At 46.4% G+C, this 283,343-nt stretch overlaps 9 protein-coding genes and 1 pseudogene across 30 annotated transcripts; 3 read left to right on the top strand and 7 right to left on the bottom strand.

Moving 5' to 3' along the window:
• Positions 1-19,542: 19,542 nt before the first annotated feature.
• Positions 19,543-30,345, bottom strand: BOLA3 (bolA family member 3). Of its 3 annotated transcripts, XM_059405813.1 has the most exons (4): positions 30,237-30,345; positions 27,838-27,958; positions 25,563-25,651; positions 19,543-20,548 (listed from the first exon to the last, which is right to left on the bottom strand). In XM_059405813.1, exons 1-4 carry the CDS (start codon positions 30,288-30,290, stop codon positions 20,483-20,485), a joined length of 330 nt encoding a protein of 109 aa, XP_059261796.1. In that variant the 5' UTR covers positions 30,291-30,345; the 3' UTR covers positions 19,543-20,482. The 3 variants fall into 3 exon arrangements, with proteins under 3 accessions (XP_059261796.1, XP_059261797.1, XP_059261795.1); XM_059405814.1 differs by lacking the exon at positions 25,563-25,651; XM_059405812.1 differs by lacking the exons at positions 19,543-20,548; positions 25,563-25,651 and adding an exon at positions 27,150-27,499.
• Positions 30,346-36,242: 5,897 nt separating this feature from the next.
• On the bottom strand, positions 36,243-53,808 carry MOB1A (MOB kinase activator 1A). 2 transcript variants are annotated; one of them, XM_059405810.1, is made up of 6 exons: positions 53,562-53,808; positions 49,302-49,465; positions 44,948-45,041; positions 43,739-43,872; positions 39,862-40,025; positions 36,243-38,406 (listed from the first exon to the last, which is right to left on the bottom strand). In XM_059405810.1, the coding sequence occupies exons 1-6, from the start codon at positions 53,573-53,575 to the stop codon at positions 38,329-38,331; spliced, it is 648 nt and encodes a 215-aa protein (XP_059261793.1). In that variant the 5' UTR covers positions 53,576-53,808; the 3' UTR covers positions 36,243-38,328. The 2 variants fall into 2 exon arrangements, with proteins under 2 accessions (XP_059261793.1, XP_059261792.1); XM_059405809.1 differs by having other exon boundaries at positions 49,302-49,468; positions 53,562-53,807.
• Positions 53,809-68,184: 14,376 nt separating this feature from the next.
• MTHFD2 (methylenetetrahydrofolate dehydrogenase (NADP+ dependent) 2, methenyltetrahydrofolate cyclohydrolase) lies at positions 68,185-81,096 on the top strand. The gene is made up of 8 exons (XM_059405808.1): positions 68,185-68,330; positions 73,367-73,551; positions 75,304-75,426; positions 75,839-75,991; positions 76,453-76,560; positions 77,964-78,056; positions 78,404-78,529; positions 79,903-81,096. The coding sequence occupies exons 1-8, from the start codon at positions 68,230-68,232 to the stop codon at positions 80,064-80,066; spliced, it is 1,053 nt and encodes a 350-aa protein (XP_059261791.1). The 5' UTR covers positions 68,185-68,229; the 3' UTR covers positions 80,067-81,096.
• Positions 81,097-81,807: 711 nt separating this feature from the next.
• On the bottom strand, positions 81,808-190,102 carry SLC4A5 (solute carrier family 4 member 5). Of its 7 annotated transcripts, none has more exons than XM_059405803.1 (27): positions 189,631-189,689; positions 183,801-183,868; positions 165,637-165,717; positions 159,034-159,225; positions 147,085-147,214; positions 125,802-125,962; positions 124,901-125,056; positions 123,519-123,614; positions 120,964-121,019; positions 118,886-119,043; positions 118,365-118,452; positions 117,276-117,430; positions 116,728-116,916; positions 114,876-115,050; positions 114,241-114,374; positions 113,295-113,566; positions 109,373-109,431; positions 106,692-106,892; positions 102,178-102,291; positions 100,792-100,953; positions 99,809-99,987; positions 98,512-98,584; positions 92,081-92,149; positions 91,283-91,456; positions 88,888-89,040; positions 85,902-85,969; positions 81,808-83,986 (listed from the first exon to the last, which is right to left on the bottom strand). In XM_059405803.1, the coding sequence occupies exons 3-27, from the start codon at positions 165,713-165,715 to the stop codon at positions 83,821-83,823; spliced, it is 3,459 nt and encodes a 1,152-aa protein (XP_059261786.1). In that variant the 5' UTR covers positions 165,716-165,717; positions 183,801-183,868; positions 189,631-189,689; the 3' UTR covers positions 81,808-83,820. The 7 variants fall into 7 exon arrangements, with proteins under 7 accessions (XP_059261786.1, XP_059261787.1, XP_059261783.1 ...); XM_059405804.1 differs by lacking the exon at positions 183,801-183,868 and adding an exon at positions 171,632-171,696 and having other exon boundaries at positions 189,631-189,657; XM_059405801.1 differs by lacking the exon at positions 183,801-183,868 and adding an exon at positions 87,029-87,113 and having other exon boundaries at positions 83,897-83,986; positions 189,631-190,102.
• Positions 190,103-196,182: 6,080 nt separating this feature from the next.
• Positions 196,183-197,293, top strand: LOC132022343 (adaptin ear-binding coat-associated protein 1-like; annotated as a pseudogene).
• Positions 197,294-205,549: 8,256 nt separating this feature from the next.
• On the bottom strand, positions 205,550-234,863 carry DCTN1 (dynactin subunit 1). Of its 7 annotated transcripts, none has more exons than XM_059405785.1 (32): positions 234,766-234,863; positions 222,035-222,280; positions 221,691-221,769; positions 221,456-221,490; positions 220,735-220,755; positions 218,333-218,350; positions 216,940-216,960; positions 215,501-215,692; positions 214,963-215,160; positions 214,612-214,816; positions 214,457-214,535; positions 214,174-214,333; positions 213,957-214,061; positions 213,589-213,780; positions 213,385-213,501; positions 212,985-213,137; positions 212,224-212,384; positions 211,950-212,118; positions 211,618-211,686; positions 211,324-211,386; positions 211,066-211,215; positions 210,742-210,903; positions 210,528-210,659; positions 210,173-210,298; positions 209,783-209,925; positions 209,337-209,503; positions 207,954-207,968; positions 207,629-207,762; positions 207,322-207,514; positions 207,020-207,099; positions 206,426-206,515; positions 205,550-206,027 (listed from the first exon to the last, which is right to left on the bottom strand). In XM_059405785.1, the coding sequence occupies exons 2-32, from the start codon at positions 222,260-222,262 to the stop codon at positions 205,890-205,892; spliced, it is 3,795 nt and encodes a 1,264-aa protein (XP_059261768.1). In that variant the 5' UTR covers positions 222,263-222,280; positions 234,766-234,863; the 3' UTR covers positions 205,550-205,889. The 7 variants fall into 7 exon arrangements, with proteins under 7 accessions (XP_059261768.1, XP_059261765.1, XP_059261766.1 ...); XM_059405782.1 differs by lacking the exon at positions 234,766-234,863 and adding an exon at positions 223,974-224,276; XM_059405783.1 differs by lacking the exons at positions 207,954-207,968; positions 234,766-234,863 and adding an exon at positions 223,974-224,276.
• Positions 234,864-245,343: 10,480 nt separating this feature from the next.
• Positions 245,344-250,632, bottom strand: LOC132022506 (retinol dehydrogenase 12-like). The gene is made up of 6 exons (XM_059407761.1): positions 250,345-250,632; positions 249,972-250,211; positions 249,653-249,742; positions 246,829-247,017; positions 246,229-246,335; positions 245,344-246,114 (listed from the first exon to the last, which is right to left on the bottom strand). Exons 1-6 carry the CDS (start codon positions 250,520-250,522, stop codon positions 245,926-245,928), a joined length of 993 nt encoding a protein of 330 aa, XP_059263744.1. The 5' UTR covers positions 250,523-250,632; the 3' UTR covers positions 245,344-245,925.
• Positions 250,633-251,155: 523 nt separating this feature from the next.
• C7H2orf81 (chromosome 7 C2orf81 homolog) lies at positions 251,156-257,139 on the bottom strand. Its single transcript, XM_059405789.1, has 4 exons — positions 257,021-257,139; positions 253,075-253,305; positions 252,764-252,985; positions 251,156-252,612 (listed from the first exon to the last, which is right to left on the bottom strand). The coding sequence occupies exons 1-4, from the start codon at positions 257,036-257,038 to the stop codon at positions 251,215-251,217; spliced, it is 1,869 nt and encodes a 622-aa protein (XP_059261772.1). The 5' UTR covers positions 257,039-257,139; the 3' UTR covers positions 251,156-251,214.
• A 62-nt stretch (positions 257,140-257,201) lies between these two features.
• On the top strand, positions 257,202-260,971 carry WDR54 (WD repeat domain 54). Of its 2 annotated transcripts, none has more exons than XM_059405798.1 (10): positions 257,202-257,302; positions 257,628-257,905; positions 258,074-258,136; positions 258,559-258,625; positions 258,718-258,771; positions 259,101-259,228; positions 260,109-260,209; positions 260,284-260,446; positions 260,633-260,707; positions 260,785-260,971. In XM_059405798.1, the coding sequence occupies exons 2-10, from the start codon at positions 257,684-257,686 to the stop codon at positions 260,914-260,916; spliced, it is 1,005 nt and encodes a 334-aa protein (XP_059261781.1). In that variant the 5' UTR covers positions 257,202-257,302; positions 257,628-257,683; the 3' UTR covers positions 260,917-260,971. The 2 variants fall into 2 exon arrangements, with proteins under 2 accessions (XP_059261781.1, XP_059261782.1); XM_059405799.1 differs by having other exon boundaries at positions 257,225-257,302; positions 257,683-257,905.
• Positions 260,972-261,087: 116 nt separating this feature from the next.
• RTKN (rhotekin) lies at positions 261,088-276,734 on the bottom strand. 6 transcript variants are annotated; one of them, XM_059405794.1, is made up of 13 exons: positions 276,071-276,161; positions 273,935-274,351; positions 267,398-267,597; positions 265,632-265,693; positions 265,448-265,501; positions 265,233-265,350; positions 264,819-265,028; positions 264,006-264,100; positions 263,797-263,903; positions 263,432-263,560; positions 262,633-262,801; positions 262,368-262,472; positions 261,356-261,782 (listed from the first exon to the last, which is right to left on the bottom strand). In XM_059405794.1, exons 2-13 carry the CDS (start codon positions 274,004-274,006, stop codon positions 261,448-261,450), a joined length of 1,656 nt encoding a protein of 551 aa, XP_059261777.1. In that variant the 5' UTR covers positions 274,007-274,351; positions 276,071-276,161; the 3' UTR covers positions 261,356-261,447. The 6 variants fall into 6 exon arrangements, with proteins under 6 accessions (XP_059261778.1, XP_059261779.1, XP_059261777.1 ...); XM_059405793.1 differs by lacking the exon at positions 276,071-276,161 and adding an exon at positions 274,710-274,931; XM_059405795.1 differs by lacking the exon at positions 273,935-274,351 and having other exon boundaries at positions 261,088-261,519; positions 276,071-276,734.
• Positions 276,735-283,343: the final 6,609 nt, after the last annotated feature.

Raw genomic sequence — 283,343 nt, 5'->3', positions numbered from 1 at the left:
AAAGATATTTCATGCTCATGGACTGGGAGAATATTGTTAAAATGTCTATACTATCCAGAGCAATTTTCAGATTTAATGCATTCCTTATCAAAATACCAACAGCATTTTTAACAGATCTAGAACAAATGATCCTAAAATTCATATGGAACCATAATAGACTCTGAATAACCAAAGCGATCTTGAAAAAGAAAAACAAAATGAGAGTAATCGCAATCCCAGATTTCAAGTTATATTACAAAGTGGCAGTAATCAAAACAGTATGGTACTAGCATAAAAAGAGAAACATAAATCAATGAAACAGAAAAGAAAACCTAGAAATAAACTCATGGTTATATGGTCAATTAACCGTTGATAAAGGAGAGATGAATATGTAATGGGAAAAAGTCTCCAACAAATGGTTGTGAAAACTGGACAGCTACATGCAAAAGAATGAAACTGGACCACTTTCTTACACCATATTCAAAAATAAACTGGATTAAGGACCTAAATGCAAGACCTGAAACAAACAAAAATTTCCTAGAGGAGAACACAGGTGGTAATTTCTCTGACATTGGCCATAGCAACATTTTTCTAGATAGGTTTCCTGAGACAAGGAAAATAAAGCAAAAACAGGCTATCGGAACTACTTCAAAATAAAGAGCTTCTGGGCAACAAAAGAAAAGGTCGACAAAATAAAAAGACAAACTACTGAATAGGAGAATGTATTTGCAAACAACATATCCCATGAGGGGTTAGTATTCAAAATATATAAAGAACTGACACAACTCAAAACTAAGAAAACAAATACTCCAATTAAGAATGGGCAGAAGAGGGGCGCCTGGGTGGCTCAGTGGGTTAAAGCCTCTGCCTTCGGCTCAGGCCATGATCCCAGGGTCCTGGGATCGAGCCCAGCATCGGGCTCTCTGCTCAGCAGGGAGCCTGCCTCCTCCTCTCTCTGTGCCTGCCTCTCTGTCTACTTGTGATCTCTGTCACATAAATAAATAAAATCTTTAAAAAAAAAATGGGCAGAAGACATGAACAGACATTTCTCCAAAGAAGACGTGCAGATGGCCAACAGACACATGAAAGGATGCTCAACATCACTCAGCATCAGGGAAATGCAAATCAAAACCACAGTGAGCTATCACCTCACACCTGTCAGAATGGATAAAATAAAAAACATAAGAAACAACAAGTGTTAACAAAAATGTGGAGAAAAAGGAACCCTTGTGCAACGCTGTTGGTGGGGATGCAAACAGGTACAGCCACTGTAGAAAACAGTACAGAGGTTCCTCAAAAACTTAAAAATAGAATTACCTTATAATCCAGTAATCATATGACTGGGTATTTACCCAAAGAAGAGAACACTAATCTGAAAGGATTCATGCACGCCAACGTTGATTGAAGCATTTTTTACAATAGCCACATTACAGAAGTAGATTAAGTGTCTATCAGTATAAGAATGGATAAAGAAGACGTGAGCTTTATATCTGATATACAATATATCTGATGTAGATCTCAGATCTTTACACACACACACACACACACACAGAATATTATTCAGCCATAAAAAAGAATGAAAGTCAGAAAAAGACAGATATAATTTATAATTTCATTCATATGTGGAATTTAAGAAACAAACAAAGGAATAAAAAAGAGACACCCCTCCCAAAAAAAGACTCTTAACCACAGAGAACAAAGAGATGTTTACAGGGGGCAGGGGGGGAGCAGGATGGGGAGGAATGGCTAAAAATAGGTGAAGGGGATTAAGAGTACACTTATCTTGATGAGCCCTGAGTGATGCATAAAATTGCTGCATCACTACACTGTACACTTGAAACTCATTTAACACTGTATGTTCATTGGAATTTAAAAAGCCAGGGCATCTCGATGGCTCAGTTGGTTGCATGTCCTACTCTTGGTTTTGGCTCAGTGTATGATCTCAGAGTCATGAGATTGAGCCCTGCCTTGGGATCTGTGTGCAGGGGGATGCCTGCCTGAGATTCTCTTCCTCTGCCCTTTCCCCCTACTAATGTGCTCTAAAAATAAACCCAGCCACCCTGGGTGGCTCTGTCGGTTAAGCATCTGCCTTTGGCTCAGGTCATGATCTCTGGGTCCTGGGATCAAGCCTCGCATGGAGCTCCCTGCTCAGCGAGGGGTCCGCTTGTCCCTCTGCCTCTCCCTCACCTCGTGATCTCACACATTCTCTCTCCCTCTCAAATAAATAATATCTTTTTAAAAAAATAAAAATAAATAAATCCTTAAAAAATTAAATAAAGCAAAATAAACTAAAAATGAGATAAATACAGATGTTCCCAAGAGGGGCAGTCTTAGTCTTCCCTATGGCTTATAGGCTTTCCTTACAAGGCCTCATATAGCCTCCTGGCCTCAGCTATTACCCCAATATGATGATTTCCAAAATCATGTCTAGGTCTGACCTCCCTCATGAGTTCAGGCTGCTGAATAGCTGTTTTGCAGGGCTAAAGCCTTAACACACCAAAAACTGACCTCTCAACTCCCTGCCATATTTTTCTTTGGCTGTTGGTGGCCCCATTGTTCTGCTGGTCATATCCTGACCCTTACCAAGTCTGGATTTTACCCCTTCAGTATCCTCAATCCTGCTCCTCCTTGCCAATATTATTAGGAGCTCACACCTTGCAGTTGCACAGGGTGTGTACTGCACAAGTCTGGGCAGGGTGGGGAACAGGCACCCTTCATATGGACTGCCATGTGGGTCTTGATCATTGGCATAGAGTCCTCTCACCATGGGCAGGGGGCTGCTGGAAGAGGACCACAGCAGGCACTTCTAAAGCTGGTGGCCCACAGCAGCGGCCTCTCTTATAACTTGGTCTAAAACTGAGAACTTTCAGATGATTGACTCATGTAAGACCATCCATCTAGGAACCCAGATTCAAACCCAGGTGTGTCTGACACAAAAGCCTGTGCCCGTCCAACTATATACCCCCTGCTTCTTCTGCACCTTAGGAGTTGTGTACTTAAAGGATACCCATTGCTCTCACTGGCAGGAACCTACTCCTAAGCAGAGCTTAAGGCATGGTGGGCAGCCCAGGGGTCTGGGAACACAAGAGGCACAGGCTGCAACAAGGGGGTTCTGCAGGAAGACATGCTCTGGCACTTTTTCAACAAGTGTCAGTAGTTGAAAGCCTGCTGTCCAGCCTCTATTTGATCTCTCTGCCCATCCCACCAAAATCAATCTTCCGCAGATAATCCTCATGAAAAGCAAATCTGATGACATGATTTCCCTGTAACATCTTCACTGCTCCCCATTTGGTATAGCTCTTCAGCATGAGGTGCACCCTGTTCCTGGCTTTGTCATGGAGCCCTGTGGGACCCCTGCCGAGCTTGCTCCTGCAGTACCACCGCCCACCAGGCGGGGTCTTCTTGTCATCGGATTATCGCCTCGGAGCCTCCCCTTCCGGGTGACTTCTCAAATACCAAGGGGCTTTCAGGTTAATGGCACTGCAAGTAATACCACCCAGAATTCATTCCCTAATTTAGAATCTATTTAAAATATTTACAAACTGAGGGTTTTGGAGGGGAGGGGAGTGAGGGGTTGGGTGAGCTTGGTGGTGGGTATTAAGGAGGGCATGTATTGCATGGAGCACTGGGTGTGTTACATAAACAACATATTGTGGAATGCTGAAAAGAAATAAAATAAAATGAAAAATAAATTTAAAAATAAAATATCAGAGCGCCTGGGTGGCTCAGTGGGTTGAGCCTCTGCCTTCTGCTCAGGTCATGATCCCAGGGTCCTGGGATCGAGCCCCACATCAGGCTCTCTGCTCTGGAGGGAGCTTGCTTCCCCCCCGCCTCTGCCTCCCTCTCTGCCTACTTTTGATCTCTGTCAAATAAATAAATAAATAAATAAATAAATAAATAAATCTTTTTAAAAAATAAAAAATAACATATTTACATCAACTATAAAACTACTCCAAATAATTTGTCAATACGAAAAGATCAACAAGATTTTACTCAGAGAAGTCTGAATCAATAGGAAGACAAGTTATGTGAAACCAAAAAAACAAAAAAACCTTTTTCTGCACAAAGAACAAACATTAGGAATTCAATGACAACACGGAGTCGCTTGCAAGCAAGACACAAGGTTAGACAGTGACTGTAATCGATTTTCAAAAAGATTAAAAGGAATGTCTTACCTACTCAACAAAATTAACATTACTAGAGAACTAGAGTGTCTGAGCTGAAAGCATAACTGAGGCTCAGAGAACAGAATAAGCAAAGCAGACGAGCAAACAGCTACTGAATGAGAAGGAATATACAGGACGAGTCCCGAGGCCATAAGAGACCACGAGAACAGGGGTGCCTGGGTGGCGCAGTGGGTTAAAGCCTCTGCCTTCGGCTCATATCATGATCTCAGGGTCCTCCATCTCATGATGGAGCCCCGCATCAGGCTCTCTGCTTGGCGGGGAGCCTGCTTCCCACCCCCCCCCACTGCCTGCCTCTCTGCCTACTTGTGATCTCTGTCAAATAAATAAATAAACTCTTAAAAAAAAAAAGTCTCAATTAAAAAAAAAAAAGACCACGAGAACAGAGTTGCTGAAGGGCTTCCTGAGAATACAGAGAGTCCCCACAAAGGACGCAGGATAAATGGTCTGAATTAGTAATCCAAGGTCAGTGGGAACAGCAATACTCTGAGTGAGGTCAGATGGGAATGGGCACCACCAAGGCCCCACAGGCTGCGGCTCATGTCACGGACAGGTGAGAGTCCTGGAAATTAGCTTCCTCCTGATCACCTGATGATGCATTTCTGCAAAGACGTTTTGACTCTTTAGCATGTTCGCATTGGGAACCCGGGGCAAAACTGCTGCCCCACGTGCCAGACCCCCTCACTCCATAGCTGGCATGGAGCCCCTTGCCCTTAGCAGCTGCTGAGCTGGGTGCTCGGCACATGGGGCCAGGCCCACACAACCATGCAGTTACATATGTATTTTAATATCAATGTGTACTGCATTTTTAACATCTAGTTACCACTAGTTGACAGCTAATGTACCCTCGCTGCTCTTCTGTTTCAGGAGTTTCCCAGCTGTCCTTCCATGTTTATCTTTCTGTCTGAACTTTGGAATGAACCTGCCTACTGTCAGGAAAAAAAAAACTTTTTGACATATACACACACACACACACATATACACACACATATATAATAATACTATTATTATAAATATATTATTTGACTCACATTAAATTTGTAAGTTACTTAGAACTGACTTTTTATGTGGTTGGGTCCTTCTATATAAGAACAAGGTTGGGGTGCCTGGGTGCTCAGTGGGTTAAAGCCTCTGCCTTCGGCTCAGGTCACGGTCCCAGGGTCCTGGGATCAAGCCTCACATTGGGCTCTCTGTTCTGCGGGGAGCCTGCTTCCCTCTCTCTGTCTGCCTCTCTGCCTACTTGTAATCTCTCTCTCTGTGTGTGTCAAATAAATAAATAAAATCTTTAAAAAAAAAAAAGAACAAGGTTGCATTTTCCACTTGTCCAAGTCCACTTCCTGGTTACTTACAAAAGAACGTACACAGAGTGCAGGGCAGGTGTGTAGGTGAAGAGGGATGGGGGCTTGGAGGTTGGAGGAGACCCAGGAGGCAGTGGCTGCATGACATGTGACAAGGGGATGGGATGGTGGGTGGCCAGGGAGGGACCCTTAAAGGAACTATGCCCCCCGGGAAGCACCCCTTTGCATCCCTGCACCTGGCCTGGGGCACGGAGGGACCAGTTTGACTCAGAAAACCACACACAGTGGGGAATTTCTATTCTTGAGAAATACATGGACTCAGTTACGCAGAGCCATTTGGGACCTTTTGAAGAAATACCAACCTAAACAGAAGTCGAAGGAGGAAGAGTACAGACACACATCCTGGAAAGCTTTTCCTTCCAACCTGTGAGCTGAAGCAGCCTGCATTGACCCACGAGTACTTGACGTCACAGTGACTGTAGAGCACACGGGCTATGGCCTCCTCCTGCGCAGGAGTGGAAATCACACTTTCATGACGCACAGACGACAGATGCTTACCGGAAGCAACTTAAATCAAGTCAAAGATGATTTGGGCAAGATTGCAAAAAGACTGGCAGAGCTCAGCAGTGTTTTGAGAAAATGATGCTGACAGGAATGTTTTAAAAAGTGGATGGTGAAAAGGCGCACCACCAAGCTCGAAAGCATTGCCAGGGACAGAGGACAGCAAACAGAATCAATTCCCCCAAGAAATGCTACCATGAGCTGCGCGAATATTATCCTCATTGTTCCAATATCTTGCAGAAAATACAAAGGGTGGAGGCCAGGAGGAGAGTGAGAACAAGAGAGTCAATGAAGATGTGCAGACATTAATCACCAGGAGATAGCAATCAATGAGAAGTTCTCGGAGAGAACAGGAAAGGCAGCTGGATCGGTGATGGGGAAAATGCCACAGCTGGTCACAAAGCGTCAGGTCAGAGTTGGAGCCTCGAAGAGATGTCCAAGGAGGACACTCAGCCAAAGAGGTGTATTGGGTCTGAGAACAGTCTTCCTAATTCCGGAGAAGGCAAACCAGAGGTCAAACCCATGAGCAAACCCAGAAAACAGTTATGGCTTTTCATAAGAATAAGTCTCCCGAACAGAAAAAGGAACTCACTGCTCTAGTGAATTCACGATCTTCAAACCCCAAATTCCCTGCTTCAGAAGCCTAAAGTGCAAGGGCTACGATGTTAGAGGATTTTAGTAATCTTCCACCTCAACAAAGAAGGAAGAAACCATAAAAGATAGTCAATGAATCAAATAAGGAAATCCAGATGGAGAGGATCAAAGAGACGACATCACAAAGATGAAGGAGCGTTCTCCAAAGAATTCTCAAATAGGAGACCCAGCCAGTTTGGGTCCCAGGATAATATGTTACCCCAAAATATAGAAAAACAGTGACAAAGTCTGGCTGGCTGAGGTGGAAAGCAGGCTCCCAGCATCAAGCATGTGGACCTAACAACAGAGGAAAATGTACAAAACCCCCAAGGCCCAAATAATGGTGCTCAAGCTGCAGGTGGGGAGGAGGGAGGACACAGAGGAGCCTAGCTGGGAGAGTGAGGTGCGGGCTCTGGGTAGAGATTTTAACAGTGAGTCTGATGACCAGGAACCCCTTCCCACCATAGGAACAGGTAAAGCTCTGTGCATCTGTGAAGGGCAGAAGGAAGGAGGCATCGTGGCCGCTGGAACAGAACCACCAATGGCACAGAGAAAATGGGAGGGGAGTCCGCCTGGGAGAAATGAAGTGAGCAGGGTTGCTAGGGTCCTGCTTTCTTTGTCAGAGTCTGTTTGGACAAAAAGGCCAAAGGTGCCCAGATGTGGATTTCATCTCTCTTTTAAAACTTAAGAAAAAAAAAAAAAAGAAAAAAAAAGGACTGGGAATGTTTCTCCCCACCCCTGTGATTGTCATAGGCAGTTCTCCAAAACACAGGATGGATGGACGGATAGCCCAACAGTGTATGTTTTCACAGACTCCCACGTAGGCTTTTAGGCATCATACCCCTGAGTTTACCTCAGGCACTTTTTTCACCAAGCTAGACAATGATTTTATTGCTCGAATACATAGACACATTGATGCCACCTGGGCAGAGGCTGCGGATGACTTGAATTTGGGGGGAGCTGGGGCAGGGAGTAGGAGGGGGAACTTGTTCCGTCTCAATATTGGGTCATCCAGTGATGATGGCTCTTGATCAGAGTACAGTCCGAATTCAGCATCCTTATCCTTTCTGTTCCTCTCAACATGCTTGCAAAGAGCAACAGCTTTCTTAGTCACATGGTAAGAGATCCTTAGGGGCACCAGGAGCAAGTCCTTTGGCCTTAAGAATTCCCAGGGATCATACTGCCTGTCACAAAAGGAACTTGTGCAGCACCGTGGGAACGCGCGAGCCCTGACAGCAGCGCTCACCCAGCGGGAAAGAGCCCAGCTACTCTGGACTCTAATCCAGTCTCTCCTGCTAAGAGGAAGCTTTACACTGAAAGCTGCCATTGGTGCTATCCAAAATCTGATAAATCCTTTTTTCTTTCGCCAGCATCCATATACAACAAAAAAGTTGGATTCTACCTTCTAACCATCATTTTGTAACCACAAAGAAGAGCATCATGGGGGAGCAGAAGACTTCAGCTCTCTTATTTATATACAGTGCCTACCGTAAATTAGACGACATGAGAATGTTACATTTTGTAACTCAATAAATTGACCTAAGCTAGTGTGTTAAATTTCCCCATCATTTACTTAGGGGAAGTCATGAACAAAATAAATTCTCTCCCCTTTAGAGTCAAGAAGTAAATGTGAAAATAGTTACACTGGTAATAAACCTTTGTATTTTTCCTTGGCTCATCGTGACTATGCTAGCATGTCTCTATGCTAATACACAACCAGTTGAAGTCCAGAAAAATTTGGACAGCTAACCTGTTGATTTTTATACATGACATCAGTTGACCTCTCTCCACAGAACACAATAGATCAGATGTTCTCATGCCCTATAGACATGTTTATATGTCAACAGTGCTTATCCCCTCGGTTCTGTTTCAGCAAGTTTTGTGGCAAGAGGAACTATATCTGGCTCATGATTCCCTAGACTGACCTAAAACTAGAATACGGTGTGGCAGTCACTATTGTCACACAGGGACACTCAGCTTAGTGTTTCTCAAAGGGCAGATTTTAAAAATCATTGGTATCCTTAAAACTTCATTTTCAAATTGATTGGGAATTTTCTTTTTTTAGATTTTATTTATTTATTTGACAGAGATCACAAGTAAGCAGAGAGGCAGGCAGAGAGAGTGAGAGGGAATTAGGCTCCCTGCTGAGCAGAAAGCCTGATATGGGGCTTAATCCTAGGACCCTGAGATCATGACCTGAGCCGAAAGCAGAGGCTTTAACCCACTGAGCCACCCAGGTGCCCCTGGGATTTTTTTTTTTTTAAATATTTATTTATTTATTTGCCACACAGAGAGAGATTGCACTAGTGAGGGGAGTGGCAGGCAGAAGGAGAAGGAGATGCAGACTTCCCACTGAGCAGGGAGCCCAATGTAGGACTTGATCCCAGGACCCCGGGATCATGACCTGAGCTGAAGGCAGATGCTTAACTGACTGAGCCACCCAGGTGCCCCTTGACCGGGATTTTTAAAAAGCAATAAATGTAAAGGCTCACTTTAGAAAATAATATGATTACTTTTAGCCAGAATAAAATAAAAATATCTCATGAACTTTAAAAACCTGCCCACGTAGGATTTGCATTCTTAAATTGGCACTGAAGCGGGAGGATGGAGAGTGAAACGAGTCACATGCAGAGACAGCTACTAAGCCCAGGGTTTCATCATGCTCAGTAATGAGATCTACCCAGAGATCACAGAGAACCAGCTATTAAGTTAAATGGGTCAGAAGAAAGGTGTCAGGTTGAGATGTTCTTTTTATTTCTTTGAGAAATATTTATTCATGTCCTTCCTCCTTTTACACAGGAAAACTAGCTTTTTGTTTCTATATGATGGGCTCATTTCATAAGCTCAAATCAGAGGATCAGAAAGTGGCAGGAAGGGAGCTATGCTTGCTGCTCTGACTGGCTCCTGTTTCAAGGTCCCAGCAGTGAGTTAGCTTACATTTTATAAGGGCCACCAAAGTGAAATGTTGTGGCCTTAACTTAATGGCAGCCTGACTTACAACTATACGATTTTCTAAATTTTGTAATTAACAGCTCTGTTGCATTATGCCTTTACTGACATGATATTGGTTAACACCGCTCATCTTGACCCAGACCTCCTCAGGGGGAGCCAGGTCCCTTTTCAGGCATTGTAGCAAGAAAAATCAGCTGATCTTCAAACCATGAGGATTTGGTTTAATGAGCTGGAAATGCTTCTCACTGCAGCACGAGTAGATTCCTAGCTTCAGACATTTAGCCAAACAAAGGGGAGAATGAAGATGTAAAAAATCGGACCTACCCATACCAGATGAACTCATTTCCAAACTGTGAGCTACCAGAGAAGGCAAAATAAACACTGAAAAAGCCTAAAACAGGGCAAGTCAACACGAGCCTCTAAAAAGCCTGCCTTTTTGAAAAACATCCTGTTCTTTGAACTTTTTTTTTCTTTAAAATTGTGCAAATTTGATTCAGAAAATAGCTCCTTTGGTTTAAACAGGGCGGGGCAGGTGGCTGTGTGCATAAATGTGTGAGTGTTAGTTTACACTGCAAGCCTCAGCTCCCAGGACAGAGGAAGATGTGGGGCAGGGCTGGAGCAGTTTAAGGTCTTTTGTATTTTCAGTTCCGCTAGTTGATGCCTGAGGTATTAGAAAAAGTACAATTTCCAAGGCATCAGAACTTTCTACGTCTACACAAAGTGTTCTTTTTCTTCCAACAGTTCTCTGTTAAATAAAAGAAGGACAATCTCAGCTTGTTTAGAAAGTTTTCTTCCTTTGTCTCACACGTTACTAATTACATGCTTACAGGTTAATGTGTGTGGAGAAGCCTGTCCTACATAACCTTGTTTACAAATCCAGCAAAACTCACCCAAGACAATGTCCCCCTTTAAACCCATCCTGCCTGGGTGAAGCTGCTACTTTCAGATGCCTCTAACTCAGGGCACTCATTTTATTTTTAATAATGCCAGTGCACTTTTTTTTGGTGTGGTGTCTAAGATGTGACTATTTTGTGTTCGCTGAAATGTCTAGGATAGAGTAACTTTCAATTGGCCAACTGGATGGTGACTTCTTTTGTAGTTTTGTCTTTGTTATAAACAGTGCTTTCTGTAGCAAAAACTGGTAATAGATACGCAAACAATTAAGAGAAAGGAATCCAAGTATCACTAAAGAAAGCCAGCAAGTGGTAAGAGAGCAAGAGAAGAAAGGAACAGAGAAGAATTACCAAAACAACCATAAAGCAAGCAACAAAATGGCAATACATCCCTATCAATAATTACTCTGAATGTAAATGGAATAAACACTCCAATCAAAAGACCAAAAGTGACAGAATGGATAAAAAAGCAAGACCCAACTGTAGGCTGCCTACCAGAGACTCATTTCAGACCTGAAGACAACTGTAAACTCAAAGTGAAGTGATGGAAAAGCATTTATCATGGAAATGGAAATGAAAAGAAAACCTGGATAGAAATACTTATTTGGACAAAACAGACTGTACAACAAAGACTGTAACAAGGAACAATGAAGGACATTATATAATCCTAACCCAACAAGAAGATATAGCAATCATAAATATTTATGTACCCAACATGGGATCACTCAATACACAAAGCAGTTAAAAACAAATATAAAGGAAGTATTGATATTGATATTAATACTTTAATAGTAGGGTATTTAAACACCCCACTACATCAATGGACAGATTTGTCCAAACAGAAAACCAACAAGGAAATATTTTCTTTGAATGACACACTGGACAAGATGGCTCTAATAGATATTCAAAATATTCTATCCTAAAACAGTGGATTACACATTCTTTTCAAGTGCACATAGAACATTCTCCAGAACAGATTACATGTTAGGACACAAAACAAATCTCAACAAATTCAAGAAGACTGAAGCTATACTATCTTTTCTGACTACAATGCTATGAAACTAGAAGTCAACCACAAGAAAAAATATGTAAAGAGCACAAATACACAAAGGTTAAATAACGTACCACTAAATAATGAATGGGTTAACCAAGAGATCAAAGATGAAATTAAAAGAATACATGGAGGGGCGCCTGGGTGGCTCAGTGGGTTAAGCTTCTGCCTTTGGCTCAGTTCGTGATCTCAGGGTTCTGGGATCGAGTCCCACATTGGGCTTTCTGCTCAGCAAGGAGCCTGCTTCCCCGCCCCCCACCTGCCTCTCTGCCTACTTGGGATGTCTCTCTGTATCAAATAAATAAATAAAATCTTTAAAAAATAAAAAATAAATTAAAAATTTTTAAAAAGAATACATGGAGGTGAAGATAAAAACACAATGGTCCAAAACCTTTGGAATGCAGCAAAAGCTGTTCTAAGAGGAAAATTAATAGCAATACATGCCTACCTCAAGAAGCAAGTAAAAGCTCAAATAAACAACCTAAACTTATATCTACAGGAGCTAGAAAAAGAAGGATAAACAAAACCCAAAACCAGTAGAAGGAAGGAAATAATAAAGATTGGGACAGAAATAAACAAAATAGAAACTAAAAAACAATAGAACAGATAAATAAAACCAGGAACTGGTTCTTTGAAAAGATCAACAAAATTGATAAACCTTTAACCAGTCTTGTTAAGGGAGAGAGAGAACTCAAACAAAATCAGAAGGAAAGAGGAGAAATAACAATCAACACAATAGAAATACAAAGAATTATAAAGAATATCATGAAAAATTATATGACAACAAACTGGAGAATCTAAAAGAAATGGATAAATTCCTAGAAACATAAATCTTCCAAAACTGAACCAGGTAGAAATAGAAAAACTTAACAGATCAATTACTCATACAAAATTGGATTGGTAATCAAAGAACCACCAAAAAATAAAAGTCAAGGACCAGATGGTTTGGCCATCTGGTAAATTCTACCAAACATTTTTAAAAAACTTTTATTTTTTTAAGTAATCTCTACACCCAATGTAGGGCTCAAACTTAAACCTAGGAGATCAAGAGTTGCACTCTACCAACTGAGTCAGCCAGGCACCTCCTCTACTGAACATTTAAAGAAGAGTTAATACCTATACTTCTTAAACTATTTTAAAAAAAAAAAAAAACATAAAGGGAAAGAAAGCTTCCAGATTCATACTCTGAGGCCAGCATTACCTTGATACCAAAACCAGAGAAGACACTACAAAAGAAAGACTAACAGGCCAATATCTCTGGTGAATAGACACACAAAAAAACCTTGACAAAATATTAGCAAACTGAATCTAACAATACATTTTTTAAAAAATCATTTACCACAATCAATGGGATTTACTCTTGGGATGCCAAGGTGGATCAATATATACAAATCAATCAACATGAGGGGCGCCTGGGTGGCTCAGTGGGTTAAGTATCTGCCTTTGGCTCAGGTCATGGTCTCAGGCTCCTGGGATCAAGGCCGGCATCGGACTGTCTGCTCAGCAGGTAACCTGCTTCCCCCTCTCTGTCTGCCTCTTTGCCTACTTGTGATCTCTCTCTGTCAGAAAAATAAAGTCTTTTTTAAAAAAATCAACATGATACATCACATCAACAAGAGAAAGGATAAAAGCCATATGGTCATTTCAGTTGATACAGAAAAAGCATTTGACAGTGAAAACACCCATTCATGATAAAAGGAAAACAAAAACCAAAAACCAAAAACCTCTATGGGGCACCTGGGTGGCTCAGTCATTTAAGTGTCTGCCTTCAGCTCGGGTCATGATCCCAGGATCCTGGTATAGAGTTCCATGTTGAGCATGCCTGCTTCTCCCTCTCCCTCTGCCACTCCCCCTGCTTGTGCTATTTCTTGATCTGGTGCTCTCTCGCTTGCTCTCTCTCAAATAAATAAAATATAAAAAAAAAACCCACCCTCTGCAGAATAGGTTTAGAGGGAACATACTTCAACATAATAAAAGCCATATATGAAAACTCACAGCTAATATCATACTCAATGGTGAAAAACTGAGAGCTTTTCTCCTAAGACCAGGAATAAGACAAGGATGTCCCCTCCCACCACTTTCATTCAACATAGTACTGGAAGTCCTAGCCACAGCAATCAGACAAGAAAAAGGAATAAAAGCACCCAGTTTGGCAAGGAAGAAGTCAAACTTTCACTATTTGTAGATGCCATGATTCCAAATACAGATAACCTGAAAGACTTCACCAAAAAACCACTAGAACTGAAAAATGAATTCAGTAAGGTTGCAGGATACAAAATAAATTTGTAGAAATCTGATGCATCTCCAAACAGTACAATGAAGTAGGAGAAAGAGAATTTTTTTAAAAAAATCCCATTTACAAATGAAATATAGTAAAATACCTAGGAATAAACTCAACCAAAGAGGAAAAAGACCTATACTTTGAAAACTGTAAAACATTAATGAAGGAAATTGAAGAAGATGCAAAGAAATGGAAAGACATTCCATGTTCATCAATTGGGAGAATAAATATTGTTAAAATGAAAATACTAGCCAAAGCAATCTATAGATTTAATGCAATCCCTATCAAAATACCAACAGCATCTTCCACAGAACTAGAATTTGTATGGAAGCACAAAAGACCCCAAGTAGCCAAAGCAATTCTGAAAAAAAGCACAACTGGAGGACTCGCAATCCAGATTTTAAAATATACTACAAAGGTATAAAGATCAAAACAATACGGTACTGGCACAAAAACAAGACACATTAAATTAAAAAACAAGAATTACCATATGATGCAATAATTCCACTTACTGGGTATTGACCCAAAGAAAAGGTAAATACTAATTTGAAAAGATATAAGCACCCCTATGTTTATTGCAACATTATTTATGGTAGCCATCCAGGTGTTCACGGATAGATGAATGGCTAAAGAAGGTGTGTATACATGCACACGTGCATACACACACACACACACACACAGAGGAATATTACTCAACCATGAAAAAGAATGAAATCTTGCCATTTGCAACAATGTTGCTGACTCCAGGGAATATATTCCTAAGTGAAATAAGTTAGAGAAAGACAAATACTATATTATTTCATTCCTATGTGAAATTTAAGAAATAAGACTCATGAACAGAGCGAGAAAAAGACAAATCAAAAAACAGACCCTTAACTATAGAGAACTAATGGTTACAAGGGGTGGGATGGGGAGGGAGGATCACAAAATGGGTGACAGGTATTAAAGAGTACACTTATGATGAGCACTGAGTAATGTAGAGAATTACTGAATCACTACATTATACACCTGAACCAATATTTATTATAAATTATCTATATTGGATTTTTTTTAAACGATCAAATGAAATCAGGGATGTGAGAATATTATGCAAAAAGTGCTTTAAGCTTAAAAAACTAAGCAATTATTTAGGCTCAACTCCAAACATTTTCCCTAGAAGAGGAAACACACTGCAAATCTGAAATCCCTAAACACCCAGGTGTTTACTAATATGGCTGTAGTTCCAGGGTGCCCTCAGAGAAAATGTTTCCTGGGACCATATGTTGAGGTTGAGGAATATGTTGTTGGCATCTAAGGCACAGTTCTTTTTTTTTTTTTTTTAAGATTTTATTTATTTATTTGACAGAGAGAGAGAGAGAGATCACAAGCAGGCAGAGAGGCAGGCAGAGAGAAAGGGGATGCAGGCCCCCTGCTGAGCAGAGAGCCCAATGGAGGGCTCTATCCCAGGACCCCAAGATCATGACCTGAGCCGAAGGCAGAAGCTTAACGCACTGAGCCACCCAAGCGCCCCTAAGGCACAGTTCTTGAATATAAAATAAGCTCAGACTTTTTAAAATTTTATTTTATTCAAGTAACTCTACACCCAACATGGGGCTTGAACTCACCACCCAGGGATCAAGAGTCCTATGTTCCTCCAACTGAACCAGCCAGGTTCCCCAAGCAGGAGCTTGTCTTTAATGACTAAATAAATAAATAAATAAATTGCTTCCTGTTCAAACACACCCATTGTTTCCCCCACAGAATATATTGGTATGCACTCCTATTTAAAAACGTAAAGGCTGGGCGCCCAGCTAGCTCAGTCGGTAGAGCATGAGACTCTTAAAAACGTAAAGGTTGTTGAATGCGAGGAAATTCTGAGAAACTGTGGGAGCCAAGAAGAGACAAAGGCGACGCGACAACGACATGTAATGTGGAGTTGCGGAGGGGACACCGGGTCCAAGATATTAAGGAAAAGCTACGGAAATCCGAATAAACTATGGGCTTTAATTTGGAATACTGTATCAGTATCAGTTCATTAATGGCAACGAATGTGCCACACTAATCTGGGCTGTGAAGAGGAGAAAAACGCTACGGGATGCACAGGCTCTCTGTACTGTCTTCCCCATTTTTCTGTAAATCTAAAATAGTTCTAAACGCGGTTATGTAACTGTCCTAAAAGCCGTTTACTTAAAAAAAAAAAAAAAAGCTAACATTATTACTTGAACTTGAGTTGTTCTCACTTTTTATTCTTTCATCCAATTGTTCAGCCGGCTGTTCTGCTCTCTGAGGACCTCTGTGTTTCCACGACCGCCGGGGAGGCGGCTGCTGGCCGCGGCCGCAGGCCGGCACCGACCCGACGCCCGGGCTCTGAACCAGCGTGTTTGAATGAAGGTCAACGTGACGGAAGGAACCGGCATCTTTTATCTGCCTCCTTAATCAGCATTGTCTTTTTCTCAAACAAAACAAAATTCAAGTGTTCTTTGACATCCACGACCTAAGCGAGGAGCAGTTTCCGGAGAGGCGGCGTCTAAGGTCGGCCTCCCCCGTCCCGGGCGCTGGCGCAGCAAACGCGAGGAGAGAGGTCAGGAGTCGGGCTCGCTCGCCAAGGGGAGAACTGTAAGACGCCGAGGGCGCGACCCAAGGCTCTCTAGGTGGCAAGTAAGAAACAACTCTGCGGACTCAAGCCTAGGGTTTCTGACACGCACGGGGGCGCATGTGGGGACGTCCTACCTTGTGGCCTGGAGGGAGCGCAGGGTAGCGACGCCCGCGCGCGGGGCTGCTCCGGGAAACTCAGGAAATTCCCAGCGGGCAGCCGCGCCTTTTAACTCCACCGGCCGGAATCCGCCCGGGGCAGGTGGGGGCCCAGGGCTCGACCCCAGCTCAGGTGGTATAGGGGCTCTCCCACTGTTAACCCCGTGGAGTTAGGGGGTGGGGGCCTTCCCCCCGCCCCCGCCAGGTGAGTAGGGGTGGAGGGGAGCTGGCGAACTGACGCAGGCGCAGCAGCTTCCTGGGAGCAAAGCGGGGGCAGAGGTAAGGGTCCGTCCTGACTTGGCGTGCGGGGCGCTTCGCGTCTGCCTTTTTACTGCCTGGTCTCTGCCTCCTGGACCTCGGAACGCCCCAGGTGTATTTTCAGACACCCCAGGTGGTTCTCATTTGCGGCAGGATTGAGAATCACTGCCTTTATTCCCCAGAGTGGGCTTCCGCTTAGCTCAGATTTGCCAGTGCCCCGCCTGGCCTCTCCCAGGCCATCTTTCTAACTTCGATTTCTCCTGGATGGATTCCCTCCGTGTTTCCCGATTTGAGTGTCTTTGTTTGTCTCCAACTTTCCACCAGCCATGCGCTGTCCTTGGTCCTTGGGTCATTCACTCTTTACAGTTTGAATTCCCAAGAAAGAGAATTTTTTTCGCTCTTTGCCACTGCCAGGATATGCATGGGGCTTCGTGGCCATGGGGTTTTGTGGCCACAGGTCCCCTTGCAGGCTGGCTCCCTGGCTGCTGGTTGGGTGGCCTACTCAGGGGAGAGATGGTCACTACATGAACCCCTGGGACCAAACGGTCCTGGGGGTGGGGGATGCACAGGCCAGTGTCCCTTAGATTGATTTCTCTAGGCAGTAAGCACTTACCTCAAGGTGCTTTGGATTTTCCACTGGAAAACTGTTTTCAAAAAGACACTTGACTCAGAAGTTGCACCATCTCCACTCCGCAATTTTCACAAGTAGCACTTAATCAGAATGCTAAGAGTTGGCTGTGTCAGATGCAGTGTTATACTCTGGCCACACAGATTAAACAATTTCTTCTTATTTAATCAACTAAAAAGAAACTTGGATTCCTCCAACTTTCCTTTTAATCTTGGAGGGAGATCAGCTGCAGAGGGGGAAGGGGAGTCCCTTGAAAAAGTTCTTGTTGCCAGATTTGGGAACAGACATGTGGCCGTGGTAGGGCTGACACACATTTTTCTGGGCCTGAAGAGTTGCCTGGGGTGGGGAGTTGGGGTCAAGCCAAGGAGGAGTCAGAGTGTCCCTGGTGTCCCTGGACCCCTAGCAGGCCTGCAAGGCCTCATCACCTTTCCCTCCGGTCAAGAATACCTGTTGTTTGTCCCCAGCCTCTTTGTGGAACAGAACCCCCCACTTTTTGAGGCAGTTGCTCTTCCCTCCTCTCTGACACAGAGTCGGGAGAGAGGCTACTGGGTCACGTGGCTCCTGATTCCAGGTGGGCGCGTCGGAGGCCTTCCCTGGCATTCTTTGGACTGAAACTTGGAAGGAAAGTCTGCCCTTCTCGTGGCTTGGACATTAAGTATAAAAATAAAGAGCTCTGGGCAGGACAGTGAGTCCTACCCTGGGAGTAGATGGTGAAGGCAAATCCACGACAAATAGATCTATAATAAAGCTGATCTGCAGAGGGAAGCAGACAGGAGCTGCAGAAACCCAGGGGTGTCGTGGGCTCCTGACGGTTAGCCGTCCCCCATCTTTTCTGCAGTTTGGCCCTTCCACCTCCCCTTCAGTATGTGAGATGCCCCAGTGTCCTGCCCTTACTACACATGTGGACCAGTGTACACAGCTATCTACTTCTCTGGAACATACCCTGAAACCCAGTGACTTCAAACAACAAATATTTCTTTCCTCCCCGTCTCTGTTGGGCAAGAATTAGAGGAGTAGCTTAGCAGACTGGTTCTGGCAAGCTGCAGTCAAGATGTCAGCTGGGGCGACAGTTGTCTGAAGGCTTCACAGTGACTGTGACTTGGGAGGACCCACTTCCAAGATGGCGTACCCAAATTGCTCTTGTTTGGGCAGGTTTGGTTCCCTGCTGGCTATTGGCAGGACCGTGCTGTTGGCTGTTGGTACGAGGCCTCGGTTCCCCACATGGACCTCTCCACAGGCTGCTTGAGTGCCCTCACAACATGGCAGCTACCGTCCCCCAAGAGTGAGCAACCCGAGACAGAGCAAGGAAGAGGCCTCAGGGCCTTTTATGACGTGGTCTCTGAAGCAGCCCTTTGTCCTTTCTACTGGATTCGGTTCTTTAGAAGCAGATGACTATGTCCAGCCCACTCTCGGGACAAGTAGGCTCTACAAGAATAACCAACATGTGTCTAATTCTGTGATCTCTCTGTCCTTGCTGACTGCTACCTTCTTCTGGCCCCTGGGACTCCATTCTTCAGTGTTTCCTCACTACACCACCTAAAAGCTGTCCTCTGGGGCGCTCTCTCGGTGGTGTCTCTGATCCTCTGTTCTGTTTTATCCTGGCTTCTCTGCTCTTACACAACTCGGTGAATCTGTTCCATGTGAAAGGCAGCTCCGCCTTGGCAGGCCACCAATCCCACCCCCATGCTATGGAGATGGAGAGTATTTTTAAACCCCAAAATGGGGGCATGGTGTATGAACAGCACATTTAAAATTTGTGCTGCTCTGAAACTCAGGCCCAAGGTTCTTTTAACCACATACTTTCATGACTTAGGGAGGTACTAGGGATCTCCAGAAATGATGGTGACCACTGGTTTCCCTGGAGAGCAGCTCCACGAAAGACAAAGGAGACATCTGAGGAAGGAGCAGATGGTCAACCTGTCATCACCACGGTGACTGGGGTACTGAGGACTGAGAGTGGCTGTGGACACGGCCTCAGAAAGCAGTCCAGGAGGGAAGTAGATGTTGGGGGGTAAGAGCCCCACTGTGAGGGGCAGGTGAACGAACCCCTCAGGGCTCCTCGGTTGCAAGCAACAGACACTGACCAGACTGACATGAACAATAAAGAATTTAGTGGAAGCACATGGAACAATCACAAAATTTCTGGGAAGGTTGGTGAACCAGCTTCTGAAATTGGGCAGGAACAGAGCCCCCAGATCATGCCGCAGACCCAAACACCGCGACCACCACCACGGAGTGCAAAGACAGCAGCCTGTGACACTGACTCCGTCATTGTCAGTAGCCAGAACGCTGGACCTGCAAGCCATGGAGGTTCCCTTGTGGCTCGCTTGATCCACATTCAAAGTCCAGATCCATCTGACGGGTGAGTCTAAACCACTGACTTGCGCCCATAGGCAAGGGAGCTGGGAAACCAGACCTTTCTTGCTTCTGCTGTGGGAGATAGGCTGCACCTCCCTCCGAGATGCGGAGGGTAGGGGATCTTCAAACAGGAGAAAGACCTTGATCCTTACATCCCAGACTCCTCAGGGTCCACTTCAGGGAGTGGAAACTGAAGGTCTAAGAGCATTCTTGTAAGAAGTTTGGAGGGGGAGGAAAAGATAGGCATTCAACCAAGGGAACAGCCAAACCCAAGGATATTTTTTTTTCTCTTCTTTTGGGCAAGATTAAGGGGCCTTAATAGCAGTTTCCTAGAGGAGAAGAACCAAGAAAATTCCTTGACATGACAAAAGGAGCTAGCACTCCTGTCCACAGGTACGGCAGCAGGACACGACTCTCCAAGGACGAGAGACCTTGGGACAAAGGACAATGCCTCTGAAACAGACAAGCAAGATGCATCACCAATGACTCTTCAAAGGTTTCGGTTGTCTGTTGCCTTTAATTAAACTCTAAATAGAGAACATATTCTTCTATGATTATAAAACAGAAATGTCTATGAACAAAATAGATAACTTTTTGGCAAATGCCTAGGAAAGGATGGTGTCAGCCAAGTTCATCCAAGGCATTGAGCAGCAGCATCTACGCGGCCCGGGCATGGTCAGTGTTTGGGGATGGAGGTAAATATCCGCAATCCGTGCATCCCTTTGATCTCTTCTTTCAGCGCCTAAGCAAGGAGGAGAGCATCACTGTTTTGCACTTGACACTGAGCAGTTTCTATGAGTATCTGTATACAACTGTCTCCATGAGAGGCCCTGCCTGTGCTTTGTCTAGGCAGTTTTGCCTTTTTTTTTTTTTAAGAAAATAGTTTTTTTAAGTTAATGTCTAAGGAGGCTCAAAAATCTAAAGTTATAGAAAGGCATGCAGTGAGGTTTCCCCCGACACCTGCCCTCCACCACCCTCCATTCCCACCTCTGTCCCCAAATGAAAGAAGTGGTGTCAGTTTCTTGTGTGTCTTTGCAATGATTACAAAATGCATGTTTAAGCTAATATGAATACATATCCACCCTGCTACCTTTTAATAACACACATGGCAGCATGTCAGACACTTTGGTCTACACTTCCCCTTCTCCACTAGCCACCGGAGATCTTAACTGTGTACTGCTGGTGGGCCTGTCAATTTGCCAGGGATATGGGTAGCCATGTGCCTCTGGCCCAACCTGATTGGTCCAGGGGTGACACATGACCCAAACTGGGCCAATCAGAACCTCTGCTGGGATTTTTCCGTGTGGAGCCTTGTCTGTTGGGTCACTACCCTTGAACAATGCTGGGGGCCATGTTCTCCAGCAAACAGAGAAAGCCCATCTCCAGTAGGAGAAAATGAGGCCAACACTCAGAAGCCAAAAGCTCAGAGAGGGGGAGAGAGAGAACATGAAAAAGAATAAGCAAAAGAACTTAAGACCCTGAATCTAGATATGCCACAAAACTAGGTAATTTAATTACATGGGCCAGCTAATTCCCTTTGTTTGCTTTTGCTACCTTACAACAACAACAAAAATTCCTAACACATGTAGATAGGTTTATAGGGCGAAGGATCCTTAGAGACAGACACTCCAGTCCTATCCATTTCTTTGATAAAAAAAAAAAAAGAAACAGAATCTACCCCCTCATTTACACTCAGCAAGAGAGGAACAGAATTAGGATGAGAAGCTGATGTTCTGGCCACTCTTCATTCCCCTGGGGCTCCTGTCCAGCCCTGATGCCAGGAGCTGCCGTGTGCTGGGCACCAGAGAACTGCCGGACCCTCTCCCTATTCACCTGCAACCCCCTCAACTCTGCAGACAACAGAAATGCCCTGGGAAAGAAGCCTCATGTCATGGTGGGGGGGCGCGGGGAACGGGGCGGGTAAAGGAACACAGCTCTCCCGGCCACAAGCTCTCTGATTTCTGCAGGCACAGAATGTCCCCTAAAGGCTGTACCCATGCCTGTGTTTGGGCTGTCGCCGGCCACAATCCTTAAAGCCTCCTTGGCTAGGTGTGGGCCCAGCCACCCTTTACTAGGAAGGCCTTGATCCCCTCATGCCCTGTGTACTTAGCCCTCCCAGTGCCTTCTTCTAGCTCTCATGCAGGCTTCCAAGGTCACCCAGGTCACAGTATCTCCCATCTACAGAGGGCCTTAAAGGTCATGTGGGTCACTTCACAGTTGAGGTCCTGGTAGGGAAGTGACTTAGCCACAGGCCCACAATTTATAAGATGCCGTTTGGGTAAACATTTCTCAGCGCCTGCTATTGTGCTGGGGTCACAGGTGCAAAAGGCATGGGGAAAGGATGAAAAAGATAAAGGGAAATAATACAAGGGCACAGAAAATGGACATGGTGGACAGTGACAGGTGCTGCTGGACCCTGAGGCCACGAGCGCTGCTGTGGGTGTTCATGGGAGGGGGTCAGCCTGCCTTGGCTATTCGTGGAGCGGGGCAGCTGGGAGTGGGACGGGCAGAGAGGCCAAGCACCAAGCCCGGGAGGGAAGGCTGGGAACCTGTCACAATTCATGGGGAGGAGGTCTGGCTGTGAGTCAGGAGCAGGCAGCGAGAGACGGAGGCAGGCCACAGAGAGGAGAGTGGGTCTGGACTCCCTGGGCCATCAGGGCACCACTGCAGGGCACTGGGGTGGGCGGGAGGCACCGGCGGAGGCACCCTCCAGGTGCCTCCAGGTGAAGAGGCAACAGACAGCAAAGAGGCCAGAGCAGGGAAGAGGACTGGTACTGCCTGAATGCCTTCCATATACATCACGAGGCTGGGCACGTGTGGCCAACACATCCTGCGATCTCTGCACACTGAGGCTTCAGTCCTGCTGTGAAGAAGACAGCCAAGAAGGAGCCAGCTTCCTCCAACACAAAAGGGAACTCAGTGCTCACTTCCCTCCCTGTGGCTGTTCCCCAGCATGGGAATAGGATGGATGGCAACCCTGGGGCCTGGCCCAAAGTCAAAACCAGTGACTATTCCCAAAGAGAAGGCTGATGAACCCCGGGAGCTGAAAGAGGCCAGGCTACGCATCCGCAGGGTCCCCGAGGAGAGGCACGTTCCTGCTGAGGGTGGAGCAGGTGTGAGTCGTGACAGCGGGGATGCCCTGTCCCTGGGGAATCAGGCAGCGACTGTCTGACAGTAGTGGATTCCAGTAACAGATGGACCAGGTGGCCTTTTCAGGACCTTTGGGGCCTGAAAGTCTCGTTCTATTAGGGTGACTAAGCAAGATCAATGAGGAAAGCTTCACCCCAGCCCAGGGCCACCAGGACCCCGCCCAACAGCCTGGGCATCCAGAGTGACCAACCATCATCCTCCCAAAGCTGCTGACTCGGCACCCACGGAGCAGAAGCCGGGCTGTGGAGTCTGCTCCTCTCTCCTTCACTCCATTGCTAGGCCAGCCTCCTCCTCCATGACAGCCCCTGGGAACCGTGATTCCCACTACCGCAAACAGGTGGGCAGCAAACTCCGGGTCCAGCTCAGCCCCGCTGCAGGCCAAATGACTTGCTCTTAAAGATTTTGCCTTCTGTTGTTCCCCATGGACTCCCCCATGGCCAACACCTGCAAATGCAACCCTTGGAAAAGGCCCAGGAGTGCACAAATCCCTTGAGGCATATGTACCGGAGCCCTAGCAGCTTGCTGTGGCTAATGAGGGCCCCCGCCCAGGGTCAGGCTCCGGCTCAGCAGGCACCTGGCTGTGGATCCACATGGCCTGCCTGTGGGGCTCGCAATGGTGGCCGGCAGCACTTGGGGGTGCCAAGTGTGGCTGCTGGGGTGCCGCGGGTGACAAGAGCACTAGGGCTAGCAGGGGCCTTCTCTGAAACGGGAGCGCGTGCAGCCACCAAACATTTCTGTTTAACCAAACATTTCTGTGTAACCACACCAGGCCAACTCTCCTTACTGTCTGCAAATGCTCCACAAAGACCGGTTGAGCTCCTTTAGGGGCCAGCGGCCAGGTGTGGGGACACAGAGTGGACAGAACAGACCTAGGGCTGGCCCATGTGAGCTCGGCTTCCTAGGGCCCTGCCAGTCAGCACGCAGGGCTCTTCCGCTCCGAGGGTGCGGGGGGAAGTCCAAGTGCTGCAGGGGTCCAGAGGAGCCCTGAGCCCACAATGATGAGGGGACATTGCCCCCAACCCAGAGAATGGCTGCATCCCCCTGACATGGCGCAGACTCCGCGCAATGCTATGGACAAGGATGACAATGGTGATGGCCGCTGACGTTTACGAAGGGCTACGAGCTGTCAGTGTTTGCAGTGACACACGTGTGCTCTACCACTAATCTGCAAAACAGCCTTTTGAGGCAAGTACTATTTCTCTCCCTGGTGACAGATTAGGAAATGGAACAAGGGTGGTTTAGTAAGCTCAAGGTCACAAAGCTAAAAAGTAGCACAGCCCACATGTGTAGTGCAGGCAGACAGACTCCAGAACCTACATCTGCAACCTCCTGCAAGGGCAGCCCCAGCCCAGGGGATGGGCTCAAATTCACAGCGCCCCTAGCGGCCCAGGCACACCAGGCAGCCAGGGGAGTTCTGAGGACAAAACCCAAAGTCCTACTGGTTGGGGATGATTTGGGCCCGTCAGGGCCTCTCTGTGTTGCCTGCGCTCCCACCCCTGAGATCAAACGGGACTAGAAGCACTTGGGGGGAGCAGAGTAGCCCTCCTACCCCAGACGCCCCAGCTGGTCCACAGCACACCATATGGCCGTAGGTGCCCACATGCACGTGAAAGACTGGGCTCCGTGAGGAAGTCAAAGATGGATCCAAAAGGGAACAGCCCACAGAGGGATGATGGAGCCAAGGGACAGTTAGCAGGGACATAAGTATCTAGGATGAGAGGCAGAGAATGCTGGAGGAGGGCGGGGACATCCATTCCCTGCCAGGCAGGTGGCGGGGGCAGCATTTTGAGCTGGATGCCAGAGAGGAAGGGCACCCAGGCAGGAGGGCTGATCTGGGCAAAGGTCCAGAGCCACAGACAGAACAACGGGCAGGGGCCAAGGGAGGCTTCGTTCGGAGAAGGGTGGGGAAAGGCCTGGAACAGCAGTCTGGGACATCTGAACTAGAGACACAAGGGGCCACGGAGGGAGTCTCATGACCAGAGCTGTGCTGGACAAAAATGAAACTAGCTAGCTCCCAATGTGCAAGACAGAATAATGTCAGACACACCTGCGGTGGGGGGTGACTTTGCAGATACAGGCCAGGGGCCCAGCCTGGTATAAATTCCAAGTAAAATAAGCACAGATCATTGAATAAACTGGACCTTAGTCTGGTTAAATCTGATGATCCAGACCCCCAATATCCTGTCCCTGGGTCTGGGGCAGGTAGAGCAATTCTCAATCATGCTGTGCCTCAATTTACACATCTGTAAAGGAGTCCAAAGGGACGCTAACAAAAAAAAAATCTTCAAATCTACAAAAACATCTGTTTTTTAGTACCTGTATGTTTACAAATATATACAGTAGACATTGGTAGCATTATACAAAGAAATAAAGAAGGAAATGCAAAATAACTATTGGGTGGCTTGTTTTCAATTCTGAATAAAATTCCTATTTGCCCACAGTCTGATTCCAGGTAAGTTCCACATTGTATTTTTCTCAGGTCTTGAATGCTGCCTGCATGAGCCTTATTCTTTCCTCTGGCTGACAGTTAAATATCATCCCCGCTCGTCAGGCTCTTTCAGGACACAGGGTACCAATGGCAACAGAGCCGTGTTGCTTCTACTGACCTGATTTACCATCTGGTGCTGCTGGACAATTCTCTTCTCCTTAAATTCTTCTGACTCGATCCGGATTTCATACATCGCCCCACAGCCTCCTGAAATAAACATGACTCAAAGTGTTTCAATTATTAGCTTACGGCAGCCACCGTCCCATATGTCCTCAAAGTACGGTATGATCCAAAGAAGGTCTAAATATTCTTATTCAGCACAAAGTTGCTAACATGGTGAGAAAAACCTCACGGCTGACGACTGGACCACATGCTCCCCGCAGGGCCGCCTTGGTCCAAAATGTGCTCTTCCTTTTGCAAGCCAGATGCACTCACCCAGGATTATGCCTGCGGGGCACGGAAGAGACAGCACAGAGCATGGAAGGCCTAGGAAATGTCAGTTTGCCTTGTGTTTTTGTTGACAGGCCAAGAAACCCCATGGAAGAGGGATGGGAGAGGCCGAATTTCCTTGTTCAGCCTTCCAAAGGAGTGGCAATCAGTCTTTTTTTTTTTAACGATTTTTAAGTTTATTTATTTGACAGAGATCACAAGTAGGCAGAGAGAGGCAGGCAGAGAGGAGGAGGAAGCAGGCTCCCTGCTGAGCAGAGAGCCCGATTCGGAGCTCGATCCCAGGACCCCCGGGATCATGACCCAAGCTGAAGGCAGAGGCTATAACCCACTGAGTGACCTAGGCGCCCCGGCAATCAGTCTTTTTAAAAATGCAAAAACACACTAAAGTTTGTTTTGAAAAAAACCTGTATAATACTAATGCAAAGAAAAGACAGGAATGGAAGCAGGAGAAAGGGACACAGCAGGACAGTGGAGGTCACAGACATGGTGACCATGGAGCTGCATAGGTCTCTCTCTCTTTTTAAAGATTTACTTATTTGACAGAAAGAGAGAGAGAGCACAAGCAGGGGGAGCAGCACTGGGAGAGGAAGAAGCAGGCTCCCTGCTAAGCTGGGAGCCGGACATGGGGCTCGATCCCAGGATCCTAAGGTCAGGACCTGAGCCAAAGGCAGATGCTTCACCAACTGCACCACCCAGGCGCCCCTGCACGGGCTCTCTTTAGGCCCTCCTGGTCTGTGAGCAGCCTCAAGGGTCTCATCCTGGGCTTCCATGGGGCGGGAATAGATTTCTGGTAGAGCTGTCAAGGCAGACCCTGTGGTGGACACATCCACCTGCACCCACATGGCTGGGAAGCTCATGCCGATGACCGATGAAGTATGCTGTTCTAGCATGAACCAATGTGGGCAAGAGACCACATGTCCCCTGTGCTCGGAGCACCCAGCCAGTTTGTGAGAAGTGCAAGTTACTCATCAGGCTTTATGCATACCAGGAATACGAGCTTTGCTTAACCAAGCTTCCTGGCCTTGATTCCCTTTCCACACTCCATCCAGGGTGAGGCAGACCCAGACCAAAGGTCAAGTTCCAGCTCTGCGTGACCCAGGCCTGGGGCAGGTGTAGGACTAGGAAGGTCAAGACCTCAGAGCTGGGACATCACAGAGGGGGCTCTCCTGACCTCCCATAACAACGGGTCTTTGGATTGATGAATTTGTCTGTAGTTTCCCATAAAAACTACTTTCTAAACTTTCTCCCAGTGCTTGCAGAGGTTAGGTTCTCAGAGAAGCAGTGAGCCCTCATGGCAATGCAGGATGTCAAAGATATATGTGAACGCCCACCTAACTGTCCCTGCTGAGCTGTTCCACACGTGTGACTGGACAAAGGTCCTGTCCTCCTGGCCTGTGGGTGCAGAACTCACCTCCCCAGCACAGGGACTGAGGACAGAGTCTGCCTGTGTCCCCCTGTGTCCTGGTGCTGGTTCCAGTTCTGCCACCTCCTCCCTGGGAGGGCCTGGGCAGGTTCTCTGGCCTTTCTGGGCTCGGCTCCTCGTGAGGAAATTAAGGAAGTTATTTTCAAAAGGATAAAATCCTTCTGAGGTCTGCTCCAGCTCACCTTCCAGAAAAATGTGGAGAAAGTAAAGTAATGTTCATCTTCAAATCAAATTAAAGACTGTGGACCTGAGCCCTAGGGTGACTGAGAGGGACCTCATCCGACCCAGGTGAGGCTAACAGCCACAACAAGTCCTCCCAGCCGGGCCTTATCCCCACACACAGTTTCCCTCTGACGCTTTCATGTCCCCACCTCCACGCCATCAGCTGGGAGAGGCTGAATTCCATCCGTCCAAAAGTCTCACATATTGAGAAGCTGCTGATGGTGAGTGTGCTCTGCCCAGCCCCCTGCCCCTTGCCAAGGGCAAAATCCCTGTGGAAAAGAGGACAGAAAAACCTTACCTGAAATGTCAGTGACTTTGATAGCTGTAGCTCCAGGAAACTTTTCTTTGAGTATTTGGGTCACTTTGAGCTCCCCCTCAGTTTGCGAGGCAAACATCCGCCGGGCACAGTGAAGAGGAAGCTGCGAGAGAACAGAGAAGAATCATCGCTCAGCAAGATGATGGCACCCCCCAGGCCAGGCCAGGCCAGGCCAAAGGTGCAGGCCTACCCGCCACTGCCCTGCCAGCCAGGGCCCAGGCCCCCCAGCAGCTTGGCCATGGGCTCCATCCCAGGCACTGTGTGGCATCGCATGCCCACTGACGCTCCCTAAGACCCAGAATAAGCTTTTTGGGGAGTTAGTGGAGGTAGAGAGTGGAACTGTAAGTTACACTTTGACTCCAGACACAAGGCAACTCAACAGATCTTTGAATCCCTCATGATAACACTGTCAGAGAGACACCATCATGATGTCAGTTTTGGAGGTGAAGACACGGGGGGGACTAAAGCAAGGGCTAAGGTTAGGTTCACTGGTGAGATGGGGAGCCAGAGCCTGGGCAACCCGCCTCAGAAGACATGCCTCCCAGGCCAGCGTGCCACCGACTACACACTGCTGAAACCAGACGCCACCTGTGCTTTAGGCCTGATTCACATTCCACACCCTCCAGCAGGATGTGGCCTTGTGACCTACTGCTCAGTAAGCCAGCTACACTCTGTGACATGTACCAATTCTTACTGGAGAGAAGTAGCAGAATTCTACTAAATTACCTGAAGGAGAAATATTTTTATTTACCATTGGTAACAAGACTCCCTCTGCCCCCAGTGGGGACCATAGGGAGCCAGTGCTTCTGAGGGGGACGTCTCCAACCTTATGGGATGAGGAACAAAAAACCAGATCTGCAGCCCTTTGACTGGGCTAAGCACATGCTGAAAGGGAGACTGACAAGAGAGCTTGGCAGGCCTTGAATGTCCAGCTGAAGATTTTGGAGTTTATTAGGCCTCTTGGTGCCAAAGTCACCTGCACAAAACAGTGCCTTTTGAAGTTAGCCCAGATGAGAGGTGTTATTACAAACAGAGTACACAGGGACTGGAGGGGGATGGCAGGTGGGATGCAGGAGTGCTGTTCATCTGTGCTGGTGCTGAACGTACCACCCCTTCAGCCTTTAGTCCCACTTGTCCTCAGGCCGTTCCTGAAGGCCTAGAGCAGGGTCCTGTGGTAGAAACTGTCAAAGCACCTTCTTCTTTTTTAAGTAGGCTCCACACCCAGTGTGGAGCCCAACGCAGGGCTTGAACTCACCACCCTGAGTTCAAGAAACGAGCTGAAACCAAGAGTTGGACACCTGACCAAGCCACCTGTGCCCCCTGAAGCACCTTCTTTAAAATGATATGTGCACTGGCTCTTTCACCAGCTGGTTTCAAAGGCCAAGACTGACTCTACCCTGTTACTGCAGCCTTCCAAAGCTGGGCCGGGACAGGCCCTCCGGGAGACTTGGGTGATGGATGGCTGAACGAATGAACAAATGAACAAGCAGAACGAGCACAGCACGCAGGGCATGACTGCTCGCACCTGCAAAGAAGTCGCCGTTCCAGCAGGCAGCTGAAAGGCAGGTCAGAAAAATGGTCTGGAGTGAGACGGAGGGACAGAAACTTGATGTTGTGGGCCTAAGACTGGGCTGGAGGAGGGGGAAAGATGGAGCCTCTTCTGAGGACAGAGCCTTGGAGGGGCAAGGGCAGAGGGTAACCAGGTGGCAGGCAGAAGCAGTAATCGCTAAGGGCTGAGGGGACTTGACATTACTGATTCCTTGGGAGGTCTTTCCTCCGTTTAGCTGATCTGCAGGCAGCGGCCTTTACACGAGCAATGTACTGACAAAATCCCCAGAGCCCCGACTGTCCGCGCGGAGAGTCACCCCCTCTTCATACTTCGCGGAGGCAGGGAGGAGAGAAAGTTCGAAGAGCGCGTGGCGAGTGCCCTCTGCTGGGCTTTTAGTCAGGGCGTGTGGGGCTTGGAGAGGGTTAAGGTCCCAGAGGCTGGGAGGACTTGCCCAAAGCCCAGACCCTCGCACTCTCCGGCAGGCACGCCAGGACTGCGAGCTGGGGCTGCCGGGTCTCCGGCTCGGTGCGTCCACATCGCTCTCTCCGCGCCCGCCGGATCCCAACGGTTTCCGTGTCTGTTCCCCTCGCCCCCCACCTCCACCGGCTCAGGCAGCTCCGCCAGCGCGCGCCAGAGCCTGACACTCCTCGGAGCCCCGCCGCCCGGGCCCACGGAAGGACCCAACCCACGAGGAATGAATGAGAGACGGGAAGGGGAGGGCGCCAGGCCCGGCGCCGCGCTCTCCGCGAGCCCGTCCTCCAGCCTCGACCGGCCCCGCGGCCCCTCCGCAGCTCCCGCCCGGGAACCACAGCCCGGCCCCGCCCGCGCTCACCCCGCGTATCCCGCGGAGCAGCGGCGCCACCACGGCCGGGCTCCACGCCGCCATGCCCGGCCGACGCGGCCCGGCGCCCGAGGTCGCCGCGTCCCGTGAGAGGCGCGGAGCCGGGGACCGGAAGCCGTCGTCGCCGCGGGCGAGGCCGCCCCCTGCCGCCCGGAGGTCGCGAGCTGCCCGGCTGCAGCTCCCGGCTGGTCCTCGCCCCGGGGGGCGCCTCCTCGGAACTTGCTGCTCCGCCAGCTCGCGCGTCTGCCCCGCCGGGTCCGCACCGAGCTCCGCCAGCCTCCAGGGGTCGTTCCACCGGGGGGCTCTTCTTGCCCAGCCGGGGGACGCCCGGGGTTCTCGGCCCTCCGATCCGAGTTGCCCACAGGCCAATGCCCCTCTCGCCCTAGGAAGGCCATCTCCCTTCCCATCCCCACCGCCGGCAACCTGGCTTCCAAACTGGGGAGTGTGGGTTTCTCCCTCCAGAACAGGGGGGCCGTGGAGGGACTTAAAGCAGGGGAGTCGTTTTCAGATTTGCGTTTTAGAAAGATCGTGCGAAGAGGAGGGACTGTAGGGGGCCTGACACTGGAGATGAGGACAGAAGTTCTGGCGCTGCCGCGATGGTCCGGGTGAGGTGTGAGGTCTCAGCGACAGCTGGAACAGCAGGGATGGAGGAGTGGCTCTGGATACTTGGGAGGGGAAGGGAACAGAGTGACTGGACTGGGCGGCGAGGCTGAGGTAGGTGTCTGGTGTGGACAGTGCGATGGGTGGAGGAGGGCGAGGTTTGTCGTGAAAGGGGCCAACAAACTCGGTTTGGGTTTTGCCCGAGTTTAAGGTGCCTGCAGGGAAGCAGAGCCGCAGACCATAGAGTCCTGAGAACGTAGTGGAAGCTGCCGGCTCGAGGACAGGTACGATTATCCAGTAAGCCTGCCCCACCTCTGGACTGATTCACACACACCTCAAGGCCTCATGCCCTTTCTCTCTCAGGCTGTATATTTTGGCAGTCTGGTAAGCCCTGCAGACTTCCCCAGTTCTCACTATTGCATTCCGGCCTGTGCCATCACCATGTTCAGTATGTTCGTCCACACGTGGGACAGGCCTACAGTTGCCCTTATAGTGATCACCTAGATATATGCTTATTCATTCCAGTACTGAGTGACTTCTGTTTTGGGTCTCATAATTTCTCCTTTGGATTACACTAGTAACCTCTCTCATATTTTTTTGCTTCGTTCCTTAAAACATCATGGCCGGTGGGATTAGGGATAATTTGCTAACTTTTCATTTTTCTTCTCAGGAGTAATTAAAACTACCAAAAATATTTTACCCATTGTGTAGTAGTGAACCACCTTTGGCTCCTCATACCACCAAGGTTCAGAGGAGGTCGACCTCTCCTCCCCTGAGAGTGGTCACATGACCCAGGTCATGGCCCAGCAGGCACCGATTGGTTTGGGTTGGTCAATGATCTGAGCCGGCCCAGTGAGAATTGCTCTAGAGACTCCTCTGGCACTCCGGAAGAGAAATGGTCCTTTGCCACCAGCTGCCATCTTTGTAATCATGTGCGTAGCACCCGTTTAGAAATGAAGTAGATCCAGAAGTTGTTGGGAGACAGATGCTGAACACTGTAGGGTGCCAGAAATAAGCACTGAAGTCATTTTAGTTGGTTAGTGGGTTTGTTACTTGTAAGACACCCACGTTAAACTCACTGATTTGTATTGGACGAATTCCTCTTTTGGTGAAAATAGATAGTTTTTCTTATCTTCAACCTTTCTCTTCTTCCTAATTTCATGATGGTTTACATTATTATTGTTATTTTGGACAGTCTGCCCGAGTATCCTCCCCTTCCCATCTCCACATTGCTGTCAGAGCTATCTGAAGTGAAAACCTGTCCATTATTTGCTTATCGAAAATCCTTCTAACCCTTCATCACCTACTGGCAAAAACCCAAGTTCTTTCATATGATTTAACCCCTACGTACCTGTCCAGCTGACATCCATCCTTCAGTAATATTGGACGGCTGGTGCCTCCTTGTGCCATCTATGTTACAAGCTTGCTTATGTGGTTATCCAACTTCTAAGCCAACTCAAGCCTTGTCTTCTTCAGGCAGCCACCTCTGATTGCCCCACAATAAACTTAGGGGCCCACAACTTGTGCAGAACTTTGATTGCACATATGGCAATCGGAGAACTCTACCAATTTATGTGGGTGTGTTTTTCCCAGAGATCCCTGACCTCCATCCCAGGGTCTAGATTTAGTTGTCAGCTGCCCAGCCTGGAATAGAACAAAAAGTGCACACACTAGGATTACTGCACAGAGCTGAAAAGTGGTTTAGCCATTCTAGTTCCAGAGTGTGAATTTGAACCTTTTTAGGAAAGGATTTACAGAACAATCTCAGCAATTCTGGGCTTCCAAATTAGCTTCAACTTAACATTTCAAGTGTAGCTTTTTATGATAGAAGCAAATAAAAGGCCAGTTTTGTTATGATTGAAAAGTATAATAGCTTTAGTCCCAGGAAATGGGTCTATCCCTTCTGCATTTTACCTTTTTTTGCTCTGAAATTGAGATTCTCTTATCTTCGCTTATATTGGTCCATGGTCACTCATTTACATCTGAGCTAATTGCAAAAAAACTCCTTCAGGATGATCTCTTTGGATACATTTTTTTTTACCCCATAGGTATAAATTGTAGTCATTTTGTTTTATAGAGCCTCCTGGCACTCGTCAGCACACAGAATTTTCCAGATGCATCCCAGAGGAAAACACTGGTCTATGAACTAGCTATCTGAAGTCAGAGCATCTGTGCCACCTTCTGAGAAACATTGGAAAATTCTTAACATACCTCTATTACTGCCCCCTTCACAGGTGGCTGCAAGGATTAAATAAGACAACCCGCTGAAGGACTCCCCTGAACAGGCAGGTCCCCTAAAGAAATGGTATTCAAAGCACACATCAAAGAACCTGTGTATTCAAAGAACCTGGCCAGAATCTGAATCAATAACTGACTTCCTTCACTTAGCAAATACACTACAAAAAAATGTCAGTTGAACAGTGTGCCCAGAAACTTACATTCTAGTGCCAACTCCCTTATCTTTTCGCAGAGCGAGAACAAAAAGTTCAGGGAAGGAGCCAGTCCAAGTTTTTTGAATATCCAGCATGAATTTTGCTGTGAATCCTAAACCTCCATGTAAAATCCAGCAAGTTGCCCACTCTGTAGCAGCCAGGACAGGGGTATGTGACCTAAGATCTACCAAATCTGAAGTGCCCATGTTTTTATTTTTATTTTTGTCAACCATGTACTTTTTTTTTTTTTTTTTTTTTAAGGAAGACACAGGAAAGGAAGAGTTTTAGGGAAAATTCTTTATTCTGGTCAGGGCTGATGCAGCTGGCTTTTGGGAGGTGCTGACCCAGAAACTGACATCTAGTGGCCAACAATAATGGTGCAGGCCATAGTGTCCATTCCAAGCCCTTCAGCAATGAGTTATTGGCTAGAGGGCCAGAGACAGGGTTCAGACTGTTCTGGCTGTGTAGATTTGAAACCTGACTCTGGCCCTCCCGAAGATTATTTGGGTTATTCTACTACTCATTTACAAAGTTTAAAAGAGCTTTCAAACTTAGACATTAGACATCGTTACATTTTTGTGAGCGATTTTAATCCTATTATTGAAACGTAACAAAAAGAAATCCAAAACTGAGTAAGAGTGTATTTATATCTTATACAAAATAGGAGTATTAACTCATATTATTTAGCTATATTAACTTCTAGGGGCGCCTTGGTGGCTCAGTCGTTAAGCGTCTGCCTTCAGCTCAGGTCATGATCCTGGGGTCCTGGGATAGAGCCCCACATCGGGCCCCCTGCTCAGTGGGGGGGCCTGCTTCTCCCTCCCCCTTTCCCCCTCCCTATGTTCCCTCTCTTGCTGTGTCTCTCTCTGTCAAATAAATAAAATCTTTAAAAAAAAAAAAAAGCTCAAAACAATTCTATCATTGTTATTTTGCATTAAAATAAGGTACCTATAATTCAGACCTCCAAAAATAACTTTCTCCTACAGGAACAAAAACTGGCCATTTGGGGTGGGCGGTGTTTTATAGAAATGATGAGCACTCAGTTCAAGGTCAGAAAATCAGGAGTCCATTCTCTCCTCTTCCCTTTTCTCAGTCCACAACCAGGAATATGCAGAAAGAGATCAGGTTGGTTAATGTAGAGACTACTGATTTTTTTGTCTGGTGTGGGTTTTAGCCACTATAATCATAGGCCTAGTTTCTTTCTTGGGGGTGGGGCCCTAGAATATTTATTTCAGGACTTCCCTTTCCTCTAAAAGTTAAGGAAACATTTTAGCTACTAAATGGTGACCAAAGACAACCTTCTATAGAAGCAAAAACTTTAAGTTTCACATTTAAATAGAAGTAAGTGTGAGGGGCGCCTGGGTGGCTCAGCCGGTTTTGTGTGTGATTTGATTTGGGCTCAGGGTCATGAGATCCAGCCAGTGTGGAGTCCACTTGCCTCTCTCCCGCCCCCCCCATCCGTCCCCCCTTGCTCAGGGGAATATGCATGTACACTCTCCCTCTCTCTCAAATAAATAAAATCTTTAAAAGAAAGTGTTGAGGCACATACTTTAACCAGTCATTTCTTTTAATATATTTTATTCTGATGAAGTTACAAAAGTAGATACAAAATACTTTCTTTAAAAGTACAATTAACTGACTTAGAAAAATAGATAAAGCCCCTAAAGGTTTAAAAATACAACATAAATTTTCATGTAAAGAACATTTAAAAATATTTTAGATGGTAACCAAGACTAACTTATGCAAACTACTGTTGATGTAGATCAAACATAGAATCTTCTATTTAAAAACCTATAGCACACTGGTAATCCATTTGGATTTACAGAATACTTGTCTGGAACAGAATTTGAGAATGAGAGAAACCCAAGTGAATTTCAACGCAGTTGCTTCAGTAAAGTCACCGCTATCACATGCAGTGTCATCCCCCCGAGCCTTGTATAGTCGGAAATATCAAAATCTAATGCGGAACACACAGGAAGACTGAGGGACCACTACTTTCCCTCTTTGCCAGAATTCTATAATAGTAAAAATCAAATCCACTTACTGAACTGACCTCAGGAAGAAGTCCGTCCCTGTCGAAGGGGCTGTGTCTGAGGTCTCGGCCAGCATCTGTCAGGCCGGAGTTCTCAGACAGGAAGCAGCCTCCCGTACCAGGCGGGCACCACCAGCACCGGAACTGCTGCTGCTCAGAAACACATTTCTAAGAGTGGGACCCTCTAGGGCTGATCTGTTTATTGCTGGTGAGGTAATGATGTTATGTCTAGAAGCTCCACTTCCAGTATAACCTTACTTCTCCGAGAGAATCAGTATCATCAGAAAACTTCAAAAATGTTTGGAGAAGTTAAAATCACCAGTGGTTGGCTCCTCTTGGCTCTGTGCTACTAGGGAAGCCTGCCTTTTGTTATCAAAGTCACGATGACTGCAGGTTTGCATTTCGCAAGCTGGCAGAAGCTTACAGAAGCCAGGGCTCTACAAGTCCAAGACAAGAGGAAACTGGCTAGCGGGTAGCCCTCGACAAATCGCTTTATTCACAGTCTGGAGAATAATGGAGACATCTGGCTATCACAACAAAAAACCCGCACATCATTGTCTAAAAGTATTTTTTAAAGGCCTGGAAATTAAGCACCATAGGACTACCTACATAATTTAGCAAGCACTCTCTACCCCATGACTGTACTCAGGGTGAGGAGCAGCAATCGGACCCTGGGCCCAGGAAGGTAATTCACAAGGGAGAAGAGTCCAAGACAGACTGATTTGTTCTGACTTTCCTCAAAGGCTGGCCCTCTAGCCCAGTCAGGAGGGCCTCACCCTCCCTGCTTCCTCCAGTTCTCCTGCTCTCTACCCCCTGGCTTTAGATGTGAACAAGTAGTGGTAACTTAATGGGTAGGTTGCACTATTGGTAAAGCCCGGTTAACCTGGGAACCTGGTAATATGTTTATTATTTAAAAAAAGGACATTCTGAGTCTCCAATTACCAACAAATTTTTTATTTATGTCTAGCATGTGACCATCTTTGGTTTATTTTGGGATGGAGTCATGAAGAGAGAGAGGATTTCTATCACTGAAAATAAATGGAGAAAAGTGAGAACTGCTTTAGGAATCATGTGAAATATGAGAAATGATGGAAACTACAATCCTAGTTGAGAAACAGAATTTCATTCCATGAAAATGTAATTAAAGCCAAAGTCGAGAGGCAATTAACATTCTGGGTGGCATCTAGAAACCTGCTTTCTTGTTTATAAATGATCAACACAAACACACAGAACTCCACACAGGGACCTTTGGATAAGCTTAAAACATGGATTGTGGAATGTTTCAGAGGGCTTCTCTCTCTCTCTTTTTTTTAAAATAAGGGATTATCCCACTTTTTAATTCCTGAAGCGATAAATGGTTTCAGCCTAAATAAAATAGGTGAAAGGTTTTGTTTCCTTTAAAATTCTGTATATCTGGATATGAAATTCAGTTATGATAAAAACGGAGTTCCTAAGCTATTTTTTTCCTTATACTTCAGTGGAATAATAAAAATAAATAACAAAAAAAACCCTAACCAAACTAACCTTTTATCAAAGCCATCAAGGGAGTTAGTGAGCACTCTGCAAAAATCCCAGCTCTGAACTCACACCGAATGCTGACCAACTTCAAGCAATGCCAGGTGGGCAAGTCCGCAATAGACTTGTGCCCAGTACATTCTTGACAGGTGGATGGAGTTTACTAAATCCTAGAAACCTAATGAAAATTAGACCTTTATTTCACTAAAAGGGAAGATTTTTTTCATCCCAATAGAAATAGACAAATTTCAAGTTTTGATTCAAAAACAATTAAAACAGGATTAAACCCCTATTAGGGCTCAAGCCATCCTTTGACTACTAACAGAATGAAGTAAAGATCTTTTACTTATTCCTCCCATTTTGTTTACACACACACACATACACACACACACACCAGGTAGCACACCAAACTTTAAACTGTGTTATAAAATGTGTAGGTTTTTTATTATGGGCTTCCTTAAGTCTTATCCTTGTTGGGAGAAAGGCTGAACATTTCTACACTACTCTTAACGAAGTCTCAAGTCACAATAAAAACACATAGCAGTAATTCTTGTTTTTGTTTTAAAGGACACTCAAAAGAAAATAACCAAGTACTCTGAGTACTTCCATTCTCCTCTCCAGGATCTCAGGGGCTCTGAAAAAAACAACATGAATGAAAATAGTGGTTCTGAGACCTGAATTGGTCATAATTTTTTGGAGTTTTCTTTCTTAGCCAAAAGCTACCTATTAAAATTAACCTGAATGAAGCATTTCAAAATAAAAATGTACAAAACTATCCTTTCATGCCTTAAGAAAATTATTTCTGATATACAAACTCCTAAAACTTTAGATAGGTTTATGTGAATAAAATCCCAAATAAAGATTAAAAAATAACATCATTTTAGAAATAACTCTTGTTACTCCCATACTACATAAGTCATATGAGGATTTAAACTGCAATCATGGATTCTGAAAAAATAAACATATAATATATAGTCTTACCTATAAAAACACCAGCATACTGACTTCAAACTAAAAGGTTACCCAAAGTAACACACAAATGTTCTAAATCTTAAAGAAACTTAAAAATACCTCTTCTATTTGTAAATAAAAACAGGATAAAATGGATCTGATTGCGTTATTAGGTAATTTGTTCTGGAAACTTGTTAATAAAGTACTGGTGGAAATTCCCAATCGCTATTATGCTATAACCTGAAGCACTCATTTTCTTCAGTAAAAGAAAAGAAAATGAACAGACTACATGTTATCATCACATATTACAAGCAAGTCCAACTCTGACAGTAACAGGAGTGGTCAAACAGTGCCTCAGAGTCGGCTGCCTCTTGAATTTCTCACTGAAGGACTGGGCCAATCTACCTGTGGGACAATTTTGTCAGTAGACACGAACACAGGTGTCTTTTTATCCTGTTTTCTTAAAAGTCTGTATCACTAGTCTATAACAGATAGCAATGAGATAGCTCTAGCAAATGAAGCAAGAAGGTAACTGTGTTCTAGAAGAAACATTTTATCTGTCTTTCGATCCAAGCTTCTCAATTAATTCCTGAAGAGGTGCCAACTCACGCCTATCAATCAGATTAAACTCCTAAAAAGAGAAGAAAAGTAAAATTTAAAAAAAATAAGCCTAAAATTAAAACTCCATAAATGTCATTCCCACGCCTGGTTTTCTGAAATACAAAAAAATGATGAAATGTTCTCTGTGAACATTTTAAAATGGGATTATTTTACTCATTTTTTTAAAATATAAGGGACTTACCAAAGAAGCAACTGTAGGTATTAGCATGATCCTCACTGTGTAAAACATTAAAATCAAAACTGTCTATGTTTGCCTTTCCGTGTAAATGATCTTAAAGCTATACAATGATCATGGCCACCTACTGGGCAGTGGCCCTTTGTCTTTCATAGATCTATACTAACCCTCCATCTACATATGTCTGTGTCTGTACTATAGCTACACTACCTCTCTACACTGTATCTGTATATACCTCGTATCTGTATCTATACACCTGTTTCAGAACCTACACTCTATCGAGATCCATGCCACGCAACAATCTCAGAAAGAAAACAGAGAAGCACAGTACATTCTCCTTTGTGCAGCACATACAAATGAAATACATAATATATACTGTAAGACTGCTGGCTTTTCTACCAAAAAACAGTTATCTAGACAGACCTATGTACATTTTGCATAGAGAATTATCTATCTCTAAAGTTGCCAAAAGAGTCCCAATTCTTTAATATCTTTTTCAAGCAATGTGAATTATTCTGATTTTTAAAAAGTTCCAGTTCCGGGGTGCCTGGGTGGCTCAGTGGGTTAAGCCTCTGCCTTTGGCTCGAGTCATGGTCTCAGGGTCCTGGGATTGAGCCCTGCATCGGGTTCTTTGCTCAGCGAAGCCTGCTTCCCCCTCCCCCTCTGCCTGCCTCTCTGCCTACTTGTGATCGTTCGCGCGTGTACTGTTAAATAAATATATAAATAAATAAAATCTTAAAAAAAAAAAAAAAGAAAAAAGTTCCAGTTCCAAGTTAGGGCCCATTAGATAATAGGCTACATCTTTGAAGGGGGCGGTCCTTTTTGAAGTTTCTAGCTGTTGTCTTCATAAGATTTGGCCTGAAATGGGACTTCTGGGAGCTTAAACCAAGAGAACAACTAATAAGTTTTTCTCCAAGTTTCTCTCCTAGGCACAGACATCTCATAAAATAATCCAACTGCAGACGTTTTTCCAGAGCATCCCTTCTACTCAGCAGTGGTGATGAAACAGGAGGGTGTGGACAAGCTGTCTTGGAGTTTCAGTGCTCCCTGTCCTATCCTAACCAGAGACCCAGCTGCGGCAGCCAAAGGCAGAAGGCCCAAAACAGGGATGATGCTTTCTATATTGCCACTATGCTAACCAACGAAATAAACAGCATGGAAAAGAGAAAAGAGAGGAATCGGCTTATACTTCACTCTCCATCTGTAAAATAGCTCTATCAATTACTCTTTATTAAAATTAACAAACGAGTCCAAGTCAAAGGACAAAGAAGTCAACATGATTCAACTTACCTGAACAAAGAAGATAAAGTGCTTAAAGGAGGTGTTGAGGTGGGCCTCTTCCTGCAACTGCATCACAGAGTCAAAGTGCTGGTGATAAATGTGGGCATAAACCCGGAACAGACGCTTCAGAATGGTCTTTGCCACAGACATAAAGTTTTTGGGAAATGGGACACCTGTAATCAAATACACATATATATCAATTGTCTTTTATCCAACTGAACAGCGGAAAGTTTAGAAGCTGCCATAAGCAACTCCAACACACAAACACACACATTCACAAATATAAGCCTGTTTTCCACATATATACTTTTAAAAAAAAAGACAAAGAAAAAAAAACCCCAAACATAAATATACGGGGTATCCTCACACAGCACTTTTTCTGACTGCCTTAGAAGAAAAGGCACAGGCACCAAGTTTATAAGGAGCTAACATGAATATAATTTCAGCTGTTTAATACTAGAGAGTTTCTTCCTAAGATTAAATGCAACAAGTATTTTGATATAAATAAAACAATTTCTATTTCTGTAATTCTAACTCTAAAAAATTTTTTTAAAAACATGCACTCAACCACGAATGACAACTAAGCAAGACAAAAAGGCATTATAATCTACTGTCTATAAATAAAAAGTATTTTATCTGCATTACTCTGAAAAAACAGTTTTCTGGTTTTAGGAGTCCCCAACTTTTTATTTTTCTCTAAAGTGCTATTTTCATTTTCCTGTAATACAAGATAGGGACAAACTTCCTGGAAAAGGGAGGCAGAGCACCTATTTTGCAAAGAAAATAAACACTTCCTTAAAAAAGAATGGGGAGAGGGTTTGGTAACCTCTGGTCACGTTCCTGAGAATTCCAGTTGACAAGATCAAAGTCTTAGGAAATAGAGACAGGAGCAAGACAATATAAGTGGCACTGAGTACAGTATATAAACACATTAAGAAGGCATCAGCTTCCAAAATAACCTAGATTAGACAGCCTTAAAGGCTATTCCACAACACTACTCAAGAAACATTTCCTTTTCTTCAATCTTTCAGAAAAAAGAAAAATGGTTAAAACACTTTCTCCTTGCCTGAATTTTAATTTATTTCTTAACCAGCCCTTAAAAGCCTAAAATTTAGTCTATTTTGCTCTTGCAAGCAAATTTTTTCTGATCCCCCCCCATCCCATCTTGGCTAACAACTGGCATGTGTTTTTTTTAAAACTTTATTTAAGTTAAATTCTATACCCAACGTGCGGCTTGAACGCAAGACAGAGATCAAGAGTTGCATGCCCTACTGAATGAGTCAGCCAGGTGTCCCTAACAACCTGCATTTTCTAACTTTATCCTGGAGCTTGTGGGCATGTTTTTCTGGACTGGTGTCTTGTACTCATATACTGAAAAGCTGGATTTTTAAGTCAAACTCCTTCTCTTAGAATTTATAAATATATGCCTCCAGCTAATAAAAGTGAGTTAACAATTCTATCTAGTAAGGATAAATAACTGGCAGAAGTAAGATGTAAATAATAGCCTAATTGAGGGGGAAAAGGCTTCTGAAACATTAGAATGGATTACTAATGAATGAAAAGCTGAGAAAAGGGAACAAAGTTTTAAGTATTCTTTATTTTCCATAATTGGAAGACTTTAATCATTAAAGAAATAGAAGTAATTTGTCTTAAACCAAGCACTTTCCAAGCTGAGCTGAACAGAAACATCCAAGCACAGTCAATACACAATAAAGAATCTGTGAGAAAGGAAACGGTTTAATAATAAAAAACCTGACCAATAGCAAACAGACAGGGTGTTAGCATGATACAAGCTTTTCTCCCAAAACAGCCACTGATTAGACCACAAAAAGGAACCTGCTATGGTCTGAATTATTTGTTACCCCTCAAAATTCCTATATTGAAATCCTAACGTGAGGACGTGGGGCTCTGGGAGGTGATTCGGTCACAAGGGCAGAGCCCTCCTGCATGGGATCAATGCCCTTAAAAGAAAGGCCCCAGAGAACTTCTGTGGGCTCCTTCCACCATGTGAAGACTGAGAAGTCAGAAGTCTGCAACCCAAAAGTGGGCTCTTACAGAGACCCAACTACACTGGCCCCTTGATCTTGGACTTCCAGTCCTAAAAGCTGAGAAATAAATTTCTGTTGTCATAAACCATCCAATCTCTGGTAGTTTTGTAATTAGCAGCCCGAACAGATAAGACAGAATCCAAGAATCCAAGAATCCATGATGTTCCTAAGACACTCTGAAACTGAAAATGAAAAGATTGATCTCATCTCATCCATAAATACCGATGCCAAAATCTTGATCAAAATATTAGCAAATAAAAAATACTCTTCCAGGAAAACACTAAATAAGAAAGATACTGGAGAAAACCTTGTGGTAACCAACAACAGACATTGGGAAAATATCGTAAAACTCAACAATTATATCTGATTTTTAAAAATTTACACACTTCCCAAAAGCAAGATTCCTGCTTAATGCTGAGGTACTAGAAGCACTTGCATAAAAGTAAGGCAACAAGAAAAGAGGTCTGCCACATCATCACCATTGCTCAGCACTACTCTGGGGCAATGAGATAAGAGTTACACAAGAAGCATCTGTATCAGAAAGGAAGAGGAAAAATTAATATTATCTGAATATTATGTGATTCTGTACCTGAAAAACTCAAGGAAACCAATCCAGAACAGCTGAAACAATCAGAATCTGACGGTCAACTTATACAAAATTTTATATAAAAATCAACAGCTTTCCTATGTATTAAACAATAACCATTTGTAAGCCAGACATCAATTTAAAAACACCATAAAATGTCTAGGAATAAACTTATACTTGAAGGATTAACATAAAGTACACTACAGAATTTTACAAGAGGAAATAAGAAAGAAAAGATGAAGAAATGAAAAAATGTACCTAATTCTTGGGCAGACCCAGTATTGTCAAGAGAACGAGACTGTCTATGTTAATCTACAACTTGAATGAAATAATCTCAAAATCTCACAAATACTTTTATTTTACCTTGCCAAAATGATTCTAAGTTCTTTGGAAGAATAAATATCCCAGAAGAGCTATGAAAATTCTGAAAAAGAAGAGCAAAAAAGAGAGACTAGCCCTACAAGATGCTCAAAGATATATGGCCATGGTAATTAAAACAGTGTGGAATTCCTACAGGAACAGATAAAGAGACTGAAAGACTCCAAATTACATGGCAATCTGGTGTACACATACAATAACCCAGGGAGAAGAGACATGTGCATTCAATAAATGGTACTGTACAAAACTGATTCACATTTATAACTAGAAAAAAAATTAAGGGAGCCTTAAGAAAACAATTTCCGGCAAGAACAAAGATTTAAATGTAAAAACAAAACCCACAAAAATACTAAATGAAAACAAGGGCAAATATTTCTATTATCTTAAAGTAGGGAAAACCTTTCTAATCATTATATTAAAATCCACACAACAAAGGAAAAAATTAATAGAAAGTTACATATGGCAAGAATACCTCATGAACAAAATAAGACAAGAGGCAAGCTAGGGAAAGATACATATGACATATATGTCAAAGAGCTAGTATCCTTACCAAAGAAATAGACAAAGGACAGGAATAGAAAACACACGATGATCAATAAACCAAAAAAATCTCAATGCCATCAGCATTTTTGTAATGTACATTCAAACAAACTTATTTACCAAAATTGAAAAGATTAAAAAATAAGTAGCCCCAACCAGTATTATCAGTGAAGAAATACAGACAGACACAAACTTGGCTGGAGTAGGTATGCATTTACAATCTTTTTAGAGAGGAATTTGTCAGCCATCATTACTTTTTTTTTAAGTAACAAAGTATTAAAAATAATACAACATATTTATCAGTTAAAAAGGAAAATATTCAACATTAACTCACCAATCTTAGAAGGAAAAAGAGTTTCATCATCAAGCTGATCCTGAACCCAAGTCATCAAATAGTCAATGTATTTTGGTGCAGAACATTTGATGGGCTTTTTAATATTAGTGCCATCTGCCCAGTGATATTCGTATCTGGAGAGAAAAAGGTTTTACTGATAGTTTTCAAAAGCAGTAACAAATGTACAATTCGTAATCAAAGTAGGTCTACATTTTATCAGTAGAGTTAAATATAATTTAATAAATGACTTCAAGTTCTACTGGAGGTTACTCAGAGTTCCCTATAGCATTATCCTGAAATAGGATAGTTATAATTGGAAGAGAAAAGGAGGATAACGCGGCAGCTGACAGTGCCAGAATGGATGTTTAAAGATAAGGGAACTGTATCTTCATGGTAGAGGGAGCTAAGGACTGGGTCAGAGACAAATGGATCCCCCACATCCTGCAACAGCTGACCATCAAGGTACCAACAACAGAGTCTACATAATAAGACTCTTTCCTGGGCGCACCGGGTTGGCTCAGTTGGTTAAGCATCTGTCTTCGGCTCAGGTCATGATCCCAGGGTCCAGGATCCAGCCCTGCACTGGGCTCTGTACCTCAGGCTCCCTGCTCAGTGGGGTGCCTGCTTTTCCCTCTCCCTCTGCCCCTCCACCTCCTTCTGCTTGTGTGCTCACAATTTCTTAAAATTTTTTATACTCAAAATTTCTTCTTATTAATTTGAGTGAAAGAGAGGGCAAACGTGCAGTGCAAGCAGGGGGATGGATAGAGGGAGAGAGAACCTCAGGCAGACTCCCTGCCGACTGCAGCGCCTGATGTGGGGCTCAATCCCATGACACCTGAGTTCAAGACCTGAGCAGAAATCAAGAGTCGGCCAAACCAGCTGAGCCACCCAAATTTTAGTCAAATTTTTTTAGTGTAACATCTTTAAGCCAGAAAATTCAAGCGGCACAATTTGGACATAACACTAAGCACAAGAAAAAATAACTGAACATTCATTATTCAGTATAATATAATTAAATACTAACTACCACAGGCCAAAGTATTTAATAATAACTAAAAGCTTATTAAGGACACATTCAAGAACTCGTAAGATTGAACTGCTCTTATGTAAATAGATAAAAACAAAAAGGCCTTATTGTTTCATTTCTATCAATGAGTGATCAGCTTTCTTTAGTACTTCGAATACCTATCTAATAGTCAGTATAGGTACCTGGGGCCTGCAGACATGACTGGACAGCTTGCTTCAGTGCAGAATTCTGTAATAGTTCCATACAGCATGTTGATCTGGTTGAAGAAATCCACAGCTGGAAACATAATAGCAGAATTATGTTAAAATGTTTGTGCAAATACAATAAAATGTAGACCTCTCAGCTGAAGGAAAAATGGACAATGCCTTCAAGTTCTTGAATAAATCTGTAAGAGATTCAATGATCCAGGGATACTGCAAATTCCCTTCTCTTATTAAGCTGCCACACCTAAATTAACTTTTAATCTATATTCGCTTTAATATAGTAAGTTTTTAGCCAGCACAGAACAGCAAGAAAATAAAATCTTAGCAATACTTCTAACTTAATGATGATTATTATATCAGTAGAATATATAATTTGATTATATCCAAGGGAATAAAAAAATCCATTGCTTCCTATCAATCTGGAACAGACAATACCATCTGGGTTGGGAAAAAGCAAAATGCATAGGAGAACATCCTGTAAGGGGCAAGGTCTATCAGCTGTATCAACAGGCATTTAAAACATCTTATCATAAAAATCATAAAAAACCTGAGGCCTAATGCAAACTGAGGACACAGAAAGGACATGGTGGGATAATGTCCCTTGTCCTGGAGACTCCAGCTATCCAAAGGGAAAAAATTGAGAGGAATATAAGAGTTAAGAGAAAAGGCAGCGTCTCCAGGGGCTGAGCTAGTCAGTGAGCACTTCCAAGAGGAGCTTCTGCTAAATATGGAAGAAATGGAAGAGGAAGGGAGTAAGTAGTGAATCTATCAGAGTCAAATGTTCCTCTGCACAGACATCCACATAAGCTTTGGAAAGTTTTAAAAACTGTTTTAGTTCCCTGTCTAAAGGAGTCCCTAAAAACCACCTGGGGCTTTTCCGCATTTCTTAAAAAACAAATAGATTTTAAAAAAGCTCCGTCTCGTCAAAAGGAATTTTACATAAAACTCCCTCACTTATAAACCTCCTTCTTAGTGAGTCACGTTGGAGAACAGCCTATCTAAAGCAAAAAGTCTCCAAGAAAAATTGAAGGCTGAAGAAGGCCAACAGATGCCTTCGGAATAACAGATGACAGACATATTGGTAATTGTGCTATAAGATAAAGTAATCATTAGGTCCTTATATAAATATTTAAAAGTATTTAAAATTTCTCAGTTTTAATTTCTAACACAGTATCACTAGATAAAACCTACATAATTGACAGCTCTTTGTGTTTCTTGATAATTTTTTAGAGAATACAGGGATCCTGAGGCTAAAATGTTGGAGAACAGTCTAAGACAGAAGGTCTCAAAGGAAAACTGATGGCTCAGGAAGGCCAACAGATGCTTTCAGAATAACAGATGATAATTTGAGTTAAGGTTAAAAAAAAAAAAAAACAGGGGAAGGTCTTTTCTGAAAATATAATGCTTCACATGGTTCACAAAGATCTATAAAAACATACAGTGATAACTCTTAATCCCAACCACCCCAGCTTCCCCCTATGGATAAGGACTACATTATTTTTTTTGGTCTCCTGCCCCCAAGCACCTGTATCCTGTCTTGCACAAAAGATTTTAACATATCCCGTAGTTATGCACCTTGTTTCTCTTAGTAATGCAAATAATGGCTTTTTAACATGCTGAAAAAAAAACCCAAAATTTTTCTTATTATGGCTACAAGAAATTTTTAAATAACATTTGTAGCTGTGTCACATTATATTTCTATCGGACAGTGCTGATCAAAGAAATGATTATCAACAACTGAATAATACCACATAAAAAGACAGCTGGATAGTATGGAGGACATTCTGGACACTTTTGGAAGTATATGTCACCACATATAAAGCAGCCTTCCAAACAAACAAAATTAAACCCGAATTTGAGCAAAGTTCCAAATCTGTGCTAACGTGGGAACCACTAGCCACAAATGGCTACTTAGTTAAAAATAAATTTAAAATTCAGTTCCAGCCACACAAGCCACATTTCAAAAGCTAAATGGCCACAGTACAGATTCAGAACATTTGCACCATGGCAGGAAGTTCTACTGGACAGTGCTGCTCTAGATCTAACATTCACAGGAAGTAAAAGAAAGAACAGAATGTGGTAATGCAAGCTTTGGGGATACAATCAACACGATTCACACAGTGGGAAATAAATGGTTTCTTCAACAACAAAAATAGCAAGGAACAAAGACTGCAACAAGGGGGAGCCTGCGCATTAAGAGATTCAAGAAACATTACACAGAAGCCTTATTAATCTGATTTAAACCAAATATAATTTTTTTAAAAAAAGAAACAATTAGGGGCGCCTGGGTGGCTCAGTTGCTAAGCATCTGCCTTCGGCTTGGGTCATGATCCCAAGGTCCTGGGATCGAGCCCCCCATTGGGCTCCCTGCTCTGTGGGAAGCCTGCTTCTCCCGCTCACTCCCCCTGCTTGTGTTCCCTCTCTGTGTCTCTATCAAATAAATAAATAAATAAAATCAGTAACAATCAGGGATATTGCTAACATAAAGTAATGGAAGTATTGTCATTACCTTTAAAAGGGGGAGTGCCAGTGCCAGAGCTCAGTGGGTTAAGGCCTCTGCCTTTGGCTCCCGTCATGATCCCAGCATCCTGGGATTGAGCCCCACATCAGGCTCTCTGCTCAGCTGAGAGCCTGCTTCCCTTCCTCTCTCTCTGCCTGCCTCTCTGCCTACTTGTGATCTCTGTCAAATAAATAAAATCTTTAAAAAAAAGGGGGGGGGGGAGTGCCTGTCTTTTAGAGACATGGAATATTTATAGATGAAATAATATGTTTGGGGCACCTGGGTGGCTCAGTCGTTTTGAGCATCTGCCTTCAGCTCAGATGGTGGTCTTGGGGTCCCAGGATTGAGTCCCACATCGGGATCCCTGCTCAGTGGGGAGTCTGCTGCTCCCCCTCCCTCTGTCCACCCTGCTTGTGCCCTCTCTCTCTCAAATAAATAAAATCTTAAAAAAAAAAAAAAAAGAAAAGAAAGAAAGAAAGAATGTATTTGGGATTCACCTCAAAACAATCAAGGTGAGGTGGGCTGGCCGTGTCTCACTGCCAGCATGGAAGAAACTAGGGGAGAGATAGGAAGAGTGGGGAAGAGGTGGAGAGGGGAGGGAGGAATCAAAACACGAAAAGAAAAAAAATTAATCAGAGCGAGATATAGAAGCATGAACTGGCCATGACCGTTAAAACTGGACAATGGATGCCTGGGAATTCACTGTATTAGTTTCTCTATTTTTCTATGTTTGAAAATTTTCATTAAGAAGTTTAAAAATTCCTCGGGCGCCTGGGTGGCTCAGTTTGTTAGGCAACTGCTTTCGGCTCAGGTCACGGTCCCAGAGTCCCAGGATCGAGTCCCGCATCAGGCTCCCAGCTCCATGGGGAGTCTGCTTCTCCCTCTGACCTTCTCGCCTCTCATGCTCTCTCTCACTGTCTCTCTCTCAAATAAATAAAAAAAATCTTAAAAACAAAACAAGAAGTTTAAAAATTCCTAGAACATCTGAAGTCCCTAACAGATTTAAATCGTCACCTGGTACTGATCTCACCTCAGAGATGACAGGCTCAAGTATTCAAATCTCTAGCCTCAGTATATATCTTTCCACGTCATGCCCTCATTTTCTTGAACTCGAGCGGCTTTCAGCTCAAGGGTCCCTCCCATTTTCTCCCAATCTCTCTATTTCCTCCGATTACTCCAAAGTCATAACAATCACGTGACTGCCCATATGAACTGCAACTGATGTCTGTGTATACGCAGGCAGGTGAGAGCTGCTGGGAATTGGGGGTGCGACTGGGGAGGCAGGCTCCCTACAAAGTCATGGTCCATGACCGGTAGAATTTTGTATTCCAAGGTTTCATCTGACCTTACCCAATAATTCATACCATTCTATTCTCAGAAATCACCCCAAAGCACTCAACATTTCCCCTCACGTGTCTCTACCCAGCCACATAAGCTACATAACCAAGTACTCTGAAGAGAACAAAACAGTTCCGGATATATTTGTACCTGTAAGTTTGCTTGTTTGTTTCTTTCTTTCTTTCAAGATTTTATTTATTTGTCAGAAAGAGAGAGAGAGTACAGGCAGGCAGAATGGCAGGTAGAGGCAGAGGGAGAAGCAGCCTCCCTGTGGAGCAAGGAGCCCGATGTGGGACTTGATGCAGGATGCTGGGATCATGACCTGAGCCAAAGGTAGCCCGCTTAAGGGACTAAGCCACCCAGGCATCCCTATGAGTTTCTTTATAGGTAACTCATACTACAATGGTTATACCTGAAAAAGAAATTTGATTAACAAAAAGATTTTAGCAAAACGTTCCTATAAATCAACAAAGCTGAATGTTCTTAAAAACTTACTGTTGACAGCAATCCATTCATTGAGGTCTTCTCCCTCTGGCAACATAACAGCTTGTCTCAGATTCCCGCTTCCTAGAGTTGCTTCTGCATGTTTTAAGAGTTCATACTGATGAGAGCCCTCGGGAATATTCTTCTTTGGTTTGAATGTTTTAGAAGAGCGGCTGCTGCTGTTAGGTTGAAAGTAAAAGTATATCAATCTTTATTTTAGGAATGAAAGCAGAATGGCATAATTTTAGGCATACAAACTGTTCTGAAAATTAAAAAATACTCCCTGAAAAGTGCCAGGACAGGGAGAGGGTGACAATCACAAATAAAGAATGCTTTAAATGTTTTTCCTCACAAAGATTCAGGATTAGCAACACAATTTCATACAGAACGCAATTTTACTATGCCTCATGAAGTAGTATGGTGCACCAGGATTCTAGTCCTTGATCTGCCACTAATTCTGTGACTTCCTTTTGGCTTCAATTTCTACCTACAGACAGTGGTGGGGAAGAGAGACAGTCCTAAGTTTTGAAGAGCTAAAAAAAAAAATCCATTTTTTTAATCAAAAGATTTGTGATGCCATCAAAGCAAACCACAGTAGAAGTGACATTAACATTCTGAAGTTATTAGCAGGAAAAATAAATGAGACAACCGGTTACTGAGAAAAATGATTTTTCTCTAAGGAAGCTAACAGGATATGAAACCTAGAAAAAAATGGAGGGATTTCTAACCACAAAAATTAAATTTCCAAAAAGAACAAAGAGGAACCTGGAAACAATCCCAAAACTTATTAGAAGAAGAATAAATAAATTTGATATATCCATAACGTGGAATAGTACATAGTTAAGAAGAACAAGTTAGAGCTACATGTATTCACGTGCCAAGATATCAAGTCATAAACATAATGAAGAACCGAATGTCCAGCAGAAGCCCATCTTCTAAATGCAGAAAAAGTTTCAGAAAGGGGGCACCTGGCTGGCTCAGTCAGTAGAACATGCAACTCTTCATCTAGGGGTTGAGTTCAAGCCCCACACTGGGTGTACAAATTACTTAAAAATAAAACCTTAAAAGAAAGAAAAAGAAACTAACATGAAATAAATAATGTCTCAAGAGTCAATATGATCTTCATCTACAATAATACTTCCAGGGTGCCTGGGTGGCTCAGTTGGTGAAGCATCTGCCTTAGGCTCAGTCAGGATCTCAAGATCCTGGGATCAAGTCTGGCTCCAGGCTCAGCGGGAGTTTCTCCCAAACAAGCTTGTTTCTCCCTTTTCCTCTCTCCCCAACATGTGCTTTCTCTCTCATTCTCTCTCTTTCTCTCAGATAAATAAAATCTTTAAAAATATATATATTTTTGGGGCGCCTGGGTGGCTCAGTGGGTTAAGCCGCTGCCTTCGGCTCAGGTCATGATCTCAGGGTCCTGGGATCGAGTACCGCATCGGGCTCTCTGCTCAGCAGGGAGCCTGCTTCCCTCTCTCTCTCTCTCTCTGCCTGCCTCTCCATCTACTTGTGATTTCTCTCTGTCAAATAAATAAATAAAATCTTTAAAATATATATATGTATATATATTTTTTTGAATTCTTACAACTAAAAAAAAAAAAACAAAACAAAAAAAACAACTACCCAATTTAAAGATGATTACAGGATCTGAACAGGCATTACTCCAGAGAAGATATACAAATGGCCAACAGCATACAAAAAGATGCTGACCATTGTTAGTCATTAGGAAAATGCTAAGTAAAATCACAATAACACTTCATATCCATTCAGGATATCTATAATCAAAAAGACAATTAACAAGTGCTACCTATGGTGTGGGTAGATTGAAACTCTCAAAGAGTGCTGGTGGGAATGCAAAATGCTGTCATACTTTGAAAAAGTTTGGCAGTTCCTCAAAAGATTAAACATAGTTAGCATATAACTCAGCAATTCCACTTCTTGGTATTTACCCAAAAGAAATGAACCTATGCATCCAATACAAAAATCTGAACACAAAAGTTCACAGCCGCATCATTCGTAACAGCCAAGAAGTGAAAACGCAAATGCCTGTCAACTAGAAAAAAAAAACAGCCTCACATTTCGATCCAAAAAGTAACTAAGCAACTGGGCATCCACAAACAAACCACTAACTAAACATTAACTCATAGGAAAAAGACTTGGGGAGTGGAGGGAAAGATTGCTCCAGTAATACAGAGATTTACAATTACAATCTAAATCAGAAAAACTTTCAGACATGGTAATCATTCTGTGTAGCCCATACTTCTAAAAAACAACTGAAAGGCGGGAAAAAACGACTTGAACAAGGATATTCTCAGTAGTGCTAAAACAGCAAAATACTACATAGAATCCAAATTTCTCTGCTGTGTATGAGTCTGGTAAGATTTCAAATCCACTTGTTTAAGACAAGTGAAATTTGTTTTAACCCATTTGTTTATAACCAAGACAAAAAGAAAAGTTGTTTTCATATAAGAATGAAGAAAATTGTGTCAGGATGTCATCATCTCATCTGTTCGCACCCGTAAGAACTCAGTAGTTCAGCTGCTGAGGGGCCCCCTGGGGCTTATCAGTGAAAACTTATGAAGCAACTACAGCAAGGAGACATTTTTGACTATAAATACCAAGAATTTGTGCGGAATACTTTAGAGTGTTCGATCTGGGCAAGATGACACTGCTATCTAAACAGCTCTCTGTAGGAGCGCCTGGGTGGCTCAGTGGGTTAAAGCCTCTGCCTTCAGCTCAGGTCATGATCTCGGGGTCCTGGGATCGAGTCCTGCATTGGGCTCTCTGCTCAGCGGGGATCCTGCTTCCCTCTCCCTCCCCCTCTCTGCCTACTTGTGATCTCTGTCTGTCAAATAAATAACTAAAAATCATAAAAAAAAATAATAAACAGCTCTCTGAAAACCTTGGGGCAAATGGCCCTTCCAGTCAAATGCCCAGCCCAGAAGGGAAATTCACTTGCAGGTCAACACCAGCACCATCGCTCCCTGGCAACAAGGACCTTCACTTGCTGGACCTCAGCTCTGGCTTGGCTAAGCTCAACACCTCTCCTCAGCACCAAGACCTATAAAGGTACATCTCAACTAAATCTGGGCCTTCTTTCTTTCATCTCTCCTTGTCTGGAACAATAGTGTATTTAATCCATCACTGGCTTGAAGTATTTTATTAGTTTAATAAGAAACACTAGCTGCTACGCTACTGGCCTATGAAATTCCCACAGCAAACCTGTGTTAAATACATTGCCAGCAAAGACAAACCCAGTCTCTGAGCATCATGTGCCTCCCAAAGCAAAACATTCTCACAATAAGGAAACGGATAAATTCTGGTTAAGGAACACTACGAACTTGAATAAAATTTAATGAAAATGTCAAATATGTGGGTGATGTCCTCAATCACACAACATAAAAATTTAAGTGATGTGCCAGGTAGAGAGAGCCACCTGAAAATAATAAGGTGCTGGAGCAACGCTTCCCAAACCTTAACGCGCTTCAGAATCATCAGAGAATTTACAAAAGTTTCCACTTAAGCCTCATTTGGGCCCCAGGCCTTATCTCTAAAACAGGATTCTACCCAGGAAAAGTTAATTACACAAAGTCACAGTGGTGCCCGGCTAGGCTCAGTCAGTACAGTCCTGACGGGTTGTAAGTTTGAGCCCCATGATGGGTGTAGAGGGTACAAAGTAACTAAAATCTACACAAAGTCACAAAGCGGGCTGAATCCGAACAGGAGATAAGTCTGCATTACTGTAAGGCCGCAGCTTAACTTCAAGCTTCTCAAACCACGTCTTCCTGGGGTAGCCTTTTTCCTCGGGGGTAGTTTTAATACAGAAGATAATAAAACTTGGCATACGATGGAGTAAAAAGCGAAGTCAGCACGGATCGGTACTAGAAGGCTCCAGACTTGAGAGGACTCGGGAGCCCCAGCGGCCGGGCTCGGGGCTCCGCCCCCGGGTCGTCCCTCCACCCTCAGGGGCGCTGAGGCGGAAAAGTTTGCAGGCACTGCCGGCTTCGGGGCCTCTTTACTCCGCAACCCTCTCTCTCTCTCTCTCTCTCTCTCTCTGCTTCCTTTGCCTCGACTTTCATCTCCGTCTGCCCGGGCCCACCTCCGGGCCTCTCCCATGGCCCTCGGGGGAAGGGGGCGGGAGGCGAGCAAAGCAAACGTCGGCCATTCCGACCCCGACCCCGGGGCCCCGTTCTGGCCTCGGACGCCTGCTCGCCCCCTTCCCCGCCCTCGCCCTCGGCCTTCAGCCCTCCGGGCCCTCCGCCCCGCCACACTCACAAGAGGAAGCTCATCTTCTGTCCTCGGAGGGGAGGGGCCACTGGCCCCCGCCGCGCCCTGGATTCGGAGCCCGCGCGGGAACCACGAGCAAGCGGACAATCCTCAGCTCGCGGCCAGCGAAAGCACCCGGCGCCGCTGCTTTGAACCGAGGACCGAGCCGGTGCCAGTCGCTGCGCTCGCCTCCCCCACCGTGCCGACCCGAAATGCGGAACCACCAAAATCTCGCGAGCGAAGGCTTCGGCCCTCCCCGCTCCTGCGAGAGAGACCAGACGCACCCCTCTTAGCCCCTCCCCCTCCTAAAGCTCAGCCAGTCAGCGGCCTCTAAGCCGGGACTTCCTCCTCCTGGAGGCGTGGTTAGTTCATGGTCCCTGGCCTGGGGGAGTGGCTCACCTTGTGCTTGGTCTGGGGTGTTGCAGGGTTTGCCGGCATCCTCCTTATAAGGCAAGGGGCTTCCAAGAGCGCTGCAATTTTGAAGAATTTATTTTGATTTTTAAGTTGAGATATAATTCACATAGCATGAAATTTACCCTTTAAAAATTTGCACTCCAGTGGTATTTTTCCTTTATTCAGAGTTATGCAACCATCACCTCTAATTCTAGAACATTTTCATCACCCGGAAAAGAAACCCCTTAGCAGTCATTCCCCTTCCTCCCTCCTGGCGACCCCTGGCAACAACTAGTCTACCTTTTTTATATGCACTTGCCTCATCTGGACATTTCACATAAATGGGATTACACAATATATGGTCTTTTGACTGGCTTCTTTCACTTAGTATATAATGTTTTCAAGTTTCAACAACATTGTAGCATTTAACAGTACTTCCTTCTTTTTTATGGCTGAAGAATATTCCATTGTATTAGTATACTTATTTTGTCTGCCCATTCATCAGGTTGATGGGCATGGAGTTGTGTCTACTTTTTGGCTATTATAATTAGTGCTGCTACAAACGTTCCTGTAGTAGTTTTTCTATGGACAAATGTGTTCATTTCTTTCAGGTATTATACCTAGGACTGTCTGGGTCATGTGGTAACTATACATTCAACTTTTCGAGGAACTCCCAAACTGTTTTCTGAATTGGCAGCACCACTTTACATTCACACTGGCACATGTCTGGAGGTTCTAATATTTCCATATTCTTGATGACATTTTCTATCGTCTTTTTTTTTTTTTAAGTGTTTTCAGGTGCATTTACCTTTTTTTTTTTTTTTTTTAAGATTCACTTATTTATTTTACACACAGAGAGAGTGAGTATGCAAGCAGTTGGAGGGGGAGACAGAGAAAAATCTCAAGCAGACTCCCCATGGAGGATGGAGCCCAATGAGGGGCTCTAGATGGGGCTTGGTGTGGGGTTTGATCCCTGACCCCAAAATCATGACCTGAGCTGAAATCAAGAGTCCTCACTCAACTGACTGAGCCACCCAGCTGCCTGACTGTTGTCTTTTTTTTATTGTTGCTATCTTAGTGGATGTGAAGTGATAATCTCATTGTGACTTTGATTTGAATGTCCCTGTTGGCAGCTGTTGAGAATCTTTTCATCTGCTTATTGACCATGTGAAAGGAATTTATTTTTATCTTCCTTTAAAGTTATCTTAAACCCTCAAAGGATGATACAACAACCTAAAAGGTGTTCCAGTTCAATAACATAGTTCACTGTCTCCATGACATCACCATCTCTTTGTTCCTCAACCCTCATCAGTCCAGAGTCTGCACTCCACTTGACCTCCTGAAAAAATTTGTCTCATCAAACTCTCCAGTGTCTTAGCTTCTAAATTCCATGGGTATTTTTCAGTCCTTATCTTACTTGCCACTTGGTTCTATCTGACCCATCCTACCAGACTTCTCATTTGATCACAGTGATTTCATTTTTCAAAAACCTCTTTCTTAAAAAACAAAAAACCTCTTTCTTATTCCCTGTGATCTGGTTTCTATAAGGCAAGAGTGGGGGCACAGAAAGGTGAAGACCATGGCCAGAATGTTGTAACAGTTTATTTTAGTCACACTTGTTTGGTAGCAAGTGACAGAAATCCACACTGTTTGTGCTTCCATCTGAGCTGTCTTATATTTGCTTTCCCACTAGACTGTGAGATTGTTTAAAAAGAAAATCTTTTTAAAAATAAAAAAGTAAAGCAAAATAGAAAAGAGTGACTATGACTATTTGTGTTTGAAACGTGCCAGTGCTGCTTAATAATATAACATTTTAAGTATTTTATAACCCTTTGCCTCGGTTTTTTCATCTGTAAAATCGGGAACAACCTTATAGGGTTGTGTTCAGCTATATGAGTTCAGGTACAGAACTCATTTTAGACTATTCTTGGAACATATACTGGATTAACTTTTGCTATTTAAAACAGAAGAAATTTTGACACGTCTTATTGAGACAGAGAAACTGAAGGGACCCTGTGGGGGGAAAAAAGCTGGTTTTGGGTTTTTTTTTCCCCCTCTTTGCTTCTCTTCTGGCTTCTGCCTTGCTAGGACCTGCACCCCTACCTCAGTCTATATACACCTTGTAATGCGATAGCATATGTCCTCCTTGTAAGGGACAAAAAGATAATGATGTCTCTGGAGTCTTCCAGTACCATAGATAACATCTAAGGAGTAACTGTATGAGGTCATTATAAAGGTTCTCTAACACCACTGACTCCAAATACCTTGATGCCTACACCTGGCTTCAGGGAATGAGGGACTTATGGACACCTGGATCCTGTCCTTGTTCTGATCAGTTCCTGGATGCCTGAGAGGTCTATACCAGACCACAGTCGCTAATAAAACCCCAGGACCCAAGTAAAGATAAGACTTATACTCCTCTCCCTTCCAAATCTCTTGGATGCTCTGCCTATATCTCTCACACTCTCTCTGCATATATATCTTCAATAAACTCTGCTCTCACCTACTGCTGGCTCAGGTTTGATTTCCGTCCTGTATGAAGCCCAGGACCCTCTTCGCTAGTCCTGCAGGAACCCCTCTGGGTCCTTGGACCAGGCCTACCCACGTCATTATCCCCTCTATTGGATCGCCAGCTTCCTGACAGCAAATCCCTGATTTATTTACCTTTGTGTTTTACCCATGTCTACTGTGGGGACTTGTGTCAGTGTAGATACTCAGAAAATACATGCTACGTGAGTGCAATTGGATAGCTGGCTATATATTATCTTTATTTATTATTTTTAAAAGATTAATCTATTTATTTTAGAGAGTTGAGGCAGGGAGGAAGGGCAGAGGAAGAGGGAAAGAGACTCTCAAGCAGATTCCGTGCTAAGCACAGAACTGGACTTGGAGCCCAGTCCCACGACCCGGAGACCATGACCTGAACCAATATCGAGCCAGATACCCAACCAATTGAGCCACCAAGGCACCACTATATATAACTTTAGACTAGTTCCTTAACTGATGTGGCTCCTGAATTTCAGCAGTTTTGTGTAGCTTGGGAAATGGTTATATCTGTTTGCCCAGAATGTACATGCTCACCTTTTTTTGTTTGTTTTGTTTTGTCTTTTATCTACCATGGGTTTCCCTAGTGGGGAACAATTTTTGATCAAATGGCTGTAAAATGACCATATATGGCAGTACATATGTTCTGGGAGGGATGGAAGTGCCTTCCCCAGACACTTTTACAAGGAAGTCATGTGGGGAAACCACAGAACTATATCACTAGGATACTGGAGGGAAAGTCAAGGGAAGTCCTAGGCTGGTTCTGTACCCTTGGCTTCTGAGAAAGAACACAGCCAGTAAATGCTAGAGCAGTGGTAAACTGGAAACTAGCTCTATGTGTTTTGGATACCCACGTGTTTTCCATGAGAATTTTTTGTATTTTCGGCTTGTTGTACACATGTTCTCTCTCTCACACACACAATTATTCTAGACCATGTAGTCTCATAGAATTACAATGTGAGCCACATGTATAATTTGAAAACTTCTAGGAATATATATAATTTTTTTAAGGCTTTATTTATTTGAGAGAGAGAGAAAGAGCATGAGCTGGGGCCATGGACAAAGGGAGAGGGAGAAGCATACTCCCCAGTGCCCCTGTGATGCTGGGGCTCGATGATCCCATGACCCTGGGATCATGACCTGAGCCGAAGGCAGACGCTTAACACTGAGCTACCCAGGTGCTCCTCTAGGATATATATATTTTAAAAAGCAAAAATAAACACAAGCCAAAACCCAGGTGGAATTAATTTTATTTAACCCAATATACTCCAAATAATGTGATTTTAACATGAAATTGATTTTTAAAATATTGAATGAGCCACACTGCTTTTATTCATTCTAAGTCATCAAAATATGATATGAGTGTGTTTTACATACACGCAACTTAATTCAGACTATCCATATTTCAAGGGCTCCGTAGCCACATATGGCTAGCGGCTGCCATACGGGACAGTGTAGTTCTAGACCAACTGTATGACCCTCCGATGACACAACTTCAGTACCGTGGGTCCATTTGTGCTTGCTCTATTCAGCACCAAAGTGCCAAGTTGTCATGATCGAATGAAACATTAACAGAAGCAAATGATACGAAAACAATGCATTAGCCCGAAGTGACAGCTACATGATGCCATGTCGGGATGAAGAAACCAAGGAAAAGGAAAATGATGGGAGAACAGAGTCATGGCTTAGTAGATGGTGGTGCAGAATGCTCGGCGCAGAAGAACTTGCCCCATACCTGTCACTACTGTATTCATGTCGCATGACTTCATTTCACCTAAGTATAACCCGTCACATTAAGTGATGCTGGTAATTTGATTTTATTAACTTCAGTAGTTTTGTTGGTGTTTAATTTCTAACATTGTTTTCTGATAGCTGTAAAAAGCTATAAACACAAAAACACATATGGATTTATAGTTTTATAATAACTTATATTATTTAAACAATGTAATTACCATGAAAATGTTTCCCAACAGCATGGGGAGAAAGGAATGCATGAAAATTCTTCCCTCTTTTAATAGGATTGTTCAAGTTGGGCATCTCCCCCGAGGGTATGAAAGGCCACTCAGTTATCTAAAAAAAACCTTTCAGGATAGCTAGATTGGGGGTGGGGGAAGTGAGGAATCACAGGGATTTGGGGAAAAACCTAGGTCAATATTTGATCAGGATATCAACATATTTCACTTAGGAATCAAAGATTAGATTTCTGAGTTGGGAGAGGGAGATCTCGAGCTAATTGCCAATTGCTGCAGGGCAATCTCTCCCTTCCTGGGCCAGCACACAGCCTATAGTTTACAAAGACTGGGGAGGTGTACTCGCTCCTTGGCTCAGTTGCCTAAAGAGATCATTACCCACCATCTGTTCACAGCAGATGCTGAAAGCAGAAGCTAAGCGGTAAATTATAAAGTAGCCAGTACTGCCTTTTCTGAACTTCTCCCAGCCCCCCAACCGCCACCCCCAGTCATCACGCAGTTCCCCTTTCCAGCTCTCTTGGACAGAATTTGCAACCTTGCATTTTCATTCTGTGTCAGAGTCCTAGACAGGACACTGACATCATTCACCGAACTCCCGCTTTGCCACACCAACCTCACCCACAGGCAGGGCCTCTTTCCACGTGGCTCACGGCAAGATGCTGCCTCACCCGGGCTAGCAAGGTCTCTCAGCAGCAGCTTCTGTTTCAGCTCCTGCCACAAGTGAGTGAAAAAAGACCAGCAGTAAAGTTGCTAAGCTGTCCTTGCCCATTCTCGCAGGGCTCAGGTGTTAGATTGTGAAAGAGAAATCCCAATGTATCAGACACCAAAAAAAGAAAGCCAAGAAGCCCAATGAAAGTTTCCGCTCTGAACATATCTGAAGTCTGGGGTGCCAGGGTGGCTCAATCGGTTAAGCGTCTGCCTTCGGCTCAGGTCATAATCCCCAGGATCCTGGGATCCAGCCCCACATGTGTCTCCTTACTGGGCAAGGAGTCTGCTTCTCCCTCTCTGCCTGCCGCTCACCCTGCTTGCGCCCCCCCCCCCCCAATAAATAAATAAAATTTTGAAAAAGGAAATATCTTTTAAGGTCAGCCCTCTGCCAGTCACCTGGACAACACATAGTCCTTGCCCTCCTGGAGCTTCTTCAGTTGGAGAAGCTAGATATTAATCAAATAATCACACAGCTTCTCTTAGGAGGAAAAGCACAGAATGCGTGAAGAGCATTCCAAGAGCATCATGAGAGACATAAGAGAGAGCAGGGAATCTTAGGAGAGGCCACTGAAGCCGAGGCCCCGGAAGATGAGTGAGCCAAGTAAAAAGAGAGGGGAGAGGGTCCGCTCAGAGTCAATAGCATTCATAGGGGCTTGGAAGCAGGTAAGTGATGCCCTGATCCAGGCACCAAAAGAAGTCATCGAATGTGGCAGGCAAGGGGAAAAGTGAAGAGAGCTGAAGGCAGTCAGTAAGAATCTTGGATCTGATGTGAGGCAAGGCGGCCAGTCAGCGAGGGGTTTCTGGAGAAGAACGATGCCAGCTATACTGTAAAGCACCGAGACAGTTAAGGCGCTATTGCCGTTGTCCTGGCGAGAGGTGGAGTTGACCTGGACTGGAGCAGTGGAGATGGGTAGATGGAGCTGAAAGCTATTCTGGAGAAAGAATACGCCTGTCTCAGTGCAGAGCAGGATGGGGTCAAGGCTGGGCCCGTGTTTCTGGCACAAACAACTAACTGGTAGCTGGTTTGTCCCAGTTACTAAGATAGAAAAGACTGGACGAGGCATGTGGGTGGCTCAGTTGGTAAAGCGTCTGCCTTCCGCTCAGCTCATGATCTCCCCACATTGGGCTTCTTGCTCAGCAGGGAGCCTGCTTCTTCCTCTCCGTCTGCCTGCTACTCTCCCTACTTATGCTCGTGCACTCTCTCTCTCTCAAAGAAATAAAATCTTTTTAAAAATGCAAGGAAAAGCAGCTTTGGGCATAGATCAGGAGTTCTGTTCTGAATGAACTAACTCTGAAATGTCGACAACACAGATACACTCAGAGGTGGAGCTCGGGAAAGAGACCAGGTTAGAGCTGAACTGGGGAGTTAGCAGCCACACCTGGCTGGCTCAGTGGGTTAAGCCAGCCTTGGCTCAGGTCATGATCTCAGGGTCCTGGGATTGAGCCCCACGTCCAGCTCCCTGCTCATCGGGGAGCCTGCTTCTCCCTCTCTCTCTCTTCCCCTTCCCCTGCTGGTGCCCTCAATTGCTTGCTCTTTCTCTCTCTCTTTCTCTCAAATACATAAAACCTTCCAAAACAAAACAAAAAAACTTGGGAGTTAGCAGCACATAGATATTTACAGCGATGGCGGGCTAAAATAGCCAAGCGGAGGGCAGAGAGCGCCAGGATAGAAGCTGGTATTTAAAGGTCACATAGAGGGGCGCCTGGGTGGCTTAGTGGGTTAAAGCCTCTGCCTTTGGCTCAGGTCATGATCCCAGGGTCCTGGGATCGAGCCCCACATCGGGCTCTCTGCTCAGCAGGGAGCCTGCTTCCTCCTCTCCCCCTGCCTGCCTCTCTGCCTACTTGTGATCTCTGTCTGTCAAATAAATAAATAAAATCTTTAAAAAAAAAAATAAAGGCCACATAGAGGAGAACTTTGAGAGAAGCAGCCAGAGAAGTAGAAAAGAAAGTAGGAGGGAATCTTAATGAAAGCAAGAGAAGAGTCTTGAAGGATAAGAGAGAGCGTCAATCCTGCTGAATGATCTCGAAGTTTCGGTAAGATGAGGACTAAAGGAAAGTCTGTGAAAGCAGTGACCGCAGAAATCTGACAGCTTTCTCATCTGCAGGCTCCACCTCAGTGATTCAGGACAGAAGCCTTGTAACCGCCATCCCTGTGGGGGAGGGACCTGGGCAGGAACCAGATGTACTGATGAAAACCTCTGTCACCCAGGCATGGCTGCTCTACTCACTCAAGAGTAGCTTTCTCTGAGAGCTGCTCTTTCTTGAGTGAGAAATGGTGAAGAAAATTCGGGTCAAGTTGCCTTCTGCCATGGACACCCTATTGACCCCAAAGTTGCAAATGCCTCTTCTCTCATATTTTTCCACCATTTTACTTTGCTCTATTAACTCTGCCGCTTACCAGCTGGGCACCGTGGGCAAGTTATTTCACCTCTTTGTGTCTTCCTTTCCCCATCGGTAAAATAAGGATAATACTACAACAGGCATGAAGATTAGATAATACATGGAAAACACTTAAAACTCTGCCTCCTATATGTTGGCCATTATTAGTCTCAAAAACAGAGTTTGGGGTGATGACTTCTTTTCTTTTCTCTTAATGTTCAAAAGCAAATTTTCTTGTGTCTTGAAAAAGGAAAGTGTGGGTGTGCCTGGGTGACTCAGTTGGTTGAGCAGCCTACTCTTGGTTTAGGCCCAGGTCATCATCTCAGGGTCCTGAGATCAAGCCCCCCACAGTGTGCTCTCTGCTCAGTGGGAGGTCTGCTTGTGGATTCTCTCTCTCCTTCTGGCCCAGCTCTCTCTAATAATTAAATAAATAAATCTTTAAAAAAAAGAAAGGAAATGAATTTGAAAATTAGATCTGCTATTTATTAACCATGTGATTTTGGGGGAAGTTACTAACCTCTCTGTGCCTTGGTTTCTTGATCTATAAACTAGGAATATTGTAGTATACTACTTTATAGGGTTATTGTGAAGACAAAACAAGTTACTAAGCATAAAGCATTTAGAACATAAAGCCTGGCACATAGTAAGTGCTACTTGTTACTTATGTTGTTCTCTGCAGCAAATCATTCCCCTCAATATTACTACCACCTTTAATCTTCTTTTTTTTTTAAAGATTTTATTTATTTATCAGAGAGAGAGAGGGATTGAGCGAGCACAGGCAGACAGAATGGCAGGCAGAGGCAGAGGGAGAAGCAGGCTCCCTGCTGAGCAAGGAGCCCGATGTGGGACTCGACCCCAGGACGCTGGGATCATGACCTGAGCCGAAGGCAGCTGCTTAACCAACTGAGCCACCCAGGCGTCCCGGTACCACCTTTAATCTTAAATGGAATAAAGTCAGGACAAATAGAAAGTGTGTAGGATTATTTTCATGATCAAACACATGTTGTGGGTGCCTGGGTGGCTCAATGGGTTGAGCTGCTGCCTTCGGCTCAGGTCATGATCTCAGGGTCCTGGGATAGAGTCCCGCATCGGGCTTTCTACTCAGCAGGGAGCCTGCTTCCTCCTCTCTCTCTTTCTGCCTGCCTCTCTGCCTACTTGTGATCTCTCTCTGTCAAATAAAAAAAAAAAAAACACATGTTGTAATTGATTTATAATTAATTATAAGGAAATAATAAGCAAGAACATCCCAGGTTGGCATCCAAGTACTGAAGTATGGGGGACAAGCAGTATTTTCCATAACAATTCCTGGTGCTGCTCTCAGAACTATGTATTTTTTTTTTTTAAGATTTTATTTATTTGTCAGAGAGAAAGAGAGCGAGCACAGGCAGACAGAATGGCAGGCCGAGGCAGAGGGAGAAGCAGGCTCCCTGCCGAGCAAGGAGCCCAACATGGGACTCAATCCCAGGACGCCGGGATCATGACCTGAGCCGAAGGCAGCTGCCTAACCAACTGAGCCACTCAGGTGTCCCTCAGAACTATGTATTTTTAACCACTCCGATAGAGCATCATTTCTCTCTCTCTATTTTTTTAAAAAAAGATTTGATTTGACAGAGAGATGCAGAAAGAACACAAGGAGACAAAGCAGCAAGCAGAGGGAGAGGGAGAAGCAGGCTCTCTGCTGAGCTGGGAGCCCGATGTGGGACTCAATCCCAGGACCCTGGGATCATGACCTGAACTGAAGACAGCTACTTAACTGACTGAGCCGCCAAGGTGCCCCATATCTCTATTTTTAAAAAAATTTTTTACTTATTTATTTGGGAGAGAGAGAGCAAGTGCACAAGCAGGCAGGGGGCAGAGGGAGAAACATATTCATTGCTGAGCAGGGACCCTGAAGTGAGGCTCAATCATGACCTGAGCCAAAGGCAGACAGACGCTCAACCCACTGTTACCCAGGAGATCCTATCATTTCTATTTAAAAAAAAAAAATCATACAACATTTTTGCAAATGGTAAAAGTTTAATCAGTTCTTTTTAAATGGCCAAACCAAAAAAAAAAAAAAAAAAAAAAAAAGAAGAAGAAGAAGAAGAAGAAGAAAGGAAGAAAAGAAAAGAAGAAGACAAAGAAGAAAGGGAAACAAACGAAGGATTGTTAGAGTATAAGCTTCTGGGAGAATCATGTCCTTAAATGTTCTGTTGCCTTGTCAGGATTCCTTGTTGTACATTCCGGCCACTACATTCTGCCAGATGCCCTGTCTTCCGTCTGACTTAACACAACAACGATAGACATTGGAAGAGCATTGGTCCTAGATGAAGATATACCTATGTTTAATCCTGGCATTGCCATTACAAGCTGGTGATCCTGGGCAAATTACTTCAAATTTGTGAATTTGTCTCTTCCGTAAGAGAATAACAGAATGATGTCACAGGAATGATTTATGTGAGCATATGTAGGGGAAGGATCTAGCACAGTTACTGGCATGTGGCTAATAGTCTACGAACATAGTACCCTTCTTCCCCAACCTCTCACTTCCTGTCCCCTTTCCATTCCTGCCAAATTTGTCAGGTTTACTTACTTCTTAAAATTCTAGGGGTATCTACGTGACTCAGATGGTTAAACATCTGCCTTTGGCTCAGGTCACCCATGGTCTCTGGTTCCTGGGCTTGGAGCCCTCTCCTTCTGCCTCTCCCCTCAGCTCATCATGCTCTCTCTCAAATGAATAAATAAAATCTTTGAAAAAATAAGGAAATTAGAATAAAACTGAATTGCATCACTTCTGGGTACCACACTGACTCCCCCAGATACAGAGGAACCCCTTACACTGAAGGACCCTCAGTTCAAAAGAAAAGAAAGAACCTTGGAAATTCTGGAAAATCTTGGAAATTCTGAGGCTAGTATTCTCCAAACACAAGATTCTTTTTTAAAAATTTTTATTTATTTATTAATTATTTTAAAAAAGATTTTGTTTATTTATTTGACAGACAGAGATCACAAGTAGGCAGAGGCAGGAAGAGAGAGAGGGAGAAGCAGGCTCCCCACCAAGGAGTGTGCCCGATGTGTGGCTCAATCCCAGGACCCTGGGACCATGACCCAAGCCGAAGGCAGAGAGGCCCAACCCACTGAGCCACCCAGGCGCCCTTTTTAAAAATTTTTTATTTATTTATTTTTGAGAAAGAGAGAGAGAGCAAGACTCCCTGCTGAGTGTCAAGCCCCACTCTGGGTTTGATCCCACTACTCCTGAGATCACGACCTGAGCTGAAACCGAGTCAGATGCTTAACCGACTGAACCACCCAGGTGCCCCCCTCCCAGCTTAAATGTACTGCCCGTGAACCTCCAGGGCTCCTTTTCCCTGTCGAAGGCCCTGCCAGGAAGGCTGGACATATTCCTCGGCTTCTTTCTCCCCACCCACACTTTCACTGCAGCCATAGAGGCAATTCTGGTAGGAATTTGCCATGAGTTAGGGCCCTCCGCTAAGCTCCAGGGGCCCTCTCAGCATACCTCTATCACTTATCCATTCAACTAACAAGATTTGTCTTCCATCCCACTGAGCTAGAAATCCTGTCAGTTGAAGTTTGCATTTTACTTGATGTTTTTATATCCTTCCACGATACCATTTATTCCCATCTGATATCTTGAAGGTTCTCAGTACCACATTTTTTTTTTCTTACTTTCTTGTTCACCATATGCTGCCTAATCCCCAAGCACCATGAGGGTAGAACTCTTATTGGTTTTTTTCTTTTTTCACTTGTTCTTTTTTTTTTTTTTTTTTTTTAAGATTTATTTATTTATTGGGAGGGGAGGAGTGTGAGCAAGTGGGAGGAGGGGCAGAGGGAGAATCCTGAAGCCGACTCCCCACTGAGCACAGAGTCAGACCCTGAGATCATGACCTGAGCCAAAACTGAGTCGGCTGCTTCACTGACTAAGCCACCCAGGTGCCTCACTGGTCTTTTTCTTTTTTAATTTTGAAATAATTTCAGACCCATAGGAAGGCTACAGGATAAATTCACAGAAAGCTGGAATGATCTTCACCCAGTTCCTAGTTGTTGATATGTTACATTTGCATATGGTCTATCAGCTTCTCTTTATGTAAATCCATTGTTATGGACTGCATTGTGCCTTTCCCCAAATTAATTTGTTGAATCCCAATACCTTAGAATGTGACTGTATTTGGAAATAGAGCCTTTAAAAACATAACGAAGTTAAAATGAGGTGGTTAGGGCAGCTCCATATCCAGTCTGACTGGGGTCCTCATAACAAGAGGCAATTAAATTATTCAGAGAGAGACAACAGAGGTGTACTGCCATAGCGAAAAGGCCATGTGAGGCCAGTGAGAAGGCAGGCAAGGCAAGGCAAGGCAAGGAGAGAGGCCTCAAAAGAGGAAAAGCCCTGACAACACTTTGATCATGGACTTACCGCTTCTAGAACTGGGACAAAATAAGTTTCTGTTATTTAAGCTACCCCGGCTGTGATATTCTGTTATGATACCCTTAACAAACTGATATTTATACAGGTTACCCTTGATCCACATGGATTTGAATTGCTTGGGTATACCATGTAGAATTTTTTCAATAAAAATACAGTACAGTACTAGAAATGTATTTTTCTCTTCCTTGATTTTCTTGATAACATTTTCTTTTCTCAAGCTTACCTTTTTTTTTTTTTTAAGGTTTTATTCATTTATTTGTCAGAGAGAGAGAGAGAAAGAGCACAAGCAGGCAGAGTGGCAGGCAGAGGCAGAGGGAGAAGCAGGCTCCCCATGAGCAAGGAGCCTGATGTGGGGCTCAATCCCAGGACCCGGGAAACATGACCTGAGCCAAAGGCAGATGCTAACCAACTGAGTCACCCAGGTGTCCCTTACTTTTTTTTTTCTTTTTTTCTTTCTTTCTTTCTCTTTTTCTTTCTCCTCCTCCTCCTTTTTCTTTTTAAAGATTTTATCCACTTATTTGAGAGAGAGCACATGAGTGGGGTGAGGAGCAGAGGGAGGAGCAGACTTTCTGCTGAGCAGGGAGCCCAGTTTAGGCTCCATCCCAGGACCCTGGGATCCTGACCTGAGCCGAAGTCAGATGCTTACCTGACTGAGCCACCCAGGCATCCCTCTGTAGCTTACTTTATTGTAAAAAAACTATATGGATATAATATACATACAGCATAAAATACATGCTAATTGAGTGTTTATATTATCAGTAAGGCTTTTGGTCAACAGTAGGGTATTATAAGTGAAGTTTCTGGGGAGTCAAAAGCGATATGAGGATTTTTTACTATGTGGAGGTGTGCACTCCTAACCCCCCTGTTATTCAAAGGTCAACTGTATTATATTATGCTATGTTTTAATATATATAGATTTCTTTTCTGAACCATTTGAAGACATGATGTCTCTTTATTTCTAAAGGCAAGTACATTCTTTTATGTAACCACAATATGGCTAGGTAAAGCAAGAAATTAACACTGATACCATGCTATTAGCTGATCTAAAGACTTTACTAATATTTTGCCAATTGCCCCGTAATATCCTTTACAGCAAAGAGAAAGGAAAAAGAAAAATGAAATAAAGAGAAAGAAAGATAAATTTTTTTGGTTCCAAATCACACATTACATTTGTCATGTTGAGACTTCTCTAAATCTAGAACAGTTCCTCATGCTTTGTTTTTCATGGCTTTGACATTTTTCAAAGATTACAGGCTGCTTGTCTTGTAAAATAATTCTGTTTGGGCTTGTCTGATATTTCCTTGTGATTAGATTAAGATCCACTAGTATCTTCCAAAAAATTTCAGGACTATGGTTTTTTCCTAGGCCGTTTTAATATTCCAGGTCTGTGTTCTCTCTTCTCAGTGTGTAAGTGAAAAATTTTTAATAGTTTTTAGGGAACTTAATGGTTTAGGAAAAATTTTTTTTCAATTTTCAGACTTGTGAAGAGTTATGAAGTGATGTGTCCTCTTCATGATAATGCGCGTTTTTTCCATTACTGGTGGTGTTAACTTTGATCACTCATTTAAGGTCATGACTTTCAGGCTTCCCTATTGTAAATTTACAATTTCTCTCCCTTTACTATTAATAAGTATTTTGTGGGAGAGATACTTTGACACTAGGCAAAAAGAGTAGCCAGATAAAATACAGTTTAATTTTAATCGCAGATGACCATCGAATACTACCCTAATACAAGTATGACGCCTCCTCCTAAATTATTTCTCTAAAATTCAAATTTAATTGAGTGTCTTGTATTTTTACTTGCAAGATCTGGCAGCCCGGTAAGAACATACCCTGTTCCTCATCCAGTTGTTTTGACATCCACGGTGATCCGTTTTTCCTATGATTTTGCCAAATGGTTTCTCTCTAACTCCATCATTCTTCTATCTGCTTGTCTTTTTATCCACTTTTTACGCTGCCTGGCACACAGTAGGCGCGTTCAAGCAATGAATGAACCAACTCTCACTCGGGCCCGCCAGGCTTCCGTGACAGCCGCGGCGTCCCGCAGGGGCTTGCCTTCTTCCGCCAATCTCTACAGGCTACGGCGGCTTTCGAGCCTTCCGGGGCCTGCCGCTGGCTCTTCTTGCTCCAATCACAAGCAGGGCTTTCCTAGGAAGGGGCCAATGGGTGCGGGCGGGAGGCGGGGCCTGCCACGCGGCCGCAGTATAACTGCGCGACCCGCGCGCGCGCTTCTCTCCTGGCGCGGGACTCGGGGCGGGTCATGGCTGCTGTTTCCGTCGTGTCCACGTTGGCCATCCGGCTGCTCCGGCCCGCGCAGAGCTGCCGTCTCCGTCATCGCCCCTTCCACCTCTCGGTAGTTCGGTAAGGGGGTCCGGGAGCTGGGTCAGCGCTGAAAGCCGAGGGGAAGAGAGGGTGGGGTGCCGCCCGGGCTCCGGAGGGGCGCCGAGGGACGTTCTGCTGAGCATCTCTGTCCCGGGCGGTGACGGGGCGACGTGGCAGCCAAGCGCGGCCGCAGTCTGCGACCTGAGCGCTCGCTCCATGGAGTGGGCTGATGCCCGGAGCCCGCCTTTCGGAGGGAACCGGTCTCCGCAGCCCCGGGGCGTCGCCCTCTCTCGGGGCCAGTCCGTGGGCGGGACGGGGCCCACAGTGCGGAGCAAAGGCGCAGGCGGGCTCTGGCGCTCCCGGATTTACTACGTGGGACAGTGCGGAGGTTACCGGCCAGAACCCGCGGGCCGCCCTTGGCGGTGTTGCCGAGCCGCTTGGCCAAGCTGAGGATACGCTTTGGGGCGCGTGGTGAAGGGCTCTGAATGAGTAGCGTTCCGTGCGCGTCGGGATCCTAGCGGCGGACCCGGTTGGTGCAGTCTGATGAAATCCCAGAGCCGGCTTGCTCGCCGGGTACCCGCTCTTCCCTCCTCCTTCGGGAGGTGGATGTGGCTCCTGCAGTTCTTCAAGCTGCCCCTTACCCTCCCAGGATAATAAATGTGCTGCGGTCACCAGGGCTTTGATGCGGTCCACCCGGAACTACTCATTGCCAGGCTGAGTAAGGGACAATTCCGGAGAGGAGGAGAGAAAGAGCTCTCTGCTTGCATTTTCTTAGAGAGGTGATAGGTTTTTCTTGATCTTTTTAGACCTCAAACTTCGATTCTTAAACCTAGGTTGAAGAGTCTTCTGGGGGCCCGTGATTTGTCTCCCTAAATCTGCGCGCGCTCTCGCCCATCTTTAGAGTTTTTGCATTGCCAGCGAGCTAAGCCTTGTAACAGCAGCCCCTTCTTTCATCCAGGCACTGCCCTAGGCTGTGTGAATTCAGAAATGATCTTAAGTCTTCTTTCCTAGTGGAACTCACCTGTCAAGGGGCAGAACCCGTGTGTACTTTCTACTCAGTGTAAAAAAAAAAAAAAAATGTTGGAAACATTGCCAAGGTGCTGTCGTAGCACAGAATGCGGATTAATGCGGGACCTTCTGGGCTTTCCTTGTTCTGACCCTGACCTGCCTTTACAGCCCCATCCCTCATTACTGCTGTCTGTTCTCGCCCTTGCTCCCTTCCTGAGTTCTGGCCTTGTGTGCCTGTGGCTTTCATGATTGAAGACATTTGTAAAGATCTTCTAACTCATCATCTAGAAAACTGGACCAGTTCGTTCACTCTCCAGTAACAGATGCCCTCCTTTCACTAACGTTTCTGAATGAACGAGTAGGCTGCCACATCTCTGAAGGCAATACTGTAGTATTTATGGTTCCCTTTTATTGCTTTGATCACTGCTGCCTAGTAATTGTAAAACAGTAGTATCTTTTATGAGTATGCATGTATTCCTTTTGAGGGAGGAGGGTTTCAGGAACATAAACTCATGGTTGGAGAGAGTACTATAGTAGGCTAGGGTATAGGGAAAAATGGACTTTGGAGGCTGGAGGCAGAGGTTGGTGTTTGAATCTTGTTTCTACTGTCCTTTCTCCTCTGTATATGAATTATTATAATAATCCCAAGGTTAATGAGAGTAATGCATGTAAAACTCTTAGCAAAATACCTAATGTTTAATAGATGTTAGTTCCATCCTTCTTTGTGTGTAATTAATTAGTAGATAACCAAACTCTTTTCCAGTATAACTTGACCATGAATTGTAAAATGGACCTGATCATTGTTTTTATGGAAAATTACAGTGCTCTGGGCGCCTGGGTGGCTCAGTGGGTTAAGCCGCTGCCTTCGGCTCAGGTCATGATCTCAGGGTCCTGGGATCGAGTCCCGCATCGGGCTCTCTGCTCAGCAGGAGCCTGCTTCCTCCTCTCTCTCTCTCTGCCTGCCTCTCTGCCTACTTGTGATCTCTCTCTGTAAAAAAAAAAAAAAAAATCTTAAAAAAAAAAAAAAAAAAAAAAAAGAAAATTACAGTGCTCTAAGCTATTGAATTAGGAAGGCAAAAATGCTACTGAGTTGGATTTTAATTCTGATTTTTACTTGAACAGTCCTTGTGACTTTTTTCTAGTTTGTTCACTCATTTTATTCTCATTTGTCATCTTAATGAATTATTAAACACATCTGTGAAAAGCATCTAATTCCTACATAAGTGTAAGCTAATATAGTTAATACATTTTGGATTCCCTGTGGGACTGAGCTGAGCTTCTGTTTCTTTTGGAGTAGCAGTTACTTTATCTGCCCTTTGGCAGAAGAGATGATGGGAAATTAGGTAATGACTCTCTGGCAGGACTGTGTTTCAGATTTTGCAGAGTTGTATGTGCAGAGGAGGGCTAAAACAGCTGATATTACAGAAGATACTCATTGTGTTGTTGCTTTATTTTTGGTTCTTGTTGCTCTTTGACTTTTTTTTTTAAACCTAATTGGCATAACATCCAGAACCTGCCTTTGGGACTTGGAACACTGGGTTCTTCCAGAGCCCTGTGTTCTTAACTGTAGTAGATCATTCTTAACCCAAATGTGCTTCTACCATTTTGTCTAAGTTCATTGCTTTCAGTTTTTTTTTTTTTTTTTTAATTTATTTATTTGAGAGAGGGAGGGAGAGGTGGGGGAGGAGCAGAGGAAGAGAGACAAGGGTGGAGCCTGACAGGGCCCTAGCACACAATCCTGAGATCAAGACCTGAGCTGAAGGCTGATGCTTAACTGACTGAGGCACCCAGGTGCTCCCTCGAAAGGAACTTTTTAAGGAAATGCAATTTAAGACTTTATTGAATATTTATATATGTGTATATGTTTACACACATATCTTTATGAGTAAGTAAATATATATTAAAATATATATATTAAGAATATGTGTTGTGTGTTTAAATCTAACCAAAGGAAGAGAGTAAGAAATTAATTTTTATTGAATATATATGCCTTGCACTTTATATATGTTATTTTATTGAATATAAATCACTGTCGTAAGCTCTTTTAAAGTAATCTTTCATTTGGCAGCGTTCCAGGTTGGGAATATGTTTCTGGACTGGGACTATTCCCCAGGAGTGTTCCAGAGGTGTGTGTGTCCAAAGCCCTTTGAATGAAGTCTTCAACTCTAGTTCTAAAATAGATTTGCGAATGTTAACATGTTTTCAGTTCCTTAATATACCATGGGTATATGTGAAATGCTAGTATATATTTTATGCTCTGCTGCTTTCATTACACAAAATTTGGGTAAATGTACTGTTTGCTATAAAATTTTATCTTTTTAATATCCCCAAGAAACAAATACAAATTAATATAAAGTTTAGGTATAAAATTACTGCTTTATATCCAAGACATTTCAATCTGGTTCAAAGTAGGTATTTACTCTTAATGGAGAGGAAGCATGGAAGGTTTAAATGCTGTTGAAGCTTTAAAATTCCATTTTAATTAACAGTGGTCTTAAGAATGAATCATACCTGGGGCACCTGGCCGGCTCAGTAGGAGGAGCATCCAGCTGCTGATCACAGGGTTGTAAGTTCAAGCCCCATGTTGAGCGTAGCGATTACTTGAAAATAAAATCTTAAAAAAAAATGAAAAGAATGAATCATATCTGACCATACAAGATAACCAGTATCTTGGTGTTATCCCTAAGAATTAAATATGTTCTATAAGGGGAAATTTTTTCAATATTTCATATAATTGTGTGTCTCCTTGGTCTTGAGGTTGAAGCATTCTTCAACCTCAAGAAAGGGGGACAGAAAGAAAACGAAAGGGAAAGACATTTCCGCTGAGACTTTTATGCTTAAGGAGCAGATGCTCATCCTACATTAAGTACTGGGAACTTTATTATAAGGACATATATGGAAATAAGAAAACCAGGAATGTTCTACATTAGAACCCAGGAAGAGCTGCATAAACAATCCTTATGGGGAAGAAGTGGTCTTTCAGAGATCAGAACATGGTTTTGGGAACTGAAGGTTCTTCTAGACCCTGAGTTTTCTCGTTGCCTCATCAGTAGCAGTTTCCTTATCTCTTGCTCTGTCCTACTTTGGGTGTCACTGCTCTGTCTCTACTTTTTTCTGAGAAAGACTCTTATCTGAGTCTGTCTCCCGCTCCTCCCACCAGCAGGTCCTCTATGGTTCTAGTGTGTGAATATGTTTCAGGGAGAAGCTCTTCCCAGTCTGGTTAACTACCACTGCCCCTTTGGCACTGAACTTATACATCAGCTGGACCTCTGGCCAGCCTAGAAATTGTCCTAGTGGCAGATACTCACTCCTGGTCTGTCAGATGTGGGCGGGTCACTGGGGTCCTGGGGTAGAGCACACTGCCACCCATGGAATGGAACCTCCTTCTTCTTACTGGGAATGTCTTCTCCAGGAGGGCTATGGGGAGCAATGGTAATTTTGAGGTCTGACCTTCCAGAACATAGTCTGTTGGTTTTAATTGCATAACATAATTTATATATTTAGAAGCATCATAGAAATTAAAAGCCAATTGATATAACTGGGAAATGGTTCGAAATATATGGCTGGATGCTAATAACACAGGCAAAACACAAACTACAAAATTGTATATAAGCACATAGGAAACACCAACCTCATAGTGGTGACAAGTCAAATAAAACAATGCAAATTAAAACAATGGAAAACCTTTTTTGGGGGGGTCCTATCAATGTGTCAGTGATCAGGGGGCAGGATGGTATAGCGGTGAGAGCCTGGATTCTGGAGTCAGATGGCTGGATGGGAGAGCCCGCTTTGCCAAGTACTAGCTGGCATTCACCTTCTCCACGCTTCAGGGTAATGATAGTAACTGTTTTAGTCAACTTTATCTTCTTAAACCTGCAGCTGGACACAGATTAACCACTTTGAAACTGCCCTTCAGATTTCCGTTGACAGTCAGTTTAGGCACCATGCATTTTAATCTACTCTTTAAGTTTGGGGTATTTAATAACTTTTTTTTTTTGGTAGTCCAATCTTTACTTTTCACAAAAATGTAAGCTTTTTGGTGGTGTGACTGTGGTTGCCTTTTGCAGAAATGAAGCTGTCGTCATCTCTGGAAGGAAACTTGCCCAGCAGATCAAGCAGGAAGTGCGGCAGGAGGTGGAAGAATGGGTGGCGTCGGGCAACAAGCGGCCACACCTGAGCGTGGTGCTGGTGGGCGAGAATCCTGCAAGTCATTCCTACGTCCTCAACAAGACCCGGGCAGCTGCAGAAGTGGGTATGTGTCACTCGCAGACCTGACTGCTGTCAGATTGCAGCTTATCTGAGACAAACTCCATTGGCAGTTGTGATTCTTTTCTTCTAATTAGAAGGCTCAAGCACAGGAGGCTAATGGCATTGAACTGTATGCAGAATGTGGTCATAAAGAAATCAGGCCTGGGGCACCTGGGTGGCTCAGTGGGTTAGGTATCTATCTGCCTTTGGCTCAGGTCATGATCTTGGGGTCCTGGGATTGAGCCCCATATTGGGTTCTCTGCTCAGTGGGGAGCCTGCTTTCCTCCTCTTTCTCTGCCTGCCTCTCTGCCTACTTGTGATCTTTGTCTGCCAAATAAATAAATAAAATCTTAAAAAAAAAAAAAAGAAATCAGGCCTATCGCCTGGGGAGGCTTATAGACTAGAATGGGAGTGGTTGGTACACGTGGTGTCTTCTGGAATATAAGCTAAATTCTGTCTTTAGTCTTAATATTGGATAAGTGACCTTGAACATGGTTTACATTTGCTTTCCTTGAGTAGTAATGAGAGTCTGGCTGAGGTGTTTGAGATTTGGTGAAGAGGTCTCAGTGATATGGCCTAGAACACCTAGGTTTGAAGGAAATGACTCTGACTTCTAGGAAATAGCTTTCGGCTTCTTTACCAACGGGGTCCAAAGCCAATTAAATCGTGCAGAGGTGGGCAACTAAGTGGCTCAGTTGGTTAAGCAGCTGACTCTTGATTTCAGCTCAGGGCATGGTCTTAGGGTCCTGGGATTGAGCCCCACATCAGGCTCTACACTCAGCAGGGAGTTGACTTGAGGATTTTCTCTCTCTCCCCCTCTGCCCCTCCCCCTGCTTGTATGCTCTGTCTTTAAAATAAATAAAAATACATCTTTAAAAAAATCATGCAGTGGTTAGAGTTTGGAATGCAGAAACTGAGGTTCTAGGTGATGGGAGGTTCGTGTTTGAGGTCTTGCTATACCATAGACTATATGATGGTAGACCTGGGGTAGGTGGGCTTGGCTCTGCCTTTTCCTGCTCCTCTGTGGGTTGGTGGTATGAGTCCTAGATGCCCTTCCCTTCAGAAAGGCTGTGAAACCACTGGGGTGACTACGCCATTGACCAGACCATGAGTCCTTGGTATCACTGAGGATTGAGGCCTCCTGCCCTTTGAAAAAGCTTTAGAACCTTTGAAAATGGCAAGCTGTGGCTTTTTAAGGCACTGGGAGGAAGCACAGTGCAGTGGAAAGAACATGGACTCCAGAACTGGAAGGACCGCCTTCATCACTATGTGGCTTGTGTTTCAATTTTGCTGAGCCTCAGTCTCCTTGTCTAAATTGAGGTTCATGAGGACAGTGTAGAAAAATGTAGCTAATTGTCAAGCCAACGTTCTCTATTGTGTATATTTGTGAAGTTACTTTTCTAGGTGCTTTGAGAACTGATCCAGGCTCTTTAGCTACCAGCGTTGGGTGTGATAACCTCTGTGTTACAGTACCATGGCAGGCAGCATAGCATTGCTCATTAAATGCTCAGATTTCTTTTTTCTTTTCTTTTCTTTTTAGATTTTTATTATTTATTTATTTGACAGACAGAGATCACAAGTAGGCAGAGAGAGCTGGGGGGGGGGGATAAGCAGGCTCCCTGCTGAGCAGAGAACCCGATGCGGGGCTCGATCCCAAGATCCTGGGATCATGACCTGAGCCGAAGGCAGAGGCTTAACCCACTTAGCCACCCAGGCGCCCCGAGATTTCTTTTTTAACCTTGGAATTTTATCATAGGAATCAACAGTGAGACAATTGTGAAACCAGCTTCAGTTTCAGAGGAAGAACTGTTGAATTTAATCAATAAACTAAATAACGATGATGATGTAGATGGTCTCCTTGTTCAGCTGCCTCTTCCAGGTGAGTTTTGGACTCTATCACTTAGAATGATTTCTGAGGAGTAGAGGATACTTAGCTACTTTATATACCTGGCCTCTTATGGGTTTGTCTTAAAGGGGAGGTAAACTCAGGAGAGTGAATATTATTAGGTATGCACAGACCTACACAGAATACCAATTCTTTCTTGACTCGGGGTTGAGATCTTGATACAAAATGGCAGCAGAGGGAAGCAGCTGTAGAAGGGGATCCTGCCTTTGATATTGGCATTTGGCTTTGCTGGGTATGTATTCCTTCTGTGCAGATGAAGAAGTCAATCACGGAGGCAAGTCATGGAATAGGAACAGGTTTGCGTGATAAACCAGCTAAGCTAACCAGCAGGCGGTGCAAACTATGTGACAGTGACTTCAGGCTGCTGCTCTGCTCTCTGTTTCAGAGCACATCGACGAGCGGAAAATCTGCAACGCTGTTTCCCCAGACAAGGATGTGGATGGCTTTCACGTAATTAACGTAGGGCGAATGTGTCTGGACCAGTACTCCATGTTACCGGCTACACCATGGGGTGTCTGGGAAATAATTAAGCGAACTGGTAGGTATATCCCATAGTTGTATGTCTGTGTTAGTATCATGAAACCAGTACTCGCCACTGGTAGCAGTGCCTACAGTCGCAGAGTGGATACTTGGGCCACACGTCCTCCAGTCCTGCCCCTGAAGCCCGCCTCTCCCTGCAGTTGCCTGTTTTGACTGTTTGCCTGTGTTGACTTTGTTGCTATTTAATCCAGAAGCCTCTGTAAAGGAAACATAAGGTTTCTTTGCGTTGATAATGCACACTCATGTAATATTTTGTAGCTTCCAGGGTCCTTTTCCTCATGTTCTTTTAGCCTTTAGGATGTGTAGCAAGTGATGGGACCTCCTTGACTGATGAAGCTTAGTAACTCCCTTGCTTATCATGGTCAGATTCATGTCCTAGGCCCTCTGTCTGCCTTCTTTGGTGCTCCTTCTAACATAGTCTAGCACTCTTTTCATGTAAATATATATATTTCTTCATAGGCATTCCAACCCTAGGGAAGAATGTGGTTGTGGCTGGGAGGTCAAAAAATGTTGGAATGCCCATTGCAATGCTGCTGCACACAGATGGGGCACACGAACGCCCTGGAGGTAAGGAAATGGCCTTCAGAAGAGTGTTCCCTGCTCGTTTATATGGGAACCTTCAGAAGGTGCCCTGTGTTTGTTAAACTTTGTATTTGCTGTAATTTTGTTAGCAGATATTTGGGGAGTAATCTTTGTAGGAGAAGCTGAACTCCTGTCACCTGAAACTTTATTTATATTCATTTATTAGGAACTAGTACGGAAATGGACATGCCTCGAATATATTTGAGTTTTGAGTGTAAGCATGGTTGTAGGCAATTAGATATTTTCAGTTGTGGCTTTGATAGTTGGAACTAAGAAACAGTTCATAGTAGCCCATCCTGTATCATTTGATAGAAAAATATCTTAGACCATTACAAAGGATTGACTTGATAAGACTATAAAATGTTATTATCTCAGGTTCTGATGATTTGTCTGAGAAAAAAGCTCAGAAATCAGTTATCACATGTGATTATCATGACCTTACATGATTATTTCAGAAATAATGGCAAAACTAGGTATTTTTAGATACCTTTCAGTACACTTATTTTTTTAAACCTTGAATAATTCTAGTGCTATTTTGCTTAGGAAAGGTAAAATTCATGTAAGACTATTGAATAGGATAAGGAATAGATAAATTTAATTTTAAATGATTCCGAAGGGTAGAGTTAGGATGAGGGGATAAAGTTATAAGAAACTGGGTATTTACCCAAAGGTTACAAACATAGTGATCTGAAGGGGCACTTGCACCCCAATGTCCACAATAGCCAAACTATGGAAAGAGCCCAAATGTCCATTGACAGATGAATGGGTAAAGAAGAGGTGACATATATATAATGAACTATTATTCAGCCATCAAAAAAAAAAAAAAAAAGATCTTACTGTTTGCAATCATGTGGATGGAACTAGAAGGTATTATGCTAAGTGAAATAAGTCAGAGAAAGACATTTATCATAAGATTTTAGTCATGTGGAATTTAAGAGACAAAACAGGATCCTAGGGGACGGGAGGGAAAAATAAAATAAGATGAAATCAGAGAGGCACACAAACCATGAAAGACTTCTTGACTATAGAGAACAAACGGAAGGTTGTTGGAAAGGAGGTGGGGGGGGCAGGGGGATGGGGGGTGTAATTGGATGATGGCCACTTGTAATGAGCACTGGGTGTTATATGTATGTGATAAATCACTGAACTCTACTTCTGAAACTAATAATACACTCTATGTTAATTGATTGAACTTAAATTAAAAAAAAAAAAAAAGAAATGGTATTAATTGCTGAAAAGTAACTGGTACTTAGCTGTCCAGAATATATGGTACATGAATTAAGTCAGTTACTTTTTCAGGGATGGTGAATTTCTAAAATGGGTTGCCTGGTTCTAATCCAGTTTCAGTTTTGATTCAGAAATCAAGACATGTATTTTTTAATCCCTAGGTGATGCCACTGTTACAATATCTCATCGACACACTCCCAAAGAGCAACTGAAGAAACATACAGTTCTTGCCGACATCGTGGTTTCCGCTGCAGGTAAGAGCCCCAGGGAGGCGGGGGAGGCCTCACCTCAGACGGGTGAAGAGCGACTGCTTGGAATTTGCCTGCCTTCCTGCCACCCTATTCGCCATTCTCCTAGCCGTGGTACTGTATGCGGCCCATAAAGATGGGGCGAGAACCGTGTGTGCGGTGTCGGTTTCTGGCTTTCCAGTCTTGACCTGATGGGTGAATGTTACTTCAAAACCTCTGAATATGTCTGTTTACTGTATGAAGTTTCAATGGTTCCTTGGCTAATGGTTTTTACAGGTTTTCATCAAACAAGCTAATTAGTAAGCCTCTGATAAGTAGAATCTTCCTAGTGATCATTCCTCTCTGGTTTGCAGGCATTCCAAATCTGATCACAGCAGATATGATCAAGGAGGGAGCTGCAGTCATCGATGTGGGAATAAATAGAGTTCAAGATCCCATCACTGCTAAACCCAAGTTAGTTGGAGATGTGGATTTTGAAGGTAAATGATATAATTTTCTTAAAATATAAAATCAGTAAATAGTACCTTTAATGGACATTTAGGACAGATCATTTACTTTTAACTTACGTTACTCTTGGAGCACCTGGGTGGCTCAGTTGGTGGAGCATGTGTCTCTTGATCTCAGGGTTGTGAGTTTGAGCCCCATATTGGGGGTAGAAATTACTTAAAAGAAAAAAAAAACAATTACTGTGGTAATTCAAAATGTAATCCACGTGAATTAAGAGAAACTTAATTTACAATCATTCTAGGACCACTTTAGTTGTTTATATCATAAAATTATGGGGACCAGGTATAAACTTTTCAGGGAGGTGTTTACTCTTTTCTTAAGGTTACTTCATAATTCAAGTGACTTCATCACTTTCAACAAGTCTGAAAATTTAATGAATTGACTTTCTGAAACCACTGAGTCTCCTAGAAGGTGTTACAGATTTATCGTTTTCACATTGAGGGGAGAGATCACAGACCTGGCATGTTAAAAATGATCCAGGAAAGAGCCACATTCCTGGATTTTGAAATATACTAGTAGGTTTCTCCTTTCAGTTCTTAAGCTATCATGTTTACCTCAATTTTAGGTGGGTTAACCTATTTCTAGTTTTCTATTTCTAATAAAGCAACCAGACGCAAGCCTAAGTATCTAAGTATTTTTCCTTTAAGATTAGGTTAGAAAAAATCTTACTTCTCACTTTCCAGAAAATTACTTTGCTTTGGTGCTTGGGCAAACAGTATAGTTAAATAAATATAGTCAAATAATAGCAAATAAGAGAGTAAAAGTAAGAAAATGATGTAGGTAGGTATTAATTGGTAATGTGTTAATATTAATAATATAATAATTATAGTTATATCTCACATATAGTTAACTCCTTGAGGTTTTTCTTTCTAAACTGATTTAATTTATTTGACAGAGATCACAAGTAGGCAGAGAGGCAGACAGAGAGAGTGAGAGGGAAGCAGGCTCCTGCTGAGCAGAGAGCCTAATGCGGGGCTCCATCCCAGGACCCTGAGATCATGACCTGAGCCGAAGGCAGAGGCTTTAACCCACTGAGCCACCCAGGCGCCCCCTAAACTGATTTAATATGAAGGAAAAGTTTGGATGGTAAATTATAGGTCATTTAGATGTATAAATATTCATTGAACAACTCTTATTACATGAATGTTCTTTTTTTTAGTATATTCGAAAGCCTTTTCTCCTAAGTGATATAGATATGACTTATTTTTTAATGAGTTTGAGGCTTACGAAGGTGCTTATGTATATTCTTGGTTTTTCTTTGGATGCTTCTTCCATGGTACGTTAAGATGCATACATTTCCTTTGCCAAAATTAAGGCAGAGCATATCCGTCTTGTTTCTATGTAGGAGTCAGAAAGAAAGCTGGTTACATCACTCCAGTCCCAGGGGGTGTTGGTCCCATGACTGTGGCAATGCTGATGAAGAATACCATTATTGCTGCAAAGAAGGTGCTGAGGCTTGAAGATCAGGAAGTATTGAAGCCCAAGGAGCGTGGAGTAGCAACTAGTTAACTGTTGCATCTTCTGTCACAAACATCACTCCAAGCCAGTCCAAGAGGCAAAACAGGCCAATAGAAATGCAATATTTTTTATTTATTTTACTGAAATGGTTTAAAATGATGCTTTGTATTTATTGAAAGCTGAACTGGGTGGGCGTCTGTGTGTGTGTGGCTCTGCCGTACCTCACCACGGAGCAAGCCGGCCTCCGGCTAGGTCGTCTGAGCCGGCCAAGAGAAGCACTTCACCTGGTGACAAACGGGGAGGACATCGCCCCAGTAAGATCGGGTGCTTAATTTGTCAGGCCACTTCAGTTAAAATTTGCCTTTTCTAGGATTGCATTTCCCAAGTGCTATTCCAATAAGAGTTGATACTCACTTTAGGTTCTAAACCTTTTGAGTTCAACTAGTCAAACCAAAGGAAAAATGTTGCTAGAGAAAATTAGGGAAAAAGTCAAAAGGAAGAAATGATAATTGAGTAGAAAAAACATTACTGTAATTTACATACCTATAGTATGTAAAACTACATGTGAATGGTGTCCTGAGTTGTCATTCCGTGGCTTAGTCATTGGGAAAATATTTAGGGTAGTTCCACGTGCTGTCAGTCCTCGTCCTATGTGTGTTTATTCATGAGGCTTTCCCATGTTCCTCTAAGGTTTAAAGACTTATTTTATAGATTATTTGTGTGTTGTCGTATTTGGCTTTTCCTCTATCCTTAAAATTCACTGTTACATCTTTGTACTCTTGGGGGTGTCTGTACTGGTTTCCTCGGGATATCTTGAAACCTATTTTTGAAAAACAAAACTTGGGCTTGATAATCATTAGGATTAGGGCAGCCTGTTTAAGTATGCAACTTACTTTTCCACCAAAGACTTGTTAGCAGCTGCCTGCTTTTTCTCTGATGTACCTGTTGGCTTTCCCCAATGGGTTTTTGAGAACTTGAGTTCATATTGAATTTAATCAGACTTTCTGATTAAAAGGGGTTTTTGTTTGTTTTGCCTTTTTTTTTTTTTTTTTTTTTTTAAATAAAACACTTCTGACTGGTGTGGAATGAGTTCTGCAAAATACTGTATCTTCCCGCCTCTGTTCTAGTTTTGACCTAATCATAGTTAATCTTTCTGGTTGGATATAACAGATGTCAGTATTCCTATATTTGGTAGCCCCTAATCCTATGCCTTAAACAAAATGTTGTGGAGAAACCAGTCTAGTCCTTTCAGTCTGATGTCCCACCAGGTTGTGCCAAGCTGGGAGCTTAATCTGCAAGATTCATTTAAGTGGTTAGGCTTATTCCGGGTGTTTTCTAAACCATGAAGTTGAATTTACACACTGTTGGATTTACAGAGGACTTCTTGACGTGCCTGCTCCCTGCTTTCTATACAATTATTTTTTCTTTTTCAATGTGTGTGTTTGATTTGACAGATTGGAAGGTATTTGCTGGGCACAGTTTGAGGCTGGGATAGGTCCCTGTGTATTCTCTCTTCTCTACCACAGTTGAGTATTTTGGGGAGGTGGGATGAGAAGGCAGGCAGGGATGTAATTTGGGTAGACAGGTCCTCCTACTCCAGGCAGCTTGAGGTGGAAAGAAAAGAACAACGGGGAGCTGACTTCTTCCTTGCTCTTCTGCCAGCTGACTTTACTCTTTTGATAGTTTCCCGGGTATGAAAGAGGATAGTTTGCTGGAGATGTTTTTGTGAGCGAGATTCAGCTCATGTCCATATCCCATGTTTGCTGACTAAATTATTAAACATGGAGCAAGATGAGCAGACAAGATTAAGTTTTATTGAATTATAATTACAAGTGGAAAGAACTTCTGACCTACCACATGGAGAAGTAACAATATGTCAACCTGTTAAGAGCCGTCAAAATTAAAATGTTCATGTATATACAAAATATAAATGACCTATAAGGTGAAAATTACAGTGATCAATTTACAACAACAACAAAATTAACATTGTAGTTTCCAACTTGTTTGATTAATCAAGCACATTTATTCTTAATCCATAACATTTCTACAGTTCAGTTTGGACAAAGTACTATTGGAAATCTACCATCTTTTAAAACTGAAATGTTAAGGGTCAATTGTTAGATCTTCCAGGATTGGTGCAGCTGAAGATAGAGAATTTATCCTTAAATTCAAGTGATGGTTCTGGGTTAGAGAGCAGCTAAGTCATTTTGCTGCGATCAGTACAAGCAGGAGAGGTATAGGGCTTTCTCTCTTGACAGTATCCCTTAGAAGGGAGCTCTGAGATTTAACTTAACGCAGTTTTCTAGGGACCAGGCACTGTATGAAGCTCTGAGGATTGCAGGCGCAATTGGCTGTCCTCATACCCAAAGTGTTAATCATCTAGTATCGTTTGTCTTTAAAAAACAGAAAAGAGTGAAGAAGAAAAGCACCTGCTTTGGTCACCGTGAGTAAATGTAGTAACTAACCAAAGTGATTTCCTCAAGATTGAAATCCGCAGTAGTTTTAGAGAAAGTAAATGTCAGCTGCACTGTGGCTGTCAGGCACATAGTGGGTGTTAAATAAACAAGGTTGGTGTTAAGTGGGGATTAAAGATAGACTGATAAGTTTTGTGAGGACAAGGTTTGCTTCCTTATTAATGACTTAATCTATCCAACTTCCAATCATTCCTTTAAAGTACTAATCTTTTTTTTTTTTTTAAGATTTTATTTATTTATTTGACAAACAGATTACAAGTAGGCAGAGAGGCAGGCAAAGAGAGAGGAGGAAGCAGTGGGGCTCGATCCCAGGATGCTGGGATCATGACCTGAGCCGAAGGCAGAGGCTTTAACCCACTGAGCCACCCAGGCGCCCTTAAAGTACTAATCTAATACTGCAAAGTTATAATCTAATATTTTACATTAGCACTGCCTAACATGCAGGGGTCCAGTGGATGGGAGTTTGACTTTGGGAGCAAGGTCATTGGAAACTTGGAGGAAGGACCAAGCCGAGAGTAGAAAGAAGTCTTATTCTGGTTGTGAAAAACCAGTGATACTTTAAAGGATAAAACCAGTGATAATTTAAAGGATCATTTTGTGGACATAATGTGGTTGGGAGTTTCATTTTAACAAAAACAATTTTATTTTGAAAACATTTGCCTGCTCTCATGCATTGGTTTTCCATTAGTAGACTTTGGGCACTGGCTTTTCAGTCTGGGGAAGCTCCAGTCACACTTCTGTCCTGGCCCTGGGCCTAGAGCCCATGCAGGTGGCGCAGATTTGCTGTAGGAGCTTTAAAAAGCTGCATGAGATGGGAAGATGAGATAGGGCATTTTATGTATTTCTTAGTATGTCAAGTTGCAGAACAAATTTTCCAACTTTGGTCTTTTGAAGTATGAGCATTTTAATGGTTTTTTTTCAAGACCTTCTAGATATTTTAAAAATCTAAGCTTAAAAAAAAAAATCGAACTGGTATTTGTTTCAATAAAAATTTACTATTGCTCCCTTTATCTTAGCTATATTTTGGGAGGCAAGAATCGTTTTCATTTCAAGAAATGTTATAATTTCTATCCTGGACTGCATTTTAAAATAAGGTATTATGTTTATATTGGTTGTTTTTTTATAACTACAGAAAGAAGGAGACAGCTTTGCACGTAAGTAGTAGTTTTCACCCATATATCAGTTTCCTAGCAAGTGGAATGACTCCGTCTGCTCAGCAAATAGGGAAACCGGCTCAGAGAAGTTCAAGGGCCTGACCCAGGCCTCACAGGGAAGATGCAACCGTGTCCTCCCACAGTGAAGATGAAGCCCTGTCCAGGGGCAGCTGCATCCTAGAGGGTGGTCTCGCCGTCAGTCTCTCTTCCATATTTGTCCACGTCTGTGAGGTCACAGTCGGACTCCATCTCTATCTTCACCTGTGGCACCATGAACACGGGGCTCTGTGAATAGTTGAAAGCAGGCGAAGCTGGACAGGAAATTCTGAAGTGCAACGTGATACTGAATGAGAAAAAGAGGGAAGGGAGAGTGATTGATCCAGCACTCAGTGTTTTCCATGCTGTCCTCCAGAGCCAGGCTCTAAAGCAAGTCGTTTTGTCCTTGCTGATGAACTCTTAATGTCATGGCAAGGAGCCTCAGCCTCTGCTTGGCCTTCACTGTGCTTTGCTGAGGTAGTCTCGCCAGGAGTCTCTGCCCGGTCTTCACATGACCACCAAGGTGAACTTTTGGGATCAACCGTGTAAGGGATAGAATTCAAGCTCCTTAGTTTGGCCAGTCGGGGCCTTTTATGTTTGCCCTCCTGGTTACTTCTAGTCTGACCGCCCGTCCAGCCCAGCAGTCCTCGCCATGTGTCTATTTTCAAATGGTATTTCAGGCATGTGCCCACTGCCTGAAATGCCCTTCTTTTGTCACTTTTCTTCTTTATTCTGTGTACCTGGCAGTCTCCTAGTTATCATTCTTGGTCTTTCCAGATAAGGCAGATCCCTCCCTTAGACGCTGCTTTCTCTTACGTGTACTCCCTTGTTCTCAGCACATGGAGCTGTATGTCTTTGTTCGTAGGCCTGTCTCTAGGCTCCCAGGGATTAAGCATCATGCCTGGTAGACCTCAGATGCTTAATCTTCGTTCAAACTAGATCATGTTGCTGAGCCTTTTCCTTCCTGAAATGGAATCCTGTTCAGTGCTCTCTGGTCCCCCCTACTTACAGAGCTGGTAAAACACCAGTGTAGCTGTACCAAGTTTGTATTGGAGATGCCCCACCCTGGTCCATGTTTTCTCTCCATGGACTGAAATTGGAGCAGTTAGAGGTTCAATTTGGTGTAGGCTACTTAAAACTAAGAAGTTGGGATAGACTGCTTTTCTCCCAACACCTTTATATCTAAAACTCGGTGGCATTCATGTGATGGTGTAGGGACCCTGACCGGGGAGATGGGATGAGAAGGCAGGCAGGGATGTAACTTAGCCCTGTGACACTCCTGGGCTAGAGTGGCCTTGGGTTCACTACTTAGTGGGGTTCGTTTCGGGGTTTCTCTTCTCATCTTGGCAATGTGGTAACAGCTTTGACTTCTAACTCAGATGATCTCATGCATGTTTTCTAAAATCTCTTGGATGAGTGCATCTAAATCTGGAGGTTTATCTCCCTATAGGCTTGGGATAGACTATGCCTTGCTCATGTGTGATGTAGTACAGTTCTGCCCATCCAGGTTAGGGCACCATGTAGGAGCACCCTACTGTCTTCCCCAGTAACAGCTGAGGCTGACTTTCTTGCCCCTGGATTTCTCTTCCGTTTTTGAGCCCTCCTTGTTTTCAGTCATCAAGTTGTTCACTCTTTTCCTGACTTCTCATTAAGAACACTAAGGTATCACATTTGGCACAGGGAGCCCTGGAAACGGCCGGGATTTTTTTTTTTTTTTTTAAAGGAAGCTCTATACCCAACCTGGGGGTTGAACTCACAGCTCTGAGATCAGGAATCGCACACTCCACTTAATCTTTGATATTTAATTAGGCTTCTGACCTTTGCTAATTAACCATGCTGTTACTTTATTCCACATAGTCCTGGAGAACGTGGTGGTGTGATCTTCGGGCTCATTTATCCTGGCATTCAGTAATACATGCTTAAGTCATGTGTAGTTTTTCTCTGTTGTTTTTTTCCCCAGTGTTTTTAATTGTACATAGTATTCTGTGATTCCTTTTCTAAAGTAGAACACCTTTGTGTACTGTAATCATGTTATGTCAGTAAGAGGACAGATTTGTTACTTGGTGCCAATAATCAGGTCCAACCCCCTCTGTCTCCCAAGATGGACAAGCAAAGGCCTTTTCCGGAGACACTGGCTAACCTGGAAAATTAGCCCCTCCGCCTTCCTGGCCACTGCTTAGTCTCTTCTCTAATACCCAAGGAGTCTACTTCATGGCCATTACCTTCGGTCGAGTTCTGAGTCACTGAAGGACGAATCAGAATGAGTAACTCCAACTGGAAGATCTTTTTCCTGGCAGGAAAATTAAAACATCAGTTGTGGAGCCGGTGTGAAGATGATACTGGAGAAGACCTTTCTCCAGTGCTTCCCTCTTGTCTTCCTCTTCTCCAATCCCCACAGCCAACACTACGCAGGAGGAAATCAGGGGCCTCATGGGTGGCTTCTGGCTCAGTTACTCCTTTCCCAGAGGGCTCTCAGCCAAGATAGGTGGGTGTGGGGCAGGGCCAGGGCAGAGTGAGAAAGGGTGATGAAAGTATACAAATGGGAAGGAGAGTTAGCAATTAAAAAAGAAGAGGTACCAATGATGGAGAGAGTGATGGGAAGCCCCTCAAGGAATCCCCTGGTAGAATCTTAATTTGGGCCTTTTAGGAAAGTGGCAAGCCCTATGCTAGGAACACCAAGGTTGGGACTCAAGTGGGAACTTCCTGATTACTCCAGGGATAGGCTATGGTCTTGATAACAGGACTGTCCTCTGGTAGGGAACCAAAGCTGTGAGGGCGTAAAGGCAGCTACAGAACCCCACAGGATCTTTGTAAGCAATGCTTTCAGGCAGCCTCCCTTTCAGCAGGAGGAAGGTGCTCGTTGTTCATACTGAATCACAGCCCAACCACTACGATCTTCCCTGCTAATTTATGATCCAGATGCGATGCTACCTGTTTCTCTAAAGGGAACAACTCAGCTTGGATTTGAACCCTCAATCATTTTCAACAACCACTGGAAAACATGGGAGGCTCAATGGGTCATGTGGATTGATGTGGTCTGAAACAATTCAAGGGAGGGCCTGGTGGCACCACAGGCCTCTGGAGGCACCAGGGGAAAGGAAGGAATGAGGGGCTTTGCCTAAATGGACGTGAAGCTTGATCTCAGGCACCTGCAGGGTTTGACTTGGGGATTCCATTGGTTGAAGTCCGAATCCTTGGGGCCCAGTTCTCACTGAACTCTGCCTACCACAGGAGTCCCCTAGCATCTAAGACCATTAGGTCCCCCTAAGTGAAAGATGGAAATTCCTTGGAGGAAGAGGTGGAGAATTAGTAGTAAGTAGGAAGGGAGAGACACCATGTGTTTACTTACTGGCAATGCAGTGGATACCATTTTGGGGATCTGATTGGACACTTTCCATGGGAATCTTTATAACTGAGGGAGAAGGGAACTGGGGCTGGAGAGAAATAGTGGGAAAAGCTGATAAACACCACTAATAAACAGCTTTCACTTTCTTGCCAAGATGGAAAATACACACATCCACAATGTGCCAACCACCATCCTCTCTACGTCCAGTCTAAATGGGGTGCTGCAAACACTCTGGGGTTCACTGAGGGGGTGATCTTAGCCTTTTGTCCTAAACAGGACAGAACTGTTCCAGGAACATTGATCAGAAGAGTGTCAACTATCGTAGTAAGCGGTCTCTCAGAAGTGCATCTCACACAATAGCTGGTGTTGCTGTAAAGACGTGTAAAATGAATTTGTGCAAATTGAGTCCCATTTTTTCATTGAATGTATCATGCTTTTCCCCAACCCTGGAATAGTTCCTGGCACGTGGTAGCCACTCAAATATTTATTGAATGAATCAATGAAAGAGTAAGTACTTGTCTTTAAAAGGCACTTAGACTCTGTTTCTTTGTTCTCAATGCCTGTCCTTGAAAACCATCTAAATCATCAATGAAAAACATGAATGAATGATGGGCCTCTTCCTACCTGGAAGAGGAAAGCAGTTAAGGACCAGGGGAGTTTGGGTCTATCACTACCATCAGAAGATGGTCTGACTGCCACCAGTCAGCAAGGATTTGCCTATGAACTTGGATCTACAAAAAGCAAAAATCACTAGAAGAGTTGCAGGTGGATGCAGGAATGTGGGTTCCGGTCAGATCCAGAAGAATGGGAGCCAGGTGTGTTGCTAGATGGCATGGGCAGCTTAGCATGTTGGAAGTGATCAAAGTCAGGACAAAGGGTACCTAGGGAGCTCACTTGGTTAAGCATCTGCCTTCAGCTCAGGTCATGATCTCAGGGTCCTGGGATCAAGCCCCACATGGGGCTTCCTGCTCAGTGGGGAGTCTGCTTCTCCCTCTAATTCTGCCCCTCTCCCTGCTCTTGCTCTCTTTCTCAAGTGAAAAAAATTTTTTTTAAATAATATATATATATATATTTTTAAAAGTCAGGAACAATCTTCTTAATTCCCTTTTAGACATTTAGCCATATGTCCATCTCAGGTGAACCTCTTCCATTTTGGAGGATTGTTTCATTGTCTCTAATGAGCACTTGAACTAGGTGATCTTTCTGCTTCACATTTTGTGACTTACTCTTAGTTCTGGACTGGCTTCCTGTCTGTTAACTCCGAGTGCTTTAGGAGTGGGATGGGGAGGAAGCATGAGAGGAAAAGATGGGGCAACCAGGTGGTCCCCAGAATCTGGGGAATGTAGCCATTCTCCTTTCAGTGAGGACATTTGCCTCTTTCCCCACCTTCTTGCCTAATACACCAGGGGCAGGCCAAACAAACCTTGTTCCTAGTCCTTCCACCTGTCTAGGAGTCCAATCTACTAACTGGTGTCCATCAGACTCTTCCCCTGAGACCTGTTCCATTCTTTGGAGGTTAGTCCTAACCTCCCCCATGATGGAGCCAGGTCTTCTGCCCTGTCCCATCAAGAACCTGAACTGCTGTTGGTAACAGCCCTGGGAGCTCACAGAATTGGGAGTGAATGGATGTGACAACCAGCCTTTCCCTGGGTTGGGGGAGGGGTTCATTCTGAGGCTATTCCCACAAGCAGACAAACTCTCAGCACCCCACACCAACACAGGCAGAAGACTCAGCTCATCCCGACTAGGACCAGGTGATCACAGCTGGCCACCTGAGAGCCCACCCTCTTCCTGGCCTGGGCAAAAATGGAGGGAGGGTCTCTCCATCGTTTCCCTCAGCCCTGGGCTCACATCCTCCCCACCTCCTCGTCACTGTCCTCATGGGCCCCTTTCCTTCTCTTCTTTTTATCTGTCTCCTTCTTCTCCTTTTCTGGAAGGATGTTGTCAATCCAGGCCAGATCATGCTGGGAGAAGATGAGGTCCAGAAGTCTTCGAACGATGATTAGGCCCAGGATCTGTGGTGAGAGTTAAGAGAAAACCCTGAGATCAAGGCCCCAAACTCAGACATTGTTTTTTCTCCCTCAGTCAGCTATGTTTAGGGACTTCCCCTGGTATCTTTGGAGCCATCTCAGAGCTCCGACAAACCATCATTTACCACCTGCCCATCTTGGCTCCTCTCAACTGGCCTTTTCCTCAGTTGAGTGGCAAAGCCTACCATTGAGCTGGGGGATAGAGTCTGTGACAGCTGAAGTGGGGAGCCAGGCAGAGACCGAGGGCTACAGAACTACTACAGTTATTCTTTAAATCAGTGATCCTCAAACTTGAGCTTCCATCAAAACACCCGAAGGGCTTGTTAATCCATATACTGCTGGGGGACCCCCCCAGAGGTCCTGAGTCAGCGGGTCTGGGGCCTGAGAATCTGCATCTCTAACAAGTCTCCAAGGAAATGTTGGTACTTCTGGGTCAGAGATCATGCTTTGAGGCCCACTGTCCCTCTGTCCCTATTTCTGAGGGCTGCCAATCTCTGTTAACAAGTATAAAGTATGGGGTGCCTGGGTGACTCAGTGGGTTAGGACATCTGCCTTCAGCTCAGGTCATGATCACAGGGTCCTGGGATCGAGCCCTGCATTGGGCTCTGCTTGGCAGGGAGCGTACTTCCTTCTCTCTCTCCGCCTGCTTCTCTGTGATCTCTGTCTGTCAAATAAATAAATAAAATCTTAAAAAAAAAAACAAGTATAAATAAAGTACACTGAATAACATGTTCTGGAATATTGGGAATTTTTACAGTAAAGTCTAGAAAATTTGGTTCTGCTCAGCATACACAAAAAGGGGAAAAATGTGTGCTTTAGGGAAGGATTAAATATTGGCCTTTTAATAATTAATTCCATGGGCCCAGGGTAACTAGTTATAAATACTATTCCTTCACTACCAAGAACAGGCCACTAAATGAAGTCAGGAAGAAAACGAGCCAGCTGGATTTAACTCTGGTTCCTCACTGACCAGCTTCTTGGGAGCAAGCAGAGCTCGAGAGCTGGACAGATCTGAGTCTTAAAAATCCTGGCTCTGAAAACAAATCAGTGGTTGCTAGGGAGGGGCAGGGGTAGGAAGAGGCACGGTCTGCACAGAAATGGCCTGGCAGACGTGCCTGGGTGGCTCTGTGGGTTAAGTGTCTAACTCTTGATTTCAGCCCAGGTCGTGAGATTGAGCCCCTGGTCAGGCTCCATGGAGCCTGCTTAAGATTCTCTCTCTGCCCCTCTCCCACTTGCTCCTGCGGTTGCACATGTGCTTTTTCTCTCTCTCTCAAAAAAAAAAAAAAAAAAGTCACGAAGGAATTTTAGGTATGACGGAACTGTTCCGTATCATGACTGTGGTTGTGGAACCACTAATCTGAACGTTTGTCAAAGCTCAGAACCACAGAGTGAATTTGGGTCACACACACATGTTCTCTGAGCCTCAGTTTTTTTTTTTTTTTTTTAAAGATTTTATTTATATATTTGACACAGAGCGAGCACAAGCAGGGGTAGAGGGAGAGGGAGAAGCAGGCTCTCTGCTGAGCAGGGAGCCCGATGTGGGGCTCGATTCCAGGACCCTGGGATCATGACCCGAGCCAAAGGCAGTGGCTTAACTAATTGAACCATGCAGGTGCCCTAGAGCCTCAGTTTTCTCACCTGTAAAATGGGGTTAAGAATAGTATTTTTAAGGCTGCTGTGGACTAAATGAAACAAGGCTCCACACATGCTAATTCTGACTATAATTTCCTTTCCTTTTCCCTTTTGGGGAATGGAGGATCCATTTCCCATGCCCTGGAGTGGTCGTTCTCAACCTTGACTGCACATTTATGCTCACCTGCAGAGTTAACTACAGACACCAATGCTTGGGTTTCCCCAAGAGATACCAATTTAATTGATCTGGGGTGAGTCCTGGGCACACAGTTTTAAAAAGTTGCCAAGTGAGTCTGATGGCCACCCAGGGTTGAGAATCCCATGTAGGCACATTTCAGATCCCACCTCTGTGTTCTCACTCCGGCCGCCAGTCCAGCCCTGCAGGCTTTCCCCACGCATTAGCCCCCAGGCTCCCACACTGTCCCCCTGTTCCCTCCTCTCTATCTGGCCTGGACTCATGACCCAAATCTCTTGTTCTGCGCTTGCCTCTGTGACCCGGAGAGTGTCAAGCCATCTGCACCAGCAGATGGCCCCGCTGGGGACGCCTGCCCAGGCCTAGTCATCGCAGTGGGCTGGGGAGCCCATGCCACCTTACCATGACCGGGAAGATGATGGCGGCCACCGTGGACTTGAGGATCCAGAGCACCGCCAGGCAGAGGATCTGTACCAGAGTGAAGAGGTGGATCCGGCGCAGGGGCACGTGCCGCAGGAAGGCGTGGTCTGGCTGGTGCTTGGCCGGCATGAGGAAGAGCTTGCAGCGTTCCCAGAACTAGCGGAGAGCGCTAGGCTCAGCCAGCAGTGGGGACCCTGGTGGGAGGTGGCCCTGCTGGGGGTTGGGACCAGGGAAGGCGGGAGGTGGTGGGGTCTCATAGGAGGTAGCCCCTTGTCTGGACTAAGAATGCCCAGGATGGGGGCTGCAGGTCTAGGAGGACACTTTGGGAGCCCTTCGGGGAGGAGGTCTGGGCCCTGCCTGCGAGTACGGCCCTGCAGCTGGCCGCACAGCCACACGTGAACCCTGCCCCCAAAATGCAACTAACTGCAACACGAAGATATCCAAGACATCTGGTACACCCTGCTAAGTAAAGAACAACAAAACGTTTTCTTCTGCTTAGAGAAGAAGAGAGTTGTAGTGAAATGCTCATTGGACTCCGCCCCATCAGGGTGGGAATCCTGAGCCTGTTTCCTCTACACAGAGTTTATTACAGAACACCTATGAAGGGCCTGCTGTAGTGAGTTGACTTGGCACAAAGTACATGGTAGTATCTTTATCACCGTTATTTCTCCACTGAAGTGGGAAAGCGAGCACTTGGGGTTTCGGGAATATGGCAGCTGACATGGAGAGCTGACTCGGGTCAGAGTAGCCTGGGTCTGGGTGGGGTGGTGAGAACCTTACCTGGATGCCGTTGAGGGAGGCCACGCCCATGTAGAGGAAGACTCCGTACAGCACCGGCAAGGGAATGTACTGAAACCGGAGAGAAGGAGAGCTTTGGATTGGGCCTCTGCTCCTGCCCAGGCTGTTGGCCTCCCTGTTCTGTATGACGGCATCTGCCAGGTCACAGAGGGGGCCTGGCCTGCCTTGCCTTTCCCCAAGCCAGGTAGGAGCTAGTGTTTAGGGGAACTGAGCCTCTGACAGCAGATCTGGAGCCTGTGTGGGTGGGGAGGGCTGCCCTGCCCCCTTTTCCCTGTGCAGTGGCTCCCCCAGCCCGACCACCCTGTTGCCCTGCTCCTGTCCCTGCCAAGGCCCTGGGGCTTGACTGAAGACACACCTTCTGGAACACGGGAAAGCTCCACAGAAAGCCCTCTGCTGATTCTTGTCAGATTCTCTCCCCTTCCAGCCCCAGCTGAGGACCCCCCACAAAGCAGGACTGCTCTGGGGACCTTTATTGACCTGACCTCCATCAGCAGAGAGTATGTGCAGATTAACAAAAATTATACACCCTACATAATCGGATTAGAAAGCAAAACAGATGTGTATAGGCAAACCAACCACCTCTAATTGCCAACTACCTGCTAATGGTTTGGTGGGCATCCTTCTTTTCTGATCATGCTCACAGGTAGTTTGTTAGCTTTTTTAAAATATAGAACCATATCACTCATACTGTTCTACGATCATCACTGTGACTCTTTAGGAGCCTTTTGAGGCATTTCTTCACTGTCTCTCTAAGCTGTGTTTCTGTTTCTTTCAACCACCTCCTCCCCAATTTTTTTTTCTTTTTTTGGAGAGTGTGTGTGTGTAAGAAATCTGCAGGGGGAGGGGGGGGAGGGCAGAGGGAGAGGGAGAGAGAGAATCTTAAGCAGACTCCATACTATGCCCAGCATGGAGCCTAATGTGGGGCTTGATCTCACAACCCTGAGATCATGACCTGTGCTGAAATCAAGAATTGGGCGCTCAGCCAACTGATCCAGCACCTCCTCATCCTTCCCTTTTTCTGCCTCTTTGACATGTGCCACTGTGAACAAGGGTCTGCTTTGATTCCATGGTGGTCATATTGGAACATGTAGGCAAATACAGTCAACTTTATTTATTTTTAATATTTATTATTTGATAGAGAGATAAGGAAGACAAGCGGGGCGGGGGGAGAGAACCAGGCTCTCCACTGAGCAGAGAGCCCAATGTGGGGCTCCATCCCAGGACCCTGGGATCGTGACCTGAGCTGAAGGCAGATGCTTAATGATTGAGCCACCCAGGTATCCCTGTGCTCAACTTTTAGATGCCACTTAGGATGGATGTCCATAAATCCTACCAAATAAGTAACCTCTTTTATCATAAGTTAGACTGGCCTCATTTTTTTTTTAACAGAAACCATGATTTGGACCCATATGCTATAAACCTCAATCTAAGACATCTGATCTTAAAGAAGGGAAATATGGCCACTGCATCATTCCATTTGTACATGGCTTATGAGATTTTTTGACTAATTATGAAACAAAGTAAAAATTACCATGAGCAACACAGTCCTAATCATTCTCAAAGTGTGGGAGCAATTGAGAGAGAAATAAAATCTTACAAATTTCAGATAGCTTAAAACTTCCCTTTGGGTGGGAATGTAAGCGGGTGCAACCACTCTGGAAAACAGCATGGAGGTTCCTCAAAAAGTTGAAAATAGAGCGACCCTACAATGCAGCAATTGCAGTACTGGGTATTTACCCTAAAGATACAGACGTGGTGATCCGAAGGGGCACGTGCACCCCAATGTTTATAGCAGCAATGTCCACAAATAGCCAACCTATGAAAAGAACCTAGATGTCCATCAACAGATGAATGGATAAAGAAGATGTGGTATATATATACAATGGAATACTATGCAGCCATCAAAAGAAATGAAATCTTGCCATTTGCCATGATGTGGATGGAACTAGAGGGTATTATGCTTAGCGAAATAAGTCAATCATATGATCTCCCTGATATGAGGAAGTGGAGATGCAACGTCTTGGGGTTTTGGGGTATAGGAGAAGAATAAATGAAACAAGATGGGATGGGGAGGGAGACAAACCATAAGAGACTCTTAATGTCGCAAAACAAACTGAGGGTGGCTGTGGGGAGGGGGGTAGGGAGAGGGTGGTGGGGTTATGGACATTGGAGAGGGTATGAGCTGTGGAGTGATGTGAAGTGTGTAAACCTGGCAATTCACAGACCTGTACCCCTGGGACTAATACATAAAATGTTTATAAAAAATTTTTAAAAATTATTTAAAAAAAAAAACAAACTTCTCTTTGGACCTGATGAGGAGAACTGCACTGAGTCATAGAGAATTTGCAGTTACCAGTGCCTGATCAAAAAGTCATGCATTAACCCTAGGAAATTATCTCCAGTCTTGTCATTTGCAGGTTTAAGCAGTGTTCTCAGCAAACCCCAAAGGTCCATGATATCACACTGACAAGTGATGGGGCTGTGATCTAGAATTGGAGATTAATCCATACAAATCTTCCTTGGATCCCCCAGAAAGCCCTTTTCAAACAGTAATGAAAGAGAAAATAGAAAAAAGGTGCCTTGAATGTTAGATATCTACTCTCTGTTGGAGGAGTTGACAACGATCACAGTTCCACAAATGTAAGGACACTTCCCATATGACTTGAAGCTGAGACCATGAGAACAACTCATGGGGCTCAAAGAGGGGGCTTTTCATATGGCCGGGGGTTCCCTGGAGGCAGAATGCAGAAATCCACAGTCCTGAAGAACAGTGGAAAGGTGGGAGCAAAACATGAAGCAAAACAGGACAACCCTTCAGGGCTTGAGAAGGACCAGGGGTTTGCAGAACTGAGTGGATAAGATGTTCATGCTGCCCATCGGATACTCGACCACCTCATCCTCCAACGTCATCACTTGGTGAGATAACCAAAGATTTGCAAATTGGTGATGACAGGGCTGAAGATTATCACTGATCCTCAAGCAGTAAAAATCACAGTGTCTAAATCAGGACAACCATCCACTGAGAGAGACTTCATCCCTTACTGCTCCAAGTGTGGCCTTTGGGCTGGCATCATTGGCATTGACCATGAGCTTGTTAAAAATGCAGAATTTTGGGGGCACCTGAGTGGCTCAGTGGGTTAAGCCACACTGCCTTCAGCTCAGGTCATGATCTCAGGGTCCTGATATCGAGCTTTCTGCTCAGCAGGGAGCCTGCTTCCTCTTCTCTCTCTGCCTGTCTCTCTATCTGCTTGTGATCTCTCTCTGTCAAATAAATAAATAAAATCTTTTTAAAAATGCAGAATTTTGGTTCTACCCATACTTACTGAATCAGTATCTTTTTTTAAGTTTTAATTCTAATTTCAGAATAGTTAATATACAGTGTTATATTAGTTTCTTTCTTTAACAAGATTCCCAGGTAATTTTTTTCATATACACACACGCATGCACACACACACACATTCACATATATGCAGATAAATAAATTTTTCATATATATATGAAATACATATGTATATATATGTATATCTTTTTTTTTTTTGACTGCCCAATGTTGGGCTTGAACTTGTGACCCTGAGATCAAGGCCTGAGCTGAGATCAAGAGTCAGATACTTAACTGATTGAACCAACCAGGCATCCCTCGAAGGTGATTTTTATGCACATTAAAATTTGAGAAGTGCTAGAGCAGAATTCGACTGGAGGAACTGGTACAAAGGTATAGTTAAGAAGTGATTTAGAAATCTTGATAAAAACAGAAACACTAATAACTAGGATTCAATTTGTACCCTCTAAAATTTGTGGCACCAAAGAGCTCTCTCCCTTGTTGGCTATATAAGCAAGAATTAAAGGTCCAAGGGTGCCTGAGTGGCTCAGTTGGTTAAGTGCCCAATTCTTGATTCGGCTCAGGTCATGATGTTAAGGTCCTGGGATTGAGCCCCATGATGGGCTTCATGCTCAGCAGGGAGTCTACTTGAGGATTCTCTCTCTCTGTCTCTCCCCCACCCTGCTCTCTCTCTCTCTCTCTCTCTCAAATAAATAAATAAATAAATAAAGCTTAAAGAAATTAAAGTTCTTCAATTAATGTCTTAGGTAGACAGCTCTCCAACGTATGTTCTCTGAATCTGGTATGTACTCAGCTATGCCTAATTTGACAGACATGGGCAAATGATACAGTTGCAACAAGGATAATAAGCTTTATGGATAATTTTTTTAAAGACTTTTTTATTTATTTGAGAGAGAGCACAAGTGAAGGGGGAGGCAAAGGGAGAAGGAGAAGCAGATTCCTACTGAGCAGGGGAGGGGCTTTGATCCAAGAATCCTGGGATCATGACCTGAGCCAGAGGTAGATGCTTAACCAACTGAATCACCCAGGCACCCTGGAAGATTTTTCTTTTTGGAAATAAATGCTGGGATTAAATCTAGGACCTCAGATCTGGGTTAAGTTATATTTTTCTTGAACTGGCTATACAAAATATCTTTCCTTTAGCCTAAAATTAGCCTTACTACTTTGAACAGTAAGGGATGAAATTTCTCTCTCAATGGATGGTTGTCCTGACTTAGACACACTGATTTTTACTGCTACGAGATCAGTGACAATCTTCAGCCCTGTCATCACCAATGTGCAGATCTTTGGTTATCTCACCAAATTAGTACAAGTGTCAAAATTAGTACTAGCGTCAGCTAGTGATAATGCTTTAATCACTTTACAATTTTGAAACCCAATCTTTTTTCTGTTGCTGTTGTTAGAAATGGTTTTATTTTGCTTGGTTAAGATGAAAGACATTTGGATAGTTGTCAGGTTGTGATGGGAAAGGTCTGCCTCAAGGACACTTGAGCTCTCATTCCCAGAAGCAGTTTTGGGTGGAATCAGTCTCTGAAGAAGTGGGTGCAAAGTTGCTGACTTCCTCTGAAAGCCTATCTTTATAAGAAGATATAAAAATATAAATAAACAGGGATGCCTGAGTGGTTCAGTGGGTTAAGCCTCTGCCTTCAGTTCGGGTCATGGTCTCAGGATACTGGGATCGAGTCCCGCATAGGGCTCCCTGCTTAGTGGGGAGCCTGCTTCCTCCTCTCTCTCTGCCAGCTGCTCTGCCTATTTGTGATCTCTGTCAAATAAATAAATAAAATCTTTAAAAATATATATAAATAAACAAAAAAATGAAAACATATATATCCTATATATCTTAATACAATCAAATGAGAAATCAACAAAAATCTAGATAGGTCTTCTCTGTTATAAAATTTATCAAATAGATTAATTGGTGGTGAGTAAAATGATATTTTTTCTACTCTTATTATAAAAGAACACGGGTAGAATTTTTTTGAGGGGGGATAGGATTTTTCAAATCATTTTGTCATTGAATGCAAAGACAATATCAGAGTCCCTGAAGCCATGCAGACTCACGTAAAGTTTTCTATGATGGCCAGAGTAATAATTAACATTTCCCCATATCTGGCTTCAGAAGAGACCAAAGCTAGCGACTCTTTGATCAGAAACCTCTAGCCTCCAGAACTGTAAGAAAATAAGTGTTGTGTAGGCGCCCTGGTCTGCGGTATTGTGTTATGGCAGCAAATGAACACAGCAGGTGAGTGGCTGAACTGGAGAGACGGAGAAACCTAAGCAGAGTGTTCGCTGATGCCCACACTGGGTGCACTCTCGTCTGACTTCATCTCTTCCAGTTGGACTGGGAGGATGTGACCAAAAGGAGTTTCAAACTGTGGGGGGTGGGGGTGGGGAATCAGTTATGTGTCCAGGACATGCAGGACAGAGCAGCAGAGAACAGAGCACAGGAAAATCTACAGAAGCCTTCCCCTTGTAAGTCTGACACTTCAGAAAAAGGGTGAGCAAGGAGGGGTCTAGTGAGCCATAAAACCCAATGTAGAGACACAGCCAGGGCAGGAGGCTCCTGATCTAAGCAAGGATAGAACTTGGCCAAGGACACCTTGGGGGGCTCAGTCGGTTAAGCGTCTGCCTTCTGCTCAGGTCATGATCCCAGAGTTGTGGGATCGAGTCCTGCTTGGGGCTCCTTGCTCAGCGGGGAGCCTGCTTCTCCCTCTGCTGGCAGCTCTCCCTGCTTGTGTGTGCATGTACTTTCTCTCTCTCTCTGACAAATGAATAAATAAAATCTTAAAACCAAACAAAACCAAACCAAACCAGGATGGGACTCGGCCAAACTTTCTGAAGGAGGAGCATCCCCAGAAAAGGGAGGATAGACCCTGGGAGGAGTGGAAAAGAGCAGTGAGGACTGCCTAGTGCTGATAAGTGATGTAATGTTCCAGAAAACAAGGATGGTGATGAAACATCTCTTTGGGTCCTGCCTCTTGAAGGTACATGTGGAGACCCTCTCCCTACCTCTGAGGCATTGGCCAGTGTTTCTTAGGGGGACAGGGCCCTGGTGGAGGGTGCAGAGCCTCACCTTCAGTATGGGAGCCAGGAAGACAGAGATGCCCGTCAGGATGAAGACGATGGTGCCAGTCACTCTTTGCTCCCTGGCAGACAAGGGCACATGGTCAGGGGGTACTAGGAGAGGCTCCCTGCCCATCCTAGCCTCTGGCCCTGTGTGTGCACCTAATGGCTATGTCCACGCCCTGGCCTCTGCCCTGTTCCCCATTCCAGGGAGTACATCCGCTGCCTGAGGCCCAGCTGACCGGCACACGGGAAGAGAAGGAATCCTGACTGAGGCAGCTGGAGGGGCATCTGGGAGGGTGTCCAGGGCAGTGACTAACAGCAGAGGCGCTGGAGCCAGACTGATCTCAAGCTGGGTTGCGTGGCATCAGGCGAGACCCTAAATGTCTTCAGCCTTGGTAGAAGCAAGAGAGTGAGTGGTAGCTACCTAGGGAATTGTGAGGCTGAAATGGGAATGTGCACTGCTTATGAGCCCTGCCCTTCGAGGCAGGAAGACCCTTGTCTGTGGGGCGTGACTAACAGGACTCGAAGGGAGGGGGCCCGGCTGCTGGCAGAGCAGGCGTGAGGGGCGGGAGTGCCCAGGCCCAGGCAACGATCCAGGTGGGAACTGGGGGCTTGGGGCCACACTGCTCAGGCCCAGTCCTCTGGGTTCAGGAGTCCAGGAGGGGACCCTGTCTTGGCCAGAGAAGGCACCCCCAGGGCAGGCTGGGTAGCCCAGGTATCCTGAGGCAGTGAGGAGAAGCTCTCTGGACAGCCAGAGTCTGGTGTGGGCTCACCCCGGAGGCCCTAAGAGATGGAAGATATGCGTGGCCACTGGGAACAGGCAAGGGAGTGGAAGGGGCATGAGAGGAGACTGAGGAGGGCCTGGAGGTGATGGGTCATGGGCCGCCGTCTAGGGAGTAGGGGTGTCCTGGGAAGACTGTCTGGAAGCATGGAGACTGGGGAGGACCTGCACCCACAGGAGGGATTGGGGGATGTTGGGGGTGGGGGGTCTTGAGGAAGAGGAGACAAAAGGATGGGTCAGAGGGCTCTGGGGACACTGAGTAGCCCTGCAGGTGAGAGGTCATGTGCACGCAGGCCGTGGTGGTGCACTGCTTGCATTCCCCCACTGAAAAAGCACCACTTAGAACTGAATTTTTGTCTCCCTCCCTCTCCCTTAGGAATATCACCCCTATCCTCACTGTTCCCGGGCTGCAGAACAGGGGACCTTTTTGCCCAGATAACTTGATGGTAAGAAAAACCTGCTTCCCTTCTCCCAAACTAAACACCCTGGCTCAGGTGGTCCCCAGTCACGGCTCCCCACCTACCTGACTCCCAGGAACTGGGGCTGCTCCCCAGGGGCACTGGTCTCTGTCTCCATCTTGAGGCTGTCAATGTGGGCGATGGAGATGACAGTGGCCGCCACATACCAGGGGAGCCCCATGAAGGAGCACAGGGCCATGAGGACACCCACCCAGAACAGGTCCAGATGGTAGCCGGCAGCCTTCTGCGTGGGGTAGAGGGAGAAGAGAAGCTATCCAGAGAGTCTGCACCAGACCGCCTGTTGGTCTGAGGGAGAGGGAGATCCAAATCTCCCCCAGAGCAGCCATTTTGTGGAACCAGGTTCAAAGGTTCCCCTTGGCCTTCATTAAGGACTCTTAGGCTGTCACTAGGCTGAGGTGCTCAGGCATCACCAACCCCATGATTTGCTGAGCTAGGGAAGGGACACAGGAAAGGGAGGAGAGGGTTGTTTAGGCTTGTAGAGGCCCTGGGCTTGAGTCCTTGGGAAGCAGGGCTCCTACCAGTGGCCGCAATCTCTCTGCAATTCTTGAACAAGGGGTCTTGGCCGGGCAGGCTCTAGACCAAGCTCAGAGTAGTCTACATTGGGATGGAGACAGGGTAGTTCAAATCTCCTCAAACCCAGAGGAAGGGACCAGAAGGGCTAAGGACTTTCCTCAGCCTCATGGTTCTGGGTCAAAATCCCAGATCTACTTGGACTCCCAAGTGTCTGGTCAGGAGGCACAGAGCTGGAAGGTCATTTTGGAAGAAGCAAGGAGCCTGGGCCTGGGGGCCCACCCTAGGTTTCGTCCTGGTCCTTGGATAATTACTCTGGTCCTGGCAGCCTTACCTGCATCTGGAGGTCATATCCCCCTCCCCCCGCCCCCACACACACCAGAACCCCAGACCTCTGACCTCACATCTCGCTTTATAAATGGCCCACATTTTGACAGAAGCACCATCTCCCTTCTTTGTTCCTTCTGACTTTGCGGGAAGAAAGAGATTGTGCTCCTCCTCCCAGCAGCCGCCTTACCCTCAGCTTATTCTCCTTCCGGTTGACTATGACGGCGGTGATCTGCTGGTCCATGAAGATCAGGATGGTCACCAGCAGGGCGGGCAGGACGCTCGCCAGGTACACCCACCATGGGTTCTTCCCAAAGGGGGCCACGAACCAGCCTCGGTCAGGCCGCGTGGGCTGAGCGGAGCAAATGGAAACAGCCCTTTCCTCTCTCCCTTGTCCCAGTGCACTTGCTGCCTGGGGCCCCACTCCCCTACGTGGAGTGCTTCTTGAGTACAATCTTTTCCCTTCAAGATGTTGGGTACCTGCAACTGTAAACGGACCACAGACGCAGACAGACTTGGGAAGGGTGGCGTTTGCTGCACTAGGAGCCCTGGGGGCAGCTCCCTGGGCTGGTGGGGAATGGGGAGGTGAGAGCCCGGGCTGCAGCGGGGGGAGTGTGCAGTCACTAACTGCGAGGTAACAAGAAACAGGAATGAGGCCCAACAGGCAAGAATCAGGAATTTGATGGGCGCAGTGCTAGACCCTTCTGCCTCTCCTCTGAGTCACCTCTTTGGGGAGCTTTATAGGATGCTCTGTAGAACATTAATTCAGACTTGCACATTAGGACAAAAGATTATCTGTGCAGGAGCTGGGATGAAATCTATCTTTGGTTTCATTTAAGAGCAAGAGGTACTTTTTGTGTTTAAGCTCCTTAGGAGAACCCTGAAGGAGTCATGAGGGGGTCAAGCCCTCAAAGGCAGGGACAGTGAATTCTAGAACCTGCACCCCTACGCCCAGGGTAGGTGGCTGGTGCTCCTAGGGAGGGAGCTGAGCCTGAGCTTCCCTCTGAGCAAACTGCACCAGCACCAACGGGGTGATTCTCCAACTTGGTGGGCCCTTTCCAGGAGTGGGGTGGAGCCTATTAAAATGCAGAACTCTGGGGCTCCATCCCCAGACCTTCTGATTCCACAGTTCTGGGGTGGGGCTGAGCAGATGGCTTTCCTAGCAAGTTCTCAGGTGATGGTGTGATGTTAGTCTGGGGACCACATTTTGAGAATCAGTGTTCTAAGGGATCATTTTCAACAGACCCCCGGTGACCCCACTTAAAGACAGCTGGAGCCTGGGAATCAGAGCCCCATAAGTGGAAATTAGGGGACTGCTGCTGGGCTGGAGCAGGGGTTTCAGCACCTCCCCATGCCATGACTCCACAGCAGGATTTCACTGTGAATATGCCCCCAACCTCCCCTGGCAAGGGACCTCCTGCTGGGAGGCTTTGTGGAGGAAGGGCGGAGCATACCCAGAGAAACCCCCAGATTGCTTGGCTGAGAGTCTATGGAAGTTTGACCAGTCTAGAGGGGAAAGGAACTGCAGCTGGTGCGCAGGCCTGGCTAACGCCCAGAGCAGGGACCAGGGGCAAACCTTGATGACGCTGGGCACGTGCAGCTTGGGGGTCGCCAGGCCGAAGCAGGCATCGATTCCACAGAACAGCAGGATGGAGAAGATAATGGAAAAGTCGGCTACCAGGGCCCGGACCTGCAGGAGGGAGATGGGTAGGTAAGGGAAGTCCCTGCCCTTCTCCCCAAGGGCTCAGTCCTTCCCTGCCAGCATGAGGAGCACAGGTAAGAACTTGGGCTTCGGTGTCAGCAGAGTGAGGCTCGAATCCTGGCTCTGCCCTTGCCAGCTGTGTGACATTGGGGAAGCATGATATCTCTTGGCGCCTCAGTTTCTGCATCTGTGAAATGGACATAATGATAGCACCTCTTCCCATAGACATAAGTGAACAACTATAACACACTCAGAGGGCTTGGCATAGGTGAGCGAATGTGGGAACGGTTATTAGTCACGTGGCATGGCGCCACTGCTGAAAACATTTTCTGGTGTGACAGACTGAACTCAGTCCCCCATAAAGGGTGGTGACAGCAAGGCTGAACTTAGATCTAAAGGAAGTCCTATCTCCTGAAAATGTATGGCAGAGGGCTGCACTGCCACCTGGGCTAGGAGGCAGGTCCTCGATTATGCTGGGGACCCCTGTTTGCTCTCGGACCTTCTGTTCACTAGAAGTCCTTCACCTCTTGCCCCTGTGTCTCAGGATGCCCATGCTAGGCCAGGTTCATGACCTCACCCCCCGCCCTCTGACCAACGTCCACACTGTTGCCTTTTCTATGATCTCTTCAAAGAGAGTAGTTTCCAGAGATCAGCAGGGAAAGAAGTTAGGAAGGGCAGGGGCAGGTGATGGCACACTGAATGCATTCCCTGTACCCCCCTACTCCCCTTTAAAATTGTTATTAAAAGAACATATGTAATTAATGAAAAACCCACATGGTGTAGAAAGCCAAGTCCCCCACCTCACCTTTCCTCACTCCAGATGTATCCGTATGTCTGCTTGATTTTAGTTGTTCTGGTGATTTCTTCCATGTCATTATCTAATACACTATACTTTTATATTTTGATTTACTAATTTAAAGCATGATCTACTAATAAAGATTTGGCTTAATTGCACTGGCCCTCCTGCCCCTTCCTCAGTCCCAATCTTGGAGAGTTATTTTCAAACCCTTTCTACGGGTTTTTCCTTTGTACTTTGACTATGTAGTGAAGCCTCTCTTTCTGCTGACTTTGCCATCCTCTCGCATGCTCTGCGGCGTGGCTAGCTGCCTCCTTTCCCGCCATCAACCCTCCCCGTCCTGTCCCCCTTGTGACCCTTCCCTGTGAATCTTTACACTGTCAAGGCTGAGAACACTCACATTCTGTTCCATGAACACATGTCTTTTGTGGTTTATCTATGAGGTGATTCTAAAAGTTGAAAATCAGTAACAGCTTTATATTACTGTGATCATGTAAGCCAAGCGGCGTGCAGGTTTCCAGTGGTTTTCCTGCAATATCCCCAGCACTCAGATCAAAACTTGTTAAGTTAAACCATATGAATTTGCCATTTTTTGTAGGGCAAAACACTCTAATACACTCCATTTCGCATGGTCCGACCTAGGATAAAGACGGATATGATAAACAGCTGTGTACTCCCCAAACCGTAAGAAATGAATATATACCTATTTAGTTGATGCCTCTCTGTGACCCAATTATGGCATCCTGTCTCTGCTCTCTAGAGAGATCCACTGCTCTGAATTTGGACTTCATTATTTCAACGAATGTCTTAAAACTTTTAGTAAATATGTACATAGCCCTAAACAAAATATGGCATTTTTTGCATGTTTTAAAAATTTTACATGAATGGTTTCATATTACTTGTAATCTTCTGCAATTTGCTTTATTTGCTCAACATTATGTTGGTGCTATGTCTCCTTGTGGATCAATACAGCTGTAGTCTACATGCGTATGTGCTATAGCTTAATGTATGATTATTTTGGGCGCCTGGGTGGCTCAGTGAGGTTAAGCCTCTGCCTTCAGCTCAGGTATGATCTCAGGGTCCTGGGATCAAGCCCCACATCGGGCTCTCTGCTCAGTAGGGAGCCTGCTTCTCCCTCTCTCTCTGCCTGCCTCTGTGCCTGCTTGTGATCTTGCTCTGTCAAATAAATAAATAATAATCTTTAAAAAAATTTATGATTATTTCCCATTTATTTCTTCATTCTTCTGTTGATAGATCAACTAGATTATTTTCTGTTTTCCCCTTAGAATCAATGCTTCTTTGAACATTCTTACATACATGCGGATTTCTCTGGGGTGTATTTCTGGGAGTGGAAATGCCCCCTGGAAAATCACAGCCATCTTTAGCTCTACCAGACAGTGCCAGCGGCTCTCTGCATTGCTCGTCCTATTTACACTCTCAACTCGCTTTTCACCTCCTACACTTGGTGTCCCAAGACCCTCATATCTTTACCAGATGGGTGTGAAATGGTATTGTCTCATTCTTCTCTGAAACATTAAATTTCAGGAGGCAACAGAGCAATTTGTAAGAATTTAAGGGGGAAAATGTTGGTGATAAAAGAATTTCCTGCTATGTGAATTATATTTCATCCTCCAGGAAACAGACATTCTCAGATGCAATCAAGGCTCTAGATCTTTTACGTAAGAGGTGACTTGGATATAATCTGGTTGGAAGTAGCGAGGAAGGGAGGGGATTTGTCTTGACGATGCATTTGTGTGACAAGCACAGGATTTTTTCCACAGCTCACACACTGCAAAACTTCCCGAAGAGTATTTTATTAAGTCTTTATGAAATATTGAGAAAAACTCAGTTATTATTAATTTTATCATCATTAACAGGTGTAGTAGTAGTAGTAGCAGGAGCAGTAATATTTATTTAAGGTGGCTTTAGGAGAGGGGTGCCTGGCTAACTCAGTAGAGCATGAAACTCTCAGCCTTGGGGTCATGACTTTGAGCCCACATTGGGTGTAGAGATCACTAAAAGTAAATAAACTTTAAAAAGATGACTTTAGGAGAACGCTCATAGGATTTATGGTGGGAGAGTGTTGCTAAAATTCTTCTGAGCACCCCACTCTACGGCACAGCTATTGCTCATATATGCAAGTGCTGTTTTGATTAATTAATGTTTTATTCTCACCACAGAAAAGAAAATGCAATTCATATTAGTATTTAGCATTTTAATAGCATAAAAGAATAAAGTACTTAAGAATATGTCTAATAAAATGTGTGCAAGAGCTTAAGGCCAAAACCTGAAAAAAATTATGGAGAGAAAAAAAAGACCCAAATAAGTTGTGAAGCATGCAGTATTCATGGATCAGAGGACTCCAAATGTAAAAGGTGGCATTCCTCTCCAAATTGACATTTAGGGTCAAATAATCCTATCAAAATTCCAACAAATTCTTATTTAATAAAATTTAAGATGATTCTTGGGAAAGAAGGATCAAGAGTGAGAGTTTGGTCCATAAGACATACAGACTTAAGAGTCATACAAATGAACACTGCGACACTGGCAGACAAATAAACCAGTGAAGCAGAATAAAGAACCTAGAAACACACCCCATCATATGTGAATATTTGACATCTGGAAAAGGAAGTATTGCAGAGCAGCGGAAAAGATGATCTTTTTCAAAAATTGCTATTTATATACATATAGAAAGAAACACTATCTTACCCTATATGTCAAAATTGATTTTGATAGAACATGAAAGGAGAAAAATGATGCTTTTAGAAGATAACAGGAGAATATTTTTTGTCTAATATTTTCCTTGAAGAAAATTCTGATATATTTAATTAAAATAAAGCTAAGAATTTCTATTAGCCAAAAGCTACCATAAAGAAATAAAAAATTCAGTCATATAAGATATTTGTGACACATATGATCACAAAAAGGTTTCTACCCAGAATATGTATAGAAATCTTGCAAATCCGAAAGAAAAAGACAGATTGTCCAGTAGAAAATGTATGAGAGATTTGAAAAGTCACTTCCACTAAGAAATTCAAATGGCTATGTGGCCAATAAACACACAAGACTTTCAAAGTCATTAGTCATTGGGGAAATGAAAATTTTAACAACACAACGAGATACTACTACACAGAAAGATCAAAGATAAAAGTCTTACAATACCAAGTGTTGCCAAGGGGGCTTGACAACAAGGGAACTCACTTCTCTCTGGTTCTGAATCTGTGCTCTTTTTTTTTTTTTTTTTAAAGATTTTATTTATTTATTTGACAGAGAGAAATCACAAGTAGATAGAGAGGCAGGCAGAGAGAGAGAGAGGGAAGCAGGCTCCCTGCTGAGCAGAGAGCCCAATGCGGGGCTCGATCCCAGGACCCTGAGATCATGACCTGAGCCAAAGGCAGCGGCTTAACCCACTGAGCCACCCAGGTGCCCCTCTGAATCTGTGCTCTTAACTTGAAAAATCCCAGTGTGTGGGCTGGTGCTAATGTGGTGGTGTCCATCCTGTCGGGGCCAGAACCCTGACAGGGAGACTCAGTGGGGCTTCCTTGTGAACTGCCTAACTGTAGGCCCCTCCCCCACTGCACAGTGAGCTTACCTTGGTAGGGAAATAGCGGCTGAATTTGAACTTCTTCAGGGTCAGGGTCATGGAGTACGTCCCGAAGAAAAGGATGAAGGACATGAGTGCCAGGTCTGGGATGAACTGGCAGGAATTCCCGAGCAGCTGCCCACCGTAGTTCAGACATTCCTTCTTGCTCAGCAGAGACCAGTCCAGTGCTGTGAGGTTAAGGGGGTTGTACTTGGAGACAAAGCACGGGAGAGAAAGGGTCAGGGCCTTCCTGGGAAGTCAGCTGTATCCTTGCCCCTAGAGTCCCTCAGGCAGCTCACATACCCTTCCCATCCTCCCTGGGGCCCAGCAACAGAATTATGTTCCCGGAGAAAGGCTCTGTCAAGGAACAACAAACAGCAGGGCCCCTGGGAAGATTAGGAGCTGACACGTGTTTCTTCAGTGCGTTCTAGGATGCGCTGCTGAGTTAGCAAGGAGAAGTAGCTCAGAGGTTGGGACACCCTCTCCGGCAGCAGGTTTGGCCACCAGCTCAGTCAGCTATGGATCTCTTTCCTGGAACAGCTCACATTTATTCTTCCTTTTCTTTCCCCTGTGCAGACCTTTTCACGTATTTCACCCTTGTCAGATCTCTCTTAGGTCAGTCACTTCCCCTTTTCATGTCTAGATGCCTAAAACCCAGGGTATACAGAACAATTACATATACAGAAACACACACATATATACACATACATATATCTGTATGTATATGAATGCATATGTAGACATACATGTGTATACATACATACCTGTTCATATACATAGGTTTCTAAGTATAATAAAAGCAGGTAATTTATAATAAAATTTAATATATATTTAAAAAAATTACTGTGTAGGGGCGCCTGGGTGGCTAAGTGGGTTAAAACCTCTGCCTTTGGTCATGATCCCAGGGTCCTGGGATTGAGCCCCGCATCGGGCTCTCTGCTCAGCAGGGAACCTGTTTCTCCTGCTCTTTTTCTCTGCCTGCCTCTCTGCCTACTTGTGATCTCTGCCTGTCAAATAAATAAAATCTTTAAAAAAAATTACTGTGTAAATATTCAGCAACCTGCAAAATGAAGTAAACAGGTATCTGCAACCACCTGTAATGAATCTTTGCATTAAGAGGAATGTGGGACTTTGAAATAATCATGGTTTCCAATGAATCAGGCCTCCCTGTGTCCACACTCCTTTGCCATGTGACACCAACAGTTCTCCCATCAAAAAGTGAAGTCTATCTCTCCACCCTTTTGAATCTGGCCTGGCCCTGGGTCCGCTCAGACCAATGGAATGGGGGAGGAAGTGGCTTTGAGCAGGTTCTGGAGCTGAGGACTTAAGGGGCCTTGCCGGATCTGCTTTTACCCTCTTGGCAGTGTGAGACCACCACGGAGTGGGAAAGCCCAGGATCAGAAAATACCACATGAAGAGAGAAGTCCAGATTTGCAAGACATCTGCTGAATGCCAAGATCTCTCTCAGTCACTGAAGCTATCCAAGCTGCCCCTGGCCAGGCAGCGTGCTTCTACTGCCCCACTGGGCCGGCCCCACATCTCTCTCCCAGCTCATCTCTTGTGCTTCCCCTGGGCACTGCCACACGCACCTGCTGTCTTGGCCGGGCAGGCCCACTCACTATCCTCAGGACAGCTTTTGTGTTTTCCTCGTCTGCCCTTCTGTCTGGGCTGGTCCCTGGCCTGGAATGTGGCTCTCTCTAGGGAACCAATTTTCCCAACCTTCCAGACCAGGCCACATTCCATCTTCTGAGGCTTTCCTCCCAGTTTGCAGGGTGCCTCCTGTCTCCATGGCTGGAAGGACACGTTTGGCCTATATTTGACAAATGACATGTCTGTTTCTGCTGTCCCATTAGCCTTCATGTTCATCCCCCCACACACATCACACACAAGTTGGAGGGCAGGCAGGAGCCACATCTGTTTTTTTGTCTTTTTGGCCCTCAGAGTGCACACAGCACCTCACACATAGCAAGTATCCAGGCTCAGGCCCTGGCTGAATCCATTCTTCCTCCCTCAAAATCAGAGATTTGAAAGACCTTAGGTAAAGTTGCCAACCGAGCGTTCGGCCACCGCTGCAGGAGTGACGGAGGGAGCAAGCTCAGCGACAGAGAAAATCCCAAGATCTCCCCCAAAGCCTACCAGCAGCTGCTCTTCTCCCGCTGTTTGACCCTTGGAGCCACTCCGGCCAGGCCCCTCTCCTGAGGGCCACTGCCCATCATTGTGGGGAGAGGCAGACCAGACCGCACGGGGACTCGTGCGCACACGGGACAGAGCAGATCCAGCGAAGTGGGTTGGGGGGGGTAGAATTCATAACCTTTCTGGGACTGGGGAGTGGCACTATTAGGTGGGAGTTGGAGATGCTAGGTGGAAAGGTAAGGAGGAGGTAGAAAGCTGGCTGGGAAACTGTTCATACGGTTATGTGGCCCTGCCTACATTCCTCCCCTCTACCTTCCTTTCATGTGTGTGGTGTTTATGCACATGGATTTAATAGGATGAGGCATGTTTTAAAGGGGAGGCTTTGACTATATACATTTACAATAAAAGTCTGCATTTACACAGCTCACAGGTGACCCCGATGTGCAGCTGGGGTGGCAAAGTCTGGCTGGCCATAAAAGGGCCTCTGTTTCCCAACCTCTCCCACTCTCCCCACAAGCAAAAGCCCTCGAACGTGTGAGTAAGAGGAGAGGACTTACCAGAGAAGTGTTGGTGTTTGGTGTCGGCAGGGCTGAAGCATTGAACACGGTTGTATTCACTGTGGATGAGCACAGGACACGGGACTGGTCAGCAACTGCAGGGTTGGGAGCCCACGGCCAACAGCAGGCCCCCACCTCTTCCATCTCCTACCCTTGCTCAGAGCCCAGGAGTGGCTTCCCTTGTGAGGGCAGCTCATTGTGCCCTGACCTAGTGAGAACAGGGGTGCTCGGACAGACCCACTGGGCCAGTCTGGGACAGCTCCTGCCTGACCTGGAAGGGTTGGCTTTAAAAACCAAAGTAAGGAATCTGCTGCCATGACATAGTGCGGACACAAGCTGGTGGATAATGGGCCTTGTGAATCCCTACCAGCACCTCAATCCATGTCTGTGCCCTCAGACATTTTCAAAGGACTTACTCTACATCACACGCTACGCCAAAATGTACACGTGTTATCTGGGCAAGTTCCTAAATTCCCAAGTTAACTCTCCCTTTTTAAGGATGAAGTCACAGAAGCCCAAAGAGGTTAAGTCACCTGCCCACTGCCCAGAGTCAAACAGCTGTGGCTTGCAGGAGTCCTGATCCATCCCAGGGAGCTGGCCCAGCCTGGATGTCTCCAAGTTCTACACAGCAAGCGTCCCTTCATACATGCCACCCTTCTTTCCCCCTTCCTGTCCACATGTGCTTTTTGTAGGTCAACAGCAAGAATGCCTTGGCTTTACTATTAAATTTTCTAACCTGCCCTCTGAATGCATGCTGTGGAACATTAAACTGAAGTCTGGGACCTGAAGGAGAATCAGAACCCAAAGGTGTTGCTCTGAGCTGTTGACACATCCCTTGTCTGGGCACTCCCCTACACAGCCTTGTGTCCTGAACTGTAAGTGGAGCATGTAAGGGTTCCCATCATAGGCCACTGGAAGAATTGAGAGCTGTTAATACCCTTCCTGTGGCATGTAGCCATTCATTAAAAAGGCAGGCCTTGGAGGCTGCCATTTGTCTTTTCTCTTGCTCCTACACTGCACGGGTGGAGTAGGGCCAGGTCCTCCTTGCCTTTCTTCTCCAAGTGAAGGCTCATTAAGTAATTCCAATGCAGCAGGTTTCCGGGGGGGGGGGGGGGGGGGGGCCCCCTACCCAGTTGGCCGGCAGTAAATATGAAATGCAGTGCAAGCCACGTGGCTCCTGCTGGTCGCCCATGGTTGGTTAGGAACCCAGAGCGAAGCAGAGGATATTCCTGAAGCTTCCTTCAACTTCCAACAAGCTGTCACGGAATGGAGGTGATCACAGGGCCCCTCTGTGTTGCCCACTTCTGGGGTGGTTGGGGCTGGGAGCCACTAAGGAATTCTGTCTTGACCCAGGGCAGAATATCCCTGAAAGTTCTACAAACTAGAGGTTTGTTATGATTATTCTGAAGACAGCTTCACTAACAGAAATCAGTACACCCGCTGTCTTCCCTTACAACGCTGACCAAGAGAACAAGATGCACAGTTAACAACAGGGCAGAGAAAGTGGGCGAGAAGGCTAACTCAGGGCCACACAAACACTAGAGGAGGACTCGGGGCTAATGTATGAGCGTTCAGACACTTTTCCATTGTCCAAGCTTGTCAGACCAGACACTCCTATAATGTCTTGTGCTTCGGCTTAGCCATTTCTTATATTGGGTAGGGTTTATCTGAAAGTCACTTCGAGATGAAGAAGGATAAAATAGAACATGGAAAACTCCAGAAAGGGTCCAAGTATCAAATATTTTTAAACGCTAGTGTTTACAAAGTGGTACTCACTTGGGATTGAAAGCAGCCAAGTCAGTGTGTGCAGCATCCATAAATAGAATACAAACCAGTTACAATGGAAACAAGATTAATTTTAAAAAGAGCGCCCCCGCACTACGAGCTCTTAGGATGAAGAGTGGGGAAGACTGAGAGGGTGCCTTGCCCAGATGGGGCTTTGCAGTAAAGCTGGGAACGTGGAACATTTTGTAAGCAAGCGGCCCACAGACTGGGAAACAAACACTCCGCACTTAGTTTCCCCTTTGCCTTTGCCCAACTCCTGTTGTTGAGAACTTCCCTTTCATATTCTAATCAAAACTAAATTGTCCTGATTTCAGTTCCTTTACTCTTGGTGAAGAAACTGAAAATCTAATCTTACCAGGGTTAGTGGCTAATAATGGCTATGTATCACTAATTAATAGTTCAATGGAGCAATGTTTCTCAAACTTAGGCATGCATCAGAATCACCTGGAAGGTTTCTTACTATACAGCTGGCCCTACCCCAGAGTTTCTGATTAGCAGGTTCGGGGTGAGGCCCAAGAATTTGTATTTCTAACAAGTTCCCAGAGGTGTTAAGGCTGCTTCTGGCGACCACACTTTGAGAGCCATGGCAATAGACTGACCCAGAATCATGAGGTGACATCAGGCAACTGGGCAAGGCCAGAGGAGGCGCTATTTGGAGGCAAGTAGATTTTCTTATGGCCATCAATTCCAACCTTATATGCTCCTACGTCCCCTGTTCTTAGGACATGTCTATGTTTGGTTTCTCCTGTGGACAGATGATTCTCAGAATGACCAAAGTGCTACATAGGATCCCAGAATTAGGACTGTTTCTAAAAGAGATCAAGGCCATGTACTTCCAAGAGCCATGTTTGTGGGAACATTTGTGTTCAGTCAGTGCAAAGAAGCCACCATCCAATGGGCACAAGCAGCAAATGGGAGTACCCTTATGGGGCCCACGCCACAGAGGAGAGATTCACTCCAGGACAGAATGAAAAGGGCCTGCAGGTAGGATCTCCTCCACCCCTGGGCAAGCAACATGTTCTGGCTTGAAACAAACGTTAGCTTCACGTATTTTTAGATTTTAATAAAATAACTCTAAATTAATGATAGAAAAAATTTAAGTCTAGATTTCTTTACAAAACTAGTGCAGTGAAAGAGGGAGAGAGGATATAATTAAAACTATACTCTCTGAGGTCAGAATATCTTCCTCCCCATGAGGCCTAGTCTAAAGCTGGGTGCACAGTGATGGCACGGTAAATATTTTTGATTGACTTATGATCAATCTTTTATCAATAACATGCGTTAGAGCGCTAAACAACATGAAATCTACTTGTGTCAAACTCCATTCTGATCTGGGCATAGATTTGAAAGCCTCACAAGAGTTCATGAGACCGGCAGGGCCAGCATTGTTATCACTCCTTCATAGCTAGGGAAACTGAGGTTCAATGTGACCTTAGGTGGTCTCTGGACCTCAGTTTGCTCTCTGTGAGTCCAGCTTGGTGGTGCTCAGAGATATATGGATCTCTATTTCTAGATCTATGTATCTACTGGCGTCCTGGCTCTGCAGCATCCTGGCTACCCCAGGCACAGTCCACTGAAGGCTCTGAGGGCATGACTGGGACTGTGAAGGGAAGCCAGTGGTTGAGACTATAGGAAGCCCTAACTAAACAGATGACACTTCTTTGGTCAGTAAGGAATTCCACAGGAATGGCACTGAGTATTACCAGGTTGACCAGTTGGTTGATTCAACCTCCCACCCAGTGCAGAATTTTTTTTTTTTTTTTTTTTTTTTTTTTTTTTTTGAGAGAGCAAGCTAGTGGGGATGCTGGGGGAGCAGAGGGAGAGGGGGAGAGAGAATCTTAAGCAGGTTCCATGCTCAGCATAGAGCCTGACCTGCAGCTTGATCTTATGACCCTGAGATACGACCTCAGCCAAAATCAAGAGTCTGCGCTTAACTCACTGAGCCACCCGGGCACCCCAGGAATTCTTTTTGCATCACCCTTGGCAGATGGACATCCAGGTAGTGTTCAGGTCACTTGCTACCACCCAAAGGGGCTGATATCTCTCAGGGTGGTATCTCCTACATTTGAGTAGAGAGCTGTGGTGGGGAGAGAGTGAGTGGGTGGGGGCTCGGGGCACATCTGGGATTACCGGTCACCTGTGTCAGGGGCGACACACTCGCATTTGTAGGTGGTGATGGAGTCAGGCTTAAAGTCCATATTGATGGGGTAGTACTTGAAGGCACCAATCATTTTCTTGATGGCATCATAGATGAAGATGAAGCTGATGAGGGTGGAGAAGCCCTCTTCAGTGAAGCGGGTGATATACTTGATGATAAAGCTGGCGTCTGTGGCCACCAGGATAAGGCACTGGATGGCTGAGTGGAGGCCAATCCAGAGGCGGAACTCCATGTAGTCCAGACCATTGCCTCTGGAAGAGAGAGGGAAGGAAGGGGCCTCGAGCCCAGGGCTCTTGGACGTGCTTGGTTCCCCAGACTCACTCTTAGTGGCTCATCTGTCCCCCCTGTGGCACAGATGCCCTCCTGGGAACTGTGAGAGGACTAGGGACAGGGACAATTCCTGGGTAGGGTCTTTGCAAATTCTGGGAAAGAATCTCGTGGGGGTTGCAGGAAGGTGCTAAGACATCTCAATTCTTACACATTTGGTAACAAACACCCAGGATGAAAGAAAAACAGAGAATATCAAAGTGACGAAATCAGGGGAGGCCTCTGAATGGCCTCATGTTGTATATGAAGCATCTGAGCCCAGAGTGGTGACAGGAGCTGCCTGGTTCAGGGCATAGCCTTTGGACCTCCAGCTCACACTGACTTCCAGTTATAATTGTTTACAAACAGTGAGAATGGTCTCCTCTTGTCTTGCCTTGAGGTCTCCCTATCAGTTACGCTAAAATGCTCTAGGATGGCTAAAGGCAGGTAGCTGGAGGGAGTCAGGGGGGACCACCTGGCAGTCCCTCCCACAGGGTGATAAAGGCAGCTTTGGTACCTCCTCACCTTTGCCTCCCTTTTGGGCCTATTCCCTTGTCCTGGCTTTGGTATAGTGCCCCAGGTGTGATAGCAGGCGCCGGGGGCTACCAAGGGCACCTACTTGCTGAAGTCGAAGAGGAGCTTCTCAAAGATGAGGATGGGCCCTGTGCTGCTGAGGATGATGAGAGGCTGTCCCGAGAAGAGGCAGAACAAGGAGCCGGCCATGGCAGTGCCCAGGAAGCTCTCCATCACTCCCTGGGGGCATGAGGAGTATAAGGCTCAACGGAGGCAGGAGAAGAGACCTCTAAGCATAGCCTAGAACCCAGCCAAGGGCTCAGGCCACAGTGTTCATCTTTCATTTTTCCCTTTCCTCCCAAAATTCACTATGTGGTATACCTGAAAACTAATATAACATTGCATGTCAACTATACTTCAACAATAAAAATCAAAAAAGAATAGAGTGCAATTAACACTACTTAACAGATAATAAACATTAAAAAAGTTTGATCTGTTTATGTCATCCTTACATTTGGACTTTAGTAACATGATTTAGCTTTAGGTCTTTTAATACTACTGGCTTTTTTTTTTTTTTTTTTTTAAAGGGTAAAGAATTACTAAAAATGATGGTCCAAACCCAGGGTGGCTGAAACCCAAGCCTTAGTTTTGGGATTATGGAGCCACCAGGTGGCTCCTTACCGCCACCTGGTGGCAGCAGTTTTATGAAGGTTTGCACTAGGGTCCTAGGCTCACACACACCTGATAATTGTCAGTGGCATCCCCCAGGAGCCCACCAAATGTGATTGCATTGGTGATGCAGCCGAGGTAGATGAATAGGATGGCAGAGATGGACTGGATGTGGAAGCCGTCGTAGAAGTCACTTGGGAACCAGGGCAGCTTCCTCTTGATATCCAGACACAGGCCACCGAAGAACCTGCTCAAGACAGGCCCAGGGGCTGCTTTCTCCCCAAAACACCAGGCAGGGGCAGGGCTATTTACAGGAGCCTGCAGAGTCTGGGGCAAGGAAGGGAACTTGACTAGAGGTGGATGGGGACAGAGACCTTCCTACCAGAACATGAAATGGCAGGGAAGGATTTTTGCAGGACAGAAAAGATTGTGGTCAGTATCATCCCCACTGGAAAGGTGGTCATGGACAGCCTGGATGGGAGAGAGGGGAGGCCTGCTGGGGACATGTTCTGGAGTAGACCTAACATTCCATGGGGAATGGAAATCGTGGGGTCCACAGAAGTCCTGGCTGTCCTCCTCAGGGATGTCCCTGCTCATCTTCAGGGCCCCTGACTGTGCTTGTTAAACATAGGTGTGTCCAACTTTAGGAGAAAACAACATCCCAGATTTATCAAGGGCAAATTCTTGAATTTATAACTGGTTTCTGTATTCTCCAGAATAATCAAGTGGGGAATTTGAGTTTAACAACAGTGTTTATTGGGCCTACTATTCCCCCACAGCTCCTAATGCAATGCTTGGCATGGAGGCAGGTTTCTCAGCCTTGGTACTATTGGCATGTCCGTCTGGGTAATCCTTGGTCGTGGAGCTGTCCTGTGCCTCATAGCAGGCCAAGCAGCATCTCTGGCCTCCGCCCACTAGATGCCAGCAGCATCCCCCTTCTCGTTGCGGAAAACAAAAATGTCTCCAGACATTGCCAAATGTCTCCTGGGGGAGAATGAGGGTATAGGCAAAGTTACCCCCAATTTGGAACCACTGGCTGGGATAGAGCCAAAGACATATAAAACATGACTCTATTCTCAAAGTTATAATTCACGCATTGCTTTGCAGGGCCATGTTCTTCCCTAAATTCAGAGCAACCTGAATTATTCTAAGAGTCAGCAAGGAAACCCAGCCCAATTCCTCTCTCTCTCTCTCTTTTAAAGAAAGAAAAAAGAAAAATTCAAATGGTACTGTTATGGATTAAATTGTGTCACCCCCCCAACAAAGACACATTGAAACCCTAACCCCAGTACCTGTGGATGTGACTTTCTAGGGAAATTGGGTCTTTGCTGATGTAATCAGGTTAAGATGAGGTCATGGCAGTGGGCCCTAATCCATTATGACTGCTGTCCTCAAAAGAAGAGGAAAATGCCCCAGGAAGAACAGGGAGAAGACCAAGTGAGGTCAGACGCAGAGACCGGAACCACACCGCCACAAGTCAAGGACACTGAGAATCGGAGGCCACCACCAGAAGCTGGGGAGAGGGAGGGAAGTTGTCTCCCAGAGTCTCAGAGGGAGCGGGCCTTGCCATGCCTCAATTTGGAACTTCTACCCTGCAGAACCGAGACCGGAAGCTTCTGTTGCTTAAGCCACCTAGAATGTGACACTCTGTTAGGACAGCCCTAGAAGACTCATACAGGAACAGAGTCCAGAGAAAAGTTCGGGTGCCTCCACTCCTGTGCTGGGCCCCACTTCCCTTCTCCTGCGGAAACCCTGTCGCCAGATCCGGAGGGGTTTTGAGGGCGTGGGGAGGAAAAGAGTGCAGTGGCCAAACCCCGTGGCCGCGAGGGGGCGCTGCACGCAGCGGTGGGGAAGGTTCCCGCGGCTGGGTGAGGAGGCAAGCCTAGAGGTTGGCCGGTGTCACTGTCAGGCCTGGGGTGGGCACCTTCCCGTCCAGATAAGCTCTTCTCCGATTTCGTGCACGGCTGGCATCTCTCCATCGTCCCCGTTGCTCCCTCCGCCGGCCCCGCCGCCGCTGCCACCGCCTCCGCCGCTGCCTCCCGCAGCCGCCCCGCCGCCTCCCCCTGCAGAGCCGTTCATCTGGCCTAGCTCCATAAGCGAGAACACAGATTTCCTGTAAGGAATAAGGGGGTCATGGAACGGTGGGGCTCCCAATCCTGGCACGAGCTTAGGCCCTCTAGAGCTGTTCAGAGAACGCGTCTTACCTCTCCAACAAAAAACATGAACTATCTTAAAAGACAGAGACAAATGCAGAAAATGATCTCACAGTACCCACACACGGGTCACCCAGAAGCTATGCATGTTCACACGCAACATATTGCTTGCTTTTTTTTTTTTTTTTTTAAGAAATAAAATGACACCAGGAGAAGAAATAGCATAAACCTGTCTATGCTGACCACAAAAGCCGTGGACAGACTCCGAACTCCCTTTGAAGCCCAACATCCCTCACCACCGCTCCATCCACATACACACCTCTTATCAGCAGAGGGCACCTTCTTGGGGGGCTCAATTCGGATATTTGGGTCCCATTCTCCAGGGGGAAGGACGATGACCTCATCCAGAAACTCATCAATCCCTGCTATCAGATCGTCCCGATTCCGGGCTTTATAGGCCACGTCACTGAAGAGCTGGCAAGGGAAGAGGAAGGGGCCATCTCGCTGAGGGCTGCCTCTTAGCCACCTCCAGGGAGCACATAACGTACAGCATTGGAGAAAACCCCTCTGAACATTTGTTCCCTCCAGCTCACTCTCCGTCTTTAGGGAAGGACAGAGTCCTGCAGGTGAAATTCTGCACAATAGGGAGCAGCGGGCCTTGAGGGAAGGCCTGAAGGCCAGGTCTCCGTGGCCTAGCTGTAGGGCTTTGGCTGAATGACTTAACCTTTCTGCTTTCAGTTTTGCATGGAACAAGCTCATTCAAAAGCCTGTTAGAGCCCAGTCCCAGAAGCTCAGCTATTTTAGATCTGATTTTAACTTCCTAGCCCCTCATCCTTGGAGGGTCAGGCTGCATCTTTCCAGGCTGTCTCCAGAGTGTTCTTTCTGATGTAGAGCTTGCGCCTGCATTGAATGTCTTCTAGGTTCCCCATCACTCCTGGGACAGAGAGAGCTCTAAGCTGTGCCTCCAGGCTCCATGTCATCTCTGGCTCATCTCCTGCTCTTGAAAACCTTACACTGAGCCTAAGTTGAACCACTTTTATCCAGCTTCTCCATTTCCAAGCTTTGGCTCCTGTTCCCTTTATCTGGAATGCCTGCCTCTTAGGCTTGTGCAGGGTTGACCTAACTCCTGCTCATCCTTTGCATAAAGCCCTCTCCTGCAGGAAGCCTCACCTGGCTACCGAGACAGTTAGCATGTGGTTCCCTTCAGAATTACAGGTCTGTCTCTCCCACTTGACTGGTTCTCCTAAAGGGCAGTGACTGCCCCCTGACTCTCATAGCCCTCAGCGCCCCACACAACCTGGCACACAGGAGTGCTCCAATGTGCCTGTGGGGTAAGCAAGTGAACAGAGGCCCGGTGCCTGATGCAGGAGTCGACAGTCAGCAGTACGCGTTTCTCATTACCACTTACATCGTCTACCATAAGGGTTGCAATGGCGCGGCCAATTTCATTGTAGGATTTTGCTCTCCCAGAAGGTCCGAGCAGTATGAACAGAAATCTGCAAAGATGAAGCGGGAGGAGGTGGAAGAAAGCGAGAAGGAAAAATAGAAGCAGGTGAAGAGAGGGATTCTCTGGCCCTGGACATTATTCATTCTCAGCTCATGAACTGACCACACACTTGTCCCTTTCCTCCTTTAAATCCCATATTTGCTCGGCAAAGACATCTTTTCCTCACTTCCACCAGCCCCCGCTTGCAGTCCCCATGGTCTTGCTGCCCAAGCCCAGCCAACGGTATCTGTCTCAGCTCCTTCTTTTTATGATTATTTTAAATAAAGTCTAAAACTCTTTCCTAGTCAGAAGATTTCCCTCCCCAGCAATTGCCTGATTTTCCTTCTGTGTTTTAGGGGTGCCTCCAACAGTACTTTGTGCCAACTGCATGGACAGCTGGCTTCCCTCTGGTGGATGGGGGCTCAGATTTCAGTGACCCTCACCTGGTGGGAACAGGCACCTCGGTCACTCCTCCCAACATGGCTGACTGGATAAGGCGCACAAAGGCGATGAATGGCTGGTCCAGGAAGTCCACCTCACCCACAAGCACGTTGGAGGCTTCTGAGTCCTTAGGGATCTTCTTCATGAATTTGTTTTTCAGCTGGTCAGGGAGAGGGAAACAAGATGTCCATGGATACTCTCATCAGTGGTTTCAGCTCTCGGTCACTCAACCCCCTGCAGATTGCTGTGAAGGTCTGACTTTAAAAAATTCTCCAAGCATTTCTCAGGAGAGCAAAATAACCAAATATTTTGCCCTATTCTGCAAATGAGGAGACTCAAAATTGGTTAACCCCAGGACCAAACAAGCCTGGAAGGAACAGGCGATGACTTGACCCCTAAGACATTCCTTGATGGGTGGGAACTTTGCTGAACTAAAGTGTGAGCCGAGGGGTCAGACAAGAGACCCAGGGTTGCTGGACATCAGGCCTCATCCCCAAGCCCTCTGAGGCCCAAGTAGATGGCAGCTGGCTCTTCCATGCTGGGCACACAGCCCTCCCTGTCTGCCTTCATCTTGGGTGGCCGTGGGAAGGATGAGGCCCATTCTGACAAACAGGGCAGACATGCTTTGCCATCAGCTTCCTGGCTGACAGGAGCCACTGGACCCCACCTCCAAGTCTGAGGGAGACTTCCATGGCCCCAAGACACCCCCAGGGGAACTCCCAAGAAAACTCATAGCTTCTGACACTTTCCAGCTAAGACCATTGACATGCTAGGGGCTAGTGTCTGTTCAGGGGAGGAAGGTCAAATAGGCAGAAGGAGTGGGGTCCAATATAAGAGGTACTGGAGACAGGTCCTCGTCCCAAACTCATTTCCACTCTCTATGTGCCTGGCTTCATTCCTAGGGTTAAAACATGGACTCCTCTGAGTCCTATGTACAATGAAAATGCCCCAAGGACAGTCTTTAATTTGTCTCTGAAAGACTTTCACCAGGTAATGTTTTCTCATCATGGCTTCACCACCTGCATGCATGACTGTGGTAGTTTTTCCCTCTAAATAACATTCCAGAATATTCCTTCCTAAGTTGCTCCCAAAGTAAGGGCTCTCGAATCAGACTGCCTAGGTCAAATTACGGTTCTGTTAACCTTTCAGGGCATGGACTTGGGCACATTATTTAACTGCTTTAAGCCTCAGGGTCCTTGTCAGTAGAGCGGAGATGGTAAGAGCAGCTGCACAATGCTCACAACAGCTCAGCATGGGCTAGTGTGTGCAGTGTGTGGACCTTAAATGTTAACTGATGCTCTTCTTCCTATTACTTTAGCCAAAGGGCCCTGGGGACTCTGACACAAGGGACTTTGTTTTGCCTTCCACCAAACTTGGGGTGCCTTGAAGGTCTGCAGGTCACTCAAGCTCCTGAGGGGTTCTCACCAAATTTCATGTTTCCTTCAACACCTTTCTTTCTCTTCCTGGGGGCACAGGCAAGGGGACCATGATCCTGCTGCCTTCAAGATGTGTGGGGGTTGCAGTGGAAAAGGGCTCCCACCAGGCTTCCCCAGGGACATAGTCACAGGGTACCTGGGCTGTGGGGCTTAGAACTTGGACTCAACATGTTTGTAGGATTCTGATCTGCTCGTGGGGGTTTTAGGCAAGCTGGTGGGAGACAAAAATGGATGTTATCCTCCCCCAGCCTAGAAGACCCACCAGTGGGCACTGGCCCTGTTGTCTCCACAGGGAGGCCTCACTGCTTTTCTCTGCCAGCCCAAATTTCCACTCCATCCTTAAAGGTGCTCAGGGGCTTGAAGGAGGTAAGACTCTGTGTGCTGGCCTCCGTCCAACAAATCCCCCGCTCAGGGATGGCTGGGCCCTCACCTGATCATGCTTCTTTGTTCCCCACTCCCGCTAGTGCCTGGCATATAGGGTTTGGTCGGTACCCGACTGATGGGCTGGCCAGTCAACAAGGCAGCCCAGAGCCCCCACCCAGGTGCTTCCTGGGGACTCCTACTCCTTCATGGGAGTGGAGTTCTGCCCATTGGGCTTCCCTGCCCAGCACCTTCATGGCAACCAAGAGCAGGGTCTTTACTACCTGGTCTGTGTTTGGGGTATGAGAAATATCATTCATGCTTCTGCTCTGGGTGTGACCTAGGAGAGAAGAAAGGGGGGGGGGGGGGGGTCAGGCTCTTGCAGGTCTTTTTCTCTTGGTCCCTATACATGCTTCCCCCAGCTTCACAACCAAAGCAAGGCCCCCTCTTCCCTCACCCCTCAGTCCCCTGAAGCTAGCCTCTGCTCCCTTTTCTTGTCTTTCTTCCCTTCTACTGCACATTCTCCTTTTCCCTCCTCATTCCTCAGTCTGCTGCGCTCTGCTCCCTGCCCCTCCGCAGGGAGATGTCTGCTCTGTGCCAGGCCCCGAAGGAGGGGAGGGGACACAGACACACTATCAGCTGAAACTCCTGGTGCCACCGAGCTTAGACTTGTTGGAGAGAAGACCACTTTCACCTCTGTCCTCCATGACCCGTGTGAGTGTCGAGAGTTGCTCAGGGATTTGGCTGGCAGGGGAAGGAGAGTGGGGCTCTCTGTAGGAAGAACAGTGACGGCAAATGATCTGAACTGCCCAGTGGTTCCTTCCCCCGTCCAGGCAGGAGAAAGTCAGCTCTCATCTTCCAGCAGCAGCCACATCCAAGGGGCACTCTCAGGCCTGTTATTTCTTGGCTTTTCGTGGCCTGTGGCATCCCCTGGTTTCCAGAACTCTGTCCGCTCTTGGCTCCCTTCTTCTTAATTGTATCCAGGATACTCTCCTGCCAGGCTTGGGGCCTTGCTTCGCCTTCACTCCCTGCAGAGGCTTCACCCCTGCATCCTTGTTCAATCGTGTCCACCCTCACTGCTTCACGCCCACCCTGGGCTGAGGATGCCCAGACTGGGTCTCCCTCCCACACTTCTCTCCTGAGCCCCACAATCCCCTGGGCAGTCCCAACTGGCCCTTAAGCTCAACACCCTGGAAAACAGAACTCAGAGACTTCCAGCAGATGACTCCCATTCCGTACCTTCTTCTGTTCAGTGCCCCTCCCTCCCTCCCATCCACCAGCCTGGGGGCCTGCCTTGCCTCCCCCACTTCCTCACCTCCTGCTTCTTCTGGTCCTCGCATCCCACCTTGAGCCTCCCCTCTCCACTCTTTCTCTGACAGTCTCTCACTTCCAATCTGGTCCCTTTCTAGTCTATTCTTTCTCAAATAAGAATCTGGTCTTGGGGGGCACCTGGGTGGCTCAGTGGGTTAAGCCTCTAAGCCTTCGGCTCAGGTCATGATCCCAGGGTCCTGGGATGGAGCCCCGCATCGGGCTCTCTGCTCAGCAGGGAGCCTGCTTCCTCCTGGCTCTCTGCCTGCCTCTCTGCCTACTTGTGCTCTCTGTCTGTCAAATAAATAAATAAAATCTTTCAAAAAAAAAAAAAAAAAGAATCTGGTCATGGGGTGTGCCTCTACTTAAAGCTTCTCAGAGGTCCCCATTACCTTCATAAGAGAGGCTCCTTTTGTAGGATCCTTTTGTAGGGCATGTGGTCCCTCTTCGGTTTGACCTTCTTGCCCTCAGGCCCTGCCCTCCTCATGAAGTGAACCGCTTCCTACACAGCGCCTTCCTTCTGCTGTTTGTTTCCTTTGTTTGGAACACCCTTCTCCCCCCCCCCCCCCCCCATCGCCTGCTCCTGGAAAACCCCATTTATTCTCCAGTACTCAGGCGTGTCTCCTCTTTGAGCCTTCCAGGGGCCAGCCCAGGGAGGGATGGTGTGCACACAGAACCTCCCTCCAGGCCTCCTTTACCACAGTGTTGGGCACAAGGGGGACCTCAGACACAGGGAACAACTGGGAGGAAGACTTGCCCAAAGCCATTCTCTGCCGGCTGCCTCCTGGCGTCCCTCTGTGTAATAACCAAGGCCAGAAGGATGGGGACCCGGGGTCATCAGGAGCAGAGAGAAAAGACTATAGCTCAGCCCTTGGCCAGCCCCACCCACACTGCCCACCAAATCACTCCATGGGCCTGGTCATGGCACAGCTGACATAACTTGTTCATATCTTGGCCTTTTAGTAAAAGTCCTTAAAGGAACATACTCTTCTCACTCCTTTTTCTTTCTGTTTTGCAGGTTGTCTTTTCTTTGCTTCACAGCTCAGCTGTGTGCCCCCTGATGAGCTGCCTGAAGGGCCCTGTGAGTGCACAGTTCACAAGTGTCCTTACTCAGCCCAGGCTACGGGGGCCCAAGACTGCCTGTGGCTCACGGTCACAGTGCAGAAGGCTGTCATCCAGTGGGGGCAGGGAAAAGTCCCTGGCCTGTTTCTAATTCCATGTCAAGGACCTCTTCTTACCAAAAACAGGGCTGATGGTGAGAACAAAGTTACAGACTAAGACAAAAGCGCCTAGAACCATAGGACTAGGTGCTGATCATGGCAGCACATGATTTAGAGCTGCACCTGTCAGAGCAATCACCTAGACACTTAGGGTAGCAAGTTAGATCCCCAAGGACAGCCCAGGTTTGGGGGTGAAGGTTAGATTTCTTCCAGATGCCTGTTCTGAGAATTCTGGACAGGTTCCCCCCACCACCACCTCGAAAGCCTATGGAAGCTAGCTCTGCTCGCACGGCAGCCGAGCACACACTCACACAGCCGGCCGTAACTGGCACTTTGCCGTATCCTCAGGTCCTCGGTGGAGCGGTGGAGGCTTGGGGCAGCTGCTGGGCTCCGGGCTGGGCTGCGACCTGAGAGGAGGCACAGGAGGGGTCTGGCGTCGGCAGCCTGGCTGTCAGCTTGGCTGTCATCTCCAGTCGTTCCACCTAAGCAAAGCTGGGCCTTGAGACACATCTCTTCCCCTTTCAGGAAGAAGGCCTATGTTGGTTGTTTTATGTTTCTCTTTTGAAGTTAATAGTTTGAACAAGATTATAGAGAAAATACTCGTATTCTTGAGAGTGAGATTGATACACAATTGTTAAATAGGCAGCAGGTGTTGTAGACTGTTGGGTTTAGCCCCAACTTCACCACTTACTAGCTGTGTGACCTTAGGTAAATAACTTAACCTCTCAGTGTCTCAGGCTCCTCCTCCGTAAAATGGGGATAATAGGAACAGTATCTAGCCATTGGGTTACTGTGGAGAAGACATGAGTTAACACAAGTGGAACACTCAGAACTGTGCCTGGGACACGCTAAATGCTGACTCCACACCTGCTGTTATTAGCATAGGCTAAACACTTCCTGTTTAAAAAATAAATAAATAAATAAATAAAACCATTCATCTAAAGAGATTCCTCAAGGTGCCTTCTTCAGCAACCTCATCAACTTTGTTCTGGCAGGTTCAGCAAGGCTACTGTCTGGGCATTTCGAGTATAGTATCAAGAGTGGAGGGTTTCAGGCTGGAGGCATGTGCTTGGAACAAGCCACTTGCTCTAAAGGCCCCCGGCTCGGCCAATCACGATGACACCGCTGCAAGATTTACAAGCCCTGGCCCACTTGAGATGAACCCAGAAAATTCTACTGCTTCATTTTCTGCCAAGACTCTTGGCTCTTCCTGGGGGTTCATTGGGAGGCTTTCAAGCTCTTTCTACACACAGACCATCTCTACCAGCATTTTGCAATCCCAACCATACAAGAGAATCTCCTGGGGAGCTCTGTGAACTCCCTATTCCCAGGCCATACCCCAGACCACCCGAATCCAGCTCTCAGGGTGAGGCTGAGGCACCAGGACAGGTTTCATACCCCCAGGTGATTGCCGTGTGCTGCCCACGCTGAGAATCAGCTCTCTTCTTAGGACTAGTTCTGTTCTTCTGGTGGGGACAACATTGGGGTAGGGATGGGGTAGGCGGCAGGTACAGGCCTGCCAGAGAAGGAGACTGAGGGAGCCCCAGAACCACGGAATTTCTTCAGGATCATGAAGTCCAAAAGCCTCCACGTTGCCAAGACTCTCCAGCCACCAAGGTGGGCTCACTCGGCCCCTGGGACTTGACACCAGCCCCTACATGCCCATCGCCCACGAGCATATGGCCCGACTCACTGGTGGTGGAGGAGACGGACTTTCCAATGTCGACCAAGGAGCGGTGGATGGGCTTCTTGGTTTGGTGACGGTGTTTCCTCAGGAGGACATAGCTGACCCTCTCCCGGAGCTCGGGCCGCAGGAGGCCATCCTCGATTTGCTTCTCAATGACGTCATCTAAGTGGGGAGCAGACACATCTTGTCCATGTAGGACAGAAGGACCAGGTGTGTGTGGGGTCTTAAGTTTCGTCTGTTATCAGTGGGTTAAAAGTAACTAAAGGAGACTGGAGCTGTGTAACTAGTCCCAGCTTTGCCACAAACCATGGAAACGCGGGCAGGTTTGGGTACATGGCCTTTGGGTACATGCGTGTGTGTGCATCTGTGTGTGTGTGTGTGTGTGTACAATTCTACGCTCTATCAATGTTATGGTGAAAAGTCAATGAAGTACCCTAAGAAGCACAGAAGTTCTGTGTTCAATGGTTTAGTGCTAACATGAAGTCCTTTTAGGAAAGCATTTTGGGGAAAACACTTGTGGCGAATTTGGGTGGAACAAAATTCACAAAACATTTTAGGGACAATAAGGCCAGCCTTATTGTCTCCCTTCACTGCTCTGCTAAATGAGAGCTAATTCCCTGCAGATGAATGATGATCCATTTACTCTGACAAGAGACAGGTTGCCATGGCCATAGGTATCTCTGACAACGCTAGGAAGCCCCTCTCTCTTTTGCTCCCTTGCAGGATGGCGTCTCAGAGGATGGCATTTTCACTCCTGGAGCTCTACATGGGACCCAGACCTGGAGCCACTGTGCTGGGAGTGTCAGACCAGAGCCTGGTCTCTGCAAAATTGGGCAGGCATCACACAGACCCATCACAGGCACGAGGCTGCCGTGGCTTTCTGGGGCCCCAGCCATCCCTGCCTCACCTATGATCTGTGGTAAGGAGCCGCTGTCCAGATCCAGCAGGACCGTCCCCGTCTGCAAGCAGGTCCGCAGCTCGAAGAGGCTGTGCAGTGACAGTGTAGACACGTGCGGCTTGCTCCAGCGTTCGCCTCCTTCCTCTACCTTTTCTTCAAACTTTATCCACCTGGAAGGGGTTAGGATGGGGCTCAGCATGGCCACTGTCCTCAGGAGCAACCCCCAGCGGGTCTCCCCGGGAAAAAGGGTGTGGATTGGCAAGTCACAGGCCTGTCCTACCTGTTGTTGGGACACTGCTGCTGGACTCCCAGGCAGAGCAACTTGGGAACCTTCTCACTCCCACCCCCCCACCCCACCCCCGGCGCTTCTCCTGATGCTGTAGTGCTTAGGGTAAAGTGACATTCCAGAGCAGGACCATAAATGGGCATGAGGGGTCTTTTTGGGGGTAGCAGAAATATTCCCAAACTGGATTTGGTAATGGTTGCACATATCTGTACATTCACTAAAAATCATTTAATTGTACATTTAAAATGAAGAAGTTGATGATAATCTATAATAATAAAGCTGTATTTTTTAAAAAGTGTATCAGCAGGAACCTGGCTACCCAGGGTGGGTGACACATGTGTTCAGCATCTGCCTTATGGGGTGTGGTTGGCAAGGAGCAGAGAAAGCATTCCTGACAAAAACGTTTTTCCCCACAGCTTCTACTGCAGGGCCTGGAGATTCTACACACCCACTCTGGGTTTTGGTTCTCAAAATTCTTATTAAAATCTATAGATCATCTGGGGAAGGAAAGAAATTAAACCAAGGATGCAGAGGAATTTGTTCTTCCTAGAGGACAGAATCAGAGGCTGGGTAGGGTTGCTGAGTGGAGGCCTGGGACAGCCCGGCAGAGGACAGCAGCAGACAGCCTGGAGAGGTGCCAGGAGCTCACGGCCAGCAGGCTCCTTTGTGAGATACCAACCCCAAGTTAGTGGGTAGCTTCATGTTATTCCAATCAAAATCCTAAAAAAGAGTATTTTTGGGCCATGTGACTAATTCTGAAGTTCTTCTGAGAAAATACATGCCTGAAAATGGTTGGGGAAAGTCTTAAAAAAAGAATGGGCATGGCCATGCTGTTAGGAGACAGAGAAACTCGCCTAAAATCTGGAGTGTGATTCCTGTCTAGATATAGACAAAGGGATCAATGAACAACAGTCTACAAGCAGACCTGGGTCCTCATGGGAATTTGGGTTTTGATAGAGGAGTTGTTTAAAAGATGACCAACTTAAAAAAAAAAAAAAAAAAAAACTTACCTGTCACCTACTTCCAACCAAACACAATATTAAATTCTCTTATGGGTTAAAGTCTGAACATAAAATTAAATCTATGATGGACGACTCCTGACTCTTAAAAAGAGAAGAAACTCTGGCAATATGCTACAACATGGATGAATCTTGAAGACTTCATACTACATGGAAGCCAGGCGCAGAAGACAAACACTGCATGAGTCCACTTATGTGGAGAACCCGAGTAACCAAATTCACAGAGACAGGAAGTAGAATGGTGGCTTCTAGGGGCTGCAGGGAATGGGGAGTGGGGCTTACTGTCTGATGGATAGAGAGTTTCAGTTTTGCAAGATGAAAAACTTCTGGAGATGAATGGTGGAGACAGTCACTCCATCATGAACTTGGGTGAATGTATCTAAGGTCACTGAACCATACACTTAACAGTGGTTGAAATGATAAAATCCATTTTATATATATTTTCCCACAATTAAAATAAATAATTTAAAATGTATAAACAACAATGAAAATATACTAGAAGAGGATATAGGAGAGTCTTCTCATATTCTTGGTTCTCTAGAAAGAATTCCTAAACGAGATGTAAAACCACAAGGGAGAAAAAAGTGGGCAGCTTTTGTTACATGAAAATAAAGTAAACTAAAACTTCTGTATGACAAAATAAGACAAAGTTCCAAGAAATGCAACACCGTGGGAAAATATTTACAATACACAGGGCATCAAAAATTGATATTTATAATATCACACAACTCCTTCATATCAGTAAGAAAAACTCAAATTACCCAACTGAGAAGTGAATGATTCTGGAAAGAAATGAAGATGGCCAAAAGACCTTCAACTTTACTAGGAATCGAGGACATTTAAGTTATTGCAAATGGGATGACATTCTTCATTCCCCATATTGGCAAAAATGAAAAAGACGGGTCACTTCCACTGTCAGTGAAAACATGGGGGATGTGGGTGTGAGACTAGTGGGTGTACGTACACAGTGTACGCGTGTATGCCTATGCTGTGAGTATGTGTACAGTGGAACAGCACACTCTTGGTGTGGGGAACTGGGCAGCCGCTGTCAACATTTAGTGGGCATGTCTTTTGTTGCAGTGATTCCATTTCTAAGAAATTATCACAGAAATATCATGACACACCTGCATACAGTAAAATGTGTACAAGGATATTCACTGCAGCTTTGTTCTTAAAGGTGAAGAACTAGAAACATGGTCACATTCCCCACATGCCTGCTGCACAACATCCCTAAGAGGTAAAGAGTATGAGAGGGAACGATGCATACTGACAGGACAGACACTACCATCCCATTTTATAAAAAAAGAAACACACACATCCTTGTGTTTGGCTACATGTGTCTAAAAGTGCCTGGCAGAAGCTTTAGAAGGCTAACTGTCAAATGGTCAACAATGAGTCTGGGGAGTGTCAAATGGTCAACAATGAGTCTGGGGAGAGGAGTGGGTTTGCTGGTGGGAGAGGGGTTAAGAGACTCTCACTCTGCTTGGGTTTAATTATGGTAGCAACAGGGCAGCCTGACAACCAGGTTGTGTGAGTCCCAGCTCCATCATTTATTAGCTGTGGGCTTTATCATTTTGTTTTCTTCAGGAATAATAATAGTATGCAACAGAGCAGAGTCCAGGACAAAAGGCACATTCTGTTGGTGCTAGTTATTAAGGTAAAAATAAAGAACATCGCTTTTATAACTTTAGAAACAATGAAATATAAGAAAGCAGAGGCTTTCAAAGATCTTGCAACCAGAGGACACCATGGTTGATATTTCGAGGACTATCATTATTATTATATTTATTTTTTGAGAGAGAGAGAGAGAGTGCATGTGAGGTGAGGAGGGGTAGAGGGGGAAGGGGACAGGGACAGAGACCCTTAAGCAGGCTCTATGCCCAGTGTGGAGGCTGAAATGGGGCCCCATCCCAGGACCCTGAGATCATGCACCTGACCCAAAATCGAGAGCCTGACATTTCACTGACTGAGCCACACAGGTGCCTCTCCACAACTATCATGATAGGTCTGTGGGCATCAATGCACATGTGTACATATGCACACACACAATTTTACATTAATGACACCATAAGGATATAATACCTATTGGACATTCTTTCATGTCTACAAGTGTCTAAAAATATTTATATCATTTTAAAGGCTCTTTAGCGTTTATCTTGTTGCATAAATGGACCACAATTGATATGAATAACCCTCACTTGGTGGACATTTAGGTTATTTCTAATTTTTTCTTACAGATTTGATTTATTCATTTGAAAGAGAAAGGGGGGGCAAGTCTGAACAGGGGGAGGGGCAGAAAAGAGGGAAAAGCAGACTCCCCACTGAGAGGGAGCCCAGTGCAGGGCTCAATCCCATGATCCTGAGATCATGACCTCAGCAGAAGGCAGATGCTTAATTGACTGAGCCACCCAGATGCCCCCTAATTATTCTTTATTATAAATAAGGCTGGCTTGAATATCCCTGGCCCTGTTCAATAATTCCTTAGGATAAGCTGTGTCTGTACACTTTTAAGTGAAGGATATACATTGCCAAACTGTTCTCCAGAAAGCTTCTGCGAATTTACACTTTCACCAATGCACAATCTCACATTACCCTAAAGTCTCTCAAATGCTGGTATTGTCATTCTTTTTCACTTTTGTTCATTTGGTAATTGAAAATTTACATCACGTTTGCATTCTTCTGATTACTAGTGAAGTTGGACATTTTTTTCCTTTGTCAGAATTCCTCTTTACACAACTGTGTGAGTGCTCTGCCTTGTGAATGCCTAACTTACATTTATTTGTGACCAGTTAACCAGGGGCCTGGCAGGGCCTTAGGGGCTTGAATGGACACAGGATGGGAGGTTGGATTAAAAGAGGCTTGGGAGGTGAAGACCTATAACATGGGGGCTGGAGCCGAGACCATGCATACACTTGTCTCAAGATTTACCAAAACATAGCTGACTTTTTTAAATGGGAAAAATCTGTTTGGGGAAATACCAGCTAAATTATGGTAGATCCAAGACTGTGTGATGTCAATACAAAGTTTTTCTGAAAGTGGTATTAATATAAGGGTTGGACACATTCAAATGTTTTGATTGAGAAGATGCTTGCCCTCTCCCTAAGAGTCTTTCTCCCATGCAAGCAATCATATTGCCCTGTTTTTTCTCTAAAATATGCAAGATAAATTATACTGTCACCTTGTCACTGAAGACCCTTTGCGACTCTATAGCCTTGCCCTATCCACCAAAAGGTGTGATGTATCCCAGTACACTGGGCCGCTTGCATTGACGGCTCTCTACCCTGTCTCACAAACTTCCTCGGTGAACTTTCTCTGGCAGCTCTCTGCCATGACATCCGTACTTCAGTTTTCTGCCTATACAAATCCAACTCCACCCAGAAAGAGTGGATGAGAGCATACCTTCTCTTTGAAATATCCTCTATTATCTCCAGACAGCAAGGACAATCAGTTCTCTCTTCCCCCCAGAACTTCAAATATTTGTACTGTATTGGGTCCCCACAACACAGTCGGAGCACAGTTTGCAGAAAAGCAAAGTTATCTATTTCCAAGTTCAGGGCAATATCAGATCTAGTCTCCTACTACCAGCATCCCTGGAGAACTTGATTTTGAAGAATCCCAGGACACTCAACAACTTTGCTAGGAACAGCTCTCCAGGTCCTTTTTGCAACTATTTTGGGAATCCAGATGTTGCGACAGTGAGCCAGTGCCCTGAAACTTAACTTTGTGTTTTTAATAGAGATTATTAGACATTGAGCTCACTTTTACCTTGAGTGGAACATGGAAACATGGAGGACCCAAGATGTGTAGCAATGGTTTTCAACTTTGGCTGCTAATTAGAATTGCCTTGTAAAATACAGATGCCTGGATGGTCACCCCTTCTGGAGGGTGGCCTGACCCTGAAAGCTCCCAGTTAATGTGACTGTGCCCCGAGGGTTGAGGAGCCCTTGCTCTTGAATCATACAGATCTGTGTCACTCAGGGATGGCTGGACTTGTCTGGGGTCCCAATGCAGACAAGCAGCTCTGTGCGCTAGGGTCTCACTCTCCTGTGTAAGAGGAAACATGGCTTTGAGAACACCAGCTGAAAGAGCAGACCATATCTTCAGAGTCTCCTTCCTAGCATGGCCATTTTTTCCCCCCTGTATCTTTGATTTATATGATTGGAGTATACACACTATACCAGTGTGCCTCCCTCAGACTTTAATGTACAAAAAAAAAATCACATAGAGATATTGTTAAAATACAGATTCTGATTCACCAGGTCTGGGGTGCGGTCCCAGATTCTGCATTTCTAACAAGCTCCTAGCTTTTGAGAGTCATGAATCTATATAGTGAGATGTCCTCTTTCCTCTCTGTTTTCCAGATTGGACCCCTTCATTTTCTTTTTTTTTTTTTAAGATTTTATTTATTATTTATTTGACAGAGAGATCACAAGTAGGCAGAGAGGCAGGCAGAGAGAGAGGGGGAAGCAGGCTCCCCGCTGAGCAGAGAGCCCAATGTGGGACTTGATCCCAGGACCCTGAGACTATGACCTGAGTTGAAAGCAGAGGCTCAACCCACTGAGCCCAGGTGTCCTGACTCCTTCATTTTCTACTGCCAGCAAGAAGGCACTTCCTTGCAAATCTCTCCCAGTCACCCTGTTCATTTCTCCAACAGTACACTGAGGACAGGGTTCTCAAACTGAAGTACACATCAGTATCACTGGAAGGCTTGGGAAAATACAGATTACCGGGTCTCACCCCAGAGTTTCTGATTTCATAGGTCTCACAGAGGAGAAGGAGCACCAAGAATATGGACATTTCTAACAAGTTCCGGCTGGTCCGAAGGTAGTGAGTTATCTCAATTGATTGTTCACAGTCAGTTACAGATCGAACTCTAACAAGTTCCATGCTGATGCTATGATCTAGGGACCACACTTTAAGAACCCCTATCCTAGGATAATGATTCTTAAACTGAGTTGCACAGAAAAATATCTCAGATTTAAAAATCTTGATGTCTAGGTCTATCCTAGACCAATTTACACCAGAATACCTGAGTGGGTGGGCGGGGGCATCTGGGTGGCTCAGTCAGTTAAGTGTCTGCCTTCAGCTCAGGTCAAGATCTCAGGGGCTCAGGTCAAGATCCCAGGGTTCTGGGATCAAGCCCGCATCAGGGTCCCTGCTAAGCAGGGAGCTTATTTCTCCCTTTCCTTCTGCCTGCCACTCCCCCTTCTTCTGCTATCTCTCTGTCAAATAAATAAATAAGATATTCAGAATACCAAGTGGGAACTAGGCAACTGTGCTATAGACGGTTATGGGTAAAGTTCCTGACTTCTGGGGCTCAGATGCTAAAATAAAAAATTAATTGTAGTCAATCATGTTTCCTGGTTATTTGGATATACACCTGCTTCCCCAAATAGACATCAAGCTTCTTGAGGACAGAGACCACTGCTTTCTCACCAGTGTCCCCTTACTGTCATTAAATGCTACTCCCTCCTGCTTGAGGGTAGTGAGTCCTGACCGATCATGTTGGGTAAAGTCTAGGAGGAGGAAACGACTGGAGAAAGAGACAGTGGTGGGGCTTAATACTGGGAACAACCGAAGTGATAACCATCAGAGTCTAGGACCATCACAGATACACATAAAGATCAGTGGGTGGGAGCGGCCTCCTGATAGAAGCAGACACCTGTGAAACAGTCTTCTGAAAAAGGCAGACTAGAGTTAGACAAGCCTGGACCCCACCATCACTTTAAAATAAATACAGATGTTAAACCCCATCACATAGATATATGCAATCCAGAAGGCACAAAACCTATAGGACAAATGATGCCATTTCTTTAGCAATAACAACTGTGAGGGAAAAACAGAGGAGGAAGAACCTGGAGAGAGTAAAAATGACTTCAGAGACCTATCTCCCAAATGCAGTCTGTGAACCAACTTTATATATATATAAGCTATGTGAGCTTCCCAGGCACCCCTGGACCAACTATATTTTTTTTAAAAATAGGAGATGATCTGAGAAATATAGACACTGCCTAGATAACTCCATGAAAATAAAGAATTAGGAGTGTCTGCAGAGCTCAGTTGGTTAAGTGTCCAACTCTTGATTTCAGCTCAGGTCATGATCCCGGGGTCCTGGGATCGAGCCCTGCATCATGCTCTCTGCTCAGTGGGGAGCCTGCTTCCTCCTCTCTCTCTCTCTCTGCCTGCTTGTGATCTCTCTCTGTCAAATAAATAAATAAAATCTTTAAAAAAAAATAAAATCACTGCACTAGATGCTTAAAAAATAGCTAAGATGGTAAGCATTATGTTAAGTATATTTTACCACAATAAAAAAAAAAAATGGGAAAGAAAGAAGAAAAGAGACCTTATCTTTTAGAAGCACACACTGAAACATTGGCAGAGGGAATGGTGTGTGTCTGGGATTCATGTCACTGTGATCCAGTGTGTGTGTGCTCCGGTGGGAGGAGTGGCAAGCAAGGAAGAGAGACAGAAGATTGGCCATGACTTAGCTGGTAACCATTGAACCTGGGTGATGGGTGTGCGGGGGCTCATTCTACTACATACTACTTTCAAATTTAAATTTTCCATAATAAAATGTGTAACCACTTGTCAGAAGGAATAAAGGAATGGGCTCTTTAAAAAGCATCTCATCAGAGCCTGGCTTAAAAACTCTTGGACGCCTAATAAAATGGCTAATGTGTAATCCCAAGCCACTCATTGCAAAGTGACCTTTATACCGTGGTTGGCTTCAAAAAATGGGGAATTAGAGTTGGAGAAGCAGGTCAAGTGGAAAGAAAATCTCTGGGCTGGAAAGGAACTCACAGGGATTTTGTCTAGGCGGGAGTGGGGGCACCAGATGCCCCTCTTGTAGCTGGGGAGGAGCTGAACAGAACCATGAAGAGTCACATGTCCCAGAAAGCAGTTCCCCGTCACGCAGAGAGGGTCTGGAACAGAGGCCTTTTCTGTGACTCAGAACTCGGCCACAGTTATGATTAGAGAAGCCGCTGTTTGGTTAATACCTAGAGTGGCAGAAAGTGTCATGGGGGCAAGCTACCAGGTACAGCCAAGGCTTTCCAACACTTAAACCAGGTTGTTAGAAGAAGAGGGGGTTCTCCTGGAAAGAGCTGGAAACCAGAAGACCTGAATTCTAGCTCTCTCCTCAGACGGAGACTTAAATGATAACCCCACTCACCCTGCCCTGGCTAGTGTATCAGTCACTCTTCACCTCAGCAGCATTGGTGTCATTTGGGAGCTTGCGACAAATTCCAACACCTAAGGCTGAACCCCAGAACTAATGACATCAGAATCTTAGGGGCCTGAGAACTAGACATCAGTACTTTTAAAAAGGAAGACATACCCCTGGGGATAAAAATACATGTTTATAAAAAAATAAAAATTTTTTTAAAAAAAGGAAGACATAGGTCTTTAAGAGGATAATGAAAAAAGTCTGGAAAATATAGACAAACATTTTGATTGGAGTGGAGGTCCTTTCTTTCTGCACTTATTTTGCAAATCATTATTATTAGATTATGTCCTGGTTAATTTGTTTGCAAAAATTCCTCTAAGAATATCCTAAATTTAAGGATTAAAAAAATGTAGGGGTGCCTGGCTGGCTCAGTCAGAAAAGCCTGTGACTCTCAGGGTCGTGAGTTTGAGCCCCATGTGGAGTGTAGGGACACTAAAACTAAAAACTTCAATAAAAAAGTAAATATTTTAAAAAAGTAATCTCCTATAGAAAGCAGCCTTTAATGTTAAGGTTATGTTGCTTCTAAACATCTGTTGTAAAACTTAAATTTGTGTGAATTTATTGCTTAGATGAAGTTATGTATACTCACCTAAAAGCTGAGAAGTACACACTACACTGTGGTAATTCTCCACTTCCATGGCCTCACTGACTTTATTCTGCACCTCTCCCATCCCTGCCCCACCACCCATTGTCCAAAGATTTGACTTCTATGTCTCAGTTACAAAGCATCAAGGCATGGTGTTTTTGCTTGCTGCTTGGGGCCAGCTGGTAATAGATTTTGTGACCTTAACAGATTCGTTCGTAAGAGTAACAGATTCTTAAAAGTAACACAAATACGGGATGCCTGGGTGGCTGAGTTGGTTAAGCGGCTGCCTTTGGCTCGGGTCATGATCCCAGCATCCTGGGATCGAGTCCCACATCGGGCTCCTTGCTCGGCGGGGAGCCTGCTTCTCCCTCTCCCTCTGCCTCTAGCCTGCCACTCTGTCTGCCTGTGTGCTTGCGCTCTGTATCTCTCTCTCTCTCTAACAAATAAAAAAATAATAATAAAAAAGTAACACGAATATAAATTTTCCCCCAGCATCTGGCAAAGCTATTTAACTTTGCTTTGAGTCATATCAACACCCTGAATTTTCCAGCAGAAACCAAAGGCCAGTGTTAATTCTCTCAGGGGCCAATCAAGAATTTTCCTGGAAATGTCTGAGATATCTTTAGATATTCCCTAGTTTCAGTCTTTGAAAGAAGCACCAAGAGATGGCATTTGGAAGAGAAGTTTTTCAAAAGGGGAAACTCCTAAGCAAATTTTTGCCCATTCCTACAATTTATTTGGCAAATTCTTACTACATAATGATAAGCACATATATTAAAAAAAAACATATATGTAAAGTAACACAAAAAAATTACTTCTATGACCGATTAAAATTGCACATAAGGTATGTATGTTCACAAACCAAACCTGACAGTGAATTTGAAAGACTAAAGCATGGAAGACTGAGCGGGCAGGTATGGGTCAAGGGTCAACATGGTAATGCAGAGGTTTAGAAGGTACCAGGAGGAGAAAAGCCTCACAGGTCTCTTGGGGTATCCACCCCAGAGCAGACTCAGAAATTTGTCTTTTTATTGTCCCAGAGATGATTAGTTCCAAGGATACTGACTAATGGTAACCACGTTCACATGGATCGATGAATAAACCCAAATTTACAATGAGCTTTCCAACAGTTACAGAGTTAGTTACCATCATCTTGCAACCCTTGCTTTCTCTCCTTCTAGACAGATACACGGGGAAAGCCGAATTATCATCAGAGAGATACAGAATCAGAACAGAGGCTAAGTAACCCAAATGTTTAACAGGATAAATGGAATCTTCCGTCTCTGCAAATGAGATTTGTCTGGGACTGGGACCAGACAAGTGGACACTTCTGTTGTAGGCTGTTCTGGAGTGAACCCCGCAAGCTTTCACAGCTAACCCCCTGTGATTGAAAGTCTCTCATTTTGCTAGCATAGAGGTCTCTTCTAAGGGCCTTTGGTTATGCAGTGCAGTTTGGGATTACTGGAGAATCAGTTCTCAGAAAGAGCACTCAGGGGTTAGCTGGGAGCAACGAGGCAGAGGTGTGTCATTCCAGGACCTGTGGGCATGGAACGGGAGTGGGCACTCGGCTCCTAAGGTCATGCATTTGGTGAGGGGTCCATCCTGCTGCATATCGTGTCTTCATTCAGCAGTAAGGTGGAGCCCGCAGCTAAGTGAATACCATCAGGCACAGCAACTGGCAAATTCCTACCTGGTTCCTTCAGGGAAAGGCTTCTGGAGCCAAATCTCTCTGAAGACTACTTGTCTGTGTGTCCCAGAGGTTTTTGTAATGATCTCCAAAGGACTGTCATTTACCAGCTTGTCAATTCCCCTCAGGGTCTCCTCCTCCCCACCTCTCAGGAAAGTCACCCTTCTCTCCCTGGGTACTCTCTCTCCTATCTCTGCTATTCAGGCCCTTGTCCAAAGGTCACTTCATCCACGCAAAGCTTCCCCAGGGACCCAGCTTGAAGAGACTACTCCTTCCTCTCACTACCATCCCGTGCCATTTATCACATAGCACTTATAACAATAGTGGCTAAAGCTTACTGGGCACATACTATGCACCAGGTATTATACTAAGAACTTCATATGTATTATCTCACTTAATCCTCAAATCAGAGCCTTGAGGAAGGTCTGCTACTATTCTCATTGTCCAGGTTAGTGTTGAGCAGAGAGCCCAATCTGGGGCTCGATCCCAGGACCCTGGGATCATGACCTGAGCGGAAGGCAGACACTTAACGACGGAGCCTCCCAGGCACCCCTGGTGTTTAAATTTTTAAAGGGTAGTAAGAAAGGAGGAAGAAAACTAGAAGAAAAAGAGAAAGAAGAGATCCTATATGAACAGAAAGCCTAAAATACTATCTGTCCCTTACAAGAATTTTGTTGACACCTGCACTAGATCATAAGCATCTCGAGATCAGATTCATACATGTCTCATTTCAATTCTCCTGTAGAACCTGACACAACATCCCCTAAAATACTTTTAGAATGAAAGGAGAGAGGTATGGATAAGATGAAATTTCCAAAGGTCCAAACTTTCCACTTTTCCTCTACCCTGGATTTGGTAGGATCAATAGGAACTGATCCAGGGGAGTGGTGACAGTAGTTATCCATGTACGGAGACCAGATGTGACCAGTGAAGTGCTTGTCCAAGAGGGGGCAGGTTGGCAAAACTCCCACCTATATTCTCATAGTGGTCTGGAGACTTCTGGAAGTTCTGCTTGGCATTAGAAACACAACTGCCGCCACAGAAGAGGTTACATAAAGTGCACCATCTTTGCTACTACAGATGTGCAAAAGACATATTTGGGGTGTCTGCTTTGCTGCCATTCATGGGGATAGGTTCCCTAGGCCATGCCCAACCCTCCCTCCCTAGCTCCCCATAACTCTGATTTGGGTCACAGTGTTGGGACAACCAAAGCTGGGCAAATCAGATGCTCTTTGAAGAATAAGGAATTGGGACTAAGAAATAGATGCACATTGTGTCCCTTGAGTAGAATAGATGTAAACTTAGAAGCTAAGGGATCGCCAAGGACAGGGACAAAAGGAAGGGACAGGGACAGTGGCAGAAGAGGGAAGACACTGCTCAGAGACAGGCAGAGACCAGAAGCAGAGAAAGAGAACAGCCTGGCTTCCTGGGCCCAGGCCTTGACATACCTGACCAACCATTCCCAGGTACCATGAGGCCACCCCATATTCGGCTGATGCTCCCTCTTTTTGCGTAAGTTAGCTTGAGTGTGCTTCTGTTACTTGCAGCCTACAATGCCCCTAAATGTACAAGGACATTTCTCTGTCCTTTGGCCATCCTACAGAGGGTCTGCCAGCTCTCTTGAGCATAGGCTGTGCTCGTGAGGCTGGGTGTATCATGGGGAGGCTCCTGCCTTTTTCACAAACACCTGACAAAGGCTTTTCAGGGTGGTCTATTCCTTCAGCATCTCTGGAATTGGACAGATCTGATCCTAACAAGACAGGAGACATAACCACCAAAATCAGTTTGCGGACCTTGTTTTGATTTGAAGTTGCAAAAACCAACAGTAATGTTTTTGAGAAAATTAGGGACATTTGATGGTAGACTAAATATAGTATTAAGGAATGGCTCTCAGTTTTGTTAATGGCATCATCGTCGTCTTTACAGAAGAAGTCTAATTTCATCAGGTTGTGTACTAAAATGTTTACAACATGCAGGATCTTCTTTAAAACTTTGCAGCAAAAGAAAAACAACAAAATAAAATTCCTAAAAGTAAACTAAAAAAAGTGGTGAAGATAGATCCAATATTAATATTGGGTAATAGATAGGTGAGGGCTAATTATACTGTTCTCTCTACTTTTCATGTTTGAAACTTTCCATAATAAAAAATTATAGACAGCTATTTAGAAATTTAAAAGTTAAAAATATATACATTTGGATTTAGACAAATACATATTCACATTTATATGTATATGAGGATGAATCAACTAGTGTCTTGGCAGGCAAGGTGGTCTGATGGTAGGCTTTCTCCCCACTACTTTTTTTTTTTTTAAGATTTTATCTATTCATTTGTCAGAGAGAGACAGCACAATCAGGGGGAAGGGCAGGCAGAGGGAGAAGCAGGCTCCCTGTTGAGCAAGGAGCCAGACACAGGACTTGAACCCAGGACTCTGGGATAATGACCTGAGCCCAAGGCAAGACACTTAACTGACTGAGCCACCCAGGCTCCCCTTCTCCTCTCTTGACAACTACTACTGAGGGAGTCACCCAAGGATGTCCTTGGTTGTGGAGAGGTGATCCTTCCTGCTGACCAGCCTCTTGGGGCTGTGTGGAATTGCCAGCCAGTCAAGCCACCTCCAGGAAGCCTCCTGCCCTCCCTCCTCTGGCCAACTAACCCTAGGTTACTGTCCTGAGTCTACCAGGTGATGGCGTTGTGTCACTGCCTGGCCCTCCCCAAGGGCGGGCTGGTGCTTCCCCAACCTGTTGGCAAGCACTCTGAAGCTGGCCCCTGCTGGGGTGTTAGGCCTCAGGGAGCCCCAACCCTGAGCTGTGCTGACTAGACGTGATCAGGAAATCCCTGGGGGACACACACCCTGGCTCAGGCCCCGGGTCTGTGTTTACACTGCTCACAAGTGAGAGCACTGGAGGCAACCAGGGCCTCGGAGGCCTGGGGGGGAACACTGTCTACTTCTATCTGGGCTGCCATCCAAGTTCTGATTCCTACAAAATCACTTTTTCCCACTTACCCGGCATAAGTGTCAGGTATCCATGTTTGACTAGTGGAGGGAGAGGAAAGCACCATGTCAGCTACTAGATGGGAAAGCGGCTTGTTAAAGACTGAGACTATTCAGACCAGCAACCAGTCAAGGTCAAATAACCTTGAAAACTTTCATGGGATCACAAATCTCCATGCATGGCTCAACGGCAGCCAAAGGAGGGCCCAGACCCGCAGCTGCTCACCTTCCTCAGGACCACCTGGCCACCAGCAGCTCCCGCAGTCTGTTCTTCTGCTTTGCCTTGTCCAACAAGAGATGGCTCTGGCAATCACCAGCCCTCTCTAATTCCCTGGTAGGAGTCCCCAGGCCTCGTTGCAGCTGCCCTGCCCTCTGCTCCTTCCTTCCGGCCTGTCACACAGAAGGGGTGGGGCCTTCCAGCTGGGGGCTCAGGGCCCTGTCCCCTCCACCCAGCAGCTCCTCTCCCACTCAAGCATCTTTACACCACTCTCCTTCATCTGGCCCCTTTCCCTCAGCCTTCGGTCTGCTCAGATCGCTCATGCTCACAAAGAACAAAAGCTTCCCTCGGGAGGCCAAGCTCACTGCCACCTTTCACAGACAAGCATCTTGGAAGAACCATCCCACTGAACCCATCCCCGTCATCCTGGCTCTCTCCTCCACCCTCTGCCCATGTCACCCCTGAGGACTGCTCTTGTCTCTCCATCCTATGGACACTCTTCTGTTCCTCTCCCACTGGTGGCTGCTCCTTCCATCTCGAATGTCTCCCTGCCCCTGGTTTCCAGGGCACAGCACTCCTCTTGTTTCCCTCCTACCTCTCTAGTGGCTCCTTCTCAGTCTCCGCGGTGGGTTCTACTCCCTCTGCCCGCCCCGCAAACGTTAGTGACCTGGGGGTTCTGCCTGGGAACTCTCTCACTTCACAATCTCAGGACCAACCTTACAGTTTTCTATGGGTTTGAGTCCCATCTAGATGTTGAGCACACACAAATCTAGGCTTCTCCCCTCAGCTCCAGACCTCCGTAGCTACCTGGTGACCTGTTGGACACCTCTACCTGCAGCTTCCCCAAACACAACATGTGCCGGGGGCACTCATCATCAGTGTCCACCAGAACAAAACAAAATGCCCAATGCAATGACAATTTTCTTTTCCTCCTGGGTTTCCTATATTGCTACCACAAGTTACCCTCTTGCTCAAGCAGGAAAGTTGGGCATCTCTCTGGCTATCCTGGTCCCCTGTATGCCACCTGTTACTAAGTGCTGTAAATCCCCCCTGTTAAGACAGGTCTCAAATCCTGTAAAAAAGAGTACTGGAGGGGCACCTGGGTGACTCAGTGGGTTAAAGCCTCTGCCTTCAGCTCAGGTCATGATCTCAGGGTCCTGGGATCGAGTCCCGCATCGGGCTCTCTGCTTGGCAGGGAGCCTGCTTCCTCCTCTCTCTGCCTTCCTCTCTGCCTACTTCTGATCTGTCTCTGTCAAAGAAATAAATGAAATCTTTAAAAAAAAAAAAAGAGTAGTGGCAGTCAGGGATTAGGAAGAGAGTGATATGAATAAGCAGAGCACAGAAGATGTTTAGGGCAGTGAAACCACTGTATAGGATACAATAACGATGGATACACATTCTTACATATTTGTCCAAACCCACAGTAGGTGCAACACCAAGAGTGAATCTTCATGTCAACTCTGGGCTCTGGGTGATGGTGTGGCAATGTAGACTCACCAACAGTGAGAAATGGATCACGCTCATGGAGTGTGTTCGTCACAGGGAAGGCTCTGCCCACTCAGGGGCTGTGGGAAAATGGCACCTTCCACCCACATTTATTATGAATCTAAAACTGCTCTAAAAAACAAAGTATATTTAAAAGGAATATACATATGAACACACACATATATGATATATATATTAAATTACATGCTCAAAATATATCAAATTATCTGCTCAAAAAAAAAAATATCGGTTTCAAATCCACCCCTGCTCTTTGTTCCCACTGCCAACATCTAGGTTCGGGGTCCCATCTTTCATGGGGGACCAACCTCCTGACAAGCCCAGTCTTGCCTCCTTTGATACAGAGCCAGAGTGGCCTCTCCCAGACCATCCTGCTCTGCTTCCCCTCAGTGCGAGCTCCCACTGAGTTCAAGTTCAAACTGCACAACACGGCCTGCATCGGCCCTCCATGACTGACCCCACACTGTGCAGCCTAGCCATGGGCATTTCTGCCCCTTCATCTGTGGGTCTGTTCTCCTGGTTCCCAGGCTTCTCCTATCCCCTTGTATACCCTCTCCTGGCTCACTCTGACCTATCTTTCAGGTCTTAGGGTGAACACCTCTTGCTCCTGTTTGGTCTTCCTTGAGCCCTACTGTCTGGGCTGGGTGCCCCCACACTGTGCTTTCACAGCACCCCATCTTCAAATGCCTGTTTATCCTCTTCCGTGCCCCATTCGACGGAAAGCCCAAGTGAGTCAGGATAGCATCTGCTGTGCTAATTTTTGGATCTCCAGAAGCTGGCTCAGATTTACAGACAGTCAACACTTTGTAAGTCATACTTAAACGAATGAATGAGGTTTGCGGACTTCTGTGCTAAGAGCTCTCAGCTTCCCACCCTGCTTTTAATCCGTAGAGCGGTGCTGGGGGAGTAGTGAGGCCAGAGGCTGAGGGTGGATTCTGCCCCAGACTAAGCAGGGGGATGATACTAGGAAGGCATTCTACAGAATTGTAAGTGGGAGCAGTTTAAAGCTGAGATAAAGTTCAGACTCTCCCCTCTATCACACACGGAGTGTACAAGCATCCACGCACAGAAGATGCTTTTGAAAATATGCTGATTTGGTTTGACCCAACTAAGCTGATCCACTTTTCCTGCCCCTTCCTTTCACCCTTTCCTGGTCATCACAGGAATGTCCTTAAAGCACAGGTGTCTCATAAGAACCTCTGCAAAATGGGGGCACCTGGGTCGCTCAGTGGGTTAAAGCCTCTGCCTTCAGCTCAGGTCATGATCCCAGGGTCCTGGGATTGAGCCCCGCATCGGGCTCTCTGCTCAGTGGGGAGCCTGTTTCCCTTTCTCTGCCTACTTGTGATCTCTGTCTGTCAAATAAATAAATAAAATCTTAAAAATAAAAAAAAAAGAACCTCTGCAAAATGGCCACAGTCACCAAACTGTGGAAAGAACCAAGATGCCCTTCAGTAGACAAATGGATAAAGAAGATATGGTCCATATATACAATGGAATATTATGCTTCCATCAGAAAGGATGAATACCCAACTTTTGTATCAACGTGGACAGGACTGGAGGAGATTATGAGGAGTGAAATAAGTCAAGCAGAGAGAGTGAAGTATCATATGGTTTCGCTTATTTGTGGAACATAAGGAAAACACGGAGGACATGGGGAGATGGAGAGAAGTGAGTTGGGGGAAATTGGAGAGGGAGACAAACCAGAAGTCCTCAGAGACTGAGGACTCTGAGAAACAAATTGAGGGTTTTGGAGGGGAGGGGGATGGGGGGTTGGGTGAGCCTGGTTGTAGGTATTATGGAAGGCATATATTGCAGGGAGCACTGGGTGTGGTGCATAAACAATGAATTTTGGAACACTGAAAAAAAATTAAATAAAAAAGAACCTCTGCAAAGTTCACTTTTTGGTCTGCTCTGAGTTGAGATCAGAGACAGCTTAGATTTGGAATTTTCTCTCAGAACTCTTAGAAGGCTTTATTTTATTTATTCGACAGTCAGAGATCACAAGGAGGCAGAGAGGCAGGCAGAGAGAAAGTGGGGGAAGCAGGCTCCCTGCTGAGCAGAGAGCCCAACAGGGGGCTCGATCCTGGGGTCGAGGGATCATGACCTGAGCCGAAGGCAGAGGCTTAACCCACTGAGCCACCCAGGTGCCCCTAGAAGGCTTTAAACTCTGGCTATCTCTGAGTAACCCCCAAAGGGCCCTCCACCCTTGGGTGGGTTATAGCCCAGGTCACTCTTCTCTTGCTGTCCTTGCAGCCAGGCCAACTTGGGCCTGAGAGAGGACAGCATTCTGGGTAAGTTGTTTGCTGGAAGTGAGGGGCTGTGTGCCCCCACCCACCTGACCCAGCCCTCCCTTCAGGCAAGGTCAGGATCAGCCAACAGCCAGCTTCATTTTCCTCCCGGGAATGCTGAAGAGACAGAGTTAGTAAAAATCTATCTTATTAACAGCCTGACCTACCAGCATTGATCACATCAGAAGTGACGCCTGCACACACAGTCCCCATTATGCGCACAGGGGTAAGGATTCAGTGGAGCTCAAAAAGCCATTTAAATCCGTCCAGGGGTGACTCCTTCTCCAAGGGCTCAAAACATCCCCCAAACTAATAACCCCCAACAAAGCACCACCAGGGAAAATTCCTTGCGGATTTGAGATTTTCACTCTGTGTTAATCTCCTAACTCAATAAAGCAAACACTCCTGCAGCAAATTAAACGCTTTTATTAAAGGGTCCCCTCCTCCGTTCCCTTTGATGTGGGTATAGGCCTACAACCCTCCTAGGGCTTGAGTGTCTGTGTGAGGGGTTATCCAGCCCTCACACCACCATCATTTTCTCCCATTACCCCAAGGAGGCCAGAACCCCCTAGGATTGGCAGATTCTTGGATTCTGGAAACTTCTAAGACCTCTGGCTTCCTGGAGTAGATCTCATAGCCTGTCAGCTGAGGGAAATGCTTCCCATTCTTTTGTGGGGGTGTGGCCTGGCCCCAAGCACCTCCACTGTTGCAGTTGGCTCAGAGGAGTCTCCAGCACAAGTGTCCAGGCCAAGGTGGACTTGTTGGCCAATGGTCAAGCCCTTCCTCTGACCTCTCTACAGCCTTGTTGGTCGAACCTCCAACAATGAGGTGAAAACCTGGTGTGGTTGGCTAGACAAAAGATTAAAGAAGCCTAGGTAGAGAAAGGGGGCTCTAGGTAGGGAGGTCTGAGCTCCTCTCCTCCCACGGTTTCCAGCCCCCAAGTTGGCCTCCAAGCTGCTTCCCCCTCACATCTACCTGGAATTGGGTTCAGCCATTTTAACTTCTTCTAGTCATCACTTTTTTTTTTTTTTTTTAAAGATTTTAATTATTTACTTGTCAGAGAGAGAGAGAGAGAGAACACAAGCAGGGGGAGCAGCAGGCAGTGGGAGAAGCAGGTTCCCCACTGAGCAAGGAGTTCAATGATGCAGGATTCAATTCCTGACCTGAGCTGAAGGCAAACGCTTAACTGACTGAGCCCCCCAGGCGCCCCTAGTCATCACTTTCCTCTCACTGTTGGTTTGAGGTCCACTGAGGACCCTTCCAGGATCACCACAGATGCTGTCCTCAGAAAGCCTACCTCACAGGGAAACCCAACAGCTTGTAGATGGTTAAGGATCAGACACCTTTCTTTTTCAGGAGGCGCTTGCTTCTACAAACAACATCTCCTACAGTTTACCAGTTTCATTACAGGGTCTACAGTGCAGAAGGCACTATGGATCTATGCTCAGACCAGAAACAGTATTTTGTCTATGGTGACAGACAATCAGGTCTCTGGGGGCCCAGAGGCATTCTTAGCAAGGGTTCTGTGGGCCTGCATGATAGGCCCTCATGGAAGGTCTGGTCCTGGCATTTGTTGCCAGGTCCTGGATGCAGATCTTGCCCAGCGGAGAGAAAATGTTCTTCTTATGGGGTCTCTGAGAAGGCCCCTCTCAATGTTCCTTCTATCAGCCCACCTTGGACAAGAAAGGGAGGAGCATCACTAGCTCCTTAGATGCATTAAGCTGCCGTAGCCCAGACTGGGCTCTGGTCATGTAAAATGTTCTCCCCTCTCTTCTCAGCCCTGAATAGATGCCCTGGTCTCTGTGGCTATCTCCATGTATCTCCCATCCCAGTGAAATTGCCTCTAGACTCATGTATTCCCATGGAAACCCAAACAGAGCCCTTGGAAGTTGGGGGAAGGGGAGAAATTAGCTGAGAAAATGGGGAAACATGTCAAAGTGTATAAGCCCTCAAACTGGGGTCAGACAGACCCGGTCTAGAACTCAGACTCAGCAGCCCGCACACTCTGAGCCTTGCAAGCTATTTCCCCCTCTAAACCTCAGTATCCTCATCTATAAAATGGGGATAATCTAGCTCCCACTTCCTCACGGTCATTGTGCAGCTTGCATAAGATGAGCCTGTAAACTCTTGAGCATATAGTAAGGGCTTGCTGAATGGCTCATAAATAGAGGCTCCAGGGCTTCCAGACAAGGATTGGGGCACCCCATGAGGCTAGACTTCATTACCTCCCAGAGGCCTGCAGGGATCTGGTAGTCCACCCAGTGGCCTTTCTTCTAGGAGAGATTTGAAGGAGGCGGCTTGGGGATGTCCAAACCTGCTCTTCCTTACTCTTCAGAGCAACTGACCAGGTGAGTGAGGTTGGTGGGTGATGGAAGAGCCCAGGCCATGGGTGGAGCAGCTGCCAGGATCTGGGCTTCCTGGTGGCCCCCAGGTCCAGCCAGTCCTAGACTCAGGCATTCTCAAATGGGGCAATAACAGCCCCGAAGGGGTCTTGGGGAACGAAAAGTTTTAGGTATTACCATGGTTTATGGCATTCCAAAGTTCAAGCCAACCTGACTTAAAACATATTCCTTAGTATTTAATTCCTCTGAGAAATAAATACTAATAAAGTTAAATTAAAATTAAAAATATCTTGGGGGTGAGGGGCACACTAATAAAAAAAAGAAAAGAAAGAAACATTGGTATGGCCCACTTTTTGGCCTTTCTCAAGCTCCTACCCAGGAGCAGCCCTTCTTGCTGCCTCCTACCATAGCCTGCCTTTTCCTTAGACTCTTGGCAGCATTTGGTGTTGCTGTCAGTCCAGTTAGAAAGCAACCCTATCCCAGGCACTGGGTAGGGCCAGAACTACTCCAATCCTCCCCTGGCTCCATGTCTTCACCATGTTGCTCCCCAACAGCCTTCTGCCTCTTCTCCTTCTACTATCCCTGTATACACAGTCAGTTCCTCTGTCCCAACCCCTCACAGAGTGGAGCCTCCAGACCTCCACTCTGCTTGTCCCACCCCAAACTCTGCTGAGTCTCTTTTCTTCAGAGGTCCACCATACCTCCCCACCTGGATTTTTTATGACAAACATTTTTCTTCCTCTAGGAAGTCCTACCTGCCTACCCCAGCCCCCTTGGTGCTTTCCTTTCTCCTTTCCCTCAAACTATAGCATTTAGTTTGAACCATTTGACAAGAAAGTACATATGTCCTTTTATTATTCTCTCATGGCCTCATGGGTATCTGTTCTACTTTCCCACTTGGGTTTTAATTTGAGAATAAAGACAAAGTGATAAGTATCTGTTTGCTTATTTGTGTCCAGCCCAGTTCTGGACACCAAGGAAGGCCGACATGGAGGTCTTTAGGGCTCAGGGAGTGCCCCCCAGGATACAAGGTGCAAGATGCCAGTGGTCAGTGGTCCTTCCCACCAGGAAGTTCAGCTCAGCCTGGGCCCCAGGCAGACTGTGGTGGGAAGCCGCCTTCTCCCTTCCCCTGGGGCTCTGCCTCACCTGGCTGACTCCTTCCACTCCATCTGGTCTCCGTCATGCTGCAGGGTGTCCATCTCTGTGAAGAGGGTGGGGTTGGGAGCCTCATCTTCCTCCCCCAGGATGTCCTGGAGCTGCTCAGCAGCTGGAGACCCTGCAAAAAGAGGACAGCAGGGTCTTCTGAAGGGCCCAGAGGAGGCTAAGGGCCACAAGGCCAACTGAAATGGAGCAGGAGCCAGGCTCAAGGGAGAAGTATTTCCTCATTTAGTAAAACTAAGTCCTCACACCTCTGTGGGTTGGATGTGGGTGAGATTCTTTGAGATAAAGGGGATGACCGAATTTAATCTACATTCAGACTCCAGGGTCCGGGAGTCAGATGACAAGAAAGAAGGATAGAAAATGGCCAAAGCTGGGCAGCAGCAAGCGTAGGAAATAGAGAAGTGAGAAGTGAGGAAAAACTCTGACCCAACTTCAGCATAAAAAAACCCAGAAGTACCCCTCTTCCCTCAGATCCCCTCTTCTTTGGGATCTGACTAGATCCCAAACCAGTCAACTCCCAGTGTTGACCTTAAAGGGCCGGTCAGCCTGTGACAGGACATACTTGTACCTGTGTGTAGCAGGAGACCACCTCCTTCTTGGGCACAGTAACAACCTATTCCTGAGCTCCCACTCTGTTTCCCAACTCCCCACTGCATGTCACCTCCTGGCTGTTTCTCAGGCACCTTCCAACACTGAACATGTACCCTTCCCCAAATAGGCTCCCCATCCTGCCTCCCTTCCTTCTTTCCTCCCCCTTCCCTTAAAAAAAAAAAAAAAAAAAAAGATTTTATTTATTTATTTAACAGAGAGAGAGCACAAGCAGGAAGAGCAGCACACAGAGGGAGAAGTAGGCTCCCTGCTGAGCAGGGAGTCAGATGAGGGCCTTAATTCCAGGACCCTGGGGTCATGACCTGAGCTGAAGGCTGACGCCTAACCAACTGAGCAACCCGGGCATCCCTTTTCTTTCCTTTCTCTTACTCAGTATTTCATGAAAGTTAACTATGTGCCAGGCGTTGTTCCAGGTGTTGGAAAACAAAGCTCGGATAAAGGCCCATATATCCCATATATCCCTCTTGAATGTCTGTTCTAGTGGTAGAAACAGACAAAAACAGGTAAAAGCATAAATAATCATTTCGGGTACTGATAAGTGTCCTGAAAAAAAAAGAGAGAGAGAGAGAGAGAAAATAAAGCAACAATGAACTACATTAGAAAGATTGGCTAAGAAAGATCCCTCTGAGGAGTATGTTTACATTGTAACTTGGAAGAAGAGAATGTACCACTTCTGCATCTCTGTAAAAAGAGTGCTCTGAGTGTTTCAAAGACTTTGAAGTGAGAATGTGCTGGCCCTTGTGTCTAGAGCAAGACAAGAGAGGCAGTACTTGATGTGGAAAGCCTCAGTTAAAGGCATGGCTGTCCACCCAACTGTACAGGCTAAATACCCTGGAGTCATCTTCACCTCAACCACTTTTTCTCACCTCCACCCCTTTATTGAAAGTTTTTAAGAATATTTCCCTCTTCACCAATCCCTTTGCTTCTGCCCCAGTTCAGTCTCTCATTGATTGTCTCCTGGGCTTCATCAACTCTTCCCCTTCCCCCAAGCTCCTCTGTCCCCTCAATTCATCATCCCCACTGGCCCTCACTTATTTCTCCATGGATTCCCAGTGGTCAATTTTCAACTACTTTGTCATCATACTCCCAACTCTTGACTTCCCAGTAAAACATGGCAGCCAATGCCCAAACAAGAATTCATTGGCCCAGTCTTCACCTCCACAGGAACATCCTGGAACACAGGGAAAGGCAGGGTGATACTGTGGTATGGTGGAGACAAAGCACACAATGGGTTTGCAATCCAGCTAGACATGGGTATGAATCCAAGAGCTGCCACTTGCTTATAGGTGTTCAGTCTGAATGAGCAGGGTTGTTGAGAGGAGCAAGGGGATAGGTCAGTTAAGGAGAATAAGACACATGACAAGGTCCTGCAGTGTAAGAGGTGCTAATCCCCCTTCACCACTAACCCCAGCACCCAGGCTCATGAGCCCTGCTGGAGAAAACCATCCAGCTGTGCAAATGCAAGGTTTCCACCCTCAACAGGTCTCAGAAGTGCAGCCACCTCCTACTCGTCCTTGTCAGAGGCATGTCCCATGTCCCTTGATGCCATTCATACCCTTGCTCCTCTCTTCAAGCCTCTTGATCCATCTCTTACCCATCTCGCCAAGGAAATAAAGGCCTCAAGATGTGAAATCCATTGTAATCTCCCTTCTAGTTCATCTGTACCCTTACCACTTTGTAGTTCATTTTTGAACAAAGGAGTCCTTCCTCCAGCTTAATCTCTGGCCACATTTATTCTTTTCTGCCGGACCGTTATTTTATCAACTATCCTTTCTTCACCTTGGTTTTCAACTTCGTTTCTCCACTCTTTTCCTCTCAGCCTATAGACAGTTCTTCTTACCCTAGAATACTCTCCCCTGACTCTACCTGCCTTCCATGCTCTCCTGCTCTCCTTTCTCTCCAACTTCTTGAAGGAGAGGTCTCCACTTCCTCCTTACCCAATCACTTTCCAACCTGCTGCAACTGGTTCAGCGCCACCTCTCTAAGTGACAGATTTCAAACTGGCCGCTCAATGATATGTTTAATTTAGCCCTCACAGAGTATAAAAGTTTTTGAAATAGTTGCTAGCTTATAGAATTGTGAGATTTCATTTAAGAATCCAGATTCCTGACTTCTCTTGAAAATTCAAATGCTCTGAGGACTGTGCCTATATTCCTGCTTGGCATCGATCAACTAAGGCTGAGTGACAGCTGCTTTCTTCAGGTGGGTGTATGCATTTTTTAAAAGTCCTTTTATTTGAATAAAGTTGACACAAAGTGTCATGGGCAAATGCATTTTAATTTGCTAAAATGCTCCCTTCTCTACCCTGCTAATCCCATTTATGTTATACACCTGAGTTTACAACCATGTCCTGAGATCACTCTTGCTATCTTATTCTCAAGCCAATTAGTTAATAAAACCAAGCAACCCAACAGGTCTGATTTATCTCTTTGGGTCATCAGTGGTGGTGACTGCTCTCTCTGGACAGACATGCTACACTCTTGGTTCTCATAACAAAGTGCTTTCTTGATATTTTTGTCCTATCTCTTTGAGGACACCTCAGTATTTTTTCCTGGCCCCTCTTGCCTGTCTTATTTAAATCTTCATCTTTCCCAAGATCTCTCCTTGGCCTTCTTCTCTTTTCTCTTTCTAAACTCTATACCATCTTGTGTTCTTTATGGTGTCACCCTATAGATGAGGTCCCCCATGTCTCCAGACTCTGCTGATGTTTCCAGCAGTCAACTGAATTACTCCATCTGGGAGTTCTGCAGCCTTGGCAAGTCAACCTCAATATATTCAAACCACTTTCCTTGTTCCAACACCCCAACCCTGCCCTTCTCTGTTTTGAATGATAGCCATGCTAGCTATCCAGTCATCCAGGTAAGAAATATTGGACTCACTCCTGAAGCCTTTTGCTCTCTCACCATTCATGTCCAGACACTAACTTCTTTCCCTTGCTTCCTAAATACTTTTCAGCTCTCTCCTTCTTTTCTTACGCACTGCCACCATCTTAGTTCAGGTTCTCATTGTTTCCTATCACCATGAGAGCCGCCTCCTGCTTCTGCCTTTGGTTGCATAATCCACCCCTACTCCCTATGTGGCAGCAAAGTTTGCTTTTAAAACATTTCAGACATGTTCACATGACACAATCCTGGGAGTCATGGTGCTGCTTGGGCAACACCATAAAATATTTTGCATATATGGGTTAGAAATAATTTACTATCAGAAAATACTATTACTTTGTCTATATATGGCTAAATCTACCTCATTTACTTAAAGGAATTTTATTTCTGAAATTTTCTATTACTTTAAACATAGTCTTTTCATTGGGTTATTGACTGCTGATGCTTGCTAGCAAACCTCAAGAGTTAAGGAAATTTAATAGAAGAAAAACTAGCAATTGAACAAATAACCTTATTTTTTCTTTAGATTGGGAAAAGACGAAGACTCTGATTTTGAGAGGACACACCAATTCTCCATAGAATCAGAATTCAAAAACTACCCTCTTAAAATGTCGACTGGATTATGTTACTCTCTAGGTTAAAAACCCTTAAGAGGCTCTGTATTACTTAGAGCCTAGGGTCTAGGACATGGCTGAAAACATCCCTTGTGATCTGGCTCTTCCCTGCCTTTTTAGGTTCTACCATGTTCCTCAGCCAGATAGATGTTCTAGAGCCCAGTCACCCTTGAGCCCAGTCACCCTTAACCCCAGATATCCTTGGCCCCAGCCCTCCCTGACCCCAGACACCCCAGACCCCAGCCACCCCCAATCCCAGATAGCCTGGACCCCAGCCACATCAGACCACAGACAGCTCTCTGGAGAGGAGGGCACCTCACTCCTCATGCCTGCTTCTCCCTAGGTCTGGAATTCCCCTTCCCCTTCAAGGCCAGACAAACAGATGCAACAGTCAAGGGGAGTTGAGACCGGGCAGAGAGCAGGATGCCTGAAGCAGCCCTGAGTGGGCATTACCTGCTCCCTGGGACAGCTGAGCGCTGGGGTCTCCGGCTGTTGGCACTGCCTCTGGCCCCAGCCTGCTTCTGCTGCTGGCACCCTGGCCACTGCCTCCAAACGTCCTCTTCCCCAGCCGCTCACAACAAACTCAGTTTTGTTTCCAGTTAAGCACCAGGGGAGGCGTCCAGAGAGAAGAGGGAGAGGCAGAGAGAGAGAGAAAGAAAGAGAGAGAGAGAGAGAGAGAGAGAGAGATAGGGAAGGAAGGGGAAAAGACTGGGGAGGTGTATGCGGGAGAGGAAAGAGCTGCAGTAAGTGTGACAGAGATCGTGTGTAAGAGAGAAAGACTGTACCAAAGGCAAATTCAAGCTACGGTGGGTGTGTGTGAGAGAGAGAGAGAGAGAGAGAGAGAGAATGTGAGAGGGAGCAGTGTGAGGGGCGGGGGTCCTCAAGTGCTCAGGAGAGAGGAGGGTTCAGTGGCGCCGCAGCGGCTCACGCAGGCGGCAGGAGCTCCCCAGCGGCAGGGGCGGTGGCAGCAGCCGGCCTGTGAGAGTGCGCTCGGAACTGCCCCGGGCCCCCTCCCCCGTGAGGGCTCCAGGAGAGCCCAGGCGCTTCTCCTCAGGCCCCTTTATAAAGGCAGGGCTGGGGTTTGCCGGGAGACTCCCCGGGGCCTCCTTAAGAGCCTTGGCCACAGGTGAGCTGGCCCAAGAGAGGCTGCCAAGGCGGCTGTTCTCTCACCAGCCACGCAGCACCCTGGAGGGTTGCTGTGGGGTCTCGAGTTTCAAAGCAACCACACTTGGTCAATAAAGTTCCATGCACCTGGTTTCTCTTTGCCCCAACTCCAAACCCAGATTCCCCGTCCTCCACCTCTTCAGCCACTTCCAGTCGGAGTGCCAAATGCCATCACTGGGAGAGGGTGGTTCCCGGGTACTCGCGGACGGTGGGAACTGGTCACTCGAGGGTGTGTGGTGAACCCCCACTGCAGAATTATTTTGCTCTGCTGAGAAACTCCTAATCTCCTGGGTTTGGTTCAACAAGTGCTTACTGAGTACTTAGAATGTGCCAAGGTTGATTAGAGGTCACTGGGTGGCTGCTGCTCCAAGGGGCGCTGAACCCTGAATTCTCTAAGTCTCAGGGCCAGGAGGGAGCTTAGCCACTGTCGAATCCAAGCCCTTTACTTCACAGATGAGAAACTGGAAACCCAGTTTACACCACAGAAGGCCCCACCAGGCCCCAAATTAGGAGAGCCCAGAGGAGAGCAAAGGCAGCCGATGTCCTCCACGCCACACTGCCCACCGTGGCTGGTCCCACTCATCACATCTTCATACCTGAGGCTCAAGAATCAAGGATGCCGGCTTTCAGGTTGAGGAAACAGCAGCAGAAGGTCAGGGGTGTAGGTTTAGGTGCTGGGCTCCCAGCAAACAACACCATCCAGGAGTTTCTGCCATGGTGGACTCCCCAGCAGGACAGGACATGGAGGAGACAGGGACTCAGGCTCTACAGGTCACACTACAGTGTGGCTGAAGTCGGCCTGTCTCCTCCTGAGTGCCGTTAGATAGCTACTATACACCACACCAGGTCAGGGGCTGGCCGGTGACCCCGAAACACCACAGAAGCACCCAAAGAGATCACCAAGGAGGCCAGAGAATTCTCTTTATTCCTGTGGTGCTTTAAGAGCCCAGACCTGGGTTTAACACCTGACTCTGCTAATTATTAGCAGTAGGATGTTGGCAAAGCATGAATCTCTCGGATTCTTAATTTCCCCCCTCTATAAAATGGGCCTAATCACACCACGCTAGACTCCAGTGGGCATTAAGTGAGATAATATATGTGATTTGGATGGCACAGTGCTTGGTATACACCAGTCACCCAATAAATGCTCTGGCTACTGCTGTTGTTGCCAACGGGTCCGATGCCTTTCTCTCTTATTACCAGTCATAAGCCTGGCCCTTTTAAACATTGCAAGGGCTCAGTCCTTTTCAGCCTCTAAATGCCCATGCTGCTTCCATGCTACCTCCCTACCCTCCAGCCCTTGGCCCTTCCACTCTCTCTGCCACACACCCCCCCTTGCCCCGCTCACAGGTTTAGCGAACCACATGCTGGGCTCCCAGATCAGGGTGACTAATGCCTTGTGGGCCCCACGTGCAGACAGCACATCAGAAGTTAATCCCCGTAATGAGAAATGCCACAGGTAATAGCCCCTGTGGTTGATAGCACACAGCTGAGAGTCACATAGTGACGGCTGGAGGACTGGACTCCACCAGCAGTTGCTGGGAGAAACCTAACAGTGCAGGAGCCAGCTTCAGGAAACACAATAAAAGAAACAAGCAGAATTGTGCTTTTACTGAGTGGGAACTGTCTAGTCATTGGATGAGCAAAGCACAAAATGATCTAGTGGACTACAAACCAGCAAGACTTCACCCCCTAGGAAAGACCTGGAAGGCATTTAGGACAGTTAGGAGGTTGGTCCTGAGGCCCTGCCCTCTGGACGAGCCCTGTCACAGGTTCCTGCCCTCTCTCTCTTGGACTCCACATGCATCTCTAGATAGCCAGCTTTGCGAGGGTGGCATCTGCCTTGCTCAAATCATGCTGCTGGCCCCCAGCACAGAGTTCACACAGCATGGGCACTCAATAAATATTTGCTGGGTGAATGAATTTCAGTGATTAACGCTCATGAGCGTATCAGCTGGGATTAGCCTTGGCAAGAAAGGAGCCCAGGACAAGGAAATGCTACGGGGGTGGGGGTGGAGCTGGGTGGGGACTTTGGGTAGCTCAAGGCCACTGAATACTGGGGAGTTGGAGACTGACTTAGAGTTCTGAGGCCATTGTGTGAGGTGGGTCTCGAGAGGCGATGTGAAGGCTCCGAGTCCCAATTTCATGGACAAGAGTTCTTTTTCTAGGAAGCTGTCCCCAAATTCCAAACGTGCTGAGAGAAGAGCAAGAGAATCTGCTCCCGTTTGTGTTTACAGGAATTCCTCCCATCGTGGGTAATTTTCGGGATGTCAGCCCAGCCCATAGCCCTACCCAAAAGGATGAACCTCTGGCAGCTGTGTGTATTGGTGTAATGTATGACCCCTGCCCCTTGGCTACAGGTAATCTGACCATGAAGAGTTCATTGGACATCTGATCCAAGCCTGGAAACTTTGAATTGGGTCTCTAAGACAGCTGGGGCCTTTCCTGCTGGTCTTTGGAAGAGACAGCATGTTAACTGGAAGAGAAGGGCACAGCAGATGCAGAAAAGGCTACAGAAGGAGGCAAATGGAGCAGACCCACGGGAAAGGCAGAGGACGAGGCCACCCATCCTGGAGAGGGGATTGAGAGGTGCTCTATCCATTCACTGAGCCTGGCTGTTTATTCTGTTTTAGGATCATGAGAAGCTTCTTCGGTCTTATAACATCAACCCACACCCACCCACATGTGCGCGCATGCACGCGCGCGTGTACACACACACACACACACACACACACACACATTCCCTCCTTGCCCAAGCCAGCTCAGATAGGTTTCCTAATACTTGTGATCAAATTACTTTCTTAATCATGAGTGCCCCTTTTATGAAATTCTAGGGTATGGAAATTTTCTTCTGTGTACCTTCTTAAGAACTGCAAGTGTGAGAGTTATAAAGAATGTTGAGTCATGGCAGTAAGAATAGTTAGCATAAGGAAGAATGGGGCATCAGTAAAAGAAGGGAAGTAAAGCAATGGTGGAGCAGGCCAAAAGCAAGACAAGAAGGAAGGACAAGGAAAAGAAACCTTGGCTGTGGCCCTGACTGAGGGCAGTGCTGCATCAGAGGACAGAGGACCAGCAGAGCCTGACAAGTGCACTGCTGGCTTCCCTACAGGCTCATGGATGGAACGAAGGCTGAGAAAGATCTTGGTGTGTCGGGCAAGTGGGACACTCATCCAAATTCAAATAAGAAATCCCTCTGCCTTCCCTGGAAAGAGCATCAACCTCAATAGGAAATCAGACTTTGAGTGTTTGCAGGAGACCCCACAGAGAAAAAAGAACAATGACACTCATCTGCCTGGGACCTTTTACAAGGAGGTTCTGATATTTCTGGGGAGCCAAAATAGTAAGAAGCAATTGATTGTATCATATCCATTATTCACCATTTAAGGTGTGTGAGATGTTACCCATAGTCTTCAACTAGCATGTGGGTTTTACTGTTTTGTTTCAGTGACTATAAATGCAGTTAAGTGAAGAAACTGTTATATAAAATCAAAGCAGACAATTGCTGCTTCTCCTGCTTATGCCGTCAGGCATGTGGGGCCCAAGTCACACAGGGAATCCTGACCTGGCCTGTAGAGGCCGGAGGGGAGAAAGAAAGGGAGAAGGAAGCGTCAAGCCTCTTTCAGGTCTTTGAGGCTGCTGAAGATGGTCTTTGTGTTTAGGTTAACCCACTATGTGGTCTCAGCTGTGCGAAAATGGGCCCTGAGCCAAGGAGGGGCAGGAAGAGAAAATGCTGTGACTGAAAAGTGAGGGGACTGTGTGTGTGTGTGTGTGTGTGTGTGTGTGTCTGTGGAGGGGACTTAGCTGAAAGCAAGGAGATGTGAGGGAACTTGGGAGGGGACAGGGGCTGGGCAGATATGGTACCAAAATATAGTAGGAAGCTGGAACTGCAGAGAAAAATGTCTAGTGGGAAATTTCCCATGGCCAGAGGATTTTTAAGAACAGGGATATCTTGTATGTCATTTAAAAATTGTGTATCTCTACGACATTAAACTTAGTTCTGAACCTCTGGCAAAGCCTGCCATTCAACGTGTATGCTATATGCGACCAATTCTGGGGAAACCAAAGAAGGTCTGAACTGCATGCCTGAGCTGGCCAGGAGGTGAAGGCAGAGGACAGGTATAGGACATGATACACAGGGAGATGGGGGCCCTGGATGGCTCAGTCAGTTAAGCGTCTGCCTTCACCTCAGTCATGATCCCAGGGTCCTGGGATTGAGCCCTGCATCGGTCTCCCTGCTGAGCAGGAAGTGTGCTTCTCCCTCTCCCTCTGCCTCTCACCCCTGCTTGTGCTCTCTCTGTGTCAAACAAATTAAATCTTAAAAAAAAAAAAAAAATATATATATATATATGACACAGGGAAAAGACTTGGAGCCAGGGTGAGGCTGAGATTAGCAGCTCCTGGGAATGCACAGCAACTTCAGCAAAGACATGGACGTCCCCTAGGATGAGGCCAGAGAGACTGGAATCCACTTTAGCTAATTCTCCAGGAATAAGGTAAACTTGGTTGGTGCATGGTTTATGAAAACTTTCCATTTATTAGGACTTTCACTGGTTTACTTGCAAACTTGGACCCTCAACCCCAATTACCCCTCAAGGTCTTAAGGTCACTAACTCAGGATTCTCTTCTAATGGGATTTTTTGTTTGTTTTTAGAATAGCCCTCATGGCTGACGAGGGGATGTTGTATATGTTGATAATTCCAGAAGATCCAGGTTTTAAAGTGTCAAAGGACAAGAAGAGAGAGAAAATACACGATTCTTTTGGGACATACATTTTAATTTGCTTTCCTGCCTGCCCCTCATCCCAAAGGGGGCATATAAGGTCTAGAATGATCCTCATTCTTTCTCCTCTTCTGTCTTCCTTTCCCCCTTCTCTCTCCAAGTTGTATCCTTCCAAGACACAAATTTATAGGTACACAAAGGCAAGGAAGCTGCCCCGTTTCAAAGCTTCAAAGTCTAAAAGAACCCCAACTGTCCTTGCACTTACGCTGGAAATTGCCCGTTTCAGGAACCCTTCATGGAGGAGATGCTTTAGAGACAAATATGTGTTCTGTCCCAACCCTTGCTCCTTCCTCATCAGAAATGAGAATGGAAGGCCACAGGAAATATATCCTTGATCCTAAGGCCTTGGAATGAGGCTCAATATGAGGCTTACATGCCTGGCTGGAAAACAGCCTTTCTCTCCTTTACTGCTCATCTTGAGGCAGTTTTGATCTTTTAGTGACCCCAGAGTTTAGTAGTGACCAGGCAAGTAGAAGATCTTAATGATTTTTCACACCCCTCCCACCAGAAGGATCTCATAAGCCCTTGATGCCAATGAACATAGCCAAACCGAACCAATATCCTCTTGCAGAGGAAAAAGATCTGGGATCCTCACTCTCATATTGGGTTAATGTGTATTAGTTAAGCCAACATCTATTAAGTGTCTACCACACACCCACCATGTTATTTGTTTCTTCTCTGCCTCAGGAGGGACCCAGCACACTCAATTTTACAAGGGGACCTCATCCCTAAATGTGGGGGAGGTGGTAGGGTTATAGGAGAATGCCTCAGAAGGGGAGGATGAGGCATTCAGATCTAACATGGGGAGCAGGAACTCTTCCCAAAAGGCTGGCTCTCCTTTGGGTCTCTGATGTTCCCAGCCCTGAGCTGGTCCGTGTGCACATGCATGGTTTCACCAGCACTCATCTCTTATGCTAGACGGTGCCAAAGGATTTCCATCAACCCATCTCCCACTTAGACACATTTACTCTAGAAAAGCCACAGGACTTGGTAGACTTGATGCCAAGGAGAGCAGTTGTTCAGGGCAGCTGCAAGATTGTGGGTGACTAAGGTGGCCTTGGGAGCATGTGAGTCAGATCTCTTCCTACAGGGACGCTGAGACACTGTCACTGCCTCTGAGATTCCTTTGAAGGTTTAGACAGTAAAATAACTAATTTTTCCTTGCTTAAGACAGGAGAAATATATAATAGAGACCAATCAAATACAATTTATTGGGCAGATTTAGGATCTGCTGAGGTGAAATCATGTCCCTAGAAACAGCAAATTCTCAAAAGAATAAAATGTCATAGTTGGGCTCTCAGGACTCGAGTCTTTTCACTTCTCTTAAGATTGATACTTTTCTTTCCATAGGAAGGAACAAAAGACTGATTTTTAATTAGCCCAAAACTGATATCTGCAGTAGCAGCAGAAGGCCTCAGGGGATTTGCTGGTCTGGGAGAGAGCTTTCCAGGGGTCTGCAAGCCACCATGCCAATGCCTAGACAATTCTGTACTGTTCCTTCAAGCTTCGGTGAGGAAAGAGGGTGGAGGTAACGTGTGTGGAATTCAGTTTACGGAGCACAGTGGCTCCTGCCAAGTCATGTTTGTCGTTAGGGCAAGAGCTGTATGGCCCCTAAGAATTTGGAAATGAGGAAAATAATTAAGCCATGAAAACAGCTTGGGGTAGCTCAGAGCAGAGGTCTCCAAGTCACCAGAGAGACAGAGCTCAGACTGGCTAAATGTATCCCTGGGCAGGGAGGTTGGTCTGCAGGGGTAGCATAGCATGGGTGGTAAGAGCCCTGACCCCAGTGGGACATCACTGAGTCTCCAGAGAATCTCCCCAATCTATCACCCTGTCTGGGCTCCCCAGCAGATGGCTCCCCTGAAATGTGCCCTTCAAGAACTCACGGGTCCTGCTGACATGATGCACGTTGCTGTTCCGGCTGCTTCCCCTGCTGCCCATGCCAGTCAGTTCCTGTTGTGGCTTGTCTGGCCGCAGGCCCCAGCAGACCTTCTGTAGGCCTGGAAGACGTCCCTGTGGGTCTCTTTTCCTTTGAGGGTAACTGGGGACTGAAAGCCCAATGTGGATGGAGCGGCAGTCTGTGGGCAGAGCACAAAAGAGGAGGGGAGGCAAAGATTACTGAAAATGGGCATTTCTCCTTACTATCCTCCAGTTACAAAGAGCTAGGGCCACCAAAGCAGAATGGAAGACATGGAGTTCCTGGCCAGGGCCACTGCCCCAAGTCTTGGGTTTGACAGAACTCCATTTCTGAACAATTCAGCCGTTGCTGGAAATGATACCCTTCGTGCTGTAGTTAGAACTCAATTTGAATGAGCAGAACTCCCATCACTCTGTTCTTGCTTGTCCAGAATGGCAATAACTGCATAAAGCTTATGACACATGGCCTGAGAGAGTCCCTCAGTGACTCACAGATTTAGTCCAAAACGCCAACCCCCCTCTTTGGGAGGGCTGTATGCATTTCCATCAAGGGCCACTTTTACTCGTAATGAAAGACTACATAAACTACTTAACAGAAAAGGGAGTTACTCGGACTTCTCAAAGCTGGTTTTGTATACTAGAATTTTCAAGAACTAGACTCATGAAGAACCTTAATTTCGAATTCCACTAAGAAGCCTGGTTGGTCTGTAAAGCCCCACTGGGTCTTTGCACACAAAAAGTAGCTGTAATTCTCTCAGGTCTCAGGATTGACATTCTGCTATCAGTGTTTCATCAGTGTTGGCTTCAACTGGTCAACAGTTTTTAAAATAATCAATAGATTTAGTTTTATATATACAGAATAATTGAGCAGATAGTACACAGGAAATTAGTCTTCCGTCCTACCGCCACCAGACCCCTGCTCCACAAACAGATCTCCTATTATTTTTATTGAGGTATAATTATACCTCAATTATACAATATAATATATATTAATGAGGTATAACATTGTATTAGTTCGAGGTGTACAACATACTAATTTGATAGATGTATATATTGCAAGATGATTGCCATAAGAAGTCTAGTTAACATCCATCACCCCACATAGCTGTACTTATTTTCTTGTGTTGAGAACTTTTAGAATCTACTCTCTTGGCAACTTTCAAATATACAATACAGATTGCTAACTATACTTACCTTGCCATACATTCCATCCCCAGAATTTATTTATCTTATAACTGGAAGTTTGGGTTTTTTTACTTCTTTCACCCTTTTGCTCACCTCCAAACCCCTGCCTCTGGCAACCACTAATCTGTTCTCTGTTTCTTTGAATTTGGTTCTTTAGATTCCACATATAAATAGGATCATACAGTATTTGTCTTCTCTGTCATTGCCAAGACTGTCAAAGAGCGAACACTTTGTGTTTTCTTCTTGAAATTTTGTTGTATCAGGTCGTATATCAGACTGTCATCCATTTTGAATTGTGTGTGTGTGTGTGTGTGTGTGTGTGTGTGGTGTAAGATAGTGGTCCAGTTTTATTCTTATGCATGTGGCTGTCCAGTTTTCTCATAAGAGAGATCATCCTTTCCCCACTGTATATTCTTGATTCCTTCATCATAAATTACCTGAACTTAAAAATGTGGGTATATTTCTGGGCTCTCTCTTCTTCTCCATTGATCTATGTGTCTGTTTTTATACCAACACTATACTGTCTTGATTAATACAGCTTTGTAATATCTTTTGAATCAGAAAGCATGATGCCTCCAGCTTTGTTCTTTTGCAAGATCACTCTGGCTATTGAAGGTCCTTCATGGTTCCATAAAAATTTTAGAATTATTTATTCTATTGCTGTGAAAAACATCATTAAAATTTTTATAGGAATTAGATTGAATCTGTAGATTGCTCAGGGTAGCCTGGACACTTTAAAAATATTAATTCATCCAATCCATGAGCATGGAATACCTTTCCATTCCTTTGTGTCTTCTTCAATTTCTTTCATCAATGTCTTAAAATTTTCAGTGCACAAGTCTTTCACCTCCCTTGTTAAGTTTATTTATTCCTGTTTATTTCATTCTTTTTGTGGCAATTATAAATAGAATTGTTTTCTTAATTTCTCCTTCTGACAGTTCATTATTAGTATATAGAAGTGTACCCTTTTGTATTAATTTTTGTATATTGATTTTGTAACTGTAACTTTACCGAATTTATTAGTTCTAACAGTTTTTTGGTGGACTCTTTAGGGTTTGCCATATATAATATCACATCATCTGCAAATAGAAAGTTTTACTTCTTCCTTTCTGATTTGAAAGTCTTTTATTTCTTTTTCTTGACTAATTACTCTGGATAGGACTTCCAGTACAATGTTTATTCAACAATGCTGAATAAAAGTGGTGAGGGTGGGCATCCTGATATTTTTCCTGATCTTAGAGGAAAAACTTTCAGCTTTTCATTGTTGAGTAAGATGTTAGCTGTGGGTTTGTCATATATGGCCTTTGTTATGTTGAGGTACATTCCCTCTAGACTCAGTTTGTTGAGATTTTTGATAAGGAATAGATATTGAGGGGCGCCTGGGTGGCTCAGTGGATTAAGCCGCTGCCTTCGGCTCAGGTCATGATCTCAGGGTCCTGGGATCGAGTCCCACGTCGGGCTCTCTGCTCAGCAGGGAGCCTGCTTCCTCCTCTCTCTCTGCCTGCCTCTCTGCCTACTTGTGATCTCTGTCTGTCAAATAAATAAATAAAATCTTTAAAAAAAAAAAAAAAGGAATAGATATTGAATTTTGTCAAATATACATTCTGCATCTATTGAGATGATCATATTATCTTTATCCTTCATTTTATTAATGGGAGGTATATCACATTGATTGATTTACAGGTGTTGAACCATCCCTGCACTCCTGAAATAAATCCTACTTGATCATGGGGCAAGACCCTTTTAATGTATTGTTGAATTTAGTTTTGTAATATTTTGTTGAGTATTTTTACACCTTTGGTCATCAGAGATATTGGTATGTAATTTTTTTTCTTGTAGTGTCCTAATCTGTTTTTTATATCCAGGTAATACTAGTGTCATAAAATGAAATTGGAAGTGTTCTCTTCTATTTTTTGGAAGAGTTTGAGAAGGATTGGTATTAATTCTTACTTAAATGTTTGTTAGAATTTGCCAGTTAAGCCATCTGTTCCTGAACTTTTGTTTGTTGGGAGGTTTTTCATTACTGATTCAATCTCCTTACAAGTAACTGGTCTGTTCAGTTTTTCTTTTTCTTCATTATTTAGTTTTGGTAAGTTGTACCTTTAGGAATTCATTCATTTCTTCTAAGTTGTCCAAATTGTTCACATATAATTGTTCGCAGTAGTCTCTTTTGATCTTTTATATTTCTGTGCTTTCAATTTTAATGTCTTTTCTTTCATTTCTAATTTTATTTGAGAATCCTCTTTTTTCCCCTTGATAAATCTAGCTCAAGATTTGTCTATTTTGTTTGTCTTTTCAAAAACCAGTTCTTAGTTTCATTGATCTTTTCTATTATCTTTTTAGTCTCTATTTTACTTATTTCTTCTCAGATCTTTGTTGTTTCCTCCCTCTACTAACTCTGGGCTTAGTTTGTTCTTTTTCTAGTTCCTTGAGGTATAAAGTTAGGTTGTTTACTTGAGCCCTTTCTTTTTTCTTAATGTAGGCATTTATTGCTATGAATAGATTACCCTATTATTAACAACTTGCATTAGAGTGGAACGTTTGTTACAATTAATAAACCAATATTGATGTATTATGATTAACTCTAGTCTATTGTTTACACGAAGTTTCACTTTTAGTGTTGTATAGTTCTATGGGTTTTGAAAAATGCCTACACCTACCATTACAGTATCATACAGAATAGTTTCACCAGCCTAAAAATTCCCTGTGCTTTACCTACTCATCCTTCCTCTTCTGAATACTTGTTACTTTCCTCTTTTGACCTTTACACTTTGTTCTCTTTCCTTTTTTTCTTCTTTTTGAGGTGAAATGAGAATGGGTGGGGTATATGAGTGGGAAGATTTTTTTTCTCTGCTTATGTGAACTGCAGCAAAAATGTTTGGGAACCACTCTTTTAGGATAACTTGGAGTCTGGAATTCCATGGTGATGATTTTCCAAAGAGCAGGATGGCCAAAAAATATTATTGTAGTTCCTCCTTTCCACAGAGGATATGTTTCAGGTTCCCTAGAGGATGCCTGAAAGTGCACATAGCACTGAACTCTACATATACCATGCTTTTTCCTGCACATACATACTGATGATCAAATTTAATTTATAAATTAGGCACAGTAAGAGATTAACAATAATAAGTAATAATAAAATAGAATAATTATAATAATATTTTATAATAAAAGTTATGTGAATGAGCTCTCTCTCTCTCAAGATATCCTATTGTACTGTATTCACCTTTTTACTTGTAATGATAGGAGATGATAAAATGTCTATGTGATGAGATGAGGTAAGATAAATGACAGAGGAACTGTGACATAGTGTTGGGCTACTACTGACCTTCAGATGATGTGTCAGAAAAAGAATCTGCTTCCAGACCTTGATTGAATATGGGTAACTAAAACTGAAGAGAGTGAAATCACAGGTAAGTGGGGGACTACTGTATTTTTGAAGCCCATGGATGGCAAATGAGATTTGAAAGCTGCTGTAGAACAGGAAATTAAACTGTGTTCTTACATCAAGATCTACCTTAACTTGATTTTATTTTCTTCGGAGGGGAGGTCTGCCTCTTGGCTCAAACTCCTGAAATGTAGATCCTAATGTCTGGGCATCCATTGACTACAAATGTCACACAGAAACCAAGCTGAACCTTGGAGAAGCATATCTAACTAAGCCCTTTCAAGATAGGTTGAGTGTCTACTCTGGTGAAAAGACTCTGAATCATTCATAGGTATGGGAAAGTGAGTTTGCCAGGATGTCAGTGTCCAAATCTTTTTAGAGCCCAGCTCACCCCAGCATACCTCACTGCTCACTCTTCTGAACCTCCAGTCTTTCTTGGCTGTAACCAAGAATGTGAGGTGGAGATTTTTTATGAAGTACAGCCTTACTTTCTAGTGGACCAATATCAGAATGATTGGTGCTCCTCCTTCCTTCCCCCATCTCCTCCAGTATGGCATGACTTCCCTTGCTCAGTTCTAATATTTCTTAAGCAAGCTGTAATTTGAGTAATCCATGGACACCAGTAAGAGGTAAGTAGTTTTAATCTAAGGGCTTAGCAGATGAATTCCTAGTTTCCACTGTTGAGGTCAGGAACAGAAATGAGAAACAGCTGGTATATCAGAAAGGCCTCTGCCAAGAGTCACCTGCCTTGGATGCTCCCTGGCTTGTTCATCACTTGCTCCACGGCCATGGACATCTGCCTCTCAAGAACTCAGTGTCCTTACCTGTAAGGTGGAAATGAAATCCCTTCTCTACTATCTGGGCAAGGTTTTTGAGAAGACAGAATGAGATGGTATATGGGAACTTGATTAGAAAATTGTAAGGGCTACACATATGAAGAATATACTTATTGGAGAAATCAGGGAAGATAGCTATCAGGAAAGTATTATACTTTTTTCCCTGGATCTAACTTGTCCCTTTTTTTCCCCTGGCTTCCATCATAATCATCAGAGTGTCGTTGTGTAGCTGGTGAACTGTGCAGAATGGCTAGCCCTCTCCCAAGCTTCCTCCTTCACTCTGCAGGACCTCTCCACTCACTGTGAACATTTTGCAGTTTGGCTCAGGACTTGTGCCAAGTTCTCCTAGGAACTCCTCAGCTGCATTCTTCTCCATTGACAACTCCAGAATGGGTCTACACATTCTACAGCTCAGCAAGCATTCAGCTGGGCAGCGAGATTGGTGTTTCCCTCCAAGTGGGGCTGGGACAGTGGCAGGGCGGTGGCCTGTCTGGTTGCCTCTTCATAAGTCCTGTGGTTGCTTCTCTGCAGAGTGTAGGAACTTAATACCTCTGCATCAGCAATTTTTGGACAATAGATACCCCCATTCAATATCTTCTTGCAGTAGTTTGAGCTGCTATTTTTAGAATCTGTGTAATGGTGGCATCTTGTATAGTTTGTAGATATTGTAAAATTAGGTAAGTTTAATTTTGTGTTGGGGATGCTATGCCCTAATTCACAGAAACAAAGTGCCAGTTTCCTGTCTTCGGCCCCATGATGTGGTCTCTTTAAGACGTAGCCTGGTGCCATTGGGTCCAGAGAAGACACCATGGGTGGGCCAGGGAAAGGGACCAGCTCTCTAGATCTTCCCACTGGAGGGGTGTTATAAGGATATTTAAGAAACTGGCAGACTTGGGGTGCCTGGGTGGCTCAGTGGGTTAAAGCCTCTGCCTTCGGCTCAGGTCAGGATCCCAGAGTCCTGGGATCGAGCCCCACATCCGGCTCTGTGCTCAGCGGGGAGCCAGCTTTCTTCTCTCTCTCTCTCTCTCTCTGCCTGCCTCTTTGCCTACTTGTGATCTCTCTCTCTCTGTCAAGTAAATAAATAAATAAATAAATAAATAAATAAATAAAAGAAACTAGCAGACCATCCTAGGATTTGCATCAAGTTCTCAAGATGACCTTACCTTCCTGATCCTGACATCTCCTCCTGTAGTTAGCAGGGTCCAGCTTCCCTACCCCAGTCTTCTCTTCTTCCACCTTCATCACTATGAAAGATGAACACAGTCTCAATACATATACAGCACAAAAAGGTAGGATTTTGAGTGGAAATGGCCAAATCCACACCCATAGTAGGAGACCCTAAAGCAGATGAAAAAATTAAGGCCAAAGAACAAATTGTAAACAAACTGAAGAAGCTCAAATACTATCTCTAACAAACAGAGAACAGATCTCTTTTTCAAGTATAAATTGAACACTTATAGAAAGCACATATCTAGATCACAGGTAAGACTTAGTAAATCTCAAAGAAACTGTATCATCCTCCCACAGTAAGGATGTATATATACATATATGTGTGTGTGGGTATGTAAGATGTAAGATATTCATATATATATATATATATATATATATATATATATAATAAATGTATATAAATATATGTATATACACATATAACTTCAGAAACTAAAAGTAATTTCTACTCATGGGTTTAACAGGAAACCACATAGAAATCATTAAATATTTAGAACTCAACAAGTGCAACTACGAAATATTGAAGCTTATGGGTTGCGATATGTTTGGAGGAAACAGAGAAGGAAGGCGTGGAGGGAGGGAGGAGAGAAGGAAAATAAGTGTGACAAACATTCAACTGAAGAACCTGGCGAGGGGGCGGTGACACAGGAGAAAAGCTAAAGAAAGTAGAAAATGGAACTATAAAATAAAATAAATGAAATGAAATAGAAACGAGAATAGATGGTTAACAAACCCAAAGGCGATTATTTGAAAAGATTCTTAAAATAGGCAGACTGTGCAAAGCGAATCAAGCAGAAAAGGATGTTCATACGTAAACAATATTGGGAGTAAAAAAGCAACATGACTGAAAACATAGTAGAGAATTTAAAAATTAAAAGTGAATGCCATGAAAAACTTCATGCCGATACATTTTTATTTATTTTTTTTAATTTTTAATTTTTTATTTTTTATAAACATATATTTTTATCCCCAGGGGTACAGGTCTGTGAATCACCAGGTTTACACACTTCACAGCACTCACCAAAGCACATACCCTCCCCAATGTCCATAATCCCACCCCCTTCTCCCATTTTAGTTTGGGCAATAATAATAATTACCATTTCTATGTGCCAGGAACTACTTTAAATGCTCTGCATGTGTGACTTTTTTTTTTTTTTTAAGATTTTATTTATTTATTTGACAGAGAGAGACACAGCAAGAGAGGGAACACAGCAAGGGGGAGTGGGAGAGGGAGAAGCAGGCTTCCTGTGGAGCAGGGAGCCCAAACTGGGGCTTGATCCTAGGACCCTGGGATCATGACCAGAGCTGAAAGCAGACACTTAGTAACTGAGCCACCCAGGTGCCCATTACTCATTTTACAGGTGAGTAAACTGAGGCACAAGAGCTTAACTGACTGCCCAAATGGAGGAACAGAGATTCAGACCCAGACAATCTGTTTCTGGAATTTAAGTTCTTAGCCATGAGGCTGATAAATGGATATTTTATTAGGAAAATAATAGAAGTGACCAAAATTGACTTTAAGAGAATTAGAACATAGGAGATAACATGGAGGACATTAGGAGAAGGAAAGGAAAAGTGAATTGGGGCAAAGCACAAGAGACTGTGGACTCTGAGAAACAAACTGAGGGTTTTAGAGGGGAGGGGGTGGGGGGGATGGGTGAGCCTTGTGGTGGGTATTAAGGAGGGCTCATATTATATGGAGCACTGGAGGTTGTACATAAACAATGAATCCTGGAACACTGCATCAGAAACTGATTATGTATTTTATGGTGATTAACATAACATAATAAAAATAAATAAATAAATAAATATTAAAAATAAAGGGAAAAAAAAAGAATTAGAAAACCTCAACTAACCAATAACCATTAACTGAAAAATTTATGGGTAAGTCATTACAAGCAGCCTTTCCCATGTCTCATGGATAATTTCTGAAGCTGGATTATAGGTACAAAACGATTAACATTTTTTTCTATTTTTTTGTGTCAGAATTTTTTTTTCCCATCGTGAAAGGAAAGATAAACACCAGGAGAAGACAGTTTTAAAAAAAATGTTTTATCTGAATCTTCAAGGATTAGATAGTCTCTAACTGATACAAAATGGTTTTCAAAAGTAGAAAAAAAGGAAATTGGAGGCAGTAGATATATCTAAAGACCAGAATACAGGGTCGGACTAAAAGCAGAAGAGTTTGTTGAAAATCTTCCTAAGGAGTCCATTTAACCCTCAGATCCTCTTTCCTAGGCTCCAGTCTCTTAGAATGCGCCTCCTTCTAGAATATGGAGGGGTTAAACCCGAAGACCTCTGGATAACTAACGACAAGAAGGAGTCATTTCATTGAGGGGTAGGGAGAGGAATTAAGTAAGGGCAGTTAGCCACTCAGCCCTCTGCCTACTTGACTCCTAGAACACTAATGAGGTTTACACACTCCACGTGGGAGACTGGAGGATTTACAGATAGAGACATTTGGGGGACCTCTAACAAATGGTCAAGTCTCCACCCAACTGCCCACCATGAGTCTATCATTCAGTAAGTCCAGCCTATCAAACTGTTATTGGGCAGCTCCACTCCAAAGTCATGGCCAGCCAAGAATCGCCAGAATGACAGAGACCAAAACAAGCAGGAGGAGAGGAAGTCCAAGGAAACAGGAACAATGTCGGCAGCCAAAGAACCATTTAAAAAGCATATAATTCCCATATCTGAGTAGACTAGAAAAGACCTTGTATTCATGACAAAAAGAAAAGTAGAATCTACAAACCTGGGACTTTTAAAGAATAAGAAATAACTCTTGGGGGCGCCTGGGTGGCTCAGTGGGTTAAGCCTCTGCCCTCAGCTCAGAACATGATCCCAGCGTCCAGGGATGGAGCCCCATATCAGGCTCCCTGCTCGGCAGGGGGGAAGCCTGCTTCTCCCTCTCCCATTCCCCCTGCTTGTATTCCTTCTCTCACTGTGTCTCTCTCTGTCAAATAAATAAATAAAATCTTAAAAAAAAAAAAGAAAGAACTCTTGAAAATTAAAGATATGTTAGAAGAAAATTTTCAGTAAAAGAATTAGAATATGAAGTTGGAAAAAACATGTGAGAAAATAGAGCACAGATAAGAGTAATTTTTTAAACAGTCGGGAAAAGGCAAGGAACTCAGAGGACCAATCCAGTGGTTTAACATCAAAGCAATAGAAGTCCCCAAAGAGAAGCCAGAAAAAAATAATGGAGGGGAAATTATCAAGGACTTAAGAATATTTCCCAAAACTGATGGATTTGAATTTCCTGGTGGAAAGAACTTACTGAGAGCCCAGGAAAATGAATTTAAAACAAAAGCCACTCCAAGTGACATTACAAAGTGTTAGAATATTACATATAAAGAGAAGACCTTAAAAACCTTCCAGAAGGGAAGCCTGGGTGGCTCAGTGGGTTAACCTTCTGCCTTCAGCTCAGGTCATGATCCCAGGGTTCTGGGATAGAGTCCCACATCAGGCTCTCTGCTCAGCAGGGAGCCTGCTTCCTCCTCTCTCTCTGCCTACTTGTGATCTGTCAAATAAATAAATAAACTTTATTTAAAAAAACAAACAAACAAACCCTTCCAGAAGAAGGAAATAAGTCACCTACAAAGAATCAGATGTGAGAACTGGCATCCAGACACAATGGAAGCTGTAAGACAGTGGAGTTATGCCTCCAAAAGTGAGAAAAAATTATTTCCAACCTTGATTTCTAGTCCTAACTAAAATATCAAATGTGAGGGTAGAAAAAGTATTTTTAGACAAGTCTTAAAATTTTACTGCTTATGCGCTTTTTTCAGGAAGTGGTTGAAGGAAGAACTCCAGCAAGATGGAAGAGCATCTAAGGAAGGAATAGAGCATCTAGAAAATGGGATTCACCACAAAAGACAAGCACAGGAGGCCCTGGAAAGAAGCTGTATAGCAATCCAGAGAGCAGTGGGTTCATCTTAGATCAGGCTCTGCACGGGTTCTCAGAGAAAAACCTGAAACTGATCAATTATCTGGATGTGTTTCACTGTTTTGAGAGGATACTAAGATTCTTCCAAGAATAAAGAGTCATAGAAAGGAAAAGTGACCATTGAACACTATGTAACTCAAATGTGAGCAACATATGCAGCGATATTTATGCAGTCATAATAAATAAAAATGAATATATAACCCAAAACTGGGATATAAGCAGGCTTGGTATCCCACCACTGTGTATTATTATGCATATGTTGCTGTTTGTGGCTGGTGTTCAGGTATTCATTCCCACTGCTCAGTGTCAGTGCCATATGGGAAATCAAATACTTTGAATTTCTACATTGGATGTAACTATTTGGAGAGATGAGGATTTGTCAGGGAGATGGGGGTTGTAAGACACCTGTAGAGGAAACTGCTAGATGTCCATCCCCCTTTCTGCTCTGATTTTATTCAGGACAGCAATGTGGCTGACTAAAAATAATCACTTCCTCCAAATGCCCCTCAGCAATCTCTGAAGAGGTATCTCTAAAGAGACAGAGCAATCTCTAAAGAGAAAGAACCTAGGAGAAGATTCCCTTCCTGGATGAAGCCTCTGCAGAAGAAAGCATCTCCATTTTTCCTTCCTCTGCCTTCCTGGATAAAGTTGCCAGATTTAGCAAATAAAAATAGAGTTTTCCCAGTTAAATCTGAGTTTTATATATACAATTAATGGTTTTTAGTATAAGTCCCATGCAATATTTGGAATATACTTATACCAAAACTGGCTAACTATCTCACCTCTGTCGAGATGAGCATAGATTCGATGCCTGGAAGTGCAGCAGCCCTCTTGTCATCATGGAAATGGAGGCTACATGCTAACTGTGAATACAAGGGGAGGAAGAATCCTGGATCTTTAATGTCTTCATTGAATCACTCTACAGCACTGGACAGCCCACACTTGGGTTTCTTGTTAAGGAGAACAGTTAAAACACTATTTGTTTAAATACTATAGTTAACTTTTCTGTTACTCAAAACCACACCTGTGTCATAGGACAAAAGACTCTACGACTGTATTTACTGGGCAAATAAGATTGGGTTCTGGGGGTGCCTGGGTGGTTCAGTCAGTTAAGCATCTGCCTTCAGCTCAGGTCACGATCTCAGGGACCGAGCCCCATGTTGGGGCTGAGCAGGGAGTCTGCTTCTCCCTCTCCCTCTTCCCCTCCCCCAATTGCGCACTCTCTCTATCTTGCACGCACACGTGCAGGGATGCGTGCAAATAAATAAAGTACTAAACTGCCTCCCTCCAAAAAAATAACACATTTGAAAAAAAAGATTGGGTTCTGTTGTAAGGAAAACAGGGGGAATGGGCACTGAGTGGTCATGTAACAGTGTTTGCTACACTTTCCAACACCAATTCCCTCCTTGTCTAGCCTGTTCTGTTCAAGTAGAGACACATGGCCCTTCATGCTGTAGACACCTTCCCCAACTCCAGGCATGAATTAGATCTGTCTAAATTATCCATGGTAATCATATGGCCTTTGACCAGTAACTGATCTTACAAGTAGTCATGTACCCCAGCAAGCCAGTGAGATTTAAGTGGAAGTCCATTCAGTAGGACTTCCAGGAAAGTTTTAATTTCCCTAATAAAAAGTGACAGGCCCTTCTGGAATGCACGTTTGGCCAATTACCCTCCCTACTTTCCTGCACAGACCTTGGACGTGAGACTTCTACATGAAGCAGTCCTCTTGCAACAATAAGGTGACAAGTATGAAGAGCTAAGGCTCAGGCTGAGGACAAAGCAGAAGCCTAGAAAAAATCTTGGTTCCTGATAATGTCACTGAGCTCCAGACTGCTTATCTCTGGGCTTCCTATTACATAAAAAGAAATCTACTTTGTATATTTAAATTGCTAGCCAAGTTTTATGTTGCTTTTAGCTAAAGACCTTTCCAGGGATGCCTGGGTGGCTCAGTCAATTAAACATCCAACTCTTGATCTCACCTCAGATCTTGATCTTGGGGTTCTGAATTCAGGCCCTGTGTTAGGCTCCATACAGGGTGTGAAGCCTACTTAAAAAATAAGAAAAAGAAGAAGAAATAAAGACCTATAAATAAAATAAAGATTATATAAAAATAAAGGCCTTCCTAACTGATACATAATGAATACTATGGGGAGCTGAAATGAATGAACTAGATTTCTGCATGTTAACATGTATAAATCTCAAAAACATAAGAAATAGAAAAAAACAGGGGCGCCTGGGTAGCTTAGTCAGTTAAGCATCTGCCTTTGGCTCAGGTCAGGACCCCAGGATCCTGGGATCACACCCCGAGTCAGGCTTCCCTCTCAGCGGGAGGGCCTGCTTCTCCTCCTCCCACCCCTGGCTTGTGTTCCCTCTCTCGCTGTCTCTCTGTCAAATAAATACATAAAATCTTTTTAAAAAGAAGTAAAAAAAGCATAAAGTTATAAAGATACAGAAACAAAGTGGCATTATTTATATAAAACATCAAAATATTGTCTTTAATTTTATGGTTTATTGCTACATTATAAGCAATAGCAGAAAATTGCCCAGAGGAATGAGACACACTAACTCCAGGTTACTTCTGAGGAAAGGTAAGGTTTAATCTTGATGTGTTAGCTGTATCTTTGATATTTTGGATAGATATAGATGGAAATGAAGCAAAAATAATAAAATGTTAACATCTGTTAATTCATGACAGCAATATACAAGTTTGAAGTATTTTATTATTAAAATTTTTTAAATGAGTTTTTTTTAAAGAAATAAGAGAACTCCCCACCACTATGATATAACAGTCTCAAAACAGCCAAGTGAGTACCCTGCACAAAGAATGACTGGTGGGAAAAATCCTCACACTTTGATATGTCATTGTGAAATTTTAGAACACTAAATAAATGTCAAGAAAAAAGGAAATCCTTAAAACTTATAGAATGAAATAAACAGAAACAGCTCACCTACAAATGAATAAAAGACTATCTGATTTCTCATCAGCAACTTGGATAACAGAAGACAACAGAGCAATGCATCCTAAATTCTGAGGAACAATGATTTCTAACCTAGCATTCTCTACTCAGGCAAACTACTAGGCAAGAGAGGGTAGAAGACATCTTCACATATGCAAGAAATCATTTTACTTCTCTCTTGTAACTTCTTATGAAGTTACTTAAGTATGTTACCACAATGAATCAAGAAGGGGAAGGCAATGGGATCCAAGAGAGGGCTCCAAGCTGAAGAAAAATGAAGGGAGGTCCCTAGATGGCTGCTGTGCCACAGCCCTAGTCTCTCCTCAGAAGAGTTAAAAATGACATTTCAGAAGGAGCCACCCAAGGAAAAGATGAAATGCCAGAGATCTGATACACTTCTTGAGAATTTGGAACAATTTAAGACAGAGACAAAGATAGAAAATGCAAAGGAAGGCAACTAGAAATACCAGGAAAAAAAATTAGTATTCCAAGAAATAAAATGTGGTTATGGTATACAGTCATAAGAGTATAAACATTGATTTTTGAATTAACAAAAAACAATATATATCTACATTGGAAGAAGGGAGAAGAGATGGGTGTGGTATAAGATAATTATTTACCTGTAGGTGGCTAATATCCAACTCTGATAAATAGCAGGAGATACATATATATAGAAATAATCTGTATATATTATTAGAGGGTTGTAGGTAGCCAACAGAAAAAGCTGAAAGAATTCCAGGTGGTCCTTTGGAGGACCATCTTTGGAAGATGGAACAGTGGAGTATTTAGAAAGCTAGAATGGAGTTTTGTTGTTTTTTTGTTATAAGCTCTTACATGTATTACTTTATTTTAAATTATGGTTACATTTAAAAAAAAACATTTTAAGGCAAATAATTTAATATGACACGTATACTCCCACTTAATGGATAATTTTATCCCCCTGATAATCCAGAATTAAATCTATTTGTTCAAAGTGTATCATGTTTAAATATTCAGGAGAACTACAAAACAAAGTACCTTCAAGAAGTGGTTTGCAAGAGTACTCAAAGGTATGCATGTGTCAGAGTCTTCTGGAGGGCGCGTTAAAACCTGGATTTCTGAGCTCCACTCAAGAGTTACTGATTCTGTGGATCTGAGCTGTAGGCTGAAAGTTTGTGTTCTCTACAAGTTTCCACTTGATGCTGAAGATGCTGATCCAGGGACCACACATTGAGAATGGCTGCTTTAAGGAAATAACTCCTATTTATATTTTCTATTAAACTGAATCACCATGCATGGAACTTAGTTTACACGAGCTTCACGTGCATAACAAGATCATGTCTTTGCTTTCAAACTGGGCACTGTGAACTGGTAAGCTTAGCGATGACGCACTGGTAGCTCCAATTGATTGGTGATTTTCTGGGAATCGGTATCTTCCTCAACCCTCCCTCCTCAAGCTTGAGTAGAGACAAGCAGAGTAACGTCTTTTCCCATATGGAACCACCTCCAAATCTTTTAGATGGGGCTCACCCCATATCTCCCCAACCACAACAGGAAAGGCCATGTGGTCCAGCCTAGCCAATCAAACACTCCCCCATTCCCCCATCACAGAGATTGGTTCCACGGGAAGCCAGTAAGCTTGGGTGCTACAATGTTGCTTGACACAGGGAGGGAAATATCCAAGAAAAGTAAAAAAGCAGAGTACTAGTAACACTGTAACTCCCTGAGTCAGTTAATTCTGAACTGACCTGACTAATAGAAATGAAATGGGATTTTCCAGCATGTTTTAAAAACGTATTCTTTCATATCTGAAGTACTATGGATTTTCAGATTGGAAATCGAACAAAAGTAAATGCAAAAATGACAAACAGATGAGATCCTCATGGAACTATAGAAGCACGGAGATTTAATGTAGTTCATATTTGGGTAGATGCATACCTCCCAGTTCTGCACTAGCTCAGACCATTCCTTCCTCACCTCCTCTGCAGGTCCTACCTCTTCACAACTTGAGAGAAGGTCCCTTCAAGGAGGATGCAGAAGTACGAGAAGAACCCAGGCTGCCCCAGAACATCTTCAATGGAAATCATTCATTTGAAACAACTCAAGCAAAGTGCTAACCATTTGCAAAGTGTTTGGATGAACTATTCTAATCAGCAGCTACACGGCTCATTGCAAAAATTTTCAAAAGTGACCTACGTCTTGAAACAGAATTTCCATCTCTACCATTTTGTATAATGTATATTAATTGAATATCAGATAACTTGCTTTCATACTCTCATTTACTCCTGATTAAAATTCAGTGAGGTGCATAATTTTCACCCCCATTTTACAGATAAAGAAATGGAGATTCAAAGAATTAAGAAAGTTACCCTGTGTCACAGGCAGAGCTAAGATTGAAATGGGATTCTCTCTGATTCTCCAACCCCAGGAAGAAACACAGGCAGAGAAAGAGAAAGGGAGAAAACGAAGGGAGGTAGGGGGTTGGAAGAGGAAAGACAGACGTGAAGACATAAGAGACAGTGAGGTCTGGAAGAAGCCATAGACTTCTGAGTTCTAGGCCCTTCCTGAGGTCTAGCTGAATTCCCATCTCCAAGACCTCCCTGTGGCATTATAATAAACTCATCTTTTCTCTTCGGCTAGCTTCAGGTGATTCCCAAGAATATTAACCAATACAACCGTCCACTACAGTATATTGCCAGAGAAATTTATTAGCAACAAACCAGCCTTTGGCATATAGCAAAGCAATGAACTTGTAAGAGCAGTTTTTCCTACACCAGCCCTTCCACTGCTGCACTCACTCCTCATTATTCTCCCATCCATCTTTAGACCCTGGGGGTGAGTATGGCTTTACAGTGAGGGATCAGACCAAATTCTTTTCTGTTCTGAATCACCAGCGACCCATTCCACTTTATTGCCCCTGCCACCAGCCTGACTCCCACTGTGGATCCCTGAGAGTGCAAACCCTACTGACAGAATCAATGCCCTAACATCGTGAGGCTAAGCACTAGAGTGCCACACCAGGGCACAGAAACACAGGGTCCCTGCCCAAGCAGCTTTCATGTCTGCTGCAGCAAGGAGGTGGTGACATAGCCAACCTGACGGGCATACAAGCATTTTGACTATCAAAACCCTGGTGATTGAATCATGGGCCATTTAACACTGCTCCCTCCCCAAGCCCCTGGCCACAGAGGCACATCAGTTCAGTCCAACGAATCCACTTTGTTCCAGATATTTGCTCTAGACACTGGAAACAAACAGAACAAAATAGATCATTAGGGAAGAAGGGCAAAATATGGCAATAAATCCTTAAGATTAGACACCCATATGTCTGGGGGGAAAATTAAGTAGAAAAAAGGTTGCGCCACAAGCATCAGTCAGCCTTTTAGGAGCTTTCCCTCCCATCCCATCTTTTAAGCCATTTGACATTATACTTAAAAACAGGACCAGCCTAATGTAGTATCCAGTGAACTCCGTAGACAGCTCAAAGCATTTCAAAAAAGGACCTCCTGGAGAGCTCACCTCGGATCATTTTATGAGCTGAATTGATAAAAATGATGTGGGGTCATGAGGCTTTAAAGACTAAGCTTAGAAATTAGAGAAAGGCCACCTTCCCAGTGATAGTTTATTCATTGCCTCTGGGCCCTGCAGACCTCACCCATGCATGCCCCAGAAAAGGAAGAGAAAACAAGCAAACAAAATAATCCCCTCGCAAACCACCAGTAGCAAAAACAGGTGCAGTATCCAAATCTAACAACAGAAATTTGTAATGAAAGGAGGCTAGCCATTATTTAGTTTCTATCCTGAGATGTTATATCAACAGATGTAATCTATTTTCCCATAGTTTTCTGGGGGAAGAAGCAAATCTCAGTGCTATTGCTTACTTCCCATAAAATTTTCAGCCAGTCTTGTAAATTTCACAAAGGCAACAGAAATGTGCATTGCCTAGAGGAAAAAGATTCTCAGTTCCATCCGATGATAAGAAAAATGAACTAACATGCCACGGTGTCAGAAAGAGTGCATTTCATATCATTTCAGTTAATCTGGTGTGAGGGTCTATGCCCCAAACCAGTGAACTCAAGACAACAGGGTCACTGACATAGGATAATTTTTTTTTTTTTAAAGAAACGGCAAATATCCAATGCTCGTTTGGAGGGTTTATTCAACTTTCATGGTATTCTCCTTCTCCATGTGTGTGTGAAGCTCACTCTCAAATACTCCGTTCACATTGTCAAGCACATTTTTCTTTATCTGTACAGTTTTGTCTACTATCTCTGAAACTCCAAGCTGCAAACTTACCTTCACACTCTTAGCCCTGGAAACAGGATCCAAATCTCAAGAGGGCTGGTGTCACCTGCTCTGGTGCTGTTAGCTGGCAAGAAGGACGCTCTGTGATTTCCAGACTGAACTGTATTTGGGGCACTGGAGATTGACTTGTGGGGCTCAGTGGCGGCCAGCCATGTGACCAGGGTGGGGGAAGGGACACTCCTGCAGGGCAAGGGACCAATGCCTGCTCGCCTGACAGACCAGGGTAGAGCAGGGTCTGAACAGAGCCGGCCATAATTGTAGGCAGACAACTTTGCTCTAAATTTCTTCTTGGATTTTAACTTAGCCTTGGTTTTTAGATGCTTGTTTATCTCCCTACATGATTTCTATCCTAAGTCCTTTTTGGATTCTGTCTTGAAGGGGTGTTAAAGAGGGAAGAGACCTTAGGGATGATCAAGCACCACCCCCCACCCCAAGGTCACCCATTTTACAGATCGGTGGCAGCACTTCCAGGAGCTTGCAGAGGCCTGGATTTGGTATGGTGTACTGGGGGACCCCAGCTGGCTGGCACCCCAAATTACAGCTCACTTGAATAACTTTAACCCTTAGATCATTAAAGCTTTGAGAACTGCTGAGATGCCAATAATGAATCTTATCACATTGCAGGTGCCTAAATCTGCAGCTGTCAGATTAGGCCATGGCTTAGAAATTGTACTTGTAGTCGAAGAGTTTATATGGGGGCTCCTGGGTAGCTCAGCCCAGCATCCAACTCCTGCTTTCGGCTTAGGGTGTGATCTCAGGGTCCTGGGATTGAGCCCCAAGTGGGGCTCTGTGCTCAGCATGGAGTCTGCTTGTCCCTCTTTCTCCCCCTGTGCCTTAACCCCCCTCACTCATGCGTACTCTTTCTCTAAAGTAAATAAATGAATCTGTTAAAAAAAAAAAAAGGCATTTATATAAAGATGTGCACTTATGTTTCTATATCTCTATCACAGTCTCCTTAAAACACTCTGAGATGATCTTTCTGGAGGGATTAGGGGACACCAGGAGCTGGAGAGATATTTGACCTCAAAGACCCTGAAGACTTCTCAAGACCAGAGCCATCTGAGCAGCCTTCTAGTTCACATCTACTTCTGTACCCAAATGGTCTGTGCTGGCTGCCTGCTAACCAAAAGGGGGATAGTAGTAATGACGGTGGAAATGGTCAAGGGAGAAGTGGTAGGGGGAACAGTAGCAGTGGTGTTCCAGTAGCTGGGCATAGAGGGACATCGTAGAGGCATCAGTGGAGGTGGTGGAGGTGAGGATGGAGGTGATGAGGGGCAGATGGAGGTGGTGATGGGGGAGGGGCAAAAAGGCGCCCTGAATGAGAGTAGGAGATTCTTGGTACTGACTCAGGCTGATGACCCTAGATGAAGCTGACCCCCTGGGATGACAAGTATGAAATGGGAAAGCCATGGCGTTAGAACTCTGAAGAACCTCATTCTATCCCCAGAGCTGTACAGTCTTAAGGTAGTTACTTCTCCTCTCTGGATTCTAGTTTCCTTGAAGTAGAGTTGGCACTTAAATGGTCTTGTTAGGGGAAACTTATCCCTCTCCCTCTAAACCCTTTACCATTCCCTATAACATAGTAGCTTCTATCTTTCTAAAGTCTCAAAAGGAGTACTCACTTACCTCTCTACCCCCTCACTCAATTTCACCCAGTGGAGGAAGAGTGACTCAGGCAATCGAAACATTTGGGAGAATACAGTGGGCATGTGCCATGGCTCAGATCCGTCTGAGAACTGCCTGCTTCAGAGAAAATCCAAGTTGGGCTCCTCTCCTCTCTTCACAGCAAACTTTTGGGGCAGTTTCTCACCCTGCAGGTAGGGAGTCCTCCAGTGTTGGGTAAACAAGCTTAATTCTGGTGGAAAAAATTAGGAAGCCTGATTGTGGGCATACATTCTGATTCTCCAATCAGCTTTACCTGTTACAAAGTTATTTTGACTTCTACCTATGGGACTTCTGTGTCTTATTATTTCTCATTTGATTCCAAGCATAGAGGGAAAGATTGTAAGCAAGTACCTTCCTCAAATCCCAGTGCTGATGAATTAATGAAAGAGCCTGCATAGAGTTGGTTGGACGAAACAGTCTCTAAATTTCCTTCAAGCTTTAACATCCTGTGATTCTACAAGTCTATGTCTCTGGAGTAGAACAAGTATTTGTGAAGCTGGGCAGAAGGTTGAGACTTTTAGTGGACAACTTCCTGATTTCTGCCTCTCTTCTTTCCTGCTTTTCAACCCGATGAAGACCTCTACTCTCCAGACATTTTCCTCTTCCCCCCTCCACCAGCCCTACATGGCTTCATTTACCCCTATTCTGGTCTAGACCCCATGAAGAGTTACTTCACTCTCCCTTCATTGATACACACAATGTCTTGTTCCTGCCCTGCCAATCTTTTGGTCTAAATCAGCCCCACTGCTACCCTTCTCCTCCTGTACTGAGCTCTCTTTTGTCTCTGGAGAAAGCCTGTATTCAGGGGGAGAGAAAAGAGCCAAGACCAAGAGTGGTGGAAGTGTGTGTGTGTGTGTGTGTGTGTGTGAGAGAGAGAGAGAGAGACTAAGAGACAGATTGGAGTGACAGACAGAATGGAGAGAGACAGACCCCACCTTCAGGTCTCTCATGTACCCAGTGGTGGTACCTATGGCCAGCTCTACTTCTGGCCTTCCCCATGGTTGAGTTTTGTGAGTAAAAAATGTTGAAGGAATATCTGGCCGTCCCATTTCTCTCCTCTCCCTTACCTATGGCCTCCCTCACTAAGCTCACTTAGCTTACTGCTAAGGGGACTGGTTTGCCCAGCCAGCATTAAGCATGGGGACAAATACTTGAGGGCTTTCAGTCCTTCCTCACCACCAGAGTGGTAATGGCTGAGACTCATGCATTGACTTAGGAGCAAGGGAGAAGACTGGACCCAAAGGGTTCTTAGTCAGAAGTATTTCCTCCCCAAGGGGAGGTTTGGCAATGACTGGATATATTTCTGGTTCTTAACACTGGGATGAGAGTCCTACTGGCCTCTAGTGAGTAGAGGCCAGAGATGCTGCTAACATCCTACAATGTACAAGAAGCCCCACAGACTATTAAAAGTGCCAAGGTCAAGAATCCTGGATTCGACTGCTCAGACCCCTCTGGTTCTAGAAACCAAAATCCAGGCCAAAAGAGTACTCCATATGGGCCCACCCCGATCACCAGGATGCTACAAGGAGGAAGGAAGGGCAAAGATTCTTAGTAATTTGCAGCTTTGGACCTCTGGGCCTCTGTTTCCTTTGGAGACCTGGCACACAGAGATGGTTACTCCACAGGGACAGGTTCCCTTTCATCGTCTGATGCAGTGCCACCTGCCCCCCCCCCCCGGGGTTTAAAAGATGGCAGGTCTTAGGCAGGTCTGACATTGGGAGTGAAGTCCCATGAAAGAAAAATGAACTTCCTACCCCTGCGTTGCTGGGAATAAGGATTATTTGGGTGCCCAGCAGGATTCCCTAGAACTTTTGCCCACAACAGGTTTTCCACAAGCTGGCAAGCCTCATGCCAGTATGCGTGATTTTTGTCTCTCAGATTGTTTGTGCCAAGCTTTGGCAGGTGGTACAAGACTGGCTGCCCCAGATTCTTTTCCACTTTAGCTGCTTTTGAACTGTATCCAGGGTTGAGGAGGGAACATACTGTGGCATGTCAAGACTGTATGAGAAGGCAAGAAAAGCTGAGAGATATCTTAAAGGGAAGCTGAGAACCCTGAGGAGGCCAGGCTCGGGTTATGTGGTAGGTGGGTTCTCTCCTTCTGCCAGCTCCATCTACCCCCCAGGCACTGCTGTGGCCTGTGGCCTGCAATAGCACAGACTTCAGCTCACTCTGCACAAACCACACTGCACGTCCTGCTGTTCTTCCAACATCCCAAGCTCATTCCCACCTCGGCACCTTCGCACTTACTGCCTCCCCCACCTTCAGGTCTCTCATGTACCCAGCTTTCTGATGCCAAATACCTAAGAAAGTCCTCCCTGACCAGCCTATCCAAAATGCCCCTCTCTAGTCTTTAACTCTGCCTTATTGGACTATATGGCATTTCTATCCAAAACCACATTATGTATTTGTTTGTTCATTCATTACTTTCTCTTCCTCTGATCTGGCAGAGACTTAGTCTTGTTCACTGAGGTATCCCTGACACCTATAATAGAGGCTTATGAACGGTTGGTTCGAATCCTCACTCCACAAACTTTGGGATGTTGAGCAAGTCACCTATTTTTTTTCTTCAATTTCCTCAGCTGAAAAATGGAAATCATACCTACCTCAGTGGTTATTACGAGAACTGACTGAATCCATGTATATAAAATCTTAGGTCAATGTCTGGCACACAAAATAATAAGTAGCAGCTAGTAATATTATCATTAGCATACTCCCAGGAAGTTCACACCATGCCTGTTCTGTGGAGGCCAGGAGACCAAATCCCTCTGCAGGCCTGGAACAGGACCTTTTCTCTCCTCTGCATCTGCTCTCTGCTGCCCTCTCAAGGCCCTGGGTGGAGGTTGGCAAAAGAAAATATTAAGGACTCCATCCTTAAAAATGAGCCGTTCCTTTTTTTAAGCAAGCCCCACTCCCAATGTGGCAAGCTTGGCCCTTGACAGAGCTGCCACTGGAGTCATCATTTGACAAGTTCAATTACAAATCACTGAGGCCACAGAGGAACTGTGGGCGCTTGGGAATCCATCCCTTGGGCTCCAGGAGGGTCTTGGAGCAAACCCTTCTCCCTTCCCCCAGGCTGTACTTCCTGAGCCTGGGGACAGTGATCCGTCAATCAACCTAAGCCACCCTGGAAAGCCATTCCTCACCCTGTCCCTCATTCCCTATTGGACTGTGTTTCACCATGTGGGTCAAGTGATTTTCAAGCTGTCAGCCTAAAATGAGAGGGAAAGCCACTCCTCTGGGGGCTTCTGGATGGTGACTGATTCATTAACAAGAATCTGGAGACAATATACACTGTCTGATGAAAAGATATAATAGGGAGAAAGATTTCATTTTCAATAGTGACAAAATTCCTAAAACATCTAGAAATAAACTTGCCTCAAATCAAACTTGCCTAGAAATGCATATTTTATATGAGAATGTAAGAAAAAATTTTGCTAAGAAGCATAAAATAAGGTAACATATTCCTGAATGGGAAAATTGAATAAAGATATATGTTAAATATTTATAAATATATATACATTTTAAATATGACAAATAGTCATGGTTAAGGTATTAGCTTAGAATTTACAGAGCTTTTACTATGTGTTAGGATCTGGGCAAAGAGCTTTATAAAAGCAGTGGTTAAGAGCAGGAGGTCACATGACTCTGGGCAGGATACTTAAAACCCTGAGACTTGGTTTCCTTATCTGTGAAATGGGAATAATAGTATGTGTCTCATGAGTTTCTGCTTAGGATTAAATGAGATGATTTGGAATAGTGCCTGGTAAGTGCCAAGCACTTAATTAATATGAACCACTGTTATCTGCATTTATAGATAAGGAAATTAAAGCTGTGAGAGGATAAAATAACTTGCCCAAGTTCACCCACAGCTGGTAAATGTCTGAACTAGCCTGGGGGATGGGGTTAGGGAGGCTTTCCTAAAAGATACAGAAAATTATATCATAATAGTTAAAACAAAGCACATCTTATATGAGGCCTTCATATACGCCTTGCAAAATAATATTCTGAATGATTAGCCAGTGTCTGTACTGATGAATGAATGAATGAATGAATGAATGAATGAGTGAATAACAGCCTGGTATTTTCTTTACTTCCTTTCCTGCCTCCCATTTAAACAGCCAGACCATTCCATGCTTTGCCTCAGGGAAGGCACATGAAAGCAGAAAAAAGAGATAAAAGGAGCCTCTTCCCTCAGCGCAATTGAAAAGACTCCTGGGGGTGCCTGGGTGGCTCAGTGGGTTAAAGCCTCTGCCTTCAGCTCAGGTCATGATCCCAGGGTCCTAGGATCGAGCCCCACATCCGGCTTTCTGCTCCTTGGAAAGCCTGCTTTCTCCTCTCTCTCTGCCTGCTTGTGATCTCTGTCTGTCAAATAAATGAATGAAATCTTAAAAAAAAAAAAAAGAAGAAGAAAGAAAGAAAGAAAAGAAAGACTCCTGAGCAAACCTAGACTGAAGTATAGGAGAAGATGGTTATGATGATCAAGGCTGTCCCCTCCCCCTCCCCCGAGGTGGCACAAAGGCATGGAGGGAGACTTGGTGCTCCACCGGGACCTACAGATACCAACAAACAAGAACAGATGAGACAAGGATAGATGATGTCAAGGGTAGGGGCCTTTGTAAGTCCCTAATAGTCTAGCACCCCACCCCACTCTGACCCCCCAAATGGAAACTGGAACGGACAGGGATTTAAAAAGACAGCACCTTTTTAAAATGGGGGCTCAAAATACAGATGGAGATTGTTAGAAAATAAACGAATGCTTCTTATACACTTCAGTTTAGAGGCTGAAACTGGATTCCAAAGGATAGATTTTTAAAGAAAATAGCGTTGGAGAAATGTGCTATTAAAAAATTTTCCATTTAGAGGAGAAGCTTGGGCAGTGGACAAAGGCAGCAATGTATTTATTTACTGGACTCAGCACATTCATCTCTGCCCTGAAATTAAATGTGATTGTCCTTAAGACCGGGGTTGAACTTGCATCTCAATTTGCCTTGGACAGTCACCATCTGCCCACTTGTCTTGGCTTCATTGTTAGTACTGCCCCCTTTCATTCTCAAAAGCTTTCCAGTTTGGGCAATAAGTTATGTGGTTACTCTGTTAAAGATTTTAAAATTCAAGCAATCCTGTGGGCGAGCAACTCTTAGCTAGATGCCATGACACAGAAAGTTTCATACCCTCCAGGCAGGGGTGGCTGGAGGTCAGTGGAGCAATGAAGTAAAGCCTGCGGAGGGGCTGAGAATCTTACCTGGACAGGAAAGGAAGAGTCAGGTACTGTCTCATGAGAGGAGTCTGGGTAAGGTTGAAGATCAGGTGCTGTGTGGAGTTAAGAGGACACTGGTGGGGTTAGAGAGGGAGGTTTGAACTTAATCTTTCACACATGAAACAGCTCAGAGTGTTTCAATATCAGCATGGCCTACGTTATGCTCATAGGAGCAGGCAAGAAATAGAACCCAAATTGTGTTTGGAGTTAGGGTCTCGGCAGCTAAAGAGACGCTTGGAAAGAGGGGATATCTACTCTATACCCTTTTACTTCTATTACATTTTGAATCTTGTGCCTGTATTACCTATTCAGAAAAATACAGATGCAACATGGAAATTTTAAGGAATGGAGTCTACCTTGCCCATAATCTCTAGATAAACTGTGGAACCATTTGGTCAGGTTTCTAAAATGCCATCAGGAAAACAAGTGGCCTTTAAACATTTGAAAAGATGTTCAACCTCTTTTTAAAAAATAGGGTTGGAGGCCTGGCTGGCTCAATGGGTTAAGCGGTTAAGCATCTGCCTTTGGCTCACGTCCTGATCTCAGGGGTCCTAGAATCTGAGAGTCATGCTCCCTGCTCAGTGGGAGTATGCTTGTCCCCCTGCCCCTCCTCTGACTCATGCCTGCGTACTGTCTCTCTCTCTCTCACTCAAATAAGTAAATGAAATCTTAAAAAAAGCAGCAGCAGCAGCAGCAAATTAGAGCCACAGTGAAATGCCACTTTTTAACTTTCGTTTTTTTTTAAAGATTTTATTTATTTATTTGACAGACAAAGATCACAAGTAGACAGAGAGGCAGGCAGAGAGAGAGGAGGAAGCAGGCTCCCTGCTGAGCACAGAGCCCGATGCAGGACTCGATCCCAGGACCCTGAGATCATGACCTGAGCCAAAAGCAGAGGTCCAACCCACTGAGCCACCCAGGTGCCCCCACTCTTTAACTTTCAAATCACCAAATATGGAAAGGTTTCATAACAATAACAGGGGAAGGAAGTGGGCCCTCTTCTACACAATGGCTGGTGACCCTGTATTGGGTATATGCAAATGCAGGGTTGATGGGGCCACTTTGGCAATATTTATAAAACTTTATAATGCACATATCTTAGGGTAGCAGTGACCTTTTTGTCTGGAAATTTATCTTGGGCATATACTCCCACCTGTGGGTAAAGACGTATGTGTGGTTTGGGGCAGTTACCCACCTCCCTGCAGTATTATGTCAGAGGATTATCATGGAAATTAAATGATACAATACATGAAAAGAACTGTAAAGGATTTGAAGATGACACATAATAAATGCCCAGTAAATTTTGGCTGTTATCATTACAGCATTGTTTGTGGCAGCAAAGCACCGGAAACAACCTGAATGTCCATCTATCAGGGACTGATTAAAAAAAAGTTTTGTCTGTACATTGGAAAACCAATGTACAGCTTTTAAATAGAGTGAATACTCTTTAAACAATGCTATGAAATGATCTTTAGAAATATTAAGTTGGGGAGAAAAAGCAAAGTGTAGAACAGTGCTTATAGTTTACCACCATTTGTTGGTGCGGGGAGTAGCAGGTACACCTATGAGGGCATAGTCTCTCCAGGGAAGAAGTCACAAGAACCCAGTTTCACTGAAGATTCCTGGGAGCAGAACCAGGAGGCAGGTGCCCATAGGCCACTGGTATAACCTCTTGTACCTTTTATATTATCCACATAGGGATGCACTTGCTATTAAAAAAACAAATTCTACTTCTGGATATATATATCTGAAAGGGTTAAAAAGCAGGGGTTCCAAAAGGTACTCATACTGTACACCAATGTTCGTTACTCACAATAGGCAAAAGATGGAAACAATCTAAATGTTTTTCTATAGATGAAAGGTCAAACAGAATGTGGCATATCCATGCAATTCAATATTACTCAGCCTTTAGATGGGAAGAGGGGTGCCTGGCTGGCTCAGCTGGTAGAGCACATGCCTCTTTAGCTTGGGGTTGTAAGCTTATGCCCCACACTGAGTGGAGAGATCACATAAAAATAAAGTCTTAAAAATTGTTTCTAAATGAAAGGAAGGAAATTCTAACACAAGCTACAACATGCATGAACCTTGAGGACATTGTGCTAAGTGAAATAAGCCTGACCCCAAAAGACAAATGCTGTATGATTCCACTTATACAAAGTACCTAGAATAGCCAAATTCATAGAGACAGAGGCATAATAATGGATCTGAGGCTGGGGAAGGGGGCGATGGGGAGTCACTGTTTAATAGGTACAGAGTTTCAGTTGGGGAAGATGAAAAAGTTCTGGATATAGATGGTGGTAATGGTTGTACAGTAATGTGAATGTACTTAATGCTATTAAATTTGTATCCTCAAAAATAGTTAAAATGGTAAATTTTGTTATGTATATTTTACCACAAAAAAAGTAAATAATTTTGATTTAATATTAAATAAGATAATATATAATTTTAAACACTTCTTTAAAATAGTGGGTTGTTTTGTTGTTGTTGTTTTGCTTTTTGTTTTTTTTTTGTTTTGTTTTGTTTGTTTTTTTTTTTTTTGCTTTGACTGAGTTATGTTAGAGGTAGAGTCTGATTACAAGGAGCTATAATGTATGAGACACAACAAGGAATAAGCCCTAAAAAAAGGACCCTTAGTCTCTGAACCCTGGTGTTCTCCATGCCAGGCGAACCTGTACTGACTGGCTTCTGGGGGATTCCTGATACAGAGAGGACGTGAAAGGCTGAACCAGGACCAAGGAAGGAGGGCAAGCAATTTCATCTAAGAGAGGGAAGAAAAGGAAGGGAAGAGATGGTAGGTAGGGGCAGACGCAGAGGAAATTCCCACCTGACCACATAGACTTTCTCCATGAGAAGTGGTAAGGGTGGGGAGTGTGTGCCTTTGGGGTGGATTTTGAGGGTAGTGGAAATGTTGACCTTCAAGGGGTCAGACCAGGGATATGTAAAAGAATTGCCATGTCCCCACTGAGGACCCCGGTCAGGCTGGAGATCAGACACTTGTAGAGAGAATTTTCCTATGCCTCCCACCTCTTCTCCCTCCCCAGGCAACCACCCTGAAGCCTTTGCAGAACCCTGGGAGCTGAATAAGTGAGGAGGAGTAGAAACCAGGACTTTCCATCCATACCGCCAACTAGCACGGGCCTCTCTTCTTCCGCAACACCAGATTGGGATGGGAAGAGGCCCCAATTTTAAATTGAGACTGAGGTTTGGATTATCAGTGGGATCAACATTATAATTTCTGAAATGAGCCTGAGACCGAGGGAGACCAGAACAATCATATGACTTGTCTAAATTTTATCCAGGGGCAAAGCAAGATTCAACCACACCAAATAAATCTAAAAGAGCAATCAGAGGTAAAACTCAGGCTGCTTTCTGATTTTTCCCCATGAGTCATGCTGTTTAATGGAACACTTATACTACCTTCAACTGTTACTCAACATGCATGTATCTTACACCTCCCGCTAGACTGTAAGCTTTCTGAGGGCAGGGCCCAGGGGATGTTGATCTGCATATTGCCACCACAGCCCAGCAAAGTGCCTTGCATGTACACAGTAAGCCACAGGGCTATATGATTCAGTGCATGGGGACAGGGCCGCTGGCAACATGACTAGTGCACCATGGTAAAAATTGGCTAGACAGCTAGAAGCAACAAGGCAGTACTTTGGAAACTCATCTCAGAAAACTCCTTAGCTAGATCACTGAGTTCATGAAATACACTTTATAAAGGGGCTAAGTGGTTTGTTTGGTTAAGCATCTGACTCTTAGTTTTGGCTCAGGTCATGATCTCAGGGTCCTGGGATCAGGCCCTGTGTTGGGCTCCCTACTCGGTGGTGAGTCTGCTTCCCCTCTCCCTCTGCTCCTCCCTCTGCTCGTGAGCTCTCTCTCTCTCTCAAATAAATCTTAAAAAATTTAAAAAGAGCCTGTGTTCAAGGAATTCTGATATAAAATGACCTGTGTGCCCAGGTTTGGGGTAAAAGGCATAGAAATGAAGTAGGTGTGGATGATCATGTTCTGTTTCTCTGTTAGAGCCACTCCTGTTCTGAATTAAGGGGAAGCAGGCTAAGACACAAAAGGAGGGTGCAGTCAGACCCAGCTCATGCCGTATGAGAGCAGGCACGAATGCTGCAGTGCCCCATTAGGCTTCAAACCAAGCCAAATCCATTTTTGCGTAAGGAATCTTACAGGGCTCCTTCCTTCAAAATTATATAAAATAATGCAAATTATGTATTTCTGAGAGAATAAATTAGCTGAAGAAGTCTAGAGCCCAACTCTTCAGACAGGGAAGTAGATCTCGAGTAGCTGAGTAGCAAAGCTTTCTCCAGATGAAGGTTATGAAAGGGAAACCCAAGACCGGTTGGTTCTGGTTTGCGGATGGTAACATCAGAGAACACACACTGCCTTCTATTTTATGTGACAGCATCACTCCTGCTGAAGTATCTCCTTTGTAGGCCAGGCCTCCATCAACAGTCACTGAGCAGGGAGGTAAAAGAGAAGCTATTTGAGCATCTCCATCAATAACTCTGAGTATTGATTACTGCCTCTCTGATAAGATGAACTTAACCAAAGGGAGAGTGGGCAGGCATTCAGTCAAGCGACAAGCCACTCACACACCTTCAATGGGTGGGGAAAGACGGCTCTCCTCAAACTGGGCAACCCAAAATAAGCTGGGGGTGGGGGACGAGGGGGAGAAGAGCACAGTTGGTGGGGTTTTAGGATACTCCTGAGAACATGCTTCAGCTCGTGAGCTCACAGCTCAGTCCCAAATTGCAGGAAAGTAAAAAACTCTTTCTTGGGGACAGAAGCTCACAGAGCTAAGGGCTCTGGATTTCTAAGTTAGAATTTCATCAAGGGTTGGGACGCCTGGGTGGCTCAGTTGGTTAAGCAGCTGCCTTCGGCTCAGGTCATGATCCCAGTGTCCTGGGATCGAGTCCCACATCGGGCTCCTTGCTCCGCGGGGAGCCTGCTTCTCCCTCTGACTTTGCCTTCCACTCTGTCTGCCTGTGCTCGTTCTCGCTCTCTCTCATAAATAAATAAAATCTTTAAAAAAAAAAAAAAAAAAAAAGAATTTCATCAAGGGCTGGGTGACCCTTTCTTGGATAGACAACTGATCCCCAGAAGTCCTGATTTGCAAGAACTACAGTCTATTACATCTAGAAAGAGAGATGAGGACTAGCTCCTCTGCTTCTCATGCATAACCTGCCTCCCATTCCCAGAGCCCAAGAAGCAGATCCTTGGTAAAGGTCACCTCCTTTGGGTGGGAAAGCTTAGGTGAAGTAGGGGTTTTTATATAAGTCTCATGTTTCCCTGAGTCATAGAAGCCTCGAAGAAGATGCTGGGCATAACCCTTATTGAATTGAAAGAAGCTCGAAGGAAGCACAGGACCAAGCCTCATGACTACCATGGCTGAAGAACCTGGATTAAGAAGGGCAGTTAGACCAACGTGCAGAGAATACAACTAGATTTAGATCTCAGCCCCTCAGTGCATGTCTGACATTGCACAGATGCACGTGCCCCTAGACGCTCCCCTCTCCAAAGGTGGGGGTAGGGGAACGCAGAATAGCAACACCACCACAGGACAACTGGTCATTATCTTGTCCTTCACTATGTTGAAATAGGTAAAAATTAAGCAAGAGGCTGTCCCTTATCTTTGCTCCCTAAATCCTGCACCCGCCCTTAGCAAAGAGCAACAAAATTCTCAACTGACCCTCTGTGGGCTGGAGACACCTGCCTATACCATTGGGTTCATTCATTCACATCCCCAAACCTGAATCTACAACCAAGCTGTTAACTCCATATATTTAAAATCCACTCTACTCACCCGCGTGCAGTAGTGCAGTAACTGGTTGCTCCGCTGCCTCTGCCACCGTTGAATCCAATCCTTTAGGGTGGGCCTTGCCTTTGGAACCCAGCCACCTCTCCTTTTTTTCTACCTCTGCTATTAACATAGCCCCTCCTCTATTACCTCACCAACCAACTATTTTAGAACCAAAAAGTCTTTGTCTATTCACAGACACCGTAAAAGTAACATTTGATTTAAGTTTTTAAATCTAATGTCTTTGTCTTCCTCAATTCTTATTGTTTTATCTAATCAGCATGTCCTAGGGAGGGTTATTACTTGTGGGTTTAGCTTGCCCAAGCACAATGGGGCCAACTGAGCCGTTTCCCCAGAAAGAATCAGCTTCTTTAAGGGACAATCCTCAGGAAAGATGTCCTCTTTGCCTCATCTCAGAGGCCTGAGATTATGGAGCACATTCCACATCCCACAGCCCCTCCAGCTCTGCAACCCCCAATTCCTGACTCTTCCGGAGAAGGAAATGGCCAAGAGAAATGAAGAAGGCATTTGAACAAATCAAACCCTGCAAGAAAAGCCTTGCGTACTTTGTGACTGTTTACTTTATGATTGTTCTAAGTCTTGTGCTGAATTTTAACCTCATTTTAACTGCTTAGTAAGTAGGAAAGATAGACCGATCAGTGGGAAGAGCTCAGGGAGAAGGCAGAGACAGTGAGGGGAAAAGAAGTGCTAGTGGGGGAGGGACACACACTGTTGGGGTGTAGACACACACTGTTGGGGTGTGGGCACACAGTGCTGGCGGGTGGACACAGTGCTGAGGGTGTGGGTAGAGTGTTGGCGGACAGACTCAGAGTGTTGGGGGGTGAGCACCCAGTGTGGGGGGTGTGGGCACACTGTAGGGGGTGCAGGCACATAATATTGGGGGGCAGATACACAGTGTTGGGTGTGGGCAAACATGGTTGGGGTGTGAGCACCCAGCACTGGGTGTGTGCACACGGTGTTGGGGTGTGTGAGCACACAGGGTTGGGTGTGAACACACAGGGTTGGGATATGGGTACGCAGAGTTGCAAAGTGAGCACAGTGTTGGGGGTGGGCATGGTGTTGGGGGATGGGCACATGGTTTGGGTTGTGGGCACACAGAGTAGGCAGGATGAGAAAAGGGAACATGTTGAAATCTTTGGTGGCCTCTGGACACCAAGTACTGGGCTCAGTGATAAACACTGCTTCTCTTATTTAACTCTCAACAGTCCTGCCAGGCAAGGATTTTACATATGGAAACTGAGACTCAAGAGAGTATAATACTAGCCCATGGACACATAGAGGTAGGAAGAACAGGGGCTGGGAGCTCCTTGAAAAAAATGAACTCCACCTCTTTTCTTACACAGGCCCTACTGTAGATCTACTGAGTGTCTTCAGACCCATATTTCAGGGTTTACCTTTTCTTTCAGATAAGAAATTGATGTTCTGTATAAAGTCCTCACTGTGTTCCTAGCTCTCGAGGGCTTCCCCCAGTGGAAAAGCCACACATACAGCAGACTTGTAGGAAGGTGTGTTTTGGACACCATGGCTGAACCATAACTTTAACCTTACATCCTACTTTCTTTCCATAATCCATGGACTCAAAGACTAGCAAGACTAGGATGACTGACTCACCCTGGTTTGCCTGACACTTTCCCACTTTTAGCTCTGAAAGCACTTCAGCCTGCGAAACACCTTGTCTGGGACAGATCGGGATAGGCTGGCCTAGAAGACGTGGTCTCCAGCCTCAGGGCATTTCCACCAAATCAGGGATTAGATGAATACACAAGCAGAAGAGTGCAAGGCCTCATAAAACAGCACAAAGGGAGGGAAAGGTTTAGTAAAAGAAAAACCATATGTGTTTAGAGGACTTACTCATTTCATAAATGGTCACGGCTTACCTTGGAAGTCCCCAGCCATAGCTTAGGCCCTATGTGCTACGCTTGTAACCCACTTCATAGAGGGGCAGCTGGGTGGCAGAATCAGTTTACGTTCAACTCGTGATTGCTGCTCCAGTCATGATCTCGGGGTCGTGAGACTCAGCCTGTGGAGGCCCTGCATGGGTCCCTCATGAAGCTCCATGTCAGGCTCCGCACTGGGCATGGAACCTGCTTAAGATGCTCTCCCTCTCCCTCTACACTGCCTCTGTCGCACGTGCACGTCCTCACGCTCTTGGAAGGAAGGAAGGAAGGAATGGAGGGAAGAAGGAAGGAAGGAAGGAAAAAGAGAGAGAGGAAGGAAAGAAGGAAGGAAGGAAAAGTAAAAGAGAGAAAAAAAAAGAAACACTTCATGGAGAAAATGGCCTTCAGTAGGACGTAAAGGAAAAGGGTATAATGGTGGGATATGGAATAGCAGACGGGAGGGAAGGAACCATAAAAACAAAGACCTAAGTGACGGAATAATGCAGTGTACCCCAGGAACTAGGGAGCAGTTTCCCTAGTATAGTGTGGGTTTGGGGAGGAAAAGGACTGGGTCATTCTGGGAAGAGACATAATTATCAGCAAATGTGTCTGAGCCCCCAAGGAATGTGGAATGGGACTTTGTACAAGAATGGAAGGATTGGCTTCAGGGTGGGACAGGTTGGCACAGGTGGGAAGACACGTTGGGCCGTCACTGCCAAGCATTCCAGGGAGACCCTTTGGCTTCTACTCACCCAGGTTTTGTTTAAATTATGTGGATATTTAGTTCAGATATTTTAGCTTTTGATTCTTGTTTTTGTTTTTTACTTCGTGTAGGAATCAGAGGATGAGGTTCACCCTGGGTTAGTGAGGGACAGGATGCACAAAAGGAACAGGTTTGCAGGCTGAGGATCCTTCCTGATAAAGGAAGTAGGGAGAGGACTGCTCTGGCAGCCTCTTTCCAGTGTCCGCTGGGAGTTCACCGAAAGCTTGTTTGTTCCTCTCTCCAGCTCTAATGACACCTTTGCTGTCAACCAATGCACATTCTTAATTACTTTTTTTTTTAGCTTAAAACAAAATCATAGTTCCAAGAGTTCTTATTTACTTTGAGAGCCTTTCTGTCTTGCTGTAGAAGTCATTCATTTGCTGTGTGTGAGCAAAGGGCCAGGCAGGGTGGAGGCTTAGGACAGATGGCCTGACATGCCCCCACAGCCACCAACCGCCATAATGCCTGCTGTTTCGGGGCTGCAGGGCTTTCCCACTCTACCTAATTCTCAGGTGACCCCTCTTCTCTCTGTATGAGGAGGCAGGTTCCTCAGCAAGTGTGATGCAAGTTCAGTTTACATGAAGAAGTCTAGCAGGAAGGGACACTGAGAAGTAAAGTTTGGGGCTTTCCCATCTCTCCCATGAGGAGGGTGAAATGGAGCTTAAGAAAGCCTATCCAAGAATGTACCACAAGGTTTCTAAGTCTTGACCAATGGTAAAGCTACATTTGGTCTTTCAACTGACGATGATGTGTCTGTTCCATAAACTAGAACGCAAGGTGAGGGCGGGAGGGGATGGCTGAGAGGCATCCCTTCCCCTCACTGTGCCCCAGCCTGAGCCTTTCAGCCAGGACTCAGAAGCAGGCTCTGCAGGAACGTGGCTGTCCAACCTGAACCACCTGAGTGGAGTGAGGCTGGAGGACTTTCCTGCCAAATGGACAAGAGCTCAGTGTCTGATCCCAAAGAATCTATCGTACAGCAGTCCCCCTCTTCCCCGCAGGTTTACCTTCTGTGGTTTCAGTTACCTGCAGTCCACTGTGGTCCAGAAGCAGGTGCTCCTTCTTCATTAGCAGGTCAGCAGGAGCCTAAGGCTACGTAGGTCACACCACCTACGCTATTCCCCTCATTGCTTCTCATCCTGTGGGCATTTTATCATCTCACAGCATCACCAGAAGGGTGAGTACCATACAATAAGCTATTCTGAGAGAAAGAGAGAGAGCACATTCACATGACTTTTATTACAGAATATCATTATAGTCGTTCTATCTTATTATTAGTTGTTGTTAATTACACTGTGCCTAATTTATAAATTAACATAGGTATGTATGTACAGGAAAAAAACATAGTATATAGGGAGTTCAGTATATCTGTGGTTCCAGGCACTTACTGGAGGTCTAGGAACATATCTAGATAAGGGAGAGCTACCATACTTGTCTTCCAGCACTGCTTTGGAATTTTCCCTTTCTTTCCTTAAAAAAAAAATGTAGTTTCAGTTGAACTTAGGGATGAAAGAGAAGTAAATGTAAGAATTCGGTTTATCTTGAACTAGAGTTTTAAATTTTTTTTAAGATTTTATTTATTTATTTGACAGAAAGAGATCACAAGTAGGCAGAGAGACAGGCAGAGAGAGAAGAGGAAGCAGGCTCCCTGCTGAGCAGAGAGCCCGATTTGGGGCTCTATCCCAGGACCCTGGGATAGTGACCTGAGCTGAAGACAGAGGCTTTAACCCACTGAGCCACCCAGGCACCCCCCTGGTATATTTTCTTGATAGATTTCTCTGGTACATTGTTGACAATTGTTTCCTTCTTGAAATCCCCTCTTTTGGGGTGGTTTTGTTTGCCTGTTGTTTTGTTTTGGTATATTTTGGGACATCTAGATCTTTAGGCATGTGCATCTTCATCTTTGCTGAATACTGCCACAATGTGCTCTAGAAGGACGATAGTACTACACACCCCCACAGGCAGTATGAAACACTCTAACGGAATTATTTAAAGACAAGCGTTGGTAGAGTTGGGATGATCCAGTTGGGATGATCCCACAGCATTTGCTCAGCTCCCCCTTTGCACCTTCTCCCCACAAATCTCTCTCTTGTGAACCTGAATCCTGTTGCTGGCTTAAGTCAACCCCATGACCATCCTCACTGTCCCGACAACAAAAACCAACTGAGAGCATTAAAGGCTCACTCTCCTAAAAGCTTGTTTTTGCATTCTGTTCCTTGTCCCCAGATCACCAGAGGCCTTCCAGGGCAGTCAAATAAAGTCTGAGCTCCTTGGATTGGCACCCAAGGCCTTCCCCTGCCCAGCTTCCTCATTCTTTCCATGACTTATTTCCCCCCACTCTCTATGGGAGAGCACTTGAATCCAGGCAAGTTTATCCCCCATTCTGGTGCTGGGGGATAAACCAGTACAGCCACTCTGCAAAAACATGTGGTAATACTTGATAAGGTTGAAAATACACATACCAAACAACAAAGCAATTCCACTTTTGCATATATGTACCAGAACCAAACGAACAAGGATATTTGTGCAGCGTGGTTTGTAGGTACTTAAACTTGGAAACAATCCGAATGTCCAACAAGAGCAGAATGGAGGGGCACCTGGGTGGCTCAGTGGGTTAAGCTTCTGCCTTCAGCTCAGGTCAGGATCTCAGGGTCCTGGGATTGAGCCCCACAACAGGCTCTCTGCTCAGTGGAGAGCCTGCTTCCCGCCCCGCACCACACTCCCCCTCCGACTCTCTGCCTACTTGTGATCTCTGTCAAATAAATAAATAAAATCTTTAAAAAAAAAAAAAAAGAGCAGAATGGGTAAGTTCCAGCCTCTGTACCCTTCCCCACTCTGACCCCCACTGACCTAGCATCAGTGGGGATATTTCTTTTTCAGACCATCTATCTTCATTTAAAACAGCAGCCTGACTACCTACTTTATAAAATAGTTAGAATCTTTTTCCCTCACTGAAAAATGAATTTCCTGTATCATGTAAATATGTAAGAAAACTCTAGCAAGTTGTGGTCAACTACTTGTTTTATAATTTTTTTAAATAGTTTTAATCTAATCTACTCTTTTTCAATCCATGTTTAAAAGTTTATTTACAGTAAAATCCATTTTCTTTTAGCATTCAGTTCTAAGAGTGTTGACAAATGCATACAGTCTATCTATCTTTTGCTTTTTTTTTTTTTTTTTTTTTACAAAGGAGTATCAACATGGGTCTCACTTAATTTATCTTAGAGTTTGTCCACTGAGATATAATACTTTGGAAAACAAAGCTTGATTTCACAATTCAGTAGGCAAGTTGTGTTTTCTCCATGAGTTCACAAAAGTTCAGTTTCACCCAGTGGTCCTTGCTCAATTGTTTGCATAGGTTCTGATTGTCTTTTAGAATGGCCAGTCATGGGCTGACCCTTTCCACCAAGATCAGAAGGGAAAACAAGCCTTGCTTTCAACTCTCTACAGACACTTGACGAGCCATTGCTGCGGGTGAAGGATCCGACCAAGGAGTGTCTAAACCAGGTGCCTTCGACTGCCAAGTCCAGAAGTGGCCTAAAACTAAATGGCAGGAGAGGGTTTGCCATTTCCGAGCTACTTTGTCATCTAGAAAATGTCAAGATTTGATAGCCTAAGCATTGAGGGAGAGTGAACACTTGTCCCTACACTTCTCCAAGAAAGGCAGGGGAACTTGGACTCTTCGTAGGCATATAGTTTCCAAAGTACATGAAATCAACTAAGTTAACTTTTAAGCCATAAGTCCACCATTCTTTTTGTTCTGACATGATGCAAAAAAATTTAATTATTCATTGATTAAAACCTAGAAATACTTCCATGCCATCCCATCAAGAGACCAACTACTACCTCACCCAAAATTATATCCCTCCCTACCCCAGTTGTATTGACCTTTATTCTTCAATGGATGACTTCAAAAATGGGATGCTAAGCCTCACCAAGATGGTGACTTTGATGGCCAGACCCTCTGAGGTGGCCAGCTCCTCTTGTGGTGTAAGAATTAACATATCTTACAAATCTCCAGGTGGTGTGGATACTGGTGGTGAGCGGACCACACTTTGAGAATCACAGCTATAAATCTTAAAATTTATAGGAAATGTGGAAGGCAGAGGAACCTATTAACACTACAAGGATATATTTTAAATCCAAACTCTGAGAAATAGTTCCTTCAACAAATAAATCATAAGGAAAAAGAAAGCAAGAAAGAACCTAGAGATTAAAAGAGACTTAGTAGGCATGGAAAGTAGGGCCAAGATAGCATAGGCGAAATACAAGCCTTGATCTCTGTATGAAGCTGGATGTCAACATCTACCTCCAACAACAGCTACAGGCCAGCCTACTTAGACTAGTCACCTCCAAATCACTTCAAAAGGGAAGCTTGCCTATCAACTCGAGTATAAAATATCATGGGAGCTCTTTGTTTGAGCACCAGTAGAAACAATATCCTATCATTGCTGAGGAGAGATAGTGACAGATTCTAGCTTCTACTGTGTAATCTGGTCCCAGGATGACACTGGGCATAGAGCTTTCATTGATATTTACTTCATGGATCAGGTGATATCTTTGAATTTAATATCCTCCCACAAAATTACTTGAAGTGGGTAAAGTAAGTATCTAAGTTGTCCAGTGAATCTCAAGAACTGGACATTCATCCCAAGTTGGATCTGGGCCTCAAAGAAGGACAGATCATCAAGTTGAGTAACATTAACATTGCAACCAAGAGATGATGGGTTTCTAAGCCCAGGACTACAGGGGACTGGGGGCCTAAATTTACTCCCAGACCCACTTGGAGGCAAAGTCATTATTCCCCCTCTATCCTCAGAGGATGTCATGAGCAGTCATGTTGCCCCCACCACCCATTCCAAATCTAACCACGGAAGCAATGACACAGATAACATTTTAGGATGGGCTTCTCCTACTCCTCTCATGACAGAAGCTCCAGTCTCTGACTTGGGGAGACTTTGGCTCTGCATCCAGCTCTGTTTCAAACCTGGCACCACAGCCATCCAACTGAATATTCAGTCCAGGACTGAATAGCCTCGGCAGAACATCAAGAATGGACTCGAAGAATAAAAATGACCTTGAGAAGATGGGGAAGAAAACTCCATCTTTGATGAAGAAAATGGACAAGGTGCAGAAAAGACTTTTTCTAAACACTTTCAATATATAATATATCTGTTTGGGGGATGATCAGAATACTCACACAGAGCCAGGGGATATTCTTGAAGACTTTGTCATAGAGTTCATCCCTGAAATGATGCACAAGGCAGTGTCAATTGAAAGACAAAGTCAAGAGGCACCTGGGGTGGCTCGGTTGGTTAAGCCTCTACCTTTGGCTCAGGTCATGATCTCAGGGTCCTGGGATAGAGCCCCGCATCAGGCTTTCTGCCCAGTGGGGAGCCTGCTTCCCCCCTCTCCTTGCCTGCCTCTCTGTCTACTTGTGATCTCTCTCTCTGTGTCAAATAAATAAATAAAATCTTTTTTAAAAGAGAAAAGAAAAGAAAGACAAGGTCAAGTATAAGCTGAAGATTTCATCTTCTTGATTTGAAAGGATCCAGGGAAGTTTGCTAAGGTTACTCGTGATTACTGTGAAACAGTCTGGAAAAGAATTTGATGAAGTCTACTATGGATCTTGACACTTTTTCTAATTTCTGAAGCTTCATTATCTTGTGGGGCAACCATTGATAGTAGCTGATATTTTCTGCAGTAAGTTTCATGTAATTGAAAGATGAACAAAATTTTCATGTCTTCAATTTTAGTGTGAGATTTGAGATCTTAACTGCTGCTTTGATATTACCATACTTGAACTGCTTATTGGGTTTCAATGACCACACAAAAGTTAAATTATTTTGCAAAACACAGTTCCTTCTGACTTTTGACTCTAAATGATGAAGAAGTACTTGTATTAGGTGTCTTTGTGCCATTGTAAGCGTCTACTACAGTTGCTTAAAATGTGAAACCTAAATGTCACTTTTGACACTGTGATACCTGAAATATGTGTTTCATGTATTTTGAAGTTTCTAGACAACAGTAATCTAGCAGATTATTAAAGATAATGAACTGTTCAATCATTATACTGTATACCTGAAACTAATATCACACTGTATGTTAACTGGAATTTAAATAAAAACTGGACAATAAAGATAGTGAACTGGTTTGTATTTTTGTTAAGTAGAAGTTGATATTGGAATGTAGTCTTTTGTAAGAATGTTTATGTCTTAGAAGATAATTTGCATGAAGGACATGGGGAGATGGAGAGAAGGGAGTTGGGGGAAATCGGAGGGGGAGATGAACCATAAGAGACTGTGGACTCTGAGAAACAAAATGAGGGTTTTAGAGGGGAGGGGAGTGGGCGGTTGGGTGAGCCTGGTGGTGGATATTATGGAGGGCATGTATTGCATGGAGCACTGGGTGTGGTGCATAAACAATGAATTCTGGAACACGGAAAAGAAATTTTAAAAATAATTTTTTAAAAGATAATTTGCTCTATTCTTTTCTTTAGATAATGAGTGATTTTTTTTGGAGAAACTAAATTTCACATGAATGCTTGTGTTGAAAGATTTTTTACTTAAAAACTTGGGGGCTTATATATACTACATGTCAAGTTGTAGGAGAACTCATTCTCCTAAATCAGATTAAGGCATCTAAAATACATGCTTTTGGGTGCCTGGGTGGCTCAGTGGGTTAAGCCGCTGCCTTCGGGTCAGGTCATGATCTCAGGGTCCTGGGATCGAGTCCCGCATCGGGCTCTCTGCTCAGCAGGGAGCCTGCTTCCTCCTCTCTCTCTCTGCCTGCCTCTCTGCCTACTTGTAATCTCTCTCTGTCAAATAAATAAATAAATAAAATCTTTAAAAAAATAAATAAAAATAAAATAAAATACATGCTTTTAGTAGTACTTGGAATGGAATTGCTTAAAGAGCTGATGGCAGAATAAGCATTTGGGGTAGTGTTTTGTTAACATATTTGTTAGTTCTTGTTTATTGTGGAAACGCGTACTTAAAATCAAATATGGCTATGGAAACCACTTCCTCACCTTCCTGTAGTTCAGGATATATGTATTTTGTGTATATTTAGCTATACTTTATTAAGTTATTATTGCACTTATTATAAAATAAGGATTTAAATTGCATTTAAAGAGATCAGGAAATGTTACTGTTTGTGAAATGGAGCGTTTTGTGGGGTATTTATAAACCTTATAATCAGTAATTATGAAAACTCTTCTTTCTCAAGCTACTAATACCAGGAATAAAATATGAAAAATTAAAATGAAATAACCCATGACCCTGAGGATACAAATCTTTAAGTTGGAAACCCCTTCTCTGTCCCAGAACTAAAACTACTGGACAGTCTTTTCCTTAACTTTCCCAGGGCACGCAAGCTGGTTTATGTCATTCTCTTCGATGTTACTTGCTGTGTATCTGCCGTCTCTTGCTCATTAACAAGGCGGGAGTAGTGGGACTTACTGTACCTGTGGCTTATTTCGAAGGGTTCAGCAGGCCAGGAAGAAATGACCTCTAACGTCTGTAAAATTCTTCTCCACCTTTTAAATTCAGTTTATTTCAGTCATCTCATGATCCTTGGGCACCTCTTTGTGAAGCCTTGTTTAGCAATTTCAGGGGACAAGAAATCTTTGTATTTCCTTCTCCCCGAGCTAATTCTCTGAAAGTGGATGGACTAGCCTTGGTGTCTATAATTCAGAATCTGGGCAGGGATAGGGATGGAGAAAGTTGTCTTCCCTGGGCACTGCTCTATGCCTCACTTCCCTGCATCCATGCTGACTGCAGCTCCATCCCCTCTCCTGTGTTCACGTGGGAAAGTGGCATCTCCACTATTCTTTTCTGTTGGCTGAGAAGCACACCTTTGGCCTGTAGGTATGGCTTGGATGAAGGAAGTTCAAGGGGCTGCTCTCAGTTATATTCTAGGGCAGTATTAGTTTCCTTGTAGCTCCATCCTGTTGCTCCACATGAAGCAAAGTTTTACTTGGTATTTGCCCCAGTGTTTAATCATGGGCAAGTATAGAACTTCTAACCTGATCTGTGGAGCAGAGAGATTGAAACCACTTAGCTCATGATGAATATCCATGTTGCCATGCTGCCAAGGTATCTGGCCCCTTTCTGTCAGTCTTCAAGTTCTTCAGTAGAAATGTGTTATATCCTCATTTATTAAGTTGAAGGGTCATAGCTCTAGCTGAGTCTTCCCAAAGTGAAGGCTCTAGTACCTAGCACCTAGAGAACCTCAAAAACAGGTTGCTTTCCCACCACTTTCCCTTCTCCCTAGCCCACCTTTCCATGTACAGTGCTATGAGGAGACTGTTCCTTCACAGGCGAAGGGGCTCTATCAATTTGTTTAATTAATGGGCAACTTTGAGGCAGAAGTAAGAGCATATAATTTCTTAGCACTTACGTGGATACTATTATGGACTGAAATTATGTGTACCTTAAAATTCATGTTGCAATCTAATCCTTAATGTGATGGTATCTGGAGGTAGGGCCTGTGGGGGTGATTAGGTCATGAGTGTGGAGCCTCATGAATGGGACTAGTCCACTTCCAAGAGGCCCGAGAGCTTGCTTACTCTCTTTCTGCCATGTGAGGATCCAAGATGTCATCTGCCTGCAACCAGAAGAGCACCCTCTCCAGAATATGACCATGCTGGCACCCTGATCTCAGACTTCCAGCTTCCAGAACTGTAAGAAATCAATTTTTGTTGTTGATAAGCCACCCAGTTTATGGTATCTTGCTATCACAACCCAAGCAAAGACTGATGCTTGCAATCTGAATGAAGGAAATTCTTACATTTAGTTTCAAAATATATTCTCTCTTGATTTCCCTCCTTTATCTCTTCCTAACTTTGGGTCCTTTTTTCGTTTTATTTTTTTTTTCATTGTACTCCCCCTCCAACAGGTCTATGGTCACAGAGCCATGGCAGGACATCTTTAAATTAAAGTTTTAAATGCAAAACACTGAAAAGAAAATCACTACAACCATTGGTGACTAAGAACTGGGAGCCTATGTTCTCAATCTTCCTCCACATTGTATTTATTGTATTCTCAAGATGATCTTGTATGTGTGTGTGTACATATATGTAATATATATGTACATACTGACTGACACATTAAAAATGAAGTTTAAGGGGGCACCTGGGTGGCTCAGTGGGTTAAACCTCTGCCTTTGGCTCAGGTCATGATCTCATGGTCCTGGGATCGAGCCCCCGTGTCCAGCTCTCTGTTCAGCGGGGAGCCTGCTTCCCTCCCTCTCTGCCTGCTGCTCTGCCTACTTGTGATCTCTCTGTCAAATAAATAAATAAAATCTTTTATTAAAAAAATGAAGTTTAAGACATACGGATATAAAGCATATGTTGTATTGGTGCAATAGTGGTAACTTAGAAAACGGGACTCAAGAGACAACTATTTGTGGTGTACTGTCTTTCCCTTGAAACTTACCCAAATACACATACTATAAAACAAAACATTTATGAGACAATAAGGGAAATTTGAACACTGGATCTTTGATGGATTAAATTTTTTAGGTGGGATGATGGTATTATAGTTTTCTGTAAGAGCACTATCTTTTAGGGATCCTAAAATACTTTGAAATGAAATGAGAAGACGATGGCTGGGATCTGCTTCAAAATTATCTGGAAGGGAAGGAGAGCAAAGGGGTGTGGGGAAACACGATCAGTCATGAAATGGTAGATTTAGGCAAATGGAGATTCTTTACACCCTACTCTCCTCATTTGAATGTTGAAATTTCCCATGATAAAAAGTAACAGAACGAAACACAGGGTGACAAACATATATTTACTCTGACACCTTATTAGAGCAAGATGAGTCCAGGTCTTACTCCCCAACTCCCCAGATTTCCAGAGAGGAATGGAGGTCAAACATGTCAGGCTGGCCCTTTGCGTACGTCAGCAGTAGCCACCCTGTGTCCCCGGGAGCAGCAGTGCCCGTTCCAGCTGGCATATGTGGTACAGATGAAAGCAGCCTGGATGAGTGACAGGTTTCTCAATATACCTCAAGGAGAGGGCTACATGGAGCGTACACCCACAGGGAGGCAGGAGGGAGAAGCCCTCACCCTCAGAGCCCATGTTCTCTAGGTGCCCCTAGGCCTCCCTGCCAGGGGTCAAGGTATTTCATCCTAGGAAACTTTGTTTGCTTTTAGCCCCAGGGCTGGGTAGGGCACGATGGGCTCTGGGGCCGGCACTGGGGCCTGGCACATTTCCCAGGGTGAGCCAGCAGAGATTCAAGTCTCCATACTGCCTCCACTCCTGTTCCCCACCATCAGGTAGCACAAAAAATGGGAACTAAGCAAGCAAATTCAACTGGGGTGACTGACTCTCCCTCAGTCTTGGCCCACTAAGAAGATAAGGAAATAGTGCCTGGACGGTAGCGAGTAAGATGGTAACTGCCCAAAAAACAAGCCGAAAGCTGGGCACAAAGCTGGGCACCAAGGACTGCCTCTCCTTTGGGACCCAAAATTGATTATTTGCGTCATAAATCTACGTCTTCGGAACATGACTGCTTGTATGTCACTCCATTTGTTCAGTATCAGCCTCTCCCAAGCATCCTTTTTTATTGAGTACCTGGGTGAAGCATGCTATTTCACTTGATCTTGCCCCGAAGATTACCTCCGGAAGAGATACACCTGAGAAATGTGCTATTAGCCCCAGTACAGACACAGAAATTGAGGACAAGATTAGGAACTTGCCCAAATTCCCATAGTTTATTAAGTGGAAGAGCTGGAAATATGAGCCTTATTCTTACTTCACAAAGCTGCCACCATATTGGGGAAAGTGCCACTGACCCTGAGAATCTGCTCAAGAACCCCAAAAAGAGAGGGATTCCTAGTTACCATGATTGAGGCTGCTCATACCCTGCCCCTGCCAATGACCAGCCAGTCTGCTTGGTTCTCATGTCACAGCTGTCAGCCGAGTGGAGGAACCAAAGGAGACCATTCCCATGCTCTCCCCCATCCTTGTACCAAGGATGCCTCACTAGGCCTCTCTCCCCCCATCATCACATCCCAGTTTCCCGAACCCTCGTGGGCCCCATAAGCAGCTCCCATCACTATTCACAGGCAATGATACTTGTGTCAGCGGTCTGCCATCCGCTGGCCAGCTTCCACAATTGAACACTGAGTGAACATTGGGACACAGTACACACATGCTGCTCTCTCCCCACTCTTGCCACCATGACCCAGTTCCTGCTCCCTCTAACCCACTGAGACTGCTCAGCTCACCAGGCATCTGAGAATCAGATGCAACTTTCTAGAACGCAGCCACATTGCCTCTGAGCTATATTAGAGGCTGTTGACTACCTCTCCTGAATCTCTCCTCCTTGGCCCTGACATTTCCTCTGGGGGCCTCTGCTCCAGTGAATGCTGCCCTGGGCTCCACAGCAGGCTCTTCAATACTCAGAACTGCCCAGGGCTCTGCCCTCCCTCTGCCTAGACACTCTCCTCAGGTGACTTGTGGCCTCACCTGATTTCCAAGCCATCAGTCGCTTGCTCTGCAGTGACCAAGTCCTGCAGGCCAGTGGCCTTCTGTTCACCGTACTCCTTCAGGACCTGGGGGGACTACAGGGCATGGGATCTGGCTTTTCCCGTGGCCAAGTCATACAATCCCAGCAAGTGAGGGAGAGCAACACTTCACAGGGCAAACTCGGACCACAGAAGACAGAAGACAGGAGGGAGAACAGGCGAATCTGCTCTCCACCCCTCCATCAACCCCAGTGTAACGTTGCAGCCAGGTACTGTGCTTGTGAACGGTCTCTCCAGAGACAGCCCATGTGGGTAGGTGGCTAGCTGTGCTTTGGCGAAGCAGTGGGCGACTCATTAAAACAAACCTTGTTTCTTTTCCTTCCCTGCCTAGTTTCCAGCCCTCTTCCTCAGTCACAGTGCTTTGGGACTGCAGTTACTATAAAGCACTATACTTTGGCTTTGCCTCTGGTTCAGTTCTCTAAGTGACCTGGACTAAACCTCATCCTCATCCTACCCCTCATCCAAACCAACCACCACTGACACAACTCATCCCTGAAACTGTATCTCCAATCCAGACTTCCCTGCTAAGCTCCAGACCTCAGCTCCAACTACCCAGGGCCATCTGCACTCATACCTTCTTCCAAGCACCTCATATCCATTTCCAAAATGAAATTCACAGCTCTCCTTCCCAAACATGTGCTCTTCTCCCTGTGTTTTGGGAGATGCCGAGATAAAAGACAACCTCTAGGAACTCTCACTCTGTCTACAGTGGGTAACCGAAGTGTTAACTGATGACTACAATGACTAGAGATGCTTCCCAGTATGAAGCAGTCTTGTGGGTGCAGGCACTGGGAAGGGGAGCAGGCCCGCCAGGCACAGGCCACAGTGCTGGAAGCCAGCACGCACTCTTTCTTTTAGCCTTCACAGCAACCCTGGGAGGCATCATTCTTCCCATTCTGCCATTGAGAAAGCAAACCAAAGGTTAGAAACCCTGTCAAAGAACAAAGCCACCAAATCCAAGCACACCTGGAAAAAACGTTCACATTCTCTACTCCCACCAGTACGGAAGCACCCAAGAGGCCACAGAATTGGAGATTTCCTAAGGCGGCAATGCCAGAGCTGTCTTAATAAATGAACAGGATGTCAGCTGAGTAGGGGTGGGGCACACAGGGGGAGCAGAGGGCAGGAGGTGGCTGGCATTCTGGGCAGCGGAAAGGAGCCTGAGAGAGCACAGGGCACCAAAGCAACTGCAGGGATTCACTAAGGGAAGACCACAAGGCACACATGGACAAGTAGCCCCGTGAGAGGCTGGAGAGGTGGGCAAGACCCAGAACACACAGATGGCCTTATGTGCACTTCTAGTGAATTTAAAGTATCTCTAGATACTTAGAGAAAAGACTTCAGGATTTTATTTAAATTAGAAATTTTAGTTGGAAGAACCATTTCAGGATTTAAAGCAGGGAATAACATGGCCCAGGTTGCATTCTGGAAAGGTCCCTCTGCTGTGAGTGGGAACTGGTTGACAGATGCATGGAGTAGGGTGGCTGACCCTAAGTCCTAGCTCCCCTAACTCCATAAAGAACTTGGGTGCCAAGCACCTGGTCTAGCCCTTTTCCCCTTGTTCACAGTAACTCTATGCACGTGAGTGTTAGGGGCGTGACGTCCCACTGGTCTCTACAGAGAGGGACCCTCAAATATGGCACAGCCAAAGCCTCCTCAGCATCCCTTCTCCTCCACTCCTGCTCTGAACCAAAAGGCCCAAGTCCCACTGCCAACACCACACAGAAAGCACTGAAGCAGAAGTTGCTTTAATCAAGGGGTGAAGTCCTCTATCAGGGGGACCTCACTGAACCTTTGGTGGTGGGGTCTCAGCCTACCCCCCACATGCCCTGAGGCCCCTCAGGAAGGAGGGAGCAGCTGAACAGCAAATCCTGGCAGAGGCCAAGGAATGGAAATAGGGGAACCCAAGTCAAGGGGCAGGGGCAGGGCACTGGCAGGTGGAAATAAAGCTGAACAGGGCAGGAACAGCTGTGCACACAGTTCTACAATGGGGACCAGCTGAGGCGGCTGTGCGTCAGGCGGAGTGGCACCAGGAGGGTGGAGGGTAGAAGTGCATGGGGTGGAAGGAGCACTTAGGAGATGAGGCGACCATGAAGCTGGTGCAGCTGCTCCTGGGTCAGCACCAGCCGGTGTCGCTGTCCAAGGCCAGCTGCGCACGAGAAGGTCACTTTGCCCATGTAGACCGTGTCGTCTTGCTGCTCCTCCTTGGCCTGGGAGTTGGCAAGGGGAAGAGGTCCCCAGGTCAGAGGTTCACCTGAGCTGTGTGCCACTGACAGGGACCCTGAGCACTGGGACAAAGGCAGCCCCCATGAGACAGACTTTGGGGTTCCTAGACTATGGTGACCACATATTCCAAATCAGAATTGGGGTACAGAGTCTATCAAGAGAGTTCTGAGCCTCTCCGGGTGTCAAAAGTCATAGATGTTCAACTGCTAAAATACTGGGATTTCTGGAAGCACTGCATGCACATCTGAATTGCTTACGAGTAAGACTTGGCCAGTTAACTCAGGATGTGCTGTTTGACCTGAGCCCCCAAAGGCTGCTTCATATTCTGGAGAAGAGGGAAAGCCCCATCTGAGGCCTCAATTCTCCTCATTCTCCCTCTTACCCTCAGGAAGGCTGATGAAGGGAAGATGGCAAAGTCAGTGGGGACTGTGGCTCCAGGGCGCTGAGATACGGTCTCCTTAAGGACCTCATCCTGGCAAGGAGGAGAACAAGGATTCATTAAAGCAACAACACCCCCTGCCCAGGCTAGCCCAGAATCTCCCTGGTTTCACAGGGACACCAGGATCAGGAGGAGCAGGGACCTGGTCCTGTCACCATACTTTTGCTCTCACCTCCAACCCCACCCCTATCCAACATCCTTACTTTACACTTATCCTTTAAAGCCTGACTCAGACTCTCAGCCTCTGGGAAGGCACCCCCAACCATTCTACCCCCCAGTGATCTCAGCACTAAAGAATCTGCACCCGAACCCCACGCCCTAAAGATGATCCAATTTGTTGATGAGAATCTGTCTTCTATTTGCACCAAGACAGTGAGCTTCTAAGACAGGAACCCTGCCTTGCCCTCCACCTCCTCCCCAGTGTGCTGTCCAGCACAGGGCTGGGCCCAGAGGAACTCTGAGAGTGCCCAAGGGCTCCAGCAGGGAATGTTATGAAGCAAACTCTGCAGACCAAGGAAGAGTAGGGTCTGAGCTAACCTTGAGTTTCTCGATGGTGTCACTTAAGGACTTGAGCTGAGCCACCTGCTCCAGGAGCTGGGCCGACGGGCTCTTGGCAGCTGTGGGAAAGGCAGGCTAGTGAGGCCCATCAAGGCCCAGTAGACCCTCTCATGGAGCAGGTCCGTAAGAGAATGGCTGAAATCAAGCAAACCAAGCACCAAAGCCAGAATGCAATGCTAGGAAGAGGCTCTACCATATGGCACATGCCTGGGTAGGGGTTACAGCCCTGGGGCAAAGGGAGGGGGGTATGTTACTCATTTCATGGGTTGATGGGTTCATACCAGGGCTGGAACGAGTGATATCTACTACGTGGGTGTGTGTGCTCAGTTGATTCAACGTCTCCAACAGCTGGCTGGTCTTACGATACAGCACACCAGCTGCTAGTTCACTGTCAGGGCCCTCGTGAGGTGAGGGGGAGAGCTTTGCCACATGCAGAGGGGGCAGGGCTGCTAAAGATGCCTTCATCTGGGCTCCCTGTGGGGGGAAGAAGAGGAATGGTGGTAAGAAGCAACAGAAGGCCCTGCCATCTATCATCAATGGGGCAGGTGGACTCCGTCTGCACCCTAGTCATTCCTGTGACCCCCTCACCTTCAGGATGCTGTTCTCATGCTGGAGCTGGGAGATGTGCAGCCTCATGGCAGAGATCTGCTGAAGCAGCAGTGGTGAGTCCTTCACCAGCCCAGGGCCTGGCACAGATCCTGGAGCCTGCCCAGGGGCACCTCCTGTGTGTACCAAGACCAATGTCATCAGCCCCAAGCAGAGAGGGTGGAAGATGGGCCCCATCCTTGCTCATCCCCTTTCATTATCCACTCCCACCTCCAGTCCTGGTTGCTCCCAAGGGGGGAGTCTTACCCTGCTCCCCCACACCCACTTCCCACAGCCCTGGCAAACCCCCACCAGGGAGGCTCTCTACCTCGCTGCTGTTCTTCTGTGCTCAGGATAGCCCATGGGGGAGCAGGAAGAGAGGAGAGATGAGTTAGGACTTGGAATTAAGGGGCCGCACCAGAGGAATCCTGGACACAATCTACAGCAACACCTGTTCCTAACCCTCACTCCCCCTCCGACAAGAATCTGCCCCTGCTCTCTGCACTTTTAGGAAGAGCAAGTACGTGTGAAAGAGGAGCGAAGCATGAGGAAGAGCAGCAGTGGGGGTGCGCACTGGAGGGAGCACTTGGGGCAGGAGGCGTTCCTGCTCCCTGCCTCACATTCCATCTCTAAGAAGGGCAGAGGGATTGCTCCCGAGACCCCAAGATGTCTGCACCCGTACTGTTCCACAGTAGCAAAGCTGAAGTTGAAGGTGCAGCTGCATTCCCTGCTCCTTGGGTTCCCCATTATTCTGGGGCAAAAGACGCTCTTTTTTTAGTGGGAAATTTTGTGAATCAGAACCAGTATTGGTTTAGAGAGCCTGTGCTACAACACAATGTGGTAACTCTGGAGACCCCTTGCCCAAGGAACAGGAGCCAACTATAACACACAAGTCCAAGGCCAACAAGTCCTCGGTCACCTCCCAAGAACAAGAGGCACCCGTGAGGGGGGCTTTAATGAGAACAAGAACCTAGGGAAGGCCCACTGACAAGACAGGCATCGCAGGGGAGCTGCAGGGGAGCTCTAGAGATCCTGAGGGCTTCAGGTCAAGGAGCCTGTCTTTTGGAAGTAAGAAAGAAACTGAAAAACTACAGGGCAGATGAGAACCAGCACAGCAGTAGACACTCCCTTGGTCCTGGAAAACTAGGAAGACTGGGCTTCAGAACCAAAAAAACTCCAGGTAAAGGGCCCTGACCATACTAGAGACCCAAGAGAGGTCAGAACACAAGTCCTAAGTGGAACTGGGAGAAATCAGCAATGGAAAAGACAGCCATTCCACAGGATAAAGGCACGTGAACTCAGTAGAGAGAAATACAAAGTGCAAGCAGAAGAGCAATCAAGATCAGGCATCAGGCATGGCTGGATACAGCAGCAAAGTTAGCCTAATCTGCTGCAGGCTGATGCCTGTCTGGGATTTTGGGCTGGCACAGAAAGGCCAGACCCAAAGGGACATCTGTTAGAGTCTAATTGTCATCGCCATTCGGGCTCCGCTGACAAACTGGTAATGCCCCACCTTGTTCAGGGGGATTCTGCACAATATCTTTAGGAGAAGTAAAAACTTGGTAAAAAGCTTTCACAGAACAAAACCGGGCAAACACATTCCTGGCTGAACATCCAGGAAGAGGGGGTGAGAAATCAAACTGAGGCCAAGGACAGGAGGGAAGCCATTCAATCTCCTCTGGGCTAACACTGCCTCTCCCACTGCACTCACCACCAGCAATGCCAGAGACCAGGGTAGCAATACCCGAGGGAGGGGGCCCCCGGAGCCCCTCGATCGTGCGCTTCGACTGGTTGTTCAGCCGCTGCTTTAGTTCTGCCTTCTCTGCCTCTAGCTGGTCAATGTCAGCCTGGAGTGCATCCATCGTTTCCTCAAACTCCCTGTGGAAGACAATCTGGGCTTGGGCAGGGTCCCTTCCCCAGAGCGCCAGCCCGACTTCTCAGTCCTGACAGGGCCTCAGAGTAGCCCTGCTGGTGAGGAGCCAGGAGCAGCACATGCTCCAACTGGAATGACACAATGGGCTTGGCAGTGGGGAAGGAAAATGGAATCTCCCCTGAGGAGAGTCTCACTGGGAGAGGGCCTGGGGAATGGGGGGGTTAGGAGGGAGAGCGGCTGGCAGGAAGGAGTGGAACAAGCAGGGACGCAGGAAAGTGCCTGACTTCTCCTTCTTCCGCAGCAGTGCCTGCGTCTCCTCCAGCCGAGTCTGGACTTTCTCGATGCGCTCGTCTGCATCCTTGGCAGCACTGTCCAGCTTCTTCTCCAGGAGACTTAGCCGCACATTGGCCTCACTCAGCTCCTCCCCCTGGACAAGGACAGAGAGTGTCTAGTTCCCTTACATCCTCTCATGGGCCCCAGGGACCTGGGACAGACCACGAACCAGAAAGCTCCAAAGGGCCCCCAGGGTGCTCTCCCCACTGATCACAGGGGCCACTTCTCCCCTCAACCCCCAACCAGTTTCAGTCCCAGGAGATCCCTAACACTCGAAGCTGTCCTGTACCTCAGCAGTATTTCCCAGCCCCGCAGATCCTGAGCCTACCCTCCACCCTCACCTTGATTTTCAATGACTTCTTCAACTCCTTGATAACTGTCTCTCGATCTTCAAGCTTCAAGCCCAGGCCTTCAGCATCGGTGATTTCTGCACGAAGGGCTGCAGCCCTCAGCTCAACTGGGGGAGGCTAGGGGTCAGGTGGGAGCAGAAGGCAGAAATGGGGAGAGGAGGTCACCAATGTGCTCCTCCCAGAGAGAGCTGGGCATAGGGAAAGCCTTGCCTTCCAAGCAGGGTGGTGCTCTCCAGATTCCCTTCTCCCACCTTCTCCCTTCTCCCAGCCCTCCCCCACCAGCAGCAACTCTGTAAGTCTGGCTCCTCTGGGGTCCTCGAGCACCTCCAAAGAGCTCCCTACCCACCTTGCTGGGGGGCCGCTCTGCATCATACTCGCCCTCCTGCATGGCTGTGGCCAGTTTGTTCATGGTACTGATGAGGATGTTGCTCGACTGCCGCAAACACTCATAGGGGCTGCTAGAAGGGGTCCCGTAGATCTGCAGGAGCAAGGGCAGCCGTGAAAATCCCATACTGGCCCCAGGACTTTGCCACCACCTCTGTCCAGCTACCCCGGCCCACCTGCTCGCTTGCTTTGAAAGCCAGCTCCTCCAGCGCAGCCACTGGCAGTCCCTCATTCTCTGCGAGTGGGGCAATGAGCTGGGCGGCAGCAGCTGCCACCTCCTGCAGCACAGCCACCACCCACGTCAAGTGTTTCCTGCAGTCTAGGAGCGTGTCCGACACCTGTGCGAGAGTTCAGAGTCAGGAGCCCACCCCAGGTCCCGCGCCAGAGCTCCCAGCTACCTCTAGACCATTCTTTTTCCCTGACCAGATGCAGACCTCAACTCTCTAGGCCCCTCCTGCTTCTACTCAGCTTCCTTTCCTTCCCCCTTCGCTGCCCTAAACCTGTGCTCCAAAGGCCAGTGCAGCTGGAATCCCAGGAGCATCTGTCCCTGGCATTCGCCTTCGGATCTTCTTGCAGAACTGGCGGATGTCACTGCACGATGTCTCCAGGTCCCGGAGCAGAAGGGCAATATCTGAAGCCTCCTGGCCACCCTACTCAGGGAACAGGAAATAGGGAACCAAGACAGCATTAGGGCTGGAGGTGAGCAGGTGGGAACTAATGAAGAAAAGGAAGTGAAAAAGACCTGGCTGTGCTCTCACCTGCAAGAAGGCACGCAGCCGTCCCACCTCCACACTCATGCAGTCCAGGGCACTCTGGGTGAACTGTAAGGACAGACGAGTGTGGTTGTCAGCCCCCAACAGGAGCCCTTCTGCTCCATCGCTATTTCTAACAAGTCCCTCCTCTCCACCAACAAAGGTGTCGGTTCTCTGGCTTCCCTCATATGACTGGTCCAGTCTTATGGGACACCTGACACCTAAGGGCCAGGTCTCTTGAACTGATGTCCCCCACTGCTGACCTCTACAGGGGCTCAAGCACTGGCCCAGACACCTCACCTTAATGTGGTCAGCCAGCTGCATGGTACTGTCCTCGGGCTGTTCAGCAAGATGGATACTATACAGATGCTGAGGAGAAATGACAAGCAGACCGCTTTCAGACCTTGGAAGGATGGAGAATTCTCCCCAAACTGCCCCGGTCACCACAGGACTCCAGAGGTATAAGAGAATCTGAGACCCCAAGGAGCTGCATCCTCGGGCAAGTCTGTTTAGGAGCAAGCCAAACCTTAAGGAACCAGCCTAGGAAATACAGCCTTGGCCACACTGGCAACAGCCTCAGCAGAAGAAACCTTCCCTCCCTGCTGTGCCAAGCCTGAATTCTCGCCCCAGACCTGATAGTACTTGATGGCCTTGGTGAGAGGCTCTACGTTGACAGTCTCGTCCAGTTGATCCTTGTGTAATAGCTCAATGAGGAAATCCAAGGAGCGCTCATGGGCACTCATCTCAGGGTAGAGGCTGCCAACCTTCTTATACACGTCCACGCTGCACTGAGAGAGGGCGCTGGAGACCAGAAAAGGGTCCTCTGAGGCCAAGACCTGCCAGGAACTCTCAGTGCCATCCAATCTTGGCCGTGTGGTCCCAGGGCAGGGGCCGGGGGTCACTTACTGCTCATAGCGGTGGAGTGTGGCCTGCAACAGACTCAGCGAGTACACCAGCCCAGCAGCAAAGCTCAGCTGCTCCCCTGCAGCTCCTCGGAGCCCGGGCCGCTCTGAACAGTTTTCGCTTAGTTCAAACTTCTCCTGGGCCTGCTTCCGGATAAGCTCTGCCTGTGGGAAGAAGCACCAGGGACCTGGGGCTCAGAGCAGAGGATGGAGAACAGACTCAGGAACACAGGACACAAAACTGAGCAACTAGGCGGGAGGGTGGGTGGGGGGATAACGCATGGGCACATGGGGGGAGGAAAGCAGAAACAGCTCTTAGGTGGGCAAGGGAGTCTCACCGAGGGAAAGGATAATGATGTGATTACCGGAGGTTGTGAGGATTTGGGATGTGGAGATGAAAGGGTAGTGAACCAGTGGGGCTAAGCTCTTTCCTGCCTTAAAGCTACTGCGCCCACTACCCTTTCACCTGAATCCTATCCTGACGGTCGTCCCCCACACTAGCTCCTAGTCACCTTCTGGGTCTCAGTTCCAATGTTCTTCCTTTGGTGCCACCCTTCCACCTGAATCAGAGCCCCAGCAGCGCTGTCTCAGAGAAGCCGCCTGCCCTTCACAGCCCAGCGTCTGTAATGTGCTTGCATCTGCGACTTGGCCCACTGCATTCCTCCACCACAAGATAAACTCTGTGAGCAAGGACACTGACTGCTATCTTCACTCAGCATCCTCTGGGCCTGCTACACAGCAAGTGATTAGACGGACCAGCCATACCTTGCAAATGAGACGAGGCATGAGCAGCAGCACCAGGACGCAGTCATGGTCCCCACCCGGCCGAAGAAAGCTGTCAGGCATGAAGGCCGTCAGCAGGGACATGTGCCGGTTGGCCTGGGCCACCTCCATCTGCCTCAATTCCATCTCAATTGCCTGTGAGGTGGACAGGAAGGTGGGCTCTCAGCCAGGCTGGAGAGAGCCTCAGAACTATCATGCCTCATTCCACCAGGCCCCCTGCTTCTGGGACAAGCCCTAGCGAGGAGTCTTCCAGACCACCATGCAAAGCATCCCCCCCCTCCAGCCACGTAAAGTCCAGAACCCCACGCCAGATCAGCCTATAGCCACAGCCAGTCTGGATGCCCCAACACTTCCCACTCTCTGGCCTATCCACTCCCCTGACCTTGGCATGAGCCTTAGTCTCAGCAAACTTGATTTTGAAGTCAAAAGTCTCTGGGGGTGGCTGCTGCTGCCTCTCCACAGATGCTTCTTGCTGGTTTGTCAGTTCCCGATTCACATCCTAGGAGAGAGAGAGACAATGAGGCACAGCTGGGTCACAAGGGAGCCCGAGGTGATTGTGGGTGAACAACAGGGGGTACACAGGCACCTGAAGATGGGCGGTCAGCTGGCGGTACTTCTTTATGGTTTGCTGGTAGTCTGCGACTGTCTCCTGGGCTGCCTCCACACGCTTCTGGGCCTCCCGGACCCGCGCGCCCGCCATGTCCAACTGCTCTCGCAGCTCCAGCTCCGTCTCGCGTGCATTCTCCTGCAGCTCATCGTTCATCTCATTCATCGCTTCCTGGGAGGCCACAAGGCAGTAGGCGCAAAGGAAAGGCAGGGTAAGGGTAGCAGGTCAGGGTGGGCCACTCACCACACAGCCTGCTCAAAGGTCAGAGGTCATATCAGTCCCTCTTTCAGCGAGTGCCTTCCAAATACCCTTTACCAGGGCGGGAAGTCAGGGGTCTATTCTCTTACCAAGTCTCCCACGGTCTCTCTCAACTCTCGTACTTTCTCTTCTAGATTCAGGTTCCGGTCTGTTAGCATCTCTACCATCTCCTCGGCACCCAGAGCAGCATCCACCTGTGTTACAAGGAGGGAACGGGGGGAAGAACTGCTGAAAGACACCAAGAAAGAGGAGGCACTGGCCTTTGAAGAGAGGGGTCCCCTGGGTGAGGGCCTGGGCTCCCCAGACCTGCTCCTTGAGCTCATCGATGGTGCTCTCTGCCTGGCTCAGCTCCTCCTGCAGACGCTCCCGCTGTTGCCTCACAATTTCCAGCTCTTGGTTCTTCTTCTCCATGAGCTTCTGGAGTTTCACATGCTCTTGCTTCTCAGAGGAAGAAAGATCCCGCATCCTGTGGAGAAGCAGGGAGGGAGAAGGGAGGAAGTGCTGTGTCCGAGGCACTGGCCATGGGCACTCTCTCGTGCATCTAGAGAAAGGAGAGTGAGCCTGGAGCCAAGCAGGGCGGGGACCCTACCTCACCAGGGCGTCCTTCAGGCGGGCGTTCTGCTCCTCGAGCTGCTTTAGCTGATAACTGGACGCTGCCCCATCTGAGCCTGGGGAAGACCATTAACACTCTCAGACATGGTTCCAACCCCACCATCTGGCCCCCATCAGCTCCTGGCCCCTTACCCTTCTCTTCTATCTCAGCTTTGAGGATCTCTAAGTCAGTGGTAAGCTCATCCACACGTTCCTTCAATGCCTCCACCTCCTGCTGCAGGGACTCGGCCCGCTCTTCGGCCATCTCCTTGTCCAGAGTGGCCATTTCAATGGCATCGGCAGTATCAGCCATCTCCTCCATGTAGCGTTCCTTTGCCTCCAGGGCCTCCTTGGCTTCCTGAGGAGGGGTGGAGTTTGGAGGGAGTACCAGCGAGGGACACTTCATGTACCCTTTCTCACAGGATATTCCAGGCTCCAGCCTACTGTCCGGTGCACCAGCTTGGGTCCCAAGCTCCCCAGCCACCTCTTCCCACGAAGTCCCACCTTCCGCGCCTCCTTGAGGCGTCGCTGCAGGTCTGCCTGCTGCTCCTGCATCTTGCTCTTCCATTCTTGCACCTGCTCCAGCTGGATCTTGTGTTTCTCCAGCTCTTTTAGTTTCGCCTTGTCTTCCGCCCGTTTCAACCGCAGGGTCTCCAGTTTCTCCTCCAGGTCCCGCACCTGGGCTCTCAGCCCCTCTTCCTCCTGCAAAGGAGAGACCCCTCAGTAGGTACACAGCTTCCCCCTTCTCCCCACTAAGGCTGAGCTGGAGCAAAACCACAGGAATGTACTCAAACATCTTTCCAGCCCCAGGTCAAAAGCAAAAGTGGCCTACAAACATCTGAGAAAGGAGGCTCCAGAAGGGAAAAGTGTGGAAAAGGGCAGAAAAGAAAAGGTAGCTGAGTCAATGGCAGAACCATATGCTGTGTCCCCACCCTTCAGACCCAAATTCTAAGTCTCCCCCAACCTCTGGAAACTTCTAAGATCCTACCTGGGGTCAAAGGCCCTCCATGTCTTAGTTCTTCATTCCAACCCCAGTCCTTACCTTGGAGGGGGAAGGTAGCGGAGGTGCTGCTCCAGGAGAGGTGAGAGCCGGCGTGGGGATGATGGGTGCCGCCAGCGGCGTCTGAGCCGGGGTGCTGGGCTCACTGCTGCTCAGCTCACCTGCTGATGCTGAGCCAGAGGGGCCCAGGGAGCTACTGGCCCCAGCCACCCCAGTACTGGCCGGGCGGGTGGGCTATTCAGAAAGGGCAGGGGCAAGCCAGGAAAAGAACAGGGGTGGGGGGGGGGGGGGAGAAGATATGAGAATCCGCCAAGGGAAGGAGACAAAGAAGGAAAGAGGCAGTGAGAGAGTATCAAAGCACAGTGAGAACAGAGAAGCAGAGTGAAGGGGAAAGGAAAAATGACACAGAGTCAGAGATAGTGACAAAGGACGGGGGAGGCAGGAGGCGGGCAGAGGAGAGAGGGAGGAAGTGATAGAAGACATAAGATTATAATGCTTCTCCCTTGGCACTGACCCCACATTCCTCCCAGTTCTGGCACTACCCCCTTAGAGCAGAATCCCTTACTCCCCAGTCCTCCCCTCTGTGACCCAGTTGGGATCATTATAGCAATTTCTTAATACTCCCAGTTCTACTGTTGTTCTGGGCCTGTACCCTCCTCCCCCAGGAAGAAAAAGTGCCTCAATGTCATCCCCAGAGCAAAAGAACAAATTGCAGTTTGTTCTCTAACTTTCATATTCCCAGAGAAGGCTGGGCTAGAAGTGGGGGTACCAAGTTCTATATGCCACTCTTTGGGAGTTGAGGTGATTCTCCCTCCCTTGATCTACTTTAGGGGACCCTTCAGGTAAAAGGGCCAGAGTGAAAGTTGTACTCCTAGGATCCCCTCTGAAACATGGTCAGTAGTGCCAACCTTCTGTCATCTCCCTCCCACAAGACAAAGGGGCTCTAACCAGGCAACATTTACCCAGGGCCCCGTGGGGCTGGGGCAGAGCTCGCTGGAGCCCCAGGCCCAGTAGCAGACAGGCCTGCCCAGTGCTCTCTCTTGCAGTACTGAGCCCTGAAGTTCTCCTGATGGGCTGACACTCAGAATTCATATGCTACCCACAGATAACCCCAGGTCCTTATCCCCTGACACTGACAAGTTCTTCTTCACCTTTCTTCTAACTTCTACCCCTACTCACGCACCAAAAAACTAATCAAAATGCCCTTCTTCAAGAAAGCCGGCCCTGACTGACCACAACCACTCTCATTTCCTGTCTGCACTCAGGCTACTGGCTCAAATAACCTCCTAAGAGTCAGAAGTCATTTTCCCAGGAGAGGCCTGTCACCACCCGAAGTCTCCTTACTCCCCCGAAAAAGAGAACCCAGGATGCACTGCGACCACCTTTAACTTGTTCACACACATGCCCACACACAAGCACATGCCTGAAATGTGAGTCTACACTCAGCAGTGGCATGTACAGAGGCCTTTTTTTTTTCTCACCTTGGGCCGCCGAGTTGTGGTCTGGACAGGCAACAGGAGCCAGAGGAGGAGGAGGAATCAGGAAAGAAAGGATAATGGCAGAAAGACAGACAGCAGAAAGGACAGCAATGAGAGCAGAAGAAGTACCAGGAATGGGAATACAGTTAGCTGCCTCCCCACTCCCATCCCCACCCCATCCCCTTTTCCCTCCAGTGAATCACCTTCGTTCTACTCCAGGACCTCAGAATCCTATTCTCCATTGGCTCCTTGCCCCATTTATGCCCAACCCCTGCAGACCTCACCCCTTCAAGTACCCTGAAAATCCCAGAAATCCCCATCTCCTAGGCTGAGCCACAAGAGACCAAAGGCAGCAGCTGGTGGAGGTCCCCAGAGACTGTCCTTCTCGCACTCCAGCCCAGAGCCAGAGGCCCCGCCCACCCACCACTCCCAAGGACTTTCCCAGGTCAGCCCCTTCCTTCAACTGCCAGACTGCACAGAAGACCCCCTACTAATACCATGTGACCAGAATGATGCTAGAAGCCCAGAAGTGAGTGATATGACCCCAGCAGGGGGGTGCTCAGGACCCTTAGGCAAAACAGCGCTGCTGTCTTCCCCTCCCCCAGGACCAAATCCTGCAGCAGTCCCCATCCCTAGGGCGAAGGGCTCAGGTGTCAGGACCATGAATACTGCATTAACCAGAACCCAGAGCTCAGCAAAGTAACCCCACCCAGCTGCAAGAAAGGACGTGGGGGTAGGGAGCAGCACAGAGAAACTAGTGCCCTAAACAAAAATAGATGATTAATCCCAAATTCCAAATTGTATTCCTGCTACCCAGTATCTTACAACAAAACAGCAAAAACAGATTTGGATTAGACCCTACCTCTAGAAGACACTGAGTCTAAGGAGACCAAACCCCACCCCTCCTACCCTGAGCTGAGCCTCCACAGTTGTGGGTCAAAAACTACTCTAGGGTCCCCATCCCACCCTGGAAAAGCCCTTTAATACAAACCCTGGTGGAGAAGGGATGCCGAGAGTACAACCAAGAGGCATCCTAGCAAAGGATAAGGGTGAGGTAGGCCTGCTAGAGGCATGGAGACACGGGGACCTGCTTCCCCATATCCTCTCACAGGAAACTCCCAAAGCCAGTTTGCAGCAAAACCTGCCTGAAGCCCAAGGCTGTGAGGCCACTGGGTACAAGGCCCAGAACACACAGTCAGAGCCCAAGTAAGAGAACAAATGCCCAGGATGTGGGCCATGGCAGTGACACACACCTCTCCCTCCCCCTCCACATCCCTCCCCTCCTCCCCCAACCAGGTAGACAGATGAAGTCAATCAGCCCCCACCCCCACCCCAGCAGCCTGCTGCCACCATCGCCCTAGCAACCCGGCAGCAGGACCAGAGCAAGCAAGAGTACCTTTCGGGCTGTCGGTGCCTGTCTCATCATTGCAGAAAACCAAAGAAAGCCAGGAGAGGAAAGAGAAGGAGGGACAGAGGAGGATGGACAAACACACAGAGGAAGGACAGACGAAGGGAGGGAGGGAAAGAGACCGAACAGAGGGAAAGGCGGCGGAGACAGGAGATTAGTGCATCAAATCCCAACAATGCAGCCTCAGCTTCCCGGCAGGCCGGCTTCCCGGCCCGCAAAATGGCTGTGGCTCAGTCGCAGAAGCCCCCGCAGGTGCGCAGTGGGACAGTCAGGCTCCGGCAGGCGGCAGGCACCGGAGAGGAGCCCGGCCCAGTTCACCAGCTAAGGCTGATGGCAGCCTCAGTGGCCGCAGCACCAGCTCCACCTGACGTCATGCACCCACCCTCCTCTGATCTGTGGGGGTGGAGCCACTGCTCCTTGGTCTCCTAGCAACTGCCGGGCTCTGCTGGCTCCTCCTCCTCCACATGACTGGACAAAGTCCGGCGCAGAACCCGCCCTGCTTCTGCCTCCGTGGAACAGGTTCTGACTCCTCCCTCCCCTTCCCTCCTCCCACCCCCATCCCCAAGAGTCTGTTCCAAAAAACTGGGCTAGGGACCATCGCAGAAATGGTACTCTCTGGGGCTGAGGCATGACGGCAGGGGCACAGAGCCTCACTGCTCCACCAGCCCCTCTCAGACACTCCTCTCTGTCCACAGCCCCATTAACTCCACTTGTCTCTTATACACAAGGACAACGCCCTTAGGGTTGGTCTCTCCTGAGGCACAGGCACCCAGAATACCCCTTCTGTGACAGCATCCGCTCTGAGGGGCATACAATAAGAAACCCCAGGACACACTCAGCAGCAGCTCTAATAATGACTGTTTCGCTCCTCTCCCAAACCTCTCCTGGTTACAGGCAGGTTAAAGCCTGTCTCTAAAGACCTTCCAGAAGGGACTGGGCACCTTGCAGAGACATCTGGATTCTCTTCTGCCCTCCCCCTCAAAGTTCCTTGTGTTGTTGTTGTTGTTCTGGTGCTAGCCCCCTGTTCCCCCCAGGGGGGTGAGAGCAGGGCCCTGGACTAGGTGTTCTGCTGTGCAAGAACCACTGGAGATGACGACCTGGCTGGGGACTTGACTATTTGACTGACACTTTGTACAGGAGCAAGGAAGGCAGCCTAGGCTGGGCTTTGCCACATTTCCCCAGGCAGACGCCAAAACCCCACTTTCAGACACAGCTCAGGCCCTGTCCAGGGTCAGGTCCCCCTGTGGTGAGAAGTCCTCCATGGATATCAGACTGCAGGTCCATGCTCTTCTCTATGCAGGGGCCTGAGGCAAGACTGGGAGCCCCAACCAGAAGACAATAACCCTGGGAAAAGCCCAAGTTTCTATAACCTTGTAATGGGCTCAGCACCCTTCTACAGCATTATTTTCCTTCTCATACCCCCACTCCCACCCAAGCCAGGACCTCAAGGCAAGCACCAGAATGTGGTCTTTTCCATGACAAGACTCCAGAGTGAGGACCCATCAACAACCAGGAGTGGAAAAGAGGTTTTCCTCTCCCCACCCACTGGCCCAATCCAGTAACTCTTCATGCAGGTCAGAAGGGCCTGAGACAGCTGGCAACAAGGAAGTCACAGAACCACACATATGGCACAGGACACACAGGTCAGACAGGCACATGCAACTCAGAGATAGCTTGGGCACAGGCCCAAGACACGGGCTGGTGTGAGGAAGTGGTCACGGCAGTGACTTCAAAGTTTAAAAAGAGTCTGGGGGTGGCAGAGTTGAGCCCCACACAATGATGGTTGATGGAAGGCTGCAAGGGGTGGGAGCCGCCACAAGTGCAGCACCAGAGGCAGGAAGAGGTAGGGAAAGACTGACAGAGCAGAGTGAGGGCGGGCATCCACAGCTAGCGCCCGCCCAGAAACAGACACACGGACACTCAGGCCTTCTAACTCAGGACTGTTCTTCCTGTGCTCTGCTCCCTGGCCTCCTGCTCCTTGCCCAATCATCTCATTTGGTACTTTCTCCACTCCCAACCTCCGTGTTTCCTCCCACTGCCCCCAAACTCAGACTGAAACCGAGTGTAACCCAGTAAATGCCCTACTCCATGCTACTGCTTTACATTTATAGTCGAATGTCTGGAGTCTCTGACTAGAAGTCCTAAGGCAGTGGGGAGGGGGACAAGTAGGTGCGCAGTCATCTCCAATGAGCACCACCTGAGCCTGGACACTAAGCCTGATATCCTTGCATCCCTCAAAGGCACCCTTAAAGCCAAGGCCGCCATTTCCTCTGGCCATCCCAGCCCCAAGGTCACACAAACATGCATGCAGCAGCCCAAGGTCATGCAGGACAGCTGGGGAGGAGGCTCATGGCCCTCACCCACCCAGGCACAAATAGTAAACACACCACCTTCTTAGGCTTCAGTCCCCGCTGCATGAGGAGTAGGAAAGGGGAGAGTTAGAGAACAGACATCACAGTGTGCAAGCTGGCCAGACATCCTGGGGGAGGTGCTGAGACCAACTCAGGTACATGTAAGTAAAAGGGAGAGTCAGGTCACTACCAACTCCTGGGTAAGTGAGATCCCTGAAGGATCAGCTTCCAGGATGTCCACACCCTGATCCAGAGAAGCTGGAGGGTCTGAATCCCACCACACATACCCTGTGCAGAGCAGCGGAGAATTAGAACAGGGCCTCTGCATACAGCCTAAAAGGCAGCAGTGGGGCTGGCTCCTTATCATTCACTTGTGAGCAGGACGAGTGCTCACAAAACTTCTTCTTCTAGTTTTCACCTTACCCCTACCCTCTGACCTTTAACAGCCTTGGGTACCAAAAGGTAGGAAGCTGGCAATAGCACTACTAGGGTCAGACCTGTCTTTCCTGTCACCCCTAGCCTTGGCCCCATTTGACCCTAAACTTCTGGGCCCTATCAGTTCTTCCCTACTACCACCTTTATTCTATCCCTAAAGCAGCAACTCACACCCAGAAAGCTTCCTTCTCAAGGACGTTGGAGACAGGAAGGCTTAACTCCATTTACTCACCTACTATTTCTACCTGCCTAAGAGTGGTCTCCCTCCTCTTTCTCCTTCCCCTCTTTCTCTCTCTTACTCTCCACTCCATCCCCAACCACTCACCAGTTTGCTGGTCTTTGCAGTTGAGTCCGTTCCCTCTGTAGAAAGCAAGCAGAAATAAATTGTGTGTTTGTATAGAGGGGTGGGGGCAGAGACCATCCTGGTGGGGTAGAAGAGATGTAACAAGGGAATATGGTAGTGATGGAAAAATCTCATGAACCACTGTGGCCCTGTATTCTCGGCAGAAGTCCTGTGGACTTCTGGATGTGGGAAGGCAACTTAACTGAGTGGCTGTTACCTCTTTTGAGGACCTTGGAGGCAGAAGAATCCGGTGTCTCTGGGGAAGTAGTATCTGCTCCATCTTCAAATACCTGGATCTGAAGCCAGAGAACAGACTCAATATAGTCAGATCAAGGATGGCTGTGATCTGCCCCCACCCCACACCCCAAGCAAGCCTGGGGTACAGGGCAGCTTCCATAAAGATGGACATAAGGAGGGATGACCAATCTTCCCTCCCCCGCTACCTCCCACTCTCTCAACCAGAGATGTACAATCATGCCCAGGAAAAGGGAGCCCCACACAAAAGCTGCACAAGCGACAGAGCATGTGCACACACACACACTCGAAACAGGGTAGAAGTACCTGGGACTGACGCACAAAGATGCCGTGCCCTTCATCACAAGTGAAGTACTTCCTGCCTTGGACAGTTCCATCATTCTTGCCCTTTGCTTCATCCAGGATCACGCCAACCCATTTGCCAGTGGCAAAGAGTGTGGCTCCGACATAGGCCACAGTGCCTCGGTGGCCTTTTCCAATCACCTCCACCCGGGAGCCCACTCGCAGAGGCCGGGCACTTGCCTCTGCACTCATTCTGCTGCCACTGGGTGTCTGAAAGAAAGACACGTGCAAGCATATGCAGTTAAAGGCCTCAGGTCAAGGGTAGCAGCCTAATGCACCAGAAAGGCCTTAGTCAGGATCCTGGATTGAAAAAGGACAAGAAGTCACTTCCCTGAACCCCACTTTCAGGGTGAAGTGGGTCCCAAATTCCCTTCTGAAAAGTACTGGTGATGTTCTAAGACTTCTCCAAACTCCTTTGGAATCTGCTACCATTTTTTTAAGAGTTTATATTTAAATTTTATAACAAATCAGAATTCAATGACAGAACTGTGAATGTCAGTGTCTCAGGAGCACTGCCCCCAAGGAGGGAAATGAAGCTCAAGCGAATAACTCAATTGATACCAGGCTCTCCAAAACCCAGTGCCCTGACTCAGGTGCTTAAGCTGAGAAGACAGGTGACTCATGGGTGACCCCACAGGATCCTATTCTACTCCCACTGCTGTCTGTCTTCCCTGTGGTCAACCAGCTCTCTTAGGCCTCTCTCTTTCAAAGGTACACAACTGTGCCTCCTTCCAGCCCTTAAGTCACCATCACTCCTTCCAGACCCGACTCCCCCCACCCCATCCACATACCCACCATGACATTCCTAGATGTCTCACTGAAGCCCATTCAACCATTTAGTTCCCTTCCTCCTGGCCTGCGCCCTGTCCTAGCAACTCTACCCCAAACTCTAGAGATCCTTCCCCCACATTGTGTTGCTATAAAAAGAAAAACAAAGGCCAGGTAAATCTGGTACCTCAGATCTGACCTACACTGTCCCCTAGACTCTGCTCAGTGATCCAAATGGGTGGCTATCATCCCATGGATCGACAAAGCAAAGAAACAGACTAAACATTGTCCTTTGGAAGTTCTCAGCTTCTGACACACCCGTGATGACAGGACACAACCTGAAATTAGGTTTCCAAAGAGGGCCATGGTTTAGAAGAAAATCACACCTAAGCCATTTTTAGCAATAGCAGCTCCATGAGCCAGGGGCCTTATAGCAAAGAGATGAATGAGGCATGAGAAAGTAACTCCCTGGTTCTGAAGATTCCACAGGGCTCCCTCCGATGCTCCCACTTGGCTTCAGAAGGGAGCCCTGCTAGAGCCTGTCACTCCCCAAATCCCTTCCCCTAAGAGCTCATCCGGGAAGATAGGGCTATAGCTCCCAGGGGCTTCAGGACCCCAAATCACACCTGGGACAGTAGGGTTGCTCTCATGGATCTCACAATAAAAAAAAAAACTGACAGTGACATTAGGACTAGCCCCAAACTAAAGAGACTCCCTCAACCTCCCAACCCTAATAAGCCTCTCAAAACCAGGTGGACAAAATAGTGGGTACAGATTCAATCTCAACCAGAAGAGAGAGAAAGCAAGTGACAAAAAACAGAGCAGCTCTGAAGAAAGGCGTCACTGTAAGGCCATTCTAACCCACCAACCCCACTGAGAGTCCCCAGCATAGTCCAATCCCCTCAGAAACCTCTAGCCAGAGGTCCAGTTAGAGTCAAAGGTCAGGCTTTGCCAGTCCCCACTGAAGGCCCAACACTGGGAGAGGAGGCCGGTCCAGCCTCACACCATCAGTCCCTGCTGCGAGTGGCCCCAGCCTAGCTCCAGTCTGTCTCCCCAGCCCCCACAGCAGTGTCCACAGGCACCCAGGCCTTCTCCAGCAGCCCTCCCAGGGCCATCCCAGATAAGGACCACTTACCCGGCTGTACATATGCCTCTTGCTCTGGGCCATGTTGCTCACCCGGCCTCTACCCCCTCCCCCAGCGGGCCAAAGACAGAGAGAAAAGGCAGAAACCTAGGCAGGAGGGTCAGGGCTCCAGGCCCTCATGGACAGACACAGAAGCCGTCAGGCACGGCCCTCCCCAGTCCATGGACCTCACTCGGTGGCCTACCGGGGTAGGGATGGGGGCAGAGATGGGGGCTGAGGAGCAAGTCCTCTCTGCTGCCTGATGATTCCTGAACCCAGAGACACCGAATCCTGCTTGCCAGCTGATGAGTCTCACTCTGCGCTAGTGCTGCTCTAGACTTGTCAGGAACCGTGTTAGCCTCTGGGTCCTAGTGCCCCCCTGCTTCACCTGGGCCAGACAAGCAAGGCTGGGACTTGCTGGGGCTCCGCCCACACCACAGACCCTCAGCAATCACCTCTAGAGTAAACTGTAAGTGTTCAGGGCTGGGAGCACAGCCCTGACTGTCCTAGTCTGCACCCCTCAGCATCACTGCTGCCACCCCCAACACCTCCCCCCACAACGTGCCTCAGCAGGGCCACAAGCAACAAGGCACACTTCAAGATCAGCTCCCTACCCGCCTCCATGCAGCCAAAGTAAGGGTCTCATACACCTCTTTCTAGGGCTCGTCTTTCTCCCTCCTTCTTCTAAACTCTAGACTCAGGGTCCAAACCCATGTAATTAGTCTGGATTTCAATTTCACACACTTGACCAAAGCAGCCAGACCCAGCACACCACACAGCAAAGGAAGGGCAGTAATGGAGGTAACTTCATACAGCAAAGCAAGTCAAGTACCTACCTTCTCCTCCACACTGGCAAAGGTTGCCAGACTCTTTCTCCCTTCTGGCTGTTATAAAGGGCCAAGCTCAAACCCCGGGACTGTCAGGTTCAACTTCATGAATAAGAGCAGACAGCTCTACCTGTCCCTTGTAGCACAAGGCCCAGTCCACCTCAACCACCTGCCCCTTACTTACACTCTTGGTTTCCCAGCCACCTCCTTAACAGAAAAAGCAAGATGGTTTCTTTTCTATATATCACCAAATTTCTGTAATAGCCACATATTACTTCTATAATTATAAATATTTAATAAGATTAAGCATTCTAGTGAGAGGTCTCCGGAGGGCTATGTCACAATGCCTCTGTGTTCATTCACCCATCTAACATGGGCTACGAGCCAGCACACCAGGCTCCCTGCCCCTGAGCACCAAACAAGGTTGGCCTGGGGTCTGACCGGTATAGCTCCACCAGATGCAGTGTGGATCTAGGGATACCTGTCTTGTCTGCACTGGACTTCACTGGCCAAATAGAATCTTTCTCCACTGTACTCTCTTTCTAAGGCAGACCACATAGTCCGACACTAGAATGACAACCAATAGCCAGATATATGGCCCCAAAACACCTCTCCCCATCTCCAATCCTGGCCAGACCTGCTAGGGAACCATTTCTCTAGTAAAACTCTCCATGTTTGACCCCTCCCTTCCCTTCACATTTACCCAGATAGGCAGGGCCATGCAGCCCCTTGCAGCCTGGACTTCCAAGCTCAGAGCACTTTACAGTCTAGAGAGCACCCTGAAAAACATAACTCTATAGTACTACGGTTAAGAGTACTGTTTCGAGACTCAGACTGCTTATGGTCAATTCCTGGCTTCCCCACCTGGGAACTACATGAACTTGGGCCAAATATTTAACATCTCTGTGCTTTGATTTCCTTATTGGTCATTTGGGAACAAAGAACATATCTCAGAGAGTGGTTCTGAGGATTAGCCAAGATAATCCATGTAAAACATTTAGGACATTGCCTGGTATTTAGTAGGTACTCAACAAGTCAGCTAATATCCATGCTGTTATCCTTGGACATCACAATAACCCCGCAGAGAGGCAGGCCAGGAATGGTGCTGACAAGGAAACTGAGGCTTAGAGAACTGAGTAACTTCCCTGAAGTTTCATAGAAGGTGAGGCGTGGAACCAAAACTGGAACTAGAGGCTGCCCCAGGACCCTCTGCACTTTCCACTCACCTCAGTGTTGGCCATACATCACTCTAGGCTTCTTCCTAGGCTGTGCTCCCCCTCTACACCACACTGCCTCCAGATATTCAGAAGAACTCATCTAAGAACAACCTCACAACTCACCAGCCATATAGGCTGACATGATCACCTAACTTCTTGGAGGCTGTTTCTTCTATAAAATGGGAATATCACCTGTCATCTCTATGCTAAAGGTACTAGGCCCGAATAAGATAAAGCATGTAAAAGTGCTTTGCAAAAATACAGAGTGCAAAAAATTAGCTGACATAACAGGTAATATAGAAGTCTAAAAATAAAATATCTAGACAACAAATGTTCTAAGGAACTACAGACAAAAGAAAGATGAACTAAAAAGGGGTTAAAAAATAAATAAGAACAAGGGGTCCCTGACTATGTCTTGAATTATGGGCTGTTTTCTGGATATGTGAAAAGGCCTACCAACACTGTAAGTTGTGAACACACTGAGTAGAAACAGCATACTTTTGCTTGACTAGGGAATATTAAAGAAGACTAGATTGGCTTCAGTAAAGAATTCTAGATGAGTTCTATCGAACGATAAGCCTTTTAAAGCACAGCCCACAACTTCCCTCTTTGTGATCCCATCACCCTTAGCTCATGGAGTCAAATATTTATTGAGTAAACAAGGATATCAATATTGAGATGCACTAGAAGGTAAGTATGGATAGTTAGGGAGTTTAACATTTAGAAGGAGAGAGACAAGTCCATCTACATGATCCAGTAACAACAAGTGGATCTCTTCCTGAGCAGGAGACTGGCATGACAAGTTATTTTAGGAGGATCAAACGGGTGGCAGAGCAGGCTGGAGTGGAGGCAGGAGCAACCCAGTAAAGACAGGAAAATAGCAAGGAGACTGCTGCATAATGCACAAGGGGTGGGGAGGGTCTGAGCCAGAGAAGGGAGGGAAGGAGAGAGGGAGAGAGAGAGAAAGAAGCAGGAGAGGATAGGAGCTAATTCAGAGAATGTACGAAAATGCCCTGAGAAGGCCCTAAGATCACACATGGGGAAAGAGGCAGAGTGCCTGCAAGGGCTCCAGAGACGAACAGACCTAGACACAGCTTTGGTTCCCTCCTCACCTGTATGACTCTAGTCAAGACAGTTAACTTTCTGAGCCCAATTACCTCATCTGAAAAAAAACTACCTCATCTGAAAAAAGGGGGGAAAATAATACCTACCTCACAGGGATGTTGTGAGGATTAAGTAAACACTTATGAAAGCAAGCACTTAACACAATGCCTGGCACAGAATATGCTGAACAAAATGTAGATATCACCTCCATCATTATTGGGAAGCTACATCAATGATGACTTACATACAGCAGGAACTTGAAAGATGCAGGAATAAATGGATGGATGAAGGAATGCATGAACAAAAAAATGAACGAACAAACTCAGGAGCTTTCAAGCGTAATGGAAGAATGATGACTGAAAACATTTAAAAAAATTGGGAGGCAATGGGAAGGCAAACTGAACATGTTAGGAGAGAGAAGGTAAGTCCTGTTCGTAGGACCTTCTCCAGAGCAAATTTAACTGTGTACACTACCATGCATATTTCACTGTCTCCTTCCAAAATGCACCTGTGATGCAGACAAAACAGATTGCATCATCTCTGTTCTATAGGTGATGGAACTGAGTCTCAGAAGTCAAATGACTCTCCTGAGTCTCGTGGCCAGAAAATGGCAGGGGGGGCACATGTGCCTAGCTGTACAGGCAGGTGATCGTACCACAGCACCACTGGGCCCCATGCCATGTCACACAGGACAATTCTGAGTTACATGTTCCCTCAGCCAGAGACAAGCTAGATACGCCCTAGACTTCTAATTCATTTTCTTCCCCAGTGATATTAAATACTGTTGAAATATCTACGAAAACAGGTGTCTGATAAATAGGTAATCAATGGTCTTGGAGATTATTTCAGAAAATGACAGGAAAGCAAGTAGCTTGTTAAGAATTAAGAAGGAACAAGTAAAAAGAAGCCTCTTTGGCACTGAGCCTGAACTATTCCTACCTTGCTTGTACTAGCACCCCAGCATCCTTTGAGCCTTTGACCTCCTCTTGTCTCCATCTCACCCAGCCTTAATCCTGAGCTAACCCAGCTGTCTGATTTCCCTCGTCCCTCTCATAGAGGAGCTGGTTTGAATCCCAGGTAGTCTCATAGCAGGGTCCACACACTTGAACTGAACTATATCAGGCACTGGGTATAGAGTAGTTTGGTTACAAAGATAAAAGAAACACAATAGTAACTAGCAAGATTCAGATTTTCCTCAGACTAGGAAGGGATAAGTGTGGATGTAAGTCCCTCAGGAATCAGGAAAAAAAGAGCTATTTGCTCACTGAGTGGGGAAGAGAAGCTATGGGCCTCGAAGTATGGAAGCCTGTGTTTCAGACACACAGGAACCCAGAAAGAAGACAGGTACACAACCCATTGCTCCAAAGTCCTACTCCAATATCTGCCTTACAGATCTCATACAGATAGGGCCTAAATCCTAGAAGGACTTTCTTTACCTTTCCAGCTCCTTGTTTTCCCCAGAAATGTCTGCAGCCCACTCTCATTCTGAATGCAACTCAATCTCCTCCCAAAGTATCCCCTTCCCCCAATACCCAATGACTGCCAGGCCCACCTCCAAAAGCCCAGACCTCCAAGAGCCAGAAAGGAAATCTACACAATATTCCCCACTTATCTACAATAAAGGAAGTTCTGCAGGACAGCACCAGGTACAGAGAAGCCCCCAGCCCCATATTCAAGAACTGCAACTTTCCCTATGCTAGCAGAAGTCCTACTTGACAGCCTGTCTGAAGTTGCTGCTGGTTCCTCCCCATGAATCAACCAGCAGTTCTCTGGCACTAGGACCCTGCAGACAGGGAACCCTGAGCCTGCGCTCTAAAGAGAGAGATGCACCATTTCACAACTTCAGCAAAAGCCAAGGCAGCCAACAAAGCCACAGCCACCTTGGCTGTGCTTGGGCTCTGCCTTCTGGGCAGCTCACCGGCCACTCCCCAAAAGCAGAGCATTCTGTCCTTTCTCTTTTTAAATCCACGTCATCATTTGATCGTAATGGAAATCAATCTCCTCAAGTCACCACGCAAAGGCGTATCCATAGCAACCACAAGAGGAAGGACACGGAAATGATGCTCCAGTAGCTGCAGCAGCAAAAGGTAAGCCTGTTTCTCTACCGTCCATGCCATCCCACCATTTTCCCCCTTCACTCAAGCGTACCTTACCTGCAAATTCTATCATATCAAAGGGGAAAACGTAAAAAGTGAGTGTTAATAATCTATGCTATTATGTAAGGTTATAAGTCTGCCTACTCCCGTATCTGGCAGAAAAAAAATTCTCTTTTTCTGGTTGGATGGGGTCAATTCCTTTTTAAGTATTCACTGTCTCGGGTGACACAGTCTCAGCCCTCAATACTTGACTAAGCATTCTCAGTCACTTGTCCTTCTGGTCGGAACGCTAGTGTCATTCACGGACTTCAGAGTTCCCGACGTGGCTATTAAAGGCCAGCAGCCACACTGACCCCACTACTCTGCCCACCCATGCCACCAGCATGCCCACACACCAGCCAGGTAAGACCCCCTCTGTAGCAGCCCTGGACCCCAGCCCCTCAAGGTCCAGAAACCTGGAGCTGGGATTCAATTTCTGCCTCCTCTGATGCCTCAGAGGAAGGAATGCCACTTCTGCAGAGGTAAGAGACTCATCAAAGCACTACTAACCCTAAGTAATCCTCCATGCCTCCATTTCCTCTTGTGTAAAATCGACACTGTAACAATTCCTTTAAAAGAGCTGTTGTGAGAATGCCTGAAAAGCGCTCAGAAGAGTGCCTGGTACGAAGCACTCAATAAACATCAGCCATTATTATTAGGAGAAAGAGGAAGGAGGGGCCTACAGTGTGAGGCTTGTTCTGAGGGTACTTAACACTCCTGGAGAGAATCTCAGGTCTGATCTCTGTCCCTTTCCTCTGGACAGTTATTTCAAACCTCCCTTACTTCGGTAATTCCTATCTGAGCCCACACCACACCTCCCCTCAGCAGATAAAGTTCCTAAGAAAAAAACCTGAACCTATTAGAGCAGAATTCCTTTGCAAGTCTAGATATATCTGCTACCACCACTGCCTCTTTCTTCCTACATTCTTTCCTTTCTTCTGCCATTCCTCTTTCAAAGAAAATGATGTCCCTTTCTTTTCCAGGTCAACCCTTCTACCCTCCTCTGAGGATCTGACTTAGCAATCATCTTTTCCCTTGTCCCTTCAACTGCACGCACCCTCTCTACTCGCTCTTATACATTATCTGGTAACCTATGCTCGAGACTTCTATTCTAGGAAAAACTGTCTCTAGTTTCTGCTGCCTCCTCCGCAAGATGCCACCACCTCTCTTCCTTCCTTCCCTGCCAGGCTATTCAAAGTGAGTACACCCTCTCTCTCCTCCTTTCCCAGCCACTCCTCCATCTGGCTTAATCTCACTCCTGTCCCTACCACTTCTCAGTAGCTGCTCACACTTAAAACGTAAGAGCCCTGGTGACCACAATCTCCCAACTGTCCAGTCTCAAGGTGCATTTTCCAAGCTCATCCTTCTTGACTTCCCTGTAGCAGCTGAAGCTGCTGCTCCTCTTCTGGAACTTTTTCCTCTCCTAGGTCCCCAGGCAACATTCTCTCGTACCTTGCACACCAATCCTTCTTGACTCCTCTGATATCTTCAGCCTCCTAGAAGCAGAGCTGGGCTCATCCATTCCCATGGCATCAACCCCCACTTACACTTACTGCCCCAGGCACAGACTCTCTTCTGAATCTCAGACCCACACTTCCACCTGTCTGCTAAGTACCACAGACACCCCCCAGGTTCAACATAACTCAAAGGACACTTGGTATCTTCCCCTCAAAAAATGTTCCTCTTCTATATTCCCTCTTTTCTACTGGTACCACCACCCACCCAAAACAGATAACAGAGTCATCCCTAACAATTCCCTCTCTTGTTCTCAACAACCCATTAATCATTACATCAGGTTGACTGTCTCTACTCTCTCAGATTCATCTCCTTTCCACCCCCACTGACCTAATCCTTAGTTCAGCATTATACTATGCCTATGTTATATTACAAGAGTCTCCTGATGTCCCTGATCTAAATTCTCCCCTTAGTCTACTTTCACAGTTAGCTTCCCAAAATACAATCAATATTACCTCTCTGTCCATAAAACTGAATCTCCTTAGCACAGCACTTCAGGTCATTAAAAACCTGGCCTCATTATGAATATCTAGTCTCAAGGATCACCTCTCCTCTGAACTCAAAGTTCTAACATTCCAGCTACATGGATATACTTACCTTCCCTGTTATGCCTCTATAACTGCTGCAAAAATCACCAAGGCCATTCCTTTTCCTAATAAGCAAGGCTCAGTTCAATTACCACCTTTGTCCTGAAGATTCCCAATGTCTCCATGCAGAGCTAGTCATTCCTTCCTGTGTTCTCACACAGCACTCTGGACATATCTCTATTATAATATCACATTTTTATTAAAATATTGTCCCCCTTATCCCATCATGAACGCTTCCAGGGAAGAGAGTTTTTTATTTATTTCAGTATCCTAAGCACTGCACACAGAAGACATTCAATGTTAAATACAAGCCTGTACCAATACCAGGCTCTGGGAATATAAGCTGGCTCTGACAAATTTTCCAGAGTAACTGGAAAATTACCGTAGAGGAAATTAACAGACATGTACACACGAATCCCAGCAGATGTAGATCTTTCTTTTCCAGACAGGAGCCTAAGAAACTAAAAATGGAGGGTACGGAATTTGGTAATGACACTGGTTCTCACTCTCACATATTTCCATGGGGAAAGGACTCAGAGAGAGGCTTCTAGGCTATATCGCAAATGCCGATCTGGGAAAACAGCTTGAGTGAGGTTTTGGAGATGACAAAGGTCTAGTCTTTGCTTAAGGGAAGCCCTCCGGGGATGTGTAGGAGTGTGGGGACACTCAATTTGTCCATCAGCCAAGTGCTACTGGTACTAGCCTGTACTTGAAAAGAAAAATGAGGGGCACCTGGGTTAAGGGGCTACCTTCGGCTCAGGTCATGATCCTGGGGTCCTGGGATCGAGCCCCCATCAGGCTCCTTCCTCAGTGGGGAGCCCGCTTCTCCCTCTCCCTCTGCCTGCCACTCCACCTACTTGTGCACGTACACGCTCTCTCTCTCTCTCTCTCTCTGTTAAGTAAATAAATAAATATTTTAAAAGAAAAGAAAAATGATAGAAAGCCAAATCCAGAGTCTCCAAAATGGAAAGGACCCTAAGACAGTACCACTAATAGCTATACACAAGCCAAGGAGCCTGGGAATCCTCTACTACAATCCCTCCCAACCCATAACAGAGATGACAGAGTAAAACCTAGAGTGGAAGTTGTCAACAGTATCACAATGCTCCCACATCTTCTGAATCTTCCCTAACAAGTTCTTTTCCTTTGTATCCTCACGTCAGGCCCAACTCACCACTTCTTAGTACCACCTCCCAGCATCCCTTTTTTCTTCTCCATTACCACTGTCATCTCTTTGGTTGGCCATTTAATAGCTTTGAGAATTGAGGCAACCTACTTTCCCTCTGTGGAGCCTCATCTATGAAACAGGGTTAACAGCTGCTCTGCCTACCTCACAGGATTATTAAATAAAATGAGATCGTGTCGGTGGAAGGTTCTGTAATCTGTAAAACCTTATACATAAATGGAAGGCATGCTTATTATCACCAACCTGGGTCCTCTACTACTGATTCATGAAGCACATCTGGTTCCTCCCATCCCCCCATTTCCAGCCACACATTATATCCCAGAGTAAGAATATGGCACACTCTAAAATACTGTTTTGCCCAGATAGCCCCTGGCCCCAAATCTTTCACTGACACACCATTTCTTACTTTAAACAAACAGGCCTCCCTGTGACATATGCAGTGTCATCTCTGCACCACTGTCAGCTGCTTAGGATGCTTTCCCTTAGTCTTGCCAGCCCCACCCATTCTTCAGAGGCCAGCCAAAGCCCCACTACACTCCCTGCAGAAAGACAGAATTTAAGAGAGGCATCTAAAACAACGTCATGGAAGAATTAAGGGTAATTCAGTGGAGGAAACTTGGTGGGAACAGCTATCATTTAACACTTTAAGAGTCACCTTTGGAAGGGGGACTGTACTTATTTTCCTGTTCAGTTGTCAAAGAGAACCTGGGACCAATAGGATAGAAGTTGCAGAGATGCATTTCAACAAAAAATTGAAAAACTTCCTTACTAAGCTATCAAGGTGAAATGTAGTAAATTCCCCGTTATTAGGAGTGTTCAAGCCCAAACTGGCCATTTGGGAAGGATATTTTAGATGGACTTCAACTATCAAAAGGGTAACTGAACTCGAATCACAGCATTTTAGATCTGAAAGGAACCTTAGTGCTCTTCTAGTCCGGCCTCCTATTTTATAAGCCTGGACAGGTCAAGGGGATGGCTCAAGGCAGCAAAGTTTGTATCAGAGAGCAGGAAGGAGAACCCAGTCTCTAAATTTCAATCCAGTGACTTATACCCTTGCTATTCAAAGTGTGATCTCAGCAGCAGCAGTCGTAGCAGCAGAAGGACCTGGATACTTGTTAGAAATGCAGAACCAACCGCAATCTGTTCTTTAACCAAGACAGGCAGGTGTATGCACCATTAAGGTTTGAAAAGCACTGACCTACACTGCCCCTTACAAACCTTGATTTTCCCAATCTGGAATTGCATTTCCCAAACTACTTCAACTGTTAAACAGAATCAGCACCCAAGAAAAACAGCATTCCCCATTCAAATCTGTGAAACTCTCCATACCATACTTCCCGTGTGAGATTCATGGTAACTATCTTGAGCATAATAAAGGCTCTGAACTATTCCACAGAAGAGAAAACTTTAACCATGAAGTTTCTAAACATATTTGAGCACGAAATGCCTTAAGGAAGAAAAAAAAGAAAATTACGGCAATCTCCTTTAACATATACCCCGTGACTCATGCTCTGGCTGGACACCAGGTAAAGAATGTCATTCTCCACCTCCTAGTTCTCGGACTCTCGGTACCTTAAGCATACTGGCTTAGTAAACGGTCAACGTGGGCTTGCTGTTCTCATCACTGCAACACATGAGGGGAAGCTTCCAAATCATAGTCTCTTTAAAAACACCGGAGTTCCTCATCTGTGTGATTTACCTGTGGTTCTGCCTTAAAGACAAGCGGAATGTGCAAGATGACTTCTCAAGGGTCATCCTGCCAGTTAAGGCGGTCCCCGGGAGTGGGAGATACAGACATACCAGACCCCCTATCCAGGTCCCCATGCTTGAGTCCTCTATGGGATTTGGGTTTTTTGTTTTGTTTTGTTTTTCGCTTGACACAAACTTCTTAACCATGTACCCACTGAAACCTGTGGCTCAGAATGGGTTCAGGGGTGCCTCAGGAAAGGAGGGAGACCCCCGCCGCTGCGGAGGAATTCAGGAGCGCAACCACTCCGACCCCGGGAGCACACGGCCAGGCGGAAGAGCGCAGGTGGGTCGGACAGGCCCAGGATCAGGCAGGCGCCCACCCCGCCGCGGCCCACCCCTACCGTCCCCGCTCCGCACACCGGGCTCCATGCCGCGCCCCAGCCCAGCCCAGCCCAGCACCGGGCCCCCCGTCCGCCGCCGGGAACCTAGCGAACACGCAGGGGGGCGGCGGAGGAGACGGTTGGCAGGGTGGCCGCCTCCGTACCTGTCCTGTCAGGGGCTCCGCGCCCGGCTCCGGCCCCACCACCGGCGACCAACGCCCGAGTCCTTGCCGGTCGCGCCCCGCCCGCCCCGCCCGCGTGGGCTGCCCGACGCGCCGCCCGACCCCTTGAGGCCCGCCCCACACCCTCTCGCCCCAGAGGCCCAGGGACGCTCCAGCTCCAGGGAACACGCTACTCTTCCCGGAAGACCAGCTGGGGTTGAAAACTGCGCGCTGAGCGCAGCGGAGGAGACCTCCGTCAGGCACAAAGCTGGACACCTGGAGAGAGATGTGCGCGTGCGCACTGTGCCTGGAAAGCCAGTTAGGACCACGAGAGAGAGGCGCCTCTAGGCCTGCGCCCTCTGCCGGCCGTCTGGAGACAAGGTTTAGGAATTGGAGGACTCCTTGCTCTGGGCAAATGTATCTCCAGGGGTCCCTAAGCTTTTGAGAGCTAAATTTGCTAATTAAAACATTAGTGATAACCGTATTTCGTCAGTTAGCTTGAGGAGAAAATTTAAATTTTGCGGCTACTCGGCGTCATCCAAATGGGGATACAGTTATCTCACGCCTTTACAATGAGAATGTAAATTAACACAAATGCACCTAATGGCATTTTGGCTTGTCTAATCTACAAAGAAAAAAACAAAACATTAAAAGGACAAACCCCTTGACCCAATGTACCCACTTATAATAGTGTAGTTAAGTGAAATAGTAGGACAAGTGTTCAGAGATACTTGTACAAAGATGTTGGGAGAGCCAGGATTTGATATATGAGGGGTTTGAATTCTAACTTTGATTTATAGGCTGTGTGAGGTCTTCGGTGGGTTCCTTAACCTGTCCATGTTCCCCTGTTGCCTCATCTGTAAAATGGGAATGTTAATGATATTGTCCATATTACTAAGTTGTTAGAAAAATTAAATGAACCCATATAAAGAAACTGAATAATAATCATTGTGATGTCATGCTTATCTCAGCTAATCTAACATTGAAAACAACCTGAAAAGTCCATAAAATTGATAGTGAGGTGGAGGTGGGGCTGGAGGTATAAATGGTAGAAAGGATGAATTGGGCAACGTCTCTACCATGGCCGTTTTTTTCCCATTTCACCTTTTAAATATTTCTAATATGTAGAATGTATAATGTATTTGGATAATTCAAAGAAAAAGGATAATGTATTTGGATAATTCAAAGGAAAGACCCAACTGCTTGTCAGCACCATAAAAGGGGGTGCCTCCTGAGTCTAAAGGATGGGATGTGCTAATAGGAAAAATATTGTTTCTTTTACATTGGATTAGGCTGCATGGTCTTCAAGGAAAATTAATAGTGTCTGTGTTCTATGTCTTTTTTCATTGGTGCCAGCCTGAGCATCCCTCTGATTAGGAATTCCAATCTGCATGACTGGAATCCATCCTCCCAAACTGTGATGCTGAACAGAGAATATCTGTGCTCATTGGGTACAATCCTGTGCTTTACAGAACATGGGAAGGGACCAAGAGGGGAAAACCTCCCCTTGAGGAAAAGAATATTGGTTCCTAGGGGGAGGAGATGGTTTTCAGGTTGAGAGACTTGGGGAGGTGATTGTATAAAGGCAGAGAACAAGCCACATGCAGAAGAATGAAATTGGACCATTTTCTTACACCATACACAAAAATAGACTCAAAATGCATGAAAGACCTAAATGTGAGACAGGAATCCATCAAAATCCTAGAGGAGAACACAGGCAACCACCTCTTTGACCTTGGCCGCAGCAACTTCTTATTAGACACATCTCTAAAGGCAAGGAAAATGAAGGCAGAAATGAACTATTGGGACTTCATCAAGATGAAAAGCTTTTACACAGCAAAGGAAACAGTCAACAAAACCAGAAGACAACCAATAGAATGAGAGAAGATATTTGCAAATGGCATATCAGATAAAGGGCTAGTATCCAAAAATCTATAAAGAACTTATCAAACTCAACACCCAAAGGACAAATAATCCAATCAAGAAATGGGCAGAATGTGGGGCGCCTGGGTGGCTCAGTGGGTTAAAACTCTGCCTTCAGCTCAGGTCCTTATCTCAAAGTCCCGGGATCGAGCCCCACATCGGGCTCTCTGTTTGGCGGGGAGCCTGCTCCCCCCCCCCCTCTCTCTGCCTGCCTCTCTGCCTACTTGTGATCTCTCTCTGTGTGTCAAATAAATAAATAAAATCTTAAAAAAAAAAAAAAAAAGAAATGGGCAGAAGGCATGAACAGACATTCCTCCAAAGACATACAAAAGGCCAACAGACACAAGAAAAAGTGTTTCATGTCACTTGGCTTCAGGAAAATACAAATCAAAACCACAGTGAGATATCACCTCACACCAGTCAGAATGGCTAAAATTAACAAATCAGGAAACAACAGGTGTTGGTGAGGATGTGGAGAAAGGGGAACCCTCCTACACTGTTGGTGGGAATGCAAGCTGGTGCAGCCATTCTGCAAAACAGTATGGAGGTTCCTCAACAAGTTGAAAGTAGAGCTACCCTACGACCCAGCAATGGCACTACTAGGTATTTACCCCAAAGACACAAACATAATGATTTGAAGGGGCACCTGCACCCCATTGTTTATAGCAACAATGTCCACAATAGCCAAAATATATGGATAGAGCCCAGATGCCCATCAACAGATGAGTGGATAAAGATGATGTGGGGTGTATACACACACACACACACACACACACACACACACACACAATGGAATACTACTTGGCCATCAAAAATGAAATCTTGTCACTTGCAACGATGTGGATAGAACTAGAGAGTATTATACTAAGCGAATTATGACAGAAAGAAAAATATATGATTTCACTCACATGTGGAATTTTAAAAACAAAACAGAGGATAATAGGGGAAAGGAGGGGAAAAATAGATGAAAACGGAGAGGGAGGGGTGCCTGGGTGGCTCAGTGGGTTAAAGCCTCTGCCTTTGGCTCAGGTCATGATCCCAGGGTCCTGGGATCGAGCCCCGCATCGGGCTCTCTGCTCCGCAGGGAGCCTGCTTCCTCCTCTCTGCCTGTCTCTCTGCCTACTTGTGATCTCTATCTGTCAAATAAAAAAATAAAGTCTTTAAAAAAAAAGAAAAGAAAACAGAGAGGGAGACACACTATAAGATACTCTTAACTATAGGAAACAAACTGAGGGTTGCTGGAGGGGCGGTGGAAAAAATGGGATAACTGGGTGATGGAATGAGCACTGGGTATTATATGCAACTGATGAATCACTAGATTCTACCTCTGAAGCTAATAATGCACTGTATGTTAGTTAAATTAATTTAAATAAATAAATAATTTATAATTGAAGAAGCATATTCATATGCAACTTGTTTCAAACATATTTAGAAGTGTTTGAATGCCAGGCTGACTAGACATTTTTAAACTTAAATTTAATTAAAATTATTAAATTCTGTTTCTTAGTCAGTTAGCCACATTTCACATACTCAGTAGCTACATGTGGCCAGTGCTTTCGTATCAGACAGTCTAGAGACAGAACTTCAACCCTTCTTCCCCCTGCTTTTTTATGGTTTTATGAGAGCTCTAGCTTTTCAAAAAAAGAACCTAATGTTCAACTCATCATTACTTGGCTTTGTTACCACACTCTAATAGAGTGTGAGGAGACAACGTGGCCCAGGGAGAGCCAGGTCTGCTTTTCCCCCACTTCTTTCTGGGATAAGAGTGGGGACGGTGTGAGGGTGGCCCCTCAGGGGACCTTGAGGAAAATGTACTAAGAACCCACTATGTGGGATAAGCCAGAACAATCATAAAAGTTTCCTCTTACAGTGGGAACTTAAGACCACACAAGTCCTACTGCAGAATTCACGGGAAAAACGGTATCTGTAGATACAGATACTTTGTTAAATCAGAGTACCAAAGTACACAAAATCTCATTAGATTCTCTAAAATCAGGAATTACAGAGATGTCTAATATATCTGGTTCTAATCAACATTGTATTTTAGAACATAACTATAAAATAAGAAAAAATATTAGAAAATAAAGATTAGAAGGAGGAAATTAAACTGTAATTTCTCACAGATGATATGATGACCTACATAGAAAATGTCAAAAGAATCTGAAAATTATTGGGGTGCCTGGCTGGCTCCATTGATGGAGCATGCGACTCTTGAGCTCAGAGTTGTGAGTTCAAGCCCCACATTGAGTGGAGATTGTTTAAAATTAAAACCTTAAAAAAACTGGGGCACCTGGGTGGCTCAGTGGGTTAAAGCCTCTGCCTTCGGCTCAGCTCATGATTCCAGGGTCAAGGGATCGAGCTCTGCATCAGGCTCTCTGCTCAGCAGGGAGCCTCCTTCCTTCTCTCTCTCTGCCTGCTTCTCTGCCTAGTTGTGATCTCTGTCTGTCAAATAAATAAATAAGATCTTTTAAAAAAATCTTTTAAAAATTAAAAATAAAGTCTTTAAGAGAGGAGTCTAAAAATTATTAGAATTGATTTAAAAATAGCAAAGTGGCTAGAGGTAAAAATCAACATAAAAAATCAATTACAAAAAAAAATCAATTACATTTCCATAACCAACAATGAAAAGTTAATAGTATAATTTTTATTTTAAAAAAAAATTTAATATTTTATTTATTCATTTGAGAGGGAGACAGAGCAGAAGCAGGGGGAGCAACAGAGGGAGAGGGAGATGCAGACTCCCATCTGAGCAGGGAACCCAATGCGGGGCTCAATCCCAGGACCCCAAGACCGTGACCTAAGCCAAAGGCAGACACTTAATGGACTGAGCCACCTGGGTGCCTCAATAATATGATTTTTTTTTAATGAAACTGATGCACCTAGTAATAAGCTTAACAAAATATGTGCACAACCAAATTATAAAATCTTATTGAAGACATTAAAGTTAGTCTAAATGAATGAGAGATATGGCATATTTATGAACAGGAAAATTTAATGTCACAAGGAACTTATTATCCCATATTTATGTATTTGAAACAATCCCAGTCAATAACCCACCAGGATATTCTAGGAGTTTATGCTAACAAATTAGTAAATCTGTAGAAAAAAGCCCTGGGGCCAAAAATAGCCAAGAAGCTCTTGAAGTAAAAGAACACAGCTCAGGGGTGACTGTGGTTATTTTAAAGTTACTGTAATGAAGGCAATAGGGTACCAGTGTAGGTACAGTAAACAAAATAGACCATTAGAACAGAAAAGAGTCTAGACCTAAAACAAACACAAATACATAGGAACTTTTGATATTAGTCATAATTTATATTATTGGCCAGTGGGAGAGAAACACACTATTCTACAAATGGTGCTGCAATAACTGGCTGTACAGACATGAGAGAAGGGAGGGAAGGACCAAGGAAGGAATAAATGGGTACTTCCTGTTCTGGGAGCAGAGGACAAAACATCATGGAAATTCCACCTGATACAGCGCAACTAAAAATGCTGGAATGCAACATTCACACATGCACACACACACACACACGCAAACACACACACACACGCCTGCCCACAATGCCTAAATGAATTGGTGGGAAAGTAAGGGAATTCCTCAGAAGCTAGAGATGATGTGAAATTACAAATGCCAAGGCATGGATGATCCCTGGAGCCAGTGTTTGCTACCCAACCCTTAGGTGGCCTGGAACTGGGGTTTAAAGAGCCTTAAATAGGGACAGAAGACCAAATCTGGGGTTGAGCAGAGAAGACTGGAATAGAAAACTTCTATCCCCTTACATACATGCACATAAAGCCAGGAGAGTCTAGGAGTAACACTCCAAACAGTGACTTAAGAAAAAAAAAAGTGCTCCACAAAAGGAAGCAGTAAGGATAAAAGCTTCTCATCCTTAGTCGTGGGTGTAATGGGGGAAAATCCTCTCTGGTAATTCAAAACAATAAGCTTGTACTCACATCACTTTGGGACCAGAATGTATATCACATGAGTGACCAAAAAAATTCCAAGATGATATAGAGAGAACATATATATATATATATATATATATATATATACACACACACACACACACACATACATACACACATGAATGTGTATGACATATTATTCAGCCATGAGAAAAAAGGATCTCTTGTCGTTTGTGACAACGTGGATGGACATTTAGCACCTTATGCTTAGTGAGACATAGATAGAGAAAGACAAATACTGTATGACATCATTTATATATGCAACCTAAAACAAGTCAAACCTATGAAAAACCAAAGTAAAATGGTGGTTACTAGGAGAGGGGGGATGGGAAGGATAAGGTTAATGGTGTTTAAGAGTATAAACTTGTAATGAGTAGTAAATAGGCCATAGAGGTCTGATGAACCATACGAGGGATATAAACAATAATGTTGTACTGTAATGATGTGATGTGATAAACATTGCTTCTATAGCAGTTATATTACAATATATAAATGTATCAAAGTAACACACTGTATACCTTAAATTTACAAAAGATAACATGTCAAATCTATCAAACAAACAGAAATACAGGAGACATATATGTCCTCAGATTCAGGAAACCCAAGCAATTGCCTCCAGGATAAACAAATAGAAATACACATCTGGATTAACAGTAGTGAAACTGCAGGAATGTGATCACAAGGATAACCTCATAAAAGGAGCAAGAGAGAAAAAAGGACTGTTAGATTAACCCCTGACTTCTCATAGCAACAATGAAAGTCAGAAGACAAAGGAATATTATCTTCAATGGGTTAAAAGATAACACCTGCCTGCCTATAATTCCTTAGCCAGCAAAATGATCCCTCAAAAATGGTGAAATAAAATCATTTGGGGGACACCTGGGTGGCTCAGTCAGTTGAGCTGTCGCCTTTGGTTCCGGTCATGATCCCAGGGTCCTGGGATGGAGTCCCACATTGGGCTTCTTGTTCGGTGAGGAGCCTGCTTCTCTCTCTGCCTCTGCCTGCCCCTCTGCCTGCTTATGTGCTCTCTCTCTCTCTGACAAATAAATAAATAAATAAAATCTTAAAAAAAAAAGTGGCATTCTGTTACCTCTCCATCTTTGGGCACCTAGGTCGCTCAGTGGGTTAAGCCTCTGCCTTCGGCTCAGGTCATAATCTCAGGGCCCTGGGATTGAGGCCCATATGGGGCTCTCTGCTCAGCGGGGAGCCTGCTCCCCACCCTGCCCCGCCTGCCTCTCTGCCTGCTTGTGACCTCTCTCTCTGTGTCAAATAAATAAGTAATATCTTAAAAAAAAAAAAAAAAAAGACATTTCAAGCCAATAAAACTGAGGTTTATTATCATCAGCTCCTATACGAGTCTTCTACTGCTGCGTAACCAATCACTACACTTAGTGTCTTGAAAGAACCTATGTATGGTCTCATGGTTTCTGTGTCAGGAGTCTGGGGACATATTAACAGGGCCCTTTGCCCAGAGTGTCACCAGGGTAAAATCATGGTGTTGCCTGGGGTTGCAGTCTCATCTGGGCTCCAGGTCCTCTCCCAGACTCAAAGACAGAATCCAGAAACTTTGGGGAACCAAAGTTTCTACTCCTGGAAGCCAGGTGTTCCCCTCCACAATGTGACAGTTTATTTCTTCATGGTAAACAAGAGGATCTTTCTGAATTCTGGGAAGACCTGAACACTTTTAAAAGGCTCATCTGATTAGGTCAGCCCCCCCCCCCAATAATCTTCCCTTTGATGAATTCAAAGTCAGCTGATGACAGAGTTTAATTACATCAGCAAATCCCATTTGTCAGTATATAAGATAATCACAGGAGTGAAATTCCATCACATTCATGAGTTCTGCTCACACTGGAGGGGAGGAGATTATACAAAATGTGCACACAGCAGGTAGGAATGTTGGGCACTGTTTTAGTAAAATTCTATGTACCTTAAATCCTCATGACAAGAATATGAAAGGATGGGGGCACCTGGGTGGCTCAGTGGGCTAAGCCTCTGCCTTCAGCTCAGGTCATGATCCCAAGGTCCTGGGATAGAGCTCCGCATTGGGCTCTCTGCTCAGCGGGGAGCCTGCTCCCCCCCCCCTCTCTGCCTGCCTCTCTGCCAACTTGTGATCTCTCTGTCAAAAAAAAAAAAAAACTTCAAAAAAAAAAAAAAAAAAGAAGAAGAAGAATACGGAAGGATGTACTTCAGGTAAAACGAAAATAATCCCAGGTGGAAGATCTGGGACACAAGAAAGAAGACAAGGCAAAGAAAATACTTGGGGTGCCTGGGTGGCTCGGTGGGTTAAAGCCTCTGCCAAAGCTCAGCTCATGATCCCAAGGTCCTGGGATAGAGCTCCGCATTGGGCTCTCTGCTCAGCAGGGAGCCTGCTTCCTCCTCTCTCTCTGCCTGCCTCTCTGCCAACTTGTGATCTGTCTGTCAAATAAATAAATAAAATCTTTAAAAAAAAAAAAAGAAAATATTAAACATGTGGGTAAGTCTACACAAATATGAACTATTTAAAATAATAACAATACATTTGATTTGTGCAATTAACAAACTAACCATCATCAAAATATCAGATTATAAAAGCATACAAATTCAAAGAGAATAATTAATGTTAAAGAATTCTAATATCTATGTATTGTTTGAAAGAAGTATAAAAATACCTACTAAAGAGACAACGTACATGTTAAGTCCGCAGCACCTGAATTGAAGGACCCCAGGTCAGAATTATACTATAGCCTATAAGTTTTAACATTCTTTTTATAACCAGCTTATGCTAACTGAGAAACTGTAGCTAGCTGACCATAGATAAGGGAATCAGCAAGCAGCATAACAGGATAACGAATAGCGAAAATCTGTGTTTAACCCGGCTGTTTCTGGCTTCTGTATAATAATGCTTCTAAGGCTTTGCTAAGAAATGAAAAATTGCTTAAACCCTCAACTCTAAGGAGCAAGAGGCTGGCTGAGGACAAAGCAAAAGCTGGCGCCTTGCACCCCCCCCTTCACCCACTCCCCTTGGTAACATGTGTGACATTTCACAGGCACCCCTGACTGCCCTACAAGAAGAGCAAATGGTTATCTTGCAGAGATCACAGTCCTGCAAGGCAGGAGTCTCTCTTGGTTTACAAATGTCCTTGAGATTTACAACAAAGAAGTAGCCTTATCAATAGCTCAATTTCCAAAGACACATAACTCAGTTTCTCAGGCCCTAACGTCACCCTCCCCTCCATAAAAAACCGAAGGAGATGGAGGTAGAAGGAAAAGTAAATAAAGTTAAATTTCTTTTAAGACCTAAATCTCACTAACAAGGACGTTTGATAGCAGGAATGTAACATTCCACCAGGAGACTCCCAATTGTCTTTATGTTAGTGCCTCATTAGAGGGAAAGTGGCCTTGGCTTGATAGTAACCAGGCCTTCAATATCCTGATAGTGCTTTCATTCGCATGCATGGGCTAATCGGCCAGTTCTGCTTCTGTAAGATTGCTTTGTCTGCTTTCGCACGTGGGTCCCCTGATCCACTCCACTGACGCCAAGTATGCCTGTTCAAACTATCAATCAGTCAGCTCAGCCCCTCCCGAAACTTGTTTGTCCATAAAAATCCTGCACTACCCCAGCCTGGTGTGCTCGGTTAGCTGGAGCTGCCGACCACCCGCCGGTACCTGCGTGACAATAAACCTCTTGCTGTTTGCATCCAGTGGCAGTGTTGGATTCTTGGGTAAGGGGATCCGCGGGTCTTTCAGAATGACTCAGTCGGTTAAGCAGCGGGCTCTTGGTTTCAACTCAGGTCACCGTCTCAGAGTCCTGAGATGGAGCCTTGAGCATTGAGCCTCTCCTGGGCTCTGCGCTCAGCGAGGAGTTGAAGAGTCAGCTTGAGATTCTGTCTCTACGCCTCCACCCTTTGCTGCAAGCCCTCTTTCTAAAATAAATAAAATCCTTAAGAAAGGGAGACTGTTAAGTCAAATGTACAGGTTGAAATTTTTTGATTAAACACTAAAGAACCGAAATAGATTATCTAATACTTTCAAAATAAGAGAGGGAGTTTAAAAATGGAAAAAATCCTTCCACTACTCTCTGAGGCTCCCAGCCAGCCTTCTTCCCCTCCCTCACTTAGGGTCTGACTCAGATCCCAGTCTGGTGGCCCCCTCAGCTTCTCCCAGATTCCTTCCCAATTTCTCTCAGAGCCATTTCCCCTAAAAAGTTTCTTGTACATTCAGTCCCAACTTAGCGTCTGCTTCTCAGATGATATTCCCGGACTAGCACAAATCCCCGATTCATTTTATGAGGTGAATAGATCCATGACAGTGAAACAAGTCAATAGCGATATGAGTAAAGAAAAGTACAGGCCAGGGGTGCCTGGCTGGTTCAGTTGGAAGAGCGTGTGACTCTTCATCTTGGGATCATGAGTTGGAGCCCTGCATAGGGTGTAGAGATGGCTTAAATAACATTTAAAAAGAAAGAAAGTACAGGCCAGTCTCATTTATGAACACGGTACAAAGTGCAAAACAAAAACTTGAGTATGCTCCATTTAGCAATGTCTACCCAACACAGTGACCAGAAATGCAAGGTTGGCTTAATACTAGAAAATCTATAAAGGTCTTCTAGAAAAAGAAATAAAAGAATAGTGATAAGAGAAGAACTGAAACTGTTATTTTTCCTAGACAGTGTGATTTTCTGTGTAGAAAAACCAAAGCACCTACAGATAATTCATGAAACTTAGATAATTTATTACAGTCATTCAACAGACAATCAGCACACAAAGGTGAAGACATCATTCACAATAGCATCAAAATGTAGTACCTGAATTGAATGTAATAAAACCAGTGTAAGATCTTTATGGATAAAATTATTTAAAATTTTGTAAAGATATTGGAAAGGATCAAATAGTAGATACAATGGAATCACAGAAGGGTTTGTGTGCGTGTGAAATTTGAAGAGCTGATTCCCAAATGTATATGGCTGAACAGACACTAGGAGAAAAACAATGGGCTCCCAGCACTGCATTAACTGATCTTGATGCTTGGCTTGTTACTCCGTCTCAACACCAAGTGGGACTCCATAGGTTTGCAGATTCTAGGGGCCACAGGATGAATGCTTCCATCAGAGAACTGGCAGGAAATTAGAAGCTGAAACAATCCTCTGGCTAATCTGAGCTTTCATAGCCCTGAGCCAGTAGGAAGAAGAAGTGATTGATACTTAGAGCCAATAAACAAAAGGCATGATCAGAGGAGGGCTGGGAGCCTGTGAGGATGGCAAGTTCGCAGAGGGTTCAGCAGGGTCACAGAGGGTTAGTCCATCTTCTCTAGGTTTGTTAGCTGGGCTGTGGCATTCCAGAGCCTTTGGGCCACTTGAGGATCCCGAGCAGTTTTAGCGGGAAGAGTTATCATACAGGAACTGCTAAAATATTTTCCAGAAACACCATCCAGCTCCTTTGCCAAGCTCAGGTAGAGGACTGGGATTGCCCCTTGTTTGACGTTCTGTAGAGGGGAAGAGAGGGAGTCAGGCCAAACTGACTTTCCCTTGCTGGGGACACACAGAAGCGCAGCGCTGCCCCACCCTCTTCAGGCTGAGCCGGCTCCTCCCCTACCCACCTTACAGAAGATGCTGGAGAGCCAGAAGCAGCATCGGTATGGCCAAGAGAACTGCTTCATGATCTCTGTGTATACTACACCTGGGTCCACAGAGTTCACAGTCACACCTGAGAGGAGGAGTCATGGGTACAGTGCACAGTGAAATGAGAGGGGGATATTGGGAAGAAAGGGGTAAGTGTGGTTCTCCAGTGGGCAACGATTGGAGGATCCTACCAGGTCTGTGGGGCAGAGGTAACCAGAGATTTGGGGGTGGTGCCAAGGAAGTCAGTCCTCTGGAACTTACACAAATGGTGATATATTCAAGCCAGTGAGGAGACAGGAGTATCGGAAAGCCCTGGGTGAACACAGTGGATGGTGTTGGTTTGGGAGAATACTGAGAGGAGAGACCTGTTGTAAGTGATAAGAGAGTTGGAAAGATCAAAAAAGGAGATTGAAGACAGGGTTCCGGGCACTATAGACTGCACTGATGACCAGTGGGGGAGATTAACAGCTGGCCTGGGGGCCACTGGGAGTAGGTTATGGCCAGAACATGTTGGGTGAGATGTGAAGTGTTGGAGGTGGCACTGGGATGGAGGAATAGGATGTGTCAGAGGCAATTACCTGTCCCTTGAAGTCTCCGGGCAAGCTCCCCAGTGAAGGAGGTCAAGAGCAGTTTGCTGCAATCGTAGTTCTTGTTAAAAGCCAAAGGCTTCCCAGCCCCTGTCAGATGTTTCTCATCAACATAGCCATGGGCATGCCGAAAGGAAGACACATTCACTACCCGGGCTGACCCCGCCCGTTGTAGGGCCCCTGGGTGAAAAGAGGACCACACTCCTTCAATCCAAATTCTGGAGTAAACTCCCATGCCCACTCCCCAGCCTGTCTCTCTAGGAGACTCCAAGAGAGCAGAGACCATCCAGGGCTTTCAAGATAGGGTCACTGAGCCCCACACCCCATGTTCCCCAGGCTAAGCACAGGACAGCTTAATGTGAACAAAGACTTCATTTTCGTTAGTTGGTTTCCTAATTTTTTTTCTCCTCTTTTATTGTATTATTTGGATTTTTGTCTTGCTTTTCTTCCACTTGTCTGCTGGAGCTGCTTTCATTGATCCCTGTTTATGTTTTACCTCACTGGTGGCTAAGAGAGAAAAGTAAAGGTTGAAGACACTGTGAAAGCTATCTTTGGCGTATTTGTCACACAAACGTTCATTAGATGTCTGGATTATGGCAGACACCAAGACAGATACTAAGGACATAAGGGTGCTGGATTGAAGGGGAAGAAATGTATTTAGAGATACTTGGGAAAGTGTGTGTGTGTGTGTGTGTGTGTGTGTGTGTGTGTGTTTTAAACCAGCTCTCAGGAGGCCTGGGTGGCTCAGTTGGTTAAGTATCTACGTTCGGCTCAGCTCATGACCCCGGGTTCTGAGACTGAGTCCCACATCAGGCTCCTTGCTCAGTGGGGAGCCTGCTTCTCCCTCTGCCTGCAGCTCTCCCTGCTTGTGCTTTCTCTCTCTTTCTTTCTCTGACAAATAAATAAATAAAATCTTTAAAAACCCAGCTATCTTCCAGGGTAACAAAAATAAAATTACAATCAATAGTATAAGTTAAATCTTTTTAAAAAGTACCTCCCTATATATCTCTAGCTATATAAAATTTGGATCATATAAGTAGTTGTCACATATGACTTTACGGTGTTGAAAATGCCAAAACTATTTTGAGCCGTACATTTAGATTATGAATCACAAATGAAAAACCGAACAGGTGGTATTTAGGCAAAATTTGCTGGGGAGAAAATTATTCTTAAAGAAAACAGATCTGAGATTTGCAGGCGTAGTGACATAAAGACCAAAGGGGCTCACAGCCTAGTTGGAGACAGATCCTCATGGAACAGTGTTGATGCGGGAACGGGAATGTATACAAGGGTGGAGGGAGCCCTGCAAATGGGGGGGGCTGCTGGGGGCGGCATTGGCAGGATCCACAGCACAGGTGATATCTGTGCTGAGTCCTGGCAGAGGAACTAAAGTTAAGTCAGCTGAAAGAGCAGGAAAGGATATTCCTCATAGAAACAAGCACATGTGCCAAAAGCAGAGCCAGAGGGGGGGAAAAAAGGTCCAAGAGCTACAGAGCATAGCTACAGACTGTCTGCTGGAGAGCAGAGCGTGGATAAAAGTTAGGGGAGAAGGTGAGGCTCTTAGTCTGCAGGGGGTCTGTGCTTGGAAAGAACAGGCTTAGAGTTTCTCCTCTAAAGGATAATTACCTTCCAAGGATATTAAGCAAGTGATGTGGTGAATAATGATTCCCTACAAGCAGGAGAAAGAATGAAGGAGGAGAGGAGATGGGATGCCTGGGTGGCTCAGCCAGTTAAGTGTCTGATTTTGACTCGGGCGGTCCTGGGATTAACTCTTGCATCAGACTCCTTGCTCAGTGGAGAGCCTGCTTTTCCCTCTGTCTGCCACTCCTCCTGCTTGGGCTCTCTCTCTCTCTCTCTCTCTGACAAATAAATAAATAAAATATTTATAAAGGGAAAGGAGGAGGAGGAGAGAAGACACTTTAAAAAAGAGAGAGAGAAGGGGAGGAGAGAAGTCAGTTTGAGAAAGTAGGACTAGGCAAGGTGTAGACAGGGGTTTACAATTTGTCAAAAGGGGGAAAGTTACTACTTGAGAACCCATAGAGTTTTGCCTTGTTCTTTGTTCTCTTTCCAGTTGGGGCTCATTTAATCAGCCGCTAGGGAGTCCATGAGATCCTGGCAACACGAATTGCCTCTCAAGAAGGGAATGGTAGCTCATTTTCAAGGAAAGGAGAATTTTTAAAAATGTAATCCCTTTTGTACACTTTCAATTTTGTGTTTTGGACACATATTACCTAACCCAAACAATTTATTTTATTTTAAAGAGGCTATTACACAGTCCAGGAGAAAATGTTAGGAAGAAGGTACCTGCCCCTCATTCTGTCCCAGCCTCCCCAGGAGGCTTACTTCCTTACTTGGAAAGTATTAAAAAATCAGAAAATCAAAGGACTCAAGCCCAAGAGAGAGAAGCGTTCTGTCTAGATTTCTGGTGGTTCTTGAGCTGTTTGAGAGCAGGAAGTTGGGCTTCTTGGTGTCTATGTTCCTAGTGGTCTAGTGCTCCCCTTAAGAAGCTTTTGTTGAGATGACTGACTCTACTGGTCTAGCTAAAATGCAGATCTTGGGGAAGGAGAGGTGGGATCTTAAACCCTCTTGCTGGTTGTATTTGGGGCTCACTGATTTTATTACCAGCTTCCTACTCCTGACTTGTGTCAGCTGGGTTCCCCTGCTGTGTGAGGGGGGAAAGCATATCAGGTCATCACTCAGTGAGCAGCTGGGGCCAAGCAGAAGGAAGTGGCCATGGGGACAGTAAGCCAAGAAAATGCCAGGGGAATGGAGAATCAAGGCTGGCATAGAAGGGAGGCACCCCATTCTCCCTTACCTTGGAGTAGATTTGTAAGCAGGAAGGGCCCAACATAGTTGGTAGCAAAAGTGAAATCAAGGCCCTCTGGGGTAAGTGTCTTGGGGATTCCTGGGAGGAGATAACACAGGTGAGGTAATGGAAGGAGACAAGATCTGGGAGACAAATTGACATTTAATAGAAATGCCACAGAACATGGCATGTATGAATTTAGGTTTTTAGGGTCGTGTATGAATTCCAGGTTTTTCAGCAGGGTGCACAGGTTAGGTTTGGTGGATGCCTGTTTTAGGGTCCCTGAACAGGGAAGGAGGCGCCTGAGACGAGTCCGGGGGAAACATACCACAGATTGCAGCATTATTAACCAGCAGGTGTATCTCAGGAGACTCCTGCAGAAGCCACCGGACAAAGCTCCGGATGGAGGCCATTGAGCTCAAGTCCACCTGGCTGAGCAGGAGGCAGTTACTCTTTGAGACTACTTGGATCTCAGACAGGGCTTGCTGTCCACGCTCCCGGTTCCGGCAGGCAAGGATCACACGGGCCCCACGGCGGGCCAGCTCCTGGGATACAGCCTTCCCTATGCCTGGAGGAGAGCAGCTTAGAGTAGCCTAGCCTGAGGAGTGTCTAGAGAGGCCGGTCCTTGCCCCCACCCTCCTTCCTGGCGCCACTGGGGCCCGAGGCACCTAGTGAAGCCACAGGATGAGAAGAGCACTCACCACTGTTGGCACCGGTCACCACTGCTGTCTTCCCGGTTAAGTCTGTGGAGCACTGCTGGAGGTCCCAAAGACGAGACTCATGCCAGAACCACAGACTTAGTCGAAGCAGGAGAACCAGCATGAGCAGGACAGACCCAGGGCTCCAGACCAGGGTGCTGAGTAGCGACCACAGTGCCATAGCAAAGACTTGGTGGTCTGCCACCAGGGGAACTGGGCTGTGGTGGAGGTAAACTGGGGAGGAACTAGTCAAAGCTGAATGCAGATTAGCAATCAGGCTGTGGTAGTGCCTAGGACACAAAATTTAAAGAGGCTACTCACTCTCAGATTTGCTCAAACATGCTGTTTGGACTGGGGAGTAAATTCCACCTTAAATTGCAAGTTTTGGACATTTGATTGCCTCACTGCTCTCTTTAGCCCAGAGCCAGTGCTTCTTTGAAATGTGTATAGGCTGATGGTTGTCTCCAAGTGAAACCTGGACTTGCACTCTAAGCTGGATTGGTGAATTGCAGGGATTGGAGAAGAAAGATAGCAAATCCCCCGTCTTTAATCAATGTGTGCTTAAGCAGCCCCTACTGCAAGGAGACTGAGTGATTCCAACTGAGACAGACCCCTCTTACAGCCCTTATGTCTACTCTTCTGGGGAGAGGGGGATAGTTCTCCAGAATGCCTCTGTAACCCATTGCAGGGTCTCCCAATGGGTGGAAATAGGGTCATTTCCTGGAACCAGTGTTCTGTATCCTTCTAGGACTGTAAGGCAACGGCTCCTGATTGAGCGCCCTTGGAAGAAACTGACAAAGACATCAGGTCAACTCTTCAGGCAACTCAGGTGTTTATTGAGCAAGCAGAAAGAAGGAACGCACCACCTGAGCTTCAGGGCCCAGAATAGGGTAGGTGCTCGGGGAGGAGTGACCACACTTTGGGCTTTGGGTTCTTCATTATTTGTCTCACGGACACCTGAGGATTTGGGGCGCCTGTCTGGATGGGCTGCTGCTCAATGGGAAGAGAGGTGCCACTTTCCCTGTCCTCCTGCTGGGGTACTGCAGCCCTGAGCAGCACCTGGGTGGTTGGGTTCCACATGCTCACACCAGGAGCCAGCTTCATTGCGTCAGGCAGCAACATGGGCTTCCACATCACTTGGGACGTGGCCTCAAGGACTCGGGGTGCTGTATATGGCCCCCTGCGAGGATCCTGACCCTCCCGGTCGCTGGGATCCAGGCCCTGTGGATTTACGCGGCTGCGGCCAGCCCATATCTCACCCAGCAACTCAGCCTCCCCCTCCCAGCCACTGGGCCACTTGGCACCAGGCCACAGTTTGGGGCTGGGGCTCCGGGCCAGATCAGGGAAAGCCAGATGAGTGGCAAGAAAGCCAAGCCCAGGTTTGGGAAAGGGAAACTTTGACCCAAAGCCTGGTGACGGTAGGCCTAGGCTTAAAGTTGGGGATTGGAGGCTGGGGCCCAGGCCCATGGCAGGGAAATGAACGCTAGGCGGGAGAGAGAAGAAAACTGTCGGGGAGACATGGGCACCAGGTCTGGCTGCTAGGGATCTGGCGGGAGCCTCGGGAGTCTTGGTCTTCCTGAGCCTCTGGCGCCCGCGGTAGGCTTCCAGGGGGCGTGCCTCGGCGTCCGGAACCAGAACCTCGGCCAGAGGGCGCACCCAGTGGCGCGGCAGGCGCCTGGGGTCCAGACGTGCCCCAGTCTTGCGACCCATCCTATAGCGAGGCCGGCTCCGCAGTGGGTCCTCCAACCTAGGCTGCTGTGGCTCTAATGAGGCTGAGGGGACAATCGTGGTGGTGCCGCCCGCAGAGAGGCCAATCCCCAACACGCCTGAGTCGATGAGGGGCACATCCTCCTTGATGAGAGGAACGTCCTCCTCCTTGAGCTTCAGCCAGTCCCCAGATACTTGCAGCTGGGACGTGCAACAATAGAGGTCCTCCAGCGAGAACTGGGAACCCCCAGGCTGCGCCGCCTGGGTCAAGGCCTGGGTGCTGGCTACCTGGGACAGCTCCATAGAAGGGTGGGGACTGCCATTGGGAGCCATCTCCACTGACGGTTGGCGGCTCGCATTCAAGGACCCCGCTGTGGCCTGGTGGTCTCTGGCCTGGACGTCCAAGTCCTCTAAAGGACCCCGGGACCCTGTGTCCTGAAACAGCTCTGGGGTAGGTGGCGGGCCCTGAGTGACTGGCAGCTCTGGAGAATGTTCCATCTGCTCCTGAGAGCCTTTCCCCATCCACCGTGTTCCTAGAGACATCTGATCCTCGCTCCCTTGGTCCTAGGGAAATGCATTGGGAGTAGGGGGTAGAGGGTGTGTAGTGAGACCTTGGAAAGAGGAGACAGGAATTAAGGGTAGAGGAGTCCAGAGAGGCTCAGTGGGGCTCAGGGTAGGGGTGTGGGGATCAGAGGGAGCTGGGGATTGGGCTTACCTCATCTTGGAAGGTCTCCTCTGGGCCCATGGAGGCGGGGGCATGCAGCACAGGCACTGATCCCTGAGCCCAGGCATCTGTCGTGCATGCCAACGGTTCCTCATCCTCGCCCCACGTGGGGTCCTCAGCCACTGCTGATTCTCCCTCATCCCTGGCCAGGAAGCGCCACTCAGTGATCTGCAGCATCGCCTCCCGGGCCTGGCTAATGGTGAATGGAATGCACTGTGGAGATGAGAAAGGATCCAGAGTGGGCTGGACAGATGGGTGGGTGTGGGTGGAGATGGGTCTGGAGAACCTAGATCCAGGCCCACCTGCTGGGTCAAGTAGACTTTGAAGGCAGAGTCCATGACTCGCGCCAGCAGATCAGCCAAGATGTCCCCCACAATATCCTCTCCCTCCTCTAGAGCCATGAGTGCCATCCATTCAGCCTCTGTGAGCCGCCCAGGCACGATGTCCACCTGTGGCGCCTGCACCGTAGGGGGCCGCGTCTTTTCTGCCTTGGATCGGGTCACCCCACGGTCCCGGATCTGTCTCTCCTGCCTCTGTGAGGAAAGAACAGGGCAATCAGGGCAGGAAACAGATAAGTGGAATGGAGAAGCAGCTATAGACTAGGAGGAAGCTTTCTCAAGCCGTCCAGTAAGAAGGAAAAGCCTTTTGAAAGGAGTAATTTACTAACAGCCTAGTATATGTCAAATTTATTTTGGACATTTGACCTTGCTAATTTACTTTTTTAAGATTTATCTATTTAGGGGTGCCTGGGTGGCTCAGTCATTGGGTGTCTGCTTTTGGCTTGGATCATGATCCTGGGTTCCTGGGATTGGGCCCTGTGTTGGGTTCTCTGCTTGGTGGGAAGCCTGCTTCTCCCTCTTCCACTCCCCCTGCTTATGCTTCCTTTTCACTGTGTCTCTCTCTGTCAAATAAATAAATAAAATCATTAAAGAGTTTATTTATTTATTGGGGGGGGAAGAAGGAGAAAATCCCTGCTTCGTGGGAGGAGATCCTGCTGAGTGGGGAGTTGGACATGGGGCTTGATCTCTGGACCCTGAGATTATGACCTCAGCTCAAATCAAGAGTAAGAGGCTTAACTGACTGATCTAGCCAGGCACCCCTGGCCTAACTAATTCAATTTTGATTTTTTTTATTTTTAAAAAAATTATACTTATTTATTTAAGTGAGAGAGCACCGGTGCGGGGGCAGTAGAGGGAGAGGCAGGCTCCCACCAAGCAGGAAGCTGGATGCGGGCTTGATCCCAGGACCCTGGGATCATGACTTGAGCCAAAGGCAGATGCTTAACCATCTGAGCCACCCAGGAACCCTTCTAATTTAATTTTCATGACAGCCCACTAAACCCATTTTTCAAAGAAACTGGAAGGACACAAGTTAATCAGCGCTTGCTTGAGATTACAGAGTACACCCTGGCTATGTAGAGCTCTAACACCACAGTCTCTGCTATTGGCACTAGTTCAAAAGGTCCAAAGTTCTTGAGAGTTCAGAAAAATTAAGGATAAGTCAATAAATGGTTAATGTTTAAAGAACACTAGTCTCCTTCTCTCCCCCAAATCAACTTAGATGCTCATTTTACAGCACTCATCTAAATAACGGATTAAAGGATACACATACACACACACACAAATGAAACAAAAATATAAGCAAAAAATAAAATGTAGGAAAAAATAGATTAAATTGTCATATAATCTCTGGGTGAGAAAAAACTGCCAAAGCATAAAAATTATGTAAGAAATAATAAAGAGGGTGCCGGGTGGCTCAGTGGGTTAAGCCTCTGCCTTAGGCGCAGCTCATGATCCCAGGGTCGTGGAATTGAGCCTCACATCGGGCTCTCTGCTCAGGAGGAAGCCTGCTTCCCTCTCTCTCTCTGCCTGCCTCTCTGCCTACTTGTGATCTCTCTCTGTGTATCAAATAAATAAAATCTTAAAAAAAAGAAATAATAAAGAAATAGCTAGAGAGGGGCTCCTGGGTGGCTCAGTGGGTTAAAGCCTCTGCCTTCGGCTCAGGTCGTAATCCCAGGGTCCTGGGATTGAGCCCCAAATTGGGCTCTCTGCCCCGGCAGGGAGCCTGCTTCCTCTTCTTTCTGCCTGCCTCTCCTTCCTACCTGTGATCTCTGTCAAATAAATAGATAAAATCTTTTTAAAAAAATAGCTAGAGAGTTATATACATATAGGCAAAATTTTCCTGTACTTTTTAAAAATTTTCATTTTATTCATCTATTTGACAGAAAGAGACAGCAGGCAGATGCTTAATGACTGAGCCACCCAGGCACCCCTTCCTGTACTTATTTTTAAGACACTCCTAATTACAAGTTGACAGTAGTTACCATTTACTGGCACCTAAGCATATCAGTTACAAACACTGACTCAAGTCCTACATTTTTAGACTACATATTATTTTTAACCCCATTTTACAGAATTTGTCCAGATCACACAGCAAGGAAGTAGTGAAGTCATAATTCATATGTGGGTCTGTCTGACTCTAGAGCCTGACTTTATCCTGCTTTCCAAAATAAAAAAAAAAAATTGCAACAAATATGAAAAAGGATAAATATCCCCAAGTATATTAAAAACCCACATAAAAAATAAAATCCTAAGACCCCAAGGATAATAAGCAAAGGACAAAACATTACACAAAAATGGAACTGTAAATGACTAATAAACATTTGAAAAGATGTCCAACCTTCAAAAATATCAATTCCAATTTTATGAACACATCCAAAGGCATATCCTGAAATGAAAATAAAATTATATCCTCCAATAAACCCTCTGCTGTCATTTATAATAGCAGAATATTGAAAATATCTATCTAACAAAAAGAGAATATATGGCTAATTGTGTGCCCTCTATACTAAGGAATATTATGCAATGATTAAAGATAATTTTAGGAAGAATTTGCTATATAGGTAATGATAAATGAAAGAAACAGTATACAAAATTACATACCAAGTGTCATCTCTGATGTATAAAGCAGTATATGTTAAAGAAAAGGAAAACATCAAAATTGTCACAGTGGCTATGTTTCTTTCTTGTGCTCTATCTTGTAAGTTCTCTACAATGAGTCTGTGTCCTTTGTAATTAAAAAAAAAACATATAAAAAGAAAAACACTAGTTCCATAAATTCATTTTGGAGACATAGGAAACTTACAGGAAGATTCTTGGGAGCTTCCTCCTTTCCTACATGTCTCCCTTCACTTGGTTCCTTCCAAAATATACCTCTAAAGGTAATCTTCCCAATCTTTACCTCCTCACCCCAACCTTATTGCCTCCTATGAGACGTCCCCTCAAATTCATTCTCTGCCATATCTGGTGTTTCCTAAACATTACACTGAACTCAAAGTCCCTTAAGGCTCATTTCCTTTCTCTGCTAATGAAAACAGCCCTGGTGGCAAGCCCAGGGAATAGCCCACAGACCAGTCCAGGCAGGTAGGGCTGGGAGAGGCAAGCCAGTTCCTTAGCCTTACCCTCCCAGCCTCTCATCTGCCACTCCCGACGGTGACTGTACCTAGATGTGGCCTCTAGAGGCCAGAGATATTATTGCACAAAGTCTCCTCAAATCTGTTTTATTTAAAAATTTCTTGGTTTGGGGGGTACCTGGGTGGCTCAGTAGGTTAAGCCTCCACTCTTGATTTTGGCTCTGGTCATGGTCTCACAGTGGTGAGATCAAGCCCCTGCATGGAGCTCCCAGTCAGCGGGGCGTCCGCTTGAGATTTTCTCTCTCCCTCTCCTTCTGCCCCTCCACAGCTCCCCGTCTCTCGTGGGCTCTCTCGCTCTCAAATAAAAATAAATCTTTTTTTTTTTTTTTTAAAGTCTTGGCTTTTAAACAACTTGACTTTCAAATGCAGCCTCAGAGCTGTTGTTTAACCCATTCCTTCCTCCTAAAATCCTCGAAAGGGAGTTTATTTAGAAACACCTCTCCCCAGTGCCCGACCAATTCTGGCTTATCCCTTTGAACGGGTGCCTCAGTGTAAGAGACTTATTACATGCCTTAGCTGCTTCCAAAGTCAGTTCCCGTTCTTGGGCACTGAACCATACATTTGACTTTTCCCCTCAGGTTCCGAGTGTGACAAAGCGTGGTGTGCGTGGTGCAGGTACAGATTTTCTGCCCCAAACCGACGTGGCTTCCTTGGTCGCCGTGTACGCCAGCATGGTGGGCTGGCGGCGGCTGGCGTGGGGCGGACCCACGGTTCCCCACGCCGACCTTAAATGCCATTCCGGACTCTGGCCCACCCCCAGCTGAGCTGAAGCTCACCGAGCCTTCGTGAGCCATTGCCGCGGCTGTCGCTCCAGCCCCGCTGCTTCGGCTCCCCTTCCTAGATGCTGCCACCTCGGTCTAACTGTCTCCCAAGCAACCGCGCGCTGCACCTAGCGCCCGGACCTAGAGGAAAGAGGCTCGCCCCGCCCACAGTTGCCCTGGCAACCGCGCAGCGCCCAGCACGTTTGGGTTGCTCGGCTCCGCCCAATGGCCGTGCGCGCTTGCGTCGTCTCTATGGTGGCGGCGGGTTCGGAGGGACCGATCGATTCCCCGAGTCAGGCAAGCGACCCTGGGGCTGCGGGTGTGACTTCTGGCCCGGGCTGGGGGGTTCGGGGAGCCAGCTGAGAGAAGAAGGGTCTGGGGCTACCCTGCCTCATCTGCCTTCGGTCGGGCGCTTGCGGCCACCAGGTCCTGTGCCATCACCGTTCCTCCTCTGGGATTCCTCCCATCGCCCCATTGACTCAGCTCTGGGGCGCCCCTTTCCTGCTCCACAAGACCTCCCCACGCCGGACTCCCCTGTTGCAGTCCTCGGGTTCCCCATCACATTCTGACCTCAGTGGTCTCCTTCAGTGCCTCACGACAGCACCCCCCATTCCTCCCGCAGGAATCACCACTGTCGTGTTTCCTGCGCGCCTGTGATTCGGGCCTTTCTCCGCTAGGATGTTTCGCCGGGAGCGCCCGATTCCCCTTCGAGGTTCGGCTGCACCCCTGTGCAATAACCTCAGTGTGCTGCAGGTGCCCTCCCGCAACCTCACACATTTTGGGGTAGTCCATGGACCCAGCGCCCAGCTTCTCAGCGCTGCTCCTGAGGGTGTGCCCTTGGCCCAGCGCCAGCTCCACGCTAAGGAGGGAGCAGGAGTGAGCCCTCCACTTATCACCCAGGTGAGGCATTGAATTGAGAGTGATGTTGCTGAACCCAGTCCTCATCTCTGTCCTTTCTTTCCAAGCCTCAGGAATAGGCCTTCCCTAACCCTCTGATTTTCCACTCTTTGGAGACCTCCTGTCCTCCAGTCTCACCACTTTTTCCTACTCTGGGCCATTTTCCTATAGGTCCATTGGTGTGTCCTCCCCTTCCGAGTGTTGCTGGTACTCACCTCACATAGAGGAATACAGGTAAGAAGAGCTTCCTATCCTCCCCCACTAGAGTCTTTTCAACTCTTCCCCCAGACCCATAAATACTTCCCCACTTTCCTCTAAACACTTACAAACCTTTTACATGTTTAGCCCATTCATATTTCTCATCTCCATTCCTTCCATCTTTTCCAGTTCCCAAGTGCTATCTCCTATACCTGCCCCTTTACTAGCTGCATGACCTCAGGCAATTTAATTAACTTCTCAGGGTCTCAGTGTCCTGAGATGGAAATAAAAGTAGTGCCTGCCTCCCACAGTTGTTTCGAGGGTTATATACCTGCTTCTCACACATGGTTTGTCAGCTCAGGGGAGTGAGACTGTAAGACTAACCTGTATGTGAACTACTCAGCATAGTTCTGCAAAAGTCAGCTGGATGTGCCCCTATCCTTGCTCTTGTTTTCCAGATGTATGAGTCAGATGGCTCTGTCATGGTCTATTGGCACGCACTGGACTCTGGGGATGTATCTCCAGGTACCTGCAGGACTGAGTGGGGTGGGGGTAGGGAGTGTTTGGTGGGGCCGGCAGAGGTGCTATTTCTAATAGTTTTCCCCTTTCATACTCAGTACAGGCTGTGTTTGCCCGAGGAATTGCTTCCATTGGCCGCTTCATCTGTGTGGGTGAGGGGGCCAAAGGCAGGGCATTGGGGGGTGCTATGGCATAGGGGTGCAGGCTTTGGCCGGGATGATGCTGAAGGTTTGGGGGAATTTTTGAAGGTTAGAGGGAAGGGTGGGAGTGAAGGGGGCTCTTATAGAGACTGTGGAAAGCCATGGCAGGCTTCAGAGGGGCAGGATAGGATAGAGTAATGGTAGTCAACGGAGGAGCAGAGCTATTGGAGCAGTGAGAGGTGGGTTTGCTACAGAGGTTTCTGGGGTGGAGGGAATGCTCTGTGTGGTGGTTGAAGACTCGGGGGGATCAGGAAGCCATCAGTGGGGCACTGGTTCTGCAGGAACGTGGTCGGGCCGGGTATTGGTGTTTGACATCCCAGCCAAGGGTCCCAACATTGTACTAAGTGAAGAGCTGGCTGGGCACCAGACATCAGTCACAGACATTGCGACGGAGCCTGCCCAGGGACAGGTGAGTGGATTCCCCCTACTTATTCCAGTGAGCCTGGGAGCCTTCCCACTTTGGCAGGCAGCAGACCTGGGTTTAAGAATGGACTCCACTGCTAAGCAGCTGGATCACTTTGGGCAAATTGCTGCTCTTTCCCAGGCTTCAGCAACCTCAAGTCCAGTGATAAAATCTGATTTTCCATTTATGTCGCATTTAATAGCTCACGAACACTTTTCAGTACTGGTGTGAACTGAGGAGTTGGGACAGATGGTATCTAATAAGATACTTTCCAACTCTGACGTGTGCAGCTTCCTTTTCTGGACTTGCCAAGTCCTGCCCACCTCCAGTGCCCCTCTCTTCAGGAAGCCATCCCCCTATTCCTGCTCCCACTGATCTCCCTTGGCTGAGCCCTGAATTGGTACTGGCCTCAAAGACAACTCTTGTCTCCCTAATTGGATTACAGACCGCTTGAGAACAGGGTATGTATGTTCTCATTCATATCCCCATTGCACCTGACCCAGGGCTGGGCCCAGGGTCTATGTTGGTTGCCTGAGGTTGGGGACTTTCCAGGGGCCTGGACTCTAGTCATGACTGTGACTGGCTTACTGCAGGACCTCCAGATCATAACACTGTGGCCTCAGCTTCCTCATCCATCCAGTGAGGGCAGTTATATACCCCGCTCCTGACTCGTGATTTGTCAGGTCTGGGGAGTGAGATTCTAAGGAATGCAAGGGAGGCACTTTATGCATCCCGAGGGAACCCCGCATCCAGCTGATAAGGGCTCCACATATTGCCCTTTCCCTGGAGAGGCAAAGATGCAGATGCTGTCTCCCTTCCCCTCCTGCCCTGTATATAGGACCCAGCAGGAGAGGAAGGGAAGGACTGATCCTGCTTTTCTCCTCAGGACTGCGTGGCTGACGTGGTGACGGCAGATAACTCAGGCTTGCTGTGTGTCTGGCGGTCAGGGCCCAAATTCAAATTAGTGACCCAAATTCCAGGATTTGGGTAGGTGAGGCAGAAGGGGGTGGGCACCTTCCTGAGGGGTCAGAGGAAATTAAAGTGGCTTATCACCCTTGCAGGGTCCCATGCCCTTCTGTGCAGCTGTGGCACGGGACAGTAGCAGCAGGCTATGGGGATGGACAAGTGCGACTATATGAGGCCAGTACAGGAACTCTGCATGTCCAGATCAGTGCCCACGCCCGGGCCATCTGTGCCCTGGACCTGGCTCCCGAGGTGGGCAAGGTCAGTCTCCTCCTCCATCCCTACCTACCTGTGTTCCTGGTGCTGGGACATTGAGAGGAACTCCACAGGCTTGTCTGCTTCTCAGTGGAGCCCTCTCCCTGGGTGCCTGGGCCAGGCATTCCAGCCTATACTCGTCCCCTCAGCACCTGCTAATGCCCCCTCATCCTCCCACCTTTGGTTTTATAGCTTCTCTCTGCAGCTGAGGACACCTTTGTACACATCTGGAAGCTGAGCAGAAGCCCAGAGAGTGGCCACACTGAGGTATGTGTTGTGGGAGGAGTGGAAAGGGGGCTCCGCACATGAGGCAGCAGGCCCTGAGCAGCCCTCTTCTCCCCCAGGTGGAACACTGTCATGGTGAGTGTGTGCCTGACACCCAGGTGTGCGGTGCCCGATTCTGTGACCCCTCAGGCAGCTCCTTTGCTGTGACTGGCTATGACCTTGCTGAGATCCTGAGATTCAGCAGCGTGTGAGAGAAGAACAGCCCTCCTTTCTCCTTGTGGTATTTATAAAGTAACCCTCCACCCAGCCCTTGTCTGATTACTCAGTATCACAGACCGGTCATCTAAGCTCCAGGGATGAGGGGAGGGGACAGTTCCAGACCAAGTGGAGAGGCAACCTATCCTCAAGAACCAGGTGAGGGCTGCCGTTAAATAACTTTAATGCTTGATGTGAGAGTCACAGGGAGGTGCGCTCCCTCCCAAGGCTCTTTAGTGCCATCCTCAAAGCTGGTTAGTGCAGGGAGGTAGGGCAGGATTGGTTCCAGTTTTCTCCCAGGAAGGGTTTGGGGGGTCCAAGGCAGTCCCATGAAGGAGCCCCTCAACACCTTGGCAAGCACAGCTGAGGAGGGGCTTCTGCTCCCACCCCCCAGCCTACCCCCAGTCCAGCAGAGGAAGGGGAGGCCAAGCTGGCCAACCTGCTGCCGACAGCGCCGCACCCGGAGCCCAGCTGCTTGTAGGTTGTCTCTTCCTCTGGCCAGATCCTGCGGCCAGCACCTTTCTCTCTCAGACTGGCGACTGGAGCCAAGTGCGGGGTGGGCCTTTGCTGAAGAAGCCTCTGGATCGTGGGGATCGCTGCTGGGGGAGAGGGGCAACGGAGCGGGAAGCCCCAGGGGAGTGGTCTGGGGGGACGGCATCCAGGGAGAATGTTCGGGGTCGCCCCCAGGGCATGGGGTGGGTCCGAGGTGGGGCTGGGGCCACTGAGGCAGGTGAGCAGGGGTTAGGCAGGGCAGGCTGTTCTGTAAACATTGCTAGCCAGGGTGGGGGTGTCTCCAGCCTTGTGCCCTCCCGCTGGGCCAGGATGTCTGTCACCGCTGCGATGTCATCCAGCGGCTCAATAGCTGTGACACCAGGAAGGGGTTGAGGGGAGGGGGCCAGTCAGAACTTAGGCCCCAGGCCTACCCAGCCCTGACCATCACCTGTCACTGTAATAGGAGGAAAGCAAAGCCCGGATCTCAGCTGAGATTGTGTTATCCTGCAGGAGAAGCCCCTCACCTGGGCCCCCTGGAGCCATGGGCTCTGATAAGACTATGGGATACAGGGTGCAGGGGGGATGGAGATGAGGGGGTGGGCAGAAGTGGGTGAAAAAAAAATCAAGAAAAGAGGAGGAAAATGAAAGCAGTGCCAAGCAAGTGAAGGGTCAGAGGAAGAGACGGGAATCCGCATGCAGAAAGGGAAACAGAGAAGAAGAAATTAGGAAAGAAATCCATAAAATGAATCCGGCTCTTTGGGGGTTGGTTTGGAACTTTGGTGGAGATGGCTCTAAGAAGAGCTGGAGAAGAGAAACAAATACAACAGGACCGAGAGGGCCTTGGGTCCCCAGAGCTCTGCCTCAGCCTGTTGCTTGCTCTGTTCCCATTATCTGGGCTGCCTTGAAGCCCCCAAGCCCACCTGCCGTCAGGTTCCCGGAGTGTCCTTTCACTCACCCATCTCATGGTACAAGGACCCCTGTTTGGCCAGGACTTGGGGTGGTTTCCGGGGAGCAGGGGTTTCAATCTTCATGATTTCATCACAGCACTGCTTCCACTGGCCTGAAGGGAGAGCCATGACTAGGGTGGGAGGAGGAAGACTGAGAGGGTCAGGCCTTCCCCTCCCCCGCTACATTCCCTTCCACACTTTCTGGAAATAGAGCCTTTTGATAAAAATAAACCCCAGCCCACCCAAAGGTTCAAACCAGCCCCCTCCTCTTACTCATGTCAAAGAAAAGCTGCCACAAAGCCTCCATCCAGCTATGCAGGGCTCCTCGGCTCTCTGTCTGAAGGGTGTGTGTCACCTCATCCTCCCCATACCGGTTACTGATGCTCAGGGTCAAGGGCCGGCCTGCAGCCTGGTCCGGCTCCCCTGCCCGGACTCGAGTCTCCTGCAGGAGAAGGAAGGGGTCGTCTTCACCTTGGTCACAGAAGTCAGCGGTCACAGATACCAGGCAGGCTTGCTCATCCCTGCCTTAGAAGGAAGAGCTGGTTGGGTCTCTCATCTGCCTCCTATTGAGCAGAGCAGGAAGGAACAGCAAGAAAGGACTGGGGGTGAGATAGAGTCCTCAGGAAAGAGGAGCAGACAGAGACGGGATTGAGGGAGGCACAGAGGCGGGCAGGAATGCTGAGGCCTAATATCCCTCAGTACTTTCATAAAAGTCATCAGGAAAGCTAGCAAAAGGGCTTGGAAATTAAGAGGGGTCATTGGACTTGGGTTGGGAGACAAAGCCAAGAAAGGGGGAAGAAAATGCAGAATGGAATTTGAGAGAAAAGGCAGAAAGAGAATGAAAATCCTAAACTGGCCATGGGACCCTCTGGGACTTGACAGGGGCTAGCGCTAGTGAGAAGAGCCTTTTCCAGTGACCCCGGTGAGAACACTCCTGGCCCTGAAGCTGGGTGCGGTGCTGCTAGGAACAGCAGGCCTGACTTCCATCTCTCTGCACCCACCCTCCTGGGACCTGAAGGAGACGCTCCTGGGCCCAGGCACCTGGTAGCTTTACCACCAAGGGATCCATCACCTTGTTGATGGCAATAGTAAACAACGGCTCTTCCCCAGTGTCTGCGTCTTCGGGTTGCCGGTAACAGAAGAGGCTTGTGCCTTTCAGGACTCCATGCACTCGCGCCCAGTCCTGCAGCTCCCCAGCTTGCTGCACAAATGACTCAAGGTTTCCTGGGGGAATCACACCCCCAATACCCTTCTTCCCATTCCCCCACTGAGAGTCTGTTCCTTTCTGCCCACCCTCGTGTCTGATCCTCCTGTCTTCTTGCTATAACCCTCCTTCCTCCACCCAGATCTTGACTTTCCAATAGTCCTTCGGTGCCTAGATGATCCAGCTGTCCTTTGCCTTCTCCAGGTTCCCTTCTCCGCCTCAGGGCCCCTCACCTGCACCCTGAGGGTACCACTGGCGGTAGGCTGAGTCATGCAGAGAGGCTGAGCCACCAGGCGGCAACACACGCTACCATAGAGGGGAAGCCAGGCGGGGTTCTCCTCTGGGGAATAGGAAGTTTAGGGTAAGGGTGGTGAACGAAAGGGACCATCCCACAGCCCCTCTTCTCACTGTCCAGCGTCCCCGCCCTCCACAACAGACTCACCATGGCTAGCGAGGGTGAGGTCGTGTGTGCGGAACCCATCCTGCACTGCCGCCAAGGTGAGCGTGGTGTGAGCCAAGAGGTGGTAACGAGGACCACTACACAACAGAGAAGTGGGCCTCAGCCTGGCGCCAGGCCTCCTAGACTGCAGGAAAACTAGCTGGCCTCCCCCACAGGGGTAAGGATATTTCCCCAGCTCCTGCTAAGTGCCACGTCCTGTGCTTCCTGTGCTTCCTGTGCTTCCTGTGCTTTACGTATGTTATCCCACTGTATTCCCACGACAGCCTTGGGAGGTTGGTGGCATTGTTTCGCGAATAGATGAGAGAGCCTGAGGCTTAGAGAAGTTAAGAAATTTGCCCATAATTCACAGCTGGTAGGTGGTAGAGTTGGAATTTGACCTCCTGTCTGTCTCCAAAGGTAGCAAAGTCACTGCCCTAGAGCTTCTCCAACTGCTGCTTAGAGACCCAGTGTCTCTGGGTGCTTCCAGGCACCAGCAGGCAACCCCACGGGACCCAGGCTACTTCGTGCCAACCAGGGCACTCTGTCCTATCCACATAATATGCATTTGCTGCTGCAAAAAATTCAAGCCCCCCCAAACAGCTCTACCTACATTCCTACTGGTCCTCTTGGTTGACTTGGGGCTGGCTCCAGGGCACAGGCTAGGGTGTATCCCAGCCAAGTGACCGCCACTCATTCATGTAGGCCTGCATGCTGTGGCAGTGGCACAGAATAGGTTTGCATGCTCGACACAGCTCAGAGGCCAACGGAGGCCAGGATATATGCAGCTGAGGGCAGTGGGGGCATGTAGGGCCTTACCCCACAGCTGGGGTGGGGAGCAGAATGGGACTGCTCCCCGAACCTGACGCACTCTCCAGTGACGCCCGGACACGCCTCCCAGAGGAGCGGCCTAGGGAGCTGCTGAGTTTGGTGGCAAGCCTCTTGGGGGCTCCAGCCAGGGCCCCCTCCTCTTCCAAGCAGGCTCCGTACAGCTCCAGTCGCAGTTCAAAATCTGGCCCTGCCTCGGTGCTATAGGAGGGTGGGCGGAAGAGAGAAGGCTGGTCCTGGGGAAGTTCAGGGAGGCATGAGGGGGTGGGCGGGGTGGAGGATGACGTGGTGCGAGTACAGGACAGCTGTCCAGGTGAGGCCCATCTTCCTTCCTCCCCTGCAGCTCCATCCAAGGACTGGAGGAGACTGGAGAAAGGAGGGAGCCCCCAGGGACAAGGCACTCACAAGAGCACGTTGTTCTGAAAGGAGATGTCTGTGAGGGTCCTGTCCACCAAGATCATCTCTGTGTCCTGAATGTGTTCCCCTAGCTGCAGCAGCAGGAACACAGCCCAGCGGTGCAGGTCTGGGGACAGAGGCCCAAACTAGTAAGCACGGTGCCCCACGAGAGTCTCCAACCTCAGGTCACTCCCTCAGTTTGTCCCAGCATGTGTGGAACTCACCGCCTTTGTTCTTGAAATATTCTGTGTCCTTCCACATGAGTGGAATCCGGAGGTCTGAGGAGCAGAGGAGGAGCAGGAAGGGATGTTGAGACAGGGCAGGAGATCATGTGGTTGGCCAAGGAATGCCAGCAGCTAGGGGGCCGGGGTGGGGTGGGCAGTGATGGGGAAGAGCTGTGTTTCTTACCGGAGATGCAGACACGGCCTCGGCAAGGGGAGCGCTCAGCAGGTGGCCCGCTATCTGAAGGCCTGTGGGCAAATCCAACCCCGTTGTGGTTCTCAAGGGCTCTAAGATGCCTCCAGCCCAGGGCCTAGCCCCCAGGTCCCCAGCCAGACTGACAGGGCAGGGCTGAGGCACTGTTTGAGCTGTCACTTGAACCCAGGGGTTCACCAGGCCTGGGGACACCAGAGGCACATTAGTTCACAGGAAGTACAAGCTCCAGGCTCCTCCCCCTCCAAGCACCCTCTCTGACCATCTCCCCCAGACCCCTGCCAGGCACAAGTAAGGCTTGAGGGAACAGGTGCCTGCAGAGAGACTCCTTTTCAAGGGCTCATCTCCACTAAACCCCAGACCTGGAGAAGTTTGCAGGCTTTCTTTTTAACCATAGGGGAGGCTGTGCTTTACCATCTTATCACTTCTTCGATGTAGGACAGTACTGGGGTGGTTGGAAAATCAAGAACACAAGTGAAGAACATCTGTGTTCCATTTGCCACAAACCTCTCTCTTCCCTCCTCCTCAGCTTTGATTTCTTCTCTACCATCCCTAGGTAGGCTTAGCCTTCCCAGTACCCCAAGTTCCTCGGCCCCCAGTGCAGCGGCCCAGACACCTGGCCTTTCTCCCTTCACCCATCAGGAGCACTCTCTGAGTTTGTGTCTCTCCTCAGGTGGACAGCCAGTTCAGCCACCCAATTCAGAAGGTCACTAATGTCATTAGCAATTTAGTAAGGCCTTAAGCTAAACAGTGTGCCACTGAGTGAGGGCAAAGCATTTAGTTGTCAGCGATCTGGGGTGTACTTCACCCCACACTGCCTAGGCTGGGTGGGACTTTGGCAGGGCAGAGCCTGTTGAGGGCTGCCTCTCAGGAGACCTCAAATTCACATTAGGACCTGCCCCCCCCCCCCCCCCCCTCTGCTTGCCCGTTAGCTTTGTGGGGAAGCCACAGAGCTGGTTATCTGCCTTCCCCTGGGGGCTTCATAGATGGGCTCTGGAGGGCTCCTGGTGACCCCTTCTTGTGGCAGCCTTCACGGCAGAGCTGCGATGGGTGTCACGCCAGAGAAAGCTGGCACTTTCTCCCCACTCAGCCCTGTGGGGTCAAGCAGGCTTATTTTGCCAGCAGCCAGTTTTCCAAATGATCAGTTTACCCAAGTGGCCAGTTCTCAGAATGATAAACTTGCCAGGTATTTTCTCCAACATTTAGTTGTAGCTGAGCATCACCTCAGCCATCCGGCTGCAGCTTTGTCAGACCGCCAGCGCGAACTGTCGGTGCAGCTGGCGTTTCACATCCGGAAGCTGACCCCTTTTAAAATACATCTAATTTATGTGACCAGGGAGGTGTTCCCTTAAACACTGTTTTATTATTCCCTTTTTCAAGCAGTGCTTGTGCTGGTGAACCTCAGGTACGCTCTTGTCAATCTGTGGTCAGCTGGCCACCCAGTGAACTGACTTCGGGAAGTTAGCTTTCCAGAAGCCACCCAGCCCGCCCCCTCAGACCATCGGCAGCACTTAGGCAAGAAGCACGTTTACATTCTCAGCCCTCAGCCCGCCAGCCTTTCACCAGATACGCTGCTTTCCTGAGCCCAGCCTGAGCTACTCACCAGTGCACCTTTGGGCAGCACATTATGGTGAGAAAACACCAAGGGGTCTCCCAGGCTCTGACAAGGCTTCGTGGGGACGTCATCCTCAGGGTGACCCACACCCCCAAACACACACCCTGGGCCACTACCCTTTGCTCACCGCCGGCCAGTCTTCCTCAGCACCTGCGCCTCCTTCCGCCGCTGCAGCTCGCCCATGTAGCTCAGGATGCGGCTGTTGCACACCAGCAGGCTCTTGGTGGCCTCCAGAGCCTGCTCTCTCTGGGAGCAGGCTGCCAGCAGCTTGCAGGCCCCTTCCCTCATCCGGATCTCATGGTCTAGCTTTCTCTGCAACTCTGTGTCCTAGACAGAGTGGGGGAAAGGATGAGACGGAAATGTTGGTTGGGGACAGGCTGAAGCATGCTCTAGACCCCAAGCAGGATGTGTTCCAGAAGAAACTAAGAAACATGTTTCAGGTAACTCAGCCTCACCTGCCCAATAATAACCAGAGAAACTTTGTAAAAATACAGATGTCCTTATGCATTTGATGGTAGGAGCATAAATTCCACTGGCTTGTTTTGAGCACAATTTGGAAAAATCTATGAAAACTAGAAATTCACATATCCTCTGATCCAGCTATTCAATATCTAGTAGGAGTTTATCTACAAATAGTTTAACTACAAGTAGTTTAACTACAAATAAAGTTACACATGTAAGCAAAGCCACATTCATTCTAACACTGTTTTAAAACACCAAGATTAAAAGTCCTTCACTCATGGGAACCTGGCTGGCTCAGTCCCTGAAGCTTCTGCCTTCGGTTCAGATCATGATCCCAGAGTCCTAGGATCGAGCCCCACTTCAGGCTCCTTGCTCAGCAGGAAGCCTGCTTCTCCCTCTCCCACTGCCCCTGCTTGTGTTCCCTATCTCGATGTGTTTTTCTCTGTCAAATGAATCTCAAAAGAAAAAAAAAAAAGTCCTTCACTCAGGCATTGGTTAAATAAGTCACCGCACTCCTGTGGAATATGGAATACTACAGACATCAAAGATTTAGGTAGACATATATATGTAGATATAAAATACTCTTCAAAATGTATGAAGTGAGGGGGCGCAGGGGGGCTCAGTCGGTGAAAAGCATCTGACTCTTGATTCTGGTTCAGGTCATGATCTCAGTGTTCTGAAATTGAACACTGGGTCAGGCTCTGTGCTCAGCAAGGAGTCTGCTTTGGGATTCTCCCTGTCCTTCCTCCTGCTTGTGCTTGCACAGTTGCACAGGTTCTTTCTCTCTCACCCCCCCCCAAAAAAAAAAAAAAAAAAAAAAAAATATATATATATATATATATATATATATATGTTATACAAGTGGTAGCATGCTGTGATACTCTCTTCTCACTTCATATAAAACAGACACTGTAGGCCTGGGTGCCAGGAATGGAAAACAGATTTATACTACTTTAAAATATATCCTTCTTTTCTTCTGTGCTACTGGAAATTGTGTTACCTTTTTTCCCCCCCCAGAGATGGAGAGAGAATCTCAGCAGGCTCACACCCAGTCGGGAGCCGAATGTGGGGCTCGATCTCATTACCCTGAGATCATGACCTGAGCCAGAATCAAGAGCTGGACAGTTAACCAATTCAGCCCCTCAGGCACCCCTTGTGTTACCTTTAAAAAAAATTAAATCCTTTCAGTTAAACATAGGCATGCACATGCGCGTGCACGTGCACACACACACACACACAAACACACACACACTATCAGGCTCTACTTCAGACTTGCAGAATAGAATCTCTAAGAATTTAGTGGGTGTGTTTTTTTGGAAATTCCCCAAATGGTTCTGAGGTGTAGCCAGGGCCAAGAACCACCAACTAAAGAAAATGGACAAGATAGTAAAGACCCTCCTGGGTTACCCTGAAGACTCAAGTGATGGGGAACATCTAGTTGGCAAGGGATCTGTGCAGGAGCATACCCCCTACAGCGTTCACCCATACTTCACAGAACCCTGTACAGGCTCCAGATTAGGGGCTCTGCCACCTGCTGGCCCTCTCAGCTTGGGAAGTTGAGGAGAGAGGCAAGGACTGGGGATGGGGAGGCAGGTGGGGCAGGAGATCAGGAGTGAGGGGCAAAACAGGTGTTATTCACAGCTGTGAATAAGGATGGGAGGTAGTGTTTAGGCACTGAGACAGGCACCAGGGTTCTAAGGAACATTCACTCAGAAAGAGCCCTGGAGGTCTCGGCAGAGAGCGAAGGGCGAGAGCACCAGTTTGACATAAAATAAATCTGGGTCTGAGTCAGTCCTGCCAGTCTTGAGAAGCTGAGAAGAAACTTACTTAAAATTTACTCCACCTCCCTAAGACTTGGTTTCTCCATCTATAAAATGAGGTTGGAAGTAGTTGCACACGCTAGAACTGCGAGGATTCAGTAAGCCAGGAATGTAAAGCATTTAGCACAGTGCCCAGCGCATAGTGTGGATGAATGGTGAGGATGCTTTCTTTAAATGCTACTTTGGCAGAAGTAGCATTCACCCAACAAACCTTGGAGCATCCCTATGCTGTCCGAGGGCCCACATTTAAAGTCCAGCTGGGCAGTGAGAGATGCAGACACTAATGGCTGCCCCGTAAGTGCCTTGTCATGGCATAAACACACTCGTGGGAGACAGCCCTGTTTGCTTCTGGCTGAGGTGATGGGGAAGGCTTCAGAAAGGAGGGGGAAGCCTAACTGCATGACAGAGTGAGCTTAGTTTGAGAGGAAGCCCAGGGAAGGCACCAGATAGGAAGAGAGGGGTGAACGTGATCACCCAAAACCTGTCTTCACCCTCACATCGGCTCTCACACTGTGCACTTGATTCTGTCCCCTGTGTCTCCAGCATTCAAGTCTCCAAGACCTGAACACCCTAGATTACTGCTTTCAAAAGCCTTGTCCAGCCTCTCTGCACACTCCTCCTTCACAATTTATTTCCTGGGCCACCACTGGGCTGGGCCTGACTTTCACCACCCCCTCCCACAGTTTCTCTTCCTGACCCTTCAGAAGTAGGCCAACCAGGTCCCAATGCCCCTTCCACCAGGAAGCCCTCCCAGACTACACAGCTCCTGCCGCCCCACTCCCCCAGCCCTGTCTGTCTGCACCAGGGTCCCACCTCTGCTAAGCTTTCCTGCTTGCCAACCCCCATCCCATTCTACTTCCAGCTTCACCCACAAACACCAGGAAATGATGAGAGAAGGGGGGAGGGAGGGGACAGAGAAGCGTGCTCAAGCCCTCTCCCAGCTAGTCTCTTTACCCGGGCCCCAGCACTCACGGATCCTTCCCTAGCCCTGTCCATTGCGCTCGAGGCACCAATGCTGGCAGTGCGCTGGGTCTGGGGAGTTGCAAGGGCTCCCGCCCGCCTGCCTGCCGTGGCGCTCAGGGCGCTGGTGACATCAGCTCCAAACTGCCGCGAGAGCAGGTTGAGGGGCTCCCCGGCGCAGGCGGTTCCTCCCTGCGCCTGGCAGGGCTAGGCTCCGGGCAGCAGAACCCTGAGACGCAGTTGTGTGCAACATTGCTCCCGGAGCTCCCCCGTCGCCCTGGATAGGGCTTTGGCCTTGGTGCCGCTAGAGCTGCAGGAGGCCCAGAGGCTCCTCCTGCTTTGTGGTTGCCCTCCAAGGTGACCCCTTGCCCAGGAGCACAGGGGAGGGAAGGGAGTATGTAAATTGGAAAAACTGGAGCGGTGGAAAAGTCTCTGGGCTCAGCCTGGATGAGCCCAACACCTCTGCTACCACCTCCCACCCCACTCTGGCCCCAGACCCACTCTCCCACAGCTTCAGGGAGGATAGGGTCCCAGAAATTCTGGCTCCCACCCTTTGGGCAGAGCATCTCTGGAATCCTGGCACTGTTTCTAGATCCCTATGCTTTGTCCCCATCTTGCCAATCCTGGGATAGCTTCTTGTCCCCCCTCCCCACTCACATACCCCTTTCTCCAGATGTAGGCAGTGTTTTCACTACTCTCCTGGGAAAGAGCCCAGAGTTGGATGTCAGCAGGACTTGGGTCAAGGCCCAAGGGGCTGAAGGAGGATGAGTCATGGGCAGAAGCCCAGCACACATTAGGCCCTCGTGGATGTCTTTTCCTGTCCCCCCCCCCCCCCCAGTTCTTTTCAGTCCCTGACTTACTGTTCTGCTTCTCATCACCTCTGTCCCCTTCAGAATCTCCACTGGGGCTAAATCCAAATCCTGGCTTGGGAATTTGACTAGCTGTGAGAACTTAGCCTCTGGAGACTATAAACTGGGGAGTGCCCCACCTCCTTCATAGTACTGTTTGAGAATTAAGTGAGAAAGTCTAATCACTACTTTGGACCAGCACATATTTAAGAACGACCCTTCTCTCACTCCCATCTTCCCTTTACTTGCAGTTTAAGTTGCTTCCTCCAGAAAGTTCTTGGATTTACTCTGCCACGACTACCTACCTCTCTGGCCAATCTCTGAAATATCAATGGATCTCTCTTTCTTGAGTGGGAACTGGGCGGAGGGAGGACTGCGGAGTTTGATGGAGAAGGAACATAGCATCCTCAGCCTGTACCCTAGCGGAGGTAGGAGAGGTGGCCAAAGTGAAATCTAAGCCCCATCCTCTGTTCCAGAACTCAGACAGGCCTCCCATGAAGAAAAATTACATGGGGAAGGGGGGTGGTGTGCACAGGGGAGTAGAGAAGATGCTGAATTTAAACATTTTAATACCTAGACCAGCTCTGTTCAATTACATCTCCGGCAGTGATGGAAATGTTCCATAGCCATCTTGAAATGGCTAGAGCAACCAAGAAATTGTTTATTTCACTTTAATTAACTAAATTATACATTCAAGTAGCCACATGTAACTAGTAATGCAGACAGCGCAGAGGAATAGGTTTCACCCCATGTGCTACTACAGGACAATAGGTAGTAGCAGAGTCCCAGTGGGCTCGCTGAGCACCTTTCTGCATATTAGAAAAAGGTAACCCTCTCTAGGCAAACAAGTTAGACAAAAGTGTCCCCTCCTGATATAGCCCTAAACTAGGCTAGGACTCCTGCCTCTGGCTGGTGCCCTTGTAAGGGAAACAACCCGCACACTTTGTGCCAGGGACATGCTGAGAAAAATCGCGAGTCCACGTCTGGGCTTGCTGGTCAAGAGTGCCGTGACTGACCAGCAGTCTCTGCTATGGTCCAGGGCATGGGCGCCAGGGCAGAGGGGTGCACTGGCAATAAATTTCCACTCCTGATCTGGACTCTTTACAGTCCCTCCTCTGACCTTCCTCAGCAGCAAACTCTTGCCTTGTCCAGGCAGTCACTTCCACAGCCTCCTTTACCTCCCCTATCTCAGTAAATGGCCACACCACCCAGCTTGGGCACACCTGAGAATCATTCCAGAGCTCCTTCTTTGCCATGAGGCAAATCCATGTTCAGTTCTTGAGGCCCATCCACCAACAAGCCCCATCAGATCCACCACCGTCATCGGAAATCCACCCCCTTCTCTGTCTCTATCATGAGCACTTCCAACCACAGCACCAGGTTCACTCCCCTAAAGCCATAACAACTTCCTATCTGGTGGTCTTCTGCTACCTCTCTTGTCAACTCTCCTCTCTCCTTCCCTCCATGCCTGCCTAGCCTATTCGCCACAGAAGCCCTTATTTTAAAACATTAGATGAGGGGCGCCTGGGTGGCTCAGTGGGTTAAAGCCTCTGCCTTCAGCTCAGGTCATGATCTCAGGATCCTGGGATGGACATCAGGCTCTCTGCTCAGCAGGGAGCCTGCTTCCCTTCCTCTCTCTCTGCCTGCCTCTCTGCCTACTTGTGATCTCTATCAAATAAATAAATAAAAATCTTTAAAAACAAAACAAAACAAAACAAAACCAAACATTAGATGAGTTGTTCCCCTGCTTAAAACCCTTGGGTGGGCCAACATCGCACCTAGAGTAAAAGGCCTTGTGTAAGGCCTTAATCTGGTGTCTGTCCATGATCTCAGCCCCAACTCCTGTGTTCCAGCCACACTGGAACTGGAGCACAACCTCATCTAAGAGCCTCTGCCCTTGCTATGCCCTCCAGCTGGAAAGCTCTTCCTCTAGTCTCCACGTATCTTCATATCTTTCTGGTCTCAGCTCATGATCTCATCACAGAGGCCTGCTCTGACCTCCACGCTGAATGCTGCCTTCCCCACCTGATGGGTGTTACACCCCTGTTTTTATCATCATGTCACTGGGGGGATGATTTCTGTGTTTACATGTTTATTGTATTCTCCCAGTTGAATGGTTCACTGAGGTATCCCATGGTCAACAAGGAGCTCAGCATATAGGCGGTGTTCAATAAAAGTGTTTAAGAATAAATAAATGAATAAACAGCTCCCTGCCACCTACAAGGCCATCAGATCCTTATATCCTGTCAGAGTCACCTTCCCTTCTCCAGCAAGGCCACATCCTTCCTGCAAACCTCTCTTACCCTGAAGTCTTCTCTTCTTCCCACACCTAAAAGGACCCCTGGGGCCCAAAACACAATCCACCCCCACCCCCAGAGCTTTCAGAAATAGGTGTGAAGGCCCTTTTGCCAACATAAGGCTGGTTGGCACTTAACAAGCAAGGCACACAGAACCACCTGTCCCTCTCCCCACTTGGAGCAGTGCCCCCCTCCCTCCTCAGCCCCTGCAGGGACCCGCAGGGCACAAACCCATGCTGGGTAGCACGCAGAGGAGTCCTGGGGGCGGGGGCGTTACCTCCAAGCTGAGCGCCATCTGCCGAATGTAGAGCATATTCAGGTCCTCCAGGATGTGCAATCTGTCCTGCATCTCTGTGCCCCCAGTGTCCCTTCCCCTGTGGACCCCTCCAGAGGGGGGGTGCTGGGCAGTCTCCACGCTGCTCCACAATTCCTCCTCCCGCTGCTCCCCTGGTCTTGAAAGAGTGGGCGGAGGGCAGAGGCTGCCCCTGTCCCTCTGCGCTCCTGTCACACCCCTCAGGCTGCTGGGACAAACCTTCCTTGCCTACCACTGTTCCAGGGCCCTGGTGGGAGCCAGGCATGGGAGGGGAGGAAAGCGAGGTGAGAATGAGCAGGGTCCCAGGAAGAGAGACCAGCTGCAGAGGGGTCTCTAGGCACAGAGTGTCCAGTCTTGCTTTGGTGGCAGCTGTTCTCCCAGCTGTGGAAGAAAAAGGCCCTTTCATTCCGACTCTGGCCCCTCCCCAGCCCCCGCCCACATCACTGGCGGGGTGGACAGAGAATCTGTGTGCCGGGAGGGCGTGAGGGGCAGGCACAGCTGGAAGGGGGCAGGGCGGGGCCGCCTCAGGCAGGTTTTATGGAGTTGTGGGGTTTGGCAGGAGGTCGCAGCTTTCAGAGTGGGGTTCTCACTCTCAGAAATAAGAGGATGGAACTGAGGACTTGTGGGGAGAGTGATCCCAGGGAGCTGGACAAAGGGGTAAAATGGGCCCAACCCCCAGAGCCACCTCTTCCAACTTGGGGCCTTGATCCAGCCCGCCCCACCCTGGGCTCACAATTACCTCGCTTTTCCAGCAGAAGGGAGGTGTGGGAGGGAGAAAGGCTGGGGTGTGCCTGTCTGCTGCTGCCCCCGCTCCCCTCTGCGGGCCCCTTCCCTTCCAGACAGGAAACCAGCCCCGATTCCCAGCCAGCTGCAGCTCTGCCACCTCCCCCCCCCTCCAACCCGGGCCCACGGAGTCCCCTCGGCGGCCGGCGGGCCCTGCGACTCCGCCCCGGCTCCACGGCACTGGCCCGGTAGGCCCGATTTGTCCCGGGGGCGGCCCCAGCCCACAGGCCCCTCCTCCTGGTCCCCGGGCCTCGCCTCTCCCTCCCCCACGCTGGCCCAGCACCCGGTTGCTGGTAAGAGTCCCGACTGAGCCCCTCTCCCCAGGTCCTCTAGCTTCTGAGTCAGAAAAGGCCTGGGACACGGGACATGGATGTGAAAGGGCCTTTGTTCTGGGCAGGCTAGGGGGGAAAGGGCAGAAGCCAGGCCTGGAATCCTGGCCCGGGGGAGAGGGGGCGGGAGGGAGGCCCCCTCACTTAACCCTTTCCAGGCCCAGCAGGGTAGGAGAGCTGACCTCAGGGACAGCCTCTTTGCTGTCGCTACTCGCCCTCTCAGTCCCAGACCTTTCAGCAACTCCCGAGTCTCTACCAGGAGTAACAGGTAGGGCTCGGACCCGGTGGAGGAGTAGAGCGGTGGGCCGGGGGAGGACCTGTCAGACTAGAGGCGGGACTACAAAGTTTTGGTGTGGTAAATAACCCAAAACGTTAAAAGGGATACCCCCTACACACACACACACACTCTCTCTCTCTCTCTCTCTCTCTCTCACTCTCCCCCACCCCCCGCCCCGCAGCCCTTCAGGGGCACAGAGAAGCAGCTGGGGAGGGCTTCAGCGAAGTGGTCAGATGTGGCCTAGGAGCCCAGTTGATGATGAAGGCTATCCCAGGCGGCTGAGACAGGTTGTGAGATGGGGCTGGAGGCCGGGGAAGAAGCGGGCGCCGCCGCCGCGGAGTCCGAGAGGTCTAGGGCCCGCCTACCTGCCCACCGCCCTTTGCCGGGGCGGGGTGGGGCGGGGGGATGCCCGGGAGAGGCCGGGTCCAGGCATGTTTTGGGAATCGAGTCTGCGGACCCTTACACTGAAGCCAGCCCGGAGTTTTTCCAGACAGAGGCAAGTCATCCCAACTGGTCAGACTGTCTAAGCTTTCTGAGAGGGGTCCGATGAACTTTCAGACGGTCCGCGCCTCTCTTGGGAAGTCAACAACAACGGGTTTGTACCTGCACCGCGGCATCTCCGCCCCTCGGCGCGGGCTGGGGCGAGGAGCCCCGGCAAGCAGGGCTATGGGAGCCGGGGAAGGGGAGGGAAGGCAGGGACGTGGGTCTCACCTCGGGCGGGTCGCTGAAGAGGCTGAGTCGGAAGCGGCCGCGTTTGAACTCCATCTCCAGGGCGGAGCCCCTGGCCACGGTGACCCGGCTCCGGTGGTTTCGCGAGAACATGCTGATTGCCTCACGCCTTTACCTACTCGGTGCGTTCCCAGAGCCGCCTGGCCGCGCCTGGTCTCGTCCGCCGCTGTCTCTCGACGCCCGCTTGCCGGTGCGGCCGGGAAGCTCTCGCTGCGCGGTTCCCAAACTCCGCCCCCGGAGACGACACCTGGGCCGGGCAGGGCGCGGCACCCTCCTCCACCCCCGCCAGAGGCCCGGCCGGCCCGGCCAGTCCTGGGGCGTCAAGCAGGCCTGGCCCGACAACCCGACAGCCAGGCACCCTACACCTCTTGAGCACTGCGGGGGCGCACCATCCGGTAGCGCCCCAGGCTCCGGCGCCTCACCTGGGCAAGGGGCGGGCCCAGGGAAGCCCCGCCCAGCAGCCGCCCCCACCTGGCAAGCCGCACTCCCCGCGCGCGGAAAATCCCTTGGCCGCAGGAATAGCCGCGTGGCACACTGCGGTTCTGGGAGAACGCTGGGACCGCGCCCAGTTGCGCCCCTAAGCAGCTTCCGAAGTGATCATCTCACTTCCTGCAATCCCAAATGTCCCTTCTTCGATCCCCCTCCCGCTTTAAATTTCCCATGCAGGGCTGCGTGCACATCCACCCAATTAGTGGGCAGTGCTTAAACACGTCTTGTAATCCCGTTCTGTCACTTATTAACCTTGGAGCCTCGACCCAATCACTGAACTTTCTGAGCTTCAGTTTTTCTCACCGGTTCAACGGGAGATATAGTGATTATCTCCTTCCTTCAGGTTGCAATGAGGATTACATACGAGAATAGGTGTAAAATGCCCAGCACAGTGCGGGCTTAAACGCCCCTTAAGTGTAAGCCCCTTAAGTGGACCTATGAAGATAAAGACGCAGGTGCAGCGCCTTGTGTCTTTGGAGGGGCACAGGTGACCTCAGCTCCCTGGACCCAGACCTTAAGCGCCTTAAGAGGGTGAGCTGATCATTGACCTCAGTATTGACTACTTTTCAGCTGCTGCTGGATGGCTAAGATTACCACTCAGTTTGTGAAGAAAAGGGGGCTCTCCTCACCTCCACAAAGCCTAGTAAGAGAGAAGGAAATGGCAGAGTATTAGCTTGCTGGCCACACTGGGGAGTCTTCTGGGGACTCCAGAACTTTCTGGAGAGCACTTTCGAGACAGTAGTGAAGCTCCTTCCTAGCAGATGGGCCAGAGCCAGAGAAATACTCACCTTTAGCTTTAGATACGTGACAATTGCTCTGCTGTGGTAAACTACTCAGTGTTCTACACAACCTGACTTAAATTACTTATGCAAAGGAGAAATTAATTGTTTTAAGGAACTAAAATGTCCCAAGGTCAGGCTAGAGGTGGCTTGACCCAGGCATTCCGTGTCATGAGGATGGGGTCTTTTCCCTTCCTCTAGTTCTACGTGGCTCCATGTCGCCTTCACTCTCCACAGCACATCATTGCCAAAAATTCCGGGTCTATATCTTTTCAGGGGAAAAGACAGCATCTGCTTCCTGAACCTCCTATACATGTCTTGGATTTACTATGGGCCATCTGGGATCTTTTATCCAACCTTTGTAGCCAGAGGGGTGGCCTGACCTGAACCAGTCACTATGCTGGGGGGGATTCTCTGTGCCAGTCAACCAGACCTGGGTCAGTTGGCCATTCCTGAAGACCAGCTGGAATGTACTGAGCTGGGAGAGGAGGGAAGGGAGAGGTAGTTTTCTTAAAACTGTTCCTGTATGACCACCAGAAGGTGAGGGAATGGACGCTGGACAGGAAGAACAGCAAACAGATTTGACATAGAAAAATCACATGGAGAAGGGAGTTTTTCTGGTCTGTAGGAAAGGCAGATCAAAAAATTTTATAAAATATGTGGACTCTGGAAGCAGCTTTTTCTCCCCAGGGTCCTGTTCCCTTGCTTTAATAAAATCACCATTTGCACACACACACACACAAAAAAAACGAAACAAAACAAAAATCTGTGGCCTCTGAGATAAACTTCAAAGGATGGGTGAGGAGGAAGAGGGGGAAAGGCATTGTTTCTTTTTTCCCCTTCCTTCCTTCCTTCTTGGTAAACTCTACCCCCAACACAGAGCTCAAACTCAGGACCCCTAGATGAAGAGTCACATGCTCCACTGACTGAGCCAGCCAGGCCCCCCGGAATTGTTATTTAGTTCTTCAAATATCGTTGTCACTTCTCTTAACTGTAAGCTCCTCAGGGAGGAACAGTCTGTCTTGTCCACTGCTTTATGCCCAGTGTCTGGCACAAAGGAAGTGCCCAGTCAACTATCAGTAAAGTAAATGAACACAGGAAATGCCTCAAGGAAACATGCAGATTTCAGAACACTTGACTGGGATGAATAGCTGGTAGATTAAAAGGGTTCATTTCAAACACTGGGGTTTTGTTTTGTTTTGTTTTTGTTTGTTTGTTTGTTTGTTTTTTAGCAGCAGAATGTGGTGTTTTGTTTTTCCAAATGAACTCTTACCTGGAATATGTGAAATAGAATCAACGGCTGTGATGGAAGCAGGTCTGGAGCCTCAACCATTGTCCTATCCCCAGGTCCTCAGCTGTGCTCATAGGCTCTGGGGAAGGGTTTGGAAGCCCCTGACAAAAGGTGGAAGAATGGAAGGCATTTGGAAGAGAGACAGAGCTCAAATCCTGCCTGAGAATTTGGACTCCATGTGACAGAATATTTTGCAAAAGAAGCAGCACAGTGAAGACTTGTATTTTACAGATTACAATCTGGCAGCCTTTTGCATAAATCAGTTGGAGGAAGTTTCTAGGGTCTAGTGACTAGGGTCAGGGAAGCCAGCTGACACCATTCATGACAGAGTGGAGAAACCAGGGTCAACAGTTCTGTGGATTTATTTATTTATTTATTTATTTATTTATTTATTTTTTAAGATTTTATTTATTTATTTGTCAGAGAGAGAGAGAGAGCAAGAGCGAGCACAGGCAGAGTGGCAGGCAGAGTCAGAGGGAGAAGCAGGCTCCCTGCAGAGCAAGGAGCCCGATGTGGGACTCGATCCCAGGACGCTGGGATCATGACCTGAGCCGAAGGCAGCTGCTTAACCAACTGAGCCACCCAGGCGTCCCAATTTTTAAGATTAAATTCCTTTTTGAAGACACAAAAACAGTTTTAAAAGAACACTCCTAATTGTACCACTTAAATATAATAGAAGGTAAATAAAATAAGAATAAAGGCATTTCTTCTCTACTATCAAAAAGAAAAACACTGAGACATTTGGTGCCATGGTGTACGGAAGCCCCACACAGGCTCATAAGAGACAACTGCTGAATATTTCAGAACTGTGCATCCCAGGTGTTAAAAGCACGGCTTTAATTAAAAATCGAACCTAAAAACAATGAAATAAATTATATTAAAGCAAAGGCGATAAAACTCATCACTTCCTAATTATTTCACTGTGTTTTCCTATATCTCTTGAGGTGATTTGCATTGATAGTATCGGTATAGTGGAAATGCTACGTAACCGTGAGCTATTGCATATCTCTTCCTAAGTTCCCATGTTCCATCACATCATGTTTGAAACTGGGTGTGGTGGGAGCAGTTACACAACAGAAACAGGTGAACACAAAAATCAGGTCTGGATTTTTTTTTTTCTTTTCCCCTAGAGAGCTTTTGTTAAAAATTTACCAGCATGCAATTGGTTTGCTGTACAATCTTTCCAACTTTTTCCTTTGCTTATGTAGGTATCTCTGTCTCTCCAGCTCTGAAGTAGATATTTGGAGTTGCTGGTCACCCGGTGTTCAAACCATTTTCCTGTTTCTGCGTGGTCCCCTACTGTGGACGATATTGGTAGGCTGAGGCTCTACCCTCTTTACGGCAGGTGGAGAAGGTCATTCATTTTCTCTCCCACTTCTTCACAGCCCAGGTGTAAGCACTTGGCCTAAGTCAACCGATTGGCATGCTTCCAACTGGACTGTGAATCTTGAAAGAGTGAAAACAAGACCCAGGAAGAATTCATGATATGATCGTTGCACCTGCAGTCCGTGAGGGGCGGGTAGCTGTGTCAGCAGAGAAGTCCTCATCAGGAGAGTACCATGGTGTGACTGGCGTACCCTCTGTGTAACCTCACCCACAGGTTGCTACTTCCTGGCCTCTGTTGGTTCCCACCCCTTATCAAAGGAAAGTACAAGAAGAGCCCAAAACATTTTTTAGTGCTGGGAAGTAAAAAAAGCACTCAACGCATGATGGAGACATGTCAAAAGGACACAGAAATCATCTTAAGGAAATGACCCATGACCAAAGCTGGGACGTATTTCAGCATCAAGACAAATAATGGTAGTAATGGATTACCACTCACTGACAGAAATAGGAAACCGTAATGATATAAATAACTACACACGTAAAGGAATGCAAGATGAAATCTCTTCACAGTAGCAATGCCCACTAATGTATGTAGTTGCAATAGTGGAATTAGAAAGATTCCATTGCCAATTATTATAGTACTGCTGATTCATACAGTAGTCATCAATGGATACTAAGCCTGATGGGTGGACGTTTGATGGGGAACAGGATATCAGAGTAGTTTCAAAGTATTTCCCCAGGAAATAGCTCATTAATTACAAAAGTGAAAATGATGACTCTCCAGTGGGGAAAACTAGCAGACAACAACTTGACCAGGTGATCAAGGTTAGAACATCAGTGGTGCTTTCTGATGGAACACACTGAGAAGAACACAGCAGAGTCTTTTTTGTATAGTACTCCCGCCAACAATTATGAGTCAGGACACAAGCAAACACTAGATGTATCCGGGTTGAGGAACATTCTAGGGAATCAAAGGCCTGTACTCGCTGTACTTTTTTTTTTTTTTAAGATTTTATTTTTAAGTAATCTCTACACCTAGTGTGGGTCTCAAACTTCAAACCCCAAGATTGGGAGTCGCAGGCTTTATGGATTGAGCCAGCCAGGTGCCCACAAAGGTTTGTACTTCCTAAAACTGTCAAGGTCATGAAAGATAGGGAAAGGGTGAGCAAATGTTTCAGATTAAAGCTGATCAAAGAGACATGACAAGGGAATGTACTGCATAATTCTGGATTTGGATCCTGGGCTTAAAAGGAAAAGTAGACATTGGGCAGCTGGTGAAACTTTTGAATGGGGTCTGTGGGTTGGACGGACTTTCTCTATCAGTGTTAATTTCCTGATTGAAAGGGTTGCACAAAGGTTATAGAACAGAGTACTTGTTTTGAGGAAATACTCGATGTGATATATTTAGGGGTGAAATGGCATCATGTCTGCAACTTTGTCTCAGATCGATCAGAAAAGAAATAACCATAATAGTAAATGTGGGGGATAGTAAACTTGAACAATCACAGCATCTGATTTTAGGAAGCAAGAGAGTTCTTTGTATTCTTCCTGCAACTCTTCTGCATGTTCGCAATTATTTCAAAAGAAATTGTGTTTTAAAATAAGGCTAAGAATTCAGGAGAACCAAGTTCTTCCTTTTAGCCTACAAACACCCTCAAACCTCTTCCACTCTAAACAAAGCAAAATAATGAAGCCAGTGGCTACTTGCTGTTGCCACTTCCTCCCTGCTGTGCATGAGGATGTTGAAGAAACACCATTGGGCCTGGTGTCAGGAAGCCTCTGTTGGAGGCTGGCTCTGCCACTCCCTAACTATGCCACTTTGGCCAAATCATTGAACCTCTCTGAGCCTTCTTCAGAGGCTCTCTGAGTTTCTGCATGAGGGAACAATACTGTCTCCCCTACGGAGAGGACCAAGGGAAAGTAGGGATATAAAACCGGGCGAGAGGGTACCTGGGTGGCTCAGTGGGTTAAGCCGCTGCCTTCTGCTCAGGTCATGATCTCAGGGTCCTGGGATCGAGTCCCGCATTGGGCTCTCTGCTCAGCAGGGAGCCCTTCCTCCCCTCTCTCTCTCTGCCTGCCTCTCTGCCTACTTGTGATCTCTCTCTGTCAAATAAATAAATAAATAAAATCTTTAAAAAAAAAAAAAAACCCAGGCGAGAAGCTATAATGTGTTTGACAAACACTAACTACAGGTGATCCCTCACTTTGACTCCTGATGGTACAGCACTATCGCCTTCACACCTCTTCTAGGAGCTCAGCCTGCCCTCTGCAGGACAGTATACAGCAGATCACACCCTTGGTCTCCTGATACTCTGATTGGGATGCCTTTCTTGGCTTTCTCTTGACTTCCTCTTCTCAACCCTGCCTGGCCGGTCGGCCTGCCTGTCCAGGACAGCTACTCACTCAGACCTGGTCCTTTCCTCTTCATCTGTTTGGTCATTCTGGAATGTCTCACTTACTCCATACCTTTGGGGGCACCTCTGTTTCTATGCCCATGACACCCCCACTCACACCTTTTGTACTGGATCCTCCAGTCAGTATTTCTCATCTCTGGGCATCCCTGCTGGCACTTCAAAATTCACCTTGGGCAACACTAACTGACTTGCTTCTCCTATGTTCTCTTTCTTATTTAACACACCACGCCCCCTCTAAAGACTTGAACTAGAAATGCACAGGTCATTTATTAGGGGTGCCTGGTGGCTCAGTCTAAGTGTCTGCCTTCAGTTTAGGTCATGATCCTGGGATCCTGAGATGGAGCACTGCATCAGACTCCATGCTCAGCAGAGAGCCTGCTTCTCCCTCTCCCTCTACCGCTTCTCCTGCTTGTGCACTGTCAAATAAATAAATAAAAATCTTTTTTAAAAATCATTTGTTATTGTTGTTGTCATTTGCTTATTGAACATCTACTATTTTCTAGATACTAGGTGCTTTGCATTCTTTTTTTTTTTTAAGATTTTATTTATTTATTTGAGAGAGAGAAAGAGAGCATGAGAGGGGAGAAGGTCAGAGGGAGAAGCAGACTGCCCATGGAGCTGGGAGCCCCATGCGGGACTCAATCCCGGGACTACGGGATCATGGCCTGAGCCGAAGGCAATCGCTCAACCAACTGAACCGCCCAGCCACCCCTCGGTGCTTTGCATTCTTGATTTGCTTTTTTACCTTGAAAGAGCTCTCTAAAGTAGATCCTACTTCATCCCATCTTACAAGGCTGAAATCTAGCGTTAAGAGTTTAAATAACTTGAGTTCAAGGTTATACAGCTAATAAATAGTGAAACTGGGTTTTTATAATAGGCTTGTCTGATTCCAAGGTTCATTCTCTTAATCTCAATCATTATATAACACTGACTTCTTCCTGAATTCCCATACATAA

The sequence above is a fragment of the Mustela nigripes genome, chromosome 7 (genome assembly GCF_022355385.1).
Source record: "Mustela nigripes isolate SB6536 chromosome 7, MUSNIG.SB6536, whole genome shotgun sequence".
Lineage (NCBI taxonomy): Eukaryota > Metazoa > Chordata > Mammalia > Carnivora > Mustelidae > Mustela > Mustela nigripes.
Note: the sequence above shows the minus strand (reverse complement) of the source record. Positions and strands in the feature narration are given on the sequence as shown.

Bases quoted from the DNA above. Each gene is read 5' to 3' on its own strand.
- BOLA3 (XM_059405812.1), bottom strand. From the start codon at position 30,290: ATGGCGGCGTGGAGCCCGGCCGTGGTGGCGCCGCTGCTCCGCGGGATA. The intron at 27,959-30,236 runs GTGAGCGCGGGC...GTTCTCTCGCAG, and splicing joins TGCTCCGCGGGATACGCGGG to CTTCCTCTTCACTGTGCCCG. The intron at 27,500-27,837 runs GTAAGGTTTTTC...TTTTTCTGGAAG, and splicing joins CAAAGTCACTGACATTTCAG to GTGAGCTGGAGCAGACCTCA.
- MOB1A (XM_059405809.1), bottom strand. The intron at 40,026-43,738 runs GTGAGTTAATGT...ATTTGATTACAG, and splicing joins TCTTTTTCCTTCTAAGATTG to GTGTCCCATTTCCCAAAAAC. The intron at 38,407-39,861 runs GTAAGTTGAATC...TTCTCTTTTTAG, and splicing joins ACTTTATCTTCTTTGTTCAG to GAGTTTAATCTGATTGATAG.
- MTHFD2 (XM_059405808.1), top strand. From the start codon at position 68,230: ATGGCTGCTGTTTCCGTCGTGTCCACGTTGGCCATCCGGCTGCTCCGG. The intron at 75,427-75,838 runs GTGAGTTTTGGA...TCTCTGTTTCAG, and splicing joins TGTTCAGCTGCCTCTTCCAG to AGCACATCGACGAGCGGAAA. The intron at 78,530-79,902 runs GTAAATGATATA...GTTTCTATGTAG, and splicing joins TGGAGATGTGGATTTTGAAG to GAGTCAGAAAGAAAGCTGGT.
- SLC4A5 (XM_059405800.1), bottom strand. From the start codon at position 189,757: ATGTTAATAGCAGAGGTAGAAAAAAAGGAGAGGTGGCTGGGTTCCAAA. The intron at 117,431-118,364 runs GTAAGTGGTAAT...TTCCCTTGCCAG, and splicing joins CAACCCTTATGGTAGACGAT to CTCTTCAGTGACGTGGCCTA. The intron at 115,051-116,727 runs GTGCCCACCCCA...TGTCTTGAGCAG, and splicing joins GAGCTTATCTGGACGGGAAG to GTTCTTCGGTGGCCTGTGTC.
- DCTN1 (XM_059405782.1), bottom strand. From the start codon at position 224,006: ATGGCCCAGAGCAAGAGGCATATGTACAGCCGG. The intron at 209,504-209,782 runs GTCAGGCACTTT...TGTCTTCCACAG, and splicing joins CTGCTGCGGAAGAAGGAGAA to GGAGTTTGAGGAAACGATGG. The intron at 207,515-207,628 runs GTGAGGGGGTCA...TTCCCCCCACAG, and splicing joins ATGAGAACAGCATCCTGAAG to GGAGCCCAGATGAAGGCATC.
- LOC132022506 (XM_059407761.1), bottom strand. From the start codon at position 250,522: ATGGCACTGTGGTCGCTACTCAGCACCCTGGTCTGGAGCCCTGGGTCT. The intron at 250,212-250,344 runs GTGAGTGCTCTT...GCTCTCCTCCAG, and splicing joins GGTGACCGGTGCCAACAGTG to GCATAGGGAAGGCTGTATCC. The intron at 247,018-249,652 runs GTAAGGGAGAAT...CTTTTCACCCAG, and splicing joins GCTTACAAATCTACTCCAAG to GGGCCCTACAACGGGCGGGG.
- C7H2orf81 (XM_059405789.1), bottom strand. The intron at 252,986-253,074 runs GTGGGCCTGGAT...TCATCTCCACAG, and splicing joins AAGTCTACTTGACCCAGCAG to TGCATTCCATTCACCATTAG. The intron at 252,613-252,763 runs GTAAGCCCAATC...GCATTTCCCTAG, and splicing joins AGGAGACCTTCCAAGATGAG to GACCAAGGGAGCGAGGATCA.
- WDR54 (XM_059405798.1), top strand. From the start codon at position 257,684: ATGTTTCGCCGGGAGCGCCCGATTCCCCTTCGAGGTTCGGCTGCACCC. The intron at 258,137-258,558 runs GTAAGAAGAGCT...CTTGTTTTCCAG, and splicing joins CCTCACATAGAGGAATACAG to ATGTATGAGTCAGATGGCTC. The intron at 260,708-260,784 runs GTATGTGTTGTG...CTTCTCCCCCAG, and splicing joins CAGAGAGTGGCCACACTGAG to GTGGAACACTGTCATGGTGA.
- RTKN (XM_059405790.1), bottom strand. From the start codon at position 276,181: ATGTTCTCGCGAAACCACCGGAGCCGGGTCACCGTGGCCAGGGGCTCC. The intron at 265,502-265,631 runs GTAAGAAACACA...TCTGCTCCTCAG, and splicing joins AGGCCGTGTCTGCATCTCCG to ACCTCCGGATTCCACTCATG. The intron at 261,783-262,367 runs GTGAGTGAAAGG...CTGGTGTCACAG, and splicing joins GTCCTTGTACCATGAGATGG to CTATTGAGCCGCTGGATGAC.